The following is a 244,349-nucleotide window of genomic DNA, read 5'->3' as shown; positions in this document are numbered from 1 at the left end:
GGACGGGCAGGCGGCGGTCGGCGGCGCCGCCTGTCAGTCTACTGTTCACGCGGCCCTAGGCGGCGGCGGTGGCGGCGGCATCCCCGCTCGTAACGGTGCCATCGCAACGGACGGCTTGGGTCCCACAGGTGCTATCGGATCGCGCGGCTGGCATCCACCGCCTCGGTGGGCCCACCCTGCTCCCTTGAGGCAGTCGCCGCCAAGTTCTACGTCACTCACGCCGCCGTTACAACACGCCGTGGCCTCCGCCGCCGCCGCGTCACGTTCTTCCGTTTTCCTTGTGTATAGACGTATCACGCGTCTCGTCTGAGCCACCATTCACACGATTAAATTGGTTTTCTGACGTCATCACCCGCGGGGTTCGGTGACGGAAACCAACGAGATGACTATACTTCCTGAACGATGCCGTGGTCCAGACACCGCGGCCGGCTATCGGAAAAGATCTCAGCCGTCCAACCCAAAGCAATGTTCGTTGAAGCAGCATAGAATCCGACCCACTCGTCTTCCTATCTTCTGAAAGCCAGTAAAAGACAAGTCGGTGGGTCCGCTGCCGGGGCCAGTGTTTGTATGTCATCACTGTGAGAAGGACAGATAGCGTATGCATCACACAACCCGTCCCATATGAGGGCATCAAAGAACCCGTGATAAATTATGGTTTAATTTATAGTTTTCTCATATGAATTATTGATTTTACATGTGATAAATAAAATTAAAAATCTAATTATTATTTTTGAATTTTTATTTATTTCTTCACACACACACATATATATATATATATATATATATATATATATATATATATATATATATATATATATATATATATATATGTGTGTGTGTGTGTGTGAAATTATGAAATAATATATATCTTTCACATGCATGATTTATATAATTTATTGATTTTACATGTGATAAATAAAATTAAAATCCAGTTATTATTTTTTTGACTTTTATTTATTTATTCACATGTATATATATGAAATTATGAAATAATGTATATCTTTTACATGCATGATTTATATAAATTATTGATTTTACATGTGGTAAATAAAATTAAAAATTTAATTATTATTTTTTTGACTTTTATTTATTTATTCACATGTATATATATGAAATTATGAAATAATATTTACCTTTCACATGAAGGCATGATTTATATGTTATCATGATTATCATATGAGTTTCGTATTGATTAATATTCAATAATAATTATTATTATTTATTATTAAATTACTTAGCATTAATATTCAATAATAATTATTATTATTTATTATTCAATTGCTTAGCATTAATATTCAATAATTATTATTATTATTTATTATTAAATCACTTAGCATTAATATTCAATTATTATTATTATTATTATTTATTATTGAATTACTTAGCATTAATATTCAATAATTATTATTGTTATTTTATTATTGAATTGCTTAGCATTAATGTTTAATAATTATTATTGTTATTTATTATTGAACTGCTTTGCATTAATATTTAATAATTATTATGGTCATTTTTATTATTGAATTGCTTAGCAAAAATTAAAGAAATTGATGAATATTATTTGTAATTCATTTCCCTAAGTTTTATCTAACTAGTAGCTGTCAAAGTGGCCTAGGATGATAAAATTTTGTGATATGAATTACAATAAAAGTTTTATCATTTATAGGACATTTTTATTTTATATCATTGCATTAGTCTTGTAACCACCAAAGTGACATGGACTAATGACTTTTAAAATAATATTAAAGAATTAGTCCTAAATGACATTAAGAAAATAATATTCATAATGACACATATAATTAGGAGATTTAGATAATCCTAAAGGAGAATCTAATTCAAATAATTATATGATGGGGTAGGATGGTACTATTTTTGGATATCCTTGTAGTTTAGGGTTTTATACTCAAAGGTAACAACACTATTCCACAAGGATGGTATCAGTCCTTCATAAATATTCTTGAGTGAACACTAGATATGTCAATATTTCACCCAAAGGTGTAATATAGATGATATCAATAGTTCATCAATTTTTGACAAACTCAAAGCATTAATGTTATTCTATATTTTTGCAATGGTACTTCCGCATATACATTCATATGCTTCAAGTGTCCCTGTACTCTCTGGATCAAATTATTCAGAATGGTTAGAGCATGTGCAATTCACATTGGGTGTATTAGATCTTGATTTAGCATTACTTGTCGAAAAGCCTGCAGACTTGACTGATGAAAGTTCTGTAGAACAAGTAAATGAAATGAAGGCTTGGGAAAGATATGATAGACTTAGTTTAATGTTCATAAGAATGACAATTACAAATAACATACGGCCTGCGGGCGCTGCCTCACGGGCAGAACCGCCCGCGGAGGCGGCAGCGCCCGCGGGGGCGCCTAGCTGCGGGGGCAGCGCCACCCGCAGGGGCGCCAAACCACGATGGCGCCCACCTACAGGGGCGGCGCCCCCGCCCCGCCGCACAGGCCGCCGCCAGCAGGGTGGCGGCGGCGGCAGCAGCAAAGAGGAGTAGGGCATTAGGGTTTTCTGGGTAAAAGATAGTTTTACCCCTCGAAATTCGAGAAATTTCAGTTTTTGTCTTTTGTCCAAATTACAAAAATACCCCTATAAATTCAAAAATTCCCTATATGTTCCTGATTTCATAAAATACTAATTAATTAAAAGATTTAATTTATTATTATTATTTTATTATTATCTAGTAGTCCTACATGATGATTATTTATACATGTGATGTATGATGTATGGACGGATGATCATGGACCGTGTGATGTGTGTACTTGTGATTATTATTATTGAGGTCTGCGAGCCTCTATTATATTTCTTGGTTATTGTCGGGCCTGCGTGCCTATGATTAAGTTGTAATCACATGAGGAGGCGTAGTGGGAGCGTGGATGCGATAGCGGGACCCACGAGACGGATGATCGAGATGCATGAAGATGCATCAAGATGTCGACGAAACCAATGAGGATGAGATGTCCTATATGAGTGCTCCACTCTTTGATACCAGACTTATAGGTTTGGCTGTCCCATATCTCGTACAACTGGTCATTGGGAGTGGTAGTCGACCTTACGAGGGCTATTGAGTGTCGATAGAGGATTATCCACTCTTGGCGTCATGAGAGGAATATCCCATATGTTCTTGCTCAGACAAATCCCTAGCCAGGGTCATTTGGGTTGAGAGAGAAAGAGTTCTTCGGGAGAATCCGATTAGAGCAAGACTCGAGTAGAAACCGTATGGGTCTAACAACACCATGCTCGATATACAATCTCTGGGATATTAGAGGGATGAGGGACTATAGATACACGGTAACTGAGGACAGACAGGTCCAATGGATTGGATTCCCCTGTATCGTCTGGGGACTATGGCGTAGTGGCCTAGTACGTCCATAGTCGATGAGTTAAAGTGAATTATTATAGAGATAATAATTCACTGAGTTAGAGTGAGTTATGACAGGTATGACTCACGGCCAGCTTGATATTGGGCCTAGAGGGTCACACACATATGGTAGGCATTACGATGAGTAGAGGTTCGGATATGAGATATCCGATAGAGCCCTTGTCTTATTGGATGCAGATCCAATACCCACTAGAGGAGGACCCATTAGGGTTTGACAGGGGACCTCTATAAATAGGAGGGATTCAGAGCCTCATAGGCTAGAGCCTCATAGGCTAGAGCCTCTCCTATTCTCCTCCCCCTCTCCACCTCAGAGTAGGCCTGGAGTTTTGAGGAGCGTCGTCGCAACCTTGCTGTGTGGATCACCGCTAGAGAGGAGGACACTTGACCTCCTTCACCCTCTCCTAAGGATCTGCAAGGAAATAGGGATATACGATCTCCCTAGGTAACACAATATACTCTATACGCAGTTTTAAGTTTCGCGGATTTTGCGCACCAATCTTCGCACGATGACGAACATCTCTTTGGGAATCGGGGATTTTGTTTTCTTGTTCTTCCACTGCGCATATAATGTCGCCCCCAAGATTTCCCAATAGTAGTATTAGAGCCAGGTTGTTCGTGCGATAGATTGGTTTTGAACTGCGTGTGTTGTGTTTTGAAGAAACTTTTGACGTCAAAATCGTTGACGCAAAAGCGAGAAAGGGCAGCAACAATTGCTGCCCTCGATCTTCATGCGTGCAGCACAGCCGCAGGCAGGCAGCACAGGGGCTGCGTTTGCAGCAGCCGGCCGGCGGCCTACTTGAAGTGGGCTTACGTCCGGCGGGGCTGGCAGCCCGCGGGCAGAGGCGCATGTGGTTGCTTCTCCCGCGAGGTGAGGCGCCGCTGCACCCGCGGGGGCAGCGCAGCCCGTAGGGGCGGTCGCCCGGCGAGGCAGCACGGCCTGCGGGTGTTGCCTCGCGGGCAGAACCGCCCGCGGGGGCGCCCAGCTGCGGGGTTTGCGCCACCCGCAGGGGCGCCAACCCACGGTGGCGCCCACCTACAGGGGCGGCACCACCGCCCCGCCGCGCAGGCTGCCGCCAGTAGGGTGGCGACGGCGGCAGCAGCAAAGGGGAGTAGGGCATTAGGGTTTTCTCGGCAAAAGATAGTTTTGCCCCTTGGAATTTGAGAAATTCCAGTTTCTATCTTTTGTTCAAATTATGAAAATACCCCTATGAATTCAGAAATTCTCTATATGTTCCTGATTTCATAAAATACTAATTAATTAAAAGGTTTAGTTGATTATTATTATTTTATTATTATCTAGTAGTCCTACATGATGATTATTTATTCATGTGATGTATGATGTGTGGATGGATGATCATGGACCGTGTGATGTGTGTACTTGTGATTATTAATATTGAGGTCTGCGAGCCTCTATTATATTTCTCGGTTATTGTCGGGTCTGCGTGCCTATTATTAAGTTGTAATCACATGAAGAGGCGTAGCGGGAGCGTGGATGCGATAGCGAGACCCACGAGACGGATGATCGCGATGCATGAAGATGCATCAAGATGTCGACGGAACCAACGAGGATGAGATGGACGATCACAGGGCATGAAGATGCACCGTTGCACACATAGATCTTGATTTGAGTGATTAGGCTTACTGTCTCAGGCCTAATCACATTAGGTTGTGGTCCATGATCATCTGGTGTGATTATTTATACACATACTAGATATGTATATATATTTGCATGCGATGTAGATATATATTAAATATGTATATGTATGACATGTCATATTAGGAGACCAAATCATAGAAACATCTCTCGATAATATTAAGTCGGTAAACGTGAGGCAATTAGATTGACCCACGTGGCCTTCCATCGTTATGAGTAAGAACCGATTCCCGGTGTAGGTTAAGTTGGTCGAGTCCCTCGAGACTCACCTATATCGCGATTCGCTATCTTGCTTACGACATAGAGATGTCACCGGTGACCTGAGGGCATGGTATACTTGGTCGAGTCCCTCGAGGGTATATCATCAAATCAGACTCATCTTGCAACGAAGGTGTTGACTTAACCGAGCATTATGGTTGGTCGAGTCCCTCGAGACCATGGTGATTCGGAGGCCGAATATGACAGGAATCATAAGGAGTTGTGATTGACAAGAGTTGCTTACCTTTTAGGTTTAGTGTGATTGGTCGAGTCCCTCGAGGTTACACTAAGATGCTGATTGGATCCTGATCCCCACTAGAAGTCTGTCGGAGACTTTCGTTTCATGTGTTGAGGGTGTCGCGTGACTCGTTAGTAAAATAGTGGGAGCATATTAAGATAGAAGTCCATATCTTGATAGTTTATTTCTTGCAAAATCTGCATATTATTCATTTCTGCTACATCTTTATTTTCAGAAAATGTCATTTTTAAATCCCTTACGTGACATACTTGATGTCAACCGCCTCACTAGTCCAAATTATACGGATTGGCTCCGTAACTTGAGAATTGTTCTCACAACGGAGAAAATCGTGTACGTCCTTGATATAGTGATGCCTACGCCCGAAGAAGGGGCAAGCGAGGATGAGATCGCTCGCTACGTGAAATACATTGATGACTCTACTCTTGCTCAGTGCTATATGTTGGGCTCTATGACTCCTGAGTTACAGAGACAACATGAAAAGATGGATGCCAGATCCATTCTCCTACATGTCCGTAAATTGTTTGAGGAATAGGGAAGGACTTAATGATATGAGATATCCAAGAGCCTCTTCCGTGCTAGGATGACTGAGGGGACACCAGTTCAGAACCATGTCCTAAAGATGATTGAGTGGATAGAGAAACTCACAGGTCTAGGAATGGTCCTATAGGATAACTTGTGTGTGGATATTGTGCTTCAGTCCCTACCAGATTCCTTTTCACAGTTCATAATGAATTTTAATATGAACAAGCTTGAGGTGACTCTCTCAAAGCTCTTCAATATGTTGAGGGAGGCAGAGAGTACTATTAATAAAGAGAAGCCAGTTCTCTACACTGGTGAGACCAGAAAGAAAAGGAAAGCAGAAAGGTCCCTTAAGAAGGGAAAGGGCAAGGGCAAACCAGGTAAAGCAAAGGTTACTAAGAAAGACCCAGCAAAGGACAAAGGCCAATGCTTCCATTGTGGTAAAGATGGGCATTGGAAGAGGAACTGCAAAGAGTACCTTGTAGAAAGGGCGAAATATAAGCTTGGAAAAGGTTCTGGTACATTCATGATCAATCTCCAATTGTCAGATTTTTGTGATAGTGCATTGGTATTGGATACCAATATTGTTTATCACATCTACGATTTATTGTAAATTCTAGCAAAGCCGAGGGGAGATTGACGAGAGGAATATTGCATAAAGGTTTGTTTATGCAAGACACTACTCCACATATCATGAATGTAAATGTGTCCAAAAGGAAACGAGATGAGATGAACAGTGCATACCTGTGGCATTGTAGGCTAGGTCACATCCATAAAACAAGGATTCAAAAGTTGCTAAATGATGGATATCTAGATCCATTCGACTATGTGTCATATGCAACTTGTGAGCCTTGCATTCGTGGAAAACTGATCAACTCTCCATTTAGTGGAACTGGAGAGAGTTTCACTGAGCTGTTGGAACTCATACATAGTGATGTGTGTGGACCCATGTCAACTCATGCCATTGGAGGTTACTCATACTTTATTACATTTACTAATGATTTCTCAAGGTATGAATATGTGTACTTAATGAAGTATAAGTCCGAGGCCTTTGAGAAATTCAGAGAGTATAAGAATGAGGTGGAGAACCAGACTAGAAAGAGTATCAAAACTCTTCGATCAGATCGAGGAGGTGAGTACTTAAGTACAGAGTTTACTTAGTTCCTCAAGGACCATGGGATATTATCCCAATGGACACCTCCTTATACACCTCAGCTCAATAGTGTCTCTAGAAGGAGGAATCGTACGCTATTAGATATGGTACGGTCCATGATGAGTTTCGCTGACCTACCCATTTTATTCTAGGGATATGCCCTAGAAACTACAGCTTACCTTCTGAATAGAGTTCCAACTAAGTCGGTAGTATCTACACCATATGAGATATGGAAAAGGAAAAAGAATGATATTAAGGTTGTTAAGATTTGGGGCAAGTGGATCTTTAAGAAAAAGATCGGAGAAGATGGAAAGGTAGAGACCTATAAAGCAAGGCTAGTAGCTAAGGGGTATCGTCAAAGGCAAGGTGTTGACTACGACGAAACCTTCTCATCCGCAGCAATGCTAAAATCCATTAGAATTCTATTGGTTATTGCAGCACACTATGATTATGAGATCTGGCAGATGGATGTGAAAACCGCATTCCTCAATAGGAACCTTAAGGAGGAGGTATATATGATGCAACCTGAGGGATTCGTATCCAAGAACTGCCCAGATAAGGTGTGTAGGTTGCTTAGATCCATTTATGGACTAAAGCAAGTTTCCCGAAGTTGGAACATAAGATTTGATGAGGCAATCAGATCTTATGACTTCGTTAAGAACGAAGATGAGCCTTGTGTATACAGGAAGGTAAGTGGGAGCGTTATCACCTTTTTGGTGTTATATGTGGATGACATCCTGATCATTAGGAATGACGTAGGAATGCTATCCACAGTAAAGGCTTGGTTATCTAGACATTTCTCCATGAAGGACTTAAGGGAAGCATCCTATACCTTGGGGATTAGAATCTATAGAGATAGATCCAAGAGAATGCTTGGCTTGTCCCAGTCCAAGTACATAGAAACTATTGTCAAATGGTTTGGCATGGAAAATTCCAAGAGATGTCTCATACCGATGAGACATGGGATATCGCTTTCTACGAGTATGTCCCCAAAGACTCCAAAAGAAAGGCCGAACATGGATATAATACCTTATGCCTCAGCAATAGGGTCTATCATGTATGTCATACTATGTACTAGGCCTGATATAGCGCACGCTCTGAGTGTCACGAGCAGGTATTAGGCGGATCCAGGCTTGGGCACTGGAAAGCAGTAAAGTGTATCCTTAAGTACTTGAGAAGGACTAAGGATCTTTTACTAGTATATAGAGGTAATAGCCTTAAGGTTGAAGGCTACACAGACTTAAGTTTTCAGTTTGATGTCGATGATAGCAAGTCGAATTCAGGGTATGTGTACACCTTAAATGGAGGAGTAGTATGCTGGAAGAGTTCCAAGCAAGATACCACTGCTGACTCAACCACAGAGGCGGAGTACATTGCTGCATCAGATGCAGCAAAGGAGGGAGTCTGGTTGAAGATGTTCATCACAGATTTGGGAGTCGTTCCGGATAGCGAAAAGTCGACTTCCTTATATTGTGACAACTATGGGGCGATTACTCAAATAAGGGAACATAGGTCTCATCAGAAATCTAAGCATGTTCTGAGGAGGTTCCACCTTATCAGAGAGATCGTAACCCGAGGAGATTTAGCAGTGGAAAGAGTTTTATCTGAAGATAACATTGCAGATCCACTGACAAAGCCGTTGTCTCACATTGTCTTTGAGCGTCACAGGGGTCTGATGGGGATTAGACACATAGGTGATTGGCTTTAGGTCAAGTGGGAGATTGCTAGTCATAGGTGCCCAGCAAGGCAATCACGTGAGTGATGGCACGTGTGACTTGATACAGAATCTTTTTGCTTATTATATTTTGGCGTATATCACTTTATAACTATTGCATAAATGCATATATATATATATATATATATATATATATATATATATATATATATATATATATATATATATATATATATATATATATATATATATATATATATATATATATTGTGATGTCCTTGGATTTGTGCAATGAGAATCGGATCGTGATGAGATCACGATAATGAGATCGATTCACCTTTAAATACATATCCTAAATAATCCCGGTCATAGGTTACTCGAGAGGGACATCGTGATAACCGGACAGACTGGTGTGCTGTATACCCGTCCATATGATGGATACAACTGGTCTCATAGCTACTCGTGTAGGGACACTAGGGATACAGTACAGGTGCTCATTGGAGATTGAGTTCACTGATTGATCCGCTTACGGAATGCTGGATGGTTGATGATGCCTTATTATTATACAGCGATTTCGTAGTCCTAGTGGTGTAATTGGTCCTTAGATTTGAGACATCAAGGATGTCCTATATGAGTGCTCCACTCTTTGATACCAGACTTATAGGTTTGGTTGTCCCAGATCTAGTACAGCTGGTCATTGGGAGTGGTAGTCGACCTTACGAGGGCTATTGAGTGTCGATAGAGGATCATCCACTCTCGGCGTCATGAGAGGAATATCCCATATATTCTTGCTCAGATAAATCCCTGGCCAGGGTCATTCGGGTTGAGAGAGAAAGAGTTCTCCGGGAGAATCCGATTAGAGCAAGACTCGAGTAGAAACCGTATGGGTCTGACAGCACCATACTCGATATACGGTCTCTGAGATATTAGAGGGATGAGGGACTATAGGTACACGGTAACTGAGGACAGACAGGTCCAATGGATTGGATTCCCCTGTATCGTCTGGGGACTACGGCGTAGTGGCCTAGTACGTCCGTAGTCGATGAGTCAAGTGAATTATTACAGAGATAATAATTCACTGAGCTAGAAGGAGTTCTGACAGATATGACTCACGGCCAGCTCGATATTGGGCCTAGAGGGTCACACACATATGGTAGGCATTGCGATGAGTAGAGGTTCGGATATGAGATATCCGATGGAGCCCTTGTCTTATTGGATGCAGATCCAATACCCACTAGGGGAGGACCCATTAGGGTTTGACAGGGGACCTCTATAAATAGGAGGGATTCAGAGTCTCATAGGCTAGAGCCTTTGCTTGCCTCTCCTATTCTCCTCCCCCTCTCCACCTCAGAGGAGGCCTGAAGTTTTGAGGAGCATCGTCGCAACCCTACTGTGTGGATCACCGCTAGAGAGGAGGACGCTTGACCTCCTTCACCCTCTCCTAAGGATCTGCAAGGAAACAGGGATATACGATCTTCCTAGGTAACACAATCTACTCTATACGCAGTTTTAAGTTTCGCGGATTTTGCACACCAATCTTCGCACGATGACGAACATCTCTTTGGGAATCGGAGATTTTGTTTTTTTGTTCTTCCGCTGCGCATATGATGTCGCCCCCAAGATTTCCCAACAGTTAGGAGCATGATGAGTTATTCCTCTGTACCTGAGTCAATGTGGGGTGAAGCTCTTAGGATAGATATGTACATCTTGAATAGGGTTCCTAGCAAGTCAGTTTCATCGACTCCATTTGAGTTATGGACTGGTAGAAAGCCCAGTCTAAGACATCTACATATTTGGGGGTGTCCTGCAGAGATAAGAGTATTCAATCCACATGAAAAGAAATTGGATCCAAGAACTATTTCAGGATATTTGATTGGTTATCCAGAAAAATCCAAGGGATACAGATTTTATTGCCCTAATCATAGTATGAGAATAGTAAAATCTGGTAATGTAAAATTCCTTGAAAATGACGAAATCAGTGGGAGTGAAAAATCTCGAAGGATTAATTTTGATATCGAGGAGATTCAGGTTAATTCTCCCATATCATCTCTTATTCAAGAGATTATTGTTCCTCAAATCAATGAGAATATTGATAAGGGTGAACAACAAAATAACATCGAAAAACTCTCACATGATGTTGATGTCGCCGTTGATTATCTTATAGAACAATCACAATTGGCAGATTTGAGAAGATCTCAAAGAAAAAGAAAACATGTCATTTCTGATGATTATGTGGTATATATAAAAGAATCAGATTATGATATAGGAATAAAAAGAGACCCCTTATCGTTTTCACAAGCCATAGAAAGTAACGATTCTGAAAAATGGTATGATGCAATGAAAGAAGAGTTAAAATCAATGGTCCAGAATGATGTTTGGGATCTCGTTGAATTACCCAATGATTGTAAAAGAGTCGATTGTAAATGGGTCTTTAAGACAAAACGTGACTCAACGGGCAATATCGAATGATATAAAGCCAGACTTGTGGCCAAGGATTTTTCTCAAAAGGAAGGCATCGACTATAATGAGACTTTTTCTCTAGTTTCAAGAAATGACTCATTATGAATCGTCATGGCATTGGTAGCTCATTATGATCTTGAGTTACATCATATGGACGTGAAAACAGCATTTCTGAATGGGGATATGGATGAGAAAATCTATATGGATCAACCTGAAGGATTCATTGAAAAGGGAAAAGAAAATTGGGCTTGTAAACTTAAGAAATCCATTTATGGCCTTAAATAAGCTTCCAGATAATGGTATATAAAATTTCATAATACCATTACTTCCTTCGGATTTAAGGAAAACACTGTTGATCAGTGTATATATCTGAAGGTAAGTGGGAGCAAGTTTATTATATTGGTCTTATATGTGGATGATATTTTACTTGCCAGTAGTGAACTTGGTTTATTGCACGAAACCAAGATATTTATCAATAAGAACTTTAAGATGGTTGATATGAATGAGGCAGCCTATGTTATTGGCATTGAGATATTCAGGGATAGATCTCAAGGATTATTAGGATTGTCTCAGAAATGATATATTGATCGTATCTTGGAAAAATTTAATATGTAGCTTTGCTCAGCCAATGATGTACATATTACTAGAGGTGAAAAATTCAGTCAAAACCAGTGCCCAAGAAATGACTTATAAAAGAATCAAATGAAGAATATTCCTTATGGGTGCGTAGTTGGAAGTCTATTATATGCTCAAACCTGTATAAGACCAGATATCAGTTTTGCAGTTGCAATGCTGGAAAGATACCAAAGCAACCCAAGAATGGAACATTGGAAAGCTGTAAAGAAAGTAATGAGATACCTGCAAGGGACGAAAGATTATATGCTCATATACAGGAGATCAGATCAGCTTGATGTGATAGGATATTCAGATGCTGATTTTGCAAATTGCCTCGACAATACGAAGTCCACTTCAGGATTTCTATTTATGTTAGCTGGTGGGGCAATTTCTTGGAAAAGTGCAAAGCAATCGCTTATTGCATCATCAATAATGGAAGCTGAATTTGTGGCATGCTTTGAGGCCACAAATTAAGCTTTATGGTTGCAAAATTTCATCTCATGACTTGGTGTGGTCGATTCAATTGCTAGTCCGCTGAAGATATTTTGTGATAATACTACAGTAGTTTTCTTTTCTAAGAATGACAAGTACTCTAGTGGTTCCAAGCACATTGAGATAAAGTACTTGGTGGTTAGAGAAAGAGTCTAGAAACAGTAAGTGTTAATTGAGAACTTGAGCACCACTATGATGATTGCTGATCCATTGACAAAAGCTTTACAATGTAAAATATTCAAAGAATATGTTCTTAGAATGGGGCTTGTGAGCAAGTCATAAAGGATATGGTGATGCATGTTTATGTGGATGCTATTATTGACATTCTTCTTCCTTAATTGAAGTTATCTGTTTCTGCTATCCTGTTTACATTTATGATTATGCATATTATGGTTGAATGTAATAACATGATTGTCTTGACAAGATAAATTACAGGGGTCAACTATATCAGGAAAGACTAACAATGTTGTGGTAAATAGAAGGGAGTATGACATTGATGAAATACAACCGCTATGACTCGCATTGATAGTTGAACTTAATATAGTATTATTGCGTTTATTGGATTTATTGGCTTATTTTAAAAACATGGTCATGTATAAAATGCTTTTCAAAATTTCTTGGAATCCAATTAGCTAAAATTGATTTTTTAAACAAATTTTGTTTTGTTTATTTTGATTTTGAATATCTCTTTTATATCTTATCAATTAATGGGCCGAGTGGGAGAATGTTAGAATATGTGATCCTTTTATAATTGAATAAGATATATAATAGAATAACTAATTAGGTTCCGTTCAGATATTTTAGCCAAATCCACTACGATACTCTCTGCTCTCGCTCTAGGGGTTGTAAATTAGATATATATATTTTTTATTTCAATCCTGACATATAAATTATTTTCACATTTTAGATATAACATAATTATAAACTTTATGCTTACAACAACATGCGATCAGCAGCAACAAAAACAATCAGAAGACACTTGCACAAAAACAAAGCAGTGGCATTAATATTTCGCCTATAATTCATGTACTAGAACTAAGCATTACAAATAATAGCGACACTTTAGAGAGTTGCAGAGATCAACTACATAGAACAAGCCTACCCAACAAGTCACACAGCGATGGAGATATTGAGGCCAAAATGATCTCCATTCTCTAAACACTACTATCTGAGCTAGTTAGAGACTCTTATATGTAACCTTTAAAGCACCTCGTGCCCATTCACCACCTTCGAACAGCTTTGCAGGCCAAAGGCTTCTCCATCTCAAGTGACATCTTCAAGCACTCCGACAGATCCACACCACCCTCTGTTGGCACCCATTTGTAGCTCTGAAGCAGCTGAGCCAGCCAAAGATGAACAGTAGCTAATCCCATGGCCTTCCCTGGGCAAACCCTCCTCCCTGCACCGAATGGCGCTAACCTCAGGTCGGAGCCCAGAACGCTGACGTCCTCCCTGATGAAGCGCTCCGGCATGAACTCATTAGGCTCCGCCCAGATGGATTCATCGTGAGTTATCGCCCACATGTTCACCATCGCGGTGGTGCCGGCGGGGATGAAGTGATCCCCGACGTGGACATCGTGTACCGCAAGGCGAGCCCAGGAGAGGAGCGGACCAGGTGGGTGCAGCCTGAGAGATTCTTTCACGATGGCGTGGAGGTACGGAAGGCTCGCGACATCAGCATCACAAACAGAACGGGATACTCCCACGATTTCATCGATTTCGGATTGCGCTTTGGATTGGATGTCTGGGTGCAGAACCATTCTGGCCATTATCCACTCCAAGAGGATGGCTACTGTGTCAGTTCCTCTAAAGATCATTTCCTGCAAGGAGTAAAAGTCGGAAGGGTTCATGGAAAGCAGTGATTGCTACAGTACAAGAAAACCTCGACTATCGCTTAGACAGCAGGGAGCAGACAAGATTCTGAGTGCCGTTCTTAGAATTGTGTGACAGAAACTATTCTAACGCATTCATTTATGAATCCTTGCAGTGCAATAACTATTTCTCTTAGAATAGCAAAAGGAACAGAACGAGGGAAAAAAGCAGTCACGGCGATCAGTTATGACAACCAAGCAAACACAAAGCATAGTGCAGTAGTAAAGGTTGTTACCCAGAGAACAGCAACCATGTCGGCGTCAGAAAGCTTCTCCTCCTCTTCCATGCCAAGGAGGACATCCACAAAGTCACCGTCACCATCCACCACATCACCACAAACTCTCCTCTTCCTGTGCTCTTCCATGATGCTCCCGACGAAGGCGTTTACCCTCTTCACTAAAGCCCTGCACCTCTTCCTCACCCCTTGCAAGTCCAACCACCCTAACAAAGGAAAGTGATCAGCCCAATTGAAGACGCCAAGTAGCTCGTACCCTTCCTTGACCAGGGACTCCAGCTCCAACCCCTCACCCTTGGAGTAATCAAATCTTTTCCCGAAAACGCTGATCATGACGTTGTTCAGAGACGCAAAGTGCAGGACTTTCTTCATCTCCACCACGCCATTCATGGCCATATGGTCCTGGACGTCCGCCAGCATTTGCTGGCCGATGTCCCTCCGGCGCTCGCCAAACGCGGCGATACGGCGAGGGCTAAACAAGTAGGTGGCGGAGATCCTCCTCAGATTCCTCCAGTAATCGCCGAACGGAGCGAACCCCATGGCGCGATGGAAGAGGAGCCCGTAGGCGGACTCTTTGATCGGGCGGTCGGCGAAGGCCGAGCTGTTGAGGATCTCCTTCGCCGTCTCGGGACGGCTCGCCACGATGAACCGGGTGAATCCCACCGAGAAGGCCATCAAGTCCAAGGCTTCTAGCGTGTCAGCAAGCCTCTTGAGCACCCGGTGGGAAGCGGTGCCGGCGAGAGCGAGGACGAAACCGGAGGGGCCGCGGATGGTGCATGAATGAGCCCTGGAGAGGGCCCACGCAAGCCCGCCGGGGCAGAACCATAGGAGGGAGAAGGCAATGAGGGCCACGGCGAGGATCGGGGAAAACGCGGTTTTAGGGAGAAAAAGGAGGAGGGAGGAAGCGTCCACCCAGGGCGACGACATCGGCAGCGTCAAGAAGCGGTCTTGATGGCAGATTCAGGGGCGAGGAGGCGAAAAGGTGCGATCTTTGGAGGAAGGAAAGAAGATGAGATGAAGGGAGGAAGGTTTTCTGAGGGTTTAGGAAGAGCGAAGGAGACAGGGCGAGGGATGAATGGCATGAGAGCGGGGGCGGTTAAATAGTCATGAGGTCTGTGGAGATTTTTCTTTATTTAAAAATAAATAAATGCACAAATCCTTAGAAATATATATGTAAGATTATTTATATTGATCTCATTATATCATTATTATTAGTCATGAGGTCTGTGGAGATTTTTATTTATTAAAAAATAAATAAATGCACATATCCTTAGAAATATATATGTAAGATTATTTATATTGATCTCATTAATATCATTATTATTTTTAAAAGGTATATGAAAAGGCGGATTCCTGAAGCGTCCGCTCACTTTCATGGGAGACAAAACTGACGTGAGTCGCATATGATTAATATGCAAACGCTCGAGCAGACGTTGGATGAGCCACATGGCAACTGTCCTGAGGGGCGGGGGGCGCGACGTGGCGCAACAGGGGAGGCTTCGGAGGAGTCGGCACGTGCAGAGCAGCTGCGCGCGATCCTGGGTCGCGGGGCCCGAGGACGGGCAGGCGGCGGTCGGCGGCGCCGCCTGTCAGTCCACTGTTCACGCGGCCCTAGGCGGCGGCGGTGGCGGCGGCATCCCAGCTCGTAACGGTGCCATCGCAACGGACGGCTTGGGTCCCACAGGTGCTATCGGATCGCGCGGCTGGCATCCACCACCTAGGTGGGCCCACCCTGCTCCCTTGAGGCAGTCGCCGCCAAGTTCTACGTCACTCACGCCGCCGTTGCAACACGCCGTGGCCTCCGCCGCCGCCGCGTCACGTTCTTTCGTTTTCCTTGTGTATATACGTATCACGCGTCTCGTCTGAGCCACCATTCACACGATTAAATTGGTTTTCTAACGTCATCACCCGCGGGGTTCGGTGACGGAAACCAACGAGATGGCTATACTTCCTGAACGATGCCGTGGTCCAGACACCGCGGTCGGCTATCGGAAAAGATCTCAGCCGTCCAACCCAAAGCAATGTTAGTTGAAGCAGCATCGAATCCGACCCACTCGTCTACCTATCTTCTGAAAGCCAGTAAAAGACAAGTCGGTGGGTCCGCTGCCGGGGCCAGTGTTTGGTGGCCAATCCCTTGTAAGGTTGTTGGAGCCAACAAACGGTTAAAAGTGACCAAAAAAAAGTCTGGTGACATAATATTGCACCAAAATAGGACGTGCAGAAATGAGAGGAAGAATAATTATGAGGTTTCAGAAAACAAGTGCAGAATGATTTAAATCATTATCTTTTCCTCATGAGAAATAATCATAAAGTGGGTTTCACTTAACGGTGATTCATTCTAATTATATCACTTTTGAGGATGATAGTTATGACCAGTTATTAAGCCTTGATGTGATCCTTCATAACCTTATTAGGTATGTCAACACTGTGAGAAGGACAGGTAAATTTGTCTTCCTCCTATTCCCGTATGCTCCAATACCTAAGGCTTTTATTGCATGTTTAAATGGGTGACTTTAGCATGATCCTAAGGAGAGAGAGAAGCTGTTATGATACCTCTCTCTCTCTCTCTCTCTCTCTCTCTCTCTCTCTCTCTCTCTCTCGCTCAATGTTCAGCATGCCTATCAGCTTGCCTTTGTTGTTATGCAGCATGTGAACTCCATGAGCACTCAGAAGCCATTTTTACAGGCACAACCTGCAGCAAAGTCTGGTGCCGGATGCTGTTTGAGCCCGCCAACCTAAGCAGCGAGCTTAGCAGGTATGGCATTGACATCAATCTTTTAGGGAAGAGGACCACCCGACACATGTAGATTGTACATTGGGTGAACTGGCTCCTGGTCTTACTCTTGAAGGCTTCTGAGGACTTGGCTTGTCTTCCCCCATGGTCATCAGCAGCAAGGCCTGCTGGCTCTGTCTGGTTGTCAAATGAATGATTTGATGGAACACCATGACCACTCAACTCAGTCACACATCCTCAAAGACAGAGGGAACTGAGGAGGACAATGCTGCATTCACTTGGTCGTGTTGTCATGCCCGGATGCTGGTCAAGTGTGAAGATCATCCCAGTGAGCTGACCATCCATTTGGATGTTATCTTTTGGACGTTTTATCTGGGAAACTGAGGTCCATGGACTTTCCTGTGTGAAATGAATGTCGATTGGATTCTAGCACTAAATCTCCTCGTTCATTCTATTTTGATTTGTCCTATATGTTTTTTTTAATGTTTTTAACCCAAAAAAATTCAAGAAAAAGAGACGTATTGAAAGGACAAGAAATTTATTATTTTGTTGGAAAGAGCAAAAGATTTCAGATACATTATCTATATTATTCTATAAAGCCAGAGGGGTTTAACAAAGCAATTCCATGACGATTACATTTTTACTGTGAGAGAAAACAGATGATAGCTTAGCTTAGGAAACTGAGCCAACTTATTTACATTTTTAAGAAGAAAATTCCATTTGATCACATTAAGTGACTGAGTTAAGTAAGAACAATAAGACAAAACTCCGCTCAGATTACAAGGAGACTGACCAACTCCATCGAGATGATTGATAGCTTCAAAGGTAGTTCGTGCTCATCCAGATATTGTGGTGCCTTTCCTGGGAAGCACAAAGAAGCTCTGATTTCTATGGCTTTACATTCCACATATATTGGGTTGCACCTCTTGCTCGACACACATTCCACTGCTTTTATGTCTCCATAAACATCCTACATCAACCCCAAACCTGCATTCTCACTGTTGGTACTAAATAGATCATCACATAATTTAAAGGGGGGAATAATGACTGCTAATGGAGAAGTCTAATTTCCCTTGCATATCAATTAATATCTGTTGATTTCTTCATATTATGGCCTTCCTCTAGCCAAACCCCATGAAACTATTGATAAAAAAAACTCTTTAAGGTATAACTCAAATTGCATCAAAACATAGACCAATAGGAGAATCAAATTAGCATTCAAAGAAAAGAAATAAGATGGAAAATATGACATGGATCATTGTCTTGCTAACATAGTGTAAGAAAGATCTCTATGACTGGAGAAGAATTTACAAGAAAAAATTTTGCTCAGCAACAAATCATGAGAACTTCTCAAAAAAAAATTTACTTAGAAAGTAAAAGAAGGAAGAATTTTTCTAGAGCTACAGTCTGAAAACTATTAAGATATAAAAACTTAGTGACAACACAATTCTCTTCTTCACAGCCAAAATCACATTATTAAGGCTCAAGATACAATATGATGGCTCGGAGAAACCAAATGAACTCATCAAGTTAGGTCAGTAATGATGGAGATGTTCAAGACTTCATGCTTTAAGAAGATGAATGGAGAAAGCAAATTATACTTATTTATTTTGCTTTCTAAGAGAAAATAGATAAAATAGAATGTAAAGGCTTCTCCAAGAAATTTGGATGATATCCCTCTAAAAATTTTCTTGAATTTTCACCAGACAAACTCATAAAAAGTATATTTTCCGACAATAATGTGAGTCTTACAATATGGTATAAAAGCCACATAACTTCCACAACAAAGTGAGCTCAGTTGTTTTATTTAGCCACAGTCTATATTTTTTCCAATTCTTTTTCCTGTGATTATCCTTTTCTTCTACTATTCATCCACTATGTTTTCTAAGAAGCAAATTATATGAAATATAAGCTATTACCCTCATAAAAATTGTTTGGATCCATCATAATTTTGTTATTTTAAGTATCATCATGTCTTAATCAAATCAATTTTATAATATTTCTTTCTCATTAGAGATAGACAAATCTTTGAGATTAAAAATATAATGGAAGGTTTTGGTGGACCCTTCACAGCTTTCTAAGTACCTCTACATAGAATTTGCATTAAAGAAACTGAGATAATTATAATCTTTAAGTTGCTTATTAGGCATGACTTATCCACATTCCCTGCCAAAGATGCAAAAGCAAACATTCATATTTGTTTTCATTTCCCTATGTTGAATGTATTTTCTTTTTGTAGTATTATACACTAGACTTTTGGCCCTCACCCAAAATCTTCTGAATGGCTTCTTCACCATTCTTAACATTTTTTCCTATAAAACTCATCTGCATAGTTGTCAAGGCATGATGAGTTAAGAAGGGACTGATTTAGAATTCTGCCCAAATTTACAGAGGAATAAACTAGTAGTTTTGACTAAAATTCGTCGATAAGATGATTAGGAGTATTTGTTTATAGGAAAAAGGATAGTTGAGTAGAAGATACTTTGGTGCTTTTTAGTCTGCAGAAACCCAAATGGGTGAGGGAAAATTTTGAGAGAGTTAAAAGAATGGGGTAGAAACTTTAATACTTTAGAAAAGAGACACTGTAATCACATCGAATATTTAAGTTAGGAATTGATTTTTTTTCCTTATTTGTTATTATAATTTAAGAAAATCTTAATCTACTTCCTTGATTATTGATATGAATTAAGGAAATAACTATTAAGTATTCCTATGATATCATATTTATTAATATATTAAATGAAAATAACTTATATTAAATAAATATAAAAATTAAAATAAAATTTTCTTAATAGAGGCTCACCTCCTCCCTTTGTTCCTCACCTAGTCGAGTCTGGCAGTGGAAGGAACGAGGAGTTACACCCAATTGACAAGAGGTAGGTTTCTCTACTTTTCTTAAATTTAAAATTTTTAACTTTTATTTTGATTCTTTAAATGTTGAAAGTTTTATAATTTGAAAAATATGTATCAATTCTTTAAATGTCAAAATTTTTGTATTAAAGTAATTAGTTAAAGTTTTCATAATATTCTTTGACCTATGATTAAGGTTTTTATTGTAGAGTTATATATGTTAAACATATATTTGTTTTATATGATATTTCTTATATTACAGTTTATCTTTAATCTTATCTGGATTAAAATCTTGTTAGATTAGAATATGTTATCTAAAATCTTTTTTGATATTCTTTGATCTGAAATTTAAAATATATTATTCTGAATGATTTAAAATATGACTAGACTATGTTGAAATTTTATATGTGTTGAAAACATGATTTTTATTTGAATTTAGAATGCTATTCCCTTATATTAAAACTTATCTCCGAGTCCCTCTTTTAATGTCTTATGATTTCTAGTCAAATTTAGAATGTTATTTCTTTGTATTAAAGCTTTTCTCCTTATCTATTTTTTAATCCATTATTATGTTTTTATTTATATTATTAATGGGTATATGCTGTGATATGAAATTGGATATTAATTAGAATGAAATTGCTCACAGGCTAGGCCCAACCCACGGGTCAGGCCTTAGCCCGTAGGTTACCCCAGCCCAACTATTATGGACAATCACATGCAACGCACATGACTAGTCCATGGGCCAGAGCTGGGCCAGAGCTGGGCCAGTTTTGTGTAATGCATGCTCAATCATGTATAATGAAAATGACCAGTAGATGGACTGGCTCAATCTAGCCCAATATTATTGTTGAACTTGAGCCTAAATATTGATTGAACTAAACTAGACTTGATTAGTCTAGATCAATTCAGGGTGATTCCGAATTGATTGACTTATTCAAGTTAGTTTAACCTAAATTGAACTTAATCTAGTCTAAATTATACTAGTCTAGGGTGGTTCCAGACCAGTTAAATAAGAATTAGAGATCAGTTCAGTTAGGCACTAGTAAATCGAGTTCAATTGAATCGATTAAACTAGAGTTCAAGTCAATTAAGGGCTAATTTATATTATTTGATATTGATGATATTTGAAAGAGACGTTTTAAATATGTTATTTCATCCCGAAATGGACATGACCAGTGTGAGATTATATTATTTTCCTGTCGAGAGTAGGTAGGGCGATTCCCTTCGGGGATTAGCGGGCCGTCAAACGTGGCGGTTGGACGGTTCCTCCATCCGCTGTTAGGAGGAATGTGTCCCCACTTTGGCGGGTGTGGGACACCACTCCATCTGCTGTTGGGAGTGCGATATGAGTTTGCCTCCATCCATTGTTGGGAGAACACAAACTCATCCCGTAGGATAAAGCCTCTCCATCCACTGTTGGGAGAGTGCTCCTTCGGGTATTTGATATATGCCAATGGGATGATTGATTGAATTTTGATCATGTATACATTTTGAGTTGACTTTTGGGGTTCCTACTCAGCATTGTTGAATTTTCTTTGTTTTTGATTTTCAGAGCAGCCTCCCTCTAATACTAAATCAGATTCCAATGGAGAGCGGACCTTCCTCTACCGCTAGGTAGAGCAACTTGGATGATTCTTGAAGTTAACATCACTATGTTTACTTTTCTATTTATGACTCGACGAATAAATGGATTGTAATAAATAAATTGTAATAAATGTTTATGAATGATGAATAAAGTGATATTTATCTATTTGGCCTAAATGTATGGAAAGATATATATATATATATATATATATATATATATATATATATATATATAAATTCAGGATGTGACATCTTTTATGGTATCAGAGCATGTTTTAGGGCCTGTAGGTGTATTAGGTCCCTTGATTAACTCTAACCGATGATTGTCTTTAACTTATTATAGGAGTAATGGAGCCAATTTCAGATATTAGTGGTCCTGTCACTCGGGGTGCTCATGGTCGCAATGCTATTGGTCTACGCACTCGGAGAGGTGTTCAAACAAATAATAACTTGGAAGCTCCACGCATCGTAGAGCAAACCCAGTCCTCCCATACACCTGTCACTAATTATGGGCCAGCTTCTCTGACTTCGCAGAATGCCTCTCATGCCCCAGCACCCGTCAATGCTCAAGATGACATCCACGGAGTCCTCAATGCTATTAGAGGATACTTTGAGCGTAAGGAGGAACGAGATGAAATTCCACGGGGTAGGAATAATATCTTAGATCACTTTAAGATATTGGGACTACCAATTTTTGAGGGCAAGCCAGATCCAATCTTTGCTGAACGTTGGATTCGTCAAGTGGAAAAGACATTCGAAGCTATCGAATGTAGGGAAAATCAAAAAGTGTCTTTCGCTTCTTTCATTTTAGAAGGGAAGGCAAACACTTGGTGGACCTCAAAAAGGAGGATGTTAGAGGCTGGAGGTAATGTGATAACTTGAGAGCAGTTTAAAGATGCATTTTATAAGCAGTTCTTTCCTGATTCAGTTCGCTTTGAGAAACAACAAGAGTTCCTTAGCATCCACTAAGGAAATAGAACTGTAATGGAATATAATCATCATTTCACTAAGCTGGCTCAGTTCTCTCCACATATTGCTTTTAATGAAAGTCAAAGAGCTCGTCATTTTGAGAGGGGACTTCGATCATCAATTAGAAAGTCCGTTGTAGTAATGATTTTACCAACATATGCTGAAGTGTTAAATCGAGCTTTGGTGGTAGAGAAATTGGATAATGAATTACAACAAGCAAAGGATCGAAAGCGACCTTTTAATGCTACACCATTTACGTATGGGGGATCACATTCTGGACCCTCAAAGAAAGGAAAAGGTAAACAGTTTGAGCATCCACAAGCAGGAGCTCCTAGCAATCAAGTTATTATAAGATGTTATTTCTATGGGAAGATAGATCATGTTTCCACCTGGACAACGCATATGTTTTTATTATCAACAACTGGGGCACATGTCAAAGGATTGCCCAAGGAAGCAACATCAACGCCGAGCTCCACCCCAAACAACTGGACAACAACAGCTACGACCCAGAGAGGAAGGACAGGCAAGAGTCTACGCACTGACTCATCAAGATGCTGAAGCCTCGCAATCTATTATTAAAGGTATCATCACACTCTGTGGTATGCCAACATCTATGCTTATTGATTCTGGTTCTACACATTCTTTTATATCACCCTATTTTGCTATGAAATTGCATAAGAATCGTGAGACAATGAATAATACATTAATGGTAGTAACACCAGTTAGAAACTCTTTGATAGTTGATCAGATATATAGAAACTGTGTTATTACCATTGAAAGTCACGATTTGGTAGTAGATCTTATTCTACTAGAATTTCAAGATTTCGACGCTATCTTGGGTATGGACTGGCTTTCAGCATACCATGCAAGTGTCGATTATTTTCGGAAGACTGTTACTTTCTCACCTCTAGATCAACCACCTTTCAAGTTCATTGAGATTCAAGAAAAGTTTCCTTCTATTATTTCAACCTTGAGTGCTACCCAACTATTACTGAAGGGATGTTAGGGATACTTGGCCTTCATTTCTGGAGAAGAATCTAAGAAGCCAATATTAAAGGACATCCCTATTGTGCGGGATTTTCTAGATGTTTTTCCTGAAGATCTACTTGCACTGCCACCAAATAGACAGATTGAATTTACAATTGATCTTCTACCTGGTACTGCACCTATTTCTAAACCTCCGTACAGAATGGCACCAATTGAGTTGGAGGAGTTAAAGAAACAGATCCAAGAGCTTTTGGACAAGGGTTTTATTCGATCCAGTGTATCACCTTGGGGTGCTCCTGTCCTATTTGTATAGAAGAAAGATGGATCTATGCGACTATGCATCGATTATAGACAGCTCAACCAAGTGACCATAAAGAATAAATATCCTCTTCCCTAAATAGATGACTTGTTTGATCAACTTCAAGGTACTCAGGTATACTCAAAGATTGATTTGAGATCCGGGTATCATCAACTAAAGATAAGGGAAGGAGACATATAGAAAACTGCCTTTAGAATAAGATATGGTCATTATGAATTCTTAGTAATGCCTTTTGGACTCACAAATGCACCAGCTGCCTTCATGGACCTCATGAATAGGGTGTTCCACCCTTATCTTGATAAATTTGTAATTATGTTCATTGATGATATCCTGATCTACTCCAAAAGCATAGTAAAGCATGAACATCATCTTAAGACAATTCTAGAAGTCCTAAGGCAAGAGAAACTATATGCCAAGTTAAGCAAGTGCAACTTCTGGCTCAATGAAATTATGTTTCTCGGTCATGTAATTTCGAGCGCTGGTATATCTGTTGACCCTCACAAGATTTAAGCTGTGATAAAATGGAAGCAGTCTTCTAATATTTCAGAGATTAGAAGCTTCTTGGGTTTGGCTGGATACTATAGAAGATTCGTAGAAGGCTTTTCAAAAATAGCAGCACCATTGACCAAGTTGACACAAAAGAACATAAAATTCATATGGGATGATAAATGTCAACAAAGTTTTCAAGAATTGAAGAAGAAATTAACCAGTGCTCCTATCTTAGTGATTCTTTCAGGGGGAGAAGGTTTTGCTAGTCATAGGTGCCCGGCAAGCCAATCACGTGAGTGATGGCACGTGTGACTTGATACAAAATCTTTTTGCTTATTATATTTTGGCGTATATCACTTTATAACTATTGCATAAATGCATATATATATATTGTGATATCCTTAGATTTGTGCAATAGGAATCGGATCGTGATGAGATCACGATAATGAGATCGATTCACCTTTAAACACATATCCTAAATAATCCCGGTCATAGGTTACTCGAGAGGGACATCGTGATAACCGGACAGACTGGTGTGCTGTATACCTGTCCATATGATGGATGCAGCTGGTCTCATAGCTGCTCGTGTAGGGACACTAGGGATATAGTACAAGTACTCATTGGAGAATGAGTTCACTGATTGATCCGCTTACGAAATGCTGGATGGTTGATGATGCCTTATTGTCAGACAGCGATTCCGTAGTCCTAGTGGTGTATTTGGTCCTTAGACTTGAGACACCAAGGATGTCCTGTATGAGTGCTCCACTCTTTGATACCAGACTTGTAGGTTTGGCTGTCCCAGATCTAGTACAACTGGTCATTGGGAGTGGTAGTCGACCTTACGAGGGCTATTGAGTGTCGATAGAGGATCATCCACTCTCGGTATCATGAAAGGAATATCCCATGTGTTCTTGCTCAGACAAATCCCTGGCCAGGGTCATTCGGGTTGAGAGAGAAAGAGTTCTCCAGGAGAATCCGATTAGAGCGAGACTCGAGTAGAAACCGTATGGGTCTGACAGCACCATGCTCGATATATGGTCTCTAGGATATTAGATGGATGAGGGACTATAGGTACACGGTAACTAAGGACAGATAGGTCCAATGGATTGGATTCCCTTGTATCGTCTGGGGACTACGGCGTAGTGGCCTAGTACGTCCGTAGTCGATGAGTCGAGTGAATTATTACAGAGATAATAATTCACTGAGTTAGAAGGAGTTCTAAAAGGTATGACTCACGGCCAGCTCGATATTGGGCCTAGAGGGTCACACACATATGGTAGGCATTGCGATGAGTAGAGGTTCGGATATGAGATATCCGACGGAGCCCTTATCTTATTGGATGCAGATCCAATACCCACTAGGGGAGGACCCATTAGGGTTTGACAGGGGACCTCTATAAATAGGAGGGATTTATAGTAGAGTCTTTGCGTGCCTTTCCTATTCACCTCTCCCTCTCCACCTCAGGCCTGGAGTTTTGAGGAGTGTCGTCGTAACCCTACTGTGTGGATTACCGCTAGAGAGGAGGACGCTTGACCTCCTTCACCCTCTCCTAAGGATCTGCAATGAAACAGGGATATACGATCTCCCTAGGTAACACAATCTATTCTATACGCAGTTTTAAGTTTCGTGGATTTTGCGCACCAATCTTCGCACGACGACAAACATCTTTTTGGGAATCGAGGATTTTGTTTTCTTGTTCTTCCGCTGCGCATGTAATGTCGCCCCCAAGATTTCCCAATAGTGGTATCAGAGCCAGGTTGTTCGTGTGAATGATTGGTTTTGAACTGCGTGTGTTGTGTTTAGGAAGAATTTTGACGTCAAAATCATTGACGCAAAAACAAGGAAGGGCAGCAACAGTTGTTGCCCTCGATCTGCGTGCATGCAACGCAGCCGAAGGCGGGCAGCACAGGGGCTGCGTCTGCAGCAGCCGACCGGCGGCCTGCTTGCAGCAGGCTTGCATCCGGCGGGGCTGGCAGCCCGCGGGCAGAGGCGCCTGCGGTCGCTTCTCCCGCGGGGTGAGACGTCGCAGGCGCCGCTGCTCCCGCGGGCCAACCCCCACCCCCCCCCCTCCCGTGGGGGTGCCCACCTGCAGCGGCAGCGCCGCCAGCGGGCATGCCGCCTACAGGCGAGGGCAGCGCCCTCGCCCCGCCGCACAGGCCGCCGCCAGCAGAGTGGTGGCGGCAGCAGCAGTAGAGGGAATTAGGGTTTTGGGCAAAAGGATAGTTTTGCCCCTACGAATTTGAGAAATTTCAGTTTCTATCGTTTGTCCAAATTACGAAAATACCCTTAGGAATTGAGAAATTCCCTACATGTCCCTGATTTCATAAAATATTAATTAATTAAAAGGTTTAGTTGATTATTATTTTTATTATTATCTAGTAGTCCTACATGATTATGATTATTTATACATGTGATGTATGATGTGTGGACGGATGATCATGGATCGTGTGATGTGTGTACTTGTGATTATTATTATTGAGATCTGCGAGCCTCCATTAAATTTCTCGTTTATTGTCGGGCCTGCGTGCCTATGATTATGATTAAGTTGTAATCACATGAGGAGGCGCAGTGGGAGCGTGGATGCGATAGCGGGACCCACGAGACGGACGATCGCGATGCATCAAGATACATCAAAATGTCGACGGAACCGACGAGGACGAGATGGACGATCACGGGGCATCGAGATGCACCGTTGCACACATAGATCTTGATGTGAGTGATTAGGCCTACTGGCTCGGGCCTAATCATATTAGGTTATCGTCCATGATAATCTGGTGTGATTGTTTATACACATACTAGATATATATATATATATATATATATATATATATATATATATATATATATATATATATATATAATATTTGCATGTGATGTTGATATATATTAAATATGTATATGTGTGACATGTCATATTAGGAGACCAAATCATAGAAACATTTCTCGATAATATTAAGTCGGTAAATGTGAGGCAATTAGATTGACCCACGTGGCCTTCCATCGTTATGAGTAGGAACCGATTCCCGGTGTAGGTTGAGTTGGTCGAGTCCCTCGAGACTCACCTATATCACGATTCGCTATCTTGCTTATGACATAGAGATGTCACCGGTGACCTGAGAGCATGGTATGCTTGGTCGAGTCCCTCGAGGGTATATCATCAAATCAGACTCATCTTGTAACGAAGGTGTTGACTTAACCGAGCATCATGGTTGGTCGAGTCCCTCGAGGCCATGGTGATTCGGAGGCCGAACAGGACGGAAATCACAAGGAGTTGTGATCGGCAAGAGTTGTCTACCTTTTAGGCTTAGTGTGATTGGTCGAGTCCCTCGAGGTTACACTAAGACGCTGATTGGATCCTGATCCCCACTAGAAGTCTGCCGGAGACTTCCGTTTCACGTGCTAAGGGTGTCGCGTGACTCGTTAGTAAAATAGTGTGAGCATATTAAGATAAAAGTTCATATCTTGATAGTTTATTTCTTGCAAAATCTGCATGTTATTCATTTCTGCTGCATCTTTATTTTCAGAAAATGTCGCTTTCAAATCCCTTACGTGACATACTTAATGTCAACCGCCTCACTGGTCCAAATTATATGGATTAGCTCCATAACTTGAGAATTGTTCTCACAGCGGAGAAAATCGTGTACATCCTTGATACAGTGATGTCTACACCCGAAGAAGGGGCAAGCGAGGATGAGATCGCTCGTTACGTGAAGTACATTGATGACTCCACTCTTGCTAAGTGCTATATGTTGGGCTCTATGACTCCTGAGTTACAGAGACAACATGAAAAGATGGATGCCGGATCCATTCTCCTATATGTTCACAAATTGTTTGAAGAACAGGGAAGGACTCAGCGATATGAGATATCCAAGAGCCTCTTCCGCGCTAGGATGAATGAGGGGACACCGATTCAGAACCATGTCCTAAAGATGGTTGAGTGGATAGAGAAACTCATAGGTCTATGAATGGTCCTAGAGGATAACTTGTGTGTGAACATTGTGCTTCAGTCCCTACCAGATTCCTTTTCAGATTTATAATGAATTTTAATATGAACAAGCTTGAGGTGACTCTCCTAGAGCTCCTCAATATGTTGAGAGAGGCAGAGAGTACTATTAAGAAAGAGAAACCAGTTCTCTACACTTGTGAGACCAGAAAGAAAAGGAAAGCAAAAAGGTCCCTTAAGAGGGGAAAGGGCAAGGGCAAACCAGGTAAAGCAAAGGTTGCTAAGAAAGACCCAGCAAAGGATAAAGGCCAGTGCTTCCACTATGGTAAAGATGGGTACTGGAAGAGAAACTGCAAAGAGTACCTTGTAGAAAGGGCGAAATAGAAGCTTGGAGAAGCTTCAGGTACATTCATGATCAATCTCCAATTGTCAGATTTTTGTGATAGTGCATTGGTATTGGATACCAATATTACTTATCACATCTACAATTTATTGTAAATTCTAGCAAAGCCGAGGGGAGATTGACGAGAGGAATATTGCATAAAGGTTTGTTTATGCAAGACACTACTTCACATATCATGAATGTAAGTGTCTAAGAGGAAACGAGATGAGGTGAACAGTGCATACCTATGACATTATAGGCTAGGTCATATCAATGAGGGAATGATTCAAAAGTTGCTAAATGATGGATATCTAGATTCATTCGACTATGTGTTATATGCAACTTGCGAGCCTTGCCTTCATGGAAAACTAACCAACTCTCAATTTAGTGGAACTGGAGAGAGAGCCGCTAAGCTATTGGAACTCATACATAGTGATGTATGTGGACCCATGTCAACTCATGCCATTGGTGGTTACTCCTACTTCATTACCTTTACTGATGATTTCTCAAGGTATGGATATGTGTACTTAATGAAGTGCAAGTCCGAGGCCTTTGAGAAATTTAGAGAGTATAAGAATGAGGTAGAGAACCAGACTGGAAAGAGTATCAAAACTCTTCGATCAGATCGAGGAGGTGAGTACTTAAGTACAGAGTTTACTCAGTTCCTCAAGGACCATGAGATATTATCCCAATGGACACCTCTTTATACACCTCAACTCAATGGTGTCTCTAGAAGGAGGAATCGTACGCTATTAGACATGGTACGGTCCATGATGAGTTTCGCTGCCCTACCCATTTTATTTTAGGGATATGCCATAGAGACCGCAGCTTACCTTCTGAACATAGTTCCAACTAAGTCGGTAATGTCTACACCATATGAGATATGGAAAGGGAAGAAGCCTGATCTTAAGGTTGTTAAGATTTGGGGCTGCCCTGCCCACGTTAAAAGACACAACCCCGATAAGTTAGAATCAAAGACAGAGTGATGCAAATTTGTGGGATACCCCAAAGAAACTTGTGGGTATTATTTCTATCATCTCGAGGACCAAAAGGTCTTTGTAGCTAAGAGAGTAGTGTTCCTTAAGAAGGAACACATTCTTGGTGAAGATAGTGAGAGCATGATAGAGTTGAGCGAGGTTGGAGAACCAAGCTCAAGCACCACTCTACAGCCCGAGTATGTTCAGGTACCTAATACACAAGTTTCAACTTTACGCAGGTCTGATAGAGTATCCTATCCTCCTGAGAGATATGTGGGACATATTAGAGAAGAGGATGTTGAGGATATTGATTCTCAGACCTACGAGGAGGCTATTATGAGTATAGACTCCGGGAAGTAGCAAGAAGCCATGAATTCTGAGATGGATTCTATGTACTCCAACAAGGTTTGGAACCTAGTTGATGTGCTTGAAGGTATTGTACCCATCGGTTGCAAGTGGATCTTTAAGAAAAAGATCGGAGTAGATGGAAAGGTAGAGACCTATAAAGCAAGGCTAGTGGCTAAGGGGTATCGTCAAAGGCAAGGTGTTGACTACGACGAAACCTTCTCACCTATAGCAATGCTAAAATCCATCAGAATTCTATTGGCTATTGCAGCACACTATGATTATGAGATATGGCAGATGGATTTGAAAATCACATTCCTCAATAGGAACCTCAAGGAGGAGGTGTATATGATGCAAGCTGAGGGATTCATGTCCAAGAACTGCCCAGATAAGGTGTGTAGGTTGCTTAGATCCATTTATGGACTAAAGCAAGCTTCCCGAAGTTGGAACATAAGATTTGATGAGGCAATCAGATCTTATTACTTCGTTAAGAACGAAGATGAGCCTTGTGTGTACAGGAAGGTAAGTGGGAGTGCTATCACCTTTTTGGTGTTATATGTGGATGACATCCTCATCATTGGGAACGACGTAAGAATCCTGTCCACAGTAAAGGATATAATACCTTATGCCTCAGCAATAGGGTCTATCATGTATGTCATGCTATGTACTAGTCCTGATATAGCGTATGCTCTGAGTGTCACGAGCAGGTATTAGGCGGATCCAGGCTTGGAGCACTGGAAAGCAGTAAAGTGTATCCTTAAGTACTTGAGAAGGACTAAAGATCTTTTACTAGTATATGGAGGTAATAGTCTTAAGGTTGAAGGCTACACAGACTCAAGTTTTCAGTCTGATGTCGATGATAGCAAGTCGAATTCAAGGTATGTGTACACCTTGAATGAAGGAGTAGTGTGCTGGAAGAGTTCCAAGCAAGATACCACTACTGACTTGACCATAGAGGCGGAGTACAGTGCTGCATCAGATGCAGCAAAGGAGGGAATCTGGGTGAAGAAGTTCATCACAGATTTGGGAGTCGTGCCGAGTAGCGAGGATTCGACTTCCTTATATTGCGACAACTATGGGGCGATTACTAAAATAAGGGAACCCGGGTCTCATCAGAAGTGTTCTGAGGATGTTTCAACTTATCAGAGAGATCGTAACCCAAGGAGATGTAGTAGTGGAAATAGTTCCATCCGAAGATAACATTGCTGATCCACTAACAAAGCCGTTGTCTCAGATTATCTTTGAGCGTCATAGGGGTCTGATGAGGATCAGACACATAGATGATTGGCTTTAGGTCAAGTGGGAGATTGCTAGTCATAGATGTCCGGTAAGCCAATCACGTGAGTGATGGCACGTGTGACTTGATACAGAATCTTTTTGCTTATTATATTTTGGTGTATATCACTTTATAACTTTTGCATAAATGCATATATATATATATTGTGATGTCCTTGAATTTGTGCAATGGGAATCGGATCGTGATGAGATCACGATAATGAGATCGATTCACCTTTAAACACATATCCTAAATAATCCTGATCATAGGTTACTCGAGAGGGACATCGTGATAACCGGACAGACTGGTGTGCTATATATCTGTCCATATTTTGGATGCAGTTGGTCTCATAGCTGCTCGTGTAGGGACACTAGGGATACAGTATAAGTGCTCATTAGAGAATGAGTTCACTTATTGATCCGCTTACGGAATGCTAGATGGTTGATGATGCCTTATTATCAGACAGCGATTCCGTACTCCTAGTGGTGTATTTGGTCCTTAGACTTGAGACACCAAGGATGTCCTGTATGAGTGCTCCACTCTTTGATACCAGACTTATAGGTTTGGTTGTCCCAGATCTAGTACAGCTGGTCATTGGGAGTGGTAGTCGACCTTACGAGGGCTATTGAGTGTCGATAGAAGATCATCTACTCTCGGTGTCATGAGAGGAATATCTCATGTGTTCTTGCTCAGACAATCCCCTGGCCAGGGTCATTCGGGTTGAGAGAGAAAGAGTTCTCCGAGAGAATCCGATTAGAGCGAGACTCGAGTAGAAACCGTATGGGTCTGACAGCACCATGCTCGATATACGGTCTCTGGGATATTAGATGGATGATGGACTATAGGTACACGGTAACTGAGGACAGACAGGTCCAATGGATTGGATTCCCCTGTATCGTCTGGGGACTACGGCGTAGTGGCCTAGTACGTCCGTAGTCAATGAGTCGAGTGAATTATTACAGAGATAATAATTCACTGAGTTAGAAGGAGTTCTTATAGGTATGACTCACGGCCAGCTCGATATTGGGCCTAGAGGGTCACACACATATGGTAGGCATTGCGATGAGTAGAGATTCGGATATGAGATATCCGACAAAGCCCTTATCTTATTGGATGCAGATCCAATACCCACTAGAGGAGGACCCATTAGAGTTTGACAGGGGACCTCTATAAATAGGAGGGATTCAGAGCCTCATATGCTAGAGTCTTTGCGTGTCTTTCCTATTCTCCTCTCCCTCTCCACCTCAGAGTAGGCCTGGAGTTTTGAGGAACGTCGTCGTAACCCTATTGTGTGGATCACCGCTAGAGAGGAGGATGCTTGACCTCCTTCACCCTCTCCTAAGGATCTGCAAGGAAACAAGGATATACGATCTCCCTAGGTAACACAATCTACTCTATACGCAATTTTAAGTTTCACGGATTTTGCGCACCAATTTTCGCACGACGACGAACATCTTTTTGGGAATCGGGGATTTTGTTTTCTTGTTCTTTCGCTGCGCATGTGATGTCGCCCCCAAGATTTCCCAACAGGTTTTGTAGTGTATAGTGATGCCTCACTACAAGGGCTTGGTTGCGTTCTAATGCAAAACGAGAGAGTAGTTGCTTATGCATCGAGGCAATTAAAGCCTCGTAAAAAGAACTATCCTACGCATGACTTAGAGCTAGCAGCTATCATTTTTGCACTGAAAATTTGGAGGCATTATCTCTATGGACAGATTTTCAAAATCTTCACAGATCATAAGAGTCTCAAATATATTTTCACACAGAAAGATTTAAATATGAGACAAAGAAGGTGGTTGGACTTTCTAAAGGATTATGATTTTAATATCAACTACCATCCTGGGAAAGCTAATGTAGTTGCTGATGCCTTAAGCAGAAATACCTACAGTCTCGTAGCCTATATGAATATTCAAAGGAATTCTATGATGACGGAGTTAGCAGACTTAAAACTTAAACTTTTATCGGAGACAAACAAAGGTTTTCTTTTGTGTTTAATGGCATAATCATTTTTGGTGGAAAAGGTTAAAAAAGGTCAAAAGGAAGATACATATCTTCAAATGATAGTTAAGGAAATAGCTCAAGGATCTAGACTTGAATTCCTCCAAGCCGAAGATGGTTCTATTACATTCCATGATCGACTTTGTGTTCCCGTAAGCCATCCAGTAAAGATGCAATTATTGGAGGAGGCACATAGATCAAAATTTAACATCTATCCCGGGACTACTAAGATGTATCGAGATTTACGCCAAAACTATTGGTGGCATGGTATGAAGAGAGATATAGCAAAGTTTGTTTCTAAATATTTAATATGCCAATAGGTGAAGATAGAACATCGAGTTCCTGCGAGAAAATTGCAAAGGATTTCGATTCCTGAATGGAAGTGGGAGAAAGTCACTATGGATTTTGTGACAGGATTACCCAAGACTGTGAAAGGATATGACGGAATTTGGGTAATAGTAGACATACTTACTAAATCTGCTCACTTTCTCCCTATTAACAAGAAGTATTCATTGGATAAACTAGCAAGCTTATATATTAAAGAAACTATTCGATATCATGGGGTGCCAGTTAGCATTATCTGAGATAGAGATCCAAGATTCACCTCTAAATTTTGGGGAAGTCTACAAAAATCTTTGGGCACGCAGTTAAAGTTTAGTACAGCCTTTCACCTCCAAACTGATGGTCAATCTGAAAGGACAATACAAACTCTTGAAGATCTCTTAAGAGCATGTGCTTTGGACTTTAGTGGGAGTTGGGATATGCACTTATATCTAATTGAGTTTTCTTATAATAATAGTTATCACTCTAGCATACAGATGGCTCCATTTGAAGCTCTTTATGGAAGAAAGTGCAGATCACCTGTATATTAGGATGAGATAGGAGAACGAAAGCTTTTGGGGCCTCAATTAATTCAAAAAGATACTGATAATATTTAAATTATACGCCAAAGATTATTAATAGCTCAAAGTCGTCAGAAAAGTTATGTAGATCGAAGGCGAAGAGATCTAGAGTTCGAAGTTGGTGAGTACGTCTTCTTAAAGGTGTCGCCAACCAAGGGAGTTATGAGGTTTGGTCAGAGGGGAAAGTTAGCCCTAAGATTTATTGGCCCATTTGAGATCTTACAAAAGGTTGGGCCTGTGGCATACAGATTGGCATTGCCCCCGGCTTTGGCTAGCATCCATGATGTATTCCACGTGTCAATGCTTCGAAGATATATCAGGGATCCATCACATGTCATATCTTATCAATCTCTACAACTACGAGATGATGCCACTTTTAGAGAATAACCAACCCAGATCTTGGAAAGGAAAGAACATGTTCTAAGGAACAAAATTACACCTTTGGTAAAGATTTGTTAGCAACACCATTCAGATCAAGAGGCAACGTGGGAAAGAAAAGAAGATATGCGAGAGCAGTATCCTCATATATTCTATTAAGGTAAGCTAAATTTGGGGACCAAATTTCCTATAGGAGAGGAGAAATGTAATCACATCAAATATTTAAGTTAGGAATTGATTTTCTTTCCTTACTTGTTATTATAATTTAAGAAAATCTTAATCTACTTCCTTGATTATTGATATGAATCAAGGAAATAACTATTAAGTATTCCTGATGATATTATATTTGTTAGTATATTAAATGAAAATAACTTATATTAAATAAATATGAAAATTAAAATGAATTTTCCTTAATAGAGGCTCACCTCCTCCTATTTAAAGGGAGGGATTTCTCTCCTTCGTTCCTCACCTAGTCGAGCCTGGCAGCGGGAGGAACAAGGAGTTACACCCAATTGACAAGAGGTAGGTTTCCCTACATTTCTTAAATTTAAAAGTTTTAGTTTTTATTTTGATTCTTTAAATGTTGAAAGTTTTATAATTTGAAAAATATATATCAATTCTTTAAATGTCAAAATTTTTGTATTAAAGTAATTAATTAAAGTTTTCATAATATTCTTTGACCCATGATTAAGGTTTTTATTGTAGAGTTAAATATGTTAAAAATGTATTTGTTTTATATGATATTTCTTGTATTACAGTTTATCTTTAATCTTATCTGGATTAAAATCTTGTTAGATTAGAATATGTTATCTAAAATCCTTTTTGATATTCTTTGATCTGAAATTTAAAATATATTATTCTGAATGATTTAAAATATGACTAGAATATATTGAAATTTTATATGTGTTGAAAACATGATTTTTATTTGAATTTATAAGGCTATTCCCTTGTATTAAAACTTATCTCCGAGTCCCTCTTTTAATGTCTTATGATTTCTAGTCAAATGTTATTTCTTTGTATTAAAGCTTTTCTCCTCATCTATCTTTTAATGTATTATTATGTTTTTATTTATATTGTTAATGGGTATATGCTATGATAAGAAATTGGATATTAATTGGAATGAAATTGCTCACAGGCCAAGCCCAACCCACGGGTCAGGCTTTGACTCGTAGGCTACCCAGCCCAACCATTATGGGCAGTCACATGCGACGCACATGACTAGTCCATGGGCCAGAGCTGGGCCAGTTTTGTGTAATGCATGCTCAATCATGTATAATGCACATGACCGATAGATGCACTGGCTCAATCTAGCCCAATATTATTGTTGAACTTGAGCCCAAATATTGATTGAACTAAACTAGACTTGATTAGTCTAGATCAATTCAGGGTGATTCCGAATTGATTGACTTATTCAAGTTAGTTTAACCTAAATTAAACTTAATCTAGTCTAAATTATACTAGTCTAGGGTGGTTCCAGACCAGTTAAATAAGGATTAGAGATCAGTTCAGTTAAGCTCTAGTAAATCGAGTTCAATTGAATCGATTAAACTAGAGTTCAAGTCAATTAAGGGCTAATTTATATTATTTGATATTGATGATATTTGAAAGAGACGTTTTAAATATGTTATTTCATCTCGAAATGGACATGACCAATGTGAGATTATATTATTTTCCTGCCGAGAGCAAGTAGGCGATTCCCTTCGGGGATTAGCGGGCCGTTAGACGTGGCGGTTGGATGGTTCCTCCATCCGCTGTTAGGACGAATGTGTCCCCACTTTGGCGAGTGTGGGACACTACTCCATCCGCTGTTGGGAGTGCGATATGAGTTTGCCTTCATTCGTTGTTGGGAGAACACAAACTCATCCTGTAGGATAAAACCTCTCCATCCGCTGTTGGGGGAGTGCTCCTTCGGGTATTTGATATACGCCAATGGGATGATTGATTGAATTTTGATCATTTATACATTTTGAGTTGACTTTTGGGGTTCCTACTCAGCGTTGTTGAATTTTCTTTATTTTTTATTTTTAGAACAGCTTCCCTCTAGTACTGAATCAGATTCCAGTGAAGAGCGGACCTTCCTCTACCGCTAGGTAGAGCCACTTGGATATTCTTGAAGTTAACATCACTATGTTTATTTTTCTATTTATGACTCGACGAATAAATGGATTGTAATAAATGAATTGTAATAAATATTTATGAATGATGAATAAAGTAATGTTTATCTATTTCACATGAGGAAAGATATATATAAAAGAAAATTCAAGATATGACAGACATCAGGAAAGAGAAAAGAAAGATAAGATTATTATATTTATCCAAATTCTCATAACAATGACATATCAGTGAGTCAAGTTTATTATATTTATCCAAATTGATCACTGGATCAATTATTTTTTGGTGTTTTGCTAATTATAACTTCTTGGAGAATGCACATGGAGAAGTTCCTTATGGTAACCCCCATCTGTATGTTCTTGTCAAGCTCTTCTTGGAAGCTAAAAATGTATATTGGAGACAGTCCTATCTTATCCTCTCCATAGCTAGTCTAAAATTTAATATTATCACAGAATAATTCAGAAATTCTAAGTAAGGAATTTATCAATACTGTGCCAATAATCTTAATAAAATTCCTTGATAAATCCATCAGAGGGTTCCTTAATCTCATTAATCAATATCTATTTGGAGCTTTGATATCTTAATTCACAAAAGAAAATAAACTCACATAATCAATATTAACACTATTACTATAGTTTCATAGTGCCATTAAGTCTATGATAGATGGAGATAAAATCCATCTCCTTTGTGAACACATTTAGTCTTAGCTTTATATCAGCATTTTAAGTTAATTTATCTAATGAGAGCATTGGACTTATTATAAAGTGATGATGGCATATTGTGTCCTCAACTTCAAGTTTGAATCTTTATCTTCTAAATACAATATCTCATATTGGAACATTTAAAATTCTCTTTAATATTCCCCAAAATATGCCTACTCTAAAAAGAAAGCATACCTCTAACCCTCGTAAGATTAGTAGAGAACTCAAAAAAGAGGAAGAAAAAAATAGAGCATTCCAAAATTGTTGAACTAAGTTCTTAAACCTCTTATAAAATTTAAATCTAAATAAATTCATAGGATCAATAAAAAAATCTTAAAAGCTGTGCCCTCTTTGTTATATTTATCATAAATGATGGGATAATTAATTTACTAATTTATTGAATCTGAATCATGAATTTAAAGTATTTAAATTTTATCATATCTTTATAAATCAATTTAAATATTTATTTCGAGAATAAGGCAAATGCGAAATGTAATACTGATGGCATCGAGTAGAGGCCAAACACAGTAATCAACCTTCGTGTGGTGACTCACACGGAAACGTAAATATGAGTGACTCACACGGAAGCTATGGTTCTCTGTGCCGACTCACACGAAGCTTAAATGTCACTGACGCACATCGAACCCGCTCTTCGTGGCATCAGCAACCCAAAAAGCCCTACCCGTTTAACGACTGCGGCGCTCGACCCTCGTCTCGTGCTCGCTCGATTCCTAGGGCTCCGATCGAAGCGGAGCTCCGCCCACGCCCGTTCTTCCCCGTCCTCTCTCGATCCGCAGGAAGGTGACCCGTGCCTTCGTTCTTGTGATCCATGCATTTGCTTACTTGAAAAGATTCTCTCGTTTTCTCTCTCTTGTCGAGTCTTTTTCGTTGATCTCTGCTTGTTGTTTCTTCTTTCCGGTTAATTTGTACCGACGAGTTGAAATGAGAAGCTTTTGCTGTATGTGCTGTCGGTCCATTTTGCTGATCTGATCGGTGGATGCTTTTGGTAGTTGGGATTTAGGGTTCTGCAGTTAATTTGTTGTGTGGATTTAGTTGAGACTGCAGGTCTTCTTGGTAATAATTGTCGGTGATTTGGATGTCGGCTTCGAGTAGTTACGATGATTTATGTGTAGGACTTCTGTCGTGGTGCATATAGAGATCAAAATGGATGCTCCGACTGGGTGTTGCTTGCTATGTTTGGTCCTTATCAAATTACTGTTGCGTAGTTCTATGTTGGATTCCTATGGTTGGATATTAGATTTGGTTCGTGCCCTCTGGTTTTGTCTCTTTAATTAGTCAGTCTGTTGTGGTTGTCAATCAATTCTCGATTAGAATTGAGAACCTGCATCTTTTTGAGATGATGAGTGCGGGCTTGGAGGGATGCTTTCTTTCGAAAGCATTTGTATGTGCTTGTTGGAAGCTGTCCAATGACTTGTGGGAGCATCTGCTAGTGAAAGTTTGGACTCTACTTCTTGCACCTATTAGTTCAGTGGCAATATCTTGTTGTAGTTCTGTTGTGTTTGCTCATCGAGGGTGGTGCATAATGTTGTTGGACAACAAATGATAATCTATCCTTGTTAGAGAAAGGTAGTTTTCTTTTATGAAAATTATTTTTTAATCTATCTATAGTTGGCCAAGAATTGGACAGTTTGCTGAGAATCCTGCAATCTTTTCTTGTTCTTTTTACCATCTTTTTATTGTGCTTATTCCATGGTATTGACCCAGAGACACAATTCAATCTTGAGTTATACTTTCATTGTTCTGCTTGTTTCTAACTTATATAATATCTTGTTTGTTCTATAGAGTATAGGATGGAAATTGGCTCTTATGTTGCATATGTATTATTTGGACTTTTTTGGGGTCAATTTTGATGTTCCTCTAGTTCTTAAGAATATTAGGAATATCAAAGGGCATGCCCATTCATACTAACATATTTTCCTGCATGTATGATGAATATTAAATATCTTATGTTCTGTGGTGTTAGTTTATGATGAACCTTGGTAGATCTTTTGCTTCTTAAGCTTAGATTTCCTTGAACTTTCTTGGGGATTGGTTACTTTTTGCCTTGGGTTAACTTCTTTCTGGATATTAGAGTGTGTTTGCATATTGTGTGTAACTCTTTTGATATCATGATTTCCCTCGTATGATGCTTCCTTTGTTGAATTTTAAAAGGCTATAAATCATCTGTACTTGCGCTTCTAACTTTAAAGATTTTTACCCTGATAGGGTTCTTTACTGTTTTAGTAGTTCCACAGGAATGGCATTGGCAGCCGCATCTCCTGTTTCTTCTCTAACTCCACAAGTGGTATGAGTTGGTTGTGTGTTAGTTTTTTTCGTAAATTTGGGTTTTTCACCTTAAACCTGATTCTTTGGTTAAAACTTTCACAGATTGGTAGTGCATTTGTGCAACAATATTACCACATTCTTCATCAATCACCAGAAATGGTTCACAAGTTCTATCAGGATTCAAGCACTGTAAACCGCCCAAATTCTGATGGAGAGATGACTTCAGTGATGTCGGTGCAAGTATGATTATCAAAAATAGTTTTATTACTTCCGTGTAGGCATAAAAGAAAATGTTGGTTTTCCGTTTTCAGATTTAAGAACTTGCTTATCTAGTTTGTCATAACCGTATAAGCAAAATATATGAATGCTTAAGAATGAAACAATTCCATTGAGTAGTTTATATGTAATATTAACCAGTTCCTTCAATATCGTGGTTTATGTTTCTCATTTTGTGCCTTTTCCTCTCTGAGTTATTTGCTTTTTTTTCTGCTTATATTAAGTATTCCTTTCACAGACAATTGAATTATCCTTGGGTGTACCCAGTGCATGAGGAATTGAATTATCCTTATTAATTATTAATTCATTGTTCTATGAATTATTTAATATAACTAAATGTTTCTATATTCTTTTAATTACTTTTTGTTGTGAAAATTGGAAACTAGTTTTGCAGACCAAAGGAATTCTGTGGTGAAATATTAAGAAACAGTGTAACTATAAAAAATGTAGATGTTTTGTTCTTTTTTTTGGATTTGACAAGTAGATTTTAGGGATTGTGATTCAGTTATCATTGGTGTTGATTGTGTTCTTTTAACTACAGCATCTTTGGTCGAGGGAGCACGTGTTTGGATAGAAAGTATTTTCAGTCAATTAGATTTTTGTTGCTGTATCATATGGTGTCCATTGAACATTTCTAATCCCATGTAAGATTTATTAACTGTTTGTGCATGTTTCAATATGGAGCAGGCCATCAATGACATGATAATGTCCTTGGACTTCAGAAACTGTTTCACTGAGATAGAGACAGCAGATTCACAAATTTCATACCAGAATGGGGTGCTTATTGTAGTGACTGGATCATTCATCGGACAGGATGCTATTCGGAGGAAATTTGCACAGTCATTCTTCCTTGCCCCTCAGGAAAAAGGAGGTTACTTTGTCTTGAATGATGTGTTCAGATTTTTGAGTGAAACACGGCAAAGGGAAATGAATTATATGTTGGGTGATGGCACAAAAGATGATTCACCTCAAGTTCCTATATCTCCTGAAGCAGGTACGGAGATTTTTTGTGAACTTGGAACTTTTTCTTGGGATAAATTGACCTTTTTATGTCCTTTTGCAGAACCAACTTGTCAAGAGCATGATGCTCCAGAAACTCCATTATTAGAGGAGAATGCTGACAATATGGAAGAATTACCTAACCAATCAGAGGATGGTGGTTCAGGTTTTGACAATGAGGTCGTTGTGGATCCACCAGCCGATACAGGTGAAAGTGATTCACAGACAGTTCATGAAGTGATTGCCTCTGGAGGTCAAGATGATTTGCCTAAGAAGTCGTATGCATCCATTGTGAGTTAACTTTTGATAAACTGGCCATTTGTGACTAAAACACATCATCTGCTTTGTATTTTGACCTTTTTTATTGATTATTTTTGCACCAATAGTAATTTCCATACCTTTGTGATCTATTATCTCTTTAGGATATTATGCTTTTCTGAGTGTTATCTCATCAAAATAGCTTCTTTTTGTTTTCTATCCATTGCTGTATGTTAGAGGTCTAAAATTTCAAGAAAAACGTTGTTCTCTAGAAATCTGCAATATTAGTTTGTTTAGGAGTTCTTTCTTTGCTAATTATTTCCCAAATTGAATTCTACTGGCAGGTTAAAGTGATGAAAGGGAGTTCATCACCAGTACCAGTTTATACAACTCCCAAGGAAAAGGTGGAGGTAGCCCCTCAGGAACCAGTGATTGTGTCTCCAGCGCCGGCTTCTACCCCAGAAGTTTCTCATCCTGCTAGCAACAATTTCCCTGAGAATAACAACAATGTTGAAGGTTTTTCTAGAATTCACTGCCTTACATGTTGCTTTGAGACTTATATTCTCCTTATATTTGTCTTTTCTTGTTTTGCAGAGGAGGGACATTCAATATATATTCGGAACTTATCCTTGAATGCAACTGCTGAACAAGTTGAGGAGGAATTTAAGAAATTTGGACCTATTAAGCCTGGTGGTGTTCAAGTTAGAAGCCACAAGGTTTATCAGATTCTTGAGCTTGTGTTTGCATTTATTTTATTTGATATTTTTACCTTTTTTGCCTCTCTGTTTTTTGGCAGGTTGAGCGCTACTGTTTTGGCTTTGTTGAGTTTGAGTCACTGAAATCCATGCAAGCTGCAATTGAGGTATCATTATTGGACTTGTGCTGGATTCAATTTGAAGGTTATGCTGTTTCTTAATATCTTAATGGGAAGTTAAATCTATGATTCAAAAGAAATTAATGAAAAACTATAGAGATAAGATTTGGATGTGATTTTTATTGACTTGGAAAAACCTTTTATAGTGTTTCTAGTAATATATTATGGCGATTTTAGAAAATAAATGTATATTTATTAAATTATGTTTTCTTGATAATACATATGTATGATTTTGTAGTCAATAGGCTTGTATAAATTATTGGTCACAGTACCGTTGATAACTATCTGAAATCCCCATCTTATAACTCTGGTTGACTAACCCAGAATAATCCTCCAGGTATGGCTGATAACTTATTCAGGCCTGTGCGATTGTAGTATCTCATGTTCCCCTTGAGCCAAATTATACTAAGATAGGTTGGCTGCTCCTAGAATTGGGTTAGAGACCCCATTCTATGTTAAATTAGGCAGTGATTGCAAAAGGCGCTCGGGCGCTCGCCTAGGCGCTCGGGCGAGGCGAGGCGAGGCCCGAGCGCCTCGCTAATGTCCCAGGCGGCGCGCTTCAAACAGGCGCCGCCTGGGCGCTCGCCTGAGCCCAGGCGCTGGGCGCTTCGGGCGAGCGCCTGGGTAAACCGAACCAGAATTTTAGGTCTGGTTCGGTCCTGGTTCGGTTATTAGTTGGTTCAATCGAACCAACTAAACCGATATAACCCCAACCCTAACCCTAACCCTAACCCTAACCCTAACCCAACACTAACCTGTTGCCGCTGCCGCTCTCGATCCCGATCCCGATCCCGATCGCGATCTCGTCGCTCGATGTCGCTGCTCGCCGCTGTCGCTGCTCGCGCCTCCCGCGAGCCTTCCCGCTGCTCGCGCCTCCCGCGAGCCCTCCCACTGCTCGCGTCTCCTGCGAGCCCTCCCGCGAGCCTTCCCGCTGCTCGCGCCTCCCTTGAGCCCTCTCGCTGCTCACGCCTCCCGCTGCTCGCACCTCCCGCGAGCCCTCTCGCCTCCTGCGAGCCCTCCCGCGAGCCTTCCCGCTGCTCGCGCCTCCCTCGAGGCCTCCCGCTGCTCGCGCCTTCCGCTCCCTTTCCCTTTCCCGCTGCCGCTGCTCGCCGCCGCTGCTGCCGCCGCTCGTCGCTGCTTCCTCGTTTCTCCGTCAGCAGGTTTATACTGTTAATGTGATTATATTTATTAATTATATTATATATTTTTATTTAAAATTTTAAATAATTATATTTATTAATTATATTTTATATTTTTATATTTTAGTGCCTCGCTTCGCTCGGGCGAGCGCCTAGCGCCTCGGGCGTTTTTGGACCTTGGTACCTTTTGGCGCCTAGCGCTTTTTAAATCACTGAAATTAGGAGTTGTTGACTCATTCTTCTTGCTTTTGGTCACAAGATCTTCCTGGAGCGAGTGGCAGATCTGAACATTTGAGGTCCAACTGGGAGTTTTTCTTGCACTGTGACTTTTCTAGTGCTAGAATTGTGAAGATGCTAACCCGGCTGAAAACTTTTCTGTACCAAACCTACACATGTACATCTATGCCCAAGGGAGCATAGAGGTCCACTTCTCGTCATACTGGAAGCAAAGTTGTTTTCTTCTTCTCTCTGTTAACTAAGTGGTGATGGTATGAGATGACTTTGATGATACCATTGATATCATGACATCATGGGGCTGATGATGTAGTTCATTTAGCCGAGGAAGCTGGTCCAAAAGATATGATTGACCTAGACTGAAATAGGTCCAATTTGACAACCTTGTTGTTAGGATCCTTGGAATTGGCTCCTTCTAGTGTGCTATTTAATCATCTCCTCTGCTTTTATTACATCATCTTATGCTACAAGCAAGGTGGCATGCATCGTTGGTAAAACCTTCGTGTGTAATCTCTTTCTTGGATCTCCAATAAACTATCCAATTATCTAGGGTAAATTGCATGATACTTTTGATATTCTGTTGTGATTCTTTCTTGACATGTCACATATGACATGACCCAAATTTTATCGTCAAAGACTTAAAAGAGTCGCTTAAATGTCAAAGTCATGCCAACACATTTATTCATACCACTATAATGTCATGTCCTCCATGTGAAGGGAGGTGACGGAAGACCGAGCCTTCAGGAGTAGGCATGCATCCGAAGAATTGATCTGCTAGAAATAGCAAAACTCGTTGGGGTACCTTTGCTAAATATGGGCATTCATCGTTTGCTGTTTGAAGAGTCTGTTTGATTTGTTTTTGTAACTGCACAGTTAGTTGTCCAGTGGCCAGGAGTGCCAATGCATTGGTGTTGGAAGTGGTGCGGAATTCTGTTGTTGATACCGATGCTATGATGCACATGTGTCTCTTACAATAGAAGGATTAGCTATTACCCCTACCCTCTGTAGGGTTCAAAATGATGTTGATTATGTCATGCTTGGCAATGGCTGAGGGCGGTTTACTGCTTAGTCGGGGGCATTGTCATTGCACGAAGCGTTGTGTAGGGGTTATAGGCCTGGCTGAATTTGGAATTCCTCTGTTTGAGTAGGCAAAAATCCTTGCAGAGATTTAGTTTTGACGAAATTAGATGTTTGATTGATGGGAAAATATGCAGGAAATAGAAGATAACCACAGTCGATAATATATATAGACGTTTCTGTTGCTTCATTCGGTTTAGTAAGGCACCTGTTATGTTCTATACTGCAGATACCACTTCTTCCAACGTTTGCATGCAGTCGATAATAAATGTTCTGCAGCTAAAGCCTTGATCATATTTTGGATAGACTGCAGACTGATAGTGTTTGCAACTCTATCTGTCTATGCTTGTGTCTCCATATCTCATAGGTGCATGTATATACATGCAATGTGAATGCTTGTCTTCTATGAAAATTTGACCATGTACAAGAATGTATATTCTCCTTCCATTATTCTTCTTCGCTATTCTCGTTACTGATGGTACATCATGGATTTGTCCACAAACTCCTAGGCATCACCAGTCATGATTGGAGGTCGTCAGGCTATTGTTGAGGAGAAGAGAACAACAACGCGAGGCAAGTTTGCTTTCTTCACCTAGTTTATTAATGTCTAATATGCAAAAGCCTGTTTCATTTCATTATCAATTTGTCTTGATTTTTTAGTCTGATAGCTACTGTTTTTATAGCATAGATTGTTCCTGTAATTTCAAATATCCTGTTCTTTTCTTATGTTATCTTGAAATGGCATTTTAGGTCATACAGTTCTAGGCCTAGTGGTTGCTAGAAACTGTTTTGCTGCAGCTAATGCTTAATGAATTCCTAAGCTTAATGGTCCAAACTTTGTTGCCATGCATGCTGATAAACTATCTTTTGAATGTTGAAGATTCACGGGATCTTGTTACAACTTTGTGCATATAAATGGAAGATGTTTTGTCTACAAGTCCTTTATGATTTCTTATTTTTCATTGTTTCTGTTCTTTTCTCATTGCATCCTGAACTTACTAGTTTTGAATCAGACAGATCCTTGTTAGTTGTTAGGTCTCCTTCTGAATCTAATGTTGTTGATCCAGTGGACTCGAATCATTCTTGGATGATGAATTTTGTCTTGCCCAAATGTAACTATTGGAAAGTTTGATTCTTTCGATTGATGATGCTAATTGTTTTACTTGTGTTAGTCGTTAATGGGGTGGTCACCAATAATGGCACTGGAAATAGTGGGAGAGGGCGCTTCCAGTTGGGAAGAGGTGCTTTCAGAAACGACAACTTCCGGGGACGCGGCAGCTTCAGCTCCAATATGGGCTCCAGGAGGAATGAGTTCAGGAACCGAGCTGAGTACTCTGGCCGTGGTTGGGGCCCAGGATTCCGTGGCAGCGATGGTTATCAGCAGCGCACCTTTCAGAATGGGGATGGCATGATCGAGCAGCGCACCTTTCAGAATGGGGATGGGGATGGCATGATCGTAAGCCGCTCGAGAGGAGTACCCAAGATAACTGCTGTTTCAGCATAGTAGATCGTTTGATGATTCTGCCTTTTCACATTGATGTCGAATCGATCTGTTTCTTGATTTGGTATCTGACCTATAATTGGGAAACCTTATGGGAAATCAATTTTTGACTGGGTTGCCACTGTGGACAATGGTTCCACTTTCCTTTTGGGGGGATTGATGCATCTTGTATCATCTTTCGATCAAATTCTAGATATGAATTTCATTGAAGGAGTACATCTTAGTTATAATTGGTCCTTTTGTGTATGCATTAGTTTGTCTTCGAGGAAGTTCCTTTTGGTTTCATCTTGTCATTTACTGCTGCTGAAGCTCTTAATCCCGATTTTAACCAGAAAAATGTGCGCATGTGAATGCTGAGAAAATTCTTGTGGATGGATATGCAGAGTGGACTTGTGACCATCTAATTATAATATAAACAACAATTTAAATGCAAATAACGATAGAATGCCAGGATGGAATAATCCGAAAGTACAACCGACTGTTTCATAAATGTGTGATGGAAGTCTCTTTCATATTCTTAATAGTAAAATAATGCATGAAATTCATATAAAATGGACTAAAAGAATAATTTTTTTTTTACATACCCTAAAAATAAGATCATGGAGTTTACTATATACATGCATCTTTTGAAACAATTTTGAAGACATAAGACCAGCCAAAAAAATATTTAATGGTTAAAAATGGTCATAATTATTAAATAAAAGAAACGATTGAAACAGTTAGCTAACGACTAGAATATTTTATTATGCAAGGACAAAATGATAAGCATCATGTTAGAGTTAAGAGCTGTAATTTTGAAGTTTTCCTCTTATAATTTATAACCGTGAAAAAAAAAGAAGCTAATAACAAAAGGAAAGATATGTATGACTCATTCTTGTAAATGAGCATTATCTTTAGTATTTTATTATATTGACATCGATGAAATATTTAGATCTATTTAATCTAATATCATCGGTTTTATCAACAAAAATAAAGGATAATAATATAATTTTAATATTTCAGTTGACGATGGTTGATGACATCGATGGTGGTGGATGACGACGTGGGAGCTGCATGTGATTGTTATAGATGGGAGAACAGTGATGAGATGTGAGGGCCACTCTATATTTACGTCGGTATTGACGTAATTGTTGAGTGACGCGGCTCGACATATGCATCGATGGTTCTTTTGACGCTCGACAACTGCATCGGTGCTGACATATATGCAAAGCGATATTACTCAACAACTGCATCAGCGTTGACGCGGTAGCCTTCACCTCTCGTCGTCGTTCTTCTCATCCAAACAATCACTTGCGTCTCCTCGTCGTCTATCACCATCGATGTCGTTTGTCACTATCAATTAAAACGTTAAAATTATCTTTTCATCTTTTGTTTTTATATTTTTGTTAATAAAATGGATGGTGTTATGATAAATGAATATATATGTTTCACTATTTCATAATATAAGAATCAAAATATTAAATGTGACTAGTTAATATGTAATTAACTCATGATCGGAACATGTTCTTCTACGAGAATACTACATCGTGGAAATTGGTAGCTACATCCAATTACATAATCTGGTGATATCTTATAGAAAAATTCACATCCTCATTTTGTGAAAGCTTTTACAGCTAAGCTACATAACTGTTCGCACTTTAGTCTTAACCATCAACTTACCATTCCACCATCGTAACACGCCAATAGTGTTACGAGCTCGAATCCCGAGATGATAGTAGTAAAAATAATCTTATTTTTTTTCATCCATATAACAAAAAAAAAGCCTTAAGTATCCTTATAAAAAAAAAATCAAACGTCTCTAATAACAAATAAAGAAATAATAATATTTTAATATTTTAATACTCAAATGTTCTACTCAAAATTATAAGTTTCAACTATTTGATAGATCTTTTTGTCTCCATTAACATCCTTCAAAAGAATACAACAAATGCTAATTTATCTCAGTAATTAGGTCGCATAATATAAAGCGCTTCTCACAGGACGTCAATAAAAAAAATTAAAATTAAAAAAGAAAAATAAAATGATTATTACAGGAAAATAAAGAAAAACGACGGCCGCGAGCCTTTTGCCCTCTTTGGTCTTTCCCTCGTCAAATTCACCGATTTCGATCCGCATCTCCCTCCGATTCCTGCTCCAAGTCCCGGATCCACGACCGTGTTCTGTCCCCCCCTCGTTCGCCGCCCTCGATTCTTGCCCATTTGACCTCCCCTCCAAGGGCGTGCCATTTCTTCTAGGGTTTCGGTTTTCCGTCCCTTGTTTTGATCTCGATTTCGATCTGGATCTCCACCATCTGTTGCACCAGTAGATTCTCTCATCCACCTGCTGTAGTCGCCCTCTAGCGATTTGTCCTGTTAGGTCTGAATACCTCCTCTTCCGTTTAACCTTGCTTTGGACTTTGTAGCTTTTCCCCTGTTGTAATTTGAGATCGTCCTTGCATTTGCGGGATCGTAATCAGGTTGCTTCTATTCGGGTACGTAAGCTCCCTGATTCTACCTATTTCATGGGGCAACGTGCATCTGTCCATATCGTTTTTTCAACTGGCTTAGTTGGTCTTAATTTCTCGATTAACTATGACCTAAGGGTTTACGGATTTTAATCACTCTAAATTTGGAAATGTCAGCTCGTTGGTAGTTTAAAACATCTTTTCTCACGTGAAAGAGAATTTTTTGAAGGCAAAGAAATTATTTTAATAAAAAAAGAGAATGTTTGGAAATATTACTTCCAAAGCTCCAACATTCATATGGCATTGAAGGACCTAAATTGTCTCATGTGATCTTTTTGCACATTTACTTGAATCTGTTATTATCTAGGAGATTTCTGTTCAAGTTGGAGTTGGCGTGTGACGCAAAAAATTGGTGGAAGTTATGTCTTTTCATATATAGTTCATTTTCCCTCTAAACATGCATTGTAGAGGGAGTGAAAGATCCATGGCAATGGTTAGTGACCTATAAAGCTAGTTTTGTGGTTGTCGTTTGGTGAAATTAGGATCACAGTCAAAACAGGCATTATGGTTTAGAAGTTAAGGATTTTAAAGGGCCAAAAATTTACAAGTGGATGTGGATATTTGCATGGATTTTTCAAGAAGCTTTAATATTTTTTGGTTATGGTTCTCTGGTAATTTGTGGTTGTTGAATGAGATTTTTAAGTAGAAACGATATTGGATTTTGGTTACATTTTTAAAGTAGAAATGTTTGATTGGATGTTTCAAACTCTGTGAGAATTTATTGTGACACAATGTTGTTCTGTATATTTTGGAGCTTCATGTCTACTTATGGTTGTGACTGGTATTTGCTGGGCTGTGACCTTGCAAACTAGCTATTTACTGAGCCCTTAACCTGCAGACCAGATGATTTTTTTGGATGAGCCTATTATTGATGTTGCTGCCAATAGGCTTGGTTATAAACGAAGTCAAACACTTGACATATCCAACATTTCATATAAGTCTTAGTTCTACATATTTTGCTTTCCTTCGAGTTGTACACTGTGTTTTTTTCTTTTTGTTTGGTTTATACCAGTTTGTATTGGAGAACCATTTACTGAGATTAAAATCATGCATGATGTTCGATCGCAATGTCTAAATCTACTCTTTTATTAGAAAAATGTCGTGCTTCTCTGTGTTATTATCTATTTGTGTTCTTTACTTTTTATTGACGTACAGATTGTTATTCACTTAATCTCCTAAATTGTTTTACTTGTTAGCATCCCATTTAGACTTGTATGGTTCATTACTTGTGCAGGTTAAAGATGGTATTTAACCATAATGATCAGTCTCTTGCTGATCACATGGCTGACCAATTTTCTTGTGAAGATGTAAGACATTTGGCTTGTGATGATCAACATCCACCATTTAATGAAGATTCTCGGTGTGAATCTATCCCTACCAAATCACCAGCTTCAGGTAACTCTTAAGGAAACATTTACTGTGCAAGTTACAAGTAGTAGTTACTGGCTTAGATGTCCTTTTTTTTTTTCCGATCTAAAGATGAAAAGGAGGAGGTTTTCTTTAATTTTCCCAAAAAAATTGAGAATTATACTTCTGACCCTCCATATCAGAACTCTCCTACTTCTCCCTCTGACAATTGTAGCTTGTCATGGGTCGCAGGCAACACCAGTGAAATGCCATCAGGCAATGGCAAACGACCTCTTTGTGGTGATGGGGCTTGCCTCGCTGCAAACAAGCGCTCGAAGCAAGCGAACCACAATGTGCAATCGAGTTCATTTGAAGAAATTGGCTTCAGTGCCTCTGAAGAGATGCCAGCAGGTGATTTAGTATTTCATGCATTTATCAGGTAAATATAAAATTCTGAAGGGAGCGAGTAAACTTTATCTGACTATATCAATACGTTTTTAGTTGCTGCTGAGGACTTAAAGTTGAAGGGTCAAGGAACTGCTCCTGTCACTGAGGACCTTGCTATTCAGGCAACTTGCAGCCACTGGTTCACACAGGGTACTAGCCAAGAAATTGGTTTGGACCCACATGTTAGGCTGCCTTCTTATCCTAGTTACTTTGGAGATTCTTGTCAAGTAGCCAAGTTTGATGAGGATGAAGAGATCTTTTCACCTGATTTTAATTATTTCAAACAGAAGCATGTTGCTATTGGAATGGATCATCAGGCTGATATTCCAGAGTTACGATCCCATGAATTTAAGAACCATATAAGGGATTATCATGATTGTTCTCCTCCACTGACCCCAGTGACAAGTTCATCATCATGTGATGATCTTATAATTGATGGAGGTGTCAGTGATAAATGGCTTGGGGCACCTGTAATGCCTATGCCTGATTCTACTTTATTGGCTTCAGATGGTGTAGTCTTACACCATAATACAGACTGTAGCTGCCCAGATGAGGGTTCAATCAGATGCCTGAGACAGCATGTGATGGAAGCTAGAGAAAAGCTTATGCGAAAACTGGGGCAGGAGAGGTTTGTGGGCTTGGGTTTCGGTGATATGGGTGAGGTTGTAGCTCAAAAATGGACTGAAGAGGAGGAACAACTATTCCATGAAGTTGTGTTGTCAAATCCTGCATCACTGGGCAAGAATTTCTGGGAGAAACTGCCTCAGGTGTTTCCTGCTCGAAGTAGTAAAGAACTAGTAAGCTACTATTTTAATGTATACATGTTGCGAAAGCGGGCTGCACAGAATAGGTTGGAACTGCTTCATGTAGACAGCGATAATGATGAATGGCAAGAAAGTGATGATGCTGAATTTGCAACGGAAGAGGAAGATGAAATAGATTCTGTGGTGGATTCTCCTCTTGCAGATGAAGGTGCTGTTTCTGGTGAAGAAGATGATCCTGAGGAAGCAGGTATAACGGAAAAAATTGATGATATAGAGGATTCCGATTATTGCACCTTTTCTAGGCCAAATGAAAAATGGTCCTGGCATGATGTGAAAGGATGTACTACTGGTGAGTCGAACCTTTTTTCTAGCGTGCAGTTTACCAGAAGCAATTCGAACCATTGTTCTGAGGAGCAAGACATTCAGGACCATTCATGCACATCCTATGAGGGTCAGCACAATGTAGCTGATATCTGTGATCCTGTTGATATTTTTCACTTCCAGCGTGGCTTGATTGGGGACCATGAAAACTTGCATAAAGAGTATCAGAACAATGGTTTTAGTGGGTTAACAGATAACAGTTTCTTCTGTGGTCATCACAACCTAAAAGCTTGGGACTTGAGTTATAGCTCTGGAACAGAGAAAGAGGACTTCCTATCAACATGCGATGTGATAGATGAGGTATTTGGAGAAGAACCTTGGGAAAGTGAAAACCTGTCATAGTTTATGGTGACCCCAATTTGTCTTGGGTACTTGCTTCCTTGCTTCACCTTATGTTGCCCGCTATGACACATCTGACTGCACCAGAGTTTCTGAAGTTACTTAGTCTATGATTAGGGTGTACTGGATGGTCGAAACTGTCCCATGCTCTTGTGAAGTAGGTAATGACTGGTGCTTTTACAATGAAACAAAGATTGCCATACTGAAAGTCATATCTATTGGGCTGTATCGGAGGAATAAAAGTTAGTTGGAACTGGCAGCATTTATGGTCAGATTCTGCATCTATATATTTGTTTCGTCTATGAAGATATATTTTCTCATATGTCCTCAATTTATACAAATTCTTTCTTCTCTGGCATCATCTTGTTTCCTTTGTGATGTGCGTAAACAGCAGCAACCATTTGATGGAGCAAATACCTCTCACCTCGATTTCTTTAGCGACATGTGGGATATCATCCAATAGGGAGACAGCAGCAGTCATTTATTCCCTGACATTTACTCCAAACTTGGATTACACATTTATCTGCATCTGGTACTCTTGCAAGGTCAATTGCAAGCAATTTTCAATGATTGTGTTGTTGCAGAGCTGTAACTTGCATCTCTACCTGCAGTTTTAATGCAAATTGAACCATTTGCAAATCTAACTTGTATATCAGAAGATTTACTCATATCTTCTCTTCATTTGCCTTCCTTTTGGCCATTTATTTATTGTGCCTGTGTTATTTTGCATCTGAGATTTCTCCTTGTATGTGATTTTATCTTAAATTCGGTTTTATGCCTCAAATTCATGGCTGGTTATCAAATGCAGAAAATAAAATAGAAAAATCGGGGCATTGGCAATGTGATCTTTCCGATGACTCTTTTCTTGTTTATGTTCATTCGTTTATTGATGCTTTAACAGCATGTTTCTGATACCTTGGAAAACAAATATTTAGCTTGTGGAGGAATTGAGCAAAGGGCTAATGCATGATTGTAGCAACCATGTTAATAATACTAGGGTAGGGTGTAAACAATGAATAAAGCAATCACACTGCTACTAATAAATAAAGAAACAATTATAGGAAAAATGAGAATAGGCAATAGTTGGATACGTGTTTTTCAGAAGAGAAAAAAACATGTCTCAACAATTCTGAGAGGCTCTTTTATTTTTTTCTTCGGGTTAAAGATTTTCCTCACGCAATCTCTCCATGAAGAAACTGAGATAGTGGGAAATTAAGAAGGGGTATTGCATATCGTATTTGCCTTTTCAAATTTTTAGTACATAACGTATATGTCTCTCTCCCTCTCTCCTAATGTTAAGATCCAATCTCATATCACATATAACTAATCTATATTAAAAATTTAAGAAATATAATATGTCTGAGCTAATTACAAATTATCCGCATCTCACTATACTTTTTAGCATATCGATCCTTAGACTTAAAAAATTTACATTAAAATCTCTATGAAAGTGAAACATTTAACTTCATTTACCATAACGTTGTCGATTTTATTGATAGAAGATTCAACATGTGACAACACGAGTAGAAATGACACGAAAATGATGGGCAAAAAGATGATTTCAACGTCTACGTTATATTTTCAATATTGATGAACATTGGTGTTGTTGAGGGTTGTGAATGATTGTTTTGATTGTGGTCGACGAGAATGATGTAGTGGTCGGAGAGAATACTATAGACTTATGCAAATTTTTGCTAGGGGAGGAGGATGAGGAGGGAGAGCGATGACGAGAGGTGAGGTAAAGGAAGAGGAGGAAGAGGACTATATAAATGTTGATGCTCTATATTTGCGTCAATGCCGCTTGATAACTACGTCAGTGTCGGTACAAATGTAGAGTGACGAAAGGGCTGCACTGTCACGAACGGTCGTCGCGTGCTCATAACAACTCTGTTCAATGAACCGTTTGTTGTTTGTGTTTACATTTACAACTGCGTGGCAGTATATTTTGGATTGGTTTTATGTCCTTTTGCTTGTAAAAATGTAAATTTTTAAATAAGTTACAGCACTATAGTGCGATCGCTCACCAAACCGAGTAAAACAGCTCAAAATAGCTTCGTTTTCGTATGCCACGGGTTGTTTTCTATAGCCTGCTGCTGCACGAGAAACGTCAGCCATCTCAGTACCCTGGAACCACCCGGGTGGCACCATGGGGGATGGGGCTTTGGTATAGTATCGGGCGTTGAACAATCTTTCGTAAGTTCACATGTTACCTTGACGAGAACTTGTTGTCGCGCCAAGCACCCGGTGAGCAGCTGTTTGTGGACTTGTAGCTGTTTGTTCAACCTTCTAAAGTCTTTGTTTTCCTCCTTTCCCTTTTTTCTCTTGTGCACGCAAGGTGCTCACTGAATTGCTCGTAAAGCTTTCCCTTTTCGCGAGATGTTAGGACTTGTCCGTCGCTCGTTCTTCGAACTAATAACTTTCTCTTTTATAGGTCCTTCGAGACCTGCGAGAGGTTGCAAGTGGGCAAATCTTTGTGGACACACATCGTAAGGGCGAGGCGTGACTTAAGCAACACAAGCTAAGTTCACGTCTTTACCGTAACGGTGCCTCACAACTTAGGCAATTCCAGCTAAGTCCATGATATTATGGTATCAGAGCGGGCAAGCAATTCGAGCAAGTAGTGAAGGAACTTTGCATTTTCGCCATGGTAAAGCATCGTGGCAAATCAAGCAAGACGGGGCAAGCCGGACCCTTGCCCCAAGCAGTCGCAGGTGGGCTACAAGTGCATACTCATTCTAATATTGTTGGAGCCACTCAAGTGGAGCACAGCAGCGAACATGACGAGCGAGAAGTTGGTTACTCTCCACGAGCGGAGGAGGCACAATCTGGAGCGCCAACTGGGAAGAAGAGCCATAAGGAGAGACTCACAGCGATGAAAACCCGCTTGGATATTCTTGAAGTGAGCTTGGAGGAACTCTACCATGGCCAACGAAGGCTTATTGGAGTAGAGAGCTCGCAAGAAGAAGTTAAGTCTCAGATTAACAAGGTTGCGGCCCTAATCGATCGATTGTCAGATGACACCAAAGACTCCGTGCTACACCTGCAGGAAGTCGTGGCGGAACTCACTTCTAGGGTGACCATGCTCACGAGGGCACTGAATGCAGGAGGAAGTAATACCCACATTGCACCAACACAAAACTTGAGAGCACCCGAGCCGTATTGTTATGGAGGTGCCGAGATGCCAAAGAGTTCGAGAATTTCCTGTTTAACATGGAATAATACTTTCGAGCTACGAGGCCTGATTATGAAGAAACCAAAGTTTCCATAATAACCATGTATATGAACGGAGATACAAAACTTTGGTGGTGAACCCATTGGGGGGAGATCCAACAAGGTCGATGTCGAGTTGACATATGGGAGGACTTGAAGCGGGAGTTGAGAACTTAGTTCCTATCAGAGAATACAGAGTTTGTCGCAAGAATGAAGTTGAGACAACTCTACCAGAATACTTCCATTCAAGATTACATGAAGCAATTTTCTGCGCTAATGCTGGACATATAGGACATGTCCGAGAAGGATAAGTTATTCAGCTTCCTCGATGGTTTGAAGCCACGGGCTCAATAAGAACTACATCGAAGGAATGTCGCCGATGTGATCGGGATAATTGCTATCGTAGAAATGCTCACCGACTTTGTTTCCTCTGAAGACCCAGGAAAAAGGAAACAATCTTCAAGTAATCGCCCTCCAAAATATTCTCGAGGGAAGGAACTCGGGGGCAAATAAAGGAAGAAGAGTTCCTATAAAGGGCCAAGCCCGAAAGGTAAGGCCCCGAAACCTAGCAGATGCTTCTTGTGCGGAGGGCCGCACATGGTGAGAGAGTGCCCACAAAAATAGGCACTCAATGCTTTAACAGCTTCCATCCACCCTGCCCCCCCTGATCGGACAAGGGCAAGGCTGTTGCTCTTAGTTCGAGTAGTTCTGAATCCAACAGCGACGGTGAGGAGTCGCAAAGACCTCGGATGGGAGCAATGCATTTGTTAAATGTCATGCAAGGTCAAGTGGGGGAGAACACGAAGACAAGACTACAAAAAGCAGGAAGTGGCGAGTTGATGTACAATGGTGGACACGAGCACTACCCACAACTTTATTGCCGATCGAGAAGCAAAGCAACTTGGGCTGATCTTGGAGAAGAGCCCAAGTCGAATGAAGGTAGTGAACTCGGAGGCCAAGCGAATCTTCGAGTTGGCAAAGGGAGTTCCCATCAAAATCGAAACATGGAGCGGGAGCACAAATATGATGGCGATGCCACTAGACGACTTCCAAGTGATTCTTGGAATGGAATTCATATACGCGGCAAAGTTGGTACTAATGTCATTCCTAAACTCCCTATGTATGATGGGAGGTGACGACCCCTATGTGGTTCCCGTCTCTCAAAAAGGAACCAGGGAACCCCAACATATATAGGCATTACAATTGAAGAAAGGGGTACGAAAAGATGAACTAACATTCGTGGTTGCTTTGAAGCTAGAGCCACTTGACGAGAATGTCATTCATGAACTTGTTGTGGTAGCGAACGTCCTGAAGGAGTTCACGGATGTTATGTCACTCGAGTTGCCGAAGACTCTACCGCCACGTAGAGGCGTCGATCACCACATCGAGCTGGAGCCAAGAGTGAAGCCTCCAGCGAGACCACCCTACCGCATGCCCCCTCCAGAGTTGGTATAGCTCAGAAAGCAGTTAGGTGAATTGCTAAGCAGTGGTCTCATCCGCAGTTCTAAAGCACCATTCGGAGCTCCAGTTCTCTTCCAGAAGAAACAAGATGGGAGCCTCCGATTACCGAGCCCTCAATAAAGTGACGGTGAAGAACAAGTATCCCATCCTGCTCATCGCGGACTTATTCGACCAATTGGGCAAAGCCTAGTATTTCTTAAAACTCGACCTTCAGTCGGGGTATTGGCAGGTACGCATTGCTAAAGGCGACGAAGCGAAGACTACCTGTGTGACCAGGTATGGAGCGTTTGAGTTCTTGGTCATGCCTTTCGGCTTAACCAACGCTCCGGCCACGTTCTGCACTCTCATGAACCAACTATTCAAAGAGTATTTGGATAAGTTCATGGTTGTCTACTTGGATGATATCGTCATCTACAGTCAAACGCTCAAGGAGTATGTCAAGCACCTTTAAACAATTTTCAAGATTCTCAGGGAAAACACTTTGTTCGTGAAAAGGGAGAAATGCTACTTTGCTCAAACGGATATCTTATTCTTGGGGCATAGAATCGGTGATGGCTCCATTCGGATGGACAAATCGAAAGTGCAAGCAGTTATGGAATGACAAACCCCAAAGAAGGTGCTAGAGTTGAGATCCTTCATTGGTTTCGTCAACTACTATCGACGCTTCATAGCAGGGTATTCGAAGCGTGCAACTCCACTGACGGAGTTGCTGAAGAAGGGCAGCATTGGAGGTGGTTTGATAAATATGAAATTGCATTCCAAGATCTAAAGGCTGCTGTGTTGGAAGAACCGGTGCTCAAATTACCAGACTATGGGGAGCCCTTTGAATTCTATACAAATGCTTCAAACTTCGCTATTGGGGGAGTACTCATGCAAGAGGGTCTTCCGGTGGCCTATGAGAGCCACAAACTCAATGAGACCGAGTGACGGTATCTGGTGCACGAGAAGGAGATGACAACGGTGATTCACTGTCTACGAGTTTGGCGACATTAACTTCTTGGATCGCGATTTGTGTTAAGGACAGATAACATTGCTTTGAGCTATTTTTAAACTCAGAAGAAACTCTCCCCAAAGCAAGCATGATGGCAGGACTTCCTAATTGAGTTTGATATAACAATAGAGTACAAGCCCGGAAAGGCAAATATCATGGCTGATGTATTGAGTCGGAAAGTGGAGCGTGTGAATGTCGTACAATTAGAGGGCAGAGGCCAAGCAAGCTAGTTACACTCCAACTTCCTTTCCAGGATTAGGGATGGTTTGTACAGTGATCTCCAGGCAGTAACCTTGATGCAGCTCATTAAAGAAGGTAAGGCACGACGGTTTTTGGTCTAAGAGAGACTCGTTTACATCAAAGGGAATAGGGTTTATGTTCCTCTAGTAGACAATCTGAGGCGTGAACTCTTAAGAGAGTGTCACGATTCCCTTTGGGCAGGACACCTAGGCATTCACAAAACCTTGGCTCTCATGGAGAGGGCCTTCTACTGGCCGAAGATAGGGACTGATATAGAGGAATATGTTCGAACGTGTCTCATTTGCCAATAAGATAAGGTGGACCAGCAGAAGCCGATGAGACTTTTGGAGTCGTTGCCCATACCAGAAAGTCTGTGAGAGAGCATTTCCTTGGATTTCATATTAAGCTTGCCAGTAGTAGAGAGACTCGAATCGATACTTGTGGTGGTCGATCGATTTTCAAAGTATGCAACTTTCATTACTGCTCCCCTACATTGCTCAGCAGAGGAGGCGGCCAAGCTGATGATGAAGGATGTGGTGAAGTATTGGAGAGTCCCACATAATATCATTTGTGATCGAGACGCTCGGTTCTTGGGACGATTCTAGACCCAGTTATTCAAATTATTGAGGTTGAAGTTATACTTCTCCACAAGCCTCCACCCCCAGACGGATGGCCAGACTGAAAGGATCAACTCGCTCCTAGAGCAATATCTTCGGCACTACATGAGTGCCAACTAACGAGATTAGGTGAAGTTATTGGATATTGCCCAATTCTCCTACAACTTGCAGCGGAGCTCTGCATCCAACAAGAGCCCCTTCGAGATCATTACAGGATAACAACTGTCAACTCCTCACACCATAATAATCGGGTATACTGGGAGTAGTCCGTCAGCCTACCACTTCGCAAAAGAGTGGCAGAGAAATGCAGATATTGCTCAGACTTACTTGGAGAAGGCGGCAAAAAGAATGAAGAAGTGGGCAGACTTAGGAAGGTGACCGCAAGAGTTCAAGGTTGGCGATTTGGTGCTGGTCAAGCTCCAACCAGCAGCACTCCAATTCTTTAAGAACAAAGTATACAAAGGATTGGTGCACAAGTATGAAGGGCCCTTCCCAATTATCAGCAAGGTGGGCAACGTCTCCTACAAGTTGCAACTACCGGCGTGGTTCAAAATTCACAATGTTCTTCACGCCAACAACTTGAAAGCCTACCACTCGGATCCGCAAGATGTTGAATCTCGTATTTTGATGATGAAACCACTTGGCATGTGTTTATAATTTAAACTGCATTTTGAGTGATGAAGGTCTACTCGATCAGGATTAGACAAGTTAATGTAGGAAGAATTGACGTTGCGCCGGAGGAGATCACGTCAGGGTATTGGATGGCAAAAGGCTTCGGACGTCGGGCATCGGGCCAAGAAGAGTGGAATTGCACCAAGGATATCGGGGTTGCGGAGGTCAACCGCCGATTGGGCAACAAGCCGCAAGAGAGGATGATGTGCTGAAGAATCAGATGAAGCGCCAACCAATGACGTGCCGGGCAACAGAATGTCAATTCTGCTAGTCATAAGTGCCCAGCAAGCCAATCACGTGAGTGATGGCACGTGTGACTTGATACAGAATCTTTTTGCTTATTATATTTTGGCGTATATCACTTTATAACTATTGCATAAATGCATATATATTGTGATGTCCTTGGATTTGTGCAATGGGAATCGGATCGTGATGAGATCACGATAATGAGATCGATTCACCTTTAAACACATATCCTAAATAATCCCGGTCATAGGTTACTCGAGAGGGACATCGTGATAACCGGATAGACTGGTGTGCTGTATACCCGTCCATATGATGGATGCAGCTGGTCTCATAGCTGCTCGTGTAGGGACACTAGGGATACAGTACAGGTGCTCATTGGAGAATGAGTTCACTGATTGATCCGCTTACGGAATGCTGGATGGTTGATGATGCCTTATTGTCAGACAACAATTCCGTAGTCCTAGTGGTGTATCTGGTTCTTAGACTTGAGACACCAAGGATGTCCTGTATGAGTGCTCCACTCTTTGATACCAGACTTATAGGTTTGGCTGTTCCCAGATCTAGTACAGTTGGTCATTGGGAGTGGTAGTCGACCTTACGAGGGCTATTGAGTGTCGATAGAGGATCATCCACTCTCGGTATCATGAGAGGAATATCCCATGTGTTCTTGCTCAGACAAATCCCTGGCCAGGGTCATTCGGGTTGAGAGAGAAAGAGTTCTCCGGGAGAATCCGATTAGAGCGAGACTCGAGTAGAAACCGTATGGGTCTGACAGCACCATGCTCGATATACGGTCTCTGGGATATTAGATGGATGAGGGACTATAGGTACATGGTAACTGAGGACAGACAGGTCCAATGGATTGGATTCCCCTGTATCGTCTGGGGACTACGGCGTAGTGGCCTAGTACTTCCGTAGTCGATGAGTCGAGTGAATTATTACAGAGATAATAATTCACTTAGTTAGAAGGAGTTCTGACAGGTATGACTCACGGCCAGCTCGATATTGGGCCTAGAGGGTCACACACATATGGTAGGCATTGCGATGAGTAGAGGTTCGGATATGAGATATCCGACGGAGCCCTTGTCTTATTGGATGCAGATCCAATACCCACTAGGGAAAGGACCCATTAGGGTTTTGACACGGGATCTCTATAAATAGGAGGGATTCACAGCCTCATAGGCTAGAGTCTTTGCTTGCCCTTCCTATTCTCCTCTCCCTCTCCACCTCAGAGTAGGCCTGGAGTTTTGAGCGTCGTCGCAACCCTGCTGTGTGGATCACCGCTAGAGAGGAGGACGCTTGACCTCCTTCACCCTCTCCTAAGGATCTGCAAGGAAACAGGGATATACGATCTCCCTAGGTAACACAATCTCTATACGCAGTTTTGTGTTTTTGCGGATTTTGCGCACCAATCTTCGCACGACGATGAACATCTTTTTGGGAATCGGGGATTTTTGTTTTCTTGTTCTTCCGCTGCGCATATGATGTCGCCCCCCCCCTATGATTTCCCAAACAGTGGTATCAGAGCCAGGTTGTTCGTGCGAATGATTGGTTTTTGAACTGCGTGTGTTGTGTTTAGGAAGAATATTGACGTCAAAATCGTTGACGCAAAAGCAAGGAAGGGCAGCAACAGTTGCTGCCCTCGATCTGCATGCCTGCAGCCAGCCGCAGCCGCAGCCAGGCAGCACAGCGCCGGCGCATGCGCAAGCGCTGTGCCTGCAGCAGCCGGCCGGCGGTCTGCTTGCAGCAGGCTTGCGGCCGGCGGGGCTGGGAGCCCGCTCGGTGGAAGCGCCTGCGGCCACTGAGCCCGCGGGCAGAGGCGCCGCGGGGCAGCAGCGCGGGCTGAGGCACCGCAGGGCAGCGGCGCCTGTGGCCGCTGCTCCCACGGGCAAAAACCCCGCAGGGGCGGCCGCCAGCGAGACAGCACCACCTGCGGGCGCTGACTCGCGGGCAGAACCGCCCGCGAAGGCGGCGGCGCCCGCGGGGGCGCCCACCTGCAGCGGCAGCGACCCCAGCGGGCGTGCCACCTGCAGGCGAGGGCAGTGCCCTCGCCCTCGCCGCATAGGCCGCCGCCAGCAGGGTGGCGGCGGCGGCGGCGCAGCAGCGAAAAGGGGAAAGGGTATTAGGGTTTTCTGCGCAAAAGATAGTTTTGCCCCTCGGAATTTGAGAAATTCCAGTTTCTGTCTTTTGTCCAAATTACGAAAATACCCTTAGGAATTGAGAAATTCCCTATATATCCCTGATTTCAGAAAATATTAATTAATTAAAAGGTTTAGTTGATTATTATTTTTATTATTATCTAGTAGTCCTACATGATGATGATTATTTATACATGTGATGTATGATGAGTGGACGGATGATCATGGACCGTGTGATGTGTGTACTTGTGATTATTATTATTGAGGTCTGCGAACCTCCATTATATTTCTCGTTTATTGTCGGGCCTGCGTGCCTATGATTAAGTTGTAATCACATGAGGAGGCGCAGCGGGAGCGTGGAAGCCATAGCGGGACCCACGAGACGGACGATCGTGATGCATGAAGATGCATCAAGATGTCGACGGAACCAACGAGGACGAGATGGACGATCACAAGGCATGGAGATGCACCGTTGCACACATAGATCTTGATGTGAGTGATTAGGCCTACTGGCTCGGGCCTAATCATATTAGGTTGTGGTCCATGATCATCTGGTGTGATTGCTTATACACATACTAGATATGTATATATATTTGCATGCGATGTAGATATATATTAAATATGTATATGTGTGACATGTCATATTAGGAGACCAAATCATAGAAACATCTCTCGATAATATTAAGTCGGTAAACGTGAGGCAATTAGATTGACCCACGTGGCCTTCCATCGTTATGAGTAGGAACCGAATCCCGGTGTAGGTTGAGTTGGTCGAGTCCCTCGAGACTCACCTATATCGCGATTCGCTATCTTGCTTACGACATAGAGATGTCACCGGTGACCTGAGGGCATGATATGCTTGGTCGAGTCCCTCGAGGGTATATCATCAAATCAGACTCATCTTGTAACGAAGGTGTTGACTTAACCGAGCATCATGGTTGGTCGAGTCCCTCGAGGCCATGGTGATTCGGAGGCCGAACAGGACGGGAATCACAAGGAGTTGTGATCGGCAAGAGTTGTCTACCTTTTAGGCTTAGTGTGATTGGTCGAGTCCCTCGAGGTTACACTAAGACGCTGATTGGATCCTGATCCCCACTAGAAGTCTGCCGGAGACTTCCGTTTCACGTGCTGAGGGTGTCGCGTGACTCGTTAGTAAAATAGTGGGAGCATATTAAGATAGAAGTCCATATCTTGATAGTTTATTTCTTGCAAAATTTGCATGTTATTCATTTTTGCTACATCTTTATTTTCAGAAAATGTCGCTTTCAAATCCCTTACGTGGCATACTTGATGTCAACCGCCTCACTGGTCCAAATTATACGGATTGGCTCCGTAACTTGAGAATTGTTCTCACAGCGGAGAAAATCGTGTACGTCCTTGATACAGTGATGCCTACGCCCGAAGAAGGGGCAAGCGAGGATGAGATCGCTCGCTACGTGAAGTACATTGATGACTCCACTCTTGCTCAGTGCTATATGTTGGGCTCTATGACTCCAGAGTTACAGAGACAACATGAAAAGATGGATGCCAGATCCATTCTCCTACATGTCCGTAAATTGTTTGAGGAATAGGGAAGGACTCAACGATATGAGATATCCAAGAGCCTTTTCCGCGCTAGGATGACTGAGGGGACACCGGTTCAGAACCATGTCCTAAAGATGATTGAGTGGATAGAGAAACTCACAGGTCTAGGAATGGTCCTAGAGGATAACTTGTGTGTGGACATTGTGCTTCAGTCCCTACCAGATTCCTTTTCACAGTTCATAATGAACTTTAATATGAACAAGCTTGAGGTGACTCTCCCAGAGCTCCTCAATATGTTGAGGGAGGCAGAGAGTACTATTAAGAAAGAGAAGCCAGTTCTCTACACTGGTGAGACCAGAAAGAAAAGGAAAGCAGAAAGGTCCCTTAAGAAGGGAAAGGGCAAGGGCAAACAAGGTAAAGCAAAGGTTGCTAAGAAAGACCCAACAAAGGACAAAGGCCAGTGCTTCCACTGTGGTAAAGATGGGCACTGGAAGAGAAACTGCAAAGAGTACCTTGCAGAAAGGGCGAAACAAAAGCTTGATGAAGCTTCAGGTACATTCATGATCAGTCTCCATTTGTCAGACTCTTATGATAACACATGGGTATTAGATACCGGTAGTGCTTATCATATATGTAATTCGTTGCAGGTTCTGGCAAGGCCTAGGAGACTAGAGAGAGGCGAGATGGACCTCAAGATGGGTAATGGAGCAAAAGTTGCTGTATTAGCTGTTGGCGAGGTCACCCTACATCTGCCTAGTGGAGCTTTTATTGCATTAGATGCATGTTATTTTGTTCCTTCTATTATCAAAAACATTATCTCCATTTCATGTTTAACAGTTAATGGATATAAATTTGTTTTTGAGAACAATGGTTGTTCGATATTATTAGATGATAAGATCATCACGAAAGGAACATTGCATAATGGTTTATTTATGTTAGACACCACTCCACATATCATGAATATAAATGTGTCCAAAAGGAAACGAGATGAGTTGAACAGTGCATACCTGTGGCATTGTAGGCTAGGTCACATCCATGAAAGAAGGATTCAAAAGTTGCTAAATGATGGATATCTAGATCCATTCGACTATGTGTCATATGCAACTTGTGAGCCTTGCATTCGTGGAAAACTGACCAACTCTCCATTTAGTGGAACTGGAGAGAGAGCCACTGAGTTGTTGGAACTCATACATAGTGATGTATGTGGACCCATGTCAACTCATGCCATTGGAGGTTACTCCTACTTCATTACATTTACTGATGATTTCTCAAGGTATGGATATGTGTACTTAATGAAGTACAAGTCCGAGGCCTTTGAGAAATTCAGAGAGTATAAGAATGAGGTGGAGAACCAGACTGGAAAGAGTATCAAAACTCTTCGATCAGATCGAGGAGGTGAGTACTTAAGTACAGAGTTTACTCACTTCCTCAAGGACCATGAGATATTATCCCAATGGATACCTCCTTATACACCTCAGCTCAATGGTGTCTCTGAAAGGAGAAATCGTACATTATTAGATATGGTACGGTCCATGATGAGTTTCGCTGACCTACCCATCTCATTCTGGGGATATGCCCTAGAAATCGCAGCTTACCTTCTGAACAGAGTTCCAACTAAGTCGGTGGTGTCTACACCATATGAGATATGGAAAGGGAAGAAGCCTGATCTTAAAGTAGTTAAGATTTGGGGCTGCTCTGCCCATGTTAAAAGACACAACCCCGATAAGTTAGAATCAAGGACAGGGCGATGTAAATTTGTGGGATACCCCAAGGAAACTTGTGGGTATTACTTCTATCATCTCGAGGACCAAAAGGTCTTTGTAGCTAAGAGAGCAGTGTTCCTTGAGAAGGAACACATTCTTGACGGAGACAGTGGGAGAATGATAGAATTGAGCGAGGTTGGAGAACCAAGCTCAAGCACCACTCTACAGCCCGAGTCTGTTCAGGTATCTAATACACAAGTTTCAACTTTACGCAGGTCTGATAGAGTATCCCATCCTCCTGAGAGATATGTGGGACATATTAGAGCAGAGGATGTAGAGGATATTGATCCTCAGACCTACGAGGAGGCTATTATGAGTATAGACTCCGGGAAGTGGAAAGAAACCATGAATTCTGAGATGGATTCTATGTACTCCAATAAGGTTTGGAACCTAGTTGATGCACCCGAAGGTATTGTACCCATCGATTGCAAGTGGATCTTTAAGAAAAAGATCGGAGTAGATGGAAAGGTAGAGACCTATAAAGCAAGGCTAGTGGCTAAGGGGTATCGTCAAAGGCAAGGTGTTGACTACGACGAAACTTTCTCACCCGTAGCAATGCTAAAATCCATCAGAATTCTATTGGCTATTGCAGCACACTATGATTATGAGATCTGGCAGATGGATGTGAAAACCGCATTCCTCAACGGGAACCTGGAGGAGGAGGTGTATATGATGCAACCTGAGGGATTCGTGTCCAAGAACTGCCTAGATAGGGTGAGTAGGTTGCTTAGATCCATTTATGGACTAAAGCAAGCTTCCCGAAGTTGGAACATAAGATTTGATGAGGCAATCAGATCTTATGACTTCGTTAAGAACGAAGATGAGCCTTGTGTATACAGAAAGGTAAGTGGGAGCGCTATTAGCTTTTTGGTGTTATATGTGGATGACATCCTCATCATTGGGAATGACATAGGAATGCTATCCACAATAAAGGCTTGGTTATCTAGACACTTCTCCATGAAGGACTTAGGAGAAGCATCTTATATCTTGGGGATTAGAATCTATAGAGATAGATCCAAAAGGATGCTTGGCTTGTCCCAGTCCAGGTACATAGAAACTATTGTCAAAAGGTTTGGCATGGAAAATTCCAAAAGAGGTCTCATACCGATGAGACATGGGATATCGCTTTCTACGAGTATGTCCCCAAAGACTCCAGAAGAAAGGGCGAACATGGATATGATACCTTATGCCTCAGCAATAGGGTCTATCATGTATGCCATGCTATGTACTGTTGGGAAATCATAGGGGGGGCGACATCATATGCGCAGCGGAAGAACAAGAAAACAAAAAATCCCCGATTCCCAAAAAGATGTTCATCGTCGTGCGAAGATTGGTGCGCAAAATCCGCAAAAACACAAAACTGCGTATAGAGATTGTGTTACCTAGGGAGATCGTATATCCCTGTTTCCTTGCAGATCCTTAGGAGAGGGTGAAGGAGGTCAAGCGTCCTCCTCTCTAGCGGTGATCCACACAGCAGGGTTGCGACGACGCTCCTCAAAACTCCAGGCCTACTCTGAGGTGGAGAGGGAGAGGAGAATAGGAAGGGCAAGCAAAGACTCTAGCCTATGAGGCTGTGAATCCCTCCTATTTATAGAGATCCCGTGTCAAAACCCTAATGGGTCCTTTCCCTAGTGGGTATTGGATCTGCATCCAATAAGACAAGGGCTCCGTCGGATATCTCATATCCGAACCTCTACTCATCGCAATGCCTACCATATGTGTGTGACCCTCTAGGCCCAATATCGAGCTGGCCGTGAGTCATACCTGTCAGAACTCTTTCTAACTAAGTGAATTATTATCTCTGTAATAATTCACTCGACTCATCGACTACGGAAGTACTAGGCCACTACGCCGTAGTCCCCAGACGATACAGGGGAATCCAATCCATTGGACCTGTCTGTCCTCAGTTACCATGTACCTATAGTCCCTCATCCATCTAATATCCCAGAGACCGTATATCGAGCATGGTGCTGTCAGACCCATACGGTTTCTACTCGAGTCTCGCTCTAATCGGATTCTCCCGGAGAACTCTTTCTCTCTCAACCCGAATGACCCTGGCCAGGGATTTGTCTGAGCAAGAACACATGGGATATTCCTCTCATGATACCGAGAGTGGATGATCCTCTATCGACACTCAATAGCCCTCGTAAGGTCGACTACCACTCCCAATGACCAGTTGTACTAGATCTGGGAACAGCCAAACCTATAAGTCTGGTATCAAAGAGTGGAGCACTCATACAGGACATCCTTGGTGTCTCAAGTCTAAGAACCAGATACACCACTAGGACTACGGAATCGTTGTCTGACAATAAGGCATCATCAACCATCCAGCATTCCGTAAGCGGATCAATCAGTGAACTCATTCTCCAATGAGCACCTGTATTGTATCCCTAGTGTCCCTACACGAGCAGCTATGAGACCAGCTGCATCCATCATATGGACGGGTATACAGCATACCAGTCTATCCGGTTATCACGATGTCCCTCTCGAGTAACCTATGACCGGGATTATTTAGGATATGTGTTTAAAGGTGAATCGATCTCATTATCGTGATCTCATCACGATCCGATTCCCATTGCACAAATCCAAGGACATCACAATATATATGCATTTATGCAATAGTTATAAAGTGATATATGCCAAAATATAATAAGCAAAAAGATTCTGTATCAAGTCACACGTGCCATCACTCACGTGATTGGCTTGCTGGGCACTTATGACTAGCAATCTCCCACTTGACCTAAAGCCAATTACCTATGTGTCTGATCCCCATCAGACCCCTGTGACGCTCAAAGACAATCTGAGACAATGGCTTTGTTAGTGGATCTGCAATGTTATCTTCGGATGGAACTCTTTCCACTGCTACATCTCCTCGGGTCACGATCTCTCTGATAAGGTGGAACCTCCTCAGAACATGCTTAGATTTCTGATGAGACCTAGGTTCCTTCGCTTGAGCAATTGCCCCGTTGTTGTCGCAATATAGGGAAATCGGCTCCTCACTATCCGGCACGACTCCCAAATCTGTGATGAACTTCTTCAACCAGACTCCCTCCTTTGCTGCATCTGATGCAGCAATGTACTCCGCCTCTGTGGTCGAGTCAGCAGTGGTATCTTGCTTGGAACTCTTCCAGCACACTGCTCCTCCATTCAAGGTGTACACATACCCTGAATTCGACTTGCTATCATCGACATCAGACTGAAAACTTGAGTCAGTGTAGCCTTCAACCTTAAGGCTATTACCTCCATATACTAGTAAAAGATCCTTAGTCCTTCTCAAGTACTTAAGGATACACTTTACTGCTTTCCAGTGCTCCAAGCCTGGATCCGCCTGATACCTGCTCGTGACACTCAGAGCATGCGCTATATCAGGCCTAGTACATAGCATGACATACATGATATACCATATTGCTGAGGCATAAGGTATCATATCCATGTTCGCCCTTTCTTAGAATTTTCAATGCCAAACATTTTGACAATGGTTTCTATGTACCTGGACTGGGACAAGCCAAGCATCCTCTTGGATCTATCTCTATAGATTCTAATCCCCAAGATATAAGATGCTTCCCCTAAGTCCTTTATGGAGAAGTGTCTAGATAACCAAGTCTTTACTGTGGATAGCATTCCTACATCATTCCCAATGATGAGGATGTCATCCAAATATAACACCAAAAAGGTGATAGCGCTCCCACTTACATTCTTGTACACACAAGGCTCATCTTCATTCTTAACGAAGTCATAAGATCTGATTGACTCATCAAATCTTATGTTCCAACTTCGGGAAGCTTGCTTTAGTCCATAAATGGATTTAAGCAACCTACACACCTTATCTGGGCAGTTCTTGGACACGAATCCCTCAGGTTGCATCATATACACCTCCTCCTCCAGGTTCCCGTTGAGGAATGCGGTTTTCACATCCATCTGCCAGATCTCATAATCATAGTGTGCTGCAATAGCCAATAGAATTCTGATGGATTTTAGCATTGCTACGGGTGAGAAAGTTTCGTCGTAGTCAACACCTTGCCTTTGACGATACCCCTTAGCCACTAGCCTTGCTTTATAGGTCTCTACCTTTCCATCTACTCCGATCTTTTTCTTAAAGATCCACTTGCAACCGATGGGTACAATACCTTCGGGTGCATCAACTAGGTTCCAAACATTATTGGAGTACATAGAATCCATCTCAGAATTCATGGCTTCTTTCCACTTCCCGGAGTCTATACTCATAATAGCCTCCTCGTAGGTCTGAGGATCAATATCCTCTACATCCTCTGCTCTAATATGTCCCACATATCTCTCAGGAGGATGGGATACTCTATCAGACCTGCGTAAAGTTGAAACTTGTGTATTAGATACCTGAACAGACTCGGGCTGTAGAGTGGTGCTTGAGCTTGGTTCTCCAACCTCGCTCAATTCTATCATTCTCCCACTGTCTCCGTCAAGAATGTGTTCCTTCTCAAGGAACACTGCTCTCTTAGCTATAAAGACCTTTTGGTCCTTGAGATGATAGAAGTAATACCCACAAGTTTCCTTGGGGTATCCCACAAATTTACATCGCCCTGTCCTTGATTCTAACTTATCGGGGTTGTGTCTTTTAACATGGGCAGAGCAGCCCCAAATCTTAACTACTTTAAGATCAGGCTTCTTCCCTTTCCATATCTCATATGGTGTAGACACCACCGACTTAGTTGGAACTCTGTTCAGAAGGTAAGCTGCGGTTTCTAGGGCATATCCCCAGAATGAGATGGGTAGGTCAGCGAAACTCATCATGGACCGTACCATATCTAATAATGTACGATTTCTCCTTTCAGAGACACCATTGAGCTGAGGTGTATAAGGAGGTGTCCATTGGGATAATATCCCTTGGTCCTTGAGGAAGTGAGTAAACTCTGTACTTAAGTACTCACCTCCTCGATCTGATCGAAGAGTTTTGATACTCTTTCCAGTCTGGTTCTCCACCTCATTCTTATACTCTCTGAATTTCTCAAAGGCCTCGGACTTGTACTTCATTAAGTACACATATCCATACCTTGAGAAATCATCAGTAAATGTAATGAAGTAGGAGTAACCTCCAATGGCATGAGTTGACATGGGTCCACATACATCACTATGTATGAGTTCCAACAACTCAGTGGCTCTCTCTCCAGTTCCACTAAATGGAGAGTTGGTCAGTTTTCCACGAATGCAAGGCTCACAAGTTGCATATGACACATAGTCGAATGGATCTAGATATCCATCATTTAGCAACTTTTGAATCCTTCTTTCATGGATGTGACCTAGCCTACAATGCCACAGGTATGCACTGTTCAACTCATCTCGTTTCCTTTTGGACACATTTATATTCATGATATGTGGAGTGGTGTCTAACATAAATAAACCATTATGCAATGTTCCTTTCGTGATGATCTTATCATCTAATAATATCGAACAACCATTGTTCTCAAAAACAAATTTATATCCACTAACTGTTAAACATGAAATGGAGATAATGTTTTTGATAATAGAAGGAACAAAATAACATGCATCTAATGCAATAAAAGCTCCACTAGGCAGATGTAGGGCGACCTCGCCAACAGCTAATACAGCAACTTTTGCTCCATTACCCATCTTGAGGTCCATCTCGCCTCTCTCTAGTCTCCTAGGCCTTGCCAGAACCTGCAACGAATTGCATATATGATAAGCACTACCGGTATCCAATACCCATGTGTTATCATAAGAGTCTGACAAATGGAGACTGATCATGAATGTACTTGAAGCTTTATCAAGCTTTTGTTTCGCCCTTTCTACAAGGTACTCTTTGCAGTTTCTCTTCCAATGCCCATCTTTACCACAGTGGAAGCACTGGCCTTTGTCCTTTGTTGGATCTTTCTTAGCAACCTTTGCTTTACCTTGTTTGCCCTTGCCCTTTCCCTTCTTAAGGGACCTTTCTGCTTTCCTTTTCTTTCTGGTCTCACCAGTGTAGAGAACTGGCTTCTCTTTCTTAATAGTACTCTCTGCCTCCCTCAACATATTGAGGAGCTCTGGGAGAGTCACCTCAAGCTTGTTCATATTAAAGTTCATTATGAACTGTGAAAAGGAATCTGGTAGGGACTGAAGCACAATGTCCACACACAAGTTATCCTCTAGGACCATTCCTAGACCTGTGAGTTTCTCTATCCACTCAATCATCTTTAGGACATGGTTCTGAACCGGTGTCCCCTCAGTCATCCTAGCGCGGAAAAGGCTCTTGGATATCTCATATCGTTGAGTCCTTCCCTGTTCCTCAAACAATTTACGGACATGTAGGAGAATGGATCTGTCATCCATCTTTTCATGTTGTCTCTGTAACTCTGGAGTCATAGAGCCCATCATATAGCACTGAGCAAGAGTGGAGTCATCAATGTACTTCACGTAGCGAGCGATCTCATCCTCGCTTGCCCCTTCTTCGGGCGTAGGCATCACTGTATCAAGGACGTACACGATTTTCTCCGCTGTGAGAACAATTCTTAAGTTACGGAGCCAATCCGTATAATTTGGACCAGTGAGGCGGTTGACATCAAGTATGCCACGTAAGGGATTTGAAAGCGACATTTTCTGAAAATAAAGATGTAGCAAAAATGAATAACATGCAGATTTTGCAAGAAATAAACTATCAAGATATGGACTTCTATCTTAATATGCTCCCACTATTTTACTAACGAGTCACGCGACACCCTCAGCACGTGAAACGGAAGTCTCCGGCAGACTTCTAGTGGGGATCAGGATCCAATCAGCGTCTTAGTGTAACCTCGAGGGACTCGACCAATCACACTAAGCCTAAAAGGTAGACAACTCTTGCCGATCACAACTCCTTGTAATTCCCGTCCTGTTCGGCCTCCGAATCACCATGGCCTCGAGGGACTCGACCAACCATGATGCTCGGTTAAGTCAACACCTTCGTTACAAGATGAGTCTGATTTGATGATATACCCTCGAGGGACTCGACCAAGCATATCATGCCCTCAGGTCACCGGTGACATCTCTATGTCGTAAGCAAGATAGCGAATCGCGATATAGGTGAGTCTCGAGGGACTCGACCAACTCAACCTACACCGGGATTCGGTTCCTACTCATAACGATGGAAGGCCACGTGGGTCAATCTAATTGCCTCACGTTTACCGACTTAATATTATCGAGAGATGTTTCTATGATTTGGTCTCCTAATATGATATGTCACACATATACATATTTAATATATATCTACATCGCATGCAAATATATATACATATCTAGTATGTGTATAAGCAATCACACCAGATGATCATGGACCACAACCTAATATGATTAGGCCCGAGCCAGTAGGCCTAATCACTCACATCAAGATCTATGTGTGCAACGGTGCATCTCCATGCCTTGTGATCGTCCATCTCGTCCTCGTTGGTTCCGTCGACATCTTGATGCATCTTCATACATCACGATCGTCCGTCTCGTGGGTCCCGCTATCGCATCCACGCTCCCACTGCGCCTCCTCATGTGATTACAACTTAATCATAGGCACGCAGGCCCGACAATAAACGAGAAATATAATGGAGGTTCGCAGACCTCAATAATAATAATCACAAGTACACACATCACACGGTCCATGATCATCCGTCCACACATCATACATCACATGTATAAATAATCATCATCATGTAGGACTACTAGATAATAATAAAAATAATAATCAACTAAACCTTTTAATTAATTAATATTTTCTGAAATCAGGGACATGTAGGGAATTTCTCAATTCCTAAGGGTATTTTCATAATTTAGACAAAAGATAGAAACTGGAATTTCTCAAATTCACAGGGGCAAAACTGTCTTTTTGCCCAAAACCCTAATTCCCTCTACTGCTGCCGTCGCCGCCACCCTGCCGGCGGCACCTGTGCGGCGGGGCGAGGGCCCGCTGGCGGCGACGCCGCTGAGGGTGGGCGCCCCCTTCGGGCGCCGCTGCCTCCGCAGGCGGTGCTGTCCTGCCAGGCGGCCGCCCCTGTGGGGGGGGTTTCGCCCGCGGGAGTAGCGGCGGCAGGCGTCGCTGCAGGTGGGCTCCCCCTTCGGGCGTCGCTGCCTCCGCAGGCGGTGCTGTCCCGCCGGGCGACCGCCCCTGTGGGGGGGGTTTCGCCCGCGGGAGCAGCGGCGGCAGGCGTCGTGCGTCGCTGCCCTGCGGCGGCAGGCGCCGCTTCCTTTCGGTGGCAGGCGCTGCTGCCCTACGGCGCCTCTGCCCGTGGGTTGCCAGCCCCGCCGGCAGCAAACCTGCTGCAAGCAGACCGCCGGCCGGCTGCTGCAGGCATAGCGCCGGCGCATGCGCCGGCGCTGTGCTGCCTGGCTGCGGCTGCCGCTGCAGGTGGCTGCAGGCATGCAGATCGACGGCAGCAACTGTTGCTGCCCTTCCTCGCCTTTGCGTCAACGATTTTGACGTCAATATTCTTCCTAAACACAACACACGCAGTTCAAAAACCAATCATTCGCACGAACAACCTGGCTCTGATACCACTGTTGGGAAATCATAGGGGGGGCGACATCATATGCGCAGCGGAAGAACAAGAAAACAAAAAATCCCCGATTCCCAAAAAGATGTTCATCGTCGTGCGAAGATTGGTGCGTAAAATCCGCAAAAACACAAAACTGCGTATAGAGATTGTGTTACCTAGGGAGATCGTATATCCCTGTTTCCTTGCAGATCCTTAGGAGAGGGTGAAGGAGGTCAAGCGTCCTCCTCTCTAGCGGTGATCCACACAGCAGGGTTGCGACGACGCTCCTCAAAACTCCAGGCCTACTCTGAGGTGGAGAGGGAGAGGAGAATAGGAAGGGCAAGCAAAGACTCTAGCCTATGAGGCTGTGAATCCCTCCTATTTATAGAGATCCCGTGTCAAAACCCTAATGGGTCCTTTCCCTAGTGGGTATTGGATCTGCATCCAATAAGACAAGGGCTCCGTCGGATATCTCATATCCGAACCTCTACTCATCGCAATGCCTACCATATGTGTGTGACCCTCTAGGCCCAATATCGAGCTGGCCGTGAGTCATACCTGTCAGAACTCTTTCTAACTAAGTGAATTATTATCTCTGTAATAATTCACTCGACTCATCGACTACGGAAGTACTAGGCCACTACGCCGTAGTCCCCAGACGATACAGGGGAATCCAATCCATTGGACCTGTCTGTCCTCAGTTACCATGTACCTATAGTCCCTCATCCATCTAATATCCCAGAGACCGTATATCGAGCATGGTGCTGTCAGACCCATACGGTTTCTACTCGAGTCTCGCTCTAATCGGATTCTCCCGGAGAACTCTTTCTCTCTCAACCCGAATGACCCTGACCAGGGATTTGTCTGAGCAAGAACACATGGGATATTCCTCTCATGATACCGAGAGTGGATGATCCTCTATCGACACTCAATAGCCCTCGTAAGGTCGACTACCACTCCCAATGACCAACTGTACTAGATCTGGGAACAGCCAAACCTATAAGTCTGGTATCAAAGAGTGGAGCACTCATACAGGACATCCTTGGTGTCTCAAGTCTAAGAACCAGATACACCACTAGGACTACGGAATCGTTGTCTGACAATAAGGCATCATCAACCATCCAGCATTCCGTAAGCGGATCAATCAGTGAACTCATTCTCCAATGAGCACCTGTATTGTATCCCTAGTGTCCCTACACGAGCAGCTATGAGACCAGCTGCATCCATCATATGGACGGGTATACAGCACACCAGTCTATCCGGTTATCACGATGTCCCTCTCGAGTAACCTATGACCGGGAATATTTAGGATATGTGTTTAAAGGTGAATCGATCTCATTATCGTGATCTCATCACGATCCGATTCCCATTGCACAAATCCAAGGACATCACAATATATATGCATTTATGCAATAGTTATAAAGTGATATATGCCAAAATATAATAAGCAAAAAGATTCTGTATCAAGTCACACGTGCCATCACTCACGTGATTGGCTTGCTGGGCCCGAGTTCGGACTGGTTTGGGCCAAGTTTGGAGCCCAACCAGTGAGCTGAATTGGCCTAGGTGGTGGCACCGCCTAGATTGGGCGGTGGCACCGCCCAGCACCTGAGAGCTGGGCGGTGGCACCGCTTGGCTGGGCGGTGGCACCGCCAGTCCACTGTCAGTGTCAGACACTGACAGGCGGTGGCACCGCCACTGACAGGCGGTGGCACCGCCGACCTTGGAAACCCAAGAGAATTCAAATTTTGGAGCCCAAATTTGAATCCTCTTGAGGCCTATAAATACCCCTCAAATCTCAGCTCAGAATACAACCTTTTGAAAAGCTAGAAGTTGAGAAAAGCTTTAGGAAAAGTCTTGTTTACAATAGCTTGAGTGTTCACCTCCTTTCTTTTCATTGAAATCTTTGTAAAAGGGTGAACCACTTGTAAGAGGTTGTAAGAGGGGTGTAAGAAGGAGGTTGATCTTCGCCTAGTAAAGGAAGATCATTAGTGGATGCCGGTGGCCTCGACGGAAGAGGAATCAGAGGAGTGGATGTAGGTCACGATTGACCGAACCACTATAAACTACCGTCTTCTCTGGTTTGCATTTTGTTCTTGCCATTTACATATTGCAAACTACTTTACTTAGTCACTATGCTTCCATACGCTTCTAAGTTATTAAGCTTTTCAAGTTCGATTTTTTATCGTACGAAAGATTTTGTCAAAACTAACGTTTTAATCCGCTGCACTAATTCACCCCCCCTCTTAGTGCCGCTCCGATCCTAACAATTGGTATCAGAGCCACGGTTTTCTACTTTTGTTTAACACCCAAATAGAAATGGCTCTTTATAGCTTTCAAGAGGGTCACTCTCTCATTCGTCCTCCCTTTTTCAATGGGACGGACTATACTTGTTGGAAAACTCGAATGAGAGTTTTCTTACTTTCTTTGGATTTGAATTTATGGCACATAGTCAAAAATGGATTTGAAATGTCTTCTCTCCCAATGAACCATTGGAATGATTTGGAGAAGAAGATGTTTTCTTTAAACGCAAAGGCTATGAATGCCTTATTTTGCGCTTTGGACAAAAATGAGTTCAATCGGGTTTCTTTGTGCGAAACAGCTTTTGACATATGGCACACACTTGAAATCACACACGAAAGCACTTCTAGAGTTAAAGATTCGAAAATCAACATTTTAATGCATGATTTTGAGCTTTTTCGAATGAAGCCGAGCGAAACCATTGTTGACATGTACACCCGTTTTACGGATGTCGTCAATGGTTTACAAGCTCTTGGCAAATGTTTTTCGAATTTTGAACTTGTTAGTAAAGTTTTACGATCACTTGTTAGTAATGGCAGTACAAGAAACAAAACATTTAAATATTTTTCCACTTGAAGAACTTATCGGCTCATTGATGACATATGAAATGGTGCGCAATGCACATGATGAACACAATGAACACTTGAACCACCTTCCAAAGAATAGGAAGGATTTGGAATTCCGGACAAATGAATACCACTTGAGCGATGACTCAAGTGATGAGGACAATGATGAACTTGAACTTCGAACACTAAATCTTAATAAGTTTATTAAACAAAAATCTAAAATAAACAATGAACTTGAACGGAGGAAGAGGCCAAAGAAAAGGAAGGCACCCAAGGATGAATCAAGAACTTCCAAAGGTGAAACGACGAATTGGGCTTTGACGAGCTTCGACTACAAGTAACTCAACTCTCTTGAATTATTTTGAAATTACATAATACTTTTCATGAGTTATTTTTAATTTAATTTAGGATTAATTACATGAAAATAAAAAATTAGAAATCATGCTTATCGTTCTAGTAATTTTAAAAATAATCATGAAAATTGTATGTTTATGATAAACAAAATGATCTTGATTAAAAATGCCTTATGAAATGTGATATCATGCCTAATAAATTTATTTTTTGAAGCTATGCATGATGATGATGAGTTTTGGGTAATTTATAGTTTATTGATTATTGATGATTTCCATAATAATCTTTTACGATTTATGGATTATCAATTTATACCATGATGAAAGTTGCTTTCGAAAATGATGCACGACCTTTGTATGCAAACTAAGCATGAAAAAATAGATTCACCTAAAAAGAAAAATGTATGACTACAACAAATAATAAATGATTTTGGTTGAAAATACTTTATACTCAATGAAACCATCATTAATGAATATGCTTTATATTTAATAGTTTCTTTGGCTTATATGTTCTATCGTGATAAATATTTTGAAAATAAATGAAATCATGTTTGATTTGAAGTAATGCATAATGATCATGCTTAATAAATTTCGAAATTATGTTTGATGAATCTTGTGATTTATGGATTATTGATTTTTACCATAATGAAAGTGCCTTATTAATCTTTATTATAATAAATCTTACACTTTCGATTTTAAACATGATACATGTTTTTATTTGGTATAAGTGAAATAAAATCATATGAATTGAAACAACTAAAAAGAGGAAAATATTTTTTCCTTGAAAAATTATTTTTCTCTATCCTTTTGATCTTGATGTTTATTATGATAAATCTATGTATACCATTTTGAATCTCTTGAAAGTAATGTTGAGATTTTGATGAATTTGACGATTTTTATTTAAATGAGATTGTATTCAAATTATGATCTTGATTTCTTGGATTTACTACTTGAGATTTTTTTTTAATCACAATCTCTTCTTTGTACACCTACAATTTTTGTTATTTATAAAAAGAAGTGATTTGATAAAATGAATCATGTCTTTTGTCATTCAAGAGGTCTTATCCTTCATGACATGATGCCATTGGATTTATGGCTTGTATGCCTTGAAATAATTGAAATATTATGCACTATTTTGTTCTTCCCTTATTCTTTCTTGTTTACAATGATAAAATGGGAAAATGTTATGATCATGCATGGCATGATGCAATTTGACAAATTAATACCATGATGATTTGAAATGTTTATGATTTGCAATAATGCATACAATACTTGTGCTTTCTAATTATGATGTGATGTATTACATATGATGTAAATCATGATTTAAAATACTATGAGTTGTTGCTAAAATGATGTATTATAAATATTGATTTAATGTTTTGTATCATGAATACTCTAAATGATGAATGTTTGGTATCATGATCAAAATGTTGATAAATAGTTAAAAATTTTAGTATCATGTATGATATCCTCATAATATTGATCGATTTATTCAATATCGTACATGAATGAATATAAGATTTTTAAAAATGTGCATATTCTAATTTGAAAATATGATGATGCACAAATAAGATTTATACTTACCTTTATCATAATTGATGTAAAGGGTCTTCCCTTCTTTTTGATAATGATAAAGGGGGAGATAACTAGCTTGCACAAGTCAAGAAGATGCAAAAACTTGATTGCTAGCTTGCCTATCTTAAGTAGCAAAGATTGCTAACTTGCTTATTTCAAGAAGCAAAAGTTGTCTTCTTGAACATCACTATCTTGCCTATCTCAAGAAGCAAGACTTGCAACCTGCACATTACAATAGAAAGCAAGAATCGATAGCTTACACACTTCAACAAGAAAGCTATCTTATATTTGCTTTCGAGATTTTTGCTAGCTTGTATATGGCAAAACTTGCTCACTTTTTCAAACACTTTGCTAGCTTGCACTTTGTAAAGGAAGTGAAAAATAGCACTTCTCAAAAGAGAAGAAAGAACTTACTATCTTGAACATCACAAAAATTGCTACCTTGCATGATGTAAAATTTACTAAGATCACTATCTCAAAAGAGTTGCTATCTCAAAAGAAGCAAATGTGCTATCTTGCCTATCTCAAAATACAAAACATGCTAACATATTACGGAAGCAAAATTGCTAGCTCAAACATTGCAAAGGAAGCAAAAATTTGCTAGCTTGCAACTTGCATATCATGAAAATTGCTAGCTTGTAGTCTAAAGAGAAGCAATTAGTTGTTATTTCAAGAAAAGCAAACATGCTAAACTTACACATCTTTAATTGCTAGATTGCATGATGATAAAATTTGATACTATGTTTTTCATGCAATGTAAGAAACTTTTTATCTCTAAACACATAAGAGTAGGAACTTCTCCTTTTTGTTGATGACAAAGGGGGAGAAGTATGATGACATGACATGTTATGCATAAGTTTATGATGACATGTTGCTTGGATTCTTGAATCCAAGAGTTTCTATCAATAAGCCATATTGATAGGGGGAGTTTGTTTAAACTCCGGGAGTTAAGGTTAACTCCGTCATCAAGTGGTTGTCATCATCAAAAAGGGGGAGATTGTTGAATCTCGTATTTTGATGATAAAACCACTTGGCATGTGTTTATAATTTAAACTGCATTTTGAGTGATGCAGGTCTACTCGATCAGGATTAGACAAGTTAACGCAGGAAGAATTGACGTTGCGCCGGAGGAGATCACGTCAGGGTATTGGACGACAGAAGGCTTCAGACGTCGGGCATCGGGCCAAGGAGAGCATAATTGCGCCAAGGATATCGGGGTTGCCAAGGTCAACCGCCGATTGGGCAACAAGCCGCAAGAGAGGACGATGTGCTGAAGAATCAGATGAAGCGCCAACCAATGACGTATCGGGCAAAAGAATGTCAATTCGCGTTGTAATAATTGTCTAGATCGGAGTAGAGTTTTTGCTTGTGTGTGCATGATTAACTATGATAACGATGAAGACATAAAGCGAAACAAAGTGTCGGAGTCAAGTGCGAAGGATTTGTTGTGAGTTCGAGAGTTCGACGGAAGTCCGAAGGTTCGTCGGGAATGCTGCTGGAACTAGCCAAGAATAAGTAGGGAGCTTGCCGAAGGGTTTTTCGGAAGCTAACCGGAAGGTTCATTGGAATTTCACGGAGCTCGCCGAGAAAGATCGGAGCTTGCCGAAGAAGCTCGTTGGAACTCGCTAAGATCAAATCGTGAAGTCTAGGAGCTTGCCGGGAGTCCGCAGAATGGTTTCCGAGAGTTTATCGGAAGACCGTCGGAAGTTCGTCGGAAGCTCGCCGGAAGAAGTCTTGACTTACGGACTTTGTAATAGCTTAGAAAATGTCTTTAAATTCGTAGTTAGCATGTTAATTAGGGTTAGGATTAGGTGTTAATCCTATAACCCAAGTAGGGGCCAATTGGGCCCGAGTTCGGACTGGTTTGGGCCAAGTTTGGAGCCCAACCAGTGAGCTGAATTGGCCTAGGCGGTGGCACCGCCTAGACTGGGCGGTGGCACCGCTTGGCTGGGCGGTGGCACCGCCAGTCCACTGTCAGTGTTAGACACTAACAGGCGGTGGCACCGCCGGCTTCGGAAACCAAAGAGAATTCAAATTTTGGAGCCCAAATTTGAATTCTCTTGAGGCCTATAAATACCCCTCAAATCTCAACTGAGAATACAACCTTTTGAGAAGCTAGAAGTTGAGAAAAGCTTTAGGAAAAGTCTTGTTTATAATAGCTTGAGTGTTCACTTCCTTTCTTTTCATTGAAATCTTTATAAAAGGGTGAACCACTTGTAAGAGATTGTAAGAGGGGTGTAAGAAGGAGGTTGATCTTCGCCTAGTAAAGGAAGATCATTAGTGGATGTCGGTGGCCTCGATGGAAGAGGAATCGGAGGAGTGGATGTAGGTCATGATTGACCGAACCACTATAAACTACCGTCTTCTCTGGTTTGCATTTTGTTCTTGCCATTTACATACTGCAAACTACTTTATTTAGTCACTACGCTTCCATATGCTTCTAAGTTATTAAGCTTTTCAAGTTCGATTTTTTATCGTACAAAAGATTTTGTCAAAACCGACGTTTTAATCCGCTGCACTAATTCACCCCCCCCCCCTCTTAGTGCCGCTCCGATCCTAACACAAGATGCTTCCCGAAATGTTCCAACTCGGCTACCCCCCACTAGAGCCTCATATGAGAAGCGAGTTGAAACCATTTAGCGGACCGCAAGATAAAGCTACCTATTGGAGCTGAGCTGACCGAGTACTTAGTGAAGTGGTGAAAGCTTCCCCGAACTAAAGCTAGTTGGGAGCCCGAAGATGCCTTATGACATGAAGAAGCAATCATCAACAACTACCAACAAGCATCGATTAGGGCGTCAACAGTTTGAGTGGGGAAGAATGTCACGAATGGTCGTCGCGCACCTGCAACAACTTTGTTCAACGAATCATTCATCATTTGTGTTTACATGTACAACTGCATGGTAGCATGTTTTGACTTGGTTTTATGTCTTTTTGCTTGTAAAAATATAAGTTCGAACAAGTTACAGTGTTACAGTGTGACCGCTTACCGAACTGAGCAAAACAGCCCAAAACAGCTCCGTTTTCGCATGCCACGGGCTATTTTCTGCAGCCCGCTGCTACACATTAAACGTCAACCATCTCAGCACCTTAGAACCACCCGGGTGGCACCATGAGGGATGGGGCTTCCGTATAGTGTCGAGCGTTGAACAATCTTTCGCAAGTTCGCATGTTACCTTGACGGGAACTTATTGTCGCGCCCGACACTTGGTGAGCAGTTGTTTGTTAACTTGCAGCTGTTCGTTCAACCTTCTAGAGTCCTTGTTTTCCTCCTCTCCCTCTTTTCTCTTGTGCACGCAAGGTGCTCGCTAAATTGCTTGTAAAGCTTCCCCTTTTCGCGAGACGTCGGGACTTGTCCGTCACTCGTCGAATTAATCAACTTTCTCTTTTATAGGTCCTTCGGGACTTGCGAGATGTTGCAAGTGGGCTGATCTTTGTGGACGCAAGTGGGCTGATCTTTGCGGAAGCATATTGCAAGGGCGAGGCACTACTTAGGCAATGCAAGCTAAATTCGCGTCTTTGCCACAAGGGTGCCTTACGACTTAGACAATTCTAGCTAAGTCCGTGATATCACAACATCTGTGTTGGTGTCGACACATATGTAAAGCATTATCCTCTTCCTTTGCCTCACCTCTCACCGTCACTCTCTCTTCTCGTTCTCCTCTCCCTACAAGAAGTTGTAGAAGTCTTTAGAGTTTTTACTTACTATAACCACAATAATCATCTATGCCCCCAACGACGTCATCATCCGCTATCATTAAAAATATAATTAGGATATTAAAATTATCTTTTTATATATTATTTTAATATCATTTCTGCACGTACTCTCATGTTTTTCGTTAGTATAAATGACTACGTTAAGATAAATAAAACTAAATGTTTCACTTTTATAACTATACAGATTCTAATATAATTTTTTAAAAAAAATCTAACTACAAAGCTAATATATAATTAGCCACTAGATATTAATTCTTATGATAAAATATTAATGTCAATTAGAATATCAACTAGCAAGATTAACTGGCAAGGCACTTTTGTACGTGCATAGCCTTTGTGCTAGACTTGAATTAGAGGGATTAATGCATCATTAAACTCGCTATGCATATGGATGAAATCTTGTCAATAAAAAATCTTTTTCCAGAGAGAAGCAAGTGGAAAATAGAGAATGAGAAATGAATTAATAAATAAAATAAATAAAGAAAAAAATCAAGTTCAAGTTAGGTTTCATCGGACAGCCCATTTAAGGCCCATTTATTCATCCAGTGGGCCCGATTATGTGCCCATTTCATCTTCCCTGGTTGAGACTTATCGGAGATATAATGACTATAATGCCCTCAACATTCCAATAAATCGACCCTGCCGATTCGTCTTCGAGCCACGCCGCCGACGAACCTCTCGACGCCATTATTCTCCCCCTTTCTCGTCACCGTCACGGCCGTCTCTCTCTCTCTCTCTCTCTCTCTCTACCCGTCCCCTCTGTCTCAGCCGCCATCCTTTCTCCTCTCTCGCTGCCTTCTGGATGATAAGGATAAGGTAGTCTTGGAATCATTCAATCGTTTAATGCGCTATCTATCCCTTGGTAATGTCTTCTCGGCCTACCTACTTTTCTCTCCAGTCTATTCTTCTGTTGAATGTCTCCTCTGCTTCGTTTTGTTTCTCAGCTCTCGTTTCGATTTCTGGTTTTTTTCTTTCAATCCTTTTGTCTATTATTTCTCAAGTCTCAAACTTTAGGGCTCAGTTTATGTTATGGGCTTGTGACAGTAAAGCATGTCAATTTGGTGTACTCCACTGGAGTGCACAAAGCCATCTCTTTTTCCTTCTTTTTTGGGTTACTTGTAGCAAGCTAACTCAGACATTATAAAATAGACATTCTGTTTCTATCATTAATGTTAACATCCCTTTGATTGTAGAAGACAATCAATGGAGTGAAGTAACATTTCCACATTTGAAGATAATTACTGCAAGGCATTTTGCAAAAACAATATTTGGTTGATTCTTAGATTGCTATATCGAAGGAGTGAGCTAACATCACTACATTTTTAGTGTTTTAGTGCATAAGTGCTAAATATTGTTCCTTTTCTTTGAAAATTTTAGTTATCTTGCTGATATTATAACCAGTTTTTATTTGATTTTGTATTTTAAATTTTTTTTTTAATTTTACATGTCGATCCATTGGTTCAACAAACGACCTAATGCCAAACTCTCGTCTTGGTCGTTGCCTGGTCCAATTCTGCTAACAACGATAACAAGTGATCGTTTTGCTAATTCATGAGCTGTGCATATCTAATGCTTGACAAAATGCCTTTTTTTTTCTTTTTCTTTCAGAACCCTTGTGCAAGCCATATATGTTTCTCCCACCTTTTGCTGATGTGCACCTGCTGATCAAGTACGAACACACGGATCCTTATATCAAACTTTCTTTTTTGGCTTGGATAATAGTTGCTTCGCATTCTCATTGTGCTTGATTGCCAGTTGTCTTACTAACTTCGGCTTTGTTTCCAAAGAGGAAGGAGACACAGTCATGTTGCTGCATGCACATAGGACTAGACAAAGGAGCACTGATATCTAACGTTGTGGCACATGATTCAATCTACTCTTGCTCTTCACTGCAAGTCCATAACGGGTAGGCGTATTAGCTGTCTTCCGTTTTGGAATTTGGCATTCTACCACCAAGCTGATGAACTTGGCAGTGAAGAGTTGCTGCCATCAGAATGGTACAGAGCAGCTGCTGCTAAAATAATCAGACTGACACATGTTCTAAAAGATGTCAAGCAGATAGATGGAAGGATAATCAGCATCAATGACAGCGCTGTCATTACAGATGACCATATCATCAGCCATATGGAGACCTTCAAGTCGCTTGCGAAAGCGTTCATCGAGCCTACCACATTGCAGCTCTCCCAAAGGAAGACAAATGCACTGGCTGCACCACTCATATCTCCAAAACTTTTCTGTAGAGCGAGTGAAAGGAGCTCGATGACGCTGATTTCACTTACCCAAGTTTGTAACTTCCTTAATGTCTCAGTTCAGAAGAGGAAGCATGTTCGTTTGGCACTATGTCCGCAAGTTACACAACACAGTATTTGGTGGGGAGTGCTTGAGGAGGTTCTCCAAGACTTGAAACATGAGATGGACTGCTTAGCATGCCATTCTAAGGCTTTCGAGATGGGTGAGCAGATACTATTCAGCTGTATAAAGTTTTTGACAGATATCAAGGGTTCAAGTGCTTCCTCCCCGTCGTGGATGCGACCAGCCCCTTCGAATAAGGTCGAGAAGTCGCTGCCATCACGCAAATGGGAAGAAGTTCTTGATATGTTTGTTGATCTCTCGAAGGTCTTGGGCCAAGAGCAGAACTTGACATATCACCTCTCCAAGCTTGATATCATGAAAGAAGGATTGTACCAAATCAAGGATATTCTGGTTGAGAGAGACATTAGTCACAAGGAAGTTCGACGGCAGGACTACCTAGTCCAGAAGAAGTTTACAAAGTGCTTGGGGCACTCTTCCAAGTGTTTGTTCACTCTATTGCTGTATTATCTGCATGGAACCATCAGAGATATTGAAGTTGAGGTTAGTGGAGGGATTTACGAGTGTGGTGGTACTACATACTTGTACATTGGAAAGATCTTACATTCTTCTGATGAAGGGTCAATAAGGAGTGGGATTATGCAGCTGAACAGAGCTTTGAGTGTTTACCAGCTTGTGTGGCAAACAGCAGCTATGGATGGAGTATTGGAGTTGCAAGGACATCTTTGGTGTCCTGAGGCCGAGGAAAGGTCTCTCACATACAGAGGGAATGTGTATCACATTCACAGGTTAAGGTATGATTTATGGAAATAATTTAATTTTGCCGTGAAGGACAGATTAGAACTCTTCGATATTCATCTTTTCACTTCATAATGAATCAACTGTAATTGTCATTCAAATATGAATCATACTCGTGTTTATTGCTTAGTTTATGGACTAGACATAGTACATAAGCATATCTGTCAGGAAGCAGTTTGAAGTAGTGCCTTCATTGATGGTCTGTGGGTTCAAATATGTTACATCAAGATGGTCATCGGTCAACCAGAGTCCTTTGGAACAGCACGTGCACATTATAAATAATGCTTAATGATCATGTCAAATCACTCTAATGCTATACTGTCTGGAGCAAGTGTCCTAATGTTTTCTTGATTAGTCCATGTCTGAAGAGTATCAGTATGCAAATAGAAATATGAGAATTCTGTTATACCGACAATGTCACATGAATGATTAGCCATGTCAGCATGTGATCATCAACAACACTGGCATGCGTCTGATCAGCATCCACTTCAGTGTCTGATCAACACATCCTTCATTGGCTACGCCACCAGATCCATGGTGCCATGACCTCCTGACTTCCCAGATCAGATTTGGTTTGGGTAACCTCTCACCGACCTATAAATGTGGGGCTCTCTTGTAATTTCATCTATAGAAATATATTCTACTTTCCCCATCTCATATCATAGCCTAACTTAAGAGTCCGAGTGGTGTTTTCTGTAACGTCCTTGACATAAGTTTTGCAAGTTGGATGCCTGAGTTGGCATCCTTGAAAGCTTCATATATTTTAGAGGATAGTGGGAAGTTGTTAAAAGGGAACTTTTGATATTCTATAAAATTGATTTTGTGGTAGAAGAGCTGCTGCATTACTGGAAGATTCTTATTAGTATCATCCGGAGCTTTGTAAGATGGTGAGGTAGCTTACTTGTTGTCAAATGCTTGATAAATAACAATTTAGAACTCTGGATCCTATGTTATTGCTTACACTTGTGGGATTGCAGTATTTTGTGTGGTAAATAATGCCTATTATTGAAACCAATACCGATCTGTACCATGTATTATCATTTGAATAACTGATCAGTTCCGTCTTCGATGTCGGACCTTTGTTAGATCAAAATTTTAGTGAATATATTGTCTTAACTGTGAGGTTAAATCACTCCATCTTTTTGACATCTTTGTGTTATTCTGTGAGAGTAGTGCTTAGCATTTGATTATATGTCGCATTCTCTGGTCACGATTCAGTGTATCAAAGGTAGCAGATGACAATTTGATGTGCTGTCTTGAAAGCAGGAGGAATGAGTGTAAGCAAAGGCCTGAGATTAATTTCCAAGGTAAAAAAATGGAAAAGATCAAACACACAACACTGCAGAAGATGCAAAATATTCATATTTCTGCTATTAATACCATCAAAGATTTACACTTTAAGTGGATCAAAATTAACTCTTTTAGTAATTTACTAAGAATGTTTAGCTCTTCTTTCTACCGCAATGATACTCTTGATTGATTCTGCTCTTCTTGTAGAGTAATGAACCCAAAATCTCCCAGAATCTTTGTAACATTTGGAGCCATGATGCTCTCTGTACTTTATGCTTCCATCCCATTGTAAAAGTAATCACTGCAATTAAGTGAAATATAAGATTTTAGCAACAAAATGTTTTTAATCACTCCTCAAAATTTCAGGCTTCTTACATAATAATCTTACATCTTCTGAATTAGATATTAATACGCCTAAATCCTACTTCTTGATTAGTGTTGTAGCCAACATATATAACTCCTTAAATTTGAACTTCTATGCATTAACTGTTTAAAATCAAAATGAAGTATAAGATATCGTACTATATGCGTATTTAACCATTATAAATTGTTTACACCACCACATCAGGCACTCGAGGCAAAGTCAAACTAGCATGAGCATGATTGAATGTCATGACAAGCTAATCTCCAAAGGTCATGATATCTATGCTGATACACTACTTGAAGATTGGTGAGTTCTTTGTAGTGTACATTCACTTGATTAACTCTGAATATAGTGAATAAAGTTTTGATTTCTGATATGTCAATAACAATCTGGTCTCTATGGACACTAAAGCAAAAGATGCAAGCAATAGTAATGTCATGAGACCGAAGAGTAAGTTCAAGAAATAAAATATCAAAGCAAGAATTCACTGTATCATACACCACTGATACATTCTTGGATAAATATGATGATTCCTGACAAATATTTTGCAAACAAGATTAAACCATCCAAGTAAAAAAAACAGACAGACCGAAGGGCCTAGTTTAACCTTCAGCAAAGTAGAATACATAGTCAGGCAACGTGATGACAATAACTTGATCTGCAGTCACAGCATGAAAGAAGCAATTCCGTCACACCTCAAGTGCCACAAAACTGCAATAGAGAACCATCTTTATACAGAAAATAAGCGGAAAACCATGCGTACATCTTTTGAGTGGAATTCTTTGGCTTCACGAAATATCAAGTAAGAATTTCTCTCACAAGCCAATCCAAGGTAGGGTAAGCAAAGTATAGCATCAGAAAGGAAGGCAAGGCAAACAGGACAGTGATGAGGATATACAGAACTAAGATGGCAACACTTGCAGGGATGGCATAAAGGACTATGAGAAGGAAGATGATCACAAGTGGAAACTTGGCTGTAAATTGTACAAAGAGAGCTAGCGACTTGCATAAGGAAGCATGGATCCGCTCCATATTGAAGTAATTATTAGCGGAGCCTGCATCGGTTTGGTTGTGGTCCAAGTGTTCTGCATGCATGTTTGGAGTTCTTCGGATGATATGGTGCTGGAAACCATGACTTCCCCGTGGCTGGTTGCCAGCTGAAGGCCACACAGGATGGTGTTCCTCATGAATGGAGTCAGATCTTGGCCTATCACAATTCATGCTCTCAACCATCCAGAGAAGGAAGTAGTTTTTCCGGGGAAATGTGAGATTACCCTTGTAAATCAACCGCAGAGACAATGTATTGCACCATGGGCAGGAGATGATGAACGGTAGCTGGATTGGTACAGTCGGAAGTTTGACTACAGCCCACTTGAGTCCCAGGACGCAATTCTTGCATAGAGTGTGCCCACACCATAGGACATAAGGCACATTCTCTACGATATTAAATGATTCCCAGCAAATTGGGCACTCCAAGCCTTCTTCTTTACTGGTGCAGGAAGAAATCTCATCATCAGAACAATCAGGATTAGACATGCTTGATTTTGCACAGGTGTTCTCGGAGCCAAATTTTCCAGCAACCATATTCCTAGCAAAACTCCACATTCTGCGAGATGCAAGGTATCACAAACTAGTGGTGAAAAACAGCAATAGATAAATGGACACCATATCCATTTCTGATGATCGATCACCTCCCGAAGAGTGCTCAAAACAAACCTGAAAAAGAAGGAGACCTCCTGAAGTGAGTGATCTTCATCTCGTTAATGTGACCTCCTAAAAAACTGATCTTATCAACATGGATATTATATGTGGCTAACAATCTTCTAGGAGCAAGAATGACTGAGTTGATTTCCATCTAGGCACCACAGATTTAGTATCAGGAAGAAAATTCTGTTTTGAGATTACAGTTCGATTTACATCTCCTAGAACCCTAATTTATGTCCCTACAAATAGAAATATGGTCTTATGCAATAACCAGCAAATCCACCCTTTGGAACATATAAGGTTCAAATCCAAATCAGATCAAGGTGAAAATTTTGCCACGAGAACAAAAAGATCATCACAGGGCCTTATGCATTTAGCTAAAAGAACTAAGACTATCACAAACAATGCAAGAAGGGTCAACGTCTGTAGACTTGCCCTGTTCGCATGGGTTGTCATCTAAAGAATTATACATGTAGCTTGATACATATAATACACTCTTATTTTCTTCTGACTGTGTAACATAAGATCTACATACTATAAAGGAAAAATAAGCTCGAACTACGAGCTCAGATGCAGATATGAACCGACTGTTATGCTTTCATCACCAACATTCCTAGATTTCATCAGAACTCAAGGAAGACACATTCTAATCCACTTGACGTAGAACAGCAGGCTGCATACCTAATCTACGCAAATCAATACAAGTAGAGTTCTACTGAGTTCATGGCTTTAGCAGCATTGGCAACTGCAAATCTAAGAAACCAAATACGGATGCACCAATAAACAGATTCAAGAATGAAACGAATTTATGAATCATCAGCACATAACACCGCATTTATCGCAAGAACAAGTTGATAACTGAAGTATATTGCAACCCAGATCCAACCACGTTTGAACGAGTGAAAAGAAACCCTAGAATTCCCCAACCAACCGCAGATCACTCATTCAAAGTAAAGAACTCTATCCAGGAACGAGAATAGAAGAAATTGCCAAACCAATGCTTGATTTATCAAAATCAAGACCAATAAGATGCCATTTTTAGATGGAAGAAAAAGAAACATACACGACAAATCACCAAAAAGGACGATTTTTCCACGGAAATTACAATTTTTTTCAAACCAGCAGATATCTCCGATGAAGAACACGAGATTACCAGCCAATAATCTCTCAGGAAAGGATCACGGAAGGATGGGAAGGATCGAAGAAGACGGACGAAAGGCTTCGCCGGCAAAACGAACCGAGCTTCTGAGATCGACAACCCATGTGAAGAGCCTCAGATGGATGTTAAATAACTAAGTTGGACATCATCTTTTGACCTAATGACGAAGAAGTCCTTTTGACATCTTCATTTTAAATCGTGATCTCATCTCTCCCGCTTATCTTAGATCTGACGGTGGTAGTGCAAGCTTCTTCTAATTCTTTCTCTAATGGGTAAATGAATATTTTAGAATTTTCTTTATAGTTTGTTTATTGTGAAAATATAATAAAAACAAAATGTAATTTCCACCACTCTCCAAATCAGTGGGAACTAAAAGAAGGCCCCATTGCACTTCACTCTTGACACTTGAACATGCTTAATATGGGTTTTGGCCATAAATAAATTAGTTTATGAACTAAAATATTGCAGAATCTGTCAATGATGGTTGGATGTAGAAAGGACATTTTTATTTATTAATATACTAAAAAGGCAAAAAATGTGAGGTCTCATTAGATTTCAAATGTCACTGTCATCACATTATTGTAATGTCAGTGTCTGATGCACATCATTGATAGAATGATATTTGACATTATCAGAATATAATACTAATTTAAATATAATTATATAACAATTTGATTCATATATCTTATTCATTAATATGTTATGTAAATGTAATTTAACATGTTATAACCTAATTTTTATTTTTCTAGTGCATATTTTGTGCCACATATTTCGTATAACATTTGATCTACTAAAATATTAAAAAATAACATTTAACTTATTAAAATATCAAAAAAGCATAAAATCCTTATAAATGATTTAAAGTTGATGTCATGAAATTTAGCCCATTTGTATACAATGTCCTACTTGGGTAAACACAATTGGATAAATTAAAAAAAATCTCTTATTTTTTTTAATAACATCAATTTTTTTATTTATTCTTGTAAAATATTTTTTTTCCTAAAACATGACATTGCCCCTAACCTCCACCTCGTTGGTTGTCATTTTCGTTCGTTGTTCTTACCTTTCATTCTCATCGCCCTAGCATCCCTCTCCTTTTCCTCTGCCCTCACCTCTTCTTCCATCTTTCCTTGATCTTTTCATATTTTTTTTCATTACTCTTACCTCTACTCCTTTCTTCCTCTCTCATCATCCACGATGACTTGTTGTCGCTCGTTAACGATATCAACATCACCTAATAGTGTGTTGATGTCATTGTTATTGTTGATGCATCTGCCTTAGACTCAACCTTAGTTGCTACCCCTTCACAAAGAACAACAATGGAACGAAGGAGGTCATTGTTATTGTTGATGCATCTGCCTTAGACTCAACCTTAGTTGCTACCCCTTCACAAAGATCAACAAGGGAACGAAGGAGAGCCTTAGCAACGTACCCCTCACTCTCGTCTATGCTCACCCTCACCCTATTGGCTTTGCCTCTCGTCTACCACTATTAGCGTGTGGTAAGAGGAGTTCCAAAGATGAGCGAGGGTGCGATCATCTCCAACTCCACTAACATTTAAAAAATATTTAAAAAATAAATATGTGGCATTATAAATGGTTCAAAGTTGAAGTTATGAAATTTTAGCTATTGTTTTATAAATGTAACTTATAGCTTTGTATCTTCACTAATGTACACTGAATCTTACTTTAACAATAAATATAGCTTCTATTAGTGTTCTCATAAATATTTAATAGTTTTAAAATTTTAATCATATTTTACTTTTTAGTTTGCATTTGCTCCATAAAATATGCAAAAAGAGATTGAAATCCTTCTAGAATAATGTTTAATTCTAAAATGATATCATAAATATCACCTACAACTAATTTATAGATAGTTTAAACTTAAGATTCTGATAATTGTCTTATTTGCATACCAGTTGTGCAATTTTTATTGCTCTTTTTTCTTAAAACAATATAAAACTCTATGACAATATATTGCTCTATTTTTTTGCAGACAATGGTTGTATGACAAGCACCATCATCAATGCAACATAAAAGAGGCATCTCAGCAGCATATTATAAACTCTATGACTTGAATAGTTTATTCTTAGGACAAAAAGGAAAAGAAATGACTTCAAACATAGAAATTCTCATCCTCAGAAACTGAATGAACACTTTCTGCCTAAAACTTTGTTTTCCATGTGTGTTTGATCATTTATTTTCACCATGAATGTGCACACATAGATAGAAAAGCATCAACCAAAGAAACATATTGGAATAGCTGTCACATCTCATTACAGCTACAGAACTAAAACTGCTCGACACTGGATAATAATTCTGACATAAGAGGAACAAAAAGGATACTCAAGAATATCATCACTTTCCAACAAGTGCTTGGCTATTCAGAAAGAGCTGTTCTCCTGATATCAATTAGCTCATTTTTGGAGAACTAGTTCACTGTAAGCTGCAAAGCTTTTAGATGTGATTCAGTGCAACAATTTTACGAGGAATCACCAGCAATCAGAAATGTAGCAGTAGATGAATTGAATAAGCTATACTTAATGGTCGTAAAGAGTTTCATTGTATTCATAATTATTTTAAGAAGGCCCCAATAAAATCATCTTTAGTAGAGACTTGAACTTGTGGACAAACTGCACACAAGTTTGTATTAACATCCCCCAGATATGTCATTGTTCCTAATATCCATTCACACAATCTCTTTATTCATAGAAGTGTAGATTGTATATAATGATCTTCCTCGGATCCTGGATCGAGGCCATGTGTACTAGATTTGCTTATTTATCAAATAATCAGAGTTGTATATAGTTAACAAAAATGAAACAAGAAAAGGATTAGAGAACAAATCAGACAAAATGCAATGGTTTCAGCCATATAAAATTAATATGCTCTACATCAAGCCTGATCGAGTCCCATCAGATTCATATCCTGGTAGGATTTGTTTAAGTCAAAGCTACATGGTCCATTTTGACTTTGTTCTAATGAGGGATGATACTGCTACAAGAGTTGATGAAATGACTATTTTCAAAGCATCCATTGCCTAGCAATAATGGTGGACATGGCTTAAAAAAATTGAAATGACCTGTACAAGAATGTAATATAACTTCCTACCTAGTGGTGCAGAGGTGTGGTCTCATGGACTGATGCTGAAGGAGAATGCATATGCTGCCATAAGAATCTCAAATGCCTGAAAAAACCTCTATTCTCAAGCAAAACACCACGACTATTCAATGTGAGAAACCAAAACCTGCTCTGGACACATTCACAGCAGAATGCGTACCATGGAGGAGAACATGTTACCTGCTTCATCAAACAAGGGTTCTAAACAGAGACAGGTGATTGTGATTCTGATAACTGCTGCAACTATGAAAGTTTTCGTCCCAGCATCGGATGAGCCGCCTCTTGAAGTTTCGGGTGGTGGCTTGATAGGTGCAGACCAACAAACCAACACTGATTCCAATGCCAAGGCAAATACCAAGACCAATCCACACGCCTACTCTCACTCCAGCATTGAACCATGAAAGTTCACAGTCTTCTTCCAGAAACTCAGCTCTCATGTATATGTCGCCATAGTCAATGTCCAAATCAGTTTCTTGTTTGTGGCCTCGATCTTCTGATAACTGTTAAGAAAATCCCAAGCAGAAAGTCATAAGGCTACAAGAAGATTATACCAGGAAATATAGAGAAAAGTAGGGGGGATAAAAAGGAAGAAACTTCTAATCTACCAAATGGACAAATCTAAGGAAGCACACAACTGAATTATCTAGATAAACCTAGAACTAAAATGTATCTTCAAACTCATGGAAAGAAGAGAAAACAAGAAGATATCTGGCATTCATGCATAGAAAGAAAAAACAAGATTAGTCAATCCAGGTATCATACATTAAAGAACAAGCTCTTTCCAGCGAGAACTAGATTCAGCATGAGTCTGGATTTATTTCTATTTACATAAATAATAGTATCATACGTACTCATCAATTTAGACTGTGAATGATGAAATTTCACAAACAGCAAAAAACATGACTGGTCTTCTATGATCCTGGACTGCCAAAATCTATATCCAGAGTCATCAATGACATTACAGCACTTGTTAGTACCTCAACTGACAAAGATGCCATGGAATAGTTACAATTTGGACCAAAGATTGCTGATACATCTTAGCTACTTTTTCTCTTTACTTTCTCCTCAAATGTACAAGTTTGGACCAATGCCCTAACTCCACAATTTAACCTTTTTAAAATTTTCTACCAATTGCTACTAAAATGTTGTATCTGGCTAGTGTGATAAATGTAATGAATGAAATTTGAGGAATTGCAGAAAAAAAAAAGAATTTGGATACTTAAACAGCAAAAATAAATTTGAAAATTTTCCTTAAGTTGTATCACAGGTGATTCAAAACAGTATACTTCAATGTTAAGATATTTAATTTCTAATAAATATTCAAATTAAACAGAAGCATGTCATTTATTAACAAAAGGTGCAAAGAGCGCAAGAATTGGGATTTTCCATGTTCCCATGATTTTTTGAATCTTTCACCAATGATTGGTATAACAATTACAATAATCAAGCACTGCAGGTAAGAAAGCTAAGCATACACATTACGGAAATAATGAATTGTTTGCTGTGCACAAACCAACAAAGACACTAAAGCACTAGTGAATCAATAATGTAGGTCTAAGTGGTTTCACATGTATTGGTGCTATAAAAATCCTTCATTCCTTTGAATAATAATCATATACAACTGACAACTCAGAAATTAGAACACACTATCCACTAAAGTAATGTTAAGAAAATCTGAAGTGCACTATCGTTATTCATATTGATATGAAATGCAGAAAGTGACAGGTACCTGCAAAGCATCCTCAGTATCCATTTCTTTCTTCAATTCTGTTGTGTCATCCTCCGGCATGGAATCCAGCATAACCTTCACCTGATGCTTCTTGAGGAAACCAAGCTGAAGTGTCTTGGTCAAAATAATGGGAGCACCAGAAAAACAACCAGCAACATATACCTCAAATGTAGGCAAATTCATCTCTGCACTCGTAATTTGCTTATTTTTCAGAAAGCTCGTACTGGCTGAGACTACAGATAGACAATTCATGCTCCATTTCTTGTTCTGTTTCTTCATTTCCCCACTATAACCATTAGAGTTACACAGTTCCAGGACACCAGCAAGCAGCAGACAATCTCTTATCGACCCTATCTGTGCTCACAAATGTGGCTTCCTCTGATCTATTATCGACCCTATCCCTTTGAAGCGAAGAAGAAACATAATCAGAGTAAATGCTACTTCTTCTACTGGTCACTTCTAAGATGGTGTTGGGAGTAAGTAGAATGTGATTAACAGTAAGATGCTCAGGAGTTGATTCATCGATCTGACAGTTACTTACCTTCACATAAAATACCCTCAGATCAAACTAAGGCGATGAATTCGGGACATAGAAGGGGTGAAGGATGATCTTTCGTCCAGAACTGGATAGCTCGTCCATAGTGGAAGGATCATAACTCTCCATTTCTTGGAGTACAACCCTCCAAGAAAAACCTTCTCACGTTAGTGTCATAATTGGGCAACAGAGCTAAAACGGCAAAGAGGTTTGCATCCAACCAAGTTAAACAAAAGCTAATCACCTGCATCGGGCAATTGGAGCAACAGTAAAACAACAATTCAAAAGAAGCATTTCCAAAGGAAAAAGAAACAAGAGAGAAAAATAGGATAACCGGAAATCATTTAACTGCACATTAATCATCTATAACTGTCCACCAATCATTTATCATTCATAACTGTGTCTATTTTTGTAAAGAACAGAAGCAACATCACTTGCAACACTGGTCTACACTTATCAAACAAGATACAGTATTCTACCATTCTACACTAGAATGTCAGCATCATATGGTTAATATCATAAGTGATAATGCAGAAATATCTTTTTTTTCTTTGGCATTGCTATCTAATAAGTAGAAACACACTTGAAAAAACAAAAGTTAGCAATGAGAACTAAAGAGAGAAAACAGACCAGCACAGATTGCATGGTAAAAAATGGTGGAAAAAACTATATTTTCTTCTTTTTTATTGTCCAAAGTTAATTGTGTTAGGCCAACTGAACAAAAAGTTGTCCTTAAGAGAGGGGGGGGGGGGGGGGGGGAGAGGGGGAGGAAACAATGGAGTAATAACCACCAGAAGGCAGAAAAAAAGCCCACTTACAATTGTGAAGGAACAGAAATCTACAATAAACACACCAAACTTCAAAAAGATCTAATTTTTTTGCCCTCCTGACGGTTCATACAAACCCAGTTCGTAGGAGGTAATCATTACCAGAACAAGGAGGCAGAATAAAATTAAATAGAAACGGAAAGAGAAAGAACACCGACTCGACTAGATTCTAATACAAATTTTATTCAGCTTAGGAGATCAAGCTCATACCGTTCTCCGAATGAGATGAAAAGAAAAAGAGAACCTTTTGGGTTATTTAGACAACATAAGGAAATAGACGAGCGTCGCACCAAAGTAAGCCGCTTCACAGCCTAATCCCCCCCCCCCGGTGTCCCCTTTTGATTCTAACCTTGTCAGAATCTTATTTTGAAGACCGAAATCAAAAGAATACGTCCAAGCTTCTTCCCTGAACGACTTAAACGAGCCAAAACAACCATAAAGTAACGATAAAAATGTCGCCTTTCTCCCCTCAATCGACAGCCCACAAAATCCCAAGGCCTCCCACTACTCTCGCTCCTGCTCTCTTCTCTCTCTCTCTCTCTTCTCTCTCTCTCTCTCTCTCATGCATCAAGGCCAAAGGAACAACAATAGAAAAGTCCATGCGCGAGCATGCTGTCACCACAACTCACCAGGAGGGATTGCGATCCGAACGGGGGTCTCTGCGGCTTCACCGATTCCTCTCAATTACTTCCGGTTCCCGTAATCATAGAGGGAAAGAGACACCAGAGACGGATTGGATTACAAAGCTTGTGGTCTCCAATTGAGGAGAGCCCACGTTGGAAATTTCAGGCTCTCTTATTCCTTGGCGACTTGGAAAGATGGGCGCGTCTTGTTGGTTTTAAAATGACGTATTTATCCTTATAAATCTGATACAAATATTAGAATTCTTCACATATATTCCTCCCATTAATATTATATAATTCAAATTAACTCTGTCTAATTGTTGTTAATATTAACTAATATGAGAAAATAAAGAATCAATATTTATTTCTTTAGTTGTTGAGCCTCTCTCTGTTTTAATCATAATTTTTTAGGAATTATTAATATCATCTAGACATTGAATAAGAGGTATATACAAGTCTTTAGATTCAACTAAGTATACATATACTAAATATAAGTTGTAAAAATAAATATAAAATATTTATTTTATAGGATGTATATGTAATTTTATAAAGGATGGAACGAGAGAGTATGGATTGGTATATTAATTTTAGAATCAATATATAGAGAGATAAATAGATCTACTTTATTTTAGTTTAGAACTAGAATTATGAATCAGAATTGAATTAGATCAATAATTTAATAATTTAAATAAAAATAAGACTAGACTCCCAAGATATGACTAACTCAAGCGGGTGAAATTATTAATTAAGGTGCCTTTAGAAAATACCCAACTTGATTGACTTATCAAGATTGAGGTGACATTTCTTGAAGCAAAACAAGTGCATCTCATCAACTTCTTTTAAGAAAACGTCAAAGTGTTCGTATGGTCACCGAAAGATATGTTAGGAATCAACCTCAATGTAGCTCAATATCATCTGAATATTTTTCTCGAGACACGACTAGTGAAACAAAGGCCTTATAAATTTGCTCTTAACCACTGACAGATAATTAGTGATGAAGTAGATAATATATTGGAAGTAAGGTTTAATACTAAGGTGCAGTACCTCTAATGGCTTGCCAACGTTACACTCATTAAAAGATCTAATGAAATTAAAGGACACGTGTTACTATATCGATCTTATCAAAACGTGCCCAAAGGATAATTATCTCCTTCCTAAATTGATTAGCCTTAGGTCACGAGCTCCTCACCTTTATATATCCCTTCTAAGGGTATAACCAAATCAGCATAGTGTTGAAAGATCAAGAGCATACTTCTTTTATTACCGAAAGGAATGTATTACTATAGAGTCATGCATTTCGAACTAAAAATATAAGAGCAACTTACCAAAGGATAGCCAACAAGATATTCAAGCATCGAACCGGGAGAAATATCAAAACCTATACGGATGACATGATAGTAAAGAGCAAGATGATTGACTCACATATAGTAGATTTATTTGAGATGTTTCAAGTTATGAAATAGTTCAACATATGCCTTAATCTAACCAAGTGCATTTTCGAAGTTAACTTGGAAAAGTTATTTGAGTTCTTGTCCATCAAAGAGGGATAGACACCAACTTTGAGAAAGTATAAGTCATATTAGAGATACACCCATCTTAGTCGATAAAAAAGATTTAACAGCTAATAGGTCGGTTGGAACACTCATTTGATTCTTATGGTTTTCTATAGATGGAGGAATGCCAGGATGAATTCGAGAAGATGATGGAGCACCTAGCAAGACTATTACAACTTACCTCTTGTTCCTTGAGTGACATTTTGAGCCTCTACCTTGTTGCCATTGACCTTATAATTAGCTCGGTGCTAATTCAGGAGTCCAAGACTCATCTATTATGTCAATCACATTTTGAGTAGACTCAAGGAGCAATACTCCCCAATAGAGAGACTAGTGTTTGCATTAGTCTTGATAGCTTGAAAGCTTCACTCCTATTTGGATCATTGATCAACCCCTCAAATAAGTTCTCTCTTGATTTGATGTCTTGAGTCAATTGCTTAGATGATTAATAGAGTTAAAGGAGTTCGACATCCATATATATCCCGAGGATTGGTATAAAGGCTCAAGCATTAGCTGATTCCATTTTAGAATTTGCTCATCTTTTGTCAAAGGTCGATAAACACACACTACATACATAGACATTGTTTACGGACAACTTGACCACCTCAGACGTGATGCTAGACTTGTTCTAGAAACCCTAATTGACAAGTATATGAGCAAGCTCTCTAGTTTAAGTTCAAGATATCCAACAATGAAGCCGAATATAAAACACTCCTCTCAAGGCTTTGGCTTGCCCGGGAGCTTTAAATTTACGACCTAACGATTTTCAATAGCTTGCAACTGGTTGTAAAATAAAATTTTGAGACCCGACATGCAACCATGGCAAAGTATCTTGCTGAGGTATAGAAACTAACTCCTAGCTTCTCCGAATTTAATATATTGTAGGTTCCTCATGAGAACGCCCAAGCCTATGCGCTAGATCGACATCGACTCGAGCAAACAAGGAGGGCTAATCGCTAATCGAGATACTGCTAACCCGAAACATAAACATGCATGAGATGGTCATGGTTGAGGAAGATTCAAGCTGGATGGATAAGATCATATACTACAAAAAAGATGAAACACTCATGATGGACCCCATCAACCCGATGAGTCGAACATTAGCAAGCATGATATTATTTAATCAATAATCACTTATATTGTAAGTCTTTCAATCAATCATTCCTCAGGTACTTGATACCTTAGAAAGTCGAAAGTGTGTTGACCAAGGTGCATTAGGGCATTTACAAGGAGCACGTTGGTGGATGAACTCTCTTCTTCAAAGTACTTTAACAATGGTTTTACTAGCCAATATTGCATAAGGATGTGATAGCTTATGCTCAAAAGTACGATAGATGCCAAAGATTTATGTAGATATAATATTAACCGATAATCTTATTAAGTTCGATCAATTACATACGACCCTTCGCTTAGTAGGGGATATATAATCTTGGACCCTTCCCACCAGCCTCGAGCCAACAAAGGTTTTTTATTGTTAGAGTAAATTACTTCACGAAGTGGGTAGAGGTCGAGGGGTTCATGTGGATGAATATTATCACCCGCTTTAGAATCCCAAAAATTATAATATTTGACAACGAGACTTAGTTTAATAATGTAAAGTTCAAGGAGTTTTGTTAATCTTGTGAAATTCAACTAAAATTTAGCTCGATTACTCATCCTCAAACCAACAATCTCGTTGAGGTTATCGACTGATACATTCTTTAAGGACTAAAGAAGTGGGTCATAGGGGCTAAAGGCACTTGGGTAGACAAACTACCGAGTATCCTGTAGACTTCCTAAATGACACCTAAGACTAGATTGGGAGAATCGTCATTCTACCTAGCCTTCGGTATCAAGACTATCTTGCCACTGGGGATCTTCTTTCCATCACCTCAAGTTAAAAATATTTAACATTAAAGTATGCAAAGAGGGATTGTGGGCTAGACTCAACCTAATCAATGAAGCTAGAGTTGAGACACACTTGAGGATACTAAGATATAAAAAAGATATGACAAGTTTTACAATCGAGGTATTCACCCTTGAAGAGTTAGACTAGGGAACCCGGTGCTCTAGAAAACTAAAGTCAATGACCCAATTGAGTCACGGGCTAAGTTAGCGCCAAATTGAAAGGGGCCAACATTAAGCAAAACCTTTGAGGGGGAGCGGTAGATCTACTTTGCAATCTCAGAGCATAGGGACTCTCAATAGTATTGTTGTGTGGCTTTAGCATTGCTCTATATTTTCTACCTTTCTTGTATAACCTCCCATCTTGACTACAATGACACATTTGAAGTTGGGTTCGACAAGTCAAGTATCTTTAGCGTCATGAAGAACGGAGACTTACCCTTACATAGGTTAAGCATTGACCTTTACCTCTCTCTACTTTTTAAGGAGGATCTTGAGCTTCCGGACCCTTTGAAGATGATGGAGCCTTGGGGGTAGGAGGCACCTCGTTTAGTTTCTCTTTGGGAATTTGCTCCACCTCAAGCTTCTCGATCGATCGAGGTCATGAAACATTCTTTATAGTTTTCTTCTTCCTTGGGTGACCGACGATAGAAGGGCGATAAGATCAGGTTTGTGCTGACACCTTGAGTAATGGCTCACGAACGAGTGAAGGAGAAGAGGCCACTGTTGTGCCTAAAGAGGAACCAACTCCCCTTCTCCTAAAAGCTCAAAGATCCATACTTGTAGTAAGACAACATTGTGAGACTATATATGTCATTTTCTCAAAAACAAAAAAAACGAGATAAGTGGGATGTTTAGATCATACCCCGAGGAGTTGAGTTAAGATCCGTGTTGATAAGCTTATCCTCGTCATCTTCTTGACAGTCTCAGAAGAATAGAGTATATATCTTAATCAAAGCACTTAATTCATCTCCTCGTGCAACAAGAATAGAAGTGTATCATCTATAGAGCATGCAGACTAGGTAAGATTGAACTCTCAATCTCAAACTATATATATGAAGATGAAGCACTCATTCCAACCCTTATAGTTGGAAAGGGCACCATTAACATTAAAACCCTCTGGAGTAACCAAGTAATAACTGTTTTTTGCCTTGCATAATTGAAGGTAGGCGATAAATAGTTGACAGGTTAGAGTAATATTGGTATAGAAACACTTTTAGATAGCATTGCGAGTTGAGATCATCTAGGAGGGCGATATCCTCCACCAATAGAGGTAAGACACAATTATCAAGTTGAGCGGAAAGCAAAGTCCTACCTCTAATGCATTATAAGACAAACAAAAAAAACTAAACATCAAGTCATATGGATGATGACTCGGCCAAGAGACTTGTAGGTCGAACTTGGTCGGGATAAAATACTTGGTCCACAAGTGGTCTAGGAGTTATGGGGTCATTACTAAATCCCTATCATATATGCTTTTAATGGACTCTAAATCTCAAAGGATCTTTGGGTTCACGAGGACTAACTCTCCCGACGAAGGGGAGGTCGAAACTTTCTCCCCCCTTGAGTTGTCTAAGGATAGAGCACTAACCTCCTTAACCATTTGGCAATCATGAGATCAGGAGGAGCTTGCATGAAAAAAGAAAGATATCCCAACCCGCCAAGGTAAAAAAAGTGCTTTGGAACCTAGGTGGTGAAAAACTAAGGTATTGGAGAGTTGACATACTTGAAGGTCGAGACACCTAAGGATTGACTCGGCTCAGACGAGAACAAAGGACCAACTCACCTTAGAGAGAAAGATTGAAGCTAAGAAGAAAAATTTCTTAAGGGGGATCATAGAGGCTCAAATGAGAGAATGAACCATACCCCCATATGTAAGGGAGATTTATAGGGTGAGGATCAATCTCTCACCTCCCATATTAAAGATAAGTGTCCCTTTGGGTCGGATCTGAAGAGAGACTAATTAATAAAGATAATACCCTAACTCTTAAATTAATTATAATATGATAGTACATTAGGAAGGGCAACTCTAATCCCTCAAAGGATATCTTAAAAGGCCCAAAGATGCTCAATGTGCGAAGACCGCCTCAAAAAGTATAAAGAAACTCATCATATTGGGAGGCATAAAGCAAAATATGCATAAAACACGAGTTAAGAAAACCTGATCTATATGAGAAGAAACTCACAACGATATAAGGTATAAGACGAAATATGTTCGAGATATATAAGTCAGAAAAACCTAACTTATATAAGAAAAAACCTATAATGGCAGGATGCATAAGGAGAAATGTGCTTAAGATATATAAGTTAAGAAAACCCGACTCACATGAGAAGAAATCTACTGTAACGAAAGGCACAAGGTGAAATATGCCTAAGACACGTAAATAAAAAAATCTAACCCACATGAGAAAATCCTACCATAGCAGAAAGACACAAAGGAAGAGGTGTGCAAGGTATACTAGTCAAAAAACCTAGATTCACTTGAAGAGAGCCCTCAAAGTACAAATTGAGTCATCCCAACCCCTTAAAAAATACACTCGAGGTATATGGGTCAAGTATTGGCAACCTTATCAACATTTACCCGACACAGAGGTCAAGCATCCCCAACCCTCGTCGATATCTATGACTCCTATTAGTGTTCGCCCGACATGTGGAGGTTAATCGTCCTTGACCCTCATTGGCATTTGCTTGACGTGCGAAGGTCGATCGTCCTTGACTCCTATTGGAGTATGGAGGTTGAATATTCGTGACCTCGTTAGTGCTTGCTCGATGCATGAAGGTCAAATGTCCTCGAGCCCCATTAGCGCCCTCCCGATGCCACCAATCGATGAAGCATAAACTTAATATGTCGAATAAATCAAACATCGGACTTCAGGTCCCTCTTGTGAAAGCACCTGTAGTACATCTTCAAGAGGGATAAATGATAAAGGTGAATATTTGGGTTAATAATCATATATATATATATATGTTCATATGTATCATTCGCATAGATAGAGTCTGCCTCCTCTTTGTCTATGTACTTAGACATAAGTCTAAGACAATAATTATAAATTTTTTCTTTTATACACCAGAGAATCAGGGGATAATTTTATATTATACTCTCCAAAACATTGTAAGGAATATTCTTTCCTCTCCTACATACCTAGTACAAAAATTATTCAATGTTAGAAGAAGACATTTGGCTAATGAATTATTTTTTTATTATTTTTATCATCAGAGGGTTGAGTTAAAAAAAAAAAATCCAGACTTCGATCTTTATTATTTTTGTCGTCAGCTAACATGATATTTCATCCAACATGCACACATAGATCTTTCCCCTTTTTCGACGTACCAACATCCCTTTTGTTTTATATTTTCATACATCTCTTAAACGATGTCAAAATCGTGTCTAGTGATTCGCTCATTAGTGTGTCTCTGTACGTTATTAGCCATAAACCATGCGACTGCTAAGCAGCTTCCAGCTATTAAGTGTGGGACATGGTACTTTTAAATAGTACCATCACAAGAAATAGAAGTTGCATCTGCCTCTCTCTCTCTCTCTCTCTCTCTATATATATATATATATATATATATATTCAAAATTTCAAATATCATATTTGGCCCTACCAACATCATATGTCCCTCCGAGTATTTAGATCATTCATCTATTCCACTCCAATATATTCTAATTAATTGATATGAATAATAACTACCTAAAATATACTTATTATTCTCATCTTCGTTGCATTAGGCGCAACGATTAAAGTCAGTTAAAATTTCCAATTTACAAACATTGATACAAATATTAACGATATTTTAGACGTTTTATATGTTTAATACGCTCTTTTGATCTAAGTTAGGCAAAGTTGAGGCAAACTTCGGTTATATGCTGTCTCAAAATTTGCAAGGGTAAATATGCGATTATAAAAATTTAATAAGGACATGTATATAGATAAATGAATAAATAAATAGATAAAATTGATGGAGAAAACCCCCGCCTCAAGGAAAGGCTTCGCTCGTGGTGGATCGCTCCCGTTCTTGTAGTCGAAGCAATTCCCGGAAAGCGAAAGCGACAGCGAAACCGAAAACTAGTGTTCTTCCTATCGCATCTTGAGAATGAAACCAGGTTGGGGAGCTCACATATATGTCATATTTGACATCTCAGTGTGATTACTACGATGTGCCTCTCCGCCTTCTGTCTGCGACCGCCGAGACGATCCTCCTCGAAGCCCTTGCCCCAGTCTCCACCAAACCACCCCACGGTACAATTCCCCTTCTTCCGTGGCTTTTGTTTATCGCCCCTTTTCTTTGTTCATGCCGATCAATATTTCCTTCTGTAGAAGACGGAAGTACCGGCAGTAGATCTACCACGCAGTGGCAGCGATCGAGACGCCGACGGCTCTCAGGTGTTGTGTAGTTAGTCGATTTAAAAAAAAAACGAATTTTGGATTATTTTAATCGTTGTTTTTCTCTAGTTATGATCTGATTTTTTTTGCCTCTCCTAAAGTTCATTTCTTTCCTTGTAGTTTATAATGCTGATTGGGCGTACAGTTTTGATTGATAAATAATCAAGAATTTGATGTCTCACAACATTTTGTTTTCTTTTACGAGGAAAAGAATCTGAATACAAAATTGAATTAAGAGTAGGTTTAGTAATTTGGAATGTCAATAAGGTTAACATCATACTGGTTCTTTTATCAAACCCAGGATGACCTTAGCATGACAATGTCAGCTATAAGTTTCTTGATCAGTAAGTTTTAGTTCTGCATCCTTTGCCCTACTTCCCTACATAGTTATAGCGCTAACCTTGGTTCCTTTGAGCGCCTAGCACCTTTGACAAAACTCTTTTTTGTATAGTGGATGTCGATCGTATGGAGAGACAACAGCTGGTATAAACATCATGTCAGAGGTACTTTGGGCAGTATGATTATGTTAAGGATCAGCTCTCATTGCCACTATGGGATCCAGCTTTTGTTGACAACATGGTGGATGTCTCAGGAATGAATCTATCTTTATTGCTAGTTTCCGTCAGTGCAATGTGACATGCGTGGCTGTTTGGCCAGAGGGGGATCTATTCTTACACCCACATTAACAACAATGAGGATTTCCTGCTATTGGAAACTAAGAGTTAGCAGGTGGTCCACAATGCACCCATTGGCAACTGCAGCATGAATGGCTCTCAGATATGATATTGTTGTGTGTTATCATTTTTGAATTTCTTTTTTGTAATTATTGTCTTTCTTTATATCTCCATTTTTAAGAACTAGAGATCACTTCTCTGACAGCTTTGCAAGGTTGATCTGATTTTTTTTCCTCACATAGAATTTCTTCATTTCTTTTATTGTTTAGACTTTAGATAGTGCTTCTGTGACTCTGTCATAATATCTTGATTTCATTTAACAGAAACAAACACATATTTGCATTTAAAATTAGATTTGATAATTAGGAAAAAATTGCAGCATTTTAGGCACTTGTAAAATATCCAAGGTAGAGACCCTAGTGAGTACAAACTGTAGCAAGAATCAAAGGAAGCAGTGTAATTGATGAATGCCCTTTCTGGGCCTCTGGGTTTCATCTATGGGGTTTAGTGCATTTCCATCTTGTTCAAGAATGTTTACACTTACTGGCTCTTTAATCTATGTGTGGATTAATTTTTTTGATTAGCAAGTTTTTCTGGCAGGGGGCCAGAGTGGTTGTTAGTACACAGGCTGGTTACCCAATGAACATTATCTCAAACCATGACTTCTCCAATGGGCTTGAGTCTTGGCATCCCAATTGTTGCCATGCTTATGTGGCCTCAGCAATTTCTGGTTTCCTGAATGGAGTGAGGCCGAGCTCGGGTGGAAATTATGCTGTGGTTACACATAGGAATGAAAGTTGGCAAGGCCTGGAGCAAGACATCACTGAGAAGGTCACTGTCAGTGTAAAATATACTGTTACAGCATGTGTTGGTGTCTATGGGGATCTTCATGGACCGGCTGGAGTTCAAGCAACGTTGAAGTTGGAGAATTCAGATTCTTCGATTAGCTATATGTTCATTGAGAGGTAATGTGATTCAAACGATATTAAGAACATAGCACTTTGTTTATCAGTTTCTCTTTTCCAAGGATTCTATAGACCACATTTGTCTGTTTCAGGATCTTGGTCTCTAAAGATTGCTGGGAGATGTTGGAAGGTTCCTTCTCACTGGCAAGCATGCCAAGACGAGTAGTGTTTTATTTGGAAGGACCTCCTCCTGGTGTGGACCTGCTCATAGATTCTGTGGTCGTCTCCTCTGAGGCATGCACAATCTTTCTCTACATGAAAAGATGTATTTACTGGAACTGGCCTGTCCTGATTCTCATCTCGGGGCTTATTCATCTTGCTTTTTTCTTTATCTAATTATGACCTACTAGATCCAGTAACTTTCTGCTTCAAATGGTTTAGCATCATATCTGCAATTTCATACATGGGTAAACATTATGGGAGGTATGATGACTTTGTCATTTGCAGTACATACTTTTAGCTGTAAAAGGATTATTTGTGAGGCATCTCTTAGACTGAGTAGAAATGCTTGAGGGCAACATGTACTCGGATGCATATTGTATTCTGAATGCTAATTGATATTGGGCAACAGGCAAAATTTACAAAGTTATGATGCTACATATTGTCTGCTGTTACATGAAAATGATGTAGGATTTTGATTTTGTCAACCTTCATAATCCTCTCTTTTTTATTTTATTTGCAAAGCAAAATTAACTGTGTCTTCAATCATTGAATAGAACTAAATTGTGATTTGTTAGACACTTATTGAGATGTAAAAAGATAATTGTTAGGGATACAAATCAAGCTGCTAATTGATAGCCAACCATACTAAACAAGGAGTCAGGCTGTTCTCTGGAAAAAGTGTTTTTCCTACTGACTTGATTTCTATTTTGTGCTCTGATGAGCAGGCAGTTATTTTTAATGTTTTGCCATGATTATAAAATTTCTTTCTTTGCAGAAGAATACACTGAATAGAAGTTTTGATATCATTATCTGATGCAGATCACTAATGAAGCATGCTATCTCCAGTCCATCCTTGTAGGATTAGCTTTGTAGAATAATTCTTATTTCTTACTAATAATGCCAATAGAGTTACACATCCAGTGAAAGCAAGACCTAATAATTTAATTCAAATTTCTTGACAGGTTTCTGATATACATTTCCCTAAAATGTGTGGAAGATGTTGCTTCCAGTCTTGGTTTTGCTCCTTTGATTGAGGTGACCAAGATCAAAGTTGTGGAAATAGTATCTCTGTTCTAGAGTTAAGGCGGCATACATTGACCCTCCTTGGATCGTACATTGTTGGGAGCAATGTGCACTTGTCACTTTCTTCTACATTGCATCTGGTCCTGCTACACCATTTAAATTATTCTGCATCATAATCGCCTCGGTGAAAGTCCTTAATATCTTCTACCTAAACCATGTTCTAGTCTTTGTTTTTATTGGCTCACGGTAGGAGGCCTTATCTCATTACAGATGCTCCATTTCAGTCAAAATTTTAGGACCATCCAACATGTCTTTAAGTGTTTGGATCATGTAGCCAATAAATGACCTATAGTACTACAATAGTCTCAGTTATTTTGCAATTATTGTTGACTGGTGGCCTGTAAATACAAGAAACTTATTTCTTGTCCATATTAATTTTTTTCTATTTCTAAATCTACTCACTTGATTCTTTGGTTTCCTTTCCGTTCTTCCATACCATTTAGTTCCTGTTTCTGCCTCAACTATAATAAGTGAAAGCAACCTTAAATTTTGTAGTGGTAACTGGTAAAAGTGGTTATTGGAGGTGGTCTTGGTGGGATTCAACATGGCCTAGACTAGAGATGGAGATGGTGATAATGGCCTTGTTTCCAGTGGCATGATGATTCACAAATTTTGACAAGTTAAGATGCCTCTTTCCCCTTTTTCACTTCTTTTTCATCCTCTGAGCACAGTGGCTGATGGGGTTGGATACAGGAGCTTGCAGATACAGTAACAGGGTGTGTTATGTTGCAGTGTGTTAAAATGGAGTCAGGATAGAAACCTTCAGTTTTATGGTGTGTTTGAAATGAAATTTACTGCTCAAGAGAGAATGGTTGAAGGTGAGTATAGAACTCTACCCTGATTGTTCTAACAGGACTATGAAAGAAATGGTTGAATATACATCACTTTCTTAACACTTAAATACTTGTTTTACTGGTTCCATCCCTGCTTAAACTGTGGTAAGACAATGACTTTAACAAGTACCATTAAAAACCTCTTTTTCATGTATAAATATTAATGTTTTGAAGGATGGCCATGATCTCTAAGTGGTCAAGCTATCCTACAGCACATATGTGGTGCAGTACATATTAAAATGTGTTCAAAAGATTTAATCAATGTGTAAATAAAAATTTCTAAAAATAAATAGACATTATATGTTACAGTCAAGAACTTAGGGAATAATAATTGTAAAGTTTTTAAGTAATGAGTTGTAAGATGCATGTAAAGGTGCATATAATTAGTTATAGAACATTATATTTGGCCATGTTTCTACTATTAAAATGGTATTGTATGACATTTAAAACATAATTTCCCAACTATCTAGGGTTGGCTATTTTCATATGCATGGTGGTTAACATAAATTAACAATGTTTAGAATGCCTACAATTAGGATGACACGATGGGTTCCAGTAATGGTAAGAGTCAAGGTTTTCAGTTTCAACTTTCAAGTATTGAACCCATGCCAACCCTTGACCAGACTGATGTTGGTTTGGTCCATTCCAGTGTATGGACACATAGTATGCTGGCGTGTACTGGTTTACCATTTCACTGTGGGAGGAAGGAAGAAGAAGAAAACAGAAGGAAGAAAGGAGGAACAAGGAGGAGGGGAAGTACCAGTTCAGCGTTGTTGTGATTCTCAGTGTGACTCTCAGTGTTGTTGTGATTCCCGAGCGACTGCAAAACGTGTGGACCTAGGGCTTATTAAAAGAAAAAAAAAATCAAACAGCATCTCCTGAAAAGGAGCAGTTCATGTTCTGGTTCATGCCCAAACAGGTAATATTGGTCAGTATCGACTGATTTGGGCTCTTAAATAGTCGGGACTTATGACTTTGTTGTTGATGTTGTTGTTGTATCGACTGATCCGGGCAAAATAGTAAACCTTGGTAGGAGTTTTCTTTCTTTTTGGGGAGCATATAAATGCACTTGAAAAAACGATCAAATGCCCTTAATGTAATGCATATCTAATGAGAACAATTTTGTGCTAAATAGAATATATTTTGTATTGTCATGCAATGTCGTGCAATTCAGAAGCTTTTGCTGAAGTTTTTCAGTCTCTAATTCAAGGGATAGCTGCCAATCCTTGCATCAATACAGACCTACCATTACTAATCTGACTAGAAGAATTGCTGGTTTAGGTGTTTGGGTTTTTCTGTTTATTTGATTAGGAAATTAAGTGTAGGCTTCCTAAATCTTTTGCCCTATTGTCAGTTTGGTCCTGTAACAAGCCTGTCAAATCTGATGCCGATAGAGATTAGTCTGACTGAATAAGTTTATAAGTCTGCACTGTACATGACAACCAAAATAAGCTGATACATTAATGTGAGTACTAAAAGTCTTTTGATTAAACTAAGCAAGTGGATTGTCATTTCATCCGGACCGGTATGAAATGAGTGGTATGCACCTGTCCAAGTGTGAACCAATACACTGACTGTCCCTGTTTTTATTGGTCCGATTTGGCCAATAAAAAAAGAAAAAAAAAATTCCCTAGTTCGGGGCTCATGTTTGCAAGTCTCTTCCCCATGCTTGCACCCACAAGCCACTATTGTTGACTGTTGTCTGCCATCGATTTCGGAGATTTCAGGAGAACACTGCTGCTATATCACCCATTGCCCGTCACAGCATCACCAGATGTTGATTTAGATATGCTTCCTCCTCTTCTTCCTCCTTTTCCTCCATTGCCACGTCCTTCCTTTTTCATCCTACTTCTTCCTCCTCCCCTTCCTCCTTTTCTTCCTCCACCGCCATTTGTTCGTTCATCTTCTCCTTCTTCCTCTTTAAGCCTTCAAAATATACCGGCATACCATGTATTAGTACATAGGTACCAACCCAGTCCGGCCAGGGACCGATATGCAGTACCAATGGCAAACCTAATAAAATCTCATGTTTGATTATGTTACAAGAAAGCACTTTTTTGTAAAACCATAAATATATACAAAAATAGATTGTCACAGCTCTTCTGGTTAAATGTTATTCTCGGAATTACTATCCTGATTGTTAAGCAACACCATTTTATAGTCATCATAAACAACTAACAGTTGTATTGGATCTAGTATCTTCTGTGACAAAATAGAAGAAAAATAAAACTAGGATCTCAGTTCTTCCTTGATGACAATTATTTTTTACTCTCAAAGGAAACATGATCTGATAGCAGCAACATTTGCAACAAGAGTAGATTAGCTGCTGGGAACATCTATAATATGGTAACGATATTTCTTTAACTCTTGATACAAAGTATTGAACGACACCCACATATGCAAGTAGATGTAATTGTTGATAATATTAAGATGCAATCAATTGTGAGTTCTTCTGAATCGTGATTTTTCTAGCAGAGGATGGAAATGATGGTCAATACACAGAATCATGTAATAAACATCATCTCAAACCATGACTTCTCTTGTGGGCTGGAACCTTGGGTTCCCAATTGTTGCCATGCTTATGTTGCCTCAAAAGAGTCTGGTTTTCTGAATGGAGTTAGGCCAAACTCAGGGGAAAACTATGCTGTAGTCACACAAAGGAGCGAATGGTGGCAAGGTTTGGAGCAGGACATCACTGCAAAAGTCACTTTTGGTGCAATACATGATGTCTCAGCATATATTGGAGTATATGGGGTTCTTCATGAACCGGCTGAAGTCAAAGCAACACTGAAGTTCGAGAATTCAGATTCTTCTACTGGCTACCTGTCTATTGGGAGGTATTAAGAACCTTGATCTTTGTTATTGATCTTCGTTTAAAAGTTCTTTTTTGTGACCTTCAGCTTTTCAGTGCCTTCGTTTCTAAAGGATGCTGGCAGAAGTTGGAAGGTTCCTTTTCACTGACTAGCATGCCAAGACGAGTTGTATTTTATTTGGAAGGGCCTAATCCTGGCATGGATCTGCTTATAGATTCTGTCACTATATCTTGTGAGGTATGTGCATTTGATCTAGTCAATGGAATTATCTAATTGCTTACTGCAAATTCTTTAATATCATGCTACAAACAAATTCATAACCATACAATTATGTTTTTGATAGTTCTGACACTTTACTTGCATTAACCATAAAACATATGTTTTTGGAGGCATAATGATTTAACCAGGCACTTTTATGCAATGTGAAATTAGATAGCACCATCTGTTGCATAGTAGGATGCTTTATATTGTCATGTTCATTTGTGCAACTTAAATGTGGTAAGGATGCACAAGCTTCGGATGATTGATGGTTAAAACATACTTAAACCTACATGATTGTTGGACTTGATGATTTGCTTTTCTTCATCTAATTTTCTTGTTTAATATTTTATTTTTCATATTTTGAATGTTAAGTTTAAGAACATTAGGAGAATACAATACTAATTTAAGAGCATGAATAGAACACTTTCTATTTGTTCAACACATACCATAAAAATTCACAGTAATAAAAGAAACAACCTTTATGGAACCAATGAAGCCAAAAACACGAGTGTGGATATTTAAGATTCTTTTCTTTTTATTTTTGGCAAGTAGGACATGTTAGGATTCGATAATTATCCTCACACCATGTCTTCTCCCTTTTTCTTTATATGGATCCATAACATGTAGAAATGTATGCTAATACATATGTCAGTTACATACTATCAACTTTTTCATTATGGTATGCCATGACCAATCTCATCTTTTCCTAATCCTCTCTTTTTTTAACGGTGACCTGTTTTGCATCTTCTATTGATAGGATACGGAGGTTTGTCGTGCTACCAGTGTGGATGAGAATATAGTACGAAATCCTCAGTTTGAAGATGGATTAAGTGATTGGTCTGGAAGAGGATGCAAGATTCTCTTGCACAATTCTCTTGTGAATGGGAAAATACTTCCAGTCAAGGGAAGGTATTTTGTTTCAGCAACTGAAAGGAATCAAACCTGGAATGGGATTGAACAAGAAATAACAGGCAGGGTAAGCAGGAAGCTTGCATATGAAGTTACTGCTGTAGTTCGGACATTCGGGAATGCCAATAATGCTGATGTTCGAGCAACATTGTGGGCTCAATCACCAAATGGTCGGGAACAATATATCGGCATCGCCAAGTAAGATATCACTTTGTTATAACTCATCATTGACATACTTATTGTTGCCATAAGATTAAATTTAACTAATTTACATTCAAGGAAATTACATTAGTGGCCTAAGCACTATTCTTACTTGAAAAGAATTCAGGCATCAGACAAGGAATGGGTGAAGTTGCAGGGGAAATTCCTCCTAAATGGTGTTGCTTCAAGAGCCATTATATTTATAGAAGGGCCACCACCGGGTACTGATATCCTTGTTGATAGTTTCGTAGTAAGACGGGCAATGAAAGCTGCAGCTTCAGTTCCACCAAGTGATGAGGTCAGTATAGCTAAAATCTTCCCATAAATATTGATCTATGAGATGTCTATTAATGTTACTGTTTAGTTTAATAAACAGAGAAGCTGCAAGCATAGGTTGCAAAATTGGTACAAATATTAGGATTGTTTAGGGATGATATGGCCAAGATCTATTTGATCAATCGGATTGGATTGGTGAAATAAAAGAAAACTATTTTATGCTACAAGAATCTTTCTTTTTTGAAAGAAGAAACTTTTTTGCATTGATGGAATGAGTAAAAAAAATTATATTAACAAATTCTTTTGCCTTCATAATAGTTAAAATAATAAACTTTCAAAAAAGGTGAGTACATAACTACTATCTGTCATACAAAAGAGTTAAAGCTGCTCCACATATAGTTCTGATTATTTTGAATATAGCGATGGTTCCCATTATAATCCCAGTGCTTCTGTAATCACCATATCGGAGAAGTATTAAATAATACAAAGACAATTAAAAAGTCCTTAATTGAGTGCTCATGGAATTTGAGACATGGCAAATGTCACATCTTCTCTCTCTAATATGGTATCTCCTTAAGGTTAAGGCTTATTCTTTGTCTCTTCTTTGTTCTACTAATGTTGGACAACAAATATTACAACAGTGGTGGAAGATGACAAATATGATGTTTGTAGTGAATAGTAAAAACAATATCAGCAATATCTCCTTTAATTCACACCTACAGTAGCAATGTCTTCTTCTGTTGCTCCACTCATCTTTTTTTTTCCCCTTCTTTTGAAGTTGTCAAATGGCGTATAGTTGGCCAACTTTGGCTGAGTTTAGTCAACTCAAGTGATTTTTGATCAATTTTCAATATCATATCAGAATTGGTGGACACCATGAGCTATGGTTGCAAGAATATATGGTGAATGATTTAAGTTCCATTTGATGTAATATTGCCAATACTTGCAAGATGAGCTCTTGGGCTTCCGAAAATAATTCATGACAAATTATTGCATGGAACTCTCCATATTTTGGTTCAATGACCTTTTACAGTCTTTAAAACCTTAAGAACACATGAAACCTAGAGATGCTTTTCTGTATTTTCATTTAGTAATAACCAATGGTTGGTATTTTCATTTGTCTCTTTGTGCAACACTGGAGAAAAGAAATTTGATGTTGACCAGACGGAATGTGGAAGTCTGATTTATGCAGGCTAATATAAATCAAATTCTGGATGAAGCTACTTGCTTAAAAATATATGTAGCACTTTTTTGTTATAAAGTAATTAAGACTTTGATCCTTCCGGTCTTTTATTGCGCTAAAGCCACAGCCAAGTACATACTGTAGTTACTATTGCATATTTATTTGACAAAAATGTTTTGATGTATGTGTGATTAGCTTCAGCTGACTGAAAAATAGGTTGTATTGTAAATTTAAGTGTCACTAACCTTTGTTTTCGAACATACCTTAAGCCTATATTCATTTTACTGAAAGACAAAATACTGCAACTATGCCTATGGGTGTCTTAGCCATTCACCACTGGTTTATAGGGAATAAGAAAGGAGCTAATACAGTAATATAAATTGTTCCAGTTTGTTAAAGATGACTCTAGAGCTGTTTGATACTCAAGTTCACTGCAAACAAGTGCAACAACAGGATCAACAGCAAAAATCAGCATTGATGTCTTGACTATTTTGTCTTTTCGCCCTGTGACACTGTGCTTCAATCTTCCTCATACTAAGCAGTTTCATCCTGTGATCCCTGTCAGTTTCCTTCCTCGAGTGCTTCTGAAATAAAACTAGATGGAATGGTCTAATGTCATCCAGAGTCGCACATACATAATCTATCATTAGGCCCAAGTCATCATTATAAAACTCCATATCACATGGGTCTATCTTGGGTTCTATCAAAGTGGTTAGTGACAGGGCACTCATTTCTATTTTCTTTTTTTATAGTATGAACCCTCCAAATTATAGCCAACACTCAACTGCAAAAGGACAATTAATCAGTTATATTAAGGTAAACCCATTTGATTGAGGTGAAGAAATGACAAATTTTAGTTCTGAATTATGTTACTAGGAGTCATGTTATATTGTGAAATGGTGGTTTCTCACTAGACTAGTCAACATGACATACATAAATAAGTTGACATATATGAATAAGTAATTAATCACAAATTAATAGGAACTATCCTGTAATCAACTAATCATTTTAAAATGACATTGGTTGCGCTTTGAGTAGTTTGTATCTAGTCTTATTATTACATTGTAAACATATTTCAACGGCTCATCATGGGTGGTAAAGTTGTAAATATATTGGTATATAGAATTGAGATACTATCCATAGTGACACTGATCTCAACTGTTGCATCACAGAATTTGGAGGATAATATGTGTTTTCCTATGGTCTTCCAATTTAATGAGCTAGTATAAGGGAGCTAGCCCATTCAGTGAACATGGCTTTCAGTCTTATCATTTTGTACTAGATAGACTTAAAGAAGATAAAGTGGGTGACAGTTCGAGTGAGACTGGTTATTGGAATTCTCCCTATGTAAAACTATGCATGCATCCAGTGATGATAATAATAAAATTAGAGATGCTCTGTTTTTCCTCATAATTGGGTAAATGAGAGATGCTCTATTTTTCCTCATAATTGGGTATGGCCGGTCACCTTCATCATGAGGTCTATACAGTGGATTGTACATAATAGCCAAAAAACGTAGGCTCTATTCTCCATCAAATTTTCATCAATTTTTTCTAGTTTGTTACATTGTTGCTGACCATTTGTACTACAAAGGAACTGGGTTCAATCTCATCTATCCAAGTCTATTAGATTCTAGAAGTACCATGTAAGGAATACAATTTCGGATATCGGACCCATACTAGTTGATGGCTGGACTGGTATTGGTTCAGTCGATGTCGATGTATCGGTAGACACATGGCACACTGTGTATGCAGACACACAGCACACCGACATGTACCAAGGTACTATGCTGCTAAGGGAGGGGGAGGAAGAGGAAGGAGGAAGCAGAAGGGGAAGAAGAAAGAAGGGAGGAGGAGAGGAGGTGGAGGAAGAGGAGGAGAAGAAGATGAGGAATACCTGAAATCGTGGCCCCAGGATTGTGGCGGTGATCGAGTGATACCACAGAGAGGGAAAATAGGCTGCGTTGGGGGAGCCACAGTCGTGGAGCAAAAGTAGAGAGGGAGAATAGCCTCGCAACCTCTCACAATACCTAAGAAGCATGAGTTCAGCTTTTTTAAGGCGAAAAAGGGGTTCAAACTCTTTTAGACAAAAAATAAAAAAACTGGTCCAGACTCCCTGAAATGAGCTGACCGTTGTCTCAATTGTCAGCTGTTTTTTTCTCTCTCCTTGCCTCTCCCGCCCTCTCTCTATCTCTCTCTCAAACTTTCTTTCTCTCTTTGACATGTCTCTCTTCCTCATCTTCCACCTCTTGTTCCTCCTGCTCTTCCATTTGGCCACTGCTTCATCCACCCTATTGTGTCACTGTTGCCTCTTCCTCAATATTGTCACCACTTCCTTTCCCTCTGATACACTTCACTGTCTCCTTCCACCTCGCCAGTTCTCCTTTTCCTCCACTTGTCCCTCCCCTCCTCCCTATTCTCAACCTCTTCCTGGTCTAGACAGTACTGACCCAGACTCACTGGATCAAAATTTTAAACCTTGCTGAGGAAGGTCAGTATTCTCAGCATTATCCCTGATACAATATTGCTTATTCCATGAAGTTTCCTTTTGCTATCGATGATAATTTGAGAATGCCGATATAGCTTGACATGGTATTGACAAAACTAGGGTAGACTATACTACATTTTGTCATGTTATTAAAATTTCATTTATTGTGTTCCTTAATCATGTTTAAAGATATGATGGATGTTAATTTTAGGTTCAACACATGCATCGAGATAAGAGTTTAACATTTACATGGCTGTGATGGTTGACTGTCTAATCATGAGGTTTTGCTTTATCTCAGATGTTACACTATCGATATGAATAAAATACCTGCTGAATATTGTCTTCTATTTTCAGGGTTTCAGAGACAATATTGATTCAAGGAAGGTTGTCAGTACCAATATTATATCAAATCATGATTTTTCCAGAGGACTGCAGTCTTGGTCCCTTAATCTTTGTGATGGGTTTGTTGTATCAGGGGAATTTGGTCCTTTAAAGGGAGTCACTGCAAAAACTGGATCAAATTATGCAGTCCTAACAAATCGATCTGAGAGCTGGCATGCTTTGGAACAGGACATAACAAATAAAGTTTCAACTGGTTTAACCTACAATGTCTCTGTCATTGTTCGAGTTTCGGGATCTCATCAGGAACCTTCTGCAGTCAAAGCAACACTTAAGCTGGAGCACCTGGACTCCCAACTGAGTTATATATCTGTTGGAAGGTTGCAGCTCTTGTAATTAGAGAATAACTGCTTTCATGTCGATATCAGTTTTTCTTGGTTTTAGAAAGTTGAAAATGGCTATTTCTGCAGGGCTATGGTGTCGAAAGAAAGATGGGAAATGTTAGAAGGCTCATTTTCATTGACTAGCATGCCAAAATGTGTGATTTTTTATCTGGAAGGACCTTCTGCAGGTGTTGACTTGCTGATTGATTCTGTTGTAGTTTCTTGCTCTGATGTGGAACATTGTGAGGTATGAAATGATTGTCTTAGAAGTTAAATCTAACTTCAATCTTTCAAAATGCACTAAACTTTTTGAGATCCATCAACATACTGGTATGTTAGTTTGGTGACTTCATGTGCCTGAGATACTCTGAGTATAATCTGTATATTTCATGTCAACTATTCTACAATGAACTGACCTAGTCACTTGTTTTGGAGTATCATGGTTCATCTGTATATTATTGCTTCTTGGCTAGGGCCTTTTTTGTTGCTTGTAGTTGGGGATTCCACTGCAATGATTGGTTTGATGTAATTAAAGATGTAACTGCCTGAAGTTATCATCACCCCAAAAGGAGTTAGAAAGGGTTTGAGATGCAAATATACAATCAGTAAATAATTCAATTTTAAGTTGTTATAGCCTCTAAACTTCCACAGTTGAATATAACATCTGTTCTGCGCTGTTAGTTTGAGGAGAGTTTTCCTCTTTTTTTCCCTGTCAATCTGAACAACTGCAATACCAATCTGCAGCAGTTCAGGTTATGTATGCCTATTCCTTGACAAGCTTTTTAAGTGACCATTGATCAATGCTTGCACCTAACCACATTTTAGCCTATTCTTAAGACCCTGTGTTTTTTGGTTACAATGTATATGGCCATCTTTGTTCCTCTGTTACCATCAGTATCTTATTCCTCACAGTTCAGCCATTTTTGTTTGTGTTGGTTTCTGTTCTCATCCAACTTGCTTTGATAGGTTAAGCTATCTATCTATTTATCCTTCACTCTGTGGATTCTACTTTTTAGTTTTCATGATTAACTTATGTGAAAAAAAAGAGGATAAATCGTGTGAAAGACAATCACCTCGCCTAGTGGTTTAGATGTGATACTTGACAGTGCTGTTGTGCATAATGGCAATGCTTAGTTGAAGTTTGTAGGGAATTAGGATTTTAGTTACAGTTCTACATTAAGGTCCCTTCTCCTGATCTTTACTCTTTATCATTGTATGACTTTGCTTTTCTGGCTTTTGTTTATTCATGATGAAAATTACTTTTGACATTTCTTTTCCATTTGATTTCTAAACAAATCCATTCCTGAAGAAACAGAATTTGCAATAGTTGGGATGATGAAGTATTTAAACAAGATCATATGTTACACACTTGATTTTGCAGGATGTTTCACATGGAGCTAACATAATCAGAAATAGCTCTTTCACTGATGGCCTTAATTGGTGGAATCCTCTTGGCTCATGTAAGCTGAGCATAGGCACAGTTCCAGAGGAGTTCTTTCCCTTAGCAAAGGATTCTGTCAATCACAATCAACCAATAAGCAGCCATTTTATCCTCACTACAAATCGCACAGAAACCTGGATGGGCCCCTCCCAGATAATAACAGACAGGATTAAGTTACACGTAACCTACCAAGTTGCTACTTGGGTACGTTTAGGTTCAGGAGCAACTAGTCCTCGTCATGTCAACGTAGCACTTGGTGTAGACAACCAGTGGATCAATGGGGGGCAAGTTGAAGCTAACTCTGACAGATGGAACAAAATTAGAGGATCATTCAGAATTGAAAAAAGACCATCTAAAGTTATAGTTTATGTGCAAGGTCCTCCACCAGGTGTCGATTTGATGCTGTCAGAACTGCAGATATTTCCTGTAAATAGGAAGGCACGATATAAAGTTCTCAAGGAAAAAGCTGATAAGGTATTTTCAGTCATAAGATTTTTTTCCATGATTGCAATTATAACAAAGAAATATTTATATTTCTTTGAAAAGCATAATTATATTATTGTTTCCTAAACCTGTGCTTGTCAAATAATGTTATTTTGCACCTTTTCCTGCAGATACGAAAGCGTGATGTCATCCTTAAATTTTCAGGTTCTGAGAATGAAGGTCTTGTCGGTGCATCTCTGAAGATTAAACAAATTGACAACTGCTTTGCTTTTGGGGCTTGTATCAACAGATCAAACATTGAAAATGAGGACTTTGTTGATTTCTTTTTGAAAAATTTCAATTGGGCTGTCTTTGGGAATGAGCTGAAGTGGTACCATACAGAGTCACAACAAGGAAAATTCAATTACAAAGATGCAGATGAGTTATTAGATTTCTGTCACAAACATGGTAAGCAGACAAGAGGCCACTGCATCTTCTGGGAAGTAGAAGATGCCATCCAGCCATGGGTGCAATCGTTGGACTCTAATGATCTAATGATAGCTGTCCAGAACCGTATCAGAGGGTTACTATCTAGGTACAGAGGCAAGTTTAGGCACTATGATGTGAACAATGAGATGCTCCATGGATCTTTCTATCAAGATAGGCTGGGAAAAGATATCTGGGCATACATGTTTCAAGAAGCCCATCAATTGGATCCTTCTGCCATTCTGTTTGTCAATGATTATAATGTAGAAGATGGATGTGATTCTAAGTCCACTCCAGAAAAGTACATTCAGCAAATCCTTGATTTACAGGAGCGAGGTGCACCTATAGGAGGGATTGGTATACAAGGTCATATCAGCCATCCGGTTGGAGAAATTATATGTGATGCACTGGACAAGTTGGCGATACTCGGTCTCCCTATTTGGTTCACCGAATTGGATGTCTCTGCAGAAAACGAATATATTCGAGCTGACGACTTGGAGGTTATTCTTCGAGAAGCCTTCGCGCATCCTGCTGTCGAAGGCGTCTTGCTCTGGGGATTCTGGGAATTGTTCACATGCAGGGATCATTCCCATTTGGTGGATGCTGAAGGCAACATAAATGAAGCTGGTAAAAGGTACCTTGCTCTGAGGCAAGAGTGGCTATCTCATGCTGATGGCAACATCGATACGCAGGGTGAATTTAGATTCAGTGGATATCATGGTACATACACTGTGGACATTGCTACTGCTTCCAAAAGTATATCAAGGTCATTTATCGTTGATAAGGGAGATTCTCCTCTTGTTTTGACCATAGATAAGTAAGTTGTACATCATCACTTTTGATGCTCAAAGATGCATTATTTCAGGAACTTGTAAAAGAGTGGTTATTCATAGATGTCAGTGGGATTTGTTTGTATGTTGGTGAGCAAATGAAGGCTTGTTGGTTTGTTGAAAAATAAGACGAGACCCGCAGAAAAATGATGCAAGATTCTGTCTTGCCTTGACATTTACATTCATGATACATGTATTTATATATTCTTCACCATCATTATAACTTTGGTTTGTTTCATTTAAGGCCTCAAAGTTATGGATGATTAGAGTTCTTGTTTCTGCTCTACTGGACAATGAGAAAGTAATTTGTCCGGAGTTAAATCTGGAACACTTTGTCGTCAATGAGTTATTGCAAGCAAAATTTGTGTGGTGTGTCAATCCCTTGGAGACGATTGAATAGGTCTTAATCTTGCCAAATCTATGATAGGGTATAGTCCAATTCATTCCTTTGATCTCATAGTATAGTCAACCTATTAGTTCTGACTGAAGTGGTTATACTGCATCTAATTATAGATTATTTTTTGTAATTAGTTATCTTTTTAATATTTTAATTCTTATATTTTAAAAAATTATATTGACATCCTTATAATTATGAATGTAAAATATTTAATCTTATCTTTCCTTTGTCGACTCTACTAACGAAATATATTGTACGTGTTTTCATATATAAAAATGATAATAAAATAAAAAATAAAAAGATAATTTTACTATCTTCATCATTCAAAGAATATTAATTCTCCTCTATAGCTTCGGTATCCTCTTGGATAGCCTAAAGACAAGGACAAAGATGACAAATATAAGAACGAGGATGAGAATAACAAAGTTGGAGGGGAGGATAAAGTTAGAGCTTTCACAAAATTATTCTTTTATGAAATTAATATCCATTGGATAGTAAGAGTAGTAAAATTATCTTTTTATCCCTCTTTTAAATAATATTTCTGTACGTGACAGCATTTTTCATCAGTAGAGTTGATAATGTGAAAAAAACAGAGTTAAATATTTCACTTTTGTAACTACAATGTAACCTTTTTAAAATATCGAAATCGAGATACTAAATATAATTAACTATAGATGATAATATATAATTAGCTCGAAAAAAAATATAAATTGGTTTTACACTGTAGCCCCGTCTTAGGTTTTTTCTGTGTAATATGATTGGTAATTTGATTTCTTGGGAAGTTGATGAATCATATGGAGGTTAAAATTAAAACAAAACTGGTCTAATGAAAGTCAAATTGGCAATGCTTGTGAATCAAATTAAGAAAATATTAGTCGTGCTTCTAAATGATTTGGAGTATGTTTAACTTGCAGATAACATCAAGGACAAAGACAAAGAGTATGTTATCGTTAATCATTTAACATTTTGTTTTGCCTATCAATAATAGCTTTTTTTGAGCGGAGGGTAGCATTGTGGTTGAAGAGAACATTTACTAATGATTTGGATGTGAAAAGCATTAGTCCTCTATTTAAAGAGGACTTGGACTTTCTTTGGGAGATGAAATCCTCAAATGTTGATCAAAATCCTGCCAAAAAACTCAACAATAATACTCCTATTCCAATGAACTAACCCTTTTTCTTCTGGTTGTGTGTGCACAGAAAAGAAATCACAATCAATCACATATTGGGGCTGCATTCTCTGGAGAAATTAGCCTTAAAGACTGTTCTTTTTTCATTAATCCATTGATATGATTAATTACAATTATAAACAAAATCATCAGGAGTCTCATTACTAAGTGAACAAAAATTATGCTTGCATCATTTAGAAATGTCTCATTCTGCAGGTGATAAACTTGGGAAGTTTGTCCATGGTGTGTGCTAGAGCACTCTTAAAACAAGCAATTCATCCCCACTTTCAATCCACAATTTTCACAATTACTCCTAATGTGGGGTAAGAGAATCTAATTAAACAAAAGATAGTAAAAGAGAAGAAGACGAACAGTAACCTAAATGAGTGCGAACGCTTTCCACAGAGAAACCTTTCCCAACTGTATAGAATCATGCATTAGAATTCAAACATCATGTCCTGCTCAACGAAAGCTACTTGTAAATGTGGCTTTCAAACAGGTCACTCTCCAAAACTCATGGAGAACAAAGTTCATGTTGGTTTAATGTCGTTGATGAAATCACTGACCTTCCTAAACCAATTCATGATATTGTGATGATCCTTCAGATATAGCCAAGATTGGAGAAAAGGGAAAAGCCTTTTACTAACTCCACGTTCTTCTAAATATATACAAAAAGCATCCCTCAATTGCTGGTCCAACGCCCTGCAAATTCAGCCAGAGCAGTCATTTGAGGAGAAAAAGGTAAAATCTGTTCATGTTTTCAGTTGAACTAAAACACCAGATAAAGAAAACCTGATAACTCATAACAGGTGTATTTCAGAATAAGCAAAAATCATCCAAGACCATGAGGATCAATTGGCTTTATATCTCCAGCAATTTGGGGTGCTCACTTCAACAGACTGTTCACAGAAACTACTTCTATATTTCTATTTAAATTATTAATTGTCTTTCAGCTTTGGATTTATATACGAGAAACATCCTAGAAAAATGCAAGAGATAATCAAGTTTAGCCTAACTTGTTGAAAAAAATTGCAAATTGGCTCGTATGCAAGTGTTTGATACTGCAGAAATTATCAGTGGAATCATCATGCCTGTGTGCGGTAAAGCCTGATAAAATGCGAGTTTTGATAGACTCAAACATATATATCAAACTACGTGCAATGTCTTCTTTCATTTAATGCTTAGGAGACATATGAATGCGATAGTCAGAAGAGGTGAAATGATTACTATTAGTGATACAAAGAAAAGTCAAGGAAGACCTAAAAAGACTTTAACAGAAACTGCAAATAAAGATTTAAATCCTTTTAGCTTAACTAAACACATAACTTTTGATAGATCTTAATGGTGGCAAAAGATCCATGTAGCTAACACTATATAGTTGAGACTTACGACCTTGTTGCTGTTGGTGTATCAGCACAGAGTGCAAACTGAATCTAACCAACATAAAAGTTTAGTTAGATTGACAGTACTAGCATAAGCAACTTCAACAAAAACCGAAACAAGCAAAAGGAACAAAGCCTAATCATGTATTCTATTTGTCTGCTAAAGAAATCCTACAATAGCTGCATGTTAAACATTTGCCAATACAAAACATCAAAACAGCAGGACAGCATGAAATGATAAATTCAAACATCTCAACAATCATAAATCATTTCAAATCTCATCCACATAGAAAGAAAAATGAATCTTGTAAGGCATATAAAATGCACAGCACCAATTCAGGTTTGGCTGACAGCCAAAGACAATGTAGGAATAACTTAAGCCATTAAAAAGGAAAAACTTAAGCCATTTTCAGCAATTCATCTTGATCAATTTTAAGTACAGGCAAGTGTGCTATCTTTAAAATATGGCTAAGCAAAGGCAGCCAATAATGGTCATATGATGAAAATACTTACAGAGATCATATCATTGAAGGATTCCCTTGAGATAAGTCAAGTCAACAACTTGATGATAACAAAATGCATGCACATTAAAGTTCTCAATCATCGGTCAAAAATATCTTGGTTCATGTCCATCTTAATCAATTTAAGTGAAGGCCAATATGCTAACTTTTTGGTCTATGGTCAAAGCGAAAGCAGCCAACTACTGACATTTTCGGGCAATCCAGAATTACCTTCTAATAAAATCGAACCAACAACTTCAAATGTTTAAAGACAGAAAGGCGATAACAGATGAGAAAACAAGTGTCATAGCTGCAATCATGCACTCAAGTTAGCAAATTAACGATCTACCTCAGACACTTCTGGACTATGTTTTGCACTTCAACATTATTGGTATCAACAATTTCATTCGATTCACTTTCAAAATCGGAGACCACAGATTGTAGTGAATCAGCCAGAATATATGTTAGTCCGAAAACTACAATATTAATCATCTCATCAATTAGGGCAGTCGAATTACACCAAGATCGCTACTGTTCACAAGCATTTTACCACAGATACTGAAAGCAAACGGAAATCTCAAGCACACTTTCATCAGATCAGGGAAACAGAGAAAGACTACAAAAAGTACAGTAATCAACTTACAGGAAGACGCGGCCCTGAGACAAATCAGGGGTTTGCTTAGAGATGAGGCACACAGAATGGATTCCGACGGCATCCGGATAAAGCACACAGAGAAAAAGGAGCGAGTTGCTCCGCCCGGGCCTCGACACATTCACATAAAGGAAGAGCTCGCTGATGAAGTCATGGCCTCGATCGACCTCATCCTCATTACCACCACCACGAGACGGGATGACAAAGGCGCGTCGTCGGACCGATATGCTGATCTCTTCCTCCCCGTACGCCCTCCGGAGAACCGGCCCCTCGCTCCGGTCCAGCGCCCCCTCCACGACAGAGTACGGCGGGGGCGGTATCAACTTCTTCTTCTAAAGTTCATGCAAGAACGAGAGGTTAGGGACGAAACGGGGCCTTTATGAGGACAGAGGAGCGGGCATGACGTTACCGAGGGCGGGGTGATATTGGAGACTTCTCGGAAGTGCTCTTCAACGGAGCGGCGGAGCTCAGAACCCACAGCGGTGGAGACGGAGAATCGCCATCTCGAAGAAGCCAGCCGGGCGGTGGCAGCGAAGGCTTGCTTCCACATTGCTCCACTGAACCCGCGTTCGAAGACGAAGGGGTTTACTCCACTAGATTATATAATTACGTTTTATGGAAACGGCAAACGGGGAACGGGAAATAGGTCTTTCTCTTTTCCGGATCGGTTTTTCTGTCGGGTTCAGAATAAACCCGTATGCCAGGAAACAGTAAATTGGCTTTTCTCTTTCGGATCGAGTTCTTGTCGGATTCAAACCAAACCCGCACCGTTAAATATCGTGTTCAACGTGTACTCGATCTTTCGAGCAGCGCCGGCGAAGCTGCAAGGGAGGAAACGAGGGCCTCCCCAAGGTGAGATAAAGAAGATCTCTCTCGCTCGCGTTTTGTCCTTTGTTTGGAGGTGCTATCGATCTAGGATTAGGGGTTCAACTCGAGGGATCTCACTTGGGTTCCTGCCCCGATTCGCCGTCCCATTAGGGTTCGACTTCGACCCCCACCTCGTGTTGGGCGGAACTTAGGTTCCTTCGGCTCGATCGTGGCTTGCTTCTCACGCTATGAACGCTTAGGATTGGGCCGAAGAGCAATTAAGGTCAATGTGCATGGGTGTCCACATTCTATTTCGAGGCTACATTCGAGGAGGTAACTTCTAATAAAGCTTAATGAAGCATTGTGGTGGTTATGTGATTTATATATCGTGCAATCTGCGTCGAGAAGATTTTATATGAAGCAGCTTAAGCTCTTCTTGTTCATGCCATTTCCTGTTGTGCCAAGTGCAGATTTTGTTGAAAGAATTTTGGTCATGCCATTCATATTCAGTAATCATTCTTACATACTTAGGTTTCCTTAAAACTGGTAATCTTTGTTTTTATCCGTGCTTCTGATTCAAAAGATGCAGTTTATATCTAATGTGCTGATTATTCTTTCATCAACTTGCATTAATTTCCTTCTTTTAGCTGTTCAGTGTCATTCGTGATATTGCGTCCCTTTGTGACGTCTCATTAAATAGATTCTGCGTCCACTTATTATTCCAGATATCTTATTTATCTTTCTTTTTTTTCTTTCCAATGATCCAACACTGTTTGGAGTTACTATGTCTTTCATATAACATATGGGTTCTGAGTTTTAGCATATAGAGCCAGAAACATCAATACTCTGAAGTGAATCAATAATCAAGATAAATGGCTTCCTCACATCTACCTCAACTTTACATGTGAGAATCAGGTAGCTTTATGATGATTTTTCAAACTTATGTATTGTATTGTTCTATTTGATCTCCTGTCAAAGTGCAAGTTGAAGTATGGAGTCTGCACACATCTATCTAGTCCATTTGTCATTTTGAGCTCAATATTCACTTGCATGTGCATTTCTTTAAGTGACTTTTACAATTGTTCTATTTGAGAATTTAATTTGGAATTTCAAGTTAAGCTAGAGGCAAAAGAGTAGCTTTGCTCTTAACTCTTTTCTAGGAACATATTGTTCAATTTCAATGGTTGTTCCTTAGAAAAAACCACTTACTGACCAATCTTTGCAATTAAGTGTTCTAGATAATTTATCAGTTATTCATTACAGTGCCCTTATTATGTACTTAAACTTGGACCTTACAAGTTTGTCTAGCACTAGAAGCATATATAACCTTCATGGTTCCTTTCGACAATGGTATAGTCTGTTGCTTAGAATGTAGCTGCACTTAATTTTTCTTGGTGTTCATTAGAGACTTTTTCTTTGTCATTGTACCAAATATATAACTACTACAGGGTAGTTGCTGTTTTGTCTTTTTCTTCACTGTCAAGCATGTTGGTAAATAGATTGGGGCTCTTTTCCAGTGAAAAAAAAAATAGGGCAGCAGGGACAATATGCTGATTTAGGCATCAATCCTTTGGTAGCTGCACAGATGCAATACATGTCAGCACAGAGCGTACAACACAACTCTGGTATGAGTCATTTTCCAAGTGGATCAGATTCTTTCCAGCCTGGTGAAGAACATCAATATATGCCTTCTAAAGAAGAGGGACAATGGCAGTGGAATAGAAATGACCCAAAGGGATCAAATCATCTATCTCAACTGTATAAAGAAGGCAGGTGCTGCTTAGCTTGACATTGAAAATCCTGTGCAATTATGTTACGATAGATATTGCCATTTTTCTTGTCCTTTTGCAATATTGTTGCTACTTTTTTAGTTGGAGTATTTTTAACTTTCAAAACTTTGTATGTGGCCTGTGAATTTGTTTCACTGCACTCCATTTCAAATTCATCTCTCCTACGGCACTTGACCAAAATTTTAGTTGATCCAGTTTCCCAATCAAGTCCATTTCCTAGTTTATCACTTAGGTTAGGTTTTCATGGTCAAAACCATGAAATGTTTTGCAGACTAATAATAACAAATATTTGATGAAACGATCTTGCAGTTATTTGTATGAACATGTATGAATGAACAATACATAATCCATAATTAAAGCTGAAAGTCTGAAACCATCTCATAATAGACTCATTCCAGCTGATAAGGTGAATCATGTCATGGAACATATCGAGCATGATTGCTATCATGCTAGAAATTGGTCTCATAACACCTGTAATATATGCATCCATTTTTTCTGGCAAACAGGAGCAAAATAGTTGTTTTGGGATTTGCTATCTCTTGCTTCCTCGTATTTTTTTCACTGATATTAACTCTACCTTGATAATTGTCAAGGCGAGATGACAATATTTTGCAGTGTATATGGAATAAACAAGCAAGGGTCTCATTTTGCAAAACAAACCATATTCTTTATATCGGGTAATGTTTGGGAAACCTTCTCTTGTGCTAGCAGCTCACAAAGTTTTTTATGGAATCTGTTCAGATTAAGTTAGACCTAGGAAAACCTGAATTAAGTCGGAGGCTTTTAGCAAAGTTTGCATTTACAACTGTAGCTTCTACTGGAAGAAACTAGCAAACCGGCGCCTTTTCCATGAAATAATTTCACATTTGAATTCTCATTGCTTCAAATATAGTTCTGTTCACTCTTTCCCGTGGTTGTTTAAAATTGTTTTGTCTGCTTACCATCTTTGAACTAAATGGGTGATGCATTTGGCTGTAGGCCAAGGAAGTGATGTTTCATGCTCTTTGTATGAAGGACAAGTGTCTGATACAAAATTAGGTATGGATATGCAGGCCAATAAAGACCCAAGAGCACTAGCTTATGAGGATTAGCTGGAGGCCAGATTTGAGGATAGCACTCTTCGTCAAACTTTTGAAGGTCTTGAACAAAAATTTCTTTATGATATTATGAACTTGACCAAGGAGCAGCAGGAAGCAGAAGACAGAGAGAATGCTAGACATCGAGAGGTAACTTCAATTAAATAGTTTTGATTTGAATACTTTTGATTTCTTCTTTATTCCCCCTTGGAAAACATGAAATAGTCAATCAAACACTAAGGATGAGCTCTAGCTCACCATTTGAGTTTCTTGAAGTTTAGACCTGCAGACGCAAAAAGTTCATGTTTAGTTTTTATATTGGCGAACAGCAGATGAAATTTAAATTAGGTATTTTGGAAGATCTTTGACATAAAGATGGGGATATGATATTTGTAGGAAGTAGCAACCCTCATCGAGTGTTTGATAGTCAATGGGTTGAATATACTACTAAAAGACTCTTCAATGTGATACATGGCACTTTACAGACAGGTTGCTAAAACAGTTGATGAAAAGAAATTAATTCATCAAATAAACAATAATTAGAAGGATGGCAATATTGGTTTTAGTTCTATATATCTTCAAGATATAATCAGTTTGTTTTGAAAAACTTGAAACTAGTTCAACACTACGAGATGTATTTTGCCATTTTATAGGTGAAATTTTAGAGTTTGGTAATTGGTGGTTAGTGACTTATTGCAAAAAATCATGATTCTTTGTATTTAAGTGGTCATTGTTTCAGGAGACTACGCAATTTCCTGCAGTAGCTTGGATAGAGTTACTAGATGATGGTGATTTGAGGAACATTGGCACAGGTGCACATAAAGTTAAAAGCAGATAACCTGCTAATAAATTATATTTGTATTCTTTTAGGCTTCAGTAATATCTTTGGTCTACCATCACTAATTTCTACCAGCAATTATAGTTTTCTGTGGGACTGTTACCTGGGTTAATCTGTACTGCTCGGGACAATTTATTGTCTGCTGGGAGTGTCTCCAAGATTTAGGGGAGTTCTTTGATGAATATTTTGCTCCATTTCTGGGTGTGCCACCAAGGAATTGATGGATAATTTGTGTATTGGTGGAATTGATGGAATAATTTGTGTACAATTTATTGTCTGCTGGGAGTGTCTCCAAGATTTAGGGGAGTTCTTTGATGAACATTCTGCTCCATTTCTGGGTGTGCCACCAAGGAATTGATGGAATAATTTGTGTGTGTTGGTGGAATTGATGGAATAATTTGTGTGTGTGTGTGTGTGTGTGTGTTGCTATGTTACACGTATAGGTGTCTTCTTGCTTTTAATGATAACTTGTTTTGTCATATTTTAGGTCCAGCCTCCCATATCCTTAAGTTTCTGCATTGAATCGATTCTAAATGCTTGCACAAAAATTTTTTGAGCATTATCCTGGTGGTCGTGGCTTTGGTTCTCATGATCATTATCCTGGTGGTCGAGCTTATAACTCCAGAGGCCGACATTTTTTAGCAAAGTTGCAAAAATGTTTCTCCTCATCCTTTGGCCTGTCATCACTGCTTGACAACATTATTCTGAAGACTCGTATCTCAGTAGTATTGATGAAGCACAAATAGCGTTTCTCTAAGCGGCAACTGTTCTGCTGAATGCCGATCATGTCTGGATATGGGTGTGTAGCAGTGTAGTGGATAATCTTCAAAATTTTCTTAGTGTATTTCACTGTGAATTACTTCAATATCATCACCTCGATCAATATATTTGTTCTGAACATGGTGGCAACAGAGCTCTAGACCTCCTCATCATAATTCTGGGCAGGCTTAGCTTCAGTTTGAGATTTTCTCGAATGATCATCAGGCAGTGTTTCTTTCACAGGTGTTAAATGCAACAGACCTTATGATTTTTTTTTGGGTTTATATTATTAATTTGAATATGTGAGCTTCCAGTTCATCTGCTTGGGTTATTATCTATTTATCTTTATTTATCCTGTTACTTTTTGCCTTTTGACAATCATATTTTTTTTGACTCAGGACAGTCGTGAGCATGCTGGTTGATCTTAATATATCAGCACTCAACCTTCGTCAAGGCAAAATTTCATATACGCCAGTGAAAGACCAGTCTTCTATTTGCGCTTTCAAAAGTGTAATATCAAATTTGTTCCTCATGGAGCTATAAATTCTTTTGTCACTGGTATATTCATGGTGGATGCCTGTGAACTCAGTGTGCTACCATCAACCATATCTACCCCTAAACTAAGGTACATGTGATATTTTTTATATGTTGGAATATTATATTTACTCTTTCTGGTATGCTGCATGATGACTCATAATTTCATCGAAGCCCTTGCCAAGTATTTTTTATCATATGTGCCCTTTGTAACATAATAAAATGTTCATAAATGACATTTTCCATGGGTACTGATGATATTTATAGAATTTAAGAATGTCCTCGTCAAGTGTCAGCTGTTACATTTTCAAAAATTTTACATGTGGACATTTTCATATTTTGAAGAGGATATGATATTTACTCTTTCTGTATATGCTGCATGATGCTTATAATTTCACCAAAGCCCCTGCCAAGTAATTTGTTTCATATATGCCCCTTGGAACATCAGAAAATGCTCATAAATTACATTTTTCAGGGATAGAATGTCTGCTTCAAGTGTTACATATTTGAGAGTTCTGTATGTGATATTTTTCATATTGTGATGGGAATATGATATTTACTCTATGCATACGCTGCATGATGAACCCCACCCCGCCAAGTAATATTTAATCTTCATATATGCCCTTTGATACATCATAGATTTTTGGAATGATTGTTGAGTTTCAGAACGTCCCTCTTCAAGTTTAACAAAATTTATGTACTGGTTTTTCTTTTCCATTTAAGTAGCTAAGATTTCTCCAATAGATCAAAGATCTGGGAACCAAGTTTTCCACACTGATCACAGTATCAAGTTGGTCATTGAGTGGTGGTTATGCTCACTGCACTAGTTAGGGAATCCTTGATTCGATTGAAGAGGTCTGCATGTTTGCTTGATTTTTGTTGTCATATTCTGTATATGTGGGTTGTATATAATGTAGTCAGTCAATTTCAATTTGTTGACTGTTAGTCTAATTATTAGTGTAATGATGTTGGAATTGTAATTGACACCCATCAGATTATTGTGTCTTACCCTCTAATATTGGACATTCGGATTGAAGCCTGTGTGACGATAGGTGTGGGGAGAAATTTTAGGTATTTAACTTTGAAGGATTAGATACATAAAGACTTATATTTGATCTTCAAAAGAAGGAACAGTTGGTGTACAAGAATTAAAAAAGAATGTGAGCTCTAATAGATGTTCATCAAACTAGAAAAAGGTGTCCCATTCCATCCTCATCAATAATGCATGGCCACGATACCAAGGAATCCAATGTTATGATAACATTTGTTTTGTAGCTACTGCACAAGGAGAGGAGCACAAGGCACTGTTTGACGGGCCTATGTCTCCTCTTGCATTCCCATTAGATCCAACCATCGTACGGTCACCACCAATCAATAGCTAGATCTTTCGACGGCCATGGCTACTAGAAATATGATCCTAAGAATGTAAAAGATAGGTGTGTATCTGACATCGGGTTGGATCCAATTGGATGCAGATCGAAAAACCGATAAGAGATTGTAGGATCCTTAATCTAATTCCATCGGTACTCGAACGTCATGAATGAAGGATTAGGATCCGACCCAGTAAATGGGTTACCGATACTCGAATCAGATTCGGATCCAAAAAAGTGGATTGTCTTCGTAGAATGAATGGATCAACCCTGACCCCATCATAATCTACCATGAACATATCATTTGTGTGGCAAGTGGGATCGTATTGTGCTGGTCACTAATTTCCGTCGTCTCATTATCTTCCAAAAGCTCTGGTCGGCTGCATTATTATTATAGCTAGAATTTAGCAGGTAAATACTCGTGAGCATTACTCTCCGTACTAGCTCGATTGCTTACCCGCTTCGTGATTGGACGCTGAGCTCGGAACCCTCACACGGCAGGAAACATGAGTCGGATAACTCGTATGCGACGAGATGCACAGGTAAATAAGCCCTGTTCTTATGATGGGATAATGGGCGGGGTGCCACCTATCACACGGCAGGTTTCCGACTCGCTCAATTTTCCACAGTGTTTATCTGCCTTATGATGGGAGACAAAAGGGGACCCACCGGGCTTGGAGAGGGTACAAGTTGTGGTTTCGTCCTTGTCCTGTGCGACCCGCATGCGTGGATGGAGATCCAATCCGCAGGGTACGATGCGACTCGTTGATCATCAAGTGGATGGAGATCTGGCTGTTTGAACGATGACAGCGGATCTCCGCCTGTTCTCGCCAGCCGAGCTGTTTTGTAACGACGGCTAAATCATTGGGGGCAGCATCCAACGGCTGTGATCTTTCCGATGCTCTTCCCGGCAGTCCGATCTTCCATCCCAACCACATCCCACGTTCTGGCCAGCTCACGTCGTGCGCCGGGCGCGGAAGACCAGATAATTCCGTCATCTCGAATAAAAAACGGCGATACCCGATGTCATACCTGACATCTCTGACCCATATGGCCCACAAGGTTCGGGAGTAACGGAGCCGGTACGCAGGTGGGGAATTGTTTGAAGAGTAAATTAAAAAATGGCATAGAATTCCTCCGCTCCATGGGGGCGCCATGTAGGCGATGAGGACGCTGACGTGTCAAATATACCCCCAGTGACGGATCTCGTTAGCATCAATCTTCTACGTAATATCGAACTAAGATGAGAGTTATATTGGTAACAACGAAGTGGCATTTTTGTAATATTTTTCTTCTTTACTCTAGTTTAAAATAGGTGGCCGGTCCGCTCGTCGTCTCGTCGCAGAGGAGCAGACGATGGGAGGGGTCGGCGACATGAGGCGAAGAAACTAGCGTTGCGGAGGGGCTGACACCGAATTCTAGATTCTGAACCGGCTGATCTCTTTTTCACCGGAGGGGTTTCCGGTGGAGTTCGATCTGAATCTGCGTGGTTCGATCTCTGCGGAGGCTCCGGATCATGGTCATTCTCCCTCGTCCTGGGGATGCTTGTGGCGATTCGGGGCCGTAATTCGACTTGAGGGATTGAGCTCGTGAGGTACCTTTCTTGTTCTTGGTCTACGCTATTCATCTGTTCCCAATTCGGGGAACAGTGAGAAGTCTGTAGATCTTTGAGTGTGAGTATGTTTCTTGTGATTTCATCGACAATTTTGGTTTAGCACAATAGGATTAGCTACTGGATCACATAGATCTTTTCGCGTCACTGTGTAGTTGTACGAGGAGGGACACTCCAGTTGCTCAAGTAGGTATAGCTGAAGTGGAATTGAAGCGAGTAGTTTGTTTCATTTTATATTACACGGTGCTTCCGATTATAACCTAATGCAGTTGTCATGGAGCGATTGAAAGATGAACTTTTTGAAATGAAATGTTGCAGAGTGGTCTTCCAAGAGATGGAATCTGGTGATGGAATTGAACTGGAGCCCGAAAAAGGAACTCTTGAGACAGATCCAAAGGCCAATGGATTTATGTCGAATATCAACAAGGATGATGAAGTTAGCGACAGCGGTGATGCTGTCAAAGCCGATGGTGACAGCTCTGTAGATGAACCTAAAGTTACAGAAGTTGATTATCCTGGAGAGGGTAATGAAGGATCTGAATCTGCTACAGCGATCAAAGATTTCAGTCTCCCGGAGGTATTCACTTTCATTTGTCTTTTTCAGCTTCTTACTCTGTAAAAGAAAGTTAAGTGGATTATGATTTAAGGTGACACTTCTATGTCCAGAAATCAGGATCTGATAGAGGTGATCAATTAAAGAAAGCACAGAAGGAACAAGGTGGTCAGAATGGTCATTCAAAAGAATTCCAGAAGAAAAAACATGTTCTTTCACAGAGTCTTTCGTTTCCTTCGAAAGGTCATCTTGGCAGTAGTTTGAGGAAGGGCGCCACAGTTATGAGGCAGCCTAAAGATTCATCATCAATTACAAACGGTTTGCTTTCTTCTATTTCTATTTGGTTCTATGATATTCCAACCTCTCCTTGGTCAAATCCTGTGGTCTCAGTACAGGTGTTCTTCCTGGTAAGAAAACTTCCTCGGCTGCTGCACATGGCTCTCGGAGATCACTTGTGAGTCTTCTCTTTCTAATTAGCACCATAGACTGTTATATCTGTGGTGCATTAACTAATAATATGGTTATGTTTACTAAAACTTTCAACTACATTTTTGATACTAGCGCAAGAAGACTGGCTCGTTGGATGCAACTGTCAATGGTACCGAAACTGGAGAGTAAGTTTTGTGTATCAAAAGTCAAAACATCTGTTTTTTATTCATATTCTTTTATTTCTATGATTTTTATGATTTTTTCATACTCCTTATAAGACACAGACAATGATGGTCATACCAAGGTTTTGAATACTGGTGCGATACAAGTCTCATTAACATTTTAGATGGGTACCATATGATATCCAATACATCAGATGGTACACTGACCTATCTTGTCTGGTATCAGTAAATGAACATAAAAATAAAAATGAACAATATATGCCTTGGTATGAGCCATATGTTTTTATACAAATACTTTTCAATACTCAATTACAAGTAAAAATAAAAATGAACAATATATGCCCCGGTATGAGCCATAATTTTAATGTAATTACTTTTCAATACTAAATTACAAGACTGCAATAGAACGTATTATTATGAAGTATTAACAAATGCAATGGCTCTCCTCATCCAAACCATGGTACTCAGGCCGATACAAAAAGAATAAAGATGTGATATTTTCATTATTTGTGTATCCTCTACCATTTTGGCATCCTACTGCTTGATTATTTATCACATAATTAAACTGGTTTCCTTTAGATCATTTTTGTTTGAGCTGCAAGGATTAACATGTCATTACAGGTCAATTGATGAGTACACAAAGCCCTTTAGGCACTTGTTTTCAGTGAAAAATAATGATGATGTTCACTCCACTACCTTCTATCTTTTTATGCTTGTTTATTAAATATGGCATGATTGTGAAAGTGTTACTTGTTCTCTATTTTCTAAATATTTGGGTTGATGTTTGTCTTTTCTAGTGGTTCCACTCCTTGTGGAAGAAAGGGTGCTATTTCTTGTTTCAGTTTCAGGTTGGATGAGCGTGCTGAGAAACGAAAGGAGGTCAGTCAGTGGATTGACTTTTCATCTTTTAATAAATTTTTCATCAGTAATTATTCTATTTCATTTTTTTCTCAGTTTTTCACGAAACTTGAAGAGAAAAATCATGCAAAGGAAATGGAAAAGACTAACCTGCAGGCAAGATCAAAGGTAACATCTTCTAGGGAATTTAAGATGATCTTTTTCTTTCTTTAGTCAATATCTCTGGGAAGCTTTCTCAGTTGAGCCAAGTTATCTACTAAGTTGTATAATATAGGAGAATCAAGAGGCTGAGATCAGACGGCTAAGGAAGAGCTTGACATTTAAGGCAACACCAATGCCAAATTTTTATCAGGAACCTGGTCCTCCGAAAGTTGAACTAAAGAAGGTGGGTATCTGATTCTGATTCTGTCTGTATCTGATTCTCTATTATGCATGGCTAAATATTGTAAACATAGCTTTAATGTATTAGTGATCTGTCAACATCCTTTACCAGGATTCTGCTCGGAACCAATCTTAGCCACACTTTTTGTTTATTTTTGTTTTTGTTTTTAGTTTTTCTGTATGCGCGTGTGTGTGTATTTGCATTTGCATGTGTGCATGTGCATCTGCGAGTGTGTCCATTGAGGAAGGTGTTATGGTTTTCTGTTTCTTTGTCCTCTTTTTAGATTATGTTACAGCTTTTTGTTGTACATACTTGTATCTTCAGTATGAAGACCATATTGATCACATAGAACCCTTAAGCAGCATGAACTTTCATTCTTGAAATGGAAATTTTTTTGCGATTGTGCACTTAGTACTGAGTGACTATAGGGTCTAACCTTAATCCTTGTGTAATCCTACAGAAGGTGGTGACCTTATCGTGGCTCTGAGAAATACGCAATGGTTTATGGAGGAAATTTGAAAGACTTTTGTAAAAGCCTCTCATGTTTTCATCTGCAAGACAAATGCTTTATTCCCATAGCAGAATGAGACAGGCTAGAAGAAGAAAGATGCACATAACAAACTGAAGAAAGAAAGAAATAGAGGATAAGGACCTACTTCCATAAGAAAATGATTTTATTTAAAATTGCATACCATGACTCGACTTTCAAAATAGCTGCCCACACCATATAAGACCGCCATATTTAACTATTGATCTAATTAGAGCTAAAAAATGATATGATTAATAAGAAATCTTTCTCACATCAACTTAGCTGTCCTTTGGATAAATTTTAGTCTTGTTAAGATCTTTTTCTTTAGATTTGAAGTGCGCCAAATTTTATTATAATATTTGACCATCTAAATAGTCTCTTACATGGCAAACGCGAAGAATGTTGAAAACCCTTCTCATCCATAATATTTATGCTAATTCTTTTTTATTCCTATAGTATTCTGTGATTTGACATCAATATTATGATATCCATGTTTTCCTTAAGTTTGTATTTGTTAAAAACATGTCTTGCAATTTATCTCTGGTCTTGTGTCAGATCCCACCAACGCGAGCTAGGTCGCCAAAGCTTGGTCGTCACAAGGCATCTGTTGCTGCATCAGACATTCCTTCAGAAGCTAGCATGTCATGTGGGAGCCCATGCTTGACTCCCTCCTCAACCAAGCTGAATGAAGCTGCTGCAACCAATAGAGGGAACTCGACTTCAAATATTCCCACTCAAAAATCACTTCCAAAACTTCCATCTCAGAAACCAAAAGTTGTGGCAACTGAATTGAAATCAGTTGCCACAAAGACGAAATTTTCAAATTCAAAGATCAAAGTCAAGAAAGCTGAAGTAGAAGGTAGTTCTAACAATCCAATCAAATCCTCTCCTGAAACTAGTGCAGTAATGGAACTAGTTCTTGAGAACAGAGTTGAGGAAGATGACCCCATTCTTAATTCTTCGGGTACTGGAATTTCTTCTCTGGAAGTGTCAGTGCAAGGTTGAGGGCTGGGCCTCCTATCCTATGTATTATTAGCTTTGTGCCCATTAGCAAGTAGCGGCACATCTGCAGCTTGAACCATATGATGTCATTTCATGTTGTGCATTGCCTGTTCTCCAAGCGGATATTGGTTTAGTGGACTTTGTTTGGTTATGTATATCATTCATTGTTTTTCCTGTTTGATTCATGTATATACTTGGAGCACTTCTTCAGAACGAATTGGAAGACTAGATAATTCTTGTAAGGTCTATATGCCATGACTTTGGACTTCTCATGTGAATGATCTAGTTGTTAACTTATGAAACAGAGTACTTGTTGACCTGCTTCCCTTTTTCTTTTGTGTGTGTCCATAAGTCATCCAGCGGCATCTCTTTCTCAGTCAGCTGTTCTCTCCATCAACTTGGCATTAGCAGGTGAACTTACAGGCTAAGAATATTGTGTTGAGCACAATGTGTCTTCGATTGTTCATAAGCCACAGGTTGAATTTATTATGTTACTTGACCACCAGGAAATTTTAGAGAAGTATGATGTGTTACCAGTCACCTAGCAGTATGCAATATGACATCCTCATCTATGTTTAGTCATGTTGCCATCCTCATCTACGATTGTTCAATATATAAAGAGGGCATGAGACCAATCCAATCTACTTCCATATTTATCATTGACTATGGTGTTGGAAAGATGAGAATTTGACAAAAGACCCCCCTAAGTTAGTGATAAGTTCGAAGATTCAGGAAACTCAGTGAGAAAATATGAGTTTCTTTTGGATGACACATATAAGGGTTTTTATAAATGATCGTTGAGCTTAGCTCATGATTAATACCGAGAATGATTACACAAATAGTCTAACCATTATTAAGCTATAGGATCATGCATCGAATCGTAGGATCGCAATTGTGGGTAATAGCTCATCTTGATTTCGAGATCGTCAATTATTATCTTAACCAAATGGATTTCCTTATTAATATAAGGTCAAGCATCCTTATCAATGATATATCCTTAATATAATAAGAATGTGTCTAACAAGTCAACGTGAAAATGTTGATTATAAAAACATGATATGTCACATATATATCATATCTCATATCAATTTATTATAAATGTTAGGACGTTATTATAATATCATGGTAAATTATGAAAATGATCAATGTGATCTTGTGAATTTTATAAGTATGTAAGTATTAATTTAAAGGACAAATACAAAATTTATTGACTTTACAATTTACATGGATATACAATTTTCTCATGAGAAAGATGGCTAATTGGAAAAATATTTTCTAACAATCTTTTTTACGAACATAAATAGGTTATTAAAAGAAAAAAAACGAAGTGTCCACGTGTGAGGTTGACGTGGACTCTCTCGCGTGGACCGGAAGACTTTGGATGAAGTCTTTTATGCGAATCAATCAAAGGAGTAAAATACGAATTCTATTTGAGCTCAAATAAAAAAAAGCTTATAATTGCGTTAACCTAACAGGTCCAATCAACACGGAAGCTTTCACGGGTGGCGTGGGATGCCATTGGTGCGAGTCACCCTTAAAAATTGAACGGCTGACTCGACTTCGGACGTATCTCGTCATTTGCGTCCCACGAGTCGGAGGCATACGGCAACCCCGAAAGCTTTGGCAGGTGATTCTGCTCAACCCCAAAGCGCCTCTTTATGCTGCTGCTACTTAGGGTTTCTGCCTACTGCTGCTGCCGCCGCCGCTCTTCGCCGTTTGCGTCGCTCGTGCTCGTATTTGAAGGATTCGAACCTTTGACCAGGTTTAGGGTTTGGGTTTCCCGGACTTGAGAGGTTCCCTTCACCAATGATATGGGCCAGAGGTGGAGATCCAAGGGGAAGACGGTTCCTGCCGACGAGGACGAGGAGGCGCAGTCCGTGATTTCCCTTGGAAGCAGCGACGACGAGGAGGCGAACGAGGACCTCAGCCTCGCCATCGTCGAGAAGGCGCGGCAGCGCGAGGCGAAAAGGAAGAGGTCCGAAGACGCCCTTGGTCCCGTTCCCGCCGCCGAGACCCCGGCTCCTGCCGTAAGGCTTTCTTCTGTCTTCCCATCGTCTGGCGTTGCGGAGCTTGTCTCTGACCGGAACCCCGAATCTTCTGTCGGTGGTCTGACCTCCCTGACTCATGGGGAGAGGAAGAAGAAGCCGAAGAAGTCAAAGAAGAAGCAGCAGCACGAGGTTGAAGAGAAAAAAGTGGTGAGTTTTATGATTAGAGAGGCTTGCTTTAGGTTTACCGAGAGTAGAAAATTTTGGTTGAAAGAACGCTTTCAGATTAGGAACTCTTGGTCAGCTGCAGATTGGTGCTATAATCGATGAAGAGCAGCCACCAAGAAAGGGAGAGTCAGTGATCGCTGAGGCGAATGGAGTATCTGACAATATGGTTTTTCGAAAGCTTCTTGTAAGTCCAAATAAGTTGCTTTTGTTTAACTTAGTTTCTGATGCAAAGGAGGACGGGGTTGACTTGATTTGTCTTTGGATTTTCTGATAAGCGTGGGGTAAGGTACTTCGATCCTGGAGGGAATAATTGGGAGACTTGCTTCAATTGTGGTGAAGAGGGCCATATAGCTGCAAATTGCACAATGGAGAAGCGGCAGAAACCTTGTTTCTATTGTGGATTGTTTGGACATAATTCGAAGCAGTGTTTACAGGTGAGCTACCACACAGTTTTATATTCTTCTGAAGTAAATGTTAATTTGCATTGTCTTCTGCCCTTTTTTAGTTTGGATTGCCAAATAATCTCAGTGGAAATTGATTGACGGTGATGGTTACTGGTTACCTGCTCATTGATGGTCTATATTAATAACAGCAGGCAGAACTTTTGTGAGTAGTGACATGCTTGAGAAAGTTCCTTCAAGGAGTTATTTTTTTTTTTTTTAATTATGAGACAATAATTGGCAATCAAAGTCTTCACATGCATTCCTTTTTTGGTCTCAGCCTTATTAAATGTTTGAGTGATGGTAGATACGTTGTCAAGAAAAGTGTACTATTTTTGTAGTTCTTGCTAGTCATCCTTTTTATCCAAGTTGATCTTTTATTTTAAAGATTATAAGAAAATGAAATTAAGAGCTCTTTCACTTATGGTGGCATGAGCATTGTGCTACAGCATACTGTGTTATAAACGTGATATTGCCTTTTTAAGTTTTGAGGTTAAAAAGTTACTCATAGTTACATGCCCTGTTTGGTACAATGAGCTTGAATAATCCATTTGTATATGTGTGGAAGCCAAACTCTTTTTTCATTTTTTTTAGCTTAAGTTTTCTAAATTTATGATTGTACTTTGTAGTTTATTATGTGAAATTAAAACATTTCCTATGCATGTGTTGCATGATATGGATTAACAGATGGAACATATAATCATGGTTTTATTTTATATGCCATTTCTATGATCAATATCCTATGCGGTTCATGACATTTATGCAGATTATATGCATGCAAGTTTCAAATTACAGAAATTTTGGGAATACACAGTCCTTTGAATGCAGGGTGGTGGGACCTTATGTCTTGTTATTCTTGTAGTTCTATTGTTGTTCTATAGTCCTTTGGATGCAGCTTTTGAACTTTTTAAAAATTTCTGAATCTGTATGTGATCTATTTTTGAATCTTGCCAAAGTTGCAATTAGAGTTTCTGGAGAAGGAAGAACAATTAGGGGAAAGAGAAACCTTTAGCAGCTTTACTTTATATGCAAGAAAAGATGTCATATGGGATGTTCTAATGTCCTTAGGATCTTTCTGATCTATATATATTATGTCACGCAAGATCAAAGCAGCATTCTTGATCTTGGACTTCAAGACAACTGTTGGATTGTATGATTCATTTTGTAGAACATGTGATCATGTTAAGAGTATAATGTTTTGACCTAGAACACTATTTTCACAATGAATTTGCTATTGAAAAATCTTATTCGTGTTTCCAATCAATTCTTTGAATTTTATAATGATTATTTTAACATGAGCTGACGATATAGCATCACCATTTTATTAAGATTTGATTTTGTTCCTTAAAGCAAAACTTCAGAAATAAGGGTACCTTTATTGAAATTTTTTTTCATTCATGTTCCTTTAGAACATCAACTTTGAAGTATGGTGTTTTTTGTGTTCATCATGTCTAGTTCTTGTGCAATGGCTTGTTTGCCTTATTGTTTCTCATGTTTCTTATTTATATCCAGTAGCCTTTTACTGTCCTACATCTGCAATATAATCCTTGATCTGATTCATTTCATCTGATCTAAGTTCCTTAAGTGTTAATCATAAAGTGTTGTACTCTGTTCATATTGATCTATACATTTGTCTCTACCTGGTAGATGAACTGGTATGGGGAAAATTTTTCCCCATCACGTGGGAGGCGCTGAATTCCACTCTGAAACTGCAAATTGCTGAGTTTCTGCCCTAGTGACTGTCCATGAGAAAATTTGCCTGCATTTGATGATGCAAATTTCCATCGACCTTTGTCTATGAATAAGATGCTATATCATTTTTTAGCCTGATTCACTTCCTGTTTTTTAGTCACTTAGTTGTCCAATTCTGTTCATTTTTTATTTATTTTTGGGATCACCTCTGAGCTATATATTTCTTTTAACGTACCTATTTTTCTTGGAGGAAAGTCCTTTAGACTGCTTGATGAGTTGCATGTGTATAGTTTTTATGCCAGTTTGGATTAGGTATCATCTCTTACTGTTTTTGGTACTTCTGCTATTCCTATATGTTTCTTGCCTTGTATAGAATCTTTAAATAGTTTGTGCTATTATATGCTTTAGTTCTGCATCTTAAACCTATGTAATGTCTCTCAAGCTTTGCATTTGAAATTTAAGAGTCTTTTTTTGTTTAAGAGCCTTGTGACACCATTGACTCTTGAATTGAATTGAAAATGCAATGCCTCCCTCAAGGACCTTGTCCTTTGTTCTATGCCATTATGTTGATATTGACATATCTACAGGGACAAGATTGTTTTGTTTGCAAAAGAAAAGGCCATCTTGCAAAAGACTGCCCAGACAAAAATAAAAAGATCGTTCAGGAGTCTGAAATTTGCCTAAGATGTGGAGAGATGGGACATATTATGTCATCATGCCCAAATAATTATTCACCTGATGATTTGAAGGTTGGCAGTTCTTCAGTACCTCCTCCCTGTGTTGCTTTTTTAAAATTCCAGCTTTGGTCATCATAACATGCTAAACTTGGTTTGACCATTTTTTTTCATATAGCTTACCACTTATATATATTTCCTTTATGATTATGCTGTGTTTATTTTTTTGAGATTGCTAGATAGGACTGAGGTGATCATATAATGAAAATTATGTTTGATATTGTTCTCCATGTGCTATATTTGATATTGTTCTCATTTCTTTGACAGGAAACACAATGTTATGTTTGCACAAAGTATGGTCATCTATGTTGTATAGACTTCAAAGATTCCTGTCCAATAGAAATATTTTGTTACAATTGTGCCCAACCCGGACACACTGGCTTGGTAAGTTGGAAACATTGTAACTGTAATATAATGTTATTGGTATTTTATTTGTTGCAATGAACCAACCTGAGACAGCGCTGGCTATAACTCTATTCACTCAGGGGTGTGCAAAACCACGTGGCGAGAATATTTCTCTTGCATCACCAACTTTATGCTATATTTGTCATGAGGAAGGACATTTTGCACGGGGTTGTACAAAGAGGACTAAGGTCTATCAAATTTCTGCCCTATTTGATTTTTTTAGACTTTTTTAGAATTCTAAATTTGTTTGTTCTGCAGTCTGCCAGAAAGATGGGCGAATCATCGACACCTCGAACTTTTGACAACAAGAATAGAAGTTCTAGGGGGACTAAATCTGTGCCTCGTGATTTTGGTAAAGGTCAAAGGAAAAAGAACTTGTTATATGAAGAAAGATGGAACATGACAACTGGTAAGTCAAAGATAAAAGGCGGTTGGATTGTTGATGATCCAGGTGATCTTCCTAGAAAGAAGTTTAGAGCGCATGATTATGCATCTCCCATGACATCAAGAAAAAAGAGTCATAGGAATTATTCAATAGGTTTTAGTGGGCATTCTTCAAATTCCAATACTCGTAAGAAATGGAAGTCTCACACGGGAACTTCTGGTTCTCAATGATCAGGCAAGAACCTACTACTGAGAATCTTCAGCATAAAGATCTGACAACTCACTATGATATCTTGGGAGAGCTGAACCTTGAAATCATGTCACCAGTTCATCCATTTAGGCACACCTGGAAAAGTGTTATGCTTATTTTGCACCCAGCTACTCCTTGAAGAACTCTTCAATGCCTTTTCAAAGATCCTTGTCATTATGCTTTCAGCAGATTGAGAGTGCTTGAGAATCTCGATTACGGTAAGCATCTATTTTATGTGTGCAATTTTTTCCTTTGAAATTGAATTGGTATTTGAAGTCAAGTTATCAAAAATTTTGTTGTGATCAATACAAACTCATATTTGGTGCACAAAAAGCACATACATCACATACAAATCGTACCTTCTACCTTGAGATTGTTCGTCTTACAGTTACCTGAATCTTTTGGTTTTGATGGCCATTATTCATTTGGAGGCACTATATATATATATATATATATATATATATATATATATATATATATGGTTGCATGTAGAAGCAGGATTGGGCTACTGTTGTTTATACAAAAACGAGCAAAATAGTTGAAGCCATGGTTGTGGAAGTGGGGTTTAAAATCTAGGGAACAGTCATTTGTTTCTGAAATATGTGTTGGCTCTGGTTGTTCAGTTTTCTAAATTGTTTCTTGTGAATTTGATTGCAGTTACCCTATGTTGTAGGATGCAGTGTTCTTAAAAAGTGTCAAACAATGCACTCAATCTTACAAAATATTATAGGATAAAAAATAATTAAAAATAAGAATTTCAATCAAAACATAAATTTATATTATTATATCAAAATAAAAGCTTCTTTAGTTTTGTTTGATGTATTTCATTTTTAGTAGTTTTGTCGCCATTGGTGTGGCTTGTTAATTGTTCGTTTTGGGTGATGGATGTACTTACATGATTTTGTCCTTTAGAAATATATGAACTCCAAAAAACATCTTTGAGGGTAAGGAAGATTTGACAGACTTATGAATCATTGGTTCTCATACTCTTCAATCAATGTGGGACAAATGGCCTTATCACCTTTAAATAATTATACTTCTACAATCCCTCTTAGTGATTTTTAATAATAACTTCTATCTACCTACAATTGTTACTGTATATGAAATGAAATTTAAATTGTTATTTCTTAAGTTATGGAGAGAGGAGAGAGAAGAATAGGAAGAGAAGGGGGAAGAGAGAGAGATGGAACAGCAGAGGGAGGAGGGAAGAAAAGGGACGGAAGAAGGGATGGGAGGTAAGCTGGAGGGAGGGAGGGGAGGACAGTAGTGATGATTGCTGTAAAGGATATGGGAAGAGAAGAATGGAGGTGATGGGACATCCATGGATACAGGGGAGGAAAAAAAAGAGAGAGGTGAGAAGATGAGAATGGGATGCCAATGCTTCAGCTTGAGGTACCTCTTCATCTCACTCACCTGAGCCCATGAGCATCTCTTGACATCTTTTGTTTGCAACTTACAGTTATCTTTATTGGTCATTGCAACTTTAGTTGTGTTTCTTTTGTCTAACATATATATTACAGTTGAATTGTTCATCATATGCATATTATTTCTTCAGGATATGTCTGCACCGAACCTGGAGCAAGTGGGATATTGCATATAAAAACCCGTTGCTGCTTTTACTTATATTAGGGATGTACATTGTTACATGTTATTCCTGCATGTAATCACAGACTAAACAAAATCAAATCTCTGTTCAATTTATTTATTTCATCATCTTCTAAGACCGTCAGAATGTCAATGTAAAATGTTTCAGAGTGAGGATCATAAGATAAGTAATTCTAAAGAATATGGGTGATCGTTGTTGATGTTGAGGATGCTAATTTGCTTAGTTTTTTGCATCATATCTATCTCCAATATGCCCAGGTGTATTATCTTTTAATTTTCTCAGAAAACAAAGGTTTTTAGAAAGATCTTATGCACAAGGTAGGGTCTTTAAAGGTGCATGGAGAAGATTGTGTGTGTGTATTATCCAGTAATTTATTTAGTCAGTCCCACCGGAGCCGTAGTGGACTCTTATTTAGTGGGAACAATACTTCCTTTTTGTTTTCATATGCGAGCTTTATCTCATTCGAGGCTTGTCAATTCTTTTGCTTGCTGTATTGTCTTTGGGTTTTCAATCATGAACAATGAAAATTATGATAAGTGAATTGTAACGATAAAAAGTACATCTAAATGGTTGAATATAATGTTTTATTTATACATGTGAGGAGAGGATTTTTTCTCAACTATCTAGCGAGATTTTCTTGTGTAGTTGAGGAATATCTGTTATCATATCCTCGTAAAATTGAGCTTATGTCAAGGATGCAAATCAAAATAGTCTACGGGTGAGAGGTTCGTGAGTAAGTTTGTTAGTTGATCAATTGTATGTACGTGAGAAACACGTAATTTATGTCTGATAATTTGATCTCGCACGAATTGGAAGTCGATGGTAATGTATTTTATGTGTGAGTGAAACACAACACTGGATTGACACATAGATAAGTAGCTCCAATATTATCATAATATTAGAAAGGTAGAGTTGACGTTGAGTTCTTTGAGTAGATTTGTGACATAATTGAGTTCAACAACAACAGTGGCGATGGCATGATATTCAGCTTCAGTCGTAGATCGTGTGATTATCTTTTACTTTCTAGAACTCCAACTGATTGGATTAGCTCCAAGAAAAATAATATATCCCGACGTGGATGTTCTATCAGCAAAGTTCTCTATCCAATTAGTATCAACAAACACAGAGATGAAGCAGGGCATGTTTGCAGAGAAAGAGACATTGAGGGTCCCCTTAAGATACCGTAAAATTTGTTTGACCGTAGACCAATGTGTAGTAGATGGCCGATGCATGAATTGTAATAATTTATTGACTGCAAATGAGATATCTAGATGGGTAAGAGTCAAGTGTTATAAGGAGCCAAATACTTATTGGTATTGAGTAGAGTTTGTAGCAGGATTTCTATCACATAATTTAAGTGATTCACTAGTAAAGAGGGGAGTTATAACCTCTTTTGCATCTTACATGTTTGTCTTTAATAATAAGTCTTGAATATATTTTCTCTGTAATAGGATGAGATCTGAAGATGTGAATGTTGCTTCTACTCCTAGAAAGTAACTTAAGGTTCTTAGATTTTTGAAGGAGAATCAATCAGTCAGTTGCTTTAGGAATGCCTAAATCTCCAAATGATCATTGCCTATGACAATAATATCATCCACATACATTAGAAGATATATTGTATTTCCATTTTGTTATCATTAGAAATAATGAAGTATCAGACTTGGGAGTTGATAAAGCTCGTTGATGTAAAAAATGAGTCAAGTTCAGTATACTAAGCTCTTGGAGCTTGACGAAGTTCATAAATAGCTTTTTGTTATTTACAAACATGCCTCGGATACTAGGGATGAACGAAGCCAAGAGGTTACTGCATGAATACATCTTCAGTTAGAGTCTCATGTAAAAAGGCATTGTTAACATCCAGTTGTCGTAGGTGCCAGCCTTTTGAGATGACCAAACTCGGATTGTTGTGGGTTTAACAATGAGACTAAATATCTTTGTGAAGTCAACACAAAGTCGTTGATGAAACACTAAACCATTTGACTACTAGACGTGCTTTATATCTAGTAATTGACCCATCTGGGTTCCGCTTAATTCGAAAGACCCATTTACAACTGATGATGATTTGTGTGTGATGAAAGGGTACTAAGGTCCATGTAGAGTTATGGAGGAGGGCATCATATTCTTCACACATGACTTTATGCTAGTGAGGAGATTTTTAAGCTTGAGTAATTATAGTGGGTTCACTAGTCTCAAGAGAAGAGTTCGTTATAACATGTAGGTCAAGGACTTGACGTGGTTTAGAAATATCACTTTTGGAGCGTGTTGTCATTAGATGTCTAGGGGTTATGGAAGTGGTAGGTTGTGTTGTTGGTATAGCCGGTGGTGAGTCACTAACACTGGCCAAGCCAGTTTATAGCACGTCAATATAACGATGTCTAAGGGAAGATGAAGCCAGAGGCGATATTGATAAGGGTATTACTTCATCAATATGAGAAACCTATGAAGTAGGGAGTGGAGGAATAATGGAGAGAGTGAGGAGTTGTTGAACTGGAAGAGTGTGTTGATCCTGAGGGTAAGGATTGGATGGTATTGTGGGAGATTTGTGGGATGAGATCTGAGAGATACTCCAATGATGTATGTTTGTTGGAGTAGCTTGCATGATAGGATACTCATGATTTTAAAAAGGAAAAGAAACTCTATAAAAATAACATGACGTGGTATAAAGAATTTTTTAATTTGGGGTTCGTAGCATCGGAAAGCGTTATGTTCAAGAGAGTATCCTATAGAAATGCAAGGCTTAGATTGTGGTGTTAGCTTATGTGAGGCATAATGACGTAGCCATGGATAACATAGACAACCAAAGATTGAGTTTCTGGAGGTTTGGAAGCTTGTGGAATAGTTTTTCAAATGGTGATCGGTATTAGAGGACCGTAGTAAGCATACGATTAAAGAGATAGATCGCAGTTTGAAAGACTACTGACCAAAAAGTTGATGGCATAGATGTTTAATGTAGAAGTGTGAGACTAGTTTCAACTATATGTTGGTGCTTACATTTGACAGAACCAACTAATTGAGGAGTATGGGGGGGGGTGACTTGAGGTGTTATATACCATAAGTTGTGAGGTAGGATGTGAAGGTTTGATATTCTCCTTCGCCATCAAAGTAAACTATTATAATAGAAGAATGAAAAAAATTCTCGACCAACTTTCTAAGGTTGGTAAAGATTGTTGAAACTTCATATTTATGGTGGAGTGGATATAACCATATGTACTTAGTGAAATAGTCTACAAAAATATATAAAATCTGAATTTGTCAAAAGAAGATATTGAGACAGGGCCCCAAACATCGATATAAATAATTTCAAATGGTTTAGAGCAAGATATGGAGGATGTTCCAAAAGATAGTATATGACTTTTATTGCTACGATAAGCATCACAATGTATTATAGTGCTATTGGTATTAAAGGTAGGAATAGAATAATGAAAAAGTAATTTTTGTTGGATAAAGGATGAAGGGTAACTAAGACGTCAATGCCACAAATCAACTGGAGCTACAACTGAAGAGTGAACATTGGGCTGGGTTATTTACGAAGCTGACGGCCACTCATAAATGTTCTCTTTGTTTTGGCCTTGGACTAAGGATGCCCCCGTGCTCAAATCCTTAACAAGAAAAGAGTCAGGAAAGAATTTAATCGAGGTATTATTTTGTTTACAGAATTGAGAAACAAAAATGAGGTTTCGTTTAATGTGAGGCACACACAAAACATCGAGTGCAAAGGTTGTGGTGAGTGAATTAAGCATTGTGGAACCAGTATGAGTAATGAGAATTCCTTTACCATCACTGATGATGATATCTTCATTTCTGCTATAATTATTGTACATAGACAAGTTTTGAAGATCGAAGGTGATGTGATGAGAGGTGCCAGAATCCACAATCCAATTTGGTTGGTTAGTAGTTGGAGTAGTCATAAGATTCGCCTAAGGTCACCGGGATGAAGTAGGAAGTCGGGGTTGAGACCGACAGACTTTCGCAGAGTGTCCAACTTTATCACTTAGCTGGCAAACGACTCTTTGTTGGTTTGTTGGCTTGTGAGGTCAGGATGCCAGGTTTGATGAAAGTTGAAGTTGTCACCTTGATAGTTGAAATTTGCCAAGATGGTTTGCAATTTATATCAAGCTTCTGCAATAGTTATACACGAAGATATCAGTGGGGCGATGAACCTGGCAACAGAGGCTTGAATAGCTTGGAGGATGAGATGATCTTGGTGTAGCCATAGTTTGTGGGCTAGATTTGGTGTCTTCTGACTGGGTCTCTTGAGATATTGATCATTGCTAATGGACAACTGAGAGAGTCATCGATGTAGCCTAATAAATCATAGCCAAATAGGAGATTAGAAAATTATGCACGCCAATATGCATAGTTGTCGTCTTTGGATAATTTGAAGGGGATGAGTGCTGTAGCATTGATGGTGATAAGGCCTGTATGTTGATAAGTGTTGTGATTTCCTATGGGAATAATAATTAGAGTGTTAGAGGTAAGACGATGAAGACATTTTGAGGATATATATCTACAGGAGCACGAGAGTCGTCAGCTATAAAAAGAGAGTCGAAGATGGCTACGACGAGGTGCAGTGGACCGTGCTTATTCTTGGGCATGGTTGCTGTAGTGATCAGGGAGGAAAAAGGCGTCAATGCAAATCGTCACATGAGTTCGAAGTGGGTCTCTCCCGGAGCTGCAACACCTTGATGTGCTTTGGTGTGGGTGGTCACTGCGTGCGATGAGGTGGCTGCAGTAGGTGCCATCGCTGACGGACGAGGTATCTTCGTCTTTGCCCCTTTATGAGGTCTCAGATCCTTAGAGCTGATATCTTTATCGAAAGAGCAAGTCTTGAAGGGGAGGTGTAGAGAAGCAGTCGCCGAGCATCGTTTGGATCTGATCAAAAGATCATTGCTAAGAGTGATTGTTGTTTGCCGAGTAGAAAAGACGATCTTCGTTTTCGGTGCAAGCGCAAGCACAGGATCAGATCGAGAGCAAATCAGTCGTCAAAAGCGTCCACAGCAATGTGAGGAGGTGGTGATGTTGCTTCAGCGATGGTTGTTGTTGCAAATCAACAAGGAAGTTGTATTGTCGTTGCTGCAGTAACAGTAATAGCAGTAGGTGAGATGAGGAAGTTGTGGGTCGTCGATCAGCTTAGCTCTCGAGTGTATGAGAGTTATTGACGGGCATCTCGCTGACCAGTTTAGCACAGGTGACGAAGATAGAAGGTCGTAGAGCAGCGGCGGATGTGACCAGAGAGGTACAGGAGTAGCCCGACGAGATGTGGCTGAGGTAGTTCTGTTGAGGAAGAACAGAGAGCATGATGGAGATGTCACGTAGGTTCTTCCTCGGAAGGTGACAGAGCTCAGCAAGGAGCGATTGCTCTCGTCGACCAACGAGAATGGAGCTTGCTCGAGGAAAGAGATTTTGATATCATGATAAGTGAAATTATAATGATAAAAAGTATATCTAAATGATTGAATACAATGTCTTATTTATACATGTGGGAAGAGAGGATTTTTCTCAACTATCCAATGAAATTTCCTCATGCAATTAAGGAAATCTTATTTGCTATTAAAATAATTATACGTGTACATGTTTAACGGTGCAATTGGAAATACTCTCTCACCCGTCAATGAATTTTATTTCACAAAATTGTTTCCATATCGTTTTGTGTATCGATGATGTTGTTGTAAGTGAAACATGACGTCCTTTGATTTGCATGGAAAATCTAGAAAGATCAATTGGCCTAACATTCTTCATCTCATACAGACGGTCATATATTAAACTTTGGTTGGACATAATACTTAAAAGCATTGCATAACTTGGTCTTTACTGATGAAAATAATAGAAGATAAGAACAATTATTGAAAAAGCTTTATTGAAAAAGTAAAGAAGCTTTATTGAAGAAATGAAAAATACTTTAATACATTAACATGTTCCCTCTCCTATTTATACAGATTAGGAGGAAGGATTTATTGAAAAAGTAAAGAACTTTATTGAAGAAATGAAAAATGCTTCAATACATTAACATGTTCCCTCTCCTATTTATACAGATTAGGAGAAAGGATTTCCCTCAACAGAAAGGATTTTCCTCAAAAGAAGGAAGGATTTCCCTCAATAGAATAGAGAAATTTCCTCAGGAAATCTTATCTTCTATCATGCCCCCCAAGCGAGAGACTTTATGAGCAGGGCAAGAGCATATCGTTGTTGGAGCCTATTAGGAATGTGGCTGCAGCAGTGTTGGTTGCTAGCCGAAGACAAGGGTGAAGTTTCACTTTTCTCAGCAACGTTGATCGATGGCCAAAGGCAAGAGCATATAGTTAAGATTTTCACATATAGTTAAGGAAATCTTATCTTCTATCATGCCCCCACAAGATTGCTCTTGATAAGGATACCAATATTGGATCGATGCAAAGAATAGTTTACAAGCGAGAGACTTTGTGAACAGGGCAAGAGCATATCGTTGTTGGAGCCTATTAGGAATGTGGCTGCAGCGGCGTTGGTCGCTAGCCGAAGACAAGGGTGAAGTTTCACTTTTCTCAGCGACGTTGATCGCTGGCCAAAGGCAAGAGGAATACATTAACATGTTCCCTCTCCTATTTATATAGATTAGGAGGAAGGATTTTCCTCAACAAAATAGAGTGATTTTCTCATATAGTTAAAGAAATCTTATCACACACATTTATGATGACAGAAGAGTTGGGAGAGATTGCAGATACGAGGGATGATGCAAGACTTTCGTTGGGATAACGTTGCTTGAAGAAGTCCTTAGTGTAGCAAAGTATCAGTGGTGATGCCTGTTCCTTAGAAGGCCATGGAACCTTATGCACTGGTAGGTAGCATAGGGTTCCATCAACAACAGGCATTCCAAGGAACATGCAATCACCACTGGTACTCGGCCACAATAAGGACTTCTTCGTAGTGCTGAGCAGCGTTATCCCAGGTCTTGCATCATCCCTCGTTCCTACAGTCCCTCCCAACTCTTCTTGTGGTTTCTGTATGCGTCACCTGTTGTGATTCGATGAGCCATATTCATAGAAAACCCAATCCATGTCCTGGTCTTGTCGCGATGTGTGCTTTTGAATCCCCAAGTCATATCTTTAAGGTCTCGTCTTCCTGTGCCCAGCATGACTATTTGTAGATCCTGATCGACAAGTCATGGCTTGATCTCGTAGACTCTCGATAAAGACAATGATAGAAACATCACCTCGGACTATCTTCGTATCATAAGAGGAGAGGAATCAACATTTAGAAGAAGATTAAATATCTTCTAAAGAATTGTCTTCATATCATAAATGGAGATGAACCAATCTTTAGAAGGAGATTAAATATCCTCTTAAGAATTATTTTGATATCACAAGAGGAGATGAACCAACCTTTAGAAAGAGATTAAATATCCTCTTAAGATTATTTTCATATCACTTGAGGAGATGAACCAACCTTTAGAAGGAGACTAAATATCCTCTCAAAAAATGTTTTCATATTATATAAGGAGAGGAAACAATGTTTGGAATGATCACAGATCAAGGACCGAGAATACTAAAAGATCAAGGCCTTAACCGTAAGTACTTTATTCTAGGAGTTCTTAAATTTTATGTTTTTAATTAAGCATGTAGATTTTATAATCTTTTTTATATCTTATTGATTTTATATCATATTATCTTATTTAAAGAATTACAAGGGAATTCTCTAAATCAATTATATTTTTGATGAAATATTTAGATATAATATATTCATGAAATCGATCACTATCGGAGATGACACCAGGACCTCATCTAGAACGCCACCAACCTCTTGTGCCACTGTTGGCCTGTCGCCCGCAACGCAACCAGAGGGGTGGAAAGCAACAAGAAGTTTCTATGAAAGCCTCCACGATACGAGTGAAAAGTTTATATGAAATTAATAATTTAAAATATAATAAAATTGTTTTTTTATCATTTTTCATTCGTGCCCTTTTTGCATATGATTTTTTCTGTTGACGAAGTTAATAACGCGAGAAGAATTGAGGTTAAATATTTTACTTTCATAAATATAAAGATTTTAATACTATTTTTAAAGTATAAATATCGGATATTAATCTTAGCTAACTACATATTATCCCGGTACCCGGTATTTGTGTGTGTGGAAGTGAGCTTACGATTAGATACAATCCCACCCCCACTGAAACCACAGCAGCCACAGCCAAAGCCTGCAGTTCCTGGTGTCGCGCAGTTCACGTTCCAGTCTGCCCATCTCAAGCTTCATCTGCCTCAGCCTTAATCCAACACCACCCCGACCTGCTGCTTTCTTCTCGCCATCCCTTGGTTTATCCTCCTTGACCTGATCCTTTTCTTGTTTCCCAACCTTCTCCTGCTCCTCCTCTCTTCCTTGTTTCCTGATGCTGCCGTCGTCTTGCGGAGAAGGTTTGGTGATGGACTTGGGGAAGACAAGATGAAGAAGTCCGTTCTCGAACTTGGCACTGATCTTGTCGAGGACGCAGTTTTCCGGCACTCGGAATTCCTTGCGGAAGCGGCTCCACCGGCCGTCCATCGTCGGACGTTGTCCGCTGACAACTACTCTCCCGTCGCTGTCGAGTTGTACATTGAGTTCCTCCTTCACGAAGCCTATGCTTGAAAAATGGAAGCACATCAAACGTATCGGATGGTATATGTAATAGAACGAAGAATTGTGTTACTTTGCAGGATTTGGATCTCTACATACATTCCCCATGGAGTCATACCGTTGTTTTCGTTACTACTAATCAAATCTAAAGAATTGATCAAATTGAAACACAGAAAGCATGCCTTCGAGAGAAACGACGATCGTATCCGCCTCTTCCTCTTGAATCAACCTGTGGGGAGGCACGAAATCATGGTAAGCACGCTACCCAACACTGGGTTGCCGCCTCGTTCCCATGTCATACTCTGATCGGGTGCTTACAATGTGATGGGCACCAACGCATGAGCTTGACATAACATATAGACACTCGTGCGAGATGAAGATGAAGATGATGGTCCCTTGGGCATTCACTTGGGTCACCTCATAGCTTGGGAAAGGGAAGGGTTCCTCGTGTGCCCTCCACTCTTCTATTCCACTCTTGCTGAGGTTGGATAGATTGCGATGATTCTTGCATCATCGTAAGCTTACAAAAGATGCCAATTGAAGGCTCTCAAGAAATGCAAGCTTCGCTGCGTTGGAGATTCATGCTATACCTTGCATGGATCAATGCAGAAAGAGTAGTTTTTTGTTAATCCAGAGGTCAGAATCATATAAATGAAAAGCAACCACAATATCTTTCAGAAGGGAAAACAATTGATGGATATGGAAGAAGTCTACTCAGAAACTTACTGTCTAAAGACATCACAGCAGCAGGCTAGAGATAATTCAGCTCCAACATCTATTTCACACAGGAAACTGTAAAAACAATACATAACATATTTCACACAGTACAGATAAACTTGCGACTGAACGGTTGATCGGTTATGAACTCGTGCACCGAGAGATGACAAACTAGTGAGGTATGTAGAAGATTCACCAGAAAATCTTGTGCATTGCTTGGTAACATAGGGTTCCATCAACAACAGGCCTTTCAAGGAAGAGGGAATCACCATTGGTACTTGGACGCAATAAGGACTTCTTCGTAGCGCTGAGCAGCATTATCCCAACTAAGGTCTTGCATCATCCCTCTTACCTGCAGTCTCTCCCAAATCTTCTGGTGGTTTCTGTATGTGTCTAAACAATGCTGCAGTGTGTGTCTCATCCTACTTGCCTCTGCCCTCTCAAAGGTCCAACCCAAGCCAATGTCATCGAGTGGATCAAACTATTGCACAGTGTCTCTTAGACCACCGACAGAATGCACCACAGGAACAGTTCCGTACATCATCGCATAAAGTTGGTTCAGTCCACAAGGCTCGAATCTTGATGGCATCAGTAGGACGTCGGCACCCGCTGTGATTCGATGAGCCATCTTCGCAGAAAACCCAGCATGACTCGGCCTTGTCGCGATGTGCGCTTTCGATTCCCCGAATCATATATTCGAGGTCTCGCCTTCCTGTGCCCAGCATGACTCTCTGTCGATCCTGACCGACAAGCCATGGCCTAGACTCTGCTATGAGATCTACGCCGTTCTGATAGTCCAATCTCCCGATAAAGGCAATGATAGGAACATCACCCCGGACCGGCAGAGACCAAGCTCACGTTGCAAAGCAGCCTTGGCCAATTGAAGAGTTTCCAAAGAGTAGTTTGTGTAGCCATCGGAATTAGGGTTCCAACTTTCTGTACTAATCCCATTAACAATACCTCGAAATTTCCAGTCATTATCACTAATGATCTCATGCAGTCCCCAGCCACCTTCGGGTGTTTTTAGTTCCCAAGCATAACCATGGCTAACAGTAACCACACGGTCGGCAGTTCTCAAACCAGCTGCAAATACATTGAAATGTTCACCTCCAACAGGATCATAGAATATGAAAAGGTCTAATTAGTGATCTGGCAAATCCACGAGGGAGAAGTCCTCTACTGGACCACGGCCCTGGAAGACAAACCAACCTGAATTAATATACCTGACGACGATGACAGATGTAGCTGCAACTCTCCATGGGAAATATGCCAAAATTGTATTTCTGAATAAAAAGATGATTCTACATTGTGCTGGAACAAGATAATGCTATACATCGACTATGTTAAGAGGAGTATATAGCCAAATCCAAAAGGTCCATCAAGTGGCTAGTCATGCGAGAACACTTACATTTCATTTTGGGCACCCTTTGCTGAATCTTCTGGAGGATACTGTCATATTCAAATACCCTTTGCAGCTACATCTGTCATCGTCATCAGGTATATTAATTCAGGTTGGTTTGTCTTCCAGGGCCGTGGTCCAGTAGACGGCTTCTCCCTCGTGGATTTGCCAGATACTAAGACCTTTTCAAATTCTATGATCCTGTTGGAGGTGACCCAAGTGAAAGCCCAAGGGACCACCATCATCTTCATCTTCATCTAGCACCGGTGTCTATATGTTATGTCAAGCTCATGCGTTGATTGTTGGGCTGACAGCCCACAGATTCAGCCCATAGTGAACTTTAGCAGCCCACAGTCTACCCCCTTCTCACCAAACCCTAAATTCAAATTAGGGAGTGTGTGGTGGCTGTGAAAAGTGACAGAAAAAAGGCAATAGCAAGAGCGAAAATTGCTGCAGGAACTTGATTTAGAAAGGAGGAGAACAAGGCAGAAAAACAAGAGAAAGAAAGGGAAGAAGACAAGGACAACGCAGAGAAACTGTTCTCAATCATCTAAGCAATGTTCTCATCTCAGGTTACATCAGATCTACAATAGGTTCTTGCTGTGATTACTTAGGGAGAATTTAGATATTGTGCACAGTGTCATGATCCTTGTATCCCAGTTATTCTCTTGTGATTGTTGCTAGGGTTTTAGACAAGAGATTAAGATTTATATATTTATTATTCTTATAGTGGATTATCTCTAGTTTGCCCCGTGGTTTTTTTCCTTCACATTGGAGGGATTTTCCATGTAAATCTTGGTGTTCTATTTGATTGTGATTCCATTTGATTCCGCTACGTGTTATGGCCTGCTAGTATTTGTTCATATACAAAAGTTTATTTCTCTTTAGTTTTTGAGAACAATGGTTGTTCGATATTATTAGATGATGAGTTCATCACGAAAGGAACATTGTATAATGGTTTGTTTATGCAAGACACTACTCCACATATCATGAATGTAAGTGTGTCTAAGAGGAAATGAGATGAGGTGAACAGTGGATACCTATGGCATTGTAGGCTAGGTCACATTCAGGAGGGCGGGATTCAAAAGTTACTAAATGATGGATATCTAGATCCATTTGTCTATGAGTCATATGCAACTTACGAGCCTTGCCTTCGTGCAAAACTAACCAACTCTTCATTTAGTGGAACTGGAGAGAGTCATTGAGCTGTTCGAACTCATACATAGTGATGTATGTGGACCCATGTCAACTCATGTCATTGGTGGTTACTCCTACTTCATTACCTTTACTAGTGATTTCTCAAGGTATGGACATGTGTATTTAATGAAGTACAAATCCGAGGCCTCCAAGAAATTTAGAGAGTATAAGAATGAAGTGGAGAACCAGGCTGGAAAGAGTATTAAGACTCTTCGATCAGATCGAGGAGGTGAGTACTTAAGTACAGAGTTTACTCAGTTCCTCAAGGACCATAAGATATTATCCCAATGGACACCTCCTTATACACCTCAGCTCAATGGTGTGTTTGAAAGGAGGAATTGTACGCTGTTAGACATGGTATGGTCTATGATGAGTTTCACTGACCTACCCATCTCATTCTAGGGATATGCCCTAGAGATCGCAACTTACCTTCTGAACCGAGTTTCAACTAAGTCGGTAGTGTCTACACCATAAGAGATATGTAAAGGAAAGAAGCCCGATCTTAAGGTTGTTAAGATTTGGGGCAGCCCTACCCACGTTAAAAGACACAACCCCGATAAGTTGGAATCAAGGACGAAGTGGTGCAAGTTCGTGGGATACCTCAAGGAAACTTGTGAGTATTATTTCTATCATCTCGAGGACCAAAAGGTCATTGTATCCAAGAGAGCGATGTTCCTTGAGAAGAAACACATTCTTGGCGGAGACAGTGGGAGCATGATAGAGTTGAGCGAGGTTGGAGAACCTAACTCAAGCACCACTCTACAGTCCGAGTCTGTTCAAGTACCTAATACATAAGTTCCAACTTTACGTAGGTCCGGCAGAGTATCCCATCCTCCTGAGAGATATTGATCCTCAAACCTACGAGGAGGCTATTATGAGTATAGACTCCGGGAAGTGGCAAGAAGCTATGAATTCTGAGATGGATTCTATGTACTCCAACAAGGTTTGGAACCTATTTGATGCACCAGAAGGTATTGTACCCATCGGTTGTAAGTGGATCTTTAAGAAAAAGATCGAAGTAGATGGAAAGGTAGAGACATATAAAGCAAGGCTAGTGGCTAAGGGGTATCGTCAAAGGCAAGGTGTTGACTATGATGAAACCTTCTCACCCGTAGTAATGCTAAAATTCATCCGAATTCTATTGGCTATTGCTGCACACTATAATTATGAGATCTGGCATATGGATGTGAAAACCACATTCCTCAATGGGAACCTCGAGGAGGTGTATATGATACAACCCAAGGAATTCATGTCCAAGGACTGCCCAGATAAGGTGTGCAGGTTGCTTAGATTCATTTATGGACTAAATCAAGCTTCTCGAAGTTGTAACATAAGATTTGATGAGGCAATCAGATCTTATTGCTTTGTTAAGAATGAAGATGAGCCTTGTGTGTACAGGAAGGTAAGTGGGAGCGCTGTCACCATTTTGGTGTTATATGTGGATGACATCCTGATCATTAGGAATGATGTAGGAATGCTATCCACAGTAAAGGCTTGGTTATCTAGACACTTCTCTATGAAGGACTTAGGGGAAACATCCTATATCTTGGGGATTTGGATCTATAGAGATAGATCCAAAAGGATGCTTGGCTTGTCCCAGTCCAGGTACATAGAAATCATTGTCAAAAAGTTTGTGTTAGGAACCTTTTTATGAGCTTTTGAATAATGTTTATTGAGTCTGTTTAGTCCAGTTGTTTATTGAGTCGGTTTGGTTCAGTTAGAGTCAAGTAGAGGTTTATTTAATATTTATTTATTATTAAAGTTCAAGTCCTGATGGACTTTGTGTTAGGATCAAGAGCACTAAGAGGGGGGGGGGGGGTTTGAATTAGTGCAGCGGAAAACCTTCTACGATAAAAATTGCGTTCGTTCATTAAAAGTGATTTCGGTAAGAAAGCCGATTCGTAAATCACTTTAACTTTTGTTTAAGCGAGATGCAGCAAAGATATAAATGCAATTTGCAGTTATGATCCAAATCAGATAGTAGGCGCAAACTGAAATATGATATTCGTACGAAAAAACTGATTTACGTCTAAATGCTGATTCGTAAATCACTTGATTAAGCGAACTGCAGTTTAAGCAAGGATATAAAGGAAGTTTGCAGTTATAATAGAAATCAAAGCATAAACGCAAACTGAAATATGATGATCGTACGCTAAAACTGATTTATGTCTAAACGCCGATTCGGAAAGTGCAAAGCCTGAAACCCGATCGTATATGCGCAGAAAGCAGTAAGCTTTTGAGGAGGTTTGCAGTAAAGATAATATGCTCAAAGTAAATGCAAACCGAGATTTAGAGTGGTTCGGTCAATCTTGACCTACTCCACTTTTGGCTTCCTCCACTGACGAGGTCACCGATGTCAACTAGAGGCCTTCCTTCAATAGGCGAAGGCCAACCACCCTTTTACAGTTTCACTTATTTTGATGGGCTTAGGAGACAACCCTTACAGAATTTTCTCTCCTCTCTTTACAGCTCAGAACTTGGAATAAAAGAGGGAGAAGAACTTTTGGCCTTTACAACAATTTTGAGCTCTAAAAATCACAGAACAAGATCAGGATTTCGGTGTAAGTTGAGTGCCCTTTCAGTGCTGAAAGGGTGGGATATTTATAGGCCCCAACTCAGTTTGAAATTGGAGCTCAAAACTGTCAATTCCCGGAATTCCGGGATCAGGCGGTTGCACCTCCTGACTGAGGCGGTTGCACCACCTGGCAGAGCTCGAAGACTGAGCCTCTAGGTGGTGCCACCTCTGTCAGGGGCGGTTGCACCTCCTGCCAGAGCTCGAAGACCGAGCTCAGGTGGTGCCACCGCCTGACTGAGGCGGTTGCACCTCTTGCCAGATCTCGAAGACCGAGCTCAGGCGGTGCTACCTCCTATCAAGGGAGGTTGCACCGCCCAGTCTCACTCGGAGACTAAGCCCAGGCGGTGCCACCTCCTGGCTGTGGCGGTTGCACCACTCAGTCTCGCTCGGAGACTTAGCCCAGGCAGTGCCACCTCCTTGCTTGGGCGGTTGCACCTCCCAGCAGAAATCAGGGTCCGAATGGGTTGATCCATTCGGCCCAATTTGGGTTTTTCAGGGGCCCAATTGCCCCAAGATTAAGTTAATGGGATCACCTTCCATTTCCAACTTAATCATTGTGCTAACTACGATATTTCCTAAGACAATTACTGCAACTTGCTCCGGTGCGTCAATCGCTTCTTCCGGCGAGCTTTCGGTGAACTTCCGTCGATCATCCGATGAACCCTCGGTGATGCTCCTGCGGACTTCCGGCAAACTCCTGGACTTGCGATGATCCACTTGGCGAGTTCCTACGAGCTTCTTTGGCAAGCTCATGGACTTCTCGGATTTGTTCCCGCAGAACCTCCGACGACTGTCCGAACTTCCGTCGAACTCTTGAACTCCCAACGTGATCATTGTCTTGACTCCGGTGCAACTCCTGCTGCATGTCTTACTTCCATCGTAGTTAATCCTGCACACTTAAAACAAACTTAAATCTAGACAATTAATACTAAGCATTAATCAAGTTGTCCGGCATGTCATTGGTCTCTCGACGCTTCGTTCGATTCTTCGGCGCATCGTCCTCTCTTACGGCCTATTGCTCAATCGGCCAGTTGACTCCGCAACTCCGATGTCCTTGGTGCAATATCCGCTCTTCTTGGCCCGATGCCCGAGTCCACGGCCTGAAGCCTTCTATCGATACGTCGACCGATCCACCGGCCCGACGTCCAATCTTCTGACATGTTCCTTCGGCACAATATGATTTTCCTGCTTTAATTGTCTTATCCTGATCGAAGCATCCTGCGTCACTCAAAACGCAGATTAAATCATAAACATATATCAAGTAGTTTCATCATCAAAATACGAGATTCAACACTTTGGGTGGAACTCTATAAATAGGGATGCAACTGCTTCTTTTCAATTATCTATGAAAAATACTATTCTGTCTTTCGACAAACCCTAGGAGGCCGATCCCCTCGAAGCGATCATTATCATTCCCTTTTTATCCCCTTTCTTCCATAATAAGACTTTAGAGTCTTATCATTTGGTATCAGAGTGGCGATAAGACTTTAGGGTCTTATCATTTGGTATCAGAGCGACGATAAGACTTTATGGTCTTATCATTTGGTATCAGAGTCTTACCATTTGGTCTCAGAACAATGATCCTTGGCGCAGCCCGCCTCAGCCTTGCTTCCCTTCTTCCCCACCACCACTACAAGGCAACTCTTTCTTCACCGTTGTCGCTGTTTCCCCGGCCAGTGACCTTCGACCACTGCTCGACCTCCTCGCTGCCCTATCTCGTTCAAAAAAAAAAAAAGAAACACGAGAGGAAGAAGAAGCCGCAGCCACCCCTGCGTCCCCTGCTTCCGGCCAGCCCACCCGCCGCTGCTGCTCTCCGGCCAGCACCCACCATCGCCTCGCTTCCCGGCGGGCGACCATCGCCGCAGCTGTTCCCCGGCCAGGAGACGACGCTGCCAGCATCCATCCCAGCCCTACTACCGCCGGCCGCCTCCCCTTGGGTCGCAGCCGCAGCCGCTCGACCTCCCCTCGTCGGCGATCGTTGGTGACGCTGCTTCCAACCGCGCCACCACTGCTGCCTCCTTCTTGACCGCCGCACCGCCGTTGCCAGCATCGCCAGTGGCTCCGGCTATGGTGCAATAGAAACACAGCACCTTGTTTCCCATCTCCAGCATCGTAACTTCCCGGCCAGCGACGACGCTCGCTGCCTTTTTCTCCACTGCCGCCGCTGCTTCCCGATCGCTCGATCACCGCCGCCCGCCCCCCAGCCGCAACCCTCGCCGTGCCCCCCCCCCCCCCCCCCCCGTTGGGTCGCAGCCGCAGCCGCCAGTTGCCGCAGCCCTCGTTGCAACGGTTGCAGAAACAGAGCTTCCTCTGTTGCTGCAGCCGCCGTCGATCCCGGCCGCGACCCTCGCTGCCTCCTTCTCCACCGCCAACGCTGCGCTCCGGCCAGCGACCACCGTTGCTGCCAGCCACCGTAGTCTTCTCCTCAACCGCTCGTGATCCTTCCGGCCAACTCCTTCGGTGGTGCTACAAAAACAGAGTACGCAGCAACCACCACGCAGCAACAAAAACAGTGGCACCCTCTGCTGCCGCAGCCGCCGATTGTAACCACCTTCGTTGCTCCCGGCCAACGACCAACCCCTCGTTCTGCAGCAGCCACCCTCCAACAGCGAACGCAGCAGCTGCAGCAAGTACACTGCCTTGCCTCAACCCCAGCAGTGCATGAAACACCGATTCCTCTTCTCAACATCGACCGCATCAACGCCGCCTCCCCCTTGCTTAGCATATTCTGCCACAGCCACAGGTTGCCATCACCACAGGTTGCCATCACTGCAGCCTCAACCCCATTGCTCGGCGATCGCCCCTTGGGTCGCAGCAGCTACAGCTACATCAACGCAGTCGCCTTTCAACCCCAGCGCTCTCACCTCACGCAGCGATAGAAACAGGGCAGCTACTCTTCCTCCAACGCAGCGACCGCTACACTGCCCTTGGCGTCCACCTCCTCCGCAACTTCGCATCGATAGTGTTGATGCCCTTGACCGACACCAAAAACAGGAGTTGAGATTACAGATTTGCAGTCTTACGCAATGGCCACTAATAACTTGGTGAAAGCACAAATGGAAATATTGGAAATCAGAATTGAGAACTGACTGCAAGAAACACTTAATGATTTCAAAAAGAACCTACTGGAGAGCCTTAGCAAATTTCAACAAAATGGGGGCTCAAGTTCTACATTGCACAGATCTGAAAATACAAGAAAAGGGCTCCAAGATTGTGACACAAATTACTCACACATGAAGATGGAATTTTTGAGATGGAAAGATGGAGATCCGACCAATTGGATCTCTAAGGCAGAAATTTTTTTTCATTTTCACAGAACCCCAGAAGAATCCAAGGTAGAAGTGGCCTCAATCCAGCTCGAGGGAGATGCACTCTAGTGGTACGATTGGTATGAAACTTTCCACGGAGTTCCTTCATGGGAGCAATTCAAAAGAGGGCTTCTTGTTTGCTTTGGCCCATCTGAATATGAGAATGTTGATTGCCAGCTCACCAAAATTCGTCAGACTTCTACAGTGTTAGAATATCAGTGTAGGTTTGAATGATTGTCAAATCAAGCTAGAGATTGGTCGGACCGACAACTTATGGATACATTTATTGAATGGCTTATTCCAGAGATCCGGTGTGAAGTTAAGGCTCGTCAACCCCGCACTATGATAGCTGCGATCTCATTTGCAAATCTACATGAGAAAAAAAATTAGCAAGGAAAGATCAGCAAGGGGTTTGTACTATGATGAAAAATGGAGTATAGAGCACTGATGTAAACAAGGGCAACTTCTGATGATTGAACCAATTGGAGGGGAGCCGAAAGCTAAGAATGTGGACTCCGATCTTGAAGGTATAAATTCTAATGAAGACGTTGAACCTATCGTACATACAATGCATACATTAGCCGACTACTCTAACCCGCAAACTATGAAAGTTGGCGGAACTCTGGAGCATCAGCCTATTATAGTTTTGATTGATATTGGTAGCACTAACAATTTTATAGACAGTGAGATTGTTGACCGATTGGCCCACCACATTAAAGACTATGACATATTCAAAGTAAAGATCGTTGATGGACAAATTTTTACTTGTGATAACAAAGGTTCAAAGATAAAATTGATTATACAAGGCCAGAAGTTTCTTGCAATGATTACTACACTGAAAGACCGACTTGTTGCTTACACTATCAAAAAGTGGATACCATACTTACTTGATCAACGAGTTATGATGCGCTACAGATAGTCTATGACTAAAGTGCTAAAAGAGAAGCTCCCCGAGATTTATGCTACTCAGCCTTTGGGACAAGGCCGATTTGAAGAGGGAGGAACTGTTAGGAACCTTTTTATGAGCTTTTGAATAATGTTTATTGAGTCTGTTTAGTCCAGTTGTTTATTGAGTCGGTTTGGTTCAGTTAGAGTCAAGTAGAGATTTATTTAATATTTATTTATTATTAGAGTTCAAGTCCTGATGGACTTTGGGTGAAACTCTATAAATAGGGATGTAACTCCTTCTTTTCAATTATCTATGAAAAATATTATTCTGTATTTTGACAAATCCTAAGAGGCCGATCCCCTCGAAGCGATCAAGGAGGGTCGATCCCCTCGAAGCGATCAAGGAGGGCCGATCCCCTCGAAGCGATCAAGGAGGCCGATGCCCTCGAAGCGATCATTATCATTCCCTTTTTCTCCTCTTTCTTCCACGATAAGACTTTAGAGTCTTATCATTTGGTATTAGAGTGACGATAAGACTTTAGGGTCTTATCATTTGGTATCAAAGCGACGATAAGACTTTAGGGTCTTATCAGTTTGGCATGGAAAATTTTAAGAGAGGTCTCATACCGATGAGACATGGGATATCGCTTTCTAGGAGTATGTCTCCAAAGACTCCTGAAGAAAGGGTGAACATGGATATGATACCTTATGCCTCAGCAATAGGGTCTATCATGTATGTCATGCTATGTACTAGGCCTGATATAGTACATGCTCTAGGTGTCATGAGCAGGTATTAAGCAGATCTAGGCTTGGAGCAATAGAAAGAAGTGCTAGTCATAGGTGCCCAGCAAGCCAATCACGTGAGTGATGGCACGTGTGACTTGATATAGAATCTTTTTGCTTATTATATTTTGGCGTATATCACTTTATAACTATTGCATAAATGCATACATATATTGTGATGTCCTTGGATTTGTGCAATGGGAATCGGATCGTGATGAGATCACGATAATGAGATCGATTCACCTTTAAGCACATATCCTAAATGATCCCGGTCATAGGTTACTCGAGAGGGACATCGTTATAACCAGATAGACTGGTGTACTGTATACCCGTCCATATGATGGATGCAGCTGATCTCATAGCTGCTCGTGTAGGGACACTAGGGATACAGTACATGTGCTCATTGGAGAATGAGTTCACTGATTGATCCGCTTACGGAATGCTGGATGGTTGATGATGCCTTATTGTCAGACAGCGATTCCGTAGTCCTAGTGGTGTATCTGGTCCTTAGACTTGAGACACCAAGGATGTCCTGTATGAGTGCTCCACTCTTTGATACTAGACTTATAGGTTTGGCTGTCCCAGATCTAGTACAGTTGGTTATTGGGAGTGGTAGTCGACCTTACGAGGGCTATTGAGTGTCGATAGAGGATCATCCACTCTCGGCGTCATGAGAGGAATATCCCATGTGTTCTTGCTCAGACAAATCCCTGTCCAAGGTCATTCGGGTTGAGAGAGAAAGAGTTCTCCGGGAGAATCCGATTAGAGTGAGACTCGAGTAGAAACTGTATGGGTCTGACAACACCATGCTCGATATACGGTCTTTGGGATATTAGATGGATGAGGGACTATAGGTACATGGTAACTGAGGACAGACAGGTCCAATGGATTGGATTCCCCTGTATCGTCTGGGGACTACGGCGTAGTGGCCTAGTACGTCCGTAGTCGATGAGTCAAGTGAATTATTACAGAGATAATAATTCACTCAGTCAGAAGGAGTTCTGACAGATATGACTCACGGCCAGCTCGATATTGGGCCTAGAGGGTCATACACATATGGTAGGCATTGCGATGAGTAGAGGTTCGGATATGAGATATCCGATGGAGCTCTTTTCTTATTGGATGCAGATCCAATACCCACTAGGGAAGGACCCATTAGGGTTTGACACGGGATCTCTATAAATAGGAGGGATTCACAGCCTCATAGGCTAGAGTCTTTGCTTGCCTTTCCTATTCTCCTCTCCCTCTCCACCTCAGAGTAGGCCTGGAGTTTTGAGGAGCGTCGTCGCAACCCTGCTGTGTGGATCACCGCTAGAGAGGAGGACGCTTGACCTCCTTCACCCTCTCCTAAGGATCTGCAAGGAAACAGGGATATACGATCTCCCTAGGTAACACAATCTCTATACGCAGTTTTGTGTTTTGCGGATTTTTGCGCACCAATCTTCGCACGACGACGAACATCTTTTTGGGAATCGGGGATTTTTGTTTTCTTGTTCTTCCGCTGCGCATATGATGTCGCCCCCATGATTTCCCAACAGTTGGATGGAGATCCAATACCTAATAAGGGAAGATCCATTAGGGTTAAGTTGATAGGGGACTTCTATAAATATAAGGGATTCAATAGTTTATAAACTAGAGCTTTTTGCTTCCTCTCCTATTCTCCTCCCCCTCTCAACCTCAGAGCAAGCTTGGAGTTTTGAGGAGCGTCATTGCAACCTTGCTATGTGGATCACCGCTAGAGAGGAGGGCGCTTGACCTCCGTCACCCTCTCCTAGAGATCTGCAGGGATTCAGGGATATACGTTCTCCCTAGGTAACACAATCTATCTCACACGTGATTTTCTATTTCGTGGATTTTTGCGTACCAATCTTCGTACGACGATGAACATATCTTTGGAAATTGGGGATTTTGTTTTCTGTTCTTCCGCTACGCATGTAATGTTGCCCCTAAGATTTTCCAATAGTGGTATCAGAGCCAGGTTGTTCATGCGAAAGATTGGTTTTGAACTACATATGTTGTGTTTTGGAGAAGATTTTTCACGTTAAAATCATTGACGCAAAAGCGAGAAAGGGTAGCAACTGTTGCTGCCCTTTCTTCCCTCGCAGATGACATCTTGGATGCCATCTGCGTGCAAGGGGGTGGCAGCCGACGGGTTGCTATAGGCGGTTTGCAGCTGGCGGCCTGCGGCTTGCCTGTAGCAGGCGCCACCTGCGGGTTGGGCGCCCGCAGGCAAGGCAGCCTGCAACGGCAGCCACGTTGGCGACGCCTATGGGCACTGCCCGACAAGGGGCAGTGCCTGGGGGTAAAATCGCCAGCGGGGCAACGACGCTTGTGGGCGCTGCACCCATGGGCATAGGCGCCAGCGGGGTAGTGGCGCTTGCGGGCGCTGTCCTCGCGAGCAGAGTTGCCCGCAGGGGCGGCGATGCCCACAAGGGGGCCCAACCATAGGAGCGGCGCCGCCCACAAGCACAGCGCCCGTGGGCAAGAGTGGCGCCCCCCGCCCTTGCAGTGGCTGCCATCGGCAGGGTGGCGGCGACGTCAACACTATAGGGAGAAAGAGGGGATTAGGGCATATTCCGAGCAAAAGACAATTTTGACCCTCAGAATTTTAGAAATTCCAGATTCTATCTTTTATCCAAATTATGAAAATATCCCTCATAATTCAAAAAATTCCCTGCATGTCTTTGATTTCATAAAAATATTAATTGATTAAAATTTTTAATTAATTATTATTATTTTATTATTATCTAGTAGTTTTATATGATGATGATTTATACATGTGATGTATGATATACGGACGGATAATCATGGATCGTGTGATGTGTGTACTTGTGATTATTATTATTGGGGTCTACGAGTCTCCATTTTATTTCTCGTTTATTGTCAGATCTGCGTGCCTATGATTAAATTGTAATCACACGAGGAGGCGTAGTGGGAACGTGGATGCGATAGCGAGACCCACGAGACGGACGATCGCGATGCATGAAGATGCGTCGAGATGCCGACGGAACCGACGATGATGAGATCGACGATCACAGGGCATGGAGATGCACCGCTGCACACATAAATCTTGATGTGAGTGATTAAACCCATTGTCTCAGGCCTGATCATATTAGGCTGTGGTCTATGATCATCTAGTATAATTGCTCATGTCATGTGTGATTGTTTATACACATACTAGATATGTATATATATTTACATCCGATGTAGATATATATTAAATATGTATGCGTGTGACATGTCATATTGGATACCAAATCAAAGAAACATCTCTCTCGACAATATTAAGTCAGTAAACGTGAGTCAATTAGATTGACCCACGTGGCCTTCCATCATTGTAGGTAGGGACCAATTCTCGTTGAGGTTGAGTTGGTTGAGTCCCTCGAGGCTCACCTATATTATGATTCGCTATCTTGCCTACGATATAGAGATGTCACCGGTGACCTGAGAACATGGTATGCTTGGTCGAGTCCCTCGAGAGTATATCATCGAATTAGACTCATCTTTTAACGATGGTGTTGACTTAACTAAACATCATGGTTGGTTGAGTCCCTCGAGACCATGATGATTCGGAGGCCGAATAGGATGGAAATCACAAGGAGTTGTGATTGGCAAAAGTTGCCTACCTTTCGGGCTTAGTGTGATTGGTCGAGTCCCTCGAGGTTACACTAAGACGTTGATTGAATCCCGATCCCCACTAGAAGTTTGCCGGAGACTTCCGTTTCACATGTTGAGGGTGTCGCGTGACTTGCCAGTAAAATAGTGGGAGCATATTAAGATAGAAGTTCATATCTTGATTGTTTATATTTGTAAAATCTGCATGTTATTTATTTCTACTACATCTTTATTTTCAGAAAATGTCACTTTCAAATCCCTTACGTGACATACTTGATGTCAACCGCCTCATTGGTCCAAATTATATGGATTGGCTCTGCAACTTGAGAATTGTTCTCACAACGGAGAAAATCACGTACATCCTTGATATAGTGATGCCTACGCCCGAGGAAGGGGAAAGCGAGGATGAGATCGCTTGCTATCTGAAGTACATTGATGACTCCATGACTCCTGAGTTACAGAGACATTATAAAAAGATGGATGCCAAATCCATTCTTCCACATGTCCGCAAACTATTTAAGGAATAGGAAAGGACTCAGCGATATGAGATATCCAAGAGCCTCTTTCGCGCTAGGATAACTGAGGGACACCAGTTCAGAACCATGTCCTAAAGATGATTGAGTGGATAGAGAAACTCACAGGTCTAAGAATGGTCCTAGAGGATAACCTGTGTGTGGATCTTATGCTTCAGTCCCTACCAGATTCCTTTTCACAGTTCATAATATATTTTAATATGAATAAGCTTGAGGTGACTCTCTCGGAGCTCCTCAATATGTTGAGGGAGGCAAAGAGCACTATCAAGAAAGAGAAACCAGTTCTCTACACTGGTGAGACAAAAAAGAATAGGAAAGCAGAAAAGTCCCTTAAGAAGGGCAAGGGCAACGACAGACCAGGTAAAGCAAAGGTTGCTAAGAAAGACCCGGCAAAGGACAAAAGCCAGTGCTTCCACTACAGAAAAGATGGGCACTAGAAGAGGAACTGTAAAGAGTATCTTACAGAGAGAGCAAAACAGAAGCTTGGAAAAGCTTCAAGTACATTCATGATTAGTCTCCATTTGTTAGACTCTTATGATAACACATGGGTATTAGATACCGGTAGTACTTATCATATTTGTAATTCATTGTAGGTTTTGGCAAGGCCTAGGAGACTAGCGAGAGGCGAGATGGACCTCAAGATGGGCAATGGAGCAAAATTTACTATAGTAGCTATTAGCGAGGTCGCCCTATATCTGCTTGGTGGAGCTATTATTGCATTGGATGCATGTTATTTTGTTACTTCTATTATCAAAAATATTATTTCCATTTCATGTTTGACAATTAGTGGAAATAAATTAGTTTTTGAGAATAATGGTTGTTCAATATTATTAGATGATGAGATCATCACGAGAGGAATATTGCATAATGGTTTGTTTATGCTAGACACTACTCCACATATCATGAATGTAAGTATGTCTAAGAGGAAACGGGATGAGGTGAATAGTGGATACCTGTGGCATTGTAGGCTAGGTCACATCCATGAGAGAATGATTTAAAATTTGCTATATGATAGATATCTAGATCTATTCGACTATGAGTCATATGCAACCTGCGAGCCTTGCCTTCGTGGAAAACTGACCAACTCTCTATTTAGTGGAACTGGAGAAAGAGCCACTAAACTACTAGAACTCATACATAGTGATCTATGTGGATCTATGTCAACTCATGTCATTGGTGGTTACTCCTACTTCATTACTTTTACTGATAATTTCTCAAGATATGGACATGTGTACTTAATGAAGTACAAGTTCGAGGTCTTTGAAAAATTCAGAGAATATAAGAATAAAGTGGAGAACCAGACTAGAAAGAGTATCAAGACTCTTCGATCAGATTTAGGAGGTGAGTACTTAAGTACAAAGTTTACCCAATTCCTCAAGGACCATGAGATTCTATCCTAATGGACACCTCCTTATACACCTCAGTTCAATGGAGTATCTAATAGGAGGAATTGTACGCTATTAGACATGATACGGTCCATGATGAGTTTCGCTGACCTACCCATCTCATTCTGGGGATATGCCCTAGAGACTGTAAGTTCGTGGGATACCCCAAGGAAACTTGTGGGTATTATTTATATCATCTCGAGGACCAAAAGGTCTTTGTAGCTAAGAGAGCGGTGTTCCTTGAGAAGAAACACATTCTTGGTGGAGACAGTGGGAGCATGATAGAGTTGAGCGAGGTTGGAAAACCTAACTCAAGCACTACTCTATAGCCCGGGTTTGTTCATATACCTAACACACAAGTTCCAACTTTACGTAGGTCCGGCAGAGTATCTCATCCTCCCGAGAGATATGTGGGACATATTGGAGGAGAGGATGTTGAGGATATTGATCCTCAAACCTACGAGGAGGCTATTATGAGTATAGACTCCATGAAGTGGCAAGAAGCAATGAATTCTGAAATGGATTCAATGTACTCCAACAAGATTTGGAACCTAGTTGATGCGCCCGAGGGTATTGTACCCATCGGTTGTAAGTGGATATTTAAGAAAAAGATTGGAGTAGATGGAAAGATAGAGACCTATAAAGCAAGACTAGTGGCTAAGGGGTATCGTTAAGGGTAAGGTGTTGACTATGACGAAACCTTCTCACCCATAGCCATGCTAAAATTCATTTGAATTCTATTGGCTATTACAACACACTATAATTATGAAATCTGACAGATGAACGTGAAAACTACATTCCTCAATAGTAACCTCGAGGAGGAGGTGTATATGATACAGCCCGAGAGATTTATATCCAAGGACTGCCCAGATAAGGTGTGCAGGTTGCTTAGATCCATTTATGAACTAAAGTAAGCTTTCCGAAGTTGGAACATAAGATTTGATGAGGCAATCAGATCTTATAACTTCGTTAAGAACGAAGATGAGCCTTATGTGTATAGGAAGGTAAGTGTGAGCGCTATCACCTTCTTAGTGTTATATGTTGATGACATCCTGATAATTGGGAATGATGTAGGAATGCTATCCATAATAAAGGCTTGGTTATTTAGACACTTCTCCACGAAGGACTTGGGGGAAGCATCATATATCTTCGGGATTCAGATTTATAGAGATAGATCCAAGAGGATGTTTGGCTTGTCCCAATCCAGGTAGATAGACACCAATGTCAAAAGGTTTGACATGGAAAATTCCAAGAAAGATCTTATACCGATGAGACATTGGATATCGCTTTCTAGAAGTATGTCCCTAAAGACTCATAAAAAAAGGGTGAACATGGATAGGATACCCTATGCCTAAGCAATAGGGTCTTTCATGTATGTCATACTATGTACCAGGCCTGATATAGCGCATGCTCTAAGTGTCACGAGCAGGTATCAGACGGATCTAGGCTTGGAGCACTGAAAAGCAGTAAAGTGTATCCTTAAGTACTTGAGAAGGACTAAGGATCTTTTACTACTATATAGAGATAGTAGCCTCAGGGTTGAAGGCTACACGGACTTTAGTTTTCAGTCTAATGTCGATGATAGCAAGTCAAATTCGGGGTATGTGTACACCTTGGATAGAGGAGTAGTGTGCTAGAAGAGTTCCAAGCAAGATACTACTACTGACTCGACTACAGAGGTGGAATACCTTATTGCAGTAGAGGCAGCACAAGAGGGAGTCTGGATGAAGAAGTTCATCATAGAAGTGTTCTAAGGAGATTCTAACTTATTGGAGAGATCGTGACCCGAGGAGATATAATAGTGGAAATAGTTCCATCTGAAGATAACATTGCAGATCCATTGACAAGGCCGTTGTCTCATATTGTCTTTGAGCGTCACAGGATGAGGATCAGACACAAGTGATTAGCTTTAGGTCAAGTGGGAGATTGCTAGTCATAGGTGCCCTACAAACCAATCATGTGAGTAATGACATGTGTGACTTGACACACAGTCTTTTTGCTTATTATATTTTGACATTTATCACTTTATATTTCTTGTTGCATATATATATATATATATATATATATATATATATATATATATATATATATATATATATATATATATATATATATATATATATATATATATATATATATATAGTGATGTCCTTGGATCTGTGCAATGGGAATCGGATCGTGATGAAATCATGATAACGAGACCGATTCGCTTGTAAACACAGATCCTAAATAATCCCAATCATAGGTTACTCAAGAGGGATATCGAGATAACCGGACAAACTAGTGTGTTGTATACCCGTCCATATGATGGATGCACCTAATCTCATAACTGCTCGTGTGGGGGGGCACTGGGGATACGATATAGGTGCTCATTGGAGAATGAGTTCACTGATTGATCCGCTTACGGAATGCTGAATGGTTGATGATGTCTTATTATCAGACAGTGATTTCGTAATCCTAGTGGTGTATCTGGTCCTTAGACTTGAGACACCAAGGATGTCCTATATGAGTGCTCCACTCTTTAATACCAGACTTATAGGTTTGGATGTCCCAAATCTAGCACAATCGATCATCGGGAGTGGTAGTCAACCTTACGAGGGCTATTGAGTGTCGATAGAGACTTGAGTAGAAACCATATGAGTATGACAACACCATGCCTGATATACGGTCTCTAAGATATTAGATGGATGAGAGACTATAGGTACACGGTAACATAGGACAGACAGGTCCAATGGATTGAATTCCCCTGTATCGTCTAGGGATTGCGGTGTAGTGGCTTAGTACGTCCGCAGTCAATGAGTCGAGTGAATTATTATAGAGATAATAATTCACTAAGCCAGAAGAAGTTCTGATAAGTATGACTCACGGCCAGCTCGATATTGGGCCTAGAGAGTCACACACATATGGTAGGCATTGCGATGAGTAGAGATTCGGATATGAGATATCCATCGGAGCCCCTATCTTATTGGATTTCCAAAAGCCCCGAAATTATTGGATCCCATGGATGAGATCCAATAAGAGCCCATGAGAGATTATCGAATAGAGATCCACTAATCTAAGAGGCTTGGGTAGTTAGATGGAGATCCAATACCCAATAGGGGAGGATCTATTAGGGTTAAGTTGATATGGGGCCTCTATAAATAGGAGGGATTCTATAGTATATAGGCTAGAGCTTTTTGCTTCCTCTCCTATTCTCCTCCCCCTCTCCACCTCAAAGCAAGCCTGAAGTTTTGTGGAGCGTCATCGTAGCCCTACTATGTGAATCACCGCTAGAGAGGAGGGCGCTTGACCTCCTTCACCATCTCCTAGAGATCTGTAGGGATTCAGGGATATGCGATCTCCCTAGGTAACACAATCTATCTCACACGTGATTTTCTATTTCATGGATTTTTGCGTACCAATCTTCGTATGACGACGAACATATCTTTGGGAATTGGGGATTTTGTTTTCTGTTCTTCCGCTGCGCATGTAATGTCGCCCCCAAGATTTCCCAACAGTAACCACTCATGGGTGTTAGGATCAAGAGCACTAAGAGGGGGGGGGGGGGGGGGGGGGGTGAATTAGTGTAGCGGAAAACCTTCTGCGATTAAAATCGAAAACTGCGTTCGTTCGATAAAAGTGATTTTGGTAAGAAAGCTGATTCATAAATCACTTCAACTTTTGACTAGGAGAGATGCAGCAAAGATATAAACGTAGTTTGCAGTTATGATAGAAATCAGAATATAAGCGCAAACTGAAATACGACGTTCGTACGATAAAAGCGATTTCGGTATAAAAGCTTATTCGTAAACCACTTTAACTTGAGATAAAGCAAGATGCAGTTAAAGCAAAGATATAAAGGCAGTTTATAGTTATAATGGAAATCAAAACTTAAGTGCAAACTGAAATACGACGTTCGTACGATAAAACTGATTTGCGTCTTAAACACCGATTCGGAAAGCATTGAACTTTGAAACACGTTCGTAAAAACACAGAAGGCAGTAAGCTATTGAGGAGGTTTGCAGTAAAGATAAGATGCTCAAAGTAAATGCAAACCAAGATTTAGAGTGGTTCGGTCAATCTTGACCTACTCCACTTTTGGCTTCCTCCACCGATGAGGTCACCGACGTCAACTAGAGGCCTTCCTTCAATAGGCGAAGGCCAACCACCCTTTTACAGTTTCACTCCTTTTGACGGGCTTAGGAGACAACCCTTACAGAATTTTCTCTCCTCTCTTTACAGCTCAGAACTTGGAAGAAAAGAGGGAGAAGAACTTTTGGCCTTTACAACAATTTTGAGCTCTAAAAATCACAGAACAAGATCAAGATTTCGGTGTAAGTTCATGCCCTTTCAGTGCTGAATGGGTAGGGTATTTATAGGCCCCAACGCAGTTCAAATTTGGAGCTCAAAACTGTCAATTCCCAGAATTCCGGGATCAGGCAGTTGCACCTCCTGATTGAGGCGGTTGCACCGCCTGGCAGAGCTCTAAGACTGAGCCTTTGGGCGGTGCCACCTCTGTCAGGGGCGGTTGCACCTCCTGCCAGAGCTCAAAGACCGAGCTCAGGCAGTGCCACCGCCTGACTGCAGCGGTTGCACCTCCTGCCAGAGCTCGAAGACCGAGCTTAGGCGGTGCTACCTCTTGTTAGGGGAGGTTGCACTGCCCAGTCTCGCTTGGAGACTGAGCCCAGGCGGTGCCACCTCCTAGCTGGGGCGGTTGCACCGCCCAGTCTCGCTCGGAGACTTAGCCCAGGCGGTGCTACCTCTGGCTTGGGCGGTTGCACCTCCCAACAGAAATCAGGGTCCGAATGGGTTGATCCATTCGGCCCAATTTGGGTTTTTCAAGGGCTCAATTGCCCCAAGATTAAGTTAATGGGATCACCTCTCATTTTCAACTTAATAATTGTGCTAACTACGATATTTCCTAAGACAATTACTGCAACTTGCTCCGGTGCGTCAATCGCTTCTTCCGGCGAACTTTTGTCGATCATCCGATGAACCCTCGGTGATGCTCCTGCGGACTTCCGGCAAAATCCTGGACTTGCGACGATCCACTTGGCGAGTTCCGACGAGCTTCTTTGGCAAGCTCATGGACTTCTCGGATTTGTTCTCGTAAAACCTCCGACGACTGTCCGAACTTCCGTCGAACTCTCGAACTCCCAACGTGATCATTGTCTTGACTCCGGCGTAACTCCTGCTGCATGTCTTACTTTCATCGTAGTTAATCCTGCATACTTATCTCAACATATAGATTAGATAACAAATGACAATTGACTTCATCATCAAATCTGAGATTCAACAATCTCCCCCTTTTTTATGATGACAATCAATTGATAATGGAGTTAACCTTAACTCCCCCTATCTATATGCCATACTTGAGATAAGTCATTCTTGAATTCAAAACCTAAGAATTCAAGAGACATATTGATAAGTTAAAATCATTTGAACTTATCAATACTCCCATCATGATTCCTATCATGATGTATCTCTCTGAAGATGATGTCAAGGCTTGACATTCATTTTCAAATTTCACATTACAAGTTTGAATGATGGTAATAGTAGCAATTCATCATATTGTAAGATATCAACATGTAAAACTGCGAAGTAAGATTTTGATATCATTACATGATGTACACATTTCAAATATTTTAGCAAGTATTGCATTTCATCACATGGTAAGATATCAACTCGTAAAATTATGATGCAAGTTTTTTGTTTGATATCTTGACACGATACAAACAAGGCATAATGCAAATTATAGCAATCATAGCATCTATTCATATATCTCTTGGTGATGCAAGCATGGCATAATCATAGCATCAGTGTTTATAGCATCAATTCATATATTTCTCCCCCTTTGTCATCAACAAAAAGCATGGTAGTTGTGATACCAGGAGAATAATATAAGCAAATTTTGAACATAAGTGTGACAGTCATTCATGCCTTTACTAGGTTCAAGTTATTTTTCAATAGTAAGTGATAGGAAATCAAGTATATAAAGGAAAGCATGATATGTAGATCGCTTTGAATACTTCTTCCTTTTTATTTGTTATAATCTTTTTGCATGAAGGAGGAAGGCCATTTGTGATACCAGCTATTTGTGAGTTTACTTTGAGTGAAGTTAAAAACCGATGAGAGATTAAATCATGCTTCAAAATATGTATGTGAAGCAAATCTTTACAAGTAAAAATACTATCATCCATATTTCAAGATGGAATTCATAAGCAGGAATCATTTCATCAAATCCATTTCAGAAAAATATTTTTCATATAAGTGTATGAGAAAATTCGATTTTTAGCATTCCAATTGTTAAGCGAATCCGAAAATGAAATGAACACTTTCATGCATTCGGTCTAGACTATGCTACAGATTTTCAAATACAATCATGAAGACAAAACATGCTTATTGTTATGGAAATTTTTGTATTCAACACATAATTTCCAACATGTTATATAGGCATGTAATGGCGATCAAGTGATTTGATCATTTGATTAAGTCCGAAAAATAATTTTAACTAGTTTATGTATTCGGACACATTAACATTCCTAATTCTCTTCTTATGAAATCAAATTGTTCTTCACTTAGAGGTTTTGTAAAAATATCAGCTAGTTGATGTTTAGTATCAATGAACTCTATGATTACATCATGATTAATAACATGATCTCGTATAAAGTGATGTCTAATATCAATATGTTTTGTTCTTGAGTGTTGTATAGAATTCTTTGTTAAGCATATTGCACTTGTGTTATCACATTTAATGGGAATATTTTTAAGATGAACTTTATAATCTTCTAAGGTGTTTTTCATCCATACAACTTGTGCACAGCATGCACTTGCTGCAATATATTCAGCTTCGGTTGTTGATAGTGCAACCGAGTTTTGTTTCTTAGATGACCAAGAAACAAGGGCATGTCCTAAAAATTGACATGTTCCTGATGTGCTTTTTCTATCTAGTCTACAGCCAACAAAGTCCGCTTCATCATAAGCAATTAACTCAAGATTCTCTGATTTTGGGTACCATAATCCTAGATTTGTGGTACTATTAAGATATCTAAGTATTCTTTTAACTACTTTGAGATGAGATATCTTAGGGTTTGATTGAAATCTAGCACAAAGTCCTACACTGAATATGATGTTTAGTCTAGTTGCAGTGAGGTAAAGTAAACTTCCTATCATACCCCTATAAGTTTTTTGATCGAAGCTTTCTCCACTTTCATCAATTTCTAACTTAGTGGAGGTGCTCATAGGAGTGTTAATAGCTTTTGAGTTATTCATATTAATTTTTTTTAATAAATTCATAGCATATTTAGTTTGACTAATAAAGATGTCATTGCTTAGTTGTTTGATTTGTAAGCCTAAGAAGAATGTTAATTCTCCCATTAAACTCATTTCGAATTCAAGACTCATAGTTTTAGCAAAAGATTCACAAAGAGATTCATTCGTAGAACCAAAGATAATATCATCAACATAAATCTGAACAATGAGAAAATTATTTTCAAAATTCTTGATGAATAATGTAGTATCAACCTTGCCTTTTGTGAAATTATTTTCAATAAGAAAAGAACTAAGTCTCTCATACCAAGCCCTCGGAGCTTGTTTTAAACCATAGAGAGCTTTAGTTAATCTAAACACATGATTAGGGAGGCTATTATTTTCAAATCCAGGAGGTTGTTCAACATAGACTTCTTCGGAAATAAAGCCATTAAGAAAAGCGCTTTTAACATCCATTTGAAACAACTTAAAATTATTACTACTAGCGTAGGCAAGGAGCATCCTTATGGCTTCTAATCGAGCCACAGGAGCGAAGGTTTCTTCGTAATCGATACCTTCTTCTTGGTTGAAACCTTTGGCAACTAATCTAGCCTTGTTTCTAACCACGATACCATTTTCATCTTGCTTGTTTCTAAAGACCCATTTAGTACCAATAACTAAATGGTCATTTGGCCTAGGAACAAGCTTCCACACCTCATTTCTCTCAAATTGATTCAATTCATCTTGCATTGCGATAATCCATGAATCATCTTTCATGGCTTCGTCAACACATTTGGGTTCAATTTGGGAGAGAAAAGCGGCGTTGGCACAAAATTTTTTAAGAGAAGATCGTGTTTGAACCCCCTTTGATGTGTCTCCTAAGATTAGCTCTTTAGGATGAGCATCTACATACTTCCAATCCTTGGGTAAGGATGTTTCGGAAGTGGATGCATCCAAGTTGCTAGTTGGAGATGGGGTTTCATTTAAATTCAAGGAATCAAAATTAACATCATCATCAAAATCGTTTTTCCTAATTTCGGAAATCTCATTGAAAACAACATGAATGGATTCTTCAATAATTAAAGTTCTTTTATTGAAGATACGAAAAGCTTTAGAAACCGAAGAATAACCAAGAAAGATTCTTTCATCGGATTTAGCATCAAATTTTCCTAAGTTATCCTTTTTATTCAAGATAAAACACTTACACCCAAAGACTTTAAAATATGAAACATTGGGTTTTTTGTTGTTCCATAACTCATAAAGAGTTTTGGTGAGTAAGGGTCTTACTAGAACTCTATTCAAAATATAGCATGCAGTGTTTACGGCTTCGGCCCAAAAATATTTGGGTAGGCTATGTTCATTCAACATGGTTCTTGCCATTTCTTGTAAATTTCGATTTTTTCTTTCTACTACTCCATTTTGTTGAGGATTTCTTGGAGTAGAGAAATTATGGTTGTATCCATTGAGTTCACAAAATTCTTGGAAATCATGGTTTTGAAATTCTCCACCGTGATCACTTCTAATTGACGAAATCATAGAACCCTTCTCATTTTGAACAAGTTTACAAAACTTGGTAAAATATCTAAAGCATTCATTTTTCTGTTTTAAGAAGTAAGTCCATGTATATCTGCTATAGTCATCCACAATAACGAAGGCGTATTTGCTACCTCCTAGGCTTAATGTAGAGATTGGTCCGAACAAGTCCATATGGATCAATTGTAAGGGCCTAGAGGTGCTTATTTGATTCTTAGATTTGAAACTACCCTTAATTTGTTTACCTAATTGGCAAGCATCACATACATTATCTTTGATGAACTTGATATGAGGAATTCCTCTTACAAGTTCTTTAGATGATATTTGAGTGATTAGTTTCATGCTAGCATGACCTAATCTTCTATGCCATAGCCAAGCATCCTCATTCAAAACCGAAAAACACATTTCATTACACAAATCATTGATGTCAATAGTGTATATGTTATTTTGTTTTAATGCAATCATAGGCGTGTTTTTGTGTGGTTTTTCAATGATGCAAGCATTAGATTCGAATCTGACAATGTATCCTTTATCACATAATTGACTAATGCTCAAGAGGTTATGTTTTAAACCATCAACTAACAAAACATCTTCAATAAAGAAGTTGGATTTGTTACCTATGATTCCTTTGCCAATGATTTTACCCTTGTTGTTGTCTCCGAAGGTGACATAGCCTTCGTCTATGCTAGTGAGCTTAGAGAATTGAGATGGATCTCTGGTCATATGCCTTGAGCATCCACTATTAAGGTACCATCTCTTGCTCCTAGTTTGCGATGGTATAGGTTTCTATAAGAAAGGATGATTTTTAGGTACCCATTTACTTTTGGGTGCCTCAAAAATAGATCTACATTGTTTATCATGTTGCATGGAATTTATCACGGTTCCTTTAGGAACCCAAATTAATTTGTTCGTACTAATTTTCTTGAATGGACAATAATGTGTTTTGTGTCCAAGTTTACAACAAAAGTTGCATTTGCTTTGGTGTCGAACATGTAAGATGGGGCCTTTTATGAAGGTGGTTGGATTTTGGTGAGGACTACTCATAAATCCGATTCCACTTCTTTTGGGAACATGACCCTTGTTTGCAAGGATCATGTTCAATGACTTGCTACCAACCTCAAATTTCTTCAAGGTGTCCTTAAGTAGCAAGTTTTTCTTTTGGAGAGTTTCTAGATCATGGCATTTTATGCATGAAGCTGAACTATCATGATATTCAGTTTTTAACTTATCAAAATTACAAGTAAGACTATCATGCTCCTTTTTTAGCAATTTATATTTTCTGTTAATAATCTTGCATTCATCAAATAAGTTATGGAAGGCATTTAATAATTCATCAAATGATAAATCTGCATCTATTAAATTCGTTACCTCCTCTCCGATGACCATTAAGGCGTAATGAGCAACTTGCTCGGTGTTGGACTCCTCTTCTTCAGATGCGCTCGAGTCATCCCACGTTGCTTTGAGCGCCTTCTTCTTTGATGTTCTCTTTTTGACTTGGGGACAATCACTCTTGTAGTGTCCCGGCTTTTTGCACTCATAGCAAATAACTTGGTCCTTCTTGGGTTCAAATTTATTTTTTGTTTCATTCTTAAACTTGTTTCTTTTAATGAAATTTTTAAATTTTCTTGTTAGAAGTGCCAAGTCATCGTCACAGTCCTAATCACTTGAGTTTTCTCTCAAGTGGTCTTCTGAAGTTCTAAGTGTCATATCCTTCCTATTCTTTGGAAGGATGTCTTCTTGCTCTTCATGAGTTTTGCAAGTCATCTCGTAGGTCATTAATGACCCGATTAGTTCTTCAAGAGGGAAGTTGTTTAGATCTTTCGCCTCTTGAATAGCAGTGACTTTAGGATCCCAACTCTTAGGAAGGGATCTTAGAATCTTATTTACGAGCTCAAAATCCGAAAAACTTTTTCCGAGTCCTTTTAGACCGTTGATGACATCCGTGAAACGGGTAAACATGTCGCCAATAGTCTCACTCAGTTTCATCCAGAAAAGTTTGAAAGAATGTAACAAAAGATTGATTTTTGACTCTTTCACTCTACTTGTGCCTTCGTGAGTCACTTCGAGTATGTGCCAAATATCAAATGTTGTTTCACAAACCGAAACACAATTGAACTCGTTTTTATCAAGCGCATAAAATAAGGCATTCATAGCCTTTGCATTAAGAGCGAAAGCCTTCTTCTCCAATTCATTCCAATCGATCATTGGAAGAGAAGACTTCAAAAATCCATTTTCGACAAGATTCCAAAGTTCAAAATCCATAGAAATAAGAAATATCCTCATTCGGGTCTTCCAATAGGTGTAGTCCGTCCCATTGAACATGAGTGGACGTGTGATAGAATGGCCCTCTTGGTTTCCGGCGTATGCCATCTCTATTGGGTTTTAATCCGTTTAAGAGTTAACCCCGCTCTGATACCAATTGTTAGGATCAAGAGCACTAAGAGGGGGGGGTGAATTAGTGCAGCGGAAAACCTTCTACGATTAAAATCGAAAACTGCGTTCGTTCGATAAAAGTGATTTTAGTAAGAAAGTCGATTCGTAGATCACTTCAACTTTTGACTAGGAGAGATATAGCAAAGAAATAAACACAGTTTGCAGTTATGATGGAAATCGGAATATAAGTGCAAACTGAAATACGACATTCGTACGATAAAAGCGATTTCGGTATAAAAGCTGATTCGTAAACCACTTTAACTTGAGATAAGGCAAGATGCAATTAAAGCAAAGATATAAAGGCAGTTTGCAGTTATAATGGAAATCAGAACTTAAGCGCAAACTGAAATACGACGTTCGTATGATAAAACTGATTTGCGTCTTAAACGCCGATTCGGAAAGCACTGAACTTTGAAACACGTTCATAAAAACACAGAAGGCAGTAAGCTATTGAGGAGGTTTGCAGTAAAGATAAGATGCTCAAAGTAAATGCAAACCGAGATTTAGATTGGTTCGGTCAATCTTGACCTACTCCACTTTTGGCTTCCTCCACCGACGAGGTCACCGACGTCAACTAGAGGCCTTCCTTCAATAGGCGAAGGCCAACCACCCTTTTACAGTTTCACTCCTTTTGACGGGCTTAGGAGACAACCCATACAGAATTTTCTCTCCTCTCTTTACAGCTCAGAACTTGGAAGAAAAGAGGGAGAAGAACTTTTGGCCTTTACAACAATTTTGAGCTCTAAAAATCATAGAACAAGATCAAGATTTCGGTGTAAGTTCATGCCCTTTCAGTGCTGAATGGGTGGGGTATTTATAGGCTCCAACCTAGTTCAAATTTGGAGCTCAAAACTGTCAATTCCCGGAATTCCGGGATCAGGCGGTTGCACCTCCTGACTGAGGCAATTGCACCGCCTGACAGAGCTCGAAGACTGAGCCTCTGGGCGGTGCCACCTCTGTCAGGGGTGGTTGCACCTCCTACCAGAGCTCGAAGACCGAGCTCAGGCGGTGCTACCTCTTGTCAGGGGAGGTTGCACCGCCTAGTCTCGCTTGGAGACTGAGCCCAGGCAATGCCACCTCTTGGCTGGGGCGGTTGCACCGCCCAGTCTCGCTCGGAGACTTAGCCCAGGCGGTGCTACCTCTTGGCTTGGGCGGTTGCACCTCCCAACAGAAATCAGGGTCCGAATGGGTTGATCCATTCGGCCCAATTTGGGTTTTTCAAGGGCCCAATTTGGGTTTTTCAGGGGCCCAATTGCCCCAAGATTAAGTTAATGGGATCACCTCCCATTTCCAACTTAATCATTGTGCTAACTACGATATTTCCTAAGACAATTACTGCAACTTGCTCCGGTGCGTCAATCGCTTCTTCCGGCAAGCTTCCGGCGAACTTCCGTCGATCATCCGATGAACCCTCGGTGATGCTCCTGCGGACTTCCGGCAAACTCCTGGACTTGCGACGATCCACTTGGCGAGTTTCGACGAGCTTCTTTGGCAAGTTCATGGACTTCTCGGATTTGTTCTCACAGAACCTCCGACGACTGTCCGAACTTCCCTCGAACTCTCGAACTCCCAACGTGATCATTGTCTTGACTCCGGCGCAACTCCTGCTGCATGTCTTACTTTCATCGTAGTTAATCCTGCACACTTATCTCAACATATAGATTAGATAATAAATGACAATTGACTTCATCATCAAAATCCGAGATTCAACAATGGGAAGAATAAAACTAACAAAAATTAAGCCAATCAGAAAGCTTATCAATAGGAAAATGGTAAAATGCCACCCCCAGCTAATATCAAGAAAGAAGAAAGTGTTTCTTTTGTAAAAGGAAGGGACACAAGAAGAAGGAATGCACGAAATTCCAACAATGACTTGAAAAGAAAGATAAACCAACCTCATTTGTGTGTTATGAATATAATATAGTTAATGTTAATATTAATACTTGTGGATTGACTTTGGATCAACAATCCATATTGCAAACTCTTTGCAGGGTATGTAAAACCTAAGGAAGCCAATGGGAAGTGAGTAAAGCATCTTATCAGGTAATAAGATGGGCTCACATGTGGAGGCAAATTGGAACATGCATTTTAACTTTAAGTAATGATTTTGTTTTAAAATTGGAAAAGATCTTTTATGTACCAAGTTTCTCATGAAACTTAATTTATATTTCCAGACTCATACCAGTTGGATATTCCTTTAATTTTCAACATATATCATTTCGTTTATTATATAAATTTGACTGTGTTAGGAAATGTATTTTGTCTGATTGTCTTTATCGTATTTTCTTACAAAATGATGACACTCAAAGTTCAATACATGTTCACTCTAGCATTAAAAGGTGTAATATTAATGATGACTCTTCTATGTTATAGCGCTGGAGATTAGGACATATCTCCATAAAGAGAATTAAGAGATTAGTTAATGATGAGGTACTTAATACTCTTGATTTTACTAATTTTAAGACTTATGTGGACTATATTAAGGAAAAGCAGACAAACAAGTCCAAAATGGGTGCTAATAAGAGTTCAGACATATTAGAGATCATTCATACTGATATATGTTGTCCAGATATGGACACACATGGTTAGAAATTCTTCCTCTCCTTTATAGATGATTACTCGCGATATATGTATATCTATTTGGTTCATAACAAAAATAAAGCATTGGATACCTTCAAAGTTTTTAATGATGAAGTTGAGGACCAATGTGGTAAGCAAATTAAAATTGTGAGATCAAATAGAGGGAGAATATTATGGTAGATATACTAAAAATGAACAAGCACCTAGTCTTTTTGCTAAGTTTATTCAGTGCTCATGGACTGAAGCACTAAAGACAACTGTGTATATATTAAATCGAGTTCCAACCAAGGTTGTCCTAAAGTCACCATTTGAATTATGGAAAGGTTGGAAACCGAGTTTGCGACATATGCACGTTTGGAGATGTCCGTCTGAGGTCAGGATATATAATCCATAAGAGAAGAAACTAGACTCGATGACTATTAATGGGTATTTCATTGAATATGTCGAAAAGTCCAAAGGTTACATGTTCTATTGTCCATCTCACACAACTAGGATTGTGGAATCAAGAAACGCTAAATTTCTTGAGGATGACATGATCAGTGGGAGCAATCAGTTCAGGAATATAGTTTTTGCAAATGATTATATAGAATCTCAACCTTCCATATCAAATGATAGATTGATTATAGTTCATAACACTTCTCAAGTACAAACTAATGCTGAATAACCAATCATTGAGATTTTACAAGTTGCTAATAGTATTCTAATAGATCAAGTAGTTCAGGAATTACAACAAGCTCTTAACCAACTAGATGAACCACAAGTTCCTTAGGGAAACATTGGTACAACATTAAAAAGATCTACTAGAAATAAAAGATCAACAATTCCTAGTGATTATGTTGTATATCTATAATAATTTGACTATAATATTAGAGCCAAAAATGATCCTGAAGCCTTTTCACAAGCTATGTGTCGTAAAAAATCAAATTTGTGGCACGATGCCATGAAATTAAAGATGAATTCTATGAAGAGCAACGAAGTCTGGGATCTTGTAGAGTTGCCTAATGAAGTAAAGGCTATTAGCTGTAAATAAGTCTTTAAAACCAAGAAAGATTCGTTAGGCAACATTGAGAGATACAATGCAAGACTTGTTGCAAAGGGATTTACTCAAAAAGAGGGAATCGATTATATGGAGACATTTTATCTTGTATTTAAGAAAGATTCTCTTCGTATCATTTTGGCATTGGTTGCACATTTTGACCTTGAGTTGCAACAAATAGATATGAAAACGATATTTCTTTATGGAGATCTAGAGAAAGAGGTTTATCTGAAACAACATGGATGTGAACACTTGGTTTGTAAGCTTAAGAAATCTATATACGGTTTAAAACAAGCCTCCCACTAATAATATTTTAAATTCTATGAAGTGATTTCTTCATTCGGATTTGTTGAAAATCCCATTGATCAATGCATATACTAGAAGGTCAATGGGAGTAAAATATGTTTTCTTGTTTTATATGTAGATGATATTTTGTTTGCAACCAACGATAAGGATTTGTTGCATGAGGTAAAACGATTCCTTTCTAAAATTTTTGACATGAAGGATATGGGTGAAGCATCTTATGTCATTGGTATTAAGATCCATAGAGATAGACCTCGAGACATTTTAGGTCTATCACAAGAAACCTATATCAATAAACTTTTAGAAAGATTTCAGATGAAGGATTGTTCACCAAGTGTTGCTCTCATTATGAACGGTGATAGGTTCAATTTGAACCAATGCCTAAAGAACAACCTTAAGAGGGAATCAATGAAAAACATCCTATATGCTTCGACCGTAGGAAGCCTTATATATGTTTAGGTTTGTACTAGACCTGATATTGTATTTGTTGTGGGGATGCTAGGTCGATATCAAAGTAATCCAGGTATAGACCACTGGAGAGCTGCAAAGAAAGTGATGAGGTATCTACAATGTACTAAAGATTACATACTTATGTATAGACATACAGACAATCTAAATGTGATTCGTTATTCAGATTCAGACTTCGTCGGTTATGTTGATTCTCATAAATCAATATCATGATATATTTTTATGATGGCTAGTGGAGCTATTTATTAGAGAAGCACCAAGCAGACCTTGACTACTACTTCTGCCATGGAAGCTGAGTTTGTCTCTTGTTTTGAGGCTACTTCACATGGTGTATAGCTTAAGAGTTTCACTTCTAGGCTTACAATCATTTATTCTATTTCTATGCTATTAAGATTTTTTTGTGATAATTCAGCTGTTGTCTTTATGGCTAAAAATTATAAAAGTGGAAGTCGAAGTAAACACATCGACATTAAGTATTTAGCCACAAGAGAACGTGTAAAAGAAAAGAAAGTGGTCATTAAAAATATTAGCACTGAATTAATGATAAGCTATGCCACATCTGAAATTCAAGGATCATGTAGAGAAAATGGGACTTGGTTCCACTTTGTAATTATATTAAAACTCTTATATATATTATGATATTTTCTCATTCATGTGTACATTAATTTGAGAAAATATATTGGTATTGGACTAAGAATAAACATAAGGTTTATTCATTAAGTAATATTACCATATTAAGATTAAGAAACTAAATACATCGTGATACAGGATGATAATACTCGCTCTTAGAGAACTTATCGCTATGATTTATATATTTGTTTCTTAAGAAAGTTGTTCGATAAAGATTAATTCAAATTATTAAGCTAAACGTATGGACCAAGTGGGAGAATGTAACCGTTCTCATTAAGTTCATCATTCATTATTATCAATTTCTTCCTTTATTATGGTTTAAATATTTCAGTTTTTTATTCTAAATGTAACCGTTATATTAAATATTTTATTTAATATCATTTAAATTCTTCATTATGATCCAAATATTACAAATTTGAATTAATTCTTGAACGTTATGAAGTTGGTGATAATAAATGTTCTTGATGAGAGAACGTCTATATAAACGAGGGTTTTGACCTCTGGGCTCAATATCTCTCTAAAATCTAAATGATTTGCTACACCATCTAAGGCGAGAGTTCTAAGCCGAGAAGTGCCAAAATACAAAGAGAAATCATTGTTGAAATTCTTGACAATAATGGCTGGAGGTACAGGCTTGCCAATTCTTTTGCTTGTTGTATTCTCTTTGGGTTTTCACATAATGAACAATGAATAGTATGATAAGTTGAATTGTAATGATAAAAAGTACATCTAAATGGTTGAATACAATATCTTATTTTTACATGTGGGAAGTGAGGATTTTCCTCAATTATCCAACGAGATTTTCTCATGTAGTTGAGAAAATCTTATTTGCTATTATGCCTCAGCAAGAGTGAGCTCCTATCAAGGATGTTAATCTTCGATCGATGCAATGAAAATAGTTTGCTGGTGAGAGGCTTCGTGAGTGAGTCTACTAGTTGATCAGTCTTATGTACATGAAAAACATGTAGTTGATGTTTGACAACTTGATCTCTAACGAAGTGGACGTCGATGGCAATGTGTTTCATGCGTGAGTGAAACACTGGATTGACATATAGGTATGTAGTTCTAATATTATCACAATATATTATAGGAGAATAGGTAGAGTTGACGTTGAGTTCCTGGAGTATATTTGTGACCAAATTGAGTTCACAGCAGTGGCAATGGCATGATATTTAGCTTCAGTCATAGATCGTACAATTGTCTTTTGCTTTTTAGAACTCCGATTGATTGGATTAGCTCGAAGGAAAATAATATACCTCGACATGGTCAAAGTTCCATACTCAATTTGCATCAACAAAGGCATGGAGATGAAGCGGGGCGTGTTTATAGAGAAAGAGGCCATGATTGATGGTCCCCTTAAGATACCGCAAAATTCGTTTGACCGCAGACCAATGCGTAGCAAATGGCCGATGCATGAATTGTGATAATTTATTGACTACAGATGAGATATCCGGACGGGTGAGAGCCAAGTACTTGTCGATATTGAGTAGTCCGTAGTAGAACTTCCATCACATAATTTAAGTGATTCACTAGTATAGAGGGGAGTTATAACCTCTTTTGCATCTTGTATGTTTGTCTTTAATAATAAGTCTTGAATATATTTTCTTTGTGATAGGAGGAGACCTAAAGATGTGAATGTTGCTTCTACTCCTAGAAAGTAACTCAAGGTTCCTAGATCTTTAAGGGATAATCAATCGGTCAGTTGCTTTAAGAATGCCTGAATCTCTAGAGGATCATTGTCTGTAACAATAATATCATCCACATACACTAGAAGATATATTGTATTTCCATTTTGTTATCGTAGAAATAATGAGGTATCAGACTTGGAGTTGATGAAGCCCATTGATGTCAAAAACGAGCCAAGTTTAGTATACCAAGCTCTTAAAGCTTGACAAAGTCTATAAATAGCTTTGTAGTTTACAAACATGCCTCAGATACTGAAGACGAACAAAGCCAGGAGGTTGCTGCATGAAGACATCTTCAGTTATAGTCTCATGTAAAAAGGCATTGTAAACATCCAATTGTCATAGGTGCCAGCCTTTTGAGATGGCTAAACTCAGGATAAGCCGGATTATTATGGGTTTAACAACGAGACTGAATGTTTTTGTGAAGTCATTACCAGGTCGTTGATGAAACCCTTTGGCTACTAAACTTGCTTTATATTTAGTAATTGACCTATCTGGTTTCGCTTAATTCGAAAGCATTTACACTTGATCATATTTTATGTGTGATGAAAGGGTACTACTAGGGTCCATGTAGAGTTATGGAGGAGAGCATCATATTCTTCACACATGGCTTTACGCCAGTGAGGAGATTTTTGAGCTTGAGTAATTATGGTAGGTTCACTAGCCTCAGGAGAAGAGTTCTTTATAGCATTTAGGTCAAGGACTTGACGTGGTTTAAAAATACCACTTTTGGAGCGTTTTGTTATTGGATGTCCAAGGGCTCTGGAAGTGGTAGGTTGTGTTGTTGGTATAGCCGGTGGTGAGTCACTAACACCAGTCGGGCTAGTTTGCGGCGCATCAATATCACAAGGTCTAGGAGAAGATGAAGCCAGTGGTGATGTTGCCGAGGGTATTACTTCATCAATAGGGAAAACCTGTGAAGTAGGGAGTAAGGAGCTACTGAATTGGAGGAGTGTGTTGATCCTGAGGGTAAGGACTAAACGTTGTCGTGGGATGAGATCTGAGAGATACTCCAATGATGTATGTTTGTCGGAGTAGCTTGCATGGTAGGATACTCATGATTTTGAAAAGGAAAAGAAACTCCACCAAAATAACATGACGTGATATAAAGAATTTTTGAGTTTGAGGTTCGTAGCATCGGAAAGCGTTATGTTCAAAAGAGTATCCTATAAAAATGTAAGGCTTAGATTATGATGTTAGCTTATGTGAGGCATAAGGATGTAGCCATGGATAATATAGACAACCAAGGATTTTAAGTTTATGAAGGTTTGGAAGCTTGTGGAATAGTTTTTTAAATGGTGACTGGTATTGAAGGACTAGAGTGAGTACACGATTAATAAGATAGACTGCAATTTGAAAGGCTACTGACCAAAAAGTTGACGGCATGGATGCTTGATGTAGAAGTGTGAGACCAGTTTCAACTATATGTCGATGCTTGCATTTGGTAGAACCAACTAATTGGGGAGTACGGGGGGGTGACTTGAGGTATTGTATACCATAAGCTGTGAGGCAGGATGTGAGGGCTTGATATTCGCCTCTGCCATCAGAGTAAACTGTTATAATGGAAGATTGAAAAAAATTCTCGACCAATTTTCCAAGGTTGGTAAAGATTGTTGAAACTTCATATTTATGGTGGAGAGGATATAACCATGTGTACTTAGTGAAATAGTCTACAAAAATAACATAAAATTTAAATTTGTCAAAAGAAGGGATTAGGGCAGGGCCTTAAATATCGGTCTAAATAATTTCAGATGGTTTAGAGCAAGATATGGAGGATGTTCCAAAAGGTAGTCTATGACTTTTATTGCTACGATAAGCATCACAATGAGTAATAATATTATTGGTATTAAAGGTAGGAATAGAATAACGAAAAAATAATTTTTGCTGGATAAAGGATGAGGGGTGACCGAGATGACGATGCCACACATCAATTGGAGCTGCAACTGAAGAGTGAATAGTGGGCTGGGTTATTTGCGAAGCTGATGTTCACTCATAAATATTGTTTTTATTCTAGCCTTGAACTAAGGATGCCCTCATGCTCAAATCCTTGACAAGAAAATAGTCGAAAAAGAATTTAATTAATGTATTATTTTATTTACAGAATTGAGAAATAGAAATAAGGTTTCATTTAATATGAGGCGCACACAAAACATCGAGTGTAAAGATTGTGGTGAGTGAATTAAGCATTGTGGAACAAGTCTGAGTAATGAGAATTCCTTTACCGTCACCGATGATGATATCTTCATTTCTGCCATAATTATTATGGATAGATAAGTTCTGAAGATCGGAGGTGATATGATGAGAGGAGCCATAATCCATAATCCAGTTTGGTTGGCTAGTAGTTGGAGTAGTCATAAGATTCACCTGAGGCCACTAGGATGAAGCAGGGAGTCGGGATCAAGACCGACAGACTTTCGCGGAGTGTCCAACTTTATCACTTAGTTGGCAAACAACTCTTTGTTGGCTTGTGAGGTCAGGACGCCAAGTCTGATGAAAGTTGAAGTTGCCACCTTGATAGTTGAAATGTTGATGACGTGGATGGGGGGCGGGGGGGGTTTGTTGGAGACCCATATGGTCAGGAGACAACTTACCCAAACCTTTGTTGATGTTTTTATTAAATTGGTTGCTCTTCCTCTTAAATTTTTGACTAACTTTAGCTGTGATGTTTGGTCCGGACAACTTATCCTCACGCTTTAAATACATCTCATAGTCAGTCAGTTTGTCATAGAGTTCTTCGAATGATATTGGTGAGTCGCATGCCCGAATTACTACTGCCAGTTCCTTGTACTCATCTCCTAGACCATTCAGGGTATGAACTAGGACTTCTTCATCATTGAGCGAATTATCTATCAAAGCTAAGTTATCAATGATAACTTTGATATGTTGGAGATAATAGTATTTCCCTCTTGTTTCATTTTCATTGGATTAGATAGAAGACTGAGAATGCGAGTACGCGAGCGATTTGCCAAGGTGGTTTGCAACTTGTACCAAGCTATTGTAGCAGTTGTACATGATTATATCAGTGGGGCAATGGACCTGACGATGGAGGCTTAAATAGCTTAGAGGATGAGACAATCTTGACGTAACCATAGTTTGTATGCTGGATTTGGTGTCTCGTGACTATGGTCTCTTGAGATATTGATCATTGCTAATGGACAACCGAGAGAGCTATCGATGTAGTTTAGTAAATCATAGCCAAATAGGAGACTAGAAAATTGTGCACGCGAAGATGCATAGTTGTTGCCTTTGGATAATTTGAAGGGGATGAGTGCTGCAGCATTGATGGTGATAAGGCTTGTATGTTGAAAAGTGTTGTGATTTCCTGTGGGAATAATAATTAGAGCATTAGAGGTAGATAATGAAGATATTTTGAGGATATATATTTGCAGGAGCACGGGAGTCGTCAGTTGTAGAAAGAGAGTCGAAGATGGCTGCGACGAGGTGTAGTGCACCATGCTTCTTCTTGGGCACGGTTGCTGCAGCGATTAGGGAGGAAGAAGGCGTCGACGTAGATCAGCATCACATGAGGTCGAAGCAGGTCTCTCCTAGAGCTGCGACACCTTGATGTGGTTTGGTGTGGGTGGTCATTGTTACTAAGAGTGGTTGCTGTTCGCCAAGTAGAAAAGACGATCTCCATTTTCGGTGCAAGCGTAAGCACGGGATCAGATCGAGAGCAAATCAGTCGTCAAAAGCATCCACAACAATGTGAGTAGGTGGTGATATTGCTTCAGCGATGGCTGTTGTTGCAAATCAACAAGGAAGTTGCATTGTCGTTGCCGCAGCAACAGTAATAGCAGTAGGTGAGATGAGGAAGTTGTGATGTGTAGATCAGCTTAGCTCTCGAGTGTATGAGAGTTGTTGACGGGCGTCTCGTTGACCAGGTTGGCACAAGTGACGAAGATAGAAGGCCACAGAGCAGCAGCGGATGTGACCAGAGAGGTACAGGAGCAGCCCGGCGAGATGTGGCTGAGGAAGCTCTGTTGAGGAAGAACGGAGAGCATGATGGAGATGTCGCATAGGTTCTTCCTCGGAAGGTGACATAACTCAACAATGAGCGATTGCTCTCGTCGGCCAGCGAGAAGGGAGCTTGCTTTAAGCAAGAGACTCTGATGCCATGATAAGTAAAATTGTACTAATAAAAAGTACATCTAAATGATTGAATGCAATATCTTATTTATACATGTGGGAAGAAAGGATTTTCCTCGATTATTCAGTGAAATTTTCTCATACAATTGAGAAAATCTTATCTGCTATCAAAGTAATTATATTGAACATATTTAATGGTGCAATTGGAAATACTCTATCACCCATCAATGAATTTTGTTTCACAACATTATTGAATTTTGTTTCACAACATTGTTTCCATATCGTTTTGTGTATCGACGATGTTGTTGTAAGTGAAACATGACGTCCTTTGATTTGCATGGAAAATCTAGAAAAATCAATTGGCCTAACATTCTTCATCTCATACAGACGGTCATATATTAAACTTTGGTTGGACATAATACTTAAAAGCATTGTATAACTTGGTCATTACCGATGAAAATAATAGAAGATAAGAATAATTATTGAAAAAGCTTTATTAAAAAAGTAAAGAAGCTTTATTGAAGAAATGAAAAATACTTTAATACATTAACATGTTCCCTCTCCTATTTATACAGATTAGGAGGAAGGATTTATTGAAAAAGTAAAGAACTTTATTGAAGAAATGAAAAATGCTTCAATACATTAACATGTTCCCTCTCCCTCAACAGAAGGAAGGATTTCCCTATTAGGCAAGAGCATATCGTTGTTGGAGCCTATTAGGAATGTGGCTGCAGCGGCATTGGTCGCTAGCCGAAGACAAGGGTGAAGTTTCACTTTTCTCAGCGACGTTGATCGCTAGCCAAAGGCAAGAGGAATACATTAACATGTTCCCTCTCCTATTTATATAGATTAGGAGGAAGGATTTCCCTCAACAGAATAGAGTGATTTTCTCATATAGTTAAGGAAATCTTATCTTCTATCATTTACATTCTCTCTTACATCACACACATTTATGATCTTCTATCATTTACATTCTCTCTTACATCACACACATTTATGATGACAGAAGAGTTGGGAGAGATTGCAGATACGAGGGATGATGCAAGACTTTCGTTGGGATAACGTTGCTTGAAGAAGTCCTTAGTGTAGCAAAGTATCAGTGGTAATGCCTGTTCCTTAGAAGGCCATGGAACCTTATGCACTGGTAGGTAGCATAGGGTTCCATCAACAACAGGCATTCCAAGGAACATGCAATTACCACTGGTACTCGGCCACAATAAGGACTTCTTCGTAGTGCTGAGCAGTGTTATCCCAGGTCTTGCATCATCCTTCGTTCCTACAGTCCCTCCCAACTCTTCTTGTGGTTTCTGTATGTGTCACTTGTTGTGATTCAATGAGCCATCTTCATAGAAAACCCAATCCATGCCCTGGCCTTGTCGCGATGTGCGTTTTCGAATCCCCGAGTCATATCTTTGAGGTCTCACCTTCTTGTGCTCAGCATGACTATTTGTAAATCCTGATCGACAAGTCATGGCTTGACCTCGTAGACTCTTGATAAAGACAATGATAGAAACATCACCCCGGACTATCTTCGTATCATAAGAGGAGAGGAATCAACATTTGGAAGAAGATTAAATATCTTCTCAAGAATTGTCTTCATATCATAAATGGAGATGAACCAATCTTTAGAAGAAGATTAAATATCGGATTATTTTGATATCACAAGAGGAGATGAACCAACCTTTTGAAGGAGATTAAACATCCTCTTAAAATTATTTTCATATCACTTAAGGAGATGAACCAATTTTTAGCAAGAGAGTAAATATCCTCTTAAGGAATGTCTTCATATTATATAAGGAGAGGAATCAACGTTCGGAATGATCACATATCAAGGACCGAAAATACTAAAAGATCAAGGCGTTAACCATAAGTACTTTATCCTAGACGAGTTTCGGAGTTCTTAAATTTGATGTTTTTAATTAAGCATGTAGATTTTATAATCTTTTTTATATCTTATTGATTTTATATCATATTATCTTATTTAAAGAATTACAAGGGAATTCTCTAAATCAATTATATTTTTGATGAAATATTTAGATATAACATATTCATGAAAAAAAAATTTACTACAGATTATTTTTTTAGATGGTATGATAAATTACGATCTACAAGATTTTGATGGATAGATTATTATTTAATTAACCTATGCTTGTGAGAAATTATTGCTAAATATTTTAGGAAAGTTTTAAAACAAACATGTTTAATGATAATAACATGGAACAACAAGTTCAAATACTCTATGATAAATTCTGCTTAATATACAAAACACACCATTAGTTCACCTGAAGATGGCTGTCTAAGTTGTTTCAGGTTCCCTGGCACGTTCCATGTGGTGGTGTCTTCTATGGAGATGGGAACTTGGTTTCCATCGCAAATGATTGGCACATTTGCCTGCTTCCTGTTTCTTCGAAGGCATATTAGCGTGATAATGGGTTGACGAAGTATGCTCCGAGTGTATATCGGTGATACACACATCATTATCATTTATCATTTGTCATGCATTTTTAATAATTACACCCATGTCATGGTTAAGGCAATTCAGTGATGAAAACGTTCTTGATCCCTTTTTTTTTTGTCCTCATTATTCCGGATAAATGCTATTTATTTCAGGCATTAGCTACTTGTATACTCTCTACTGAATCTTCTTTCAGGTATCAAATTTATTTCCGGCATTAAAAGATAAACACAGTAGCATCAATTTATGTGATGATGGAAATTAGAAACTGCAGTTAACTACTGCTGTGTATCACAAACAGACTTGGGGCATACTTCATCAAACCAATATCACGATAAGATGCCTTCGAATAAACAGGAAGCAGGGAAGTATGCCAGTCGTTTGCGATAAAACCCAAATTTCCATCCCCACAGCGGACACCACATGGAACGTGCAAGGGAACCTGAAACAACTTAGGCAGTTTTCTTCAGGTGACAATTAAGTGATAAGTGAAAAGGAATATTTTTGGTAGATAAAATGTCAACTATATTAACAACGAAAGGCCTACCAAGAAACTATAGTTCATCTTTGCTGAGTTGATGATGCTAGCAAGAGGGTCATGGTAGTAAAATCTATGCATCTTTGTGAATGCTTTTGCATGACTGTCTTGAAGATTAGGACTGCAAGTATATATTTTCATTTTTTTGTTTGTTATCATTCATTCATGTAAGTATAAAATCTGCGATATGCTATGTGTAATATGAAAAAACTTTTATATTAAGATTAAAATCAAATAACATTAGATCGATTTTTATGATGTGTATCTTTCGATGTCATTTGAAAAAGATTTCTGTGTGATTTGGGTACAACCTTTAGATCCAAAAACCTACTGTCAATCTGCAAGGAGAACTAGACTCTTCTTCTTCGTCATTTAGATTGATGGTTTAGGAAGATTAGAATAGAATATATAATCTCTCAATTATGTCCTTTATACTAGAGGTCCTATCTACTTATAGATGATGACTACCATATAGCATCGTCACCAACAAAAACCACAATAATGCTAAGGAAAGTACCTCAACTGCTGCGCTGCACAATAAAACCATCCTTTTCAGAATATCCTGCATTTAAACATTAAAAGAAATATCACTAGGAATGAGATTTGGTTGATATTATCATTGGTCAAACTATAAACCTACAAAACCAAAGTTCAAGTTAGTGTTCAGGAACAAAAGGAAACAAACAAACAAACATGGTTACCATGTCTTAATGACTTTGACTATCGATAAAGTCAAAGTCAACACAATCAATGTAGGCCTGAGATAATATGTAACCTCCGAGTCCTGTAAAATATAAGTAGAAGATATATTATGCGATGTCTGCCAACAATATCACATTGAAAAGATGAATACCTTCCCATCAACCTTGTACCTTTTTCAGAACTCCTACTCCTTTGGGTTCAGCATAATTACCATACTTTGGTGCCACTAACCTAAAGCACAAGATGAATCAGATCAGTAGGTCCAATTCATGTTGCCAATGGAAAAGAAAGTTCAGAAGATATGCTTCAAATTTGCTGTTCACATTCACTGATGAACTGACTACACCAAGCTAGGCAGAGGCACAAATAAATCCACCCATAGTTTCTTTTACTTGTGTCTGAGATCAACACGCAAAGATAAGTCACAGGATCAAATACCATAACCCGATGCCCTCTCCTGGCCAAGGCCTTGGGTAACTCTCCAACAACATCTCCGAGCCCACCTATAAGAAATCATCAGTAAGTGTTAGTTCAAAGAAACAACAAGTGGAAACAATTCATTTTAGTGCTTGACAATGGTAAGCAAGCGCAATTACAGCAAAAAAAAGGTGACTGTAATGTCAACAAGCGATGGATGTGAGTGCCTGTTTTGGACCATGGAGCACATTCCGCGGCAACCACTATGACGTTCATGGCATTTGGGTTAGAAGAGTCCAAGATTCGTTCCTTCGGTGACTCCTCTTGTTGCTCATCCAAAGCTTGGATATTTGTTACTGCAGAGACCTCAAGGTTCTCATCTTCCATGACATAAGAATTAGACGTGTCAGGAAGAACTGGGAGTGTAACATGAGGCTGAGATTGCTCTACGTTGGCTTCTCTTAGTAGCCCAAGAGCGTCGGCCATGGATTGCTCAACTTCTAAGCCATTTATGGGTTCCTCCACCTCATCAGCAATACCAGCTTCAGTTGTGTTGATTGAACATAATCAGAGGAAGTCCAAGAGTCATTTGTTCTCCGAAGCATCAAGGTTTGAGAAGCTGGTTCCCTTTCTTTCGTACCAACACAATCTTTTGTGGATGATGCTAGTTCTCTCCTTTCAACAATCTGCATCAAGTTGAGAAGATGAAATCGACATGAATTCGCCTATATATATACACACAGTGTTACAGGCAGCTAGCTACTTGTGTAACCATTTTTTCATTTTTAATGCTATTTAAATTATGTGTCTTTATTAACAAAAGATAAGTTTACAAGATCAACTATGCCATAAAGAATAGTCTAGTCATGATGGATACAAGAAACTACTAAACACAAATGTGTTCATTTAAGCCACATATTACTCAAAATGGGAGATTCCAACAAGTAGTATGACAAAAGAAGATAGAACCATGTATAAAATGCAAATTACTTTCAGGCACAAAACATATGGAGTAGCTCAAAAATTTTCTTGAAATACAAAATAAGTCCTCTGTATGATCAGAACCTCCATGCTCGGTACGATGGCAGTCTGGACTGTATTAACGGTGATGTCCCTATCATCCTCATCACTATCCTCTTGTCTTTCAGAACTGATGCTTCTTCCAACTCCCAACAATGGTGTTTGGAACTAAACCCACCAATAGTCCATGGTAGACAGCATTCAGAAACATCATCGTGCAAGCACTTCCATTATAACTGATGTGATTGCGTCGGGTATTGCTCTAAAGGATAACAAAACCATTGCCATTTTTATCAATAAAAATAAACAATGGCTTGACATCAATATGTCATCACCATGAAGCATATTAGGAACAAGGTGTTAAGTTTCTACCAAAACTACCCAAAAAGCAAACAAACATGTAAACAAACAAACAAACAAACAAAAAATTTCCTTGTTCTTAGATGATCAACATGAAAGCAGGGGTCACTTTTAGATAATTAAGAAATTACACATGCGAAAATATTGATCATGTATCAGGACAACTCGCAAATCGTTCCATGACCTCCACGAGTCGCACAAAGAATTCACATCAAAATAACAAGTATGGAGGCTCAAAAAGGCTCTAATTCCTTATGATTTCTGATCAAAGACATAAGATCGTAAACAATACAAAGAGCTACTCAGGACGATTTTACTCCTTTGGTCCAAGACCAAAACAATTGATGAATATAGATGAAGTTTACTCGTAAATTTATGTCTGAAAGATATCACAGCGGCAGACTAAAGATAATTTAGCTTCAATATTTATTTTAATTTATGTTAAACAGACATAAATAAATTAAATTAAATTAAAATTATTTTAAATAGATCTAAACTAATTAAGTCTGATTTAATTTAATTAATATTTGGATCCAAATCCAACGACCGGGAAGCCATATACTGATCTATGATGATGATCGTATATGCATCGTACCAATAGCTAGGTCAGCCAATAGCTCATGAACTAGTCATGGGCTTGGTAAGCTAGCCTACAGGCTAGAGCTTTTAACCTACGGTTGCAGAGACCGACGTGTGTGAGAAAGCGCGAAACCACCTCGGTTGGATCACTGCCACGCCCCTACCTCTCACCGCCCGGAATGTTCTCCCACTGCCTCGCCTCTCCGCCGGCGCTGCCGCCGACGTCATGCAGCGGGGTCGCGTGCCGTTTCCCTCGCAATGGGACGCCTCTCATCTGTTCTCCTTTCTCCGCTGTGAGTTCTCTCTCCACCTGTTGATTTGAGGTGCTCCGATCGCGAGTAAAGAAAGAAGGACGGGTTTTTTTTTATCTCATTTCGTCCTCAAAATTAAACAATCTTGTTCGAATTGAAACAAAAGGTTCTCTAGAGAGGCTGTTGCAGTTGCAATTCCCATCTATAATGGTAAAGTTGTTTGTTCTTCGAAATCCTTTTGTGTCTCAACAGAAGAGTCTAATTGTTTCGCATTGTCCGCCCTCTTCTAGTTTGAAAGTGGTTTTCTGCTTCCAGTGCACCGTCGATTCCTGGCTCTTGCTTCCGCTTTTAGTACAACTCTTTTTGGTGTAGATTATACGCTTCCGATCAGTGTTCCTTGTCCGTGGACACGGACTACTGTTGTTGTTTCATATATGTGATTTTCTCGTCATCTTGTTGTTTTATGTGGTTAATTAACATTATGACTCGATGTTTTTGCTTTTTCTTGGATCCTTCATGGCTTCTTCATTGTCTCATTCTAATCAATGCTGGCTATGTTGATCCGTGTTTTCTGATTAACTTCCCTCAACCTAGAGAAAAATTGGCAGATGATAAGAACAATAAACAAGTGAAGACTTTTTATCATTTTAGATCTTTGGGTGGAAAACTATTGTGTTTTCATGTTGTAATCTTGTTGAAGTTAAGGCAAATATTTACATCTTTGTATCTTTTTGTGATCTTATATCTTTGATCAGAAATCATAAGGAATTGGAGCCTTTTTGGGCTTCCATACGTAAAGCTTATTTTGATGTGAATTCTTTGTGCAACTCGTAGAGGTCATGGAACCATTTGCGAGTTGTCCTGACACATGATCAATATTTCCTCATGTTGAATTTCTTAATTACCTAAAAGTGACCCCTGCTTTCAGGTTGATCATGTAAGAACAAGGAAATTGTTTGTTTGTTTGTTTATATGTTTGTTTGCTTTTTGGGTAGTTTTGGTAGAAACTGAACACCTTGTTCCTAATATGCTTCTGGGTAAGCCGTTCATGGTTATCACATATTGATGTCAAACCTTTGTTTATTTTTATTGATAAAAATGGTAATGGTTTTGTTCTCCTTCAGAGCAATACCGGACGCAATCACAACAGTTATAATGGAAGTGCTTGCACGGTGAGGTTTCTGAATGCTGTCTACCATGGACTATTGGTGGGTTTAGTTCCAAACACCCAAAAGAATGGAAGGCTTCTATTAGGAGTTGGAAGAAGCATCAGTTCTGAAAGACAAGAGGATAGTGATGAGGATGATAGGGAGATCACTGTTAATACAATCCAGACTGCCATCGTACTGAGCAAGGAGGTTCTGACCATACAGAGGAGCCTCCTGAACCAGGTCTTATTTTGTATTTCAAGAAAAATTTTGGGCTACTCCATATGTTTTGTGCTTGAAAGTTATTTGCATTTTATATATGTTCTATCTTCTTTTGTCATACTACTTATTGGAATCTCCCAATTTGAGTAATATGTGGTGTAAATGAACACATTTGTGTTTAGTTTCTTGTATCCATCATGACAATACTATTCTTCATGGCATTGTTGATCTTGTAAACTTATCTTTTGTTAATAAAGACACATAATTTAAATAGCATTAAAATGAAAAAAATGATTACACAAGTAGCTGCCTGTAACACTGTGTTATGTATAGGCGAATTCATGTTGATTTCAAAATTAATCATAAATCTTCTCAACTTGATGCAGATTGTTGAAAGGAGAGAAATAGCACCATCCACAAAAGATAGTGTTGGTACGAAAGAAAAGGAACCAGCTTCTTACAATCAGAGTAATAGTTCTTTCTCAAACCTTGATGGAGGTAACAATGGAGAGCTTCAGAGAACAAATGACTCTTGGACTTCCTCTGATTATGTTCAGTCAACTGAAGCTGGTATTGTTGATGAGGTGGAAGAACCCATAAATGGCTCAGAAGTTGAACAATCCATGGCTGACGCTCTTGGGCTACTAAGAGAAGCCAACTTAGAGCAATCTCAGTTGACAGAACAAACTACCGATGTTCAGTCAACTGAAGCTGGTGTTGTTAATGAGGTGGAGGAACCCATAAGTGGTTTAGAAGTTCAACAATCCATGGCCGATGCTCTTGGGCTACTAAGAGAAACCAACTTGGAGCAATCTCAGCCTCATGTTACACTCCCAGTTCTTCCTGACAAGTCTAATTCTTATGTTATGAAAGATGAGAACCTTGAGGTCTCTGCAGTAACAATTGTCCAAGCTTTGGACGAGCAACAAGAGGAGTCACCGAAGCAAGGAATCTTGGACTCTTCTCCTGTGGCTAACCCAAATGCCATGAATGTCATAGTGGTAGCTGCGGAATGTGCTCCATGGTCCAAAACAGGTACTCACATTCATCACTTGTTGACATCATATATTTGACATTACAGTCACTTTCTTGATTTCATGCCCTTCTCTTCATCATTTTTCAATTTTTTGCTGTAATTGCGCTTGCTTACCATTGTCAAGTATTAAAATGGGTTGTTTCAACTTGTTTCTTTGAACTGACACTTATTGATGATTTCTTATAGGTGGGCTTGGAGATGTTGTTGGAGAGTTACCTAAGGCCTTGGCCAGGAGAGGGCATCGAGTTATGGTACTTGATCCTGTGACTTATCTTTGCAAGTTGTACTTAGACACAAGTAAAAAAAACTATCGGTGGATTTATTTTTGCCTCTACCTAGCTTGGTGTAGTCAGTTAATTAGTGAATGTGAACAGCCACTTTGAAGCATATCTTCTGGACTTTCTTTTCCATAGGCAACATGAATTGGACCTGCTGATCTGATTTTGTGTAAAGTTGAATTGATTAGCTGATTTCACTGGGTTGCTTTAACAAGTAGACTGATTTGCACACATCTTGTGTATTTAGGTAGTGGCACCAAAGTATGGTAATTATGCTGAACCCAAAGGAGTAGGAGTTCTGAAAAGGTACAAGGTTGATGGGCAGGTATTCATCTTTTCAATGTGATATTGTTGGCAGACATCACATAATATATCTTTACTTAAATTTTGATGTTACTTGTATTTTACAGGACTTGGAGGTTACTTATTATCATGCCTACATTGATTGTGTTGACTTTGTGTTTATCGATAGTCCTGTTTTTCGCCACATTGAAAATGACATATATGGTGGAAACCGACGGGTAATCCTTATTTATGTTAAGTTCATTAAGACATGGTAACCATGTTTTTTTGCGTCTGTTTGTTTCTGAACACTAACTTGAACTTTGTTTTTTGTAGTTTTATAGTTTGACAATGACAATATCAACCAAATCTCATTCCTAGTGATATTTTTTTTAATGTTTAAATGCAGGATATTCTGAAACGGATGGTTTTATTGTGCAGGGCAGCAGTTGAGGTACTTTCCTGAGCATTATTGTGGTTTCTGTTGCTGATGCTATATGGTAGTCATCTATAATTACTAATATTTGGATATCCAAGTGCTTGTCTTACTAGCTTGTGTTTCTTGGAAATGACGATTGATGTATTATTGCATGGGGGTGTGTGATTGCCTTGCTGGCATGGTATTATTGATTGTCATGCCTGTAGGCACAGGCCCGTGTGAGCCAGAATATTTACCAAAACTTGACCGTAGTTGTATGTTGGCTTCTTTGTCATGGTTTGCGATAACACATTCTATATTTTTCTAGCACAATATATTTCAGCCCATGTTGGGGGTATGTCAATCAGCATGGCAACACTTGCATGGAGATATATGATTTTCCTGAAAGATAATGTACACATTAATAAATTCATGGTGCTTTAGTCCATAAGCTTATTAGACTGGTTTCAGATTAAAATTTTGAGTCAAATATAAAGGTTGTGGAAACTTCATAAAGAGACATTATTATACTGAGGATTTGTGATTGTCAAATAGGTCATTTTGTAATTTGAGTACTAAGATTCAAAAATGTAAGCCACTAAATTGCCAAATCTGAGTGAATGAGAACAAAGAGACAAGAATGTACTTGCAGTCCTACACTTGAAGACTTTCATGCAAAAGCATTCATGAAGATGCATAGATTTTATTACTTCTTTAAGATCCATAAACCTTTTATCTAAAACTGTTTGAGCATTCTTAAGAATCTTAGCTAGCATCAACTCAGTAAAGATCAACTATAGTTTCTTTGTAGGCCAGAAATTGTTTTTGTTAATATAGTTCACAATTTATCTACCAAAATATCCCCTTTAACTTAATTGTCACCTGAAGAAGACTGTCTAAGTTGTTTCAGGTTCCCTGGCACATTCCATGTGGTGGTGTCTGCTATGGAGATGGGAACTTGGTTTTTATTGCAAATGATTGGCATACTTCCCTGCTTCCTGTTTATTTAAAGGCATATTATCGTGATATGGGGTTGATGAAGTATGCCCGATGTGTGTTGGTGATACACAACATAGCTTACCAGGTAACAGCAGTTTCTAGTTTCCATTATCACATAAATGCCTTTGTTCCTATGTCATGTATTGTTAATAATTGGGAATGGTCAATTCATATTTAAAAGTTATAAGATACCTCTTGGGCTAAATTGTTGACCAACTAAATTAACCATTGTTGTAACCCAATAAGTGTAGGAAAAGATATTTATGAGGCAAATGAATGGCTTGGTTGAAGTTTATTGCTGATACGGTTCAACACGAGGAATAATTAAACCCATGGTTTTCATCTTGGTTAAGACAATTCAATGTTGAAAACATTCTAGGGTAATAACAGTGCGCTCTTGATCCTTTCTTTGTCCTCATTATTCAGGATAAATGATAATAATGAGATAACTGGTACACTGTGATATTTACAACACCACCAACACCATACTTTACTTGTATAATCACCAGAAGATTCAGCTGAGGATGCCTGAAATAAATTTGATGCTACTGTGTTTATCTGAAGGTATCACAGTCACTTCATGGATGTATATAGGGCGGGCCATATTACTTTTTTACCATAGTCAATGTAGCATTTTTTTGTTCTTCTTTCAATACAAGATAGGAGGTAGAAACAATTCTTCTAATCCATGATCAACTATACAAATTCAAGATAAGCCTTTTCCTTTCCTGGAGATTTAAATTACATCTGTCAGATCTTGCAGCCAGGATCAATGAGCTGGAAAATTTCTTTAAGGTAGATTTATCAGTATGTGGATCTTGTCAATCCTCACAACTGGATTGAAGTGCTATAGGATGAGAGAAGCAAATAGACTCATGTTTCTTGTCCTATCAAGATCTCAGATTGTGTAAGACACTGAATCATAAGAGGTTTTGCAAGGATTTGTTCTCAATGGTCATTATGATATTATCTGAGCCAAAAAGAGGCAATATATGGTAATATGCATTAATCCATAATTATTTGAAATACTATTTACATTTTATTTGATTTTCCAACTAGGTACAAGGCAATGTCTACTGAATCACCATAAGAAGCACAAATTGTGCTACTAATTTTCCACCCAGCAAAAGAATGCTGGTGCTATGTTATAGTGTTTCATCAAAAGCCATCAAAAAATTTGCTCATCATTCTTTAATATTTCTCAAAAATATTTCATAGTCTTTTTAACTTTTTTTAGTATTTAATCTTGCATACTGATCATTGCCCTTTTCTTTTTAATGTCCTACAGATTTTTCTGTTGGTGGAAATTTTGTCAGCTCCTTAGTTATTTAGTTACCTGCTAATATAGTTTTATCTTTCTGCTCATTAATGAACCCTGACCAACAAAATACAACTCCATGATGGACATTCTACACATACATTTCTTGAAAATTGCAGTCTGTTGCCCAATTTTGAAATTGAAATCCAAGACTCTAGTTGTAGGGTGAATGTTAACCACTCTAGTTTGATCCTAAGTTGGTATTTCCAAACAAGATCTGCAAATGCGTGGAAATTTAAAAACTCTTCTTATTTGCCATAAGAAGAGTTGGAATTGGTAACTATATATATAGTGGGGTATTTGAATATGACAGTATCCTCCAGAAGATTCAGCAAAGGGTGTCCAAAATGAAATGTAAGTTTCTCGCATGACTAGCCACTTGATGGACCTTTTGGGTTTGGCTATATACTTCTCTTAACATTGTTGATGTATAGCATTATCTTGTTCCAGTACAATGTAGAATCATCTTTTTATTCAGAAAATGAGGATACAATTTTGGCATTTCCCATGGAGAGTTGCAGCAACATCTGTCATCATCATCAGGTATATTAATTGAGGCTGGTTTGTCTTCCAGGGCCGTGGTCCAGTAGACGACTTCTCCCTTGTGGATTTGCCAGATCACTACTTAGACCTTTTCAAATTCTATGATCCTGTTGGAGGTGAACATTTCAATATATTTGCAGCTGGTTTAAAAACTGCCGACCGTGTGGTTACTGTTAGCCATGGTTATGCTTGGGAACTAAAAACACCCGAAGGTGGCTGGGGCCTGCATGAAATCATTAGTGATAATGACTGGAAATTTCGAGGTATTGTTAATGGGATTAGTACAGAAAGTTGGAACCCTAATTCTGATGTGTACCTAACTTCTGATGGTTACACCAACTTCTCTTTGGAAACTCTTCAATTGGGCAAGGCCCAATGCAAGGCTGCTTTGCAACGTGAGCTTGGTCTGCCAGTCCTGGGTGATGTTCCTATCATTGCCTTTATTGGGAGATTGGACTATCAGAAAGGCGTAGATCTCATAGCAGAGGCCAGGCCATGGCTTGTCGGTCAGGATCTACAGATAGTCATGCTGGGCACAGGAAGGCGAGACCTCGAAGATATGATTCGGGGAATCGAAAGCGCACATCGCGACAAGGCCAAGGCATGGATTGGGTTTTCTGTGAAGATGGCTCATCGAATCACAGCGGGTGCTGACATCCTACTGATGCCATCAAGATTCGAGCCTTGTGGACTGAACCAACTTTATGCGATGATGTACGGAACTGTTCCTGTGGTGCATTCTGTCGGTGGTCTAAGAGACACTGTGCAACAGTTTGATCCACTCAATGACTTAGGCTTGGGTTGGACCTTTGAAAGGGCAGAGGCAAATAGGATGATACAGGCACTGCAGCATTGTTTAGACACATACAGAAACCACAAGAAGAGTTGGGAGAGACTGCAGGTACGAGGGATGACACAAGACCTTAGTTGGGATAATGCTGCTCAGCGCTACGAAGAAGTCCTTATTGCGGCCAAGTACCAATGGTGATTCCCTCTTCCTTGAAAGGCCTGTTGTTGATGGAACCCTATGTTACCAAGCAATGCACAAGATTTTCTGGTGAATCTTCTACATACCTCACTAGTTTGTCATCTCTCGGTGCACGAGTTCATAACCGATCAACCGTTCAGTCGCAAGTTTATCTGTACTGTGTGAAATATGTTATGTATTGTTTTTACAGTTTCCTGTGTGAAATAGATGTTGGAGCAGAATTATCTCTAGCCTGCTGCTGTGATGTCTTTAGACAGTAAGTTTATGAGTAAACTTCTTCCATATCCATCAATTGTTTTCCCTTTTGAAAGATATTGTGGTTGCTTTTCATTTATAAGATTCTGACCTCTGAATTAACAAAGATCTACTCTTTCTGCATTGCTCCATGCAACGTTAAGCATGAATCTCCAACGCAGCGAAGCTTGCATTACTTGAGAGCCTTCAATTGGCATCTTTTGTAAGCTTACGATGATGCAAGAATCATAGCAATCTATCCAACCTCAGCAAGAGTGGAATAGAAGAGTGCAGGGCACACAAGGAACTGTCTATATGTTATGTCAAGCTCATGCGTTAGTGCCCATCACATTGCAAGCACCCGATCAGAGTCTGACATGGGAACGAGGCGGCAACCCAGTGTTGGGCAGCGTGCTTACCATGATTTCGTCCCTCCCCACAGGTTGATTCAAGAGGAAGAGGCGGATACGATCGTCGTTTCTCTCGAAGGCATGCTTTCTGTGTTTCAATTTGATCAGTTCTTTAGATTTGATTAGTAGTAACGAAAACAACAGTATGATTCTTTGAGGAATGTTTGTAGAGATCCAAATCATGCAAAGTAACACAATTCTTCGTTCTATTACATATGCATCCGATACGTTTGATGTGCTTCCATTTTTCAAGCATAGGCTTCGTGAAGGAGGAACTCAACGTACAACTCGACAGCGAGGGGAGAGTAGTTGTCAACGGACAGCGTCCCACGATGGACGGCCGGTGGAGCCGCTTCCGCAAGGAATTCCGAGTGCCGGAGAACTGCGTCCTCGACAAGATCAGTGCCAAGTTCGAGAACGGACTTCTTCATCTTGTCTTCCCCAAGTCCATCACCAAACTTTCTCGGCCAGACGACGGCAGCATCAGGAAACAAGGTGGGGAGGAGGAGAATGAGAAGGTTGGGAAACAAGAGAAGGATCAGGTCAAGGAGGATAAACCAGGGGATGGCGAGAAGAAAGCAGCAGCTCGGGCGGCTAGCCGTGGTGTTGGATTAAGGCTGAGGAAGATGAAGCTTGAGATGGGCGGACAGGAACGTGAACTGCGCGACACCAGGAAGGGGCTCATGCTGTGGCTTTGGCTGTGGCTGCTGTGGTTTCAGTCGGGGTGGGATTGTATCTGAATCATAAGCTGACTTCCGCACGCACAATTAATATATCGATGCTTATATTTTAAAAAATAATATTGAAATCCTTACTTTACAAAGTACAATATTTAAACTTAATTTTTCTCATACTATTAACTTTATCGGCAGAAAAAATTGTACATGTTATCATCATGTGCAAAAGGGCATAAATAAAAAGATAAAAAAATAATTTTATTATATATATTTTAAATTATTAATTTCATATAAACTTCTCACTCATATCGTGGAGGTTTTTATAGAAATTTCATGTCGCTTTTCTCCCCCTTTGATTTCCTCCACTTTGGTTGTACTGTGGACGGTAGACTAACAGTGGCATCAGTGGTGCAAGAGATTGGTGGCATTTGAAAGGAGATCCTGGTGCCACCACACTTGTTGTTGGACCTACTCATCCGTCGTACATCAACATTCCGATGAGTCTTAACGAATCGGAGTGCAAGGATAACAAAGAGGAAGATGTTGTCTCTTAATCCTGTGAAGGGCAATGGCTAGGGAATCGCTTTCCTCCTCCCCTCCACTTTCTTGAGGACTCACCGTCACCCCTCTTTCTTGAAGACCTAAATAAGTTTGGGTTATGGGATTTAATTCATCCCTAAATCATATCTTTGTCAACCAGATACTGAGGACCAGCCTGATCGAGTTCATTTAAGAATGAAAGAGATCAGATTTATAATTTGCTACATTTATATTACTCACCAACTAGATTTTATCCTCCTGAATCCTTCCACTTTTACATGACTGATGGATTAGAAAATTATTTGAATAGTGTCAGCTTCGTCTGTCTAAAAAAAACATAAGGATGTTAACTCACGCATATTCTCTATATTTTAATTCTTACAAATAGAATTTAGCTTTCTAAGTTTATGAGTTTGGAGGAATAAAAAGAGGAGCATATATATTTCTTGCAAAGGCTTTACTGTAGAATTTATAACATACATATGACTGTGAGAATGCCAATTGTTTAGTGTCTTCTTTATGCTCTATTTCAAGTAGCTAAAGATAGAGAAAGCTTTATCTCAATTTGGGTTTAGAATTAGTCCAATTACTTACATCTCATAGCTTTTGAAAACTGATCCATCTTACAGCCAATTATCAAACTAATTATGAATTATGAGTCCTTCTTTCACAACCTAATTTATATGCAAACTGATGCCAAAGAGTTTGCTTAAGAATAGCCATTGAGGGTCTTGCACTTTTGTATTCATTTTCTTTAGTAACAAACATAAGATGCAATCATTTCACCCTTGGAGATAATATACAAGTTCTTCAACATTGCTGCAAATCACTGAAATATATTGGCATGAAATTTGGAGGGAAAGTGGAAGTGTCATGTTTTATAAGTCATCATGAGAAATAATTGTTTATTGATGACAAAAACTTGTACGCTTATTGGTTCATGAACTTTGCCATGCCTCATTGGAGTTTGGCTCACAGTGACAATTTCCTATCAATCTCCTACTTGTGTTAGAAGTTGTCTACCTTCAGAGATGGCACCTTCAGCTACATCTACAGCAAAAATTGTAATTAAATACACATATAAAACATAATAGTCCAAAAAATCTTTATTTGTTATTCCTAACAATTTTGGAGCTTTCACTGCATAAAGGACATCGAAACTTCATAATAATGCAAGTACAGATCTATGAACATAATATCATAAGCATCCTTCTGTCACTCAACCGACAGAAGACTGTTCATTTCTGATCATTACATAGAGTTCAATGCAGGGTTGAGAAAATATCAAATTGGTCATCATACAGTCACTGTTACATTCACCAAAATCTACAAGCTACGACATGGTACAAGTTTTGCTCAATTACAGCTTGAGAGCTTAAACATCTATCAAACTTAGGCACCTCTCATACACCTAACCACATGTGAAAGCTGGAGACCATCTCTGAACCATTGTTGAGCACCTGCACATATTCACAAAGGTAGGAAGGAGAATGATGAGAGCTTCTCGTCAGATGATTTATAGTAATAGACTAGTGATAATCCATCAAGGGAGTGTATCCCAGCAGTTGATTCAGTCGTTTCTCTACCAATGCTATCTATCCCCACCTAACTATTCCACCAAGTACATACTTGGTTGAAATACAAGTCTTCAAAGCCAACATTCCAACATCAGATGCTGTCAATTTTCTTTTCATAATTTTAGATCAAATTGAGAATTACAAGCTGTGATCATTTTTGGTAGGTAGGTTGCCACCACAGTCACAATTGTCGAGAATCTGTGTTCAGCTACCTGCATGATATAAGCAACATACTTGATGGAAAATGTATCTTTGGGTGCCAAATGAACATGACATCAAAAAATATTGATTGTGCAATCGGATCCATTTGATAATAGTTCTATGAGTAAATATGTACAATTTCTTGATAATGTAGTCATTGATGGTTTCTCTCTTACCGATCATTACGAATCTTGTAACATATGCATAATCAAAATTTTATCTATATGCAAAAAGATTTAGATAAAAATGTAAGAAATGCCATTTAGCACTTGAGTGCAAATGAGCAATTGTCAACTAAAATAAATATTTGAGAACAAATCACTTATGATTTATTCTAATCTTGTACTTATCGACCAATCACTTAACTATATAGCTAGAGGATTATCAAATGATCACCCACATGAATATTCTGTATTCAAAATTTTTACTTTCAAAGTTGTTTGTTCTTACAGTTTCAATGCATATATCATCCAATCATATCCAGCTTGGCATACCACCCTAATTTTATCCTTATCATGCTTTACATATATGAGATGTTTGCTCATAGAAGTGGCATGTTACTTGATCATAGTACGAAACTCTTCAGTAAAATATATTCCAAGTTAAAATAATGATTATCCTTATCACTTCCAATATCAAAGTAAGTGTATTATATTTTATTTTTATTTTTGTCATCCATTTTGACACTAACTATTACATCTTCACCATCACTATTATCCTCTTCTTCATCTTTTAATAATATACTTGCAGATTGTCTAAGCTAGTGTAATATATATATAACTCAAGTAAGATCTACCTTATGAATCATAGATCGTTGATTAGTTTCCTCAACCTCTATTTATATTTTTGTATTTGTCAATCATTTTTCTATCTGATCCCCTTCATTCTCACTCTCATTGAAATCACTATCATAGTCAATAAGAAGATTATATATAATTAAAGATAGAAACATCATCAACATAACAAAAGTAAATATAACTAAGCCAACATATTAAATAAAATTTCTATACATTCATAAAGATATAGCTATAAATTATAAAATTCTCATCACAATATCTATCGTTATATACATGTAATTATGAGAAGTTGACTACCTTTCTATAAGTCTTAGTTTAAGTCTTTTTTTTCTCGTGAAATAAACTTGATCAAAATACATTAAGCTTTATTAATGATACCCTATTGTTGAATTTCGTATTTTGATGATAAAACTAATTAATAAGTGTTTATAATTTAATCTGTGTTTTTAGTGATGCAGGATGCTTCATTCAGGATGAGACAATTAAAGCAAGAAGAATCATATTGGGCCAGAGAAAAATATGTCAAAAGATTGGACGTCGGGCCGGAGGATCGGTCAACGTATCGACAGGAGACTTCGAGCCATAGATTCGGACATTGGACCAAGAAGAACGGATATTGCGCCAAGGATATCAGAGTTGCAGAGTCAACTAGCCGATTGGGCAATAGGCCGCAAGAGAGGACGATAGGCCGAAAAATTGGACGAAGAGTCGAGGGACCAATGACATGCCGGATAACATGATTAATGCTTAGTATTAATTGTCTAGATCGAAGTGTGTTTTTACATATACAGGATTAACTACGATAGCAAGAAAAGCAAAATAAAGTCCTAGAGTCAAGAATGTGATTTCGTTGGGAGTTCGAGAGTTCGTCGGTTCCGAAAACTTTTCATATGATAAAAGCTGAACTCAGAAATGCTTAACTTAAAAGCATGTTCATAAATGTATTGAAGGTAGTAAGCAAGTAAAATGGTTTGCAGTAAAGTAAATTGCTCAAGACGAAATGCAAACCAGATTTTATAGTGGTTCGATCGTCGTGACCTACATCCACTTTACTAATTCCTCTTCTGTTGAGGCCACCAGCATCCAGTATCGGTCTTCCTTCAATAAGTAAAGACCAACTACCTTTTACACCCTTCTCCTTTTCACAGGTTTAGGAGATAACCTTTACAAGCACACACACACTCCTCCTAAATAGAATTCTAGACTTAGACTAGAGGAGGGGATTTCTCAAGTGATTGCAACAGTATTTCTTTACTTTTAAACTCTTTATGCTTGTGTGTGTTAACCATGGATGAGATGGGTATTTATAGGCCTCAAATTGATTCAAACTTGGAGCCTAAAAATATCTCATCCCAGGTTTCCTAGTTTCAGGCAGTACCACCGCCTATGCTGGGCGGTACCACTGCTTGGCATTGAGCCACTGGGTAGTACCACTGCCCAGACTAGCGGTACCACTACTTGGCACCCTGCTAGGGGCGGAACCACCGCCCATACTGGCGATACCACCGCCTGACACAGTCTCGAAGACTGTGCCATGATGGTGCCACTTCTTGGGTCACTGTTTGAGCCTTTCATTGGGCCCAACATAGTCCTTACATAGGCCCAACTGGCCCATAATTGGGTTGGTCCAATTCCAATCCTAATTACATGCTAATTACAAAATCTAAGACATTTACTAAACTAAATAAGTCTGTAAGTCTAGTTTCTTCCGGCGAGCTTCCGATGATCTTTCGACGAACTTTCAATGATCTCTCGGTAATGTTCCAATGGACTCCCGACAAGCTCCTGGACTTCACGATAATCTTCTTGGTGAGTTCCGATGAGCTTCTCTAGTAAGCTCTGAGACTTCTCGGTTGGTGCTTACAAAACTTCCGATGAATGTCCGGACTTCCAACGAACTCTCAAACTCCCAACGAAATCGTATATTTGACTCCGAGACTTTATTTTGCTTTATGCCTTGCTATCGTAGTTAGTCCTGTATATGTAAAAACATACTTTGATCTAGACAATTATTACTAAGCTTGAATCATGTTGTCCGGCATGTCATTGGTCCATCGACGTTTCATCCGATTCTTCGATGCACCGTCCTCTCTTGCGGCCTATTGCCCAATCGGCTAGTTGACTCCGTAACTCCGATATCCTTGGTACAATATCCGCTCTTCTTAGCCTAATGTTTGAATCCATGGCCCGAAGCCTTCTGTCGTTACATCGACCGATCCTTCGGCCCGACGTCCAATCTTCTGACATGTTTTCCTCCAACCCAACATGATTCTTCCTGCTTTAATTATCTCATCCTGATCGAAGCATCCTACATCACTCAAAACGTAGATCAAATCATTAACACTATCAATTGATTTTATCATCAAAATACGAGATTCAACAATCTCGTCCTTTTTGATGATGACAACCAATTGATGATGGAGTTAACCTTAACTCCCCCTATCAATATGCCATATTGATAGCACTCTTGGATTCAAAAATCCAAGCAACATATTATCATAAACTTATGCATAACATCATACTTCTCCCCCTTTGTCATCAATAAAAAGGAGAAGTGCAACTTTCAAATATTTTGACATACAAGTTCAAATTATTGCATAATAAACATAATCTTCAGTTTTATCATCATGTAAGGTAGCAATAATTTTATAATATTTTAAAACATGTAAGCTAGTAATTTTGAGATGTTTAAGAAAGCAACTCTTGCTTCTTGAAATATACAAGTTTGTAAATTTTGCTATATGTGCAAATTAACATTATTTGCTTCTTGAAATAGGTAAGATAGTATTTCATGGTGATATTCAAGATAGCAAGTTCTATATCATGCAAGCTAGTGAATCTTACAATATTTTAGAACATGCATAATCACCAAATCATCATAAATTTTAAAGATGCACAAAATTACAAAATTTGCATGTTTTCATTTATGCATCTTGAGATTTGCAAGATAGCACTCCTTGCTTCTCTTTTGAGATGAGCAAGCTAGCAAGTTTGTTTCTTTTGCAATGTGTAAGTTTTCAAATTTTGCATCTTGAGCTAGCAATTTTTCTCCCCCTTTATCATTTTCAAAAAGAAGAGAAGAATACAATGTTGTAATTATTTTCACTTTATAACAATTTTCAAATCATGACAAAGGTAAAGAATTCATTCTTATTTCAAAATATTATAATTGAGAAAAACCTTGAATTCAAATAAAACAAATTTCAATCATCATATGCAATACATCACATACATCATTATAATAAAAAGCATAAGTATTGCATGCATCATTCCAAATCATAAATAGTTCACATCATGATAGTATTAATTTGTCAAATTACATCCTACTATGATCATAACTTTTCTCCCTTTTATCATTATAAATATGAAAGAATAAGGGAAGAGTATAATAGTGTAAAATATTTCAATCATTTCGAGGCATTCGTGCCATAAATACAATGAAATCATAAGATAAGACCACTTAAATACCAAAAGACATGATTTATATAGTTAATCTCTTCTTTAAATAAGATACCAAGAAGAATCGTAGGAGAACGATTAATGAAAAATCTTGATTCATAATAAATCTTAATTTGTAAATATCAAGGAATCAAGATCATGATTTGGATAAAAATTTATTTAAATTTAAATAATCAAAATCATTATCAAAGTCCAAGAGATTCATAAAAATGATACAAATGGATTCATCAAAATCAATAAGATAGAGAAAAATAATTTTTGAGAAAAATATTTTCCTCTTTTTAGTTGTTTCAATTCATATGATTTTATTTCATTTATGCTAAATAAAAACATATATCATGTTTAAAACCGAAAGTGCAAGATTTATTACGACAGAGATCAATAAGGCATAAATCATTCAAAAATCATCATTACTTCAAATCATCGTGCATAATTTCAAAAGATAAATTTATTAAGAATGATTTCATAAAGTGTTTTCAATAATACGAAAATCATTAAGATACACATTATTATTAAAACATCTAGCATGAATTAAGTCTAACATTTTGTTCCTTTACCATAACACATATAATTTTCATGATTATTTTCAAAATTACTAGATAAGCATGATTCCTAATTTTTTATATTTTTATTTATTAAACATGTTTTTAAAAAAATTAAATTAAAAATAACTCATGAAAAATATCATGTAATTTCGAAATAAACTAAGGGCATTTTGATAACCTCATCGTTGAAAGTCGTTAAGGCGTAGTTTGCCACCTCGCCTTCTTTGGAGGAGCTCGTTTCACCCAAAGTGCTTTCTTCTTCTTTAATTTGTTTTTATTTTTTTGGTTCTTACTTTAAGTACTTTTTAAGTTTTATTGTGAGAAGTTCAAATTCATCATCACTTGAGCTTTCGCTCGAGTGGTCTTCTTTTGTTCGATGTGTTAAATCCTTTCTGTTCTTTGGAAGGTAGTTCTCAAGTTCATCATGTTCAATATGTGTCATAAAACTCATTTTATAGGTCTTTAAAGACCCTATTAGTTCTTCGAGTGGAAAACGGTTCAAATCCTTAGCCTCTTGTATGGTCATTACTTTAGAGTCCCAAGTTTTAGAAAGTGAGCGTAAAACTTTGTTGACAAGTTCAAAATTTGAAAAACATTTGCCAAGAGCTTTTAAACCATTAATGGCATCCGTAAAACGGGTGTACATATCAACAATGGTTTCGCTAGGCTTCATTCAAAAAAGTCCAAAATCATGTAATAAAAGATTGACTTTAGACACTTAAACTCTATTCGTGCCTTCGTGTGTGATTTTGAGAATATGCCAAATATCGAAAGTCGTTTCGCACAAAGAAACCCGATTGAATTCATTTTTGTCTAAGGCACAAAGTAGAGCATTCATAGCTCTGGCATTTAGAGAAAACGTCTTCTTCTCCAAATCATTCCAATGGTTCATTGGAAAAGAAGACCTTCGAAAACTATTTTTAATAATATTCCATAAATTTAAATCCAAGGAAAGCAAGAAAACTCTCATTCGAGTTTTCCAATATGTATAATCCGTCCCATTGAACAAGGGAAAACGAATGAGAGAATGACCCTCTTGAAAGCCGAAAAGAGTAATTTCTATTTGGGTGTTACACTAAATATAAAAAACGAGGCTCTGATACCAATTGTTAGAAACAGAGTCGGCACTAAGAGGGGGGGGGGGTGGTGAATTAGTGCAACGGTAAAATACGTCGGTTCCGAAAACTTTTCGTACGATAAAAGTCGAACTCAGAAATGCTTAACTTAAAAGCATGTTCGTAAATGTATTGAAGGCAGTAAGTAAAATGTTTTGTAGTAAAGTAATTTGCTCAAGATGAAATGCAAACCAGATTTTAGAGTGGTTCGGACGTCGTGACCTACATCCATTTTGTCGATTCCTCTTCCGTTGAGGCCATCGGCATCCACTATCGGTCTTCATTCAATAGGCGAAGACCAACCACTTTACTACTTTTTACACCCTTCTTCTCCTTTTCATAGGTTTAGAAGATAACCTTTACAAGCACACATACTCCTCCTAAATAGAATTCTAGATTTAGACTATAGGAGGAGATTTTTCAAGTAATTGCAGCAGCGTTTCTTCACTTTTAAACTCTCTGTGCTTGTGTGTATTAACCAAGAATGAGAGGGGTATTTATAGGCCTCAAGTTGATTCAAACTTGGAGCCTAAAAATATCTCATCTCGGGTTTCCTAGGTTCAGGCGGTACCACCACCAGTGTCAGTCTGACATTGACACTATGTTGGGCGGTACCACTGCCCAGTCTGGTGGTACCATCGCCTGGCACTAGGCCACTAGGCGGTACCATCGCCCAGACTAGCAGAACCACCGCCTGACATAGTCTCGAAGACTGTATCACGACGGTGCCACTTCTCTGTTTGAGCCTTTCATTGGGCCCAACGCAGTCCTTACATGGGCCCAACTGGCCCATAATTGGGTTGGCCCAATTTCAATCCCAATTACATGCTAACTACGAAATCTAAGACATTTACTAAGCTAAATAAGTCCGTAAGTCTAGTTTCTTCCGGCGATCTTCCGACGAACTTCTGATGATCTCTCAGCAATGTTCCAGCGAACTCCCGGCAAGCTCCTGGACTTCACGACAATCTTCTTAGCGAGTTCCGATGAGCTTCTCTGGCAAGCTCCAAGACTTCTTGGCTGGTTCCTGCAGAACTTCCGACAAACGTCCGAACTTCCGATGAACTCTCGAACTCCTAATGAAATCGCGTTCTTGACTCTGAGACTTCATTTTGCTTTATGCCTTGCTATCGTAGTTAATCCTGCACATATAAAAACACACTTCAATCTAGACAATTATTACTAAGCTTGAATCATGTTATCCGGCATGTCATTGGTCCATCGACGCTTCATCCGATTCTTTGGCACATCGTCTTCTCTTGCAGCCTATTGCCCAATCGGTCAGTTGACTCCGTAACTCCGATATCCTTAGCGTAATATCCGCTCTTCTTATCGATACATCGACTGATCCTCTGGCTCGATGTCCAATCTTCTGACATGTTTTCCTCCGGCCCAACATGATTCTTCCTGCTTTAATTGTCTCATCCTGATCGAAGCATCATGCTGTCACGAACGGTTGTCACGCACCCGTAACAACTCCGTTCAACGAACCGTCGGTCACTCTCATCTACATGTATAGCTGCTTGGTAGCATGTTTTGTCTTGGTTTTGAGTCATTTTTCTTGTAAAAATGTAAGTTCGAATAAGTTACAGTGCTACAAAGCGACCGCTCACCGAACCGAGCAAAACAGCCCAAAACGGCTCCGTTTTCGTGTGCCACGGGCTGTTTTCTACAGTCCGCTTTCGCTCACCAAAACATCAGCCATCTCAGCCCCTTTGAACTCCTCGGGTGGCATAGGGTTGGATGGAGCTTCAGTATAATGTCGAGCGTTGAACAACCTTTCACAAGTTCGCACGTTACCTTTACGAGAACTTGTTGTCGCGCCCGGCACCCGGTGAGCGACTGTTTGTGGACTTGCAGCTATTCGTTCAACCCTCTAAAGTCCTTGTTTTCCCCCTCTATCTCTTTTCTCTTGTGCACGTAAGGTGCTCGCTGAATTGCTTGTAAAGCTTCCCCCTTTCATGAGACGTCAGGACTTGTCCGTCGCTCATTCTTTCGAATTAATCAACTTTCTCTTTTTACAGGTCCTTCGAGACCTGCGAGAGGTTGCAAGTGGGCTGATCTTTACGGAGCAATATTGCAAGGGCAAAGCGCGACTTAGGCAAGGCAAGTTAAGTTCACGTCTTTGCCGCAAGAGTGCCTCGCGACTTAGGCAACGCAAGCTAAGTTCGTGTCTTGACCAAAGGGTGCCTCACGCCTTAGACAATTCCAGCTAAGGCCATGACACTGCGTCACTCAAAATGCAGATCAAATTATAAACACTATCAACACTTAACCCATCATAGTCATTATACCATTAGATATAAACTTGGCTATAGTTAGCTAATAGAGTATAGCAAAAAAAAAAAAAAAAGATGTTATACGAAAGCTGGTCCGGCCCAGACCTAAACCCACCAACCGCAACCCGGTCCTATAAAACCCATGTTTTTGGTCTTCTCCATCCCGCAGCCCTAAAGAGGCAACACAGCACCAATCCGGTCCTATTAAGCTAGTGGTTTTGCTCTTCTCCACCCAAAAACCCTAAAGAGGTCAGAGAGAGGCGCGAAAATGCGGCCTTTGGACGAGAAGGAGACGGCGGCCGTCTTCGAGAAGTTGTTCAAGTTCACGGGGCCAAACCTGAAGGTCATGGTGGAGCGCCCCGCCGTGGAAGGGCCTGCCGGCGACGATCCTGGCCGCTACTGCCTTCGCCTCCACAAGAACCGTGTCTACTACGCCTCCGAGTCGTTGGTCCGCCGCGCCACTAACGTCGCCCGCGACCGCCTCGTCTCCCTCGGCACCTGCCTCGGCAAGTTCACAAAGGGCGGCTCCTTTCGCCTCACCGTCCAGTCCCTCGACCTGCTCGCTGCCCACGCTCGGCGTAAGGTCTGGCTCAAGCCCACCGCCGAGATGTCCTTCCTCTATGGCAATCCGGTTCTCAAATCTGGCCTTGCCCGCATCACGGAGGGCGTCAGCCCCGGTGACGGCGTCGTCGTCTTTTCTATGTCCGACCTCCCTCTCGGCTTCGGGGTCGCTGCCCGCTCCACCCAGGACTGTCGCAAGGCCCACGCCGATGCCATTGTAGTCAACCGCCAGGCCGACGCTGGGGAATACCTACGGAATGAGGACGATCTCTGATCTGATTGTGTAGCAACCTGGAACAAACAAATAGGTCACTACACCTCTTTTTCCTTCTGTCATCTACCTCGTCGTTATTATTATCAGTGTTGTTGCTGTTCTTGTTAAGTGGTAATATCTAGGAATAATTAGATAAAAAGGACTAATACGGGGAACGATCAGGGTAAAAAGAGGTTTGGGATACTTGTGAAGCTGTAGAGCGTTAATCGGGATAACGCTTTTAGCATGTTCACTATGTATTTATGTTCACAGGTCATGAACAGAGAATGGTTGAATAAGAGGTGTAGGAGGATATGCTACTATCTATCTGTTTTTTATCTTTTTTGTTTTTTGAACCTCTAAGAATAACCTTAGAGATAGGTCTTATAGCCAACTACTGCAAAGAAAAGGAGGGCAAAATAGGTGGTGTGATTCAATCAACAAGGAAGAAAAGAGACTAGGTTTGAAATGAGGAATTTAATCAGGAATTAGAAAAAATAATATTTAAGTAATTGAGATGTTCTCAAATTAGTATTATAGGAAATGAATAAAGTGTTGTAGTGGATGCCATGAGATGATGATCTTGACATGGGAGATATTTAATTGATCTTGGTATTTGGAAATCAACTGTCAGTAATAGGCCTGATTGAAAGCACAATGATTTGAGGATGTGATTTTCTATTTTTAGAAGTTTGAAAGACAAACAAGAATAATATGATTTTGAATTATGAAAGTGAGCATGTCCAGTAGCATTATCTTCTAAGACCTGTGAATGAAGAAGATAGTTTCTTTGTTAGATGGTCAGGAGTGTTGCTGGACGCAAAGGTAATGGAACCTTGCAGAAGAGGCCGTTGCGGTGGTGGCAGCAGTGTTACTGGAGTTCACTATAGTGTTGAGTTGCTGATGGTGGCTTGACGTGGTTGTGGAATAGCGGCGGGATTGACATGGAGGATGAGGATGGTTTGATAGTTAGGTTTTAAATTTGAATAAATAAAAATGGAATGGTGTAGGAATGTCTTTGGACTATTGAAATTAACCAATATTAGATAACTAATTGTTAATCAATGGATAGTTTGTCTCAATTTGTAATTCAATAGTATATAACTTTTTATGAAATTTTTGAGATAATGCAGTACACTATATGTAAAGAGGAGGTCTTAAAAGATTTGTGAAAGTTCCATAAATTTGAATGTCCCACAGTGTAGGTGGTTGATGGAGTTGAGTCAAAAACTATAATGCAAGCACTAATTAATGGTCGTTGACTAGTTTTTTGATGAATGGATATAACCATGACTTTGAATACCACAATATATTGACCACAGTAATGAGTGCTATACTATTTGATTATGCCAGAATAATGGTTTGTTGACTGGTTGTGCTATGTCAAATTATTATCTCGGCATTTTTTAATGGCGTATCAAGGCATACAATACCATGCTGGTTGATACACACTAGTTTGATAACATTTGTATGGGTATCATTTGTTTAAAATCTCAAATATAACCGTTTCTTGATATAGTTTTTGCTTAGTTTAAATTTGGCACTAAATCATTATCTGAACACACAATGGTAGTTAGAAAAGCACCAATGCTTATGTGATTCTTTTAGTAACAATGGCTAGAGAGTGAATCTAGTCTTGTTCTTCCAAAAACCTGTACTTATAAGAAACCAAATATTCATGATCTTCCACTGGCCAGTTTGTTACATGTTCTTTTGGCTTAGCTGAATCCATATTTGAGTCATTTATGTTGGTATCATTTATCAATGGTTTTGAAGCCTGATATGAAGAAACATATTTAAGATGATGTTCTACAGATCTTGTGCAGCAAGGACAAAAATGTTTTTTGTTCCATTGATGAGAAAAAACAGAAGATTAGTGGACTTTCTAAGAAGTTGCAGCAATAGTTACCACTTACGAATTAGAGATGAGAGGATGATAATTAGTAATAGAAGATCAAAGTTAGGAGAAGTCCTGCACTGGTTGGAATGATCCGATCGGCCACAAAGTAAAACAGTCACTATTTCTTTTCATCCCCAAGACCGTTACACAGCCAGTGATTATTCCTATTCCATAGGCTGTATGTCCTTTAGTAAACCCAAATTTTCATATGGATGAATTATTAAATAGTTGCACCCAGGTTATGTCTATATCCTGATTTGTTCATCCAAATATGGGTAGATTTGGAAAATCCCAGTTTAAGCAGGATATGAACTGATGGTTGAATCTGAGCTGAATTTAATTTGACCTAGTTTACTCTAACCACATCTCCTTGGGTCAACAAGTGTACTAAGGGCTTATTTATGAAGGTGAAGTATTTCTTCATATTTTCTTGTGACTAATTTGTAACATTTTATTCATTGTTGTGTTTTTATCATGTGAGATCTATTTTGAGTAAAATTACCTTGTGTCATTTTAGGAGTTTGTATCTTTTTTAAGCTATTATAATATGTATGGCTTAATTGAGTATTAGTTAATCTGCATGTCAGACTAAATCAGTTGGATCAAAATGATTGGGTTGAATCTTGTCAAGACCTAAGGCAGTTCCAATTTACCTGTTTTTGCATATTCTAATGTGTGCCATTGAATCTAAATGCTTAGATTTAATGTGAGTTTTCTATTATTTTAATCGACTTGATGAAGTAGTAGATCCAATTTTAGCCTCAAATCTAAGGTGACTTGATTAGCTTGGGTTGATTTAATTCTTTAGATGATCGGTGATTCTTGATCATATTTCGGGCCTGTTTATTTATCATCTCCAACTTCTCGAAATGGTTATAGATGAGGTCTTCTAGATTTTCATCTAGCCATCTTGAATTGAGATGGAACCATGATTGATGCATTTTGTAGTTAAGTTTGGAGCTTTTGGCGGACAGTGTGCTTTCTAGCTATGGAAATGAGTTGCAGTTAAATTGTGATAGGCTATGAATTCAACATAATGTCACGGCTAGTAAATTTGGAGTTTTACATGTGGATGGCTGTCTGGAGAGATATAAGATATTAAACATAACAAACATTCCGTTCTTGTAGATTAATAATTTTATTTTGATTGAGTTATTTTTATAAGGGAAAAATGAAAAAGGCAAGTCAAAAAATCTTTTTTTTTTTCTGAACTCTCCCAAGTCAAAAATCCTTCTTTTCATTCTCAAATGAGAATACAAGGAATTCTACTTTCATACATTATGGTCATTCTCTCAACAAGGTTATGGTGGGTTAATTTAATTTAAAATTTTGATGAATGCACGTTCTGAGTTTATGGAAAAAAATCTGCACTATTGAATATTTGTGTGCTTTGGAGGATAACCATAAGAAACATTATTTAACTACAAAGGCAACCCAGTGGACTTGCTTCTTATCGTCTCCCGGGAAAGAGGTAGCTAGCTGTGTTTTGGCATGGCCGGAGTGGCCACGGTGTCTGCTGACAACCACAAATGACCAATCAACATCCCGATGGATGGTGACCTACAGCCATTGCAAGTTATAAACTCTTTGGATCTGATGATAGCATGAGCAATAACTACATCACCATGAACATATGCAACAAATGAGAAGTAAATTAGATTTTGCATGCATCACTGGCCCTCATTTGAGTTAAAGATATGAAATCTGTGCTTATGGATCTCACTTATGTGAAATCATATACAACAAATGTTCCATTGTGATGCATCTTATGGATTTATCTTTGCCTTGTTTTCCCTACTGGATTAACTTGTTAGCGTGACTCTGTTTTCATATTAAACAGTAATACTGATGGTTATTCATCCAACTTGCAGGTACTGTTGGTTATATCAAGAATCACTCACTTCTGTGATGGTGAACCGACATGAAGTTCATGTATTAATTTTGACCAGAGAACTTTGCTGTGTACAACAATCAATCATTTGCATTAGTATTTCAATTATGAGTCATGGATCTTTTGGGGTTAAATAGATGATACCGGTGATTGCTGTGTTTGGTGAAATCACAAATTTTGACAACCAGTAATGTGCGGACAATTCTTTGGATGTTTGATAGTATCTCTGTGAGCAATCAATAGTATCTTTAGCTTTATGTCAACTCGTATGCTAATGTATCCGTTGCTTGCATGCCAAGATCATGTAGTATAGGCTTCTGAAACCATAACAAATGCCATCTAAAACATCAAACTGGTTAGACAAAATTATTGTTGACGTTCTAATCAATTCGATGTGGTGCAAACTCGAAAGCATATGAGTATTCGAAGTGATTACAAAGTGGCTTTGAGGTGGTCTCGAGATAGGTGAGTCGTGCCCTTCAGGTGTTGTTTGCATGAAAATTAATGTTGGGAGAAGTTTTCTAATCTGATGTATTTGATGTTTAATTTAGTCCGAGGTCATTTTTGGATATGGGTTTTTCTCGAAAAAAGAGTCCCTTGGCATGACATCAGAGGCAGATAAGTAGATCGTCTCTCTTGGATTATTGTCCACGAGGGCGGATAGATTGAGGGTGATTGGGATTGTTTCCTTCCACGCCAACCTCTATGTGGTGATAGGTGTCGAACGATGATTAGTCGTTAATCTATTCCTTATCATTTATCCATCTCTTTCGAAGGCATGCTTCGGGGCTTCAGTTAGAGGGGTCCGGAGTGCGGCGTTCAATTCACCTAACAAACTTATCGTTAACCTATTCCTCTATAGTGTGAAGGAGACATATGTAGGCATGTGTCGGTTTTCTCTTACTCATATATCTTGAGCACATTTTGTCCTACACTTCTGCCATAGCGAATTTATCTTGGGTTGAGTTTCATGACCCACGCATTGGGCTTATCTGGCCTTATGCCTCCGTCGTAGTAGGTTTATATTGGCACAGGTTGAGTTTCCCAACTCACACGCCTTGGGCATATTTAGCCTTACGCTTCTGCCGTAGCGGATTTATCTTAGTGTGGGTTGAGTTTCCCGACTCACACTTCGAGCACATTGGATCATATGCTTCCGCTATAGCAGATTTATCTTAGCACGGGTCGGGTTTCTCGACTTAAGCACATTTCGCCCTGCGTCTTTATCGTGGCGGATTTATTTTAGCGTGAGTCGGGTTTCCTGAATCACGCACCTCGAGCACATTTTTCCCTGAGCCTCCGCTGTAGCGAATTTATTTTAGCATGGGTCGAGTTTCCTGACTCACGTGCCACAAGTACATTTTGCCCTGCGCTTCCACCATAACGAATTTACCTTAGCGTGGGTCGAGTTTCTGACTCACACACCTCGGGCACATTTGACCTATGCCTCCACCATAGCTGATTTATTTTGGCTCAAGTCGAGTTTCCTGACTCATATGCCTCGGGCATATTTTGTTTTATGCCTTCGCTATAGTGGATTTATCTTAGTGCAGGTAGGGTTTCCTGACTCACATGTCTTGGGCACATTTCACCTTTTGCTTCTTCCTAACAAATTTCTTTTTCTTTGTTTGCTATAGCGGGCTTTGAGTCCTTCCTCTATCGTGAAGGATTTTGAGTCCTCCTACTGTGACGGGCTTTGAGTCATTCCTTCGTCGTGCTGGGCTTCAAGTCCTCCCTCCATCGTAGTATATTTCAGATTCTCTTCCTATCGTGACAAGCTTTGTCCACGAGTGCATTGATTAATGACTCCATCGACTCTAGATGTGGGAGGGGCTTGACAAAATTTCTAAGATCAATCTACAATGCCTCGAGCTGGGCCTTCTTCGATAAGGAGGCCACCATTAGATAGCATTGGCACAACTCCCTCTGGTTGCTTCTCAGCTTTCTGATGTCGGTCCTTATTAAGAATTTAATCATCACGTGGTAGGTCGATATCATTGCCCTCAACCTATTGATTGGGGGTCAGCCTATGATCGTGTTGTACGTCGAGGGGATGTCGACCATCATGAATTTGGTCATCATCGTTTTGGAGAAGGGCTCATCGCTAAGCATGACATGTTGACTCATAATCCCGAGAGGGGAGATGGAGTCGACAATGAACCATGTATCAATCATGACCCTCTTCACTCGGGCGTTAATCATCCTCACGGAGACCACCAAGGCATCGTTTATGATTTGGGTCAAGGTGCCTTGTCTCTTTTTCCTTGAAAGTTATTTTTGAGTCATCTTTGGACCTCGAGCACTTTTTGATGGTAGCCCAAGCATAGGCTTTATGACCTGAGGAGCTACCTCATCCTGAGATAGGTCCACCAATGATAACGTTGATCTGCCTCTCCACCGACCTTTGAGGTCAGAATGAAGGTTTTCGATGCCTCCAAACAAACCTCCTGAGGTGTCTCTGACAAATGAGTTCTTCGATTTGTTCCTTTAAATTATGGCAGTCCTCCCTATTATGGCTATAATCGTGGTGGAAGCAACAATACTTGGGTTTGTTCCTCTTCTCTAGTAGTGTCTTCATCAGTTAAGGGTCTTTCAAGAGCCTTTCTTCCTCGGACCTCAGGCGAGGAAGCTTAGGTCAGTTATTTCTTCTTTGTCTCATGTTCTTCATTGGGTCGAACATTTTTTTTATCGTGTTACCTTGGGGTTACGAGTGACGATAGTAGTTCCTTTCTCGACCTTGTGTGCATCTCCTTGTGCTTACTTGAGACCATTGACTACATAGCATTATATTGGTTGGTCTTGTGGAGCATCTCGAGCACCGTCACCGGTGGCCTCTCCACCAACGATAAAAAAAAGTGAGAGGGATTGAGCCCCATCATGAAGGTCTAAATTACAAACGATGAATGAGTTTCTTGCATGCCTTGGATCTCATTAGTAAATCGAACAACGAAATCAGAGAGTGTTTGGGAAGCATTGTCACCAATGGCCTCGAGCGCACATTCCCAAGTAGAGCTCAAACTCCTTTGCGAGCTGAGCAAAGGAGCCGATCAAGAGTGACTTCAAATGGGTGTACCATTCTCGTGTCGGCCTCTTAACATTGTCAAGAAGGCACAATACATCAGGACATACGAGGTGCCGTACAACGACATCTAGGCACGGAAGGCAGTAATGTGCTCTATGGGATATGTACTGCCATCAAAGGTCTCTAGCAATGGGAGGCGAAAGTTTGTCAGGATTTATCCATCAAATGTTGGAACTCTTATCGCATCTCTTCTAAGTGTTAGTCCATTTACCATAACTAGATCCTCAAGGAGTGATCCATCAAATCTACTGACTGAGTCTCGGATTCAGGTAGAGCAGAGTGATGGTGCGATGGTGCATTGAATTCTACGATTAGAGAGTGGGGTGCTTCCTTGGCCGACAATTCCACGGGCCTTAGGCGATCCTAAGATGCTAGCACCATGTCGGGTGAGGGGACCCCAACGAGCATCATTGCCAATGATAGTTGAGGTATTGATCATGGTTGAGATAGCGTTACTTGTTAGGTTAGCGGAGGCAAGAGCTAGGCAATAACTTGCATCATGCCTGTTAGCGTCTACACCTGCTGAGTGAGGTTCAGGAATACCTCAGAGGGGATAAGTAGGTGGCTCGAGATCGTTCCACAGGGCGAGAGGCTTGGATCATTGAACAAACACCAGTACCACATTAGTATTTACGCTAAAGTGGACATATCCACATATGGGAAGGATGACAATTGTCCTCCATGAGTAAAAGTGTTATGGGTCGAAGGCAGAGCCTCGTCATCGGAGCATTCATTGAGAGGGTTGATGGACGGGCATTCCTATGACATCAGGCTTTTCCTCTAGTGTGAAAATATTAGGGGAAACCATCGTCAACGTTTGAGTCAACCCGACGTGGTCCAAACTCGAAGGTGTATGAGTGTCCGAAGTGGCTCTGAGGTGGGGGGGTCGAGCTCCCAAGGCACCATCTATACTAGGACCAATATCGGGAGAAGTTTCTCGACCCAGTCCCTTCGATGTTTGAGTCACTTCGAGATCTTTTTTAGGTATGGATTTTTTTTGAAAAAAGAGTCTCTCGACACGGTGTCGAGGGTTAGCTTTTATACCTAGTCCATGGAGTGGATAACCTATAATTATCCCAACGTTCCTTTTTGATATTTTATCCACGTGGATGATAGAAAAAAGATAAGCCTAAATAGCCTCCCTTGGACTATTGTCCATGGGGGCAGACATGTGAAGGGTGATCGGAACCTTTTTCCTCCGATGTGACGATAGATGTCGAATGATGATTGATCGTCGATGTGTTTCGTATCAATAATCATCGGTTTGAGTCTTCATGATTCATTCGCATGTCAAGATGATCATTAGAGATTAATGATAGTTGCTCCATTTAAATCAAATCTAACAGTACTTTGTGGATGTTTAATATTTATGGGCTGTTGGAACTCCCGGATATTCTTGTACTCACTTATTTTAATATTCAATATGGTTTCCAAGTATATTACGACTCTGCAAAAAGAAATATGTATAATCACCAAAACAAAAGAAATCGTTTTGCACGAGTGGATCATATTTGCTTTCGTACCAACTTCTCGGCGTCAACGAGTGCCGTTCCACCGAGAACCGATGGACAAATGATACACGACTCTCGTGCGATCGGCTCGAATGGACTTCGAACAGAGTGGCTCGCACGAATGATTACGCCTCCGTCAACCTCTTTGTCCGTCTCTCCGCGTGCAAAATGAGGCAGGAAAAGATCTGATTGCGAAGCCAATGTTGATCGATCGATAGTTGACTCTTCACCGATGAGTGTCGCTGATACTGTTCCGTCGTCACGAGTTCTCCTGATACAATAATTGACTCGTTATTTTTATTGATAATATGCAGCAAACTAATTCAAGCAAATTTTCATCGCATCAAAGAAGAGACACAATATTAAACTTAGTGGCGTCGTGATCATCCTTCAAAACTATGAACACATGGGGGGCCTCAGCCACCAAATTGGTCAATCTTTCATCATGGCTTCGTCAGCCCAACCGGTGGAGGAGCTTTTAATCCAATTATAAAAGAGAACCAGTGGCTTTCTGTAATCTCCCAAAGCCAATCTCGCCTTCCCCCTTGCAATCCATCGCAAGACACTTAACCCACTTCTTATCCTTTTTGGTTGTTTCTCTCGACAGCCATCGCTTGTCTCTCTCGTGCTTCTTCTCTAACTCTTGCTGATTCGTCCCGAGTTCATCATTCCCCTCTCTGCAGGCAAATTTCTCGATGACGTCAGAAGGAGAAGCCATCAAAAACAAGGTTTCGGTCTGCTACTACACTCTCTTTTCCATCGTATCTTGTGGTCGACATTTAAAGGACTGTTTGCTTGAGCATGTAGAATCTAATCTTTTGGTTCTGCAGGTTTCGGTGTTGAAGGTCTCTATCCACTGCGAAGGATGCAAGAAGAAGGTGTACAAAATCCTCAGCAAAATTAAAGGTAGAGAGAAGAAAGAGCTCAACCTTTTGTTCGATTTCTTCATCCTGTCGGGCTTTATATGAGCCTTTTTCGTAGGTGTTGATGAGATCGAGATTGATGCCAGGCAGAACAAGGTGACCGTCAAGGCCCCTTTAGATCCCCAAGCTCTGATAGCTAAGCTGAAGAAGTCTGGGAAGCATGCCGAGCTCTGGCTCGACAAGAAACCGAGTCACCAGTTCTTTCACCACGGCAAAAACGATGTCAGTCTCAAGGACGAGAGCAAAGAGTCCTCTAAAAGCACCGCTCCCTCTCCCGCCGCAGCAAAGCGCGGGGATGCTGATAAACCTGTGGCGGACAACAGATCTGTCTCCGAGACCAAGGAAACCAAAGCTAAAACCGCAGATAACACGAGCAAAGAGGTCGCAAAAGCCGGTGAAAAAACCGCTGAGATCTCCAAACCACCTGCCGAAACGACCGTCGACAGTGCCGAGAAGGCTCCTGCGAGCAAAGAAGCTACTAATAATGGTGGCCACAGCGGCGGCGGCGAGAAGAGGGCTGAGAAAGACAGCAACGTACGACTCGGCATCGACGACTCTGATGTCAGAGGTGAAAGCAACTCTCACCCGGCGTTTCCGCCGCAGCCGGCGTACATCATGAGCTACAACACGGCACAGCCAAGCATCAGCCAATCCTACTATGTTTCGCCAATGCAGCCAGCGTCGCAGGGTTACATGTATTCATATCCTCCCCCGCCGGAATACTTCTACAGCAATCTCGACGCTAACTCATCGGCTCCAGTGCAGCACCCAGACCCATACAACAGCATGTTCAGCGATGAGAACCCCAATTCTTGCAGTATTATGTGATGCCATGCGGTTCTCATCATGTAACCTCTGTCCGATCGAGAGCAATACTTTAGATTTGCTCTCAATATCTATGCTTCTAATCGGTTCTTTCTCTCGTGCCAAGTTTTCTGTTCCAATTGCCATCATTACCTAATGGAATCTGAGAGGACCGCATGTGGTTGCTTGCAGACCTGTGGGTGGAACCGCAAACCTTTTGAATGGCCTGCAACTCGTGCATTCTTTAGGCCATCATCGTGGATGGGTGACAGAAAGGTGAAGACAAAGCAGAGTAGGCATTGAATATTCCTCAATCATGCTTAGGTTGACAGCACTAAAAATGCATGATCAAAACCTAACAGGGGAGAAGATGACTTCTTCACATCTGCTGGCTATGCTGACTCTCTAACATCTCAGATCGTGGAGTCCAAACGTAGATATGGACATGCTGATGCCTATCCGCTAACCAACCTGCGCTTGATCTCAGCAGTTCACTGAGAGTTCATTCACGGAAGGGCGAGGGCAAATGACCCCTCGTTATGGATAGGGGCATAGATTTGATGCATGGTGGTGTTGATCGTCGTCTTGATGATATGCCCCTCTGCTATTAAACTATCTGTAGAACGTCATCCAAACAACATAAGAGAATTCTGCTACGATCGTCTTCTTGGCGTGTCTGCTGATTCATTCTTCTTTTGCCGGCAGATTAAAATATAATTTGACTGAAGAAAATCTGTGTGATAGGGATTTCTGTAAGCACTTATAGGGTATAATGCCTTGGATTTTGATTACCAGCAGTTGGATGCGTCTCTGTGAACTGCATCTGATTCTTTCTATTGCTTTATGTATCATATAATATTCTTCTGGTTGAGATGTCAAACACAGTTTCTACGGAAGAAACAAAAGTATAAGACCGATGCAGAGCTGTTTCACGAGGAGAGGACAAAGCTTATGGTGTTTGTGTATCTCTTAGGAGTCAATACTAAATGCACCGACTAATGAATCATCCTAATCAACATGGCACAGTTCATCCAAACTTTGAAGTATTATTTATTATGTGGTTACATATAATAAATAATACTTCAAAGTTTTGGCATCTAATGTAGATGTCTTCCTAACATTATCATTAGTTAGGATTAGTACCTAATGAACTCTAATCATCTTTCTACGATGAGTGATGGAAAAATTGTTGCAATTGAATATCTTCGATTTAAATGAGACATTGTTTAAGCTAGATGGAAACTAATAGTATCACAATCGAATGCAGATTAGCCATAAGACTAGTGTGAAGAATGAGAGTTGTGCCTATTAATGATACTGCTAGATGTTGTAGTCGATAAAGATGATTGATGATGAAAGCCTTCGGTTGAGTTGAGTAATATCTATGAACTTCCTCCTCTTACAAGAGGTTATCGACGGATTCTTGATGAGATCCATTCAATGCCTCGATTGATGATAGTGTTTTAGATTCTCTTCCCAAAAGTTAAAGGATTTGAAACCCCATTTTATATGTTTTGGAAGACATCAACTAATTTAGTTGGTAAAGACTTTTAACAGTTTATCGTAAGGAAATAAACTCGAATCCTATTTTTAAGAAAAATATATAAAAGTAAAATATCAATTCAAAGAAAAATGACATGTTTATCGTAAGATAGTGAGTTCAAATCTCATCATCATCGTCACTTACCAAAAATAAAAAATAAAAAATATTGTCAAGATAAAATACCAATTCAAAGGGAAATGACTTGTTTCATCAATGAAAGGGCACGATAGGTATCATCAATGAAAGACCATACACAGCCAGCCACTTAACTCTTCTGTTCTTGAGGGGTTAAAAAGAGTTCGTACATAAACATCACATAAATAAATCCTATATTAATGTTTTAAACCTCATGTCGGTCTAATCTTTTATCTGCATGTCATAAATAAATCCTATATTAATGTTTGGATCCTCATGTCAGTCGCCGCAATATTAATTGACTATCACCGTCAACGTTATAGTTACCCTATTGACTTGTCTACTAGTAGATCCTATATTAATGTTCTTAAGATCACTGCCACCAATCATCACATTAGATCGCTGCTAACAATCCAAGCCAAACCTATAATTTATTCCCTGCAGTTCATGGGCACGTTTATTTGGACTCAAATATGAGAGATATAGCCTAAAGCTTACTCAAATTGACCTTAATTAAAATAGTAAATTATTTTAATTATATATATACTTTTTTAAACAAAGTCATATTTTTTTTGAACATATTATGGGCGATCTGATTAATTCATAAATTGATATAATTAAAAATAATAATCAAACTCAAAATCAAATCCATCAAAAGGTAATATATGATGATTTGGTATGTGTCTTGTATATCTTCCACATCAATGACAAAGATAGAAAAGAAAAAGAAAAAGGCACATCGACGAAGGAAGAGGAGGTTTGACCACCCATAGCAAAAGCAGCTAAACTTGTTTGGCTAGGACAAAAAGACAGAGTTTCTCTATCACGAGAGATTGTCTCTGACCACAAAAGAGGGTCGATGGATGAAATCCAATTATCCAATGATAAAAAGTAATTCACTAGTGCTAGTAACCCCATTATCCCTTGTAATTAATCATCTTTAATATCTCGATCTTTATATTTAAAAAAATTACATTAACATCCTTATAATTATAAAAAATAAAACATTTAACGCGTACTATCAGCCTACCTAATGACGTAGTGCACACAGAGCTCTCAACTGGCCATAATATTCCAAAGTAATTCATCTGTTTTATTCGACGGAAAAATTATTTTATCCCACTTGTCCCACGAAAGCTTTCACAAATTCATTCATTTTAATTAAGAAAATGAGAATTATAATTATAATGGACACAGAGATTAACATTGCATCGCAGGGAGATAATTATAATGGACGCAGAGGATGAAATAAAATAATACAAAATCCATCGAAAATATCAATGATTTTGGTATCCGTTCTTCTAAATTTAAGTTTAGCATATTTCACAAGTAAATTTATCCCTAAAGCATCGATACTGCAGTTGCAGCTCATTGTCACATAATATTAACATCATGTCATCCACCAACTTCACCTCATGTAATTAACCAAAAAAAAAGACCACCACCACGTCCAAATTGCCATCTTTGACAATACAGAAACATACAAAATTTTAGAAACAAATATCACATTCAAGAAAAAGGATAAATTAGATGCTGAATGTTTCCAACATGTTTTGGCTTCTGATCCAAGATCACGTAGGTGTGTGGCAAGTTAAGAAACTAGTCTTCATGATCTTCTTCTTCATGTGCATCATCAGCTTCTTTTCCTTGAAAAGAAAATTAAAGAAAAAACAAAAGTTCATTAGACAACAATGACACATCCAATTTGATTAAATAATACAATGTACAATAAAGTTATTCTAAATACAGCTGTTACATATGACAAAGTTCGACATAGCACTAAAATACATAATTATAGATCATAACAAGTCACAATGAACTAGCACAACCTACTCATAATGAGACTTTATAGCAACATAGTAAGTAAACTAAGGTAGAGATGATTCATAATTTTTTTTTTAAATGGATGATCTTTAATTTCCATGATTTTTTTTTAAAAAGTAAGTATATAAAGAAAGTATACATGATCTTTCTAGCAACATAATTAGTATACAAAAAAAGTACTCCGCATCCTAATAAATACATGATCTTTTAAAAATCATTAAAATGGATGCTTTGAGTAAAGTAACCTACCTATCCAAGTATCACACTACTAAAAAATAGTTCAGTCAAGCATAACCAAAAAGAAGCATACTAGCTAAGAGAGAACTATTCACTGCATCAAGAATCAACATATCAATGTTGATTAGAAGACAATTAATAATGGAAAAGAAATGGCAGCTGCATATCAGGATGTAGAATAGGAAGCAGTATATGGTTTGGATATCACAGAGAACTATCAAGAGACAACTAAACAAACTTACCAAACTCACTGAATATAACAGCTCCAGAGCATAATCCTTCCTCAATTTTGACCAAACGAAGTGTCATCCTGGGTCCAATTTCCTGAAGTCTAACAGCACTTTTGGTAGATGCACGGTTTACTCTACCAAGATCACTCACCAAACTTACAGTTGCTGATTCCTCATCAGCTTCACTTTCTGAGCCATAGCCAGCCCTACAGGATGATGTAGCACAAGCAATTTGCTTGGATCAGCAAATAAACAATGACAATAAAATATATGTATGCATATGTGTGTATGTGCGTGTAAGAAAAGTTTGATGGTGTTTAGCTGTGAATTAGACAGCATTGAATATGTATTATTTGTAGCATGTTCTTTAATTAAAATGCATTCAATGACCCATGGAACTATGTGCTAATGCACATAGCATCTATGCACAAAGATTGGCCTTTATGGACATTTTTCCATATATTGTGAAGAATAACAGAGTACATAAGCAACAAATCTCTCTAATCTTAATTGACACAATGAAGATGTGTTCATCACCAGCTGGAAATGACTTTCTCTATTTCAAAAGACTAGAAGGACCACTGGAAACTCTCTTCACAAAGAAAAGCAACATGCTGTAAACAATCACTCTAAATGAAATGCCAAATTTATACTCAAATCTAAAAGGCTTGTGGAGAAAAAACTAAAAGGCTTTAATTTGTATAGGCGGGAACAAATCCTCAGTTCACATGCTAGGTCACTAGCAATTTAAGACAAAGAAGAGATTGCAAGTGGTGATAAACCACAATTTCATATGGGACTATTTTAATTTAAATTTATCTTAAATAAATTTCATTAGTTTAGGTTGCCTTCGAATATCAAAAGTTGTCACATGGTAACTTCTACTATGTTTCTGTTTTATTTTTGGGGATTGCTCAAGGAGAAATGATTGATTTGACATCTAATCCACAGTTACCTGGACCGCACTACCCTAGTCTCTAGAAATGATAGGGAATTCTATCTAGATTAACAATCTCTTCGTCCTAGATAGCTATGATAACACGATTCTGGTTTCATATCCCGATTCACAAGACTTTTCATCGTAGATCACTATGATATGTGATCTAGGTACCAAAAATAGAAAATATAATCTCAAAGAATACCGATAATTGTGCTTTTGCATAACTTATCGCTGTGTTAGAAAATAATAGACCACACAACATTATATGAAGTTCATGAGCATGTACATGGTGCATTTTTTATCTATTGAATTATCTAGCTTACATCCTAATCATAGAAATAATCATCTTAAAATTAAATGTGGCTCTTCATTTCTCCAGATAATTGATGTAAAAAATGATCATTCATTGATAAATGATGAATTAAATCTTACTTGGTCACAAAGTCACTAACATCCTGCAGATTCCTCAAATCTGGCACCTCATGCTTCTGAACAAATTTTCTAATCCTCTGAGAGACACCAATGGGTTGTAAGCGAATGGAGTAATGCCGAAAATCAATCAGCTTGGTTTCATTGTTGTAATTTAACAAAACAATCCTTCGGCATGAAGAAAGTTTAACCTGCAATAAAAGATAAAACAGGAAGTATTTTAATGCATGTTGAATATTAAAAAGAGAAAGACACCTACAATTTAATTGTCTCGATACTTACAGTATTTATATCAATGGCTGGAAAAATGTTCTGAAACATGATTGTTGTAAGCTTCAGGTGCTGACCTCCACTCCCAAAACCAGAAAGAACAATCTGTATCAAGGGTGAATGGCACAAAAAGGTATACTATATCAAAGGCTAAATATAACACATAAAAATGGAAAACATGTGAAAGCAAATATAATGAAACAATACAATTGCAACATACAATAAGATAACAGATATAATGCTGCTATACAACAACAAGAAACTTACCAAGGGTGAATTACTAAATAGTTCTTTAGGACAACTTGGACGAGCCTGGGATCGAGCAATATCAGCAGCTAATGCATACTCCTGTATTTCAAAGGTAATTGTTGGACCTTGTGGTGTCCTTGCAACACGCAAATGGGGAACGCTCTTCGGATTTGATATCATGAGAAAATGAGTGACACCCATAGGCCCAGCAACATTCAAGAAGTCTTTGAGTTTATTCCTTTTCTTCTCCTGTCACTCAAAAAATAATCTTTTAATCTACTGAAAGAAGTTGAAAATTCAAATTACATCAAAGTCGGGTCACAATAAAGTACAAAACAGAGCCTTATATTCCTTAGTAATTTTCAGAAGACCTGAAAGTCCCTTGCTACAATCCTTAAGGTGCATCTTCTTGCTCCTTGTACAAATTTACCAAAAAGAAACACTATGCAGACACACTGACATGCATACATTTGAAATTCAAGTCAGACCTCCATATATCGAGCAGTTCCTTCAGTTATCTTAGAAAAATTCCAAATTGAATATTCTTTAGCTAGCGTTGCATAGATTCGAGTCAACAATGATGCAACAAATCACAATAAAACACAAGGCAAACTAATTCCACCGAGTACTGACTGGTTAGTCTATATACACGTTTTATTATTACAGCATCTAAAATAATATCCTGTAATATTTATTACCTGATCCTAGCTCAGTAATAATAATGAGAAAAACAAGTACGAACGAAAAATTGACGCTCTATTAGACATATAGTGTTCAATACTCATCGCTTGGATTCCTCTCGTAAAATTTGCCATAATAATTTTCTCTAATCTAAATCATCATGATCTTATATTTTTGTTATTTAATCTTTTTGACATAAAAAAACCATATAAAACCAACTTCCGGACTAAGGGGATGAATCCAATAACCTTTAGTTTTAAAGCGGTATGCGGGAGCATAAGCTTCCGGAGATCCAATTCCAAATCCCTAAGAGGACCCGGTAGTTTCCCCCTCGAGAAAACGAAACTTTTCGGGATCTTTTGGCCGGTAATATGATCCACGCTCGGCTGATTCTTCACCGGTCTCGCAAGTGCCTTCTTGTTCTTCTGCAACAAATCAAATAAAATCCAAAATTCGCAAAAGAAAAACAAATAGAACAGGGATGAGATAGGCGATCAATTACTCACGTTCTTAAATCGGGCCATTCCTTCAGTAGTGCTCAGAACGGAGACGGTGAAAACGGGTGATGGTGGCGTGGGGATCGAATAAAAAAGGAAGGGGTGCTAGTGGCGTCTGCCGGGAAGAGGAGGAGGAGGAGGAGGAGGAGGGAGTGGCAGAGGGGGCGGAGGAAAAGAGGAGGCGGAGGAGAGGGAGAGGGAAGGGGAGGGGACGGGGGAGGTGAAAGGGAAGAGTAAACAGTGAGGAGGAGGCAAGGAGAGGGTAGAAGACGCGGAAAGGGAGCTTAAAAGATGCCCTAAGGGTTTCATTGAGGGCAATTTATTAACGAAAAGCGAAAAAGGCTTCTAATGTTTTTTTTTTTTTTGGATAGTGTCTCGTTTTTTTTTTTTACATAAGAGAATTTTTTTATTTGGATGAAAATATCTTTAACAAGAAAAAATATTTTTTAAAATTTTAAAAATATATCTCTAAAATCCTTCAAAAATAAAAAATATAAATGAATATCGTAATTATATATTAATATGCATATATAAATTTAAAATATTTTAGAGAAGAAAACAGAGAAAAAGATTAATACAAAGATGACGGAAGAGTTAGGGATTTGACACATTCGTTAACTCGAAGTGGTTCAAAAAAATTATTAAGATAAAATTAGTATTTATAAAAATGATTATTATGAGCTTTATTCGATAAATTATTTAATTTTTCCCAACACTAATTATCCTAAACTAGTTCTAAAATTTCTAATTCCTAATTGGATCTCTTAATTGTCTTAATTTAGTTTTAGAATACCCAATCGCCCCTTTTTTTTTTGGTATCATTGGGTTAGATGATTCGAAATACTAATTAAGGTCACATCAATACTAGACTAAATTGACTATAATAATTACGAGTGTCGTGTTTTATTTGATCGTGAGATCGATCGCTATAAGAATTTAAATGCTAAATTTATAGTTGGAGGATTAGTCTAACATGAAAGGTAGTTTGATGATAGACTCAAATTTCACTTGTAGTTTTAAAGATATTCAAATAATTTGGCATATCACTGTTGATATAACAACCTTTAGTTTTAAGTCTAATATATCATATTTTTTATATTTAATTTTTCATTGAAAATTCTAATATCACTATAAATACTTTTAATATCAATAAGGTTAAGACGCGCTAGAAGATTAGTGGGTCTTATGCAATTGAAAATGATAAACTATTAGAAGATATAAAATCACTTAGGTTCATTTAAATGAATGAAAATAATATATTGCTGATTATCAATTAGAATTTTAATTATATCTTTGTTGAGATATCCTGCTGATTAGTATATTGTTGAATGATTGATAAATCTCATGTTCGAATTCATATGATAGTATTTTATATGCTTATTAATATAATGAGTGTACTATTTCAATATATTTTATTCCTACAAATATATTTTTTAATTGTTTTACTGTAGCAATGATAGCTATGACATATCCGTTACTTTATGATCCTTAACCCTTATTATTATTATTATTATTATTATTATTATTATTATTATTATTATTATTATTATTATTATTTATGACTAGAACTTCAATGTAATAGTTTTCTCAATTGTATATTTAAATAAATAATTCCAATTTAGCGTGGCTACATAAAATCTGAGAACTCACCTCAAATTCATAAGAATTGAAGTATCCCTTATGATTTAACATGTCAACATACTCATTAAATGAAATTAATCTAAAATCCATTCATAAGCGTTCTACCAAAAAAAAAATAAAAAAAAAATAGACTCGAAATAGGAGAATTTTGGATGCCTAATGACAGACAGAGAATATCTAAAGGAGAATAAATAAAGATATAAATATTTTTTTTCCAGAGAACTTAAGAGAATACATAGACATATTATATATATTCCTTAACCGGGATAGATCAAGGATCGAATTGGTGAACATATATTGACACAGAACAACAAAACAAGAAAAATAACCACATTGAACATGACATGATAATAACCAAAGAGTCCATCAACAAGTCTACAAAATAATAAAAAAATGACATCTACAAAGGTGAAATAATCAATTATTAAATATGAAGCTTACTAAAAATAATTCCAAGAGAATCGAGCAGCGATACACAATCAGATGGCTGGAATATTTTGGTATGACATGAAAGTTTGGAATCATAACCTCATTATTTACAAGAAGTATCTTTGATATTTAGCATACAACTTCAATTTGTACTTTGTAGAAACTATTAACAATAGTCTATTTCATAACCTAATAATCAACAAACTTACTTATTCAGCACTAATCACTCGAATCCAAGTGACATTTTAAAAAAAATTCTGGAAACACATATTCCATCAACCAATCAAAGAAATCAATTCATATGACAAAGCACAACTAAGATTTTCGGCAGAAGATTCTAACACATGCTAGTATCTGTGTTGATATATAGTCAACAATAAGAACAAGATTTTTCAGGTCTTGACAAATTATCAGCACTTCAAAGGAGAAATTGGTCACACAGTAGAAGTCCACTTCACAATATTAATGCACCATCCACAACAGATAAATTATCAGCACTTAAAAGCCAAAAATTACTTCCTCGCGTATACCAAACAGACAAGTGAATCAATCGAAAATATTGAACCCAGTCCCACAAATTAAAGGCACCTACATATCCCAGTTTATACGCTGCAAGATGAACTTCCAATAGGTTAAGGATACATCTTAATATTATGAACAGTGTAACCTAGAATATGAACTCCTCTAATCACATAAATATGATCAGCCAGTTTCTGAAGGACTTTATCAATGACAATCTTCAATCGCTGCAGCTGAAGTTAGCAGCCATGAATACTGAAGTCAATTAACACAACCAGTCAGTTGCGCAAGACAATCAATCACCCATAACTCTGGTGACACAAACCAAACAATATTACATGCAGGGAGAAGTCTCTACCTTCCAAGTGATTAGAATGAGTAATGAATAAATGATGAGCGCATATAATCACCACAAAGTGGAAATTTAGTTGATTTGAAAATTGTTATAGACTGTTGAAGCAATAAAGCATGATACAGCTAGAAAACAGTAAAGATCAAGAGTCAAATCATATAGATGCTATAACCTGATCAAAACTATAGAAAAAGGAACTATGACTTAAATGTGGGTCTAGACATGTATCTCAGAGTCATTTACCATGGCTACAAGGAAAGAAAAAGGGAAAGCAGATTCAAAAGTTCTTTATCCAGAAAATTCTTATAATCTGAAGAAGGCATGCATGGACATGAAATTATCCTCTTAAAAAATGCTAGTTCCACCCATCCATTTTCTCCCTGATCAAGGTTTAATGCTTTTACAAAATCTTAACACATAAAAGTTTACTCTTCATTTATCTCATGACAACAAATAATTACAACTTATAAGGTGCTATAATCATCCAAGCAGAAATATTATCAACTAGCCACCACAATAATATAGACATCTGATGTTATTCAGCTGATTAACACGATACATTATTATTGTTCTTAGATTTGAATGTTTATATTTTTATTCTTAGGCTTGAATATTCTTAGCAAACATGCAGACAAAATAATAACTATCTTTCCCTGCTATTCATAGAACATGAACCCAATGAGCTACCTGTAAATTTTAAGCAAAATATTTGCTAGTTGCCAAGTGCCCCATTGCAAGCCATTATTTATAGGAGGGTTGTCAAAGTTGTTTACATATAATGTTGAAAATTTTGGAAGCAATACCCATGATAGTCACTGCCAGCATCAAAGTCTCTGGTTGCTACCTCAAGGAAAAATTCCCATAAATGAATATTGAGCACAACGTCTACTAAAAATGCTCTGATAATATACCAAGTACATCCTGAAAAATGCAACAGAAACAGCATCATCAGCTGGCAAATCTTCCTCAATTCTTGCTTCAATGAAACATTCTGTCAATTCCTTATCAAATGTTTTACATGTATTCTTCATTATAATCTCCATCCCTCTCTGGCCTCATCATCAAATCAGTCTTTCCATGAAACACACCATCACAAGGAAAACCATGAATCACAGAAGGCACTGCTATGGAACACACCATCACAAGGAAACCCTTGAATCATAGAACACACTGCATGATGTCATTGCTCTGTCCAGCCAATTGAGAAGCACAGTTGTGGCAACATAGTGCGTAAGCGCCCCAACAAGCACAAGAACATGGAATATCTGATGGCTATGTCCAATGAGATCAAACTCCCCTGGTCGCCACTTCTCAGGAATCCTGCTAACATACACGCCTGCTCCTGAGGCATATGCTATGGCCATTGCTACCTCCAATCCCAACACCAAATGGGCTTCAGGATGCTCCCAGTTTAACCACATTGCATGGACGGCTGGGACAACCCCAAAGAAGCCCATGGCGAGGAAGAGCATGGCACGAAAGGAGCGATAGCGTGAGGAGGAGAGGGCAGGCGCAAGAAGAGTGAGGATCGTGAGGAGGCCAAGCATGGCAATGGCGGAAAGGTAGGTGAGGCGGGCAATAGGATGGCAGAGAAAGGAATAGTAGATGGGAGGAACAAAGGATGAGACAATCATGAGGGAGATGCCCACATAGTCAAGCCTCCAAAAGAAGAGGTTGAGGTTGTGAGAGTGGCAAGCAAGGAGGTGGGAAATGGCACTGACGACAAGGCAGCCCATGCATCCGAGTAAAAATACTAGTCTTGGCCATCTCGGTATGGCTCGATCAACTGAGAAGGTTGTTCCCAGCCATGATGATTGCAGAGCTGAAGACTCCTAGTGAAAACAGAGGCATCAGAACAAGTATTACATGATTGTTACTACAGATATCAAAGCCTAATGCGAACCAGAAGGTCTTGAATTTGATAATGATGATTCACAATGCTCAATTGGACATTAAGCTTTGACAAAAGTTTGTGTGATCCAGAAGATTCCTGGTTATTTGTATGTGATTAAGCAAAGGAGATGATTCCTGGTTTTTTTTTTTTTTTGGCAACATATTGTGTTAATTTCCACCAGCTAGAAGTATCATCCTAACCGAGCAAAGGAGTACTACAAAGCAAAAAATCAATGGAGATAGTTAACTGCAGAAAGAAAAGGAACCCAGCTGATCAAGAGCTCATGTGAAATAGTGAGTTCTTCGAATGAGTTATCTAAAACTTGGAAAACAATGCAAGCAAGCAAGAAGCATACATAACTGATGATCATGAAATATTTTCCATGTACGTGTATATACTACTTACCAGCAAAGCATTCCCTGACCAACTGTTCTCTGTGGCATTCGAAGATCTAACCATCGAACTGGAAGCAAATAGATTAAGAAAAAATAAACAATAAAGCAACCATTGATTTAAAACATAATAATATATTGACAAATTACAGAAATGCCGACGCTGAGAGCCCGGGGACGACCGCGCCAGTGACCTCATCGATCACCGCCATCGACTCCGCCACCATCAAAACCAAGAAGAGGAAGAATCCTCCCAAATGCCTATCACAGGAAGGAAGACAACAACAACGAATCATCAAATGTATGATGCCCATCCGACGTCCCCGATCAAAGGTCGAAATTCATTCACCGGACGGGTATGGGTGTTCATACTTACGTCCACACGTTGAGCGTCTCGTTGTGCCAAGCGAAGGCGCTGAGGAGGGCGTCGCGAATCGGCCACTCCGAGCGGTAGTGGTCCAGTATGAACTCGTTGTCCTTGAGGTACTCCGGCAGCTCCTCGTACCGCAACAGCCGGAGACGACGGCGAGGCCTCTTCCCCTGCGCCGCCGGCGAATCTCCGGCTCTCCTAACCGTCCATCGCCGTCCCCGGTTCAACGCCGACGCCTCCATCTCCTCCCCCTTGGACCGACCAAGATCCCAAGAACCGATGGGTTCGTTTTCCCCCTCCCTCTCTCTATGCTCCTTGTGGAAGCACACCGGGAATTCGAGATGTGGCTTTGGGAAAGTGCGATGTATTCGAGGAAGCGATTGCGTACTACTTTGTCCATGTGGGGTGCGTCTGCAGTGTCGTCCAATAATAATGACGGTAAACCAGCGGGTAACTTGAAACGGTAGGACACATCTTTTTTGTTTCATGGAAATATAGATGACGTCTCTAGACACGTGGCGGTCACAGTGGTGGGATGGAGGGGGCGACTTGGAACACATGGTCCAAAGAGATGACGTGCCTGTTCCGCGCTCCGATATGGTCCCAACTGTCAATTGTCAACACTGTCTTTCATGTGGCACGACTTTTGATGAATTGATATCATTATAGAAATTTATAAAAATTAAGACACTATGTGAAAATTTCTCAAATATAGAAACAAAAATTTATACTTTCACTTTTGTATTATTAAAAATAAGAAAAAAATTAAAGCTACTATCAAACCAAGAGTACAGCACCAAACCTTTGGCTCTGACGTAAAAATGACAAACTACTGATTTTGAAATCTCACCAACCCTTTAGATATTTTAAATTTGACTCCGTTGTCTTTTTTTTTTTATCCCATCCCGTATTTAAATTTGACTCGATTTTTTTCTGAAGTTCACATGACTCGATGTTTTTTTTAAGTTCATTTGCATAAAATCGTACGAATATATATATTTATCGTTCAAAACGGATAATTTATTACGAATCTACGGATCATTAGACTTTGTCTTTATTAGCAATATGAAAGCATATGAACAGAAAATCAATATATATATATGAAATAAAAAATATATGAACAGAAAATCAATTTACGCCTCTCTTGAGCATCTCATTGTACTGAAGCAATGAGATCTGGCGCTGCATCTTCATCTGTTGGTAAAACTTTGCTATGAACTGTTCCGCCTTTCTGTCGATCTCATCTTCTTCCTCCATCTCCGCATGATCCTCGCATTCCAGTACCGCATTGTCGTCGTCGTCATCATCCTCGCAGCCGATCTCGCTCGCCGCTTTCGTCTCATGCTTATCCGGTAAGTAACTTTTCCTGTCAAGCTTGGCGAAGATGAGATCGTCGTCGTCCGTATCCAAGTCCGCGGCAGGAGTGATGCAGGGGATGCGGAGAAGCCGCATGGAAGGCGTCTTGAAGTGGAAAGCTGGTGTCTCCTCGACGGAGAACTCACGCTCTCCGAAGTGGAGCCTGTCGGAGCGGCGGCCACCGAGTTTAAGGCTCTTGAGGTAGCCGGGGACGACGCGGAGGCCAAGGAATATGCCACGCTTGAACACGCCGCCCTTGCGCACCCACAGAAGAGCCACGCGCAACTGCCTCCATGCGCGGCCGGACAACGCCGCCACTTTCTTCTTAGCCATGGCCTTACAATAGTTTCCGTAGTAGGTGTACTTGAGGAGAAGAAGAAGAAGAGAAGAGCAACGGAAGAGAGTTGAAGGTAGAGATGATTGAGTTTCTTTCCGTCGAAGAGTAGGATGGTGGGCGGTGGTGCTTTATAGGGAGGTCGATCTATGTAGACGCTGTTGCTTGAGAATTCTAGAAGTGAGAGAAATGGAGTGGGATGCTTCCTTTATTACATCATACACGGTTTGATTTGTTGTCAATGCGGTAGAAGTTGTCGTAATAATCGGACAAATATAATGTAATATGTAATCATTATTGTGCTACGAAAGTGCCTGGTTGCACCCAAAACCGCGTTGGAATTACTTGGAAGTATACTATGAGTTTTGGGACCCACGATCTGTGAGTTGCGATACAATTTCACCTGACATAAGCCCCACCTTCATTGGATTCTCGACTGCACCCAAATGCGTCCTCTTATTATTTTGTGGAATATATATATATATATATATATATATATATATATATATATAAAGAAAAGTTGGAGCAAATCCGAGGGTCGATGTGGCAGTGCCATCATCCAGAGGGAATTAGAATCTCCAGACGTTGCACTATCATAGTCATATTGTTTACATGATATTATTATATTCTGTCATGCAACTACTGGTATGGACCCCAAGACAGGGAACAGAGCCACACATCCAATGGAGGGAGGGCGATGGGTCAGATACTGTTCGCATATAAGGAGATCAAATTGCGTGGTTACAAGCCTCTCAAAAGGCCGCCTTAATAAAGACATGATTCGGGGTTCTGAAGCCCCACGGCCACCCCCTTCACATTGGAGCAAGAGGAGGTTATGTTAGAATTGGCTGTGTTGTTCTCCATGATGAGGCTGATGTCCTGGAGGTGCACGTTCTCGCAAGCCATGGTTTCGCTGCACATCAGTTTGACCGCTACGGGATCGTTCGAGGTCCCTTGAATTCTCCTGAACGTCACGTTCTGGATCTTCACCCGAGACGGCTGCATCGCCCGGAGCAGGACCACTGTTCAACGTTCGCGCGCAAACACAGAGCAGCAGGTCGGGAAGAACGGGTTGGGACTTACCGAAACGACGCAGTCGTGGTCGGGGCAGTAGTGTTGATCGATGATGATGGGGTTGGAGACGTTGTGCATGATGATATCCTCGAACGTGAAGTTTGAAGCCTGGCTCGGCGGCGATCCCGGCCACGTCTTGATCCGAACTCCGTTGGTCGTCCCCGACACCGTGCAGTTCCGGACGCTCACCCCGGACACGTCCTCCTCGTTCATGTACTTGCCCAGACTCCCCACGCTGCACGACAGTACCGGTCACTGCCGTTGGGACTTCCCGCTGGGGCGACGGCGAAAGGTGTTTGACGAATTGCCTTACCTGATGCCATGGCCGGGGCCGCAAGTGACATCCGATATCTGCAGATTGTTCACGCCTTGGCCTATGGAGATACAGTCGTCGCCAGTGCCGATGTTGAGGCTGGTGAGCATGACGTTGTCGGATCTGCTGATGTGGATGCCGTCGGTGTTGGGGCTGTCGGCGGGCGCCGATATCCGGAGGCGACTGATGGTGACGGACGAGCTCTGCTGCAGGCCGATGTGGAAGCCCTTGCTATTCATGAAAGTAAGGTTAGAGATCGTTGCGTTGCTCACCCTCAACAACCTCATGGACTGCACGCAGGTGAAAGGATTGCTTCAGCGTGCGATCCAAGATTCATAGCAACATGAGAACGCACGCTCGTGAGACTCGACATACGATAGGAAGGCTTTTGCAGCTTCTTTTGGGAGGGCAGTTGGTCTTATTCCAAGACGCAGCTCCCTGGCCATCCAGGGTTCCGCCGCCACCGATCTCCAACCCATTGAGATGCTTGAACTCGAACCACCCGGGATTGTAGTAGTCGTTCATGCTGGGAACAGCCTTCACCGTCCCAAGAATTTGAACCTTGGGTGTGACTCTGCATGGGCCTTCGAAGGTCGCCGGACCGGCCAAGAAGGTCCTCTTCGGGATCACAAAGATGGCCGGTGCACGATGCTCGCATGCCGAGTCCCAAGCATCGACCAAGGCCTGCAGTGTACGAGGAGAATGTCTGTCCACACCAATGTCGAACGAAATGTTACACCGCAACCCAAACAAAAGCTACCTGACCGTCATCGGTTTCACCATCACCCATTGCCTCGAAATCCATGGGGTCGAAAATTTCCTGCTCTAAACTGGGATTCGCCATGCAGAGGACGAGAACAGTGAAGCAAAACAAGTCTAAGACCATCTTTGAAGCCATGGCTGGCTGGGTATCATGCCCTTGATTCAAGCCCTTCCTTTTATTCCAACTTGATCTCCTCAAGCGAGGAGAAGAACAATGAAAAATGAT

The 244,349-nt window shown here is 39.6% G+C and overlaps 19 protein-coding genes and 1 long non-coding RNA gene across 46 annotated transcripts in view; 11 read left to right on the top strand and 9 right to left on the bottom strand.

Annotated features, from left to right (window-relative positions):
- Window positions 1–13,583: 13,583 nt before the first annotated feature.
- Window positions 13,584–15,650, bottom strand: LOC103974895 (cytochrome P450 78A5-like). Its single transcript, XM_009389799.3, has 2 exons — window positions 14,596–15,650; window positions 13,584–14,308 (listed from the first exon to the last, which is right to left on the bottom strand). The coding sequence occupies exons 1-2, from the start codon at window positions 15,520–15,522 to the stop codon at window positions 13,709–13,711; spliced, it is 1,527 nt and encodes a 508-aa protein (XP_009388074.2). The 5' UTR covers window positions 15,523–15,650; the 3' UTR covers window positions 13,584–13,708.
- Window positions 15,651–38,164: 22,514 nt separating this feature from the next.
- On the top strand, window positions 38,165–46,417 carry LOC135585380 (nuclear transport factor 2-like). Of its 3 annotated transcripts, none has more exons than XM_009417579.3 (10): window positions 38,165–38,342; window positions 39,797–39,846; window positions 39,930–40,067; window positions 40,791–41,097; window positions 41,167–41,393; window positions 41,705–41,876; window positions 41,955–42,076; window positions 42,157–42,222; window positions 45,194–45,257; window positions 45,857–46,417. In XM_009417579.3, exons 1-10 carry the CDS (start codon window positions 38,165–38,167, stop codon window positions 46,186–46,188), a joined length of 1,656 nt encoding a protein of 551 aa, XP_009415854.3. In that variant the 3' UTR covers window positions 46,189–46,417. The 3 variants fall into 3 exon arrangements, with proteins under 3 accessions (XP_009415854.3, XP_064993213.1, XP_064993212.1); XM_065137141.1 differs by having other exon boundaries at window positions 38,209–38,342; window positions 39,789–39,846; XM_065137140.1 differs by having other exon boundaries at window positions 38,209–38,342; window positions 39,786–39,846.
- A 1,738-nt stretch (window positions 46,418–48,155) lies between these two features.
- Window positions 48,156–52,697, top strand: LOC103996638 (uncharacterized). Of its 3 annotated transcripts, XR_010492880.1 has the most exons (5): window positions 48,157–48,655; window positions 49,923–50,083; window positions 50,288–50,446; window positions 50,537–52,234; window positions 52,358–52,697. XR_010492880.1 is itself a non-coding variant. In XM_065135198.1 (4 exons), exons 2-4 carry the CDS (start codon window positions 49,930–49,932, stop codon window positions 51,967–51,969), a joined length of 1,746 nt encoding a protein of 581 aa, XP_064991270.1. In that variant the 5' UTR covers window positions 48,156–48,540; window positions 49,923–49,929; the 3' UTR covers window positions 51,970–52,697. The 3 variants fall into 3 exon arrangements, 2 of the variants coding, with proteins under 2 accessions (XP_064991270.1, XP_009415866.2); XM_065135198.1 differs by having other exon boundaries at window positions 48,156–48,540; window positions 50,537–52,697; XM_009417591.3 differs by having other exon boundaries at window positions 50,537–52,697.
- Window positions 52,698–82,455: 29,758 nt separating this feature from the next.
- On the top strand, window positions 82,456–86,059 carry LOC103996646 (uncharacterized). Of its 5 annotated transcripts, XM_065137509.1 has the most exons (4): window positions 82,456–82,667; window positions 83,414–83,474; window positions 83,593–84,909; window positions 85,347–86,059. In XM_065137509.1, the coding sequence occupies exons 3-4, from the start codon at window positions 83,669–83,671 to the stop codon at window positions 85,360–85,362; spliced, it is 1,257 nt and encodes a 418-aa protein (XP_064993581.1). In that variant the 5' UTR covers window positions 82,456–82,667; window positions 83,414–83,474; window positions 83,593–83,668; the 3' UTR covers window positions 85,363–86,059. The 5 variants fall into 5 exon arrangements, with proteins under 5 accessions (XP_064993581.1, XP_064993577.1, XP_064993579.1 ...); XM_065137505.1 differs by lacking the exon at window positions 85,347–86,059 and having other exon boundaries at window positions 83,593–85,047; XM_065137507.1 differs by lacking the exon at window positions 85,347–86,059 and having other exon boundaries at window positions 83,561–85,047.
- A 959-nt stretch (window positions 86,060–87,018) lies between these two features.
- LOC103996668 (uncharacterized) lies at window positions 87,019–89,533 on the bottom strand. 3 transcript variants are annotated; one of them, XM_009417637.3, is made up of 3 exons: window positions 89,425–89,533; window positions 88,259–88,283; window positions 87,019–88,173 (listed from the first exon to the last, which is right to left on the bottom strand). In XM_009417637.3, exon 3 carries the CDS (start codon window positions 88,170–88,172, stop codon window positions 87,366–87,368), a length of 807 nt encoding a protein of 268 aa, XP_009415912.1. In that variant the 5' UTR covers window position 88,173; window positions 88,259–88,283; window positions 89,425–89,533; the 3' UTR covers window positions 87,019–87,365. The 3 variants fall into 3 exon arrangements, with proteins under 3 accessions (XP_009415912.1, XP_009415906.1, XP_064993582.1); XM_009417631.3 differs by having other exon boundaries at window positions 87,019–88,283; window positions 89,377–89,490; XM_065137510.1 differs by having other exon boundaries at window positions 87,019–88,283; window positions 89,335–89,459.
- A 2,742-nt stretch (window positions 89,534–92,275) lies between these two features.
- LOC103996688 (uncharacterized protein At1g01500-like) lies at window positions 92,276–96,423 on the bottom strand. Of its 3 annotated transcripts, none has more exons than XM_065134771.1 (5): window positions 96,270–96,423; window positions 94,820–95,057; window positions 94,441–94,679; window positions 94,279–94,368; window positions 92,276–93,049 (listed from the first exon to the last, which is right to left on the bottom strand). In XM_065134771.1, the coding sequence occupies exons 3-5, from the start codon at window positions 94,555–94,557 to the stop codon at window positions 92,738–92,740; spliced, it is 519 nt and encodes a 172-aa protein (XP_064990843.1). In that variant the 5' UTR covers window positions 94,558–94,679; window positions 94,820–95,057; window positions 96,270–96,423; the 3' UTR covers window positions 92,276–92,737. The 3 variants fall into 3 exon arrangements, with proteins under 3 accessions (XP_064990843.1, XP_064990844.1, XP_064990842.1); XM_065134772.1 differs by having other exon boundaries at window positions 94,279–94,365; XM_065134770.1 differs by having other exon boundaries at window positions 94,279–94,679.
- Window positions 96,424–103,671: 7,248 nt separating this feature from the next.
- On the top strand, window positions 103,672–120,072 carry LOC135585399 (endo-1,4-beta-xylanase 1-like). Of its 5 annotated transcripts, none has more exons than XM_065136910.1 (12): window positions 103,672–103,941; window positions 104,023–104,085; window positions 105,360–105,724; window positions 105,817–105,958; window positions 110,278–110,639; window positions 110,711–110,852; window positions 111,634–111,983; window positions 112,107–112,284; window positions 116,287–116,651; window positions 116,742–116,901; window positions 118,036–118,569; window positions 118,710–120,072. In XM_065136910.1, the coding sequence occupies exons 1-12, from the start codon at window positions 103,858–103,860 to the stop codon at window positions 119,823–119,825; spliced, it is 3,861 nt and encodes a 1,286-aa protein (XP_064992982.1). In that variant the 5' UTR covers window positions 103,672–103,857; the 3' UTR covers window positions 119,826–120,072. The 5 variants fall into 5 exon arrangements, with proteins under 5 accessions (XP_064992982.1, XP_064992981.1, XP_064992984.1 ...); XM_065136909.1 differs by having other exon boundaries at window positions 104,020–104,085; XM_065136912.1 differs by lacking the exon at window positions 118,036–118,569 and having other exon boundaries at window positions 104,020–104,085.
- Window positions 120,073–121,564: 1,492 nt separating this feature from the next.
- LOC135628420 (uncharacterized) lies at window positions 121,565–124,526 on the bottom strand. Its single transcript, XM_065135056.1, has 3 exons — window positions 124,343–124,526; window positions 123,925–124,265; window positions 121,565–122,101 (listed from the first exon to the last, which is right to left on the bottom strand). The coding sequence occupies exons 1-3, from the start codon at window positions 124,481–124,483 to the stop codon at window positions 121,930–121,932; spliced, it is 654 nt and encodes a 217-aa protein (XP_064991128.1). The 5' UTR covers window positions 124,484–124,526; the 3' UTR covers window positions 121,565–121,929.
- A 216-nt stretch (window positions 124,527–124,742) lies between these two features.
- LOC108952689 (uncharacterized) lies at window positions 124,743–129,880 on the top strand. Of its 6 annotated transcripts, none has more exons than XR_010493019.1 (5): window positions 124,743–124,785; window positions 124,912–125,073; window positions 126,258–126,509; window positions 127,583–127,756; window positions 129,607–129,880. It is a non-coding gene; the product is annotated as an uncharacterized LOC108952689 (long non-coding RNA). The 6 variants fall into 6 exon arrangements; XR_010493017.1 differs by adding an exon at window positions 128,932–129,446 and having other exon boundaries at window positions 124,749–125,073; XR_010493018.1 differs by adding an exon at window positions 128,932–129,446 and having other exon boundaries at window positions 124,749–125,073; window positions 129,602–129,880.
- Window positions 129,881–132,438: 2,558 nt separating this feature from the next.
- On the top strand, window positions 132,439–136,833 carry LOC135628651 (protein WVD2-like 4). 2 transcript variants are annotated; one of them, XM_065135450.1, is made up of 9 exons: window positions 132,439–132,701; window positions 133,038–133,296; window positions 133,386–133,590; window positions 133,668–133,726; window positions 133,834–133,886; window positions 134,681–134,762; window positions 134,838–134,909; window positions 135,016–135,126; window positions 136,208–136,833. In XM_065135450.1, exons 2-9 carry the CDS (start codon window positions 133,054–133,056, stop codon window positions 136,655–136,657), a joined length of 1,275 nt encoding a protein of 424 aa, XP_064991522.1. In that variant the 5' UTR covers window positions 132,439–132,701; window positions 133,038–133,053; the 3' UTR covers window positions 136,658–136,833. The 2 variants fall into 2 exon arrangements, with proteins under 2 accessions (XP_064991522.1, XP_064991523.1); XM_065135451.1 differs by lacking the exon at window positions 132,439–132,701 and adding an exon at window positions 132,770–132,905.
- Window positions 136,834–138,248: 1,415 nt separating this feature from the next.
- On the top strand, window positions 138,249–144,577 carry LOC135628142 (protein AIR1-like). Of its 3 annotated transcripts, XM_065134623.1 has the most exons (9): window positions 138,249–138,849; window positions 138,944–139,051; window positions 139,143–139,301; window positions 141,587–141,748; window positions 142,001–142,117; window positions 142,219–142,326; window positions 142,397–142,547; window positions 142,758–142,990; window positions 144,328–144,577. In XM_065134623.1, exons 1-8 carry the CDS (start codon window positions 138,466–138,468, stop codon window positions 142,796–142,798), a joined length of 1,230 nt encoding a protein of 409 aa, XP_064990695.1. In that variant the 5' UTR covers window positions 138,249–138,465; the 3' UTR covers window positions 142,799–142,990; window positions 144,328–144,577. The 3 variants fall into 3 exon arrangements, with proteins under 3 accessions (XP_064990695.1, XP_064990694.1, XP_064990693.1); XM_065134622.1 differs by having other exon boundaries at window positions 138,250–138,849; window positions 138,950–139,051; window positions 142,397–142,990; XM_065134621.1 differs by having other exon boundaries at window positions 138,250–138,849; window positions 142,397–142,990.
- A 7,919-nt stretch (window positions 144,578–152,496) lies between these two features.
- On the bottom strand, window positions 152,497–152,985 carry LOC135629191 (inactive protein RESTRICTED TEV MOVEMENT 2-like). Its single transcript, XM_065136382.1, has one exon. The coding sequence runs from the start codon at window positions 152,983–152,985 to the stop codon at window positions 152,497–152,499; it is 489 nt and encodes a 162-aa protein (XP_064992454.1).
- Window positions 152,986–197,471: 44,486 nt separating this feature from the next.
- On the top strand, window positions 197,472–205,179 carry LOC135628791 (soluble starch synthase 2-2, chloroplastic/amyloplastic-like). Its single transcript, XM_065135699.1, has 9 exons — window positions 197,472–197,703; window positions 198,786–199,052; window positions 199,418–200,066; window positions 200,254–200,318; window positions 200,593–200,670; window positions 200,756–200,866; window positions 201,037–201,081; window positions 201,956–202,129; window positions 203,937–205,179. The coding sequence occupies exons 1-9, from the start codon at window positions 197,590–197,592 to the stop codon at window positions 204,891–204,893; spliced, it is 2,460 nt and encodes an 819-aa protein (XP_064991771.1). The 5' UTR covers window positions 197,472–197,589; the 3' UTR covers window positions 204,894–205,179.
- Window positions 205,180–205,869: 690 nt separating this feature from the next.
- LOC135629190 (inactive protein RESTRICTED TEV MOVEMENT 2-like) lies at window positions 205,870–206,277 on the top strand. The gene has a single exon (XM_065136381.1). The coding sequence runs from the start codon at window positions 205,870–205,872 to the stop codon at window positions 206,275–206,277; it is 408 nt and encodes a 135-aa protein (XP_064992453.1).
- Window positions 206,278–216,891: 10,614 nt separating this feature from the next.
- Window positions 216,892–221,516, top strand: LOC103996769 (uncharacterized). Its single transcript, XM_009417759.3, has 2 exons — window positions 216,892–217,596; window positions 221,313–221,516. Exon 1 carries the CDS (start codon window positions 216,996–216,998, stop codon window positions 217,560–217,562), a length of 567 nt encoding a protein of 188 aa, XP_009416034.1. The 5' UTR covers window positions 216,892–216,995; the 3' UTR covers window positions 217,563–217,596; window positions 221,313–221,516.
- Window positions 221,517–226,344: 4,828 nt separating this feature from the next.
- Window positions 226,345–227,843, top strand: LOC103996780 (heavy metal-associated isoprenylated plant protein 35). Of its 2 annotated transcripts, none has more exons than XM_009417779.3 (3): window positions 226,345–226,653; window positions 226,756–226,831; window positions 226,907–227,843. In XM_009417779.3, the coding sequence occupies exons 1-3, from the start codon at window positions 226,621–226,623 to the stop codon at window positions 227,674–227,676; spliced, it is 879 nt and encodes a 292-aa protein (XP_009416054.2). In that variant the 5' UTR covers window positions 226,345–226,620; the 3' UTR covers window positions 227,677–227,843. The 2 variants fall into 2 exon arrangements, with proteins under 2 accessions (XP_009416054.2, XP_009416045.2); XM_009417770.3 differs by having other exon boundaries at window positions 226,432–226,659.
- A 2,762-nt stretch (window positions 227,844–230,605) lies between these two features.
- On the bottom strand, window positions 230,606–234,939 carry LOC135628575 (peter Pan-like protein). Its single transcript, XM_065135322.1, has 7 exons — window positions 234,697–234,939; window positions 234,439–234,615; window positions 233,528–233,758; window positions 233,273–233,365; window positions 232,994–233,181; window positions 231,634–231,827; window positions 230,606–230,976 (listed from the first exon to the last, which is right to left on the bottom strand). The coding sequence occupies exons 1-7, from the start codon at window positions 234,712–234,714 to the stop codon at window positions 230,930–230,932; spliced, it is 948 nt and encodes a 315-aa protein (XP_064991394.1). The 5' UTR covers window positions 234,715–234,939; the 3' UTR covers window positions 230,606–230,929.
- A 3,523-nt stretch (window positions 234,940–238,462) lies between these two features.
- Window positions 238,463–241,065, bottom strand: LOC135629653 (heptahelical transmembrane protein 3-like). 2 transcript variants are annotated; one of them, XM_065137355.1, is made up of 4 exons: window positions 240,291–241,065; window positions 240,077–240,175; window positions 239,928–239,985; window positions 238,463–239,460 (listed from the first exon to the last, which is right to left on the bottom strand). In XM_065137355.1, exons 1-4 carry the CDS (start codon window positions 240,842–240,844, stop codon window positions 238,768–238,770), a joined length of 1,404 nt encoding a protein of 467 aa, XP_064993427.1. In that variant the 5' UTR covers window positions 240,845–241,065; the 3' UTR covers window positions 238,463–238,767. The 2 variants fall into 2 exon arrangements, with proteins under 2 accessions (XP_064993427.1, XP_064993426.1); XM_065137354.1 differs by having other exon boundaries at window positions 240,065–240,175; window positions 240,291–241,061.
- A 295-nt stretch (window positions 241,066–241,360) lies between these two features.
- On the bottom strand, window positions 241,361–242,119 carry LOC135629654 (uncharacterized). The gene has a single exon (XM_065137356.1). The coding sequence runs from the start codon at window positions 241,971–241,973 to the stop codon at window positions 241,413–241,415; it is 561 nt and encodes a 186-aa protein (XP_064993428.1). The 5' UTR covers window positions 241,974–242,119; the 3' UTR covers window positions 241,361–241,412.
- Window positions 242,120–242,695: 576 nt separating this feature from the next.
- The window catches only part of LOC103997849 (polygalacturonase-like), a 2,666-nt gene continuing 1,012 nt past the window's right edge, over window positions 242,696–244,349 (bottom strand). Inside the window, exons 2-5 of the mRNA XM_065136111.1 lie at window positions 243,737–244,349; window positions 243,362–243,651; window positions 243,058–243,283; window positions 242,696–242,973 (exon numbers count right to left, since the gene is read on the bottom strand). The exon at window positions 243,737–244,349 is cut by the window's right edge and continues 559 nt beyond it. Coding sequence (XP_064992183.1) covers window positions 242,740–242,973; window positions 243,058–243,283; window positions 243,362–243,651; window positions 243,737–243,886 — 900 coding nt within the window. The 5' untranslated portion in view covers window positions 243,887–244,349 and the 3' untranslated portion in view covers window positions 242,696–242,739. The remainder of the gene's footprint in view (window positions 242,974–243,057; window positions 243,284–243,361; window positions 243,652–243,736) is intronic.

Source organism: Musa acuminata, chromosome BXJ3-1 (assembly GCF_036884655.1).
Source record: "Musa acuminata AAA Group cultivar baxijiao chromosome BXJ3-1, Cavendish_Baxijiao_AAA, whole genome shotgun sequence".
Classification (NCBI taxonomy): Eukaryota; Viridiplantae; Streptophyta; class Magnoliopsida; order Zingiberales; family Musaceae; genus Musa; species Musa acuminata.
Note: the sequence above shows the minus strand (reverse complement) of the source record. Positions and strands in the feature narration are given on the sequence as shown.

Coding starts and splice junctions, on each gene's coding strand:
- LOC103974895 (XM_009389799.3), bottom strand. CDS start 15,522: ATGTCGTCGCCCTGGGTGGACGCTTCCTCCCTCCTCCTTTTTCTCCCT. Junction 14,309..14,595: donor ACATGGTTGCTGTTCTCTGG/GTAACAACCTTT, acceptor TACTCCTTGCAG/GAAATGATCTTTAGAGGAAC.
- LOC135585380 (XM_009417579.3), top strand. CDS start 38,165: ATGTCACTGACGCACATCGAACCCGCTCTTCGTGGCATCAGCAACCCA. Junction 40,068..40,790: donor CTTCAGTGATGTCGGTGCAA/GTATGATTATCA, acceptor AATATGGAGCAG/GCCATCAATGACATGATAAT. Junction 41,394..41,704: donor AGAAGTCGTATGCATCCATT/GTGAGTTAACTT, acceptor TTCTACTGGCAG/GTTAAAGTGATGAAAGGGAG.
- LOC103996638 (XM_065135198.1), top strand. CDS start 49,930: ATGGTATTTAACCATAATGATCAGTCTCTTGCTGATCACATGGCTGAC. Junction 50,084..50,287: donor TACCAAATCACCAGCTTCAG/GTAACTCTTAAG, acceptor CATGGGTCGCAG/GCAACACCAGTGAAATGCCA. Junction 50,447..50,536: donor CTCTGAAGAGATGCCAGCAG/GTGATTTAGTAT, acceptor ATACGTTTTTAG/TTGCTGCTGAGGACTTAAAG.
- LOC103996646 (XM_065137505.1), top strand. CDS start 83,669: ATGATTCAATCTACTCTTGCTCTTCACTGCAAGTCCATAACGGGTAGG.
- LOC103996668 (XM_009417637.3), bottom strand. CDS start 88,172: ATGTGGAGTTTTGCTAGGAATATGGTTGCTGGAAAATTTGGCTCCGAG.
- LOC103996688 (XM_065134770.1), bottom strand. CDS start 94,557: ATGAAGAAACAGAACAAGAAATGGAGCATGAATTGTCTATCTGTAGTC. Junction 93,050..94,278: donor ATACTGAGGATGCTTTGCAG/GTACCTGTCACT, acceptor TTTTCTTAACAG/TTATCAGAAGATCGAGGCCA.
- LOC135585399 (XM_065136909.1), top strand. CDS start 103,858: ATGTGCCTCTCCGCCTTCTGTCTGCGACCGCCGAGACGATCCTCCTCG. Junction 111,984..112,106: donor CAATATATCGGCATCGCCAA/GTAAGATATCAC, acceptor TTACTTGAAAAG/AATTCAGGCATCAGACAAGG. Junction 112,285..116,286: donor CAGTTCCACCAAGTGATGAG/GTCAGTATAGCT, acceptor TTCTATTTTCAG/GGTTTCAGAGACAATATTGA.
- LOC135628420 (XM_065135056.1), bottom strand. CDS start 124,483: ATGTGGAAGCAAGCCTTCGCTGCCACCGCCCGGCTGGCTTCTTCGAGA. Junction 124,266..124,342: donor CCAATATCACCCCGCCCTCG/GTAACGTCATGC, acceptor CATGAACTTTAG/AAGAAGAAGTTGATACCGCC. Junction 122,102..123,924: donor TCTCAGGGCCGCGTCTTCCT/GTAAGTTGATTA, acceptor CTGAATTTGCAG/GGCGTTGGACCAGCAATTGA.
- LOC135628651 (XM_065135450.1), top strand. CDS start 133,054: ATGGAATCTGGTGATGGAATTGAACTGGAGCCCGAAAAAGGAACTCTT. Junction 133,297..133,385: donor AAGATTTCAGTCTCCCGGAG/GTATTCACTTTC, acceptor TTCTATGTCCAG/AAATCAGGATCTGATAGAGG. Junction 133,591..133,667: donor TTCATCATCAATTACAAACG/GTTTGCTTTCTT, acceptor GTCTCAGTACAG/GTGTTCTTCCTGGTAAGAAA.
- LOC135628142 (XM_065134621.1), top strand. CDS start 138,466: ATGGGCCAGAGGTGGAGATCCAAGGGGAAGACGGTTCCTGCCGACGAG. Junction 139,302..141,586: donor ATTCGAAGCAGTGTTTACAG/GTGAGCTACCAC, acceptor ACATATCTACAG/GGACAAGATTGTTTTGTTTG. Junction 142,327..142,396: donor GTTGTACAAAGAGGACTAAG/GTCTATCAAATT, acceptor TTTGTTCTGCAG/TCTGCCAGAAAGATGGGCGA.
- LOC135629191 (XM_065136382.1), bottom strand. CDS start 152,985: ATGTGCTTCCATTTTTCAAGCATAGGCTTCGTGAAGGAGGAACTCAAT.
- LOC135628791 (XM_065135699.1), top strand. CDS start 197,590: ATGTTCTCCCACTGCCTCGCCTCTCCGCCGGCGCTGCCGCCGACGTCA. Junction 200,067..200,253: donor TGCTCCATGGTCCAAAACAG/GTACTCACATTC, acceptor GATTTCTTATAG/GTGGGCTTGGAGATGTTGTT. Junction 200,867..201,036: donor TATATGGTGGAAACCGACGG/GTAATCCTTATT, acceptor GTTTAAATGCAG/GATATTCTGAAACGGATGGT.
- LOC135629190 (XM_065136381.1), top strand. CDS start 205,870: ATGGACGGCCGGTGGAGCCGCTTCCGCAAGGAATTCCGAGTGCCGGAG.
- LOC103996769 (XM_009417759.3), top strand. CDS start 216,996: ATGCGGCCTTTGGACGAGAAGGAGACGGCGGCCGTCTTCGAGAAGTTG.
- LOC103996780 (XM_009417770.3), top strand. CDS start 226,621: ATGACGTCAGAAGGAGAAGCCATCAAAAACAAGGTTTCG. Junction 226,660..226,755: donor CCATCAAAAACAAGGTTTCG/GTCTGCTACTAC, acceptor TTGGTTCTGCAG/GTTTCGGTGTTGAAGGTCTC. Junction 226,832..226,906: donor AATCCTCAGCAAAATTAAAG/GTAGAGAGAAGA, acceptor CCTTTTTCGTAG/GTGTTGATGAGATCGAGATT.
- LOC135628575 (XM_065135322.1), bottom strand. Junction 233,366..233,527: donor TATTTAGTAATTCACCCTTG/GTAAGTTTCTTG, acceptor CCCTTGATACAG/ATTGTTCTTTCTGGTTTTGG. Junction 230,977..231,633: donor TGTTATATTCAGTGAGTTTG/GTAAGTTTGTTT, acceptor TTTCTTTTCAAG/GAAAAGAAGCTGATGATGCA.
- LOC135629653 (XM_065137354.1), bottom strand. CDS start 240,844: ATGTGTTCCAAGTCGCCCCCTCCATCCCACCACTGTGACCGCCACGTG. Junction 239,986..240,064: donor CTCTCAGCGTCGGCATTTCT/GTAATTTGTCAA, acceptor ATTTGCTTCCAG/TTCGATGGTTAGATCTTCGA. Junction 239,461..239,927: donor GGTCAGGGAATGCTTTGCTG/GTAAGTAGTATA, acceptor TGTTTTCACTAG/GAGTCTTCAGCTCTGCAATC.
- LOC135629654 (XM_065137356.1), bottom strand. CDS start 241,973: ATGGCTAAGAAGAAAGTGGCGGCGTTGTCCGGCCGCGCATGGAGGCAG.